General features: G+C 45.4%; 1 protein-coding gene across 1 annotated transcript; it reads right to left on the reverse strand.

Annotated features, from left to right (window-relative positions):
- Nucleotides 1-53,281: 53,281 nt before the first annotated feature.
- LOC119450756 (Down syndrome cell adhesion molecule) lies at nucleotides 53,282-236,969 on the reverse strand. Its single transcript, XM_037714263.2, has 26 exons — nucleotides 236,417-236,969; nucleotides 229,142-229,293; nucleotides 185,015-185,386; nucleotides 182,177-182,338; nucleotides 161,115-161,264; nucleotides 151,563-151,680; nucleotides 149,947-150,125; nucleotides 142,358-142,630; nucleotides 130,335-130,739; nucleotides 113,720-113,881; nucleotides 99,716-100,003; nucleotides 95,959-96,078; nucleotides 95,125-95,298; nucleotides 91,641-91,779; nucleotides 90,873-91,024; nucleotides 81,222-81,353; nucleotides 78,874-79,041; nucleotides 77,485-77,555; nucleotides 71,254-71,563; nucleotides 67,548-67,646; nucleotides 66,794-66,979; nucleotides 64,751-65,047; nucleotides 58,070-58,243; nucleotides 54,976-55,128; nucleotides 54,570-54,674; nucleotides 53,282-53,746 (listed from the first exon to the last, which is right to left on the reverse strand). The coding sequence occupies exons 1-25, from the start codon at nucleotides 236,491-236,493 to the stop codon at nucleotides 54,619-54,621; spliced, it is 4,569 nt and encodes a 1,522-aa protein (XP_037570191.1). The 5' UTR covers nucleotides 236,494-236,969; the 3' UTR covers nucleotides 53,282-53,746; nucleotides 54,570-54,618.
- Nucleotides 236,970-276,629: the final 39,660 nt, after the last annotated feature.

Below are 276,629 nucleotides of genomic sequence, written 5' to 3' on the forward strand. Positions count from 1 at the left end.
GCACCACTCGTAAAGTACACTCATAACGCTCCGAAGCTCTTGAATAAGTAATTTATTGCAAATTCGCAATAAACCACCAAGTTTAAAGTTTACCAGCACGTCAACCATTGCATGACCCTTACTTAAAAAAATCGAGTTACCTGTTTTAATTCAACTAGGACACTCAAAACTCTTTATAGCGGCTTTTTAATCACTGTAAATGAAGGCCCACTTATTACTCCTGGTGGCTAGAGCAATTTGCCACTTGTTCCGCCACCATGGGGTCCTTGGTAAAAATAGTGATAGCGTCTTGCACCTTTCCTTGCACGAGCAGTGGGACATGGTGCTGACCAACTCGGCACTGGAGGATCAGCGAAAGCTAAGCGCCAGAGCCGAAAGTGCTGCCACCGCCGCTGGGGCCCTGGACTGGAAGGCTCCACCCACCACGGAGATCGACGCTTCTCCGTGCCCCATCAAAATAAAGTTTTGTCTCTCTCTCTCTCTCTTGACAATTTCATACAATGGCCCGTATAGGCTTCTTTACCTTCACCCAGGCATCATCAGCTATAGCTGGCATTTGGTTCTGGTGTTCTCATTTTAATATTACATTTTGGATGCATGTTTCTGGAAGGACTTGTTAACCGTGACAGCCATAACCGAGCCGTTCATCATCATACCGAGGAACATAGCGATCGTTTAATAACTCACAATGAGATTACCAAGCATTACTATCAAGGACGCAGGCAATTCCCATCGCCACATTCAAAAACTAAACAGGGCTCAGGCAGTCTCACTGCGCTTATTGCAAACCGGCACAACCCCACGCCGTACCAAATTAACAAAATATATCCAGAAAGGGAGATTAGGATGGAATGCAATGATTGTAATGACATCATTGAAATCAAACATATGCAGGCGGGGTGCCCCGCAACTCTTCCCAACCTTCTGGCAGAATGGACACAATGGGAAAAAAGAATCTAAAAGCCCATTGCTTCAAGATACAACTATGGGCTGTCCAGAGCGCCCCTGATGTCGTTGAAGGGCTTGACCTGACACTGCCAACGCGGGAGCGGCCAGCCTCCGCTTAAGTCGAGCGTCTGGATCTATTTAAATGAAGTTTTCACACACGCACACCGGGTGAACGTGGTACAAAGCATAGAAATACCGCGAAAAGAGGGTTCAAGAATTAGGTGGAATGCTCCTAATGGAACCAGTAATGCTAAGATTTAATGCTACATGGTACTTTACAATGTGTATTCTATGTCAAGGCAGCAGGAAATCTCTTGCGCCACTCGTGAAGTACATTCATAACGTTCCAAAGCTCTTACATAAGTAGTTTATTGCAAAAACCGCAATAAACCCAACCACTTTCATAGTTTTCCCGCACATCAACCATTGCCTGGCTCTTTAATAAAAAACATCAACATACCTCATTTAATTCAGCTAGGACGCCGGGGGAACTTCGTATAACGCATCGAAATATCGCAAGAAGAGGGTTCAAGAAATATTTGGAATGCTCCCAATGGAAATCAGTAATGTTAAAATTTCAGGCCACATTGCATTCAATATGCCGACCCCCCGCATTGCTGTTACATCGAATGATTGTGTAATGCAGAGTTCTTTCCGCCCATTGATAAATCTAGGTATATAATACCAGTAGCGTGACATTTGCCTGTACTTTTTCCAGAACTATATAGCAGGAGCTGCATTAGATTCACATGCGTTTACCTTCGCATAAATATTTTAATTAGCGATCCGCATGTTTCTGCTGTTTGGTTTGGCAGCAAATCTAGAGACGTAGTGACAGCTGGATAAATTTGGCGCTGCTCGTAAAACACATTCCTGACGCTCCGGAGCACTTGCATACTGTTGCGTCTCGAATTGGCCGGGCGCATTCTTTGGTTGTTTCCATTGAGGCAGGCCCTTTCATCAGCGTCGCCCAGACGGTGACAGTGCCCCGACACCGACGTTTACGGGCAAACAAGCGCCCCAAATCGGCAGTGCGCACCGTTTGTGTGTTTCCCCCGATGCCACCCCCTTCATCAGCGGCCACATATCCGGCGACGCGGCGCGACACCGACTGGGACGCGATGACAAAGAAGTTAACGAAGCTACCAAAACGGCCACCTTTCCTGGAAGCGGGGACCAGCCCGATGGTCATTCTCCTGACCCTAGCAAGACGAACGTCACTGAGAGATAGAAACCAAGCAGACGACTTTCGTAGAAGGAGTGTGAATCCATTGTTTCCAGATTGCCTCGTCCTTGCTTCGAAGGTGCAACATTAGCGGCGGAGTTCTGTAAACAATACGACCCCTCTTATTGGCTGCACCAAGGTCATCAGATTCCTTACTCTGGTCAACTAGGGAGCACCAATGTTTTATAAGGAGACAGCTTAAGTGCAGTGGTGTGCCCTGACGTGTTCTGATATGTGCTCATACATGTAGTGAGCCGGGACTTTCAAAGTGCTCCCCCATGGAGTGGGCTTCCATATTTGGAGCCACTGTAAATACTGTAAAAGAAACCCTTTTTTCTCTCGCTTTTACTCCCGGACGTGCTCATCCCTTTGGCTGAAGGATCACCGGCATAAACGCTACCCGAGTCCCAACAAACTGGATGGCCGCGATGAGATCGACCTTTCAGCCAACGCCAGTCGCCGGCATCTGGTTCGCGATCAACTGGATGACTGTGTGGCAAGATGGAACCTGCAGCCAACGCCAGCCGCCAACAACTGGTTCGTGAACGGCTGGATGCACACTGCGCATCATGACTGCACGGTACAGGGTGAGTGCCTGGCTTTGCGCTTGAGTCATCGGATCTTTTAGCCTAGACTTGTTAAAAACCGATGGAGCGTGTACAACTGCCCATTTTGATACTGTGGCGGTTGCGCATCTCAGCAGAAAGCAGCGTTCAGCATAGATCTGAACCAGCTACTAAAACCAGACCTTGTACCTATGTGGGAGTAATCGGGAAGTGAAGAACTACCGTAATTCGTATCAATTACAGGCGACCCAGGGTTTACGTCTTCTTGGAATTGATTCGATGCGGTGGAGCAATACTTGGGGAATTGGTGCTACTTTTTTGTATAAGCGTTTGGTTTCTGCTATATTTTCCAGGCTTCAAACTCTCTTGGGAAAACAGAATTGAACCGCTGGTATTTTTTTTTTACTTGCATTGCAATTTGTGCGGCTTTTGCAACAAGTATCGTGGAATAGCTGAGCCAAAGCCTGAAATAGTGACCAATGGACCTCATGATTTTGACGAGAGCTAGCTTGATGCGGCTGTGTGAGGAGCTCGACGTAGAGATACAGGATGATAAATCAGAAGCCGAAATTAGAGCAAGTTTAGAAAGCAACAGGGATCAGGAATACTTTGAGTAATTCGGCAACTTAATTCTAAAAGAACAGGAACAGGAAGCAATTGAGCATGAATGGGAGTTGAAAAGACAGGACTGGATTAGGCAACAATAGGAAGAGATAGAGCTCTTAATCAAGAGATTGAAAGATTGGAAAAGGGTTTTGAAGTGACGCAGGGAAATGTCAGGCACCCGTAGAAGTAGCGCCCGGAAGGTGCGAAGGATTTGCACGCACTGTTCTACTTATGGCAGAAAGAGAGGTTGATCTTTGTGAGCCTAAATGTACGTTCACAGGTGATGCCAGATCCGTAGACTGTAGCGTAGCTGTAGAGGAGCCCTCTGATGGGGACCGTATTGAGCGCAACGAGATACTGTGCCAATGGAATACTAGAGCAGCTAGGCAAGCTGTGGACGATTTGACACAGTTTTCTGGGGAGTATCTCGCGAAGGTAGCGCTTGAAGAAGTCCGAAATGACACCGATTCATCAGACAAGAGCACAAGTGCAGAGTCTAATCGGTCAGGAAAGTGCGCTAAAGCACAATGTAGGCAGGGCACTGCAGTTGTGGACAGCTCCCAGGTATACGAGCTACGTTGCGCAAAGGAAAATAGCTGCACGGTCCCTACGTGTTTGAAGCTCTCCGCCAGTAGACGTAGCATTGAGAGGAATGACTTACCCGGAAATCATTCAGACTGTGCGATTGAGATTGGAAATAGTGACCAGTGAAATAAGTGCCGGTCAGCACGAGATGCCAGCGCAAGGCTCGAAAATGAGCACTACAAAACGTGCTAGGATGAAGTGGCGTCGCAAACTCAAGAATGCGGCAGACAGGGCAACGCGACCGAATAAAGGCACTAAACCCAGTAAGGAGCGCAGTCAAAGAGTTCGAACGGCGCGTTTGTTCCTTGGAATGTTTCCAGACAGGCCCGTCCAAACCGCCGGACGAGAAAGAAAAGAAAGGGCCGATTGGCGCGAAGGTGGCGCGAAGGGGGCAATTATGTTCCGCCTCGTTCGGTTCTTTTCGAGGTGTGTTAGACATGACAGTGGAGGGCAAGCCGGTAAGGTGACGCGAATTAGCCACACCCTTTACTGAAGTCGTAGGGCGATGCCAAAAAGACATGTTTCTTGTTTGTAAAGTGGCGGGGGTGGGTAGTGAGGAGAATGACCTGCTTGCGCTTTGTCTTCCCTCGTTGACAAGGCAGACTCTCAGACCGCGCCCGCCATGAGTACGGCTTAAAAATATGCCCGCAACTGTAGGCTATTCGGAGCAAAAAGCGGGGATACAGTGTTTGTGGAAACATCATGTTGTTTGTTTGTTTCTTTTTTTGTGTTTGGCTAAATGTTTTGAGATCTCCGAGACTAGAGATCATTTTTATGTGCATGTTTCGAGCTTTGTTTAAATTGTTTGTTTTAGAAGATCATCGGTATTCTGAAAGAGATGGTTCGCACGGGTTTAAATTTTTGAAACTTTTTTTCGACGTGTCGTTCTTTTTTAAAGCAGATATTCAGTCGTCATTTTTTTGTATGTGAGATACGCTTGCAGTATCAGGTCCAGGCTATTTGTTTGAACACTGTAATGGCACGCTTGATTATCAGTTCACTTCTTGGAAGTGTTGGCGCGATTTTTTTTTCTTCAAGAGTAAAGCGCGTTATTTGAGAGTAAAGCGCGTTATTTGAGAGAGCCATTGTGTAACTTTACCTTTTAAGTAATTGTTTGTAGTTCCTTTAAAGCGTGTCCTGCGCGGACATAGGGAAGCAAAGCGTTGGTAGCGTGTCTCACACGTGTATTTAGAAGACAGCAGCATCTTTAAGTTTCGTTTAGAGCGTGCGTGGAAGTGCCTATAAATAAGCGCGAATCTTGTGGTGCTAGCGCAGTAATTTACGCTACATTTTTTTGTTTTTTTTGTGCGCCCTTTGTGGACAAGACAAAGAAATTGCTAGTGCGTGAGTCGCACGTATTACATGTGACTTCTGTCCGCAAAGTTAAAGCGACTCTGACAGTAAATCCACGATGCAAATGTGGCTCTCAGTGGCACTAGTACGTGCCATACTAGCGGATGTAAGAATGTTCATGGCGTTTGTGCTGTGTATAATATTACATTTATAATTTATTTAGAGCATTTTCAAGTATTCTACCTTTGCTATCTGCAGCACAACGATCTGGTTTTGTTGAACTCAGAGGCACATGTCAGCTCGCTTTGGCGGCAAAAAATTTTGGGTCCAAATTATTGGGTTAAGCAAGGCCTGGTGGATTTAAATGGATTTCGGGCGCTTGCACACCATGTGGCGCTTTGTCACTGGGAATGACTCTTCCGGATCGGAGGTTGCGAGAAAGTTGTGAATCCTGATCTAATTTCAAAATTGTGGGCTTCAGCGCAGGCTTAGTGATTTGATGGCTGCTTTGGTGCTATTATTAGATAAGAGCAAGTGCGTTGATTTGTTGGCTAGACCCGATGGCTCTCGGTGCGAGCAAGGCGCTTTCCTGTGCCCTGTGGTCGTGTGGGTGCTTTCTCTATTCCCAGGGAGAAGGCTACAACGAGGTTAATGCTTGGACCTCATGCTTGAGTGTGTCATCGGCCATCGTGGCAAGAACAAACCGCGAGTTCACGACTAACCACCGACGCTTCGAGCAATCTGACAGCTGGTCACCCTCAGGTCGGATCTTCCGGCGGAGAAAAGTTTGTTGCGCCCCGAATCGGCTAGGCGCATTCTTTGGTTGTTTCCATCGAGGCAGACCCTTTCATCAGCGTCGTCCAGACGGCGACAGTGCCCGACACCGACGTTGATGGGCAAACAAGCGCGCCAAATCGGCAGTGCGCATCCTTTGTGTATTATCCCCCGATGCCACCCCCTTCATCAGCGGCCGCTTACCCGGCGACGCTGCGCGACACCGGCTGGGACATGATGAGAAAGAAGCTCACGAAGCGACCACAACCACCACCTTTCATGGAAGCGGGGACCAGCGCCAAGGTCACTCTCCCGACCCTGGCAAAACGAACGTCACTGAGAGATAGAAATCAAGGAGACGACTTTCGTAGAAGGAGTGCGAATCCCCTGTTTCTATATTGCCTCGTCCTTGCTTCGAAGGTGCAACATTAGAGGCGGAGTTCTGTAAGTAATACGACCCCTCTGATTGGCCGCACCAAGGTCATCAGATTTCCTAGTCGGGTCAACTAGGGAAGGCCAATGTTTTATAAGGAGACACCTTGAGTGCAGTAGTGTGTCCTGACGTGTTCTGATATGTGCTCAGAGAAGTAGTGAGCTGAGACTTTCAAAGTGCTCCCCCATGGAGTGGGCTTCAATATTTGGAGCCACTGTAAATACTGCAAAATAAACCCTTTTTTTTCTCTCGCTATTACTTCCGGACGTACTCATCCCTTTGGCTGAAGGATCACCGGCATAAACGCTACCCGAGTATCAACAATACACAATTTATTGTAAATGGGTACGCATTAGTCATAACCTACTCCTTATTTTCATGACATATAAACTAGTTGTCTTGCCAATTTTGCCGAGGACGCCGGAGAAACCAACTGCATAATGTGGTATGATATGAAATTAGGGAAAAATTTAGCATTTAGTAATTTTTGTAACGCTTCCTTTTGAGCTAACAACAAGAAAGTTTCACCACACATTGCGTTTGAGGTCACAACTAAATTCGCTGAATTTGAAATTGGTGCCTTCTGCACTTGTCATGGTATTTTGGGAAAATATAGAGAAGAGCGGAACTATGACACTCGGGAAGGGTTGAATAAGTAACATTTTAGAAAGGCTGCTATTAAGATAGAGAGATGAAAGGTCTACTATTTGTGGCGTACGACAAGCTACCTACCTCAACGAAATGAAAACACCACGCTTCTCATAGTTCACCAAGAAGACCGGGGACAGCAACTACATACCATGTATAAAGTATAAATATTGGAAGAAGGCGGGTATTCAGTAATTATTTTTAAAGCACATAATTACCCTAGACACTTCAATGTTTTTCAGTGCGCGTTGCACACAGAGCGGCTCCGATTTTAAGAAATTATAAAATTTATGCCTTTTATTGGGCGCCCAGTGCAGAAAGAAAACTTTCTGTGTGTTTCACATTAGGATTGTATACGGGCCGAAAACGTTCACCTAACAAATTCCATTTAACATCTAAATGGCATAGCATGTCTATTGCCTTTAGCAATTCCCACGTCATGTAGTTCTTTGTTAAAGTTGGTAAAAGTGGCATATACTGCTTTTTAGCTTTTCTAGTTGCATTAAAAGCTTACATAGCCGCAAAAAGGGCTAACATGGCTGTAATGTAACAGACGGCACTCCTCCGGCTCAATCATTCACTCATGAAGCAGGCAACTACGACCATCTAGCCTAACCAGTAATTCCGCACATCGATTGCTCCCCCCCCCCCCCCCCACTTGTCTCTTCAGCCTAGATCACCAGCTTCCTGTCGTCGGTCACACGACGTCAAATGGACCTAATGTTACTACGGCGACATGGTCATCTGTCACCGGGACGCCAACCGGACGTCGTAAATAACCTCACGGATTTTTTCAGTAGCTGACTCTTTCCAATGAGGCAATCGATAAACTCCTGGGTTCTCATGTTTCTCTGGTTATTATAGAGATCAGTCCCTAGAGTAGAAGTAGGGCACCCAACTTGTATAGGGGCAGTACTACCTTCAAATCCGGCTGGCACCAGAAATAAAGCGCTTTTCTAATGGGAAGAAATGTCCTCCAGCCTGGTGCTCGGATACTTGTGGGAGTTCGCGTCTCGAAAGGACACCCTATAGGCATTATGTGCGTGGTCTCTGGGCTCCCTTTGTCAAACCACAGAGGGTCTCGTTGAAAAGTATCTGTGGTGGTTGTGGGAGGGAGACTAGAGCGGCCGCCGGGTGCCTCTTGGTAAAATTGGTACGAGCGCGTTCTCAACCAGCTTCTCGGCCATTATGGGACCTCAAAGCTTGGAAAGGGGTTTTTGTCTCCAGCCCGAGGCCATCCCCACGTAATAAGTGCTTTCGGACGCCACATAGATAATGGCCCGCCATGAGAGTGGCCAAATCTTCTCAAAGTTTTTCTCGGTGTAGACCTGTGCTGATGCCGACGATGATAGCGGAAATTCGCCGGGAGTGTGCTGATAATTCTTTCGTAATGAAATGGTCACTTCAGAACATCAAATCAAGCAACCAAAAAAATAAACTATTCAAGGTCTATTTACGTGTAAATATACCTCCGCCTCGCCATCGAGTTCACGCTCATTAATCTTCATCAGTGCGTTACGAGTCCACTCTCTGCGATAAACAGGTCTCTCTGTATTTGCAATTACCGTCCCACGCCGACATGCAACAACGAACGCAGTTGTCGCCATCTATCATAAGCGGCGTTCCAGCAATAGCCGCTGTAACGACACAGTTGTGCCTCTCCTTATAGAGCATCGAGGAAAATAACATACTACCGGAGCACGCTGTAGACTTTTGTCACACTCTGGTGTTGCTTTTCAGGTGGAAAATCACTCAGAAGGTAAGATAAGATAATCTAAAAAAGTTCCGCAAGAAATTACCCTTTCTTCTGTGCTTGGGTTTGCCTCTGCAATCCTCGAAAAAGTTAAAATAGCTTTCAACGAGTTGTAGCCTTATCGCGCCGCGGCAGATATCTTACCTGCCTATTTCTTATAGCCCGTGGTTTTAGTACTTACGGCAAAAGAACGCGAATGTACTATGTTCAGTATTTTAATAAAGCAAACATGAAGGCAAACAAATAAAATCAGCAAAATAAAACACGTTCTTGGACTAGATTGCGCATGAATTCTTTTTAACGAAAGTTGTGGGGCAGTGAGGAGGACACAAAATACAAACGACACAAAACACGGACAGACACTTCCTGGTGTCGTTTCTGTCGTCCGTGTTTATACTGCTGAGCCATGGCTTTGGGACCGGGTTCATAAAGCTTTCTGTTCGTAAGTGCACTCTGCCTTTGGCCGGCTGCCTTCACTAATGACATGTCCAGCATGAAGCCTGGCTCGCGTTTTATCTTACACACTTCTGACGTATTACAGTTTGTTTGTACTGCGTGGTATAGCAGTGCAGTGTGGTGTAGCAGGTCCTAACGATGACACTGTTATAAAGCAGCAGGGAAGTAACGAGTATGTGCCATAAGGACTTACGTTATTGCCAGGGAGTACCATCGTGATACTTTTAAATTGTAGTTGTTTCACACATTTATATAATATACTTTGTGGCAATATGCTGCCCTTAGAGCCAGTGAAATCGCTAGGTAAGCCCATCAATAATTTCCTGTCACACTAAATTCTCGACGAATGATGCTAAGATTAGAATAAAACAATTATGCAAGTCTATAACGCAAGTTCACTTATTTCACGCCACTCCTGTGAACACTTTTCGGAATAGAGTTTACCACAATCAACTCTTTACTATCTCTTCTGGTGGTGGCCGTGATACATACTTATTGATCGTAGAAGGTTGGAAGTCATGTATGCAGGTAGTTATTTAAGCAATGCCTTGTTGCACATGCAGCCATTCATGAGAGAGCGTAGAACAGGTTCTAAGAAGTAGTCCTAAGGTTGAACATCAGCAATGTGCCGTGAAGGCAACAATGACGACCCTTGACAAGGGTCCTTTCAGAATAGAAAAGCTGGCTGGGCCATGGGTAGGGTGGTGGATAGCGTGGTCATAGTAGCCCTACCCGGGGTAACGCATAATTACAGACATCACATGTGAAATGTATGATAAGCTCATTTATTGAAAGTGACATTGTATCACTTTATTGACCCTTTGTATGTTCTTATGCATTATTGTTATGTTAGAGCATCCTGTGTGGGTATAGATTAATTAGTGTTTATTTGTAGATTGTGCTGCTTATATTTTTTATATTGACTGCATGTTCTTTATTGCTGGAACGTTTTTTTATACCGCCCATACTATTACATTTTGTTCAATGCACAATGTATTGTTTGTGGAGAAGGCAATGACGCAATAGTTGCCAACATTTCCACCTTCGTCAGTTTAAATCACTCACGTGGTTCAAAGGGGAACTTTGTGGAGTGGAATCTTGCATCATGCTTTGATATTACATGCTCTTAATTCTTTCCGAAATTTCGTCAATCTTATTAATGAACCACAATCACATACTGCATTAAACAATATCCTGCACCGTATGTTCAGGTTTAGGAATGACTTCGGAAGCGATTCATGCGCTGTAGTGTCATATCTGCTCTTTCAGTGCTGTAGTCTACCCCTGAGTAACAGTTTATAACTCGTAGAAAATAAGAGCGTACTTGAAACAAGCTCAAAATATGCTTGCCCTTCACTTAACAGACATGATTGTTTCTGGTATCACACTCCTTTTATTGAATGCAACCATTTATGTCATATTATGTTTCGGCATCCTATTGTCATGGCGCTATAAGCAGAATGACCAACGAAGACGACGATCATCAATGAGACGAAGAAGACAACGCGCCTATCCGATGGATGTGCCCATGCTAGCTTGTAAATAGTAAATGCATTTTTAATATTGACACGTATACATGTTTATCTTTCACCGGTGGCCGCTTTCCACCGGCTAACAAATGTTAAACGTTATCGCTCGGCGCAGGACGCGCCTGTATCGGAAGTTTCTAGAACGTTATCGATGCTTCTTTCCGTTGCCTGTTTTCACCGACGCTTATGTTATCTGATTGCATGACCGCCGCGAATTGTCTAGAACTTTCTGGAAGACACGCGGGCATCAGGGATTAATCTGGAACCTTCGATGACTCAGGTATAAAAGCCGACGCGCTTCGCCACTGATCAGATTTCGACGACCGCCGACTGTGTTCGCCGCTTTCGTTGTGCTTCGAGTGTAGCTTGCTTTTGTGGGCACAGGTTCGCCCAATAAAGAATCCGTTTCGTCATACACAGTTTTACGACTGTTTACTTCAGCGTCACTACTACGTGACAACTGGTGGAGGTGCTAGTCCGTTTATGCACCGAACGCCCCCGCAAAGCCGCGACCCAAGCTTGAAACCGGAGGACGAGACGAACGTCGCCAAGGACCAGCGAGCTAGCCGTAGGCAGCAAGGACTTGTGCCGGAGTTCGGACTTCTTCCCGAAAAGACCACTGCAATCAAGGCCAAGTCAACGACCAAAATGGCAGCACCAGCGTCCCCCATCCTGCTGCAGCAACCTCGGGAGCCACCGACTTTTCGTGGATCATCCGCTGAAGATCCTGAAACCTGGCTGGAGACATACGAGAGGATCGCGACGTTCAACAAATGGAGCGACGACGACAAGCTGCGCCATGTTTATTTTTCATTGGATGATGCTGCTCGGACCGTGGGACCTATTTCGTGAGAACTTCGTGAGGACTTTCACGAATGTCGTGCGAAAAGAACGGGCCGAAGTTTTATTAGAAACCAGAGTGCAATTGCCGAACGAGAACATCGCGATCTTCACGGAGGAGAAGACTCGCCTCTTCCGCCACGCCGACCCCGATATGTCTGAGGAAAAGAAAGTTCGGTTCTTGATGCGGGGCGTCAAAGAGCATCTATTCACTGGATTGATGCGCAACCCGCCCAAACTGTCGCTGAATTTCTTTCCGAGGCTACAACGATCGAGAAGAGGCTTGAAATGCGCGTCAGGCAATACAACCGCCGTGCCCTGACCAACTACGCCGACGCTCAAGCGCTAGGCGCCGACGACCTGCGCGAGACCATCAGAGCGGTCGTTCGCGAGGAGCTGCATAAGTTCTTTCCCAGGTCGCAGCCTCACGTGGCATCTATCGCCGACGTCATCAAAGATGAAGTTCAGCGCTCACTTGGAGTTCCCGATGTGCAGCCACAATCGCCGCAACCCCAGCCGGAAGCGCTGACCTACGCCGCCGTCACCCGTCGTCAAGGCCCCCCTCCGCGCTCGCGCCAGGGCCCCGTAACGCCGCAGTTCCGTCGTCCACCGCCGCCGCCGCCAGCACGCCCGCCCGTCGCCCAGCACAGTTACCAGAAGAAGACGGACATTTGGCGCGCCCCCGACCACCGCCCTCTCTGCTATCACTGCGGGGAAGCCGGCCATGTCTACCGCCGATGCCCATACCGCGAGATGGGCCTACGAGGGTTTCCCGTCAACGCGCCGCGTCCCGATCGAGGTGAACGACCGCGCGACATCGCCGACTACCTCGCCGGAGCCCAGTGGCAACCACGACGATCCTCACGCTCGCCGTCACCAGGCCGCTACATCTCGCCGCATCGCCGTCAGTACAACGGTCCCACCCGGGGCCGATCTCCCAGCCCATACCCGGGAAACTAAAAGCAGCAACCGATGGAGGTGCGGTTGTTGTACGACGCAATGCCGAAGATCCTCCGCCGCCGACGACGACGACGATTCGCGAATCATCACGACGAGATATCAGCACGCCGCCTAGCAACAGCCTTGACAACACATCGCCGCCGAACGAAGACCCTCCGACACGACGTAGCAGCAGCAGCAGAGCAAGCCGACGCAGCCGTGATCCGACTCCACGAATTAACCGCAACGCCAGACGCCGGTCTACCGATCTAGACGTGCTCATCGATGGTCATAACGTCACCGCTCTCGTCGACACTGGCGCCGACAATTCAGTTTTCAGTGGCGCGTTCGCCGCCAAGTTAAAGAAGGTGAAGACGGCCTGGCAGGGACCCGATATACGGACAGCGGGAGGTCACCTAATAACGCCGGCTTAAGTCTGCACAGCGCGAGTCACGGTAAACAACCGCACTTACCCGGCGAGCTTCGTAATCCTGCAGCACTGCTCCAGGGACGTCATCCTAGGCATGGACTTTCTACACCAACATGGTGCAGTCATCGACTAAAGGTCCAAGTCGATAACGCTTTCAACACACAAAGCGATACCGCCGGATACAAGCATCAGTTACCATGCCTTGAATGTGCTTGAAGAACAAGTCACCGTACCGCCTCGCTCAAGCGTAATGATTTCCGTCGGTACCGAAGTGTCTGCAGACATGGAGGGCGTCATCGAGGGCGATCATCACTTACTGCTCGACCGTGAAATTTGCGTCGCTAGAGGCATAGGTGAACTACGCGAAGGGAAAGCAAGAGTGATGCTCAGGAACTTCAGCCACGAATATAAGCACATTAACAAAGGCACCACGGTCGCCTACATCGACGAAAGTAGTACAAGCCAGCAGTGCTTTCGCCTTCACGGATTCTAGTGCACCTTCAACGACGACTGTAGTACCTAAACCAACTTTGGACGTCAATCAGAACCTTCCCAATCATAAGAAAGAACAGCTAAAATCTCTGCTCCTGCTTCTTGTCGTCGTCAAAAGTTCGACAAACCCCTGTCGCCAAGCACCGCATTATAACCGACGAATATGTCCGCCCACTCCGTCAGAGCCCGTACCGAGTCTCGGCGCGCGAACGCGAGGCCATAAGGCACCAAGTCGACGAAATGCTACGCGACGACATCATCCAGCCGTCCAAGAGTCTGTGGGCGTCCCCCGTGGTGTTAGTGAAGAAGAAGGATGGAACCCTACGTTTCTGCATCGATTATCGTCGCCTCAACAAGATCACGAAGAAGGACGTATACCCCCTCCCACGAATTGACGACGCCTTGGATCGACTCTACCACGCAAAGTATTTTTCGTCGATGGACCTCAAGACCGGCTACTGGCAAATCGAAGTCGACGAGAGGGACCGGGAGAAAACTGCCTTTATAACACCAGACGGACTGTTCGAGTTCAAGGTCATGCCGTTTGGTCTTTGCTCGGCACCTGCGACTTTCCAACGCGTCATGGATACAGTACTGGCAGGCTTGAAGTGGCAGACTTGCCTCGTCTATTTGGACGACGTCGTTGTGTTTGCCTCAAGCTTCGAAGAACACCTGCGGCGCCTTGAAACAGTTCTTCAAGCAATCAAAACCTCCGGACTCACGTTAAAGCCCGAAAAGTGCCGCTTCGCATATGAGGAGCTCTTGTTTTTGGGCCACGTCATCAACAAGTCTGGAGTGCGCCCCGACCCTCAGAAAACTGCGGCCATCTCCAACTTTCCTCCGCCCGCTGGCAAGAAGGCAGTGCGTAGATTTCTTGGACTGTGCGCCTATTACAGGCGCTTCGTCAAGAATTTTTCACGGATCGCTGAGCCACTGACGTATCTTACGAAGGCCGACGTCGAGTTCAAGTGGGAGACGCCGCAAGTCGAAGCATTCGAAGAACTGAAGCGACGCCTGCAATCGCCGCCAATACTTGCGCATTTCGACGAAAACGCCGATACCAAAGTCCACACCGACGCAAGCAGCGTAGGACTCGGTGCCGTGCTTGTGCAGAGGACTGACGGACTAGAAAGGTTTGTAAGTTACGCTAGCCGGTCTCTATCGAAGGCGGAAGCAAATTATTCCACAACAGAAAAGGAGTGCCTCGCCATCATCTGGGCTACATCAAAGTTTCGCCCCTACCTCTATGGCAGGCCCTTTAAAGTTGTGAGCGACCACTACGCCTTGTGTTGGCTAGCTAACTTGAAGGATCCTTCAGGCCGCCTCGCACGCTGGAGCCTGAGACTTCAAGCATTCGACATCACCGTCGTTTACAAGTCCGGGCGAAATCACTCTGACGCCGATTGTTTGTCTCGCGCCCCCGTCGAACCGCCGCCACAAGACGACCAGGATGACGACACTTTCTTGGGATCCATCAGTGCCGACGAATTCACCGAACAACAACGAGCCGACCCGGAACTAAGGAGCCTTGTAGACTACCTGGAAGGCAAGACCGTCATTGTGCCGAAGGTGTTCAGGCGAGGATTGTCATCGTTTTTCTTGCAAAATGACATCCTCCTAAAGAAGAACTTCTCGCCTCTCCGAGCCAACTACCTCCTCGTGGTACCCTCAGCATTGCGTCCAGAGGTTCTGCAAGCTCTCCATGACGGCCCAACGGATGGACATCTCGGTTTTTCACGCACTCTCGCGAGGATACAAGAAAAATACTACTGGCCTCGCCTCTCTGCCGACGTCGCCCATTACGTAAGGACATGCCGAGACTTTCAGCGACGCAAAACACCGCCGACAAGGGCAGCCGGACTTCTACAGCCAATCGAGCCACCTCGCCGACCGTTCCAGCAGATTGGGATGGACTTACTGGGGCCTTTTGCGACGTCGACGTCCGGGAATAAATGGATCGTCGTCGCTACGGACTACCTCACCCGCTACGCCGAAACAAAAGCCTTGCCCAAAGGCAGTGCCGCCGAGGTAGCCCGATTCTTCGTTGAGAACATCCTCCTGCGTCACGGTGCCCCAGAAGTCCTCATCACCGACAGAGGCACGGCCTTTACGGCAGAACTAACTCAAGCCATCCTGAGGTACAGCCAGAGAAGCCATCGCCGCACCACCGCCTACCACCCGCAGACGAATGGCCTCACCGAGCGCCTAAATAAGACCATCGCCGACATGCTGGCAATGTACGTCGACGTCGAACACAAGACGTGGGATGCCATCCTTCCGTACTTGACCTTCGCATACAACACGGCCGTGCAAGAAACGACGCACATGGCGCCGTTCAACCTGGTCTACGGAAGGAACCCGCCACGACGCTTGACGCCATGCTACCAGACGTCGCTGACGAAGAAAATCTCGACGTTGCCACTTACTTGCAGCGTGACGAAGAAGGTCGACAGCTCGCCCACCTGCGCATCAAGAACCAGCAGAGGACCGACAGCCGACACTACAATCTACGACGACGCTACGTCGAGTACCAGCCCGGCGACCGTGTTTGGGTCTGGACTCTTTTACGCCGACGAGGACTTAGCGAGAAACCTGTTGCGTCGCTATTTCGGACCATATAGATAATCCGACGTATTGGCGCACTGGACTATGAGGTCGTGCCAGACGGCATTTCGCAATCACAGCGGCGCTGGGCAGCTACCTGATAGTGAGATTAGATTCTGATCATCAAAACAGTGATGCGTTTATGAATACCACCGATCCCCTAACAGCAGGCTAGTCACCCCCAACCCAGCGTGTTCTCCGTCAACGCCTCCTCCGTTCCAACGGCGGCGGCTAGAAACATGGTACGCGCGAGCGGCGCAGCGCGGCGCCAGCGGTCGAGCGCTGTACTGGGGCTGAAATAGAAATACGCCGCCGGGCACGACCTGAAGTCATCCATGTGGTGCGTCTTAAACCTTTCTACGCCCGCTGACGACGTTAGGTACTTTGTTGCTTTGTTATTTTTTTTACGCATGGTTTTCTTTTCGCTTTCGTGTTTGTAGCATCGGGACGATGCTTTCTTTAAGGGGAGGGTATTGACACGTATACAAGTTTATCTTTCACCGGTGGCCGCTTTCCACCAGGCCAACAAATGTTAAACGTTATCGCTCGGCGCAGGACGCGCCTGTATCGGAAGTTTCTAGAACGTTATCGATGCTTCTTTCCGTTGCCTGTTTTCACCGACGCTTATGTTATCTGATTGTATGACCGACGCGAATTGTCTAGAACTTTCTGGAAGACACGCGGGCATCAGGGAATAATCTGGAACCTTCGATGACTCAGGTATAAAAGCCGACGCGCTTCGCCGCTGATCGGATTTCGACGACCGCCGACTGTGTTCGCCGCTTTCGTTGTGCTTCGAGTGTAGCTTGCTTTTGTGGGCACAGGTTCGCCCAATAAAGAATCCGTTTCGTCATACACAGTTTTACGACTGTTTACTTCAGCGTCACTACTACGTGACAATATGCTCTATCTATACCCTTATCATTTTTGGTGGACGTGCTACGCTTCGGCGCATGACGGAACTCAGCAGCCGACTTGTCACCTGCATTGGTTGTGACGCTCGTTTAGAAGATGGGCTATCGGCTGTTCATTAAGAAACGAAGTAAATATAGTCTAAGCAGCTAAAGTGGATGCGAACAACACACGTGTAATTGACAGCGTGTCCTTGCTCATGGAAAGCCTCCCGCATGATACTATGGGACGTCCTGTGTTATTAATGTTGCGACATGCATGGGCCTATGTTTGCTCTTATCGTGACTCCATCAATAAACCTTTTGCCACTCCTTTTTCCTTCTCTCATTTAGTGAATTTCCAATTTCGAGACGTGTAATTTGCGCAGGGATGCCTTACTTCGTGGACAGTAGCCTGCAAACGACAGTACGTGTACGTATTCCGGTGACATTTTCCCGATGAAATCAAGCATACAAAAGCTGATTCTGCTGTGAACATGGGCAATCATGCACAGATAGCTTGCTTTATTTCTATTGCCAAAGTACTAAAGCTGAAACAAATAAACGCTTCTTTAGTAATCTCGAAATAGCAGTGCTGTTGGTTTTCGTAGACTCCTAATGTCGTTCCGCTTAGGTAGTAGCTGTGTGGGGAATCTTTTGCAAATATTTTCCACTTACCTAAACGAAACAACGTTTCAAATATAATCGCAAAATGTACTAATACACATACTTAACGAAGTTTCCATGTCAAGAGAGTGGGAAATAGAAGAGAGGAAAGGCAGGGAGGTTAAACAAATGCGTGTCCGGTTTGTTACCCTGCACTGGGGGAAGGGGTATAGGGATGAAAAGTGAGAGAGAGCAGTTTCGCGCACATTTGAAGGTTAAGTTCGTACCTATAGTCTACACATGATCGACTGTCGACTGTACGTCAAGTAGACTGTCGCCTTCACCTACTGCAACAACGCTTTCATGGCTTTCTGTGCCATCGAGCATACGATCATGGTCCAAGGATCTTGATTTCCGAAAATGGTCTAGAGTCCAGCCGGTTCAATGCTATCTGGAGAGGTTCAAGTTCCACGTCGTACTGGGGACAGAGATTGTGTTCAATTGGTACTATAGTGCCACAAGAGTCGCACATGGGCGTATTCCCCATTCCAATGCGGAACGAATAGGCCTTTGTAAATGACAGCCCTAGCCAGTTGCGGCACAAAACTGTCGCCTCAGAGTGCGAAACTTTTGATGGCGCTTGTAGCTTGAGGGATGAATAGAGTCTATTAAGATTACACTTCGGGATGTTGGCAGAAGACCAATAATTTTGCGTCATAGCTTTAGCCACGATATGAAGCTTTCTTGCAGTGTCGGTCCTGAATAATGGTATTGGAACTGATCGGGCTTCCAGATGGGCAGACCAGGCGGCTTCGTCGGCGAGGTCATTACCAGCAATGCTGGTATGTCCAGGTAGCCGCTGAAATATAATTCCATGCCCTTTAGCAATATCTTGATGATTTTTCTCTCTTATCTCATATTCTAGCTTCTCGTGAGTTCTGTGATAAAGGGCAAAATGCAGACTCTGATGAGCTGCCTTAGAATCACAAAAAATGACCCATTACTGAGGTATCTCTTTCAGGAGGTATTTTGCAGCAGCGCGCAGGGCAGCAAGCTCTGTCAACGTTGATGTCATGCATGACAGTTTCAATTTGATAGTAGTTTTCGTAGCCGGAATGACAACGGCAGCTGAAGGGCTCGTAGGTGAGACCGAATCTTCGGTATAGGTGTAATTTCTGTCCCTGTATGTCTCATTCACTATTAGCAGCGTCATCTGTTTCAGAGAGATTTTTGGGTGACTGGCTTTCTTTTTTACACCCGGAATACTTAGACGCACCTGAGTCTGTTTGATACGCCACAAGGGAATGAAGGCCTTGCTGCTGGTGTGTATCCTGATGTAAGACAATCTGGATTGGCGGTGATAATTTCAGAAAACGTCGCACGAGGTCTCTGCGAGGGCAAGAACGCCAAGTGATGATCGGGGACGCGGGAAAGATGACGAATATGCGCCCTGAGACAATCCCAGCAATGTATGTTTGGGTGGGATAATATTTGACGCGGACGATTGTTGCAGGTGTTGACGCGCAGCGAGGAAGTCCTAAGTCCATGCGCAATGCTTGGCCCCTTAAGCTCTCGAATGAGCGAACAATTGACTTGCACGTATTGGACAACACTGGAAGTCTGTAGCGCAGATATCCTAGAAATAGAGCTCCGTACAACTGAGGCATGGAGCGTGCAGATGTGACCCATGTTTTCCCGCACATGAATCTCAGTACCTGGGCAAGCGACGACAGATATTTTCTTCAATTACTTGCAGTGAGTGCTCCAGGAAATATTTCGGTTGATTGTTGCACTCAAAGTTGATTGGTCTTTCCACAGGTGATAGTGTGTCTGTTAATGGAGACTGGGTAGGTTTATGTGTGAATGCAATCAATGCACATTTCTCGCTCGATACAGTCAAGCCTAGTGTTTGAAGGCATGCTGATTTCAAGGTTGCTGCCCGCTGCAATCGCGTGCGCACCAGAAGGCGAGTAACCACAGAAGTTCAAAGGCAAATGCCATGTGCGTATAACGAGAGGCAGAGTGTTTTAGGTAAAGCTTTAGCTAATCCAATGAGTGTCACATTGAACAAGCTGTCTGATGAACGCTCGCGTTAAAGTTACCTGTATGTAGACTACAGTTATGGATAAAATTACCTACTGCACTTGAATGCGCTTGCATATACTTATTGACATGTGTATATAAAAGGTAAAACATGATATTATACAGAGTGTTCCAGCTATCATGCACCAAGACTTAAAAATATGCAAATGCCACGTAGCTTGACAGAACCAAGGCAATGTCGTTTGCCGTCGCTTGTGGATACTCAGTTTAAATTTTGCATTCGGCCTAATTAGATAACTAGTCTTAATTAATTATTGAACTTCTCAAATATTATGATTAGATGAAAAGTGTCAATCAGAGAATGGTCGAGCAGCATGAAAAACTCCCGATACAGCTTTCTGTTGCTCAATACGTGCAACATAAGTTTTGCCGAGCGTGAATGAAGCTTGTGAATACACGCGAAATTGCTGCGTGACTGGCCGCTTGAGGCACACCGCGTGTATTCGCGGGCTTCTTTTACACTCGGAAAAACTCTTTATTGTAGCACGTATCGAGCAAAAGAAAGTCTTGTCGGAAGTTTCTCGCGTAGCTCTACAAATTTTTTATTGACACTTTTCCTCTAACTATAATATTTGATAAGTTGGTTAAATAATTAAGATTAAATATATAATTAGGCAGAATGCACTTATAGAGCTGTGCGCAAATTTCGGATTAGGGAGTACGGTAATCGTCAGTGAATTTTTTTCCCGACAACAAGGACGGCAAAAAACATTAACTGGGTTTTGTCCAGAAGGTGGCATTTGCATATTTTTAAATCTTCGTGCTTGATAGTAGGGACACCCTGTACTTAGAACTCCGTTTCATATATTTCATGATTTTATGTGAAACTGCTACGCTTTGGTTAAAGTAGAAAATATTTGAAAAAAATTGCCGTCTATAGCTGGAAGCAAAGTGGAACGAGATTCGGAATGTAATTTTGTAAAGCATTCTTTCCCAGGCGGTGCACACGTCACGTAACCATGGTACGAAGCGCTGATATATGTGTTTGTTGGTTCAGTATTTTAGCATAGAACAGAGCAGCTTATTAGGCCAGAGAAAAGGACTCATAATTCCGGGGTGCAGCTACAGAGCTAAGAAAGCCTAAACACAAGTTTGCACAAAATGAACGCGATAGGGGCCATATGTACCTGTCTTGACTGGCAAGATGAGGTCAGAGAAGTCAGAGAAGCTCTTTTGAAATCAGAGAAGCGCAGGGCAAATTTAGATTTGAAGAAGGGCTCAGAAACATGAATCAAAATAAATGGCCGGATGAAGTGCACATGTATCCGTACCTGAAAAGCACGGACACAGAATGGAGGAAGAGGTCAAGAAAGCTTTCAACCATATACAGGGTATCTGAAACTGTAAATAGACAAGCAGGCAAAGTACGATAAAGTGAGAGAAGCAGTGACAGTGAATTGGATGGAAGGAATGAAAACAAAAAAGTACATCAAGATTTACACTAATGGGACCAAAAAGAGAAAATCTGTACGATAACACAAAGGCAGTGCTTTGCTATGTGAGGATAGAGCTGGTTGCCTAAGGACTAAAACATACCGGTGAAAATATTCGCAACTAGATGATGGATGTGTATACTACAGCAAACATTTGGACACCCACTCAGTACAGCTTAATGGAATGGCAAGAGATTCACCCTGTGAGCCCCATAGGTAATTAAACCTTCCAGAAGCGCTTGGATTTAAAGTGGACGAAGGCATCAATGGATGGATGGAAACAACTTTATTAAAATCTGGCGATGTCTAACGACCCGGGCTCAGGTCTCCCATGAGGGGACTTCGAGGCCTTGCCTCCTCTCCGCCTCCCGGGCCCATTGCACTGCCCACTCTCGTGTCCTTGAGGTTGGAGCTGCGCAGAGCGGCGGCCCACTTCGACGCAAGAGCCTCCGGACCTACTACCATTTTCGCTGGTATAACAGGACACTCCCACAACATGTGTGAGAGTGCCGGTCTAGTTGCCTGACATAACTTGCAAAGAGCACTCGGATATTGCGCGGGGAAGATGTGCCGCAATCACACCGGACTGGGGAAGGTGTGTGTCTGCAGTTGTCGCCAGACGACTGCCTGGCGACGTTTCAGTTTGGGGTGAGGTGGGGGCAATATCCTCCTGCCTACCTGATAGTGCTTGGTGATATCATTATATCTGACTAAGCGTTCTCGCGTGTTTCGCACCAGGAGGTCCGAACTCGAAGAGGGTGTCTCAGACTGCGCGGCGGGTCAGTTCTCGCGCAGAGCTATGTACAACCTCATTCAAGTGAGGGGGACCCTCGTCGGTGGAGGTGGCGACGTGCGCTGGGAACCACATAATCGCGGTGTTACTAAAGTGCGGTCGACAAGCTTTACTTAGGATCTGAAGAGCTTCGGTGGAAATGCGCCCCCGCGCGTAGTTACGAACTGCGGATTGTGAGTCGCTAAGAACTACCTCGCAGAGGGGTTGGTAAGCGCAAGCGCGATCGCAACCTCTTCCGCTGTATCTGGGTATTCCATGCTGACACTACACGCGTGAGTAAGCCGGGAGTTAACGCCTACGACTACCGCCGTGAACCGGTGTTCTTGTGTGTACTCTGCCGCGTCTACGAAGCGCGTAGTCGTCTTCCAACCAAAGGAGCGCAGCAGTGCCTTGGCACGGGCCTGGCGTCGGCCCCCGTTATGTTCGGGGTGCATCTTTCGAGGGATAGGGGCGACGGTCAGCGTGTCGCTGATGTCGGGTGGAATGGCCTGTTTCTGACCGTGTTGGACATGGTAATTGAAGCCGAGTTTTGCAGGATGTACCGACCCGTGGCTGTCAGCGACATGCGTTCGAGCAGCGAGGCTCTTTGCGCATCCACGATTTGCTCACACGTGTTGTATACCCGCAGCTGTAGCAGTCGAGAAGTGCTCGTGAACTTTGGTAAGCCAAGGGCTATCTTGTAAGTCTTGCTTATAAGGGTGTTGAGTTTCTCCCTTTCGGTGACATTCCAGTTGTGGAAGGCAGCCACATAAGTAATGTGACTGATTGCGAAGGAGTGTATGAGGCGCATGACGCTGTCCTCCTTCACGCCCGTGTGCTTGTTTGTAATGCGTTTGATCAGGCGGGTAGCCGCTTTAACCTTGCCTTAAATCTTGCGGATAGGTTCTGCGTTTGACCCGTTGACTGCTATATGCATGCCGAGGATGCGTATCTTCGGGACTCGGGGAATACAGGAGCCGTGTTGCGTATACAGGAGTATTTCCTCACATTGGCGCGATTCGCTGGTAGGCTTGGGCCTGCGGCGTGGGCAGTAGAGGAGCAGCTTCGGTTTGAGTGGAGATAGTCGGAGACCCGTGTCTTGGAGGTAGGTTTCTACTGCAGAGGTGCCTTCTATCTGACCGTCACTGCCCTTGTCGACCCACAGGGTGATTTCGTCTGCATACAAGGAGTGATGGAGGCCGTCAATCTCGTCAACGTAATCCGGGAGACCCAGCATCACGAGGTTGAAAAGGAGCGGGGATATGACCGACCCTTAAGGAGTGCCGGCACTTCCTAGTGCATGTTCGTCGGATGTCATGCTGTCGATCGCGAGGGTGACTGTGCGGCGCGACAGGAAGTCTCTGATGTAGTTGTAGCTTCGATCGCCCATGTTCAGCTTGGTAATTCGGTTCAGGATTGCTGGATGTGCTAGATTGTCGAATGCCTCTTCCAGATTCAGGCCAAGGATGGCCCGGGAGCCGCTAGTTGGGTCGTTGATGATCTGGTGGGAGAGCTGGAGCATAACGTCTTGACTGGAGAGGTGTGACCAGAAGCCCACCATAGTGGGTGGGTAGGCTCCACTGTCCTCGAGGTGGCGGTTGATACGGGGGAGGAACGCATGCTCCATAACCTTGCCAACGCAGGATATGAGGGAAACGGGCCGCAAGTGATCCAGACTGGACGGCTTGCCTGGCATCGGTATCAGGACTGCCTTAGAGCGTTTCCACGCCTCTGGGATGCGAGCAGCTCACCAGCATTAGTTGACGTATGTCGTAAGAGCGGTGATCGAGACATCATCGAGGTTTCGCAGAGTCTTGTTCGTAACCTTGTCGGTAACAGGTGCTGATTTGCCATTAAGGTCGTGGAGAGCTGCGCGGATCTCTGACTCGTGAAATTCTTCATCGAGCGTCACGTTTGGCTCGCCAGTGTAATCTCCTTGTTGCACATCGGGTCGTTAAGGGAAGTACTTGTCTAGCAGGCGTGTCACGATCTGTTGATCAGTCGTGGAAGCCCGTTCCTTGTGTAAAAGGCGCTGCAGGTTGGCACGTTGAACAGACTTGCCCTGCTTTTCCACCAGTAGGTGATGGAGGAGACGCCACGTGCTGCCATTATGCCGCTGCCCTTCGACTGCGTTGCACATGTCGTACCACTGCTGGCGGCTTAAGGTCCGGCAATGGTATTCTAGCTGCTGGTGATTGATCGGTGCGATCTTCTTACGAAGCTTTCGGTTGTGCCATTGCTTCTTCCATCTTGTGTATAGTGATGTCTTGGCTTCGCAGAGGTGGGCTAGTCGACTGTCGATATTATCAACCTGGACTTCAGGTGCGACCATCTGCGTCGCCCTGTTCATGTCGCCATTAAGTGTCTCCATCCATGCCTCGATGTCATCGATGGTCTGCTCACCTCTCTGTTCAACTTGCTGCTTTCGGAACTTATCCCAGTCCATCCATTTGAATAGCTTAAGGGGAGGAGGTGTACCCGCCTAAGGAATTCGTGTTTCTATGACCACGTGGTCACTACCGAAATATTCAAAGGTGTTGCGCCACGTTGCTTGAGTCATGTTTCGGACCACCGTCAGGTCCGGCGTCGTGTCCCGTGCCGTTGACGTGCCCGTGCGAGTCGGTGCTGTGGGATAGGTAATAAGAGTTAGTTCTGCATCATGCAGGTCCTGCCACATACGCGGGTTTTTGGCTGTAGTGTAGCCATATCCCCAGGTCTCATTCAGGGCGTTAAAGTCACCCCCACAAGAAACGGGTGTGCGCCCGCCAAGGCAAGCGCCCCCCGAAACAGAGAGAGGAAACGACGTCGCGAGTGAGCCGGATTACTGTATGCGTTGAGGAGAAATACACTGTGTTTACGAGTACTATTAGGAAGAAACTCTACGAGCATGTGTAGCACATGTGTACCGCGTACGGTGTGTTCTTGTATTACCATCCCTTTCCGTATTAAAATTGCGAGTCCTCGATCAACGGTAATCGGCGAGGCGTGTATATGTTGTTGTTGTTGTTGCCTCAAAACATGGCTCGTACCCAGGAGGGGGATTGTCCACACTGGGACTATTGTAACCTGGAAGCTTTGGTATGGTGGCTACTGTTACATGTATCATTATGACGTCGGGCTTGGGTTGCGAGTGTCGGACGTATTGTTGCAGCAGTGGTTGTTTTTTAGTGAAGCCCCGACAGTTCCACTGCAACACCAGGAGCTGTTTAGTTGGGCTAATCATCGTGGTGCTGTAAGTGTGCATTCCCTGAGATAGGGCTAGTGTGACTGACTGTAGGTCCCATGGTGGGCATCATCCGGTCGGAGACGACGACGAAGTTGCTCTTTGGCTAGAACGCATCTATCTAGGCTAGCTATATTTCGTCCAATTTTCCACGATTTCCGGGGCGCTTTATGCGTCCAGCCTTGCGGCTATGGACGTGGAGCCTCCCGCAGCCCTGTGTGGCCAGAAGTCTAGCACGGCGAGCTCTTCATTGACAAGGGGCAACCTGTCCACCAGCAGTGAAGACTCCACTGAGGCTCCTGCTCTCGTGGCAATCCCGCCGGGCCAGAGGTCCACTTTGACAAGCTCCTCAAGGAAGCGAGGTACTTGGTCTAGTACCAGCGAAGACACTGAGATTTACTCAGTCACAGGCTACGACTCATCGGACGACAGCTTTGTATCAGTGAGGAGCCGAAAGGCAAAAAGGAGGCTCATCAAGACGTCATCACCCGCTAGTACATCAACCCTGCATGCAAAACCTGAGCGCTGGCCGCACACCATCCTTTTCATCCCTGTGGATAATTCTATCAGCCTTCGAGGATTAAACAGGCAAGCTCTCTCCGTTTTCCTTGAGGGAATGGCACCAAACGAAGTTAAGGATGTCCGAATAAACACGCGAAAGAATGCCTTGGCTGTCGACACGACCCGGGGAAATGCGCTGGATAAGCTCCAACAGATAACAGAATTGGGAAACATCAAAGTAAGACCGGTTATACCAATGGAAGAAACCTGCACTGCCGGCGTAATCTACGACATTGACCTGGCAATTACGTGCTCAGACCTAGGTGCCCATTCTGATTAAGCCGGCGTATGAAGGAGTAGTAATAACGCACGTATGCCGCCTCGGAAACAGCCGCTGCGTGAAGATAATTTTCAAGGGCGACTCTATCCCTTCGCATGTCAAGGTTGGTCACTTCCGACATGTTGTTCGGCCGTTTGTCCCTAAGCCGCTTCAATGCCACAAGTGCTTCAAGATTGGACATGTCAAGGGCGCCTGTGCAAAATCTGCAGTGTGCCCTCGGTGCGCGGAGTCGCACACTGCAGTCGTCTGCCGCGCAACCAATGTTAGATGTGACAACTAACGGTTCTCATGAAGCCAGATCTAAAGACTGCCTGCGGATCAAAAAAGAATTTGCTATCCTGAAACAGATGGTTAGGGACAGCTCATCTCACAGTGAAGCCTCTGAAAAGATCCGGCGTCGACGTAGATGTCATCGACGGAAACGTACAACGCAAGGTGCAGTTCATGCACAGATTGTGCCAACGAGATCAGCTTCGAGTACAAGCAGACCGGATATCACAAGGAGGCCTCCAACGGGAAATCCTTCCCATGTAGCAGACTGGCCTAGCGCTCCCGAGCACTCAGCCTTCCAAGGAGCCTACACGTTTGATGCCTCCATCGAAGCAACCTTCAGTTGATGTTCTGACAACAGTAGACCGCCAAATCATCCCGATGTTGCGGGCCATAATTGATGTCACCAGAGTAATGCTGACCAGCATGAAAACTCCATCCGCTCGAAGGGAACTACAAGTGCTGGACTCGCTGAGCCCAGTCCTAGCAACGCCTCGAGTGAACCATGGCTGACAACCACCAGTCATTTCGTAAGGAGGTCAAAGAAGCATCGATTATTCAGTGGAACGCCAGAGGTCTAAGATCTCGCATTGCTGATTTTCGCAAGTTTGTACATTCTAACCGATTTCCAATAATCGTTATCTGCGAACCAAATTTAACACACCCGATCAGACTATCCGGCTACGAGTCAATTACGTCCTCAAATATCAACAGAAACAGCAAGGTAGGTAGTCGCCTTTATTCGCCGTGAGCTTCATTACGTCATCCAGCCTGTGCAATCCTCATGACGAAAATCAGTATGTCTGCTTAACCGTAAAAAATAGAAAGCTCACCTTTACACTTGCAGGCGCGTACCTATCTCCATCAAGCCCGTTTGACACCAAAAGACTAGAAGACATAATCAAAGCGTCTCCCGGTCCTTGCATTATCACCGGGGACTATAACGCCCATCACACCATTTGGGGAAGCTCAAAAGTTGACGCAACCGGACGAAGACTCGCTTCGTTTTTCTACAATCATGACCTCTTGCTGCTGAATGACGCTAGTCCTACATTTCTACGGGGCACAGTGTGCAGCAGCTGCCTGGACTTGACCTTTGTATCACGCCGCTTTGCCACGCGCGTTAAGCAGTTTTTTTACATTAAGACACATGGCAGCGATCACATCCCCACCTACCTCAAGATTGACGGCATGTCTAACACTCACCCGCCAAGCACACTACGAAGAATGGATTGGACTTGGTTTAAAAACCACCTGGAGGACGCTTGTCAGAAATGTCTCTTATCTGGACTGCAGGAAGCTATTAAAGAAGCGGCGCAGGCCGCTATGTGCACGCTCATGTGCTCATCGAAGTACTCGCCAATTCGACCTGGAGTTGGAGCGACTTCGTGCTATTCGTCGTCGCGCCGAACGAAGATACCGTCGCACGAAGTCCATTCACGATCTAAGGACAGCCCGGCGCACTCAAAAGAAGATACAACGCCGCATAAACTGGAATTGGAGCGATGGACAAAGTATTGTGAGTCCCTTGACACCCGCAAGCCACTGTCTCAAATATGGAGAACAGTGAGAGGCCTACGTTCTGTTCCGGAACAACGCTTTCCATTGAAGGCACTAGCACTTTTACAACGCTGACAAGACCTCAACGTAGAGCAAGATTTCTGTTCCATGATTACAGGCCAGTCAGCGGGATCAAGTTTCCTTACCTTTGACTACGTTCCGGACACACGGGACTCACGCATGGATCTGCCGTTCACTACTCAAGAGCTCGACGCGGCACTTGCCTTATGTAATCGGTTGTCGTCACCTGACCAGATGGTATTTCTTACCGTACCTTATGCAACCTCGGTGAACTAGCGCGAAGTGCCTTGCTGAACATCTTCAATGAGTCCTGGGAGAATGGAAACGTTCCTCAAGAATGGAAGACCAGCCGCCTGGTACCACTCCTCAAACATGGCAAGTCTTCTCTAGAGATTACTTCCTACCGCCCAATCGCGCTGGCTAGTTGCATTGGGAAGGTGATGGAGCGAATGATCCTCACCAGACTTGAATGGTACCTGGAACGGTGTGAAGTTTATCCAGACGCAATGGCTGGCTTTCGACGTCGCCGATGTTCCATTGACAACGTCATCGATTTGGTTACTTACGTTCAACATAAAAAGACGTGTAAGCGATTATCTGTCGCCATGTTCCTCGACATCAAAGGAGCATATGACAATGTTCTTCAGTGAGGCTATATTAGAGGCTTTGGAAATGGTTGGTCTCGGCGGTAGGCTTTATCGTTGGACACGCAGTTATTTACATATGCGGTGTCTATTTGTGGATACTGAAGACGGCCCAACTTCTCAACACTATACACACCGTGGAGTACCACAGGATGGTGTGTTCAGCCCAACACTTTTCAATCTTGTGCTCATTGCCCTCGTAGAATGCCTACCAAATACGGTGAAGTTGTCATATATGTGGATGACATATGCGTCTGGGCATCTGGCGTGACGCGTCCTCAAGTACGTGCAAGGCCCCAAAAATCTGCGGCGTTGATAACGACGTACCTTAATGAACAAGGCCTCAAGATTTCCCCAGAAAAATGCGCATTGATCGCATTTAGCCGGCAACGAATGACACCATACACCATATCCATCGATGGACAAAATATCCCTTACGTCCGAACGCACAGGTTCTTAGGGGCAATCATTGATCGTGACCTTTGTTGGAGTCCCCAAGTCACCAACCTAAAGAAGCGCCTGACAGCCATCTCTCATCTCTTCAAGTTTCTTGGAGGAAAATCCTGGGGTACACGCGATGATGCAACTCTACAGGACGCTGTTTCTCGGGTATTGGAGGTAAAGCTTGGCAGTGCTGACCAATACCTGTAGAACTAACATTCGTAGAATCGAAAGTGCTCAGGCACAGGCACTTAGGGTCTGTCTAGGGTTGCCACGATGTACATCAACATCAGAAACCATTGCAATTGCGCATGACTACTCAGCCAAGATTCACATTATTATGGAAGTGCTCAGAGCACACGCCAGGTACCTTGCTCGCGCCCCTTCCCACTATCTAGCCTCACTGCCAGAAGACCGACCACGTGCCTCTTTTTGTCAGATGATACTGCCTTATCGTATTCACCTTCCATCAGGTTACAAAGCTGCAACGAGAGTTTTGTTTCCTCCTTGGTGCTTGGCTTAGCCACAAGTTCGACTGATAGTACCTGGAATTCGAACGAAAGCCGAACTTTCATCACTAGCTCTCAAGCAACTTTCGCTGATCACGCTTTACGAAAAATACAGTGATCATACCCATCTGATAGTTCAACCACCATGGACGGTTCTGCAGGATCAGTGTTTTTTCCTGCGAAAGTCTCCACCTTGAAATTCAAGACATCACACCAGACGACATCGACAGCCGCGGAGCTTGCTGCTCTTCGTAGCGCACTTCGCATAATTCGTGAGGAACCACCTAACAAATGGAGTGTTTTCAGTGACTCCAAGGCAAGCGCTACATTGCTTGCTTTCCGCCTTACACCGTGGAGCCTACGAACAACTAGTCCTCGAAATCCGAGAGCTCCTTCATTGCCTAGTCGAGCAAGGACACGACGTCACCGTTCAGTGGCTGCCTAGCCAACGTGGGGTAATGGGCAACGAATATGCCGATGAAGCTGCTCGATCTGCTCATGAAGACGGCGCACAGGAACCAATCCCGCTGTCAAGAACAGATGCAGCAGCGAAACTTCGAGTGCTTGCAAACGACGCCACACAATCGTTGTGGAACACACCTAGTTTGCAACACAAACGTCTGCATCGACTGGACCCCTGTCTTCGACTTCGACATCCACCTGGACTATCCCTACCCGAAACAACGGTACTATTGCCGATTGTGGCTTGGTGTCGCATTTACAAAGTCGTTTGCTTTCCGCATCGGATGGGAGGATAGTGCTGCGTGTGATCACTGGGGCGACGAGGAAACAATCGAGCACGTACTTTGTCACTGTCCCCATTACAGCGCACATAGGAAATCACTCGCGACCGCGCTGGCACGTCTTGACGACCGGCCGCTTTCGGAGCAGACAGTCCTGGAACGCCGGCCTATACAGTCGTCACACAACAAGTCAGTTAAGGCACTCTTGAAGTTTTTGCGATCGAGTGGACTGTCTGACAGACTATAGTTCTCACAGACGTTTCCAACCTCCTCCTTCTTTTTTATTCCTTGAATTTTTTTTCGTGACTGCTTTTTCTCTTCCCTATTCTTTCCGACTTTCATTTCACCTTCCCCTTCCCCCAGTGCAGGGTAGCAAACCATAATCTTTTCCGGTTAACCTCCCTGCCTTTCCCACCACGTTTCTCTCTCTCTATCATCCGGTCAGCATCATCCGAAAGCATCAACCGGTCAGCAGTCGAGATAAGCAAGAGACGTTAAAGTTTTGTTGCAAAAAAAAATGCACTGACGATTACGGTACGCCCTGATTCGAAATTTCCGCACAGCCTTTTACGTGTTTTCATTTCGCGGTATATTGGCGGGCGCGGACAAGCTGTCTCGTGCGGCACGTTGCAAACGGAGCGAAGTGTGGCGTGACAGCCTCGCTGATCTGGAGATCGCGAGAGCGAGCACGTGGGTGTCGCCTGGACGCGATTCACAACAGTCGCCGACGACAGACCTCCCAGACGACGCGCGCTACTCTGGCGCCATATCGAACCCGTCGTCGCCGCACTACACGTTTCTTCTCACGCTTTCGCCATATCCTCCTCCGCTTTCCGCCTGATGGTTCCACTGCACCCTCCTCGCGTATTTCATCCCCCCGGTGCTCTGCATTCGCTCTTTCATTTAAAAAACTCAATGCGGGGTTTTACGTGCCAATACCACGATCTGATTATGAAGTGCGCTATAGTGTGGGACTCCAGAATAATTTGGACCACCTGGGGTTCTTTAACGTCCACCTAAATCTAAGTACATGCGTATTTGTCGCATTTCGCCCCTATCTAAATGCGTCCGCCATGGCCGGGATTTGATCCCGCGACCTCGTGCTCAGCAGCCAAGCGCCATATCCACTAATCAACCACGGTGGGTTCTTTCATCTTTCGCTGCGCTCGTTCACTCGGTTACGAGTGACAGCACGGACGTTTACCGCGGGAGCGAGCGCCTAGGCGCTGCTCTCTAAAAGGCAGGGAAGACATTAATAGGGCGGGATCCGTTACCAGCTCAGGTAGCGGTACAAGGTAAATGGAGAAGTTTTGAGGAAGACAAAAATGATTAAAAAGATGTATACAAAAATTCTTGAATGAAATGCATCTATAGCATACCTGAAAGAAGCCCCTAATCGCATGCCTGAGTAACTCAACCTGCCTTGGTGACTATTTGTGACCACTCTGTTTCAAAGGGGATGCCGATACACCATCCCAATTATCATCAGCATCATGATTATTTACCACACAAATGATTACATATAAACAGTTACGTGCAGCATTTCAGAATACTTCACACATCGCTCAAATCACTTGTCATCTCATCGTGTACGTATTCGTCCCATCGTGTACGTAATCATTTGTGCAGTGTACAGTTGATGTGCACCACCCGTGCTCTGCAAGGTGTGCAGTTTATGCAAACATCTATTGCATTTCGCAGCGCAGTCTAACTATGTTTCCTAATGCCATAAACAACTTAATAAATTTTCAGCAAATGCAGCTTTAATAATTAGAGCTTCATAATATGTAGAATACAGAACTTCAGGGATTGCGTGAAAAAGCATGGCAAAGCAGCATCGCCAAGCTTTCAGCCCTTGCTACTTGGACAGGGATTGGCGTTATGTCATACAAATAACTGAAGTTTAAAATGAGCATATTACTATGAAAAAGATAAGAGAAAAAATACAATAAATAAAGGATACATGTAGTTCACATCATTCATTTCATGGTACACAAATTATAGAAACAAATTTAAACTGTTTACCGCCACATTAAGAAACACTGCACAAAACTAAGTATAAATTGATTCAGTGTAAAAGGGTTTATGTGCAAGTCGCGTTCGTATAAATCGCATTTTATTCTAGAGATGATGCGGCATGACTTACGTATATTCACCTTTTGTGGTTCTACTTGACTGCCATTCGCAATATTCAAAATAGTCTGGTATTACGGTTTAGGTTTATGTTACCCAGTGTGCACAAATGACAAATATTTTGTTTCGTTTACTTTCGTACCACGTAATAAAGCTTCAAGTTGTACTGCTGCTCCACAATGTCTAAAGCAATATTTTAATGATAATTACACAGCTGTGTGATCACGAGTGGTGTAGTAATGACTCATCAATTTATTTTGAAGTGCTCTAAGTTTTCATATGGTTGTGGAAGTGGCGCTATCCCTTACAAAAAAGCAACCCTCAATGTAAGTTTCATAAATCAGTAGTCTGATCTGCCTGCGTTCTTAATAGGAGACGATGACGATAAATTTCTGATGCACAAGCTAACGCCTCCGTAATTACATAATCACTGCGTGAATCTCTAAGACGCACATATTTCTGCAAGTTTCGCCTCTGTTCTTTGTCACAAGTGCCGTTTCTCAGCACAATTTCACGTGAAAACTTTGTCAGTAGAACATCAACATTCTTTAGCACAAAAAGGTTGACGCTTCAGAGGAGTCGACAGAGGAAGGAAATGGAAGTCTTGGAACTCCGTATAGCCTTCTTCTGCTATATAATAATACAACAATAAAATACCTGCTGAAACTCTTTCAAGAATGGTTGCTTCATATTACACTGGTAGAAAAAGTTAGCTTGTTTTATGAAAGCATTAACCCTTAGGATCGTGAATAAATCATTGATGCTTTAGTGTGTTTTTAGCCACAGCAGCTTATCCTTATCATTGCGTGTGAAAAAAAGACAGAGAGAAAAAAATGGCAGAAGGGAAAGGCAAGGAGGTTAAACAGGCTGAGCCCGGTAGGCTACCCTGCACTGGGAAGGGGGAAAAGAGATTGAAAGAGGAGAAGGAAGAGTGAAGTTTGAAAATTGCGTTGTATCTTGTATGTTTATATTTTTTTGCGACGCAGCATAAACTTATCAAGACCGAGCTTTTGGTCACAGCTATATTTCCTCAAAACGTTGTGAAATGGCAAAAGGGCTCGTAATGCCGATACAGTGAACCAACAAGAAGAAAAATATTGGCTGTCGAAAGAAAGCAGCGTATTATAGAGATAATCATTCATGTAATTTGCTGATTTTTGGAGAAAATAAAGTTGAGAAAAATATAAATGTCGGTCACCTACTCGCGTTTCTAATAGCTCTGTAACACCATATTGAAAGAAATCCCGGTAATTCTTCAGGAAGCGTTTTAGGATGCTTAAATGTTTGAAATCTCTTTGCGCTTGGCTCTACGTGGCGACAGTAGACAAGATTATCAAGGCTGATTTTTCTTGAGGAAAGTTCAACCATTCAGTTCACATTATCAGGTCTCACGTACGTCTGAAATTTTGGTGCAGGCTAACTCTTTTCGGTGTTCTTTTTTATGTACGGCGATGATCTTTAATGGCGTGGTGAAATTTCCCATTCAACCACGTAATCCAGCCACGTCAGTTACCTTTGCAAGAACCTTTACTCTGTATTGGAGTAGTATTACTATGCCGCACTGTACTTCCCCTTGCGGCTGAACTACAAATTTATAAATCATGACCTAATTCACATTCACATTACTCCGCCTTAGTATGGGACACAGCTACTAAACCAGCATAAATATTTCCGCATTGAGAAGTTAAGACCAATAGGAGCACAAGAGACGCGTTTGCAATATGTAATCAGATTCGAATTTAGCATTTATATATGTTAAGCTTTATTACATGCGAATAAATTTTCCTCTGCGTGTGTTACAAATTCTGTAACCAATGCAGATTCTCTCAAATGACGCAAAGTAAATGCCAATACAAGAAAACCTTAGACATGAGTAATTCCACACTTTCGCACTTGTTGCAACCAACAGTCGCTAACACACAAACTCCCCTTTACTCCTAATAAATACACAGATGTCGACCACTGCAATCGAAAGCAGTTACGGTCAAAATTCGTTAATTTGTGGTGTTTTCCATTCTTCTGTTTTGTATTTATAACACCATGATTGCATGCTCAATAGAGAATTTCAGACTGGCCAATCAGGTGTGTGTAGCGACAGGTGAATGCAATGCCCAGCCGAATCCCGTGTAGCAATGACGCTTTGCTCCGCGTAACCTTCGGGTGCAAACAGAATTTACCGTCTGGGTCGACCATATGTAGGCGTCTGTGGATGTTGTCAGCATGGGCTCTGTATGTCTATATGGTCCTGTATGAGTGCCTTGATCATTGATTTGGTGGCAGCTCGCGAATAGGCAATCCGTACTTCATCAGAGGCAGTGGATTCCGATCTTGCCTCACTGTCAGCGAGTTCATTGCCAATCACACCACAATGACTCACAACTCATTGAAAAGTGATCACGTGGCCACCTATCTCGGCACTGCGATGAAGCTCTGCGATTTCTAGCACTAGCAGGTAATATTGTCCTTCCTTTAAAAAGCGACCGCAATGGCATCACGACGACCGTATGAAAATGAATGCATGACGATTACTGTCTGACGACGACGCAATGGCCACGATGGCGTGACAAAGGAATGATCACAATGCGATGACGACGAGTGAATGATTACAATGGTGCAACAATGACTGTATCATGGAACCCGTGTGACGTTGATGGCGTGACGACAACGGCATGACGGGAGACAGATGACAAAGCTGGTGTGACGATCATGACACTACCACAACATCATGATGACGAGGGCCTGATAACGGAGGCACGATAGCGCATGACTAGCGATGACGGCAGGAAAAGGGCGGCATAATCATGATTGAATGACGACAGTATGATTGTAAATGAATGACGTAGAAAGATCGACGTAAATGGAATGACAAATGCGGTATGTCCATGACGACAATGGGATGACGTTACTGAAGTGATGACAATGATAAAACAACGGCGTGTTGGCGACTGTGTGACGACGATGGTGTGATATCGATGGCGTGACGAGAGTCGGATGACGAAGCTGGAATGACAGCGATACGACGACTGTGATGGCTTCACGATATTGAACATATGACTAGTGGCCCAAGCAGTTAGAGAACTTAGATCACTGGGTTGATGTAAAAGGCGTGACGACGACAGAAGGAGGAGAGTTAGATGGCGAAGCTGCGATGACGACGATTGTACGACTAAGGTGTCATCATGATGGCGGTGTGACAAGAAATGCCCAACGACTGTATGACGACGATGCCGTGAAGATAACTGTAGGACGAGAGTCGGATGACAGAGCTGGAGGGACGACGATGGAACGACCACAACGACATCATGACCACGAGCCCTAACCTAGTGCCCAAGCTCATTAGACAACTTTAGCTACAGGGTCGGGGTTGAAGGTGTAACGACGACGGCATGAAGAGAGTAATATCACAAAGCTAGAATGACGACGATAGAACGACCACGACATCATCACGACCAGGAGCACCTACCTAGTGCCACAAGCAAGTACACAACTTGGGTCACTGAGTAAACGTCAGAGGATATATAGGTAGATAGATAGGAACTTTATAAAAAGATAAATAGATAGATACAGACAGACAGACAGATGGGATGGTTATAGCGTTCTCTCTGATGAAGACATATGCCAGACTGGGGCATTCATTTTTTTACCTGCGTGTACATTTTCTGAAATTCGATCACATCGTTTTTGCTCGCTTTTAGTTATCGTTATCTTGTACTGTTGTCTTTGTGCACCCATTGCTTGACTGCTTTATGACTTGTAAGGTTTTTTAAGCCAGGTCAAGTTTCCTTGGTTGCTTGTAGACCAAATTTAACGTATATCATTTACACTGAAAAATGAAATTGATAATTCATTTATTTTATTTCATAATGCGCAGGACGGACAAGCGGTGCTGTCTTTTAGTAACAGAGCGCTGGGTACATTGAGCGTTGAGTCTACTGAGTGTGTCAGATTACTAAGAAATCTAAGAAGACTATGCTATTACGACGCATATGTGGGAGCCAGTTAACACAGGAATCAGGCAACTGGAGACTCCTGCTAGCAGTTATGAAGTACTTTGTTGACAAAACTTGAATGTATTGATAATGTCAACTGGTATACGTACGCTGACAAGCGAAACTTGAAGAAGCTCATTGTAAGCGTCCATGTGTTTGTTTAGGGAATACTGCTGCGCATTATAACGCGTGCATTGTATTGGAATAACCTCAGGAGCACAATATGTTTTTTTCCCTTCCCAGAGGCAATGTGGCACTCATTTCGACGTTCTGCTCTGGAATCTCCTGGAGCGTAGCTCTCTGACTAACTAATGATGTTGCTCGGCACTGCGGGATCGGGACTTGGAGCATGAGGTCGTTTCTCCCATGTGTGCTCCGTTGATAGCAAACTCTGCCTGTAGTATACAATATTGGTCTATTTGTATGTACGCGTTTTGTGATTACACTCAAGAAGCGCATTCTGCCTGAAATTTTTCTAAGTATACCAGGCTGTTATACTATAACACTTCGATAATAATAGTTTGGGGGCCGTCTCTGTGAAAGAAAATCACTTGAAACCGGTGGCATCATTGCTTTTCAGGACCGAGGACACGGTAGTTAGACTTTTCCATCGATAAAGCCCATACCCGCATATTAGTAGGCATCTGACAACATACATTAAGTGTTAACGGCTTTTCGACACCACGGATATTTTTGTTATTCAGTTAATAATTAACACAAGTAAGTATTCAAACATTCCGCACGATGACAAGTCAGCATCGAAATCAAGATGGCTCCGATTGGCTACTGATGTGGAAAAGTTGTTTAATACATTGAAACCGTATAGGGAGAATATTTTGTTGAGATATGACAATGTGCGATCCCAGGTGGAAAGAGGCGTGTTATGGCACTTGGTATATTATTTTATACTTTCTACTCGATACTGAGCAGGCTACAATCTATTCTAGCTGTTTTCTCTTTCTTTGTGTTTTCCCATACATACGAAGGGCCATGCACATAACAAAACAAGATGCTATACTAAAAATATCAATGAAATATGAAGAACACAAATACGCACTTCATCGAATTCAATAATGCCAACAAAATAACAAACGTGTGTGCCAAATATAATATCACCATTCCTTAGTTTATTAGAGTTGATGAAAACAGAAGACATATGGCCCCGGTTAGCTTCCGCACTAACGCAGAAAAGTTGGGATTACGGAAACCTCATCGTGGTACAGAGTACATAAGTTGCGAACTTGAGCTGTCACATAAAGCTAAACTGCCCGAAATATTAAACAAGCACATCCAATACAAATATTGGTAAAACTAGCAAGCGAAGGCAAACTAAACCTGTGCATTACCTCGCCCAATTATAGTAATATTTAGGCTTGAAGTACTGACCGTAGTGCTAACAATGACGTCGCCATTGAACGACTTCATTTCTGTTTCATTTGAGAAACTTTTACCTTTCCAGGCGATTGAGTTGGCACCAACGTTACAAGATAGGGGCAGTTGGATAATTCCGTGGGCTTGCCTCAGCAGACAGGTGGCCCCTGGATGCCTCCCAAAATGTGACGGCGCTGCGATCGAGATGCGCCCTGTTAACGTGCCTTTCGCTCCGCATGTCGTCTGCTTCATTGTCTGCTGCTGCCAGTATCCAACTCATGTTAACCGTCGCCGTCTTTTTTTTCACTACGCCTACAGTTCTCCTAAATGGAATAACGGTGCGCATTGCAAGAGGAATGTGTCACAGTCCGCGAGCACGGTAGGATGACACGTCTGAACACTTTTAGGCCAGGAGCAGCTCTCGACCTTCTGTCCGGGGCTAATGTTTACAAAGTGCTCACCGATCCCCGTGTTGCTTAGGTACGCTGTTTATACATACGTAAAGAATAAGTGCTCATAAACGTATGACCTTTTAGTCACTGCTCCCATGCCCACTTTTGTGCTTAATAAATAAATAAATTGTGCGCAGCGAGCATACAATTTCTCTTTTTTATTAAGAGTGGCAAGCAATACCAACTACACAACTTGTTGTGTTTTATTATGACAACACCAACATAAATGTTCCGCCAACTGCAGTTTTTACAATATCCCGGCCCGTACATTACAATATTTTTGTCGTGTTCGCATTAGCTGTAAATGTTCTGTTTGCGCAAACAAATCTTATAAAACTGTTAGAAGTGTATAATGAGCAAGCATTACTCAAGAAGAAACGAAAAAGAGGTGCGCATAATTGTACTCCAATGAAACGCGATGTTTTTGGCTGACATGTCATTTGGCCTGTGAAGTGCCGTTTGAGGGGAAAAAAATCGAAGCTGGCACAAGCCTGGCTCAGTACACCTTGACAAAAGAAAAAAGAAAAAGAAAAACGAACTTTCCCCTCTTAGTGAGTCGCGAGCAGCGATATTCACTCGCACTTGCTTATCGCTTGCGTACGATCACGGGAGCAGAACCGCACAACAAGGTCGTTTGTTCATACTCCGTGCAGTGTGAATGGGCTGATCGCGCTCGGCAACATCTAGCCACGTGTCTTTGTTTCAACATCTTTTTGCTAACCAGGTGTCTTTAATTGCAGCAAAATCTAGTCTGAAGGCGTACGCTAACCATGCCGCGTCGTCTCCTCCACGAATGGTCCCACGTCGATGCGAGCGCCACCCTTGGAGGCGCGACAGGGTGGGGCCACCTTTTCGAGGGAGTTTTCCAAGTGACCTCATCTAGCAAGGTTGGCTGACACTTCTTTTTCAGGAACAGGAATGTACAAAGAACGCATTCAATACTTCAAAAGGGTTTCGCCATTGTTCATGTGACGCTTAATAATATATGAGGCAGTCACCATACTTAGAATGCAAGAAAAGCTTATCAAAGCGTGAAGCGCGTGAAGATGGGTGGTAAGCAAAGCTCATCACCATCACAACAAATAGAGGGTATGCGTACCCGTTCACAGTGCTGAACACAAGTTGTTTTCCCTTCATTAAAGCTTACACGTACCGCAAACTCTAAATTCCCCCAAGATGTTTTCTAGCGGTAGCGTTATGTTCTTTCAACACTTCCAAGGCATTGTGTCGTGTTCGTCGGAGTGGATCACGCTGATGAGGGACAAGTAGTTGCCGAACAACATACGCTAGCGTTCGATGTCTAAAGTTTTCTCGGCGGCCTGGTTAGCAGCATGCGCCCGCCATTGCCGCTTGCGATTCTTCAAAACGAAATTGCTTAAAATTGACTTTGTCCGTCACGTTTGACAATGAATGGCTCATATCTCCTTAAACAACGGCTCATACACCCGTAAACGCGGCCTCCCCATTACGACGACAGAAGACAAGTGAAATTCTACGATGGAATGTTGTGCGGCAACGGAGCCAGTTTTTGGAAGAAGACGACGACAAACGCGGCAGTAATGGCATGAGCGCGTTCCCGCAACTGCGCCGAGGGGCGCCAACGTGCCAGCTGTGGAAGAAGACAACGACGCTGGAGCCATTGCTGATTATGATAGTTTTTGCGAACAGGCACGGACGTCAGGCTCTAGACATAAACCAGCTTCGCTTGTAAAAAGGATGTGTAAATTAGCAGCGTTTTCCTGTGCTTGAAAACAGCCTAAGTAGACAGACCAAACTGAAAAAAACTATAAAAATAAACTTTTTGAAAGCGTTAGTATTACTTCACCCCGCACTCAGAATGCGCGTACCGAATTTCACAAGTTTGGTACATGAGCAGACACGTACAGTGGAATCTCGATCATACTATCACGGCTAATACAAATTTCCGGATGATACGAATTTTTCTGTGGTCCTGGCCAAGCCCCATTACTTTGCAACGTGCTAGAGTATTGTTGTTACGAATCGATTTTCGACCCGCGTCGGTTGATACGAATAAACGTCGCCCCACCGACAGCCGAGAAAGAGAACAGCGCGCCGTCACGCGCTTTCTCCCTTTCTCTTTTGGTGCGGAGGCGCGGACGCGGCGACGGACAGCGCGGAGGCCGCGACTGGGCGCGAAGAATTTGGAGCGGTGGCGCTTTTCTTGCTGTCATGCTTTTCCTGCTTTTCGGCGGCCGCCCATCGGCTGGTGTGCTTCTGGCCGCGTTCTTTGTGTTTACGCCATTTTGCATAGTCGCAGCGAGCTGTCTACCGAGATACGATCTCGGCTGATTCGCGTGGCCGTATGCCGATACGCGGGAGCCTCTGTTGGCGCGTCTTCCGTCGATTGCGTTATCGGTATCGATGGCACAGGGCGATTATCGATTTCGCTGCCGGAGTCACACGGTGCAAGCTAGCGCGGCACGTAATCCACGGGGCGAGGTAGCGCGGCATGTTCAGTCGGGTGCTCCTCCGCTTCTCCCGCTAATTGCCGTATTTTTCTTGCTGTAGGAGGCTTGCGCTTCCGTATTCCGAAGGCGTGCTTCGTCCAAAATTTTTTCTCCAACGAGCAACGATCCATCACTAACCTGGGAGCTCTCAGAAATCCGAATTGTGCGTGTCAAGTGAAGATGCCGGCGTGGTTTAGGAAGCAGACAACTGCGGTTGCCATCTTGCCCCTGCCACAGCAGCAACCAATGGAGAGACGCCTTTCAGCACGACAGCCAATCGGAGGCCGCTTTCGTCGGAAGAGCGTGTGACTACCTATCGCAGACCCGCGCTTCTTTTCAGTTTGCGTGTTTGTTACAAGATGGCGACGACGGACGAATTGAGAAGCGGAACGGCGAAACTTTGCACTTTCGAACGATACCAAAATGGCGGCGCTCGGTGGCGGGAAATACGAGATATGTCTGCGTGACTTGCGATGATTTTGCGCGATTTAAATCTGTTTTCTCGCCCTGCGCACTGACGAATAAATCTTTTTCGGCCACTTTTAGTGCGTTTTCAGCCAAATCATTTTGATACAGTGTAGATTAGGTGTTGCAGATACCAAAACGCGTGGTTTTCAAAAATAATTTTTACTCACGATTTTCGCGATCTGATGCTCTCATCCCCCCATAATTTAGCTAGTTTTAATTGTGTTTTGATGATATGAATTTCGGCTAATACGAATATTTTTCGTGACCCTGTGAGATTCGTATCACTGAAATTCCACTGTATATGTATTCTGTATTCTAGTAAAAAAAATTCTCGACACAAAGTCATCTTAGAGTTCTGGTTTAGGGAAAGAAATTAGGTGAAATTTATGAGGCAAAGCAGTTTTCATGTGAGGTCCAGGATCCTATTCGGAGACCACAGGCTTTTTGACAAAAATAAGTATTCATATACGAATACTCAGTTACTTGACGTCAAGCGCTTCATTTAAGTAGGTTCAGCGTGTCCTGAAAAGCGCCTTGAAAAGCCTGCGAAATGTCCTCCGAATTAACTTTTAACTAAGACCTCTTCAGCAGGGTACCATAAAGAATGCCCACATTAACCCAGAACAAGATACTTTTGATGGTATGCCAGCAGCACGTTGTACAATTTACTTTATTGGTACTGGAGACAAAATGGCCCTCAGATAAAGCATGCATTCGACATAATGTAAAATGCCTTAGTTTTGTGTAGGCTAAGGGGACATGACGTGTATTTAAAAAGGAAACCTAAGATGCACTTGATTTCACACTCTCAAGTGTCTACGGCCGAATGTAGTCGATGTTCACTTTCTAAAAGAAAAGCTGCGCTACCCGTAAACTGAATGAGGCCTTTTTTCAGTAGGAAACTTACGCACGTTTGCATAAGCAGGAACCAATAAATTTACATAGATGTCAATTGGCCTCCAGTTAAAGATCGCTACAGCCTTAGCTTTCGTTGGACCCCTTACCAGCATATTCATCCAAGAATGTGGTTTATCATTACCTATTTTCTGTCAGTTACACTCAGTAGTGATTTTATGTTTTGAATCGTCGGTAACGTTCGAGGTGCACCACACTCAGTAGAAATCATACATTATCTCGTGGTTCACTCATTCCCTTTAAAACGTTCAAATATTTCTGGTACACTTGACGCGTATGCTAACTCCAGCTACCGTCAGTTGGTGACATTTCTGCAACCTTTGTTTCCGACATACTCAGTTGCTATCCGACGATGCTTCTCTAAATCATGAAGATTTAATCTATAAATAAATTACCAAATCCTTTACAATTTAGCGCAACTAGACACGCGTCCCTTTTCTCACACTTCTGCCAAGTGAATCAATTTTCAGCAAGCTGCGTCATTTGGTTCTTCAGAGAGGTGCAGATTCCCGCTTACGGATCCACGCTCATGGGTCTCACGCACGTGTTTCTGCTTAAGTATTTCATCCGTACTAAATCAATTAATCACTTCGCTGCGAATAGAACTGGAAGGCTTGCTCAGACTGCACACGTGTGCCTTATCTTTCCGTGCAAAAACCTCCGCTGCCAATTCGTTTTAAACGTAGTTTTACGAAACGGCCTCGCTTTCGATCAATATCGGCCCAGCAGATACACGATGGTAGTCAGAAAACGACGGATGAAAGAGCAATGATACAACCACTGAAAAAAAGAACAACTGGCGACGACAGTTTTCCAAGAAATAGGGGGGGGGGGGGGGGGGGTTGTTTTCCTAAACCTAAGAAAACAAACCTATTCGAATAAAATGACAACAGTAAAGTGTAGCTGCGCGAAACATTTGCACAGGGAGCGTCGCATAACACGAAACGGGGGTTCAGCGCAAGGAGCGTGTTTTCATTTCTCGTTACGCGGAATGGGCGTTACCTCGGCATGCTCTTCGCTTACAAGGCCAGCTCGAGCGAATAGCTCTTTGCGGCGCGCTTTAACGGTGCCGTGGAGATTCTCGAGCATGCCAGCCACTTTGGAAACCATATGTAGAGCGTTGCCACGTTCCCTCTGAAAAACCCCTCCTTCCTAGTTTGGCTGATAGTGCCTTTTTTAGTTTTCATCTTTACCGCACCCAGATTGCTTTCAAATTACTATGTTATCCAGCGAGCTGGTTCCTAGTTAAACTTTGATTTTACACATACTGTGATACCGAGATCTTAATGAAGGCAGCTGAGCATCCAATTTTCTAATTAGATCTACTTTATAATTGGAGACGCCACAAACGAAGTGAAGGGATGCATGCTTTTCGGAAGCTTAATATCTGATACGTCCTTGAAATTTCGAACACAATTTATTGTTCAGGGCCGTAGCCAAAGAAGATGTTAGCTCCATCGAGGACCTCCGTAAGAGCGATGAAATCACAGCTCCCCGCTATAGTGGATGGAACAAAACTGCACTGGAATAAATAGATAGTACAGAACATAGACCTAGCCGCTATGGCAAATAAATGGCCACTAAAGAAAAATTACCGGCACTTCCACCCTATCAACAACATTGGTGACGTTAATGCGGTTAGCAATCGTTCTTATAATGATGTGTGTGGTTGGTGACGGTATTGTTGATATGTGGTGATGATTACTATGATGACCTGCCATACCCGTGGCACATCTCAAATGACCGAAGTTGCCGTACACGTGGTTCATTGAAGACCAGCAAGTATCCACTGGGACGTAACCAGCGACCCGAATTCGCGCTGAAAAGATTCATTGAAGAGGTAGATGTACCTGTTCGCACATACCCAGAGGTGGTGGCGTGCAGCAGAGGTAGAACACCGCGCTTCTTATCCGAAGTTCCGGGTTCGAGTCCTCCTCCAGTCCACAACATTTTCAGGATTGGTGTGGTGCCTCGGCAAAAAAAACGTTGCCGAGAGCCGGTAGGGCTGTACTAGTCCAGGTCCAACCAAATTAGGAAGACCCACCAAGCTTCAACAAAGGCACTCCCTCACCAGAACAGCAATTGGCCTCTCGGGGGCAGTATTCGGCCACTACTCCCCTCATGACCCCTGGAATTAACCCATGGTCCTAAGCCCACAGTGACTGTGGAGCGCATGACCAAGGCGGCGGTCAGACCTGCTGCGCGGCAGACGATGCTTAGAATCTCTGCATCCAGACAGGCGGCCACTGGAAACAACCTGGCAACGTTCAACACTCGAGCGCTCTAGAGTGAGGCTAGCTTAGCAGGGCTGTTTGAGGAATTATCAGGCGTTGCCTGGGATATTATTGGCCTTAGTGAGGTTAGAATAACTTGTGAGGCTTATACAGTGCTGACTAACGGCCACGTCCTCTGCTACAGAGGTCTTTCAGATAAGGGAGAATACGGGGTAGGGTTTCTAATCCATAAGAACATAGCGGGCAGCATTCATGAATTCTACAGCCTCAATGTGAAGGTAGCGGTAGTCCTAATAAAGCTGAATAAGAGGTATAAATTATAGGTAGTAACCTCCAGTCACGATCATGAGAAATAGATCAGTTTTATGTAGATGTTGAAGCTGGTGAAGAAGCAATACGCAACTACGGCATCGATTCTAGGAACACTAGAGGTGAGATGTTAGTAGAATTCGCGCAATGGAATAGGCAACGAATAATGAGTACCTTCTTCAGGAAACGTAGCAACAGGAAGTGGACCTGGAAAAGGCCTAATAGAGAAACAATAAATGAAACAGACTTTATACTCTCTGCCGATCCCAGCGTAGTGCACGATGAAGAAGTGTTAGGTAGGGTAAATAGCAGTGACCATAGGTTAGCGAGGTCTAGGATTTCTCTCAATTTGAACAGACAAAGAGTAAAATTAATCAAGAAGAAACAAGGCAACCTAGACGCAGTAAGCGTAAAAGCATCAGGCTGGTGCACGCAAACAAATATGCAGCTTTAGAACAGAAAGATGAAGGTAACATAGATGTAATGAATGGAAACGTAACTAGGCTGATCTCAGAAGCCGCAAGTGAAGTGGGAGCCAAGCGATAATCTGCGCGTCAGCGGCCAGCCGATTCGGAATACAGTACCGATAGCAGTACTTAGCATTTCCATGCAAAACTTAGCCAAGCCTAGTAAAACCTGGAAGAAGCTAGGTCGATCACTAGATCCGATGTTTAGTCCAGCCTTGCACCACTAGAGCAAGCAGCCCACATTTCTTTAGGCAAGATAAAAAAATATTTTTAAAGTTCCCTGTGGTGACTGTCGACATCGAAGTTATCTTTAAAGATTAGCTATTTGTATTGGTTTATGAGGTGTTCTTTTCAGCTATTTTTTAAATAAAGATTTGTACTCACATGACGTCTTCTTGAACTTTCCGGATTCGAGTAAAATGCGTTGCTACAGAATGCATCAGTTGCAATATATTATTTCGCAGCGCTGGTAAGCTCATTAGTTCACGCGCTCAAAAAGCATGTTCTAATATTTAAGAGCACTGATCTGATATTTTGAATGTATAGCGGTTTTGACGCTCCTGCAATACTATTGCAAATCGCTCAATTTCCTAAAATGGGAAATAAAAAGTTCTGCTCTTTTTGCCTGTGGCTCAGCCGCCAGACCCAACGCACTCCTCTGCTCTGTCTATCTCCGTGTCGGATAAATACTTTAGGGTTACGGCTCTCCCTGTACTGATTATTTACACATGTGCGCATTATACGTGACTATTTATGGGCGCGATGACAGCGAAGCGAAGTCACTCGCATAAAAATACGGCGGAGGAATGCAGCTATAACAGAGCGCGAGAAAATATGACATCACAGGGATGTCTCGCCTGGCCTCACCGCTTGTCACTGACTTTGCCGAAGTGTCGCAGCAAAAGCAATTTCTCTGTCTTTATTTTTTTCTTTCTTCTCCGACAGGCCAGTGCGAAGCAGTGCTCCTCAGTCATGAGAAAATCCACAGGAGCCTAACGCAGCATGGACATAGAGCTTACGAGATGACAGACAGTGCGATCTGCCACGGCCTGGTGCAACGGATTGATTCCGAACGCTGCAAGGAGGACCTGAGTTTTACCCACACCACACCAAAAGCTCGCCTGATCGCTCATTGTGAGAAACGTAGATTTCATCCCTACTTTAATTAAAAGTTGGCTTATTCTGTACATAGAAGCTTAACATGTGTGGGGGTGCCTTTTATGTTTATTTAGAGGCGCGAAATGTGCATGGGAGCCTGAAATGAGCTTGACCACACATCCAGATAGTCCTGTACATCTGTTTTCTGAAACAATGATTCCATTAATATTCATTCAGTACTACTGCTACTTCATGAGAAGGGGATAAGCTGCATCAATGAGCCGCTACATACTTGAAAATACACCTCTACAGTGCAGCTAACGGCGACCGAGTGAAACTGCCTACTGCAGTTGACCTCGCCAGCCGGAATCGAGAAGAATTCGGCTGTATTTCAGTTACTCCCTATCCACAGAATAGAGCTGAACTTCTTTAGGGTTACTACCCCCGTTGGAAGTGGCAGAGTTGACTTACTCTACCTCTGATTGCAGTAAAGTACTCGAAAACGGCAATGGCATGTGTGACGAGCAGATACACTTATGGAGTGACGTTTCCGCTTTTAAGTGCGAAGCACTTAGGGGCTCAAGCTGTCGGCGTCTAATGTGATGTCATGTCGTCGTGGTCACGCGCAAAAGAAGATCTGCCGAAAACTCGCGCCTTGTTCACTTGGTATATGCCAAAGTTGGCATGGAAGGGTACGGATATATGTCTAACATGGATGATAGGTCATGACATCAATAACGTCACATGCTTGTCACTTACGTCACGATCAACAATAATAAAATCACGTGTGGCGCATACCCGCATTGGATATGCGGGTATGAACCAGGGATATGCGGCAATTAGCAGAAACTCGCGAAATTCGCTTCCGAACTCCAGTCTGGTACCAGCGTAGCGCAAGAGAGTATGCCACCCCCCAACAAGCACTCGATTCCTCCTCACTTGTGCAAGAATAGCACAGGCATAACATAAGGGAAACACCGGCGCATCACTGCTTCGCACTTCCCCAGGTTTCGCGTTAGTGGAGCTGCATTAGGGCTGAAATTTGAACGACACGAGCGCAGAACTTCAATCCAGCGCTTACTTTAGCTCCAATCCTGCTGAAATATTGGGCTTGTGTAGTTAAAACCAACGGCGAGTTAACATAGGAGAAACACGGGCGCATCACTGCTTCGCCCTTCCCCAGGTTTCAGGTTAGTGGAGCTGCATTAGTGCTGGATTTCAACAAGACAAGCGCAGAATTTGAGCCCTGGTCATACACGTCAACATCAAGGTCGATCTAAATGGTCGCGAAGCTTCGGGCGAAAAGCGGTTCCGAACGAATTGTCACCGACATCAGCAAGGGTGGTTATGGGAGCAGCGATTGAAGCGCGACTATGTTTGGAGGGAACAATAATCGGGAAAGAAAAAAGCGTTTGTTAATTAAAGCGAGACATAGTTAGATTCATTCGACGAAAATAAAATTCCTAATAAATTTTATCTACGCATGGTGAAAAAAGAACAACTCTATTTTACTTGATCATTATCAATAAATACCTTTTTCAGCGCCCACCGTAAGAGCGCCCACCGATAGCGGCGGGCGTTGACGCCGCTATCACTTGCAATGCAGTGCAGCTCTTGAAGTGGACAGAAAGGCGCGCTCGTAAAGTTCACGCCCCCCTCACATGTGGTGTTGCTTTGCTTGTCGACGTTTGTCCTCAATTTGGTGACGCGGGTAGCTTCATTGTTTCTTAACCTATTCAGTCAAAAGTAGTGAGTTGCGACCGCCAGATAGTTGTTAACTTTAGTTGTCTTCGTGAGACAGCGCTGGCCGACGGGCTTAGCACCGACGAAAGGACGAGCACTCTACGCCCAAAGCGTTCGTCGGCCTCCAAACAAAGTACCTATGTTCTGCGCAAGGGTGCAGTTTCGACACCCGTATGGCTGAACTTTTCCTGCATCGGTTTCCGTGCTGAAAGCTCGAAACGCCTATCAAGTCGAATGGCGGGGCATTCGAATATACAGCTTTAATGGCCAGCCTTCGAAAACAAATTTCGCGCCTTTGAGAACAAAATGACGTCACTTCTGCTTTTAACGGAAATGACGTCAAATTATTTTTCCTTCCGCCGGAAGTGTTCCCTCCTCACACAGATGACGCTAAGCCCCATGAACCGCAGATGAACCGCCATGTTTTGAACGTATGGGCTTCTATGGAAGTTTTGCTACCAGGTATATTTACCTTGTCAACATTACACAGCGCAAAGGGAACCTCAGGCCTATTTGAAGCAAAATATATGTACACACGCGTAAATGTACATTCGATCTCTTATTAACCCTGTTCAGCTAGCGTAATACAAGGTTAATTGGAAATCGTAGGGAGAAGCCTTCGTCCAGTGGACATAAATATAGGCTGATGATGATATGTACATAACCGTGATACGCAGCGTTCATTTATTTAAGAATACATATTGGACTGATTTTTGCGTTAGTAAAAGAAAAATCAACGCGTTAGAAATGGTGTCGAAGAGACTCTACGCGTTAAAAACAAGCCGACTGAAGCCTAGGCTGTGTAGCCGGCTTTAAGCCAACAGTAATAAAAGATCCCAAGAGATGGCGCGAGAGCAAGGCGAACGCGGGAAATTTGAATTGAATTCAGCAAAACCTTCCATTGCATCCATCATGGGAGGGAGGGCAAGAGCATGAGGGGTGGGAGGGGAGAGAAGAGAGGGTGTTACGTATTAGGGGCGGCATAAGAGTCTCTCCACGTCATTTGCACCGAAGCAAGCAGATATGCGGCCATTTCTTTTACGGCGCAACTACTGGCGAGTTGTAAAACGTGATACTAGGGGCCGCCCTACGGTTTAGAAATATTACAGCGAAGCTTTTAAGGGCTAAGTTCCAGGAGATAGCGTCCGTGTAGTACACCGAACGGCATGTACAACAATTCAGATGGGCCGATCTTGGTGATAGTGCAGAAAGGGTCCAAGTTCAATGGCACATACCCCTGTGGTCTCAGGGACCTGTGACGCGCCCTTGAACTACCCTTGTCACACGTTGGACCCAAAGTGACAAAAAAAATTGCGCTGGAGCGATGAATGCTGTAGGCCCAAACGCTAGTCTATCACGGTGCGTGTCGAAACGTCAGTGATAAAACGTAATATTCTGCCATCCAAAAGCTGTGTCTCATTCTCTCTTGACATAGCCATTTCCCTAGCGACGTCACCAGTTGCCCCCTTGGACTCGGAATGGCTGAGACCCTGTCGCTCGCTCCGAAGAGGAAGAGCGCGCCTTCGAGAAGCGCAGGCGCACTCAACAGCGCGAATGGATGCGAAAGCGACAAGAAGCCGAACGCGCAGCAGCCTAACGTACTGCGGCCGATGGTGCGAGGTGGTGTCCAACTAGTCGCCTAAACTCGCTCTTACTCGCACATACAGGACACAGCGTGCAGCGACGCAACGAAGTTGTGTATTGTGTATTTTCAATCATTTAACATAACCACCAAATTAAAAAAAGGTAAATATAATTAAACGAAAGCAACAGCTTCACTGGTCTTATATATTCAATACTACAAGGGCTCCTAATTTTTTTAATCGATGCTGAGCCGCGACTTTGTAGCGATGCCTTTTCGAAGTTATTTCGTTACGCGCTTTTCACGCTTCGTCAGGGGTCAGAGTTACTCTCCGCCAACCTAACAAATGGGATCAGCCGGCCGTGAACGGTGATAAGAGTGGCATTGAGTCCAGCCAAAGGAATCGCTAGAAAATCACGGTCCTGATTCTCTAATCATCACTCAGCAATAACATGATCAGGGACAATCTCTAAGGGTGTATTTAGGCGCAAGAAATGTTGACAGAATTGTTCTGACGCGTTTGAGCACGTCAATAAGCCCTCAATACTTTCCAGGCGCGAGTTCCCTAAAGCAACACAAAAAGAAAATTCACCAACGATTACGATAATTCCTAATGCGAAATTTGAGCGCAGATCTCATATTGCGCGATATATTGGCAGACGCGCCCAATCTGTTTCGCACGGCACGTTCCAAATGGAGCAAAGTTTGACGCCACTTCTTCGCTAATCTGAACATCGCGACAGCCAGCGTGTGGGTGACGCGTGACTGCGATTCGCAGCAGCCGCCGCTAACAGACATCCCTGACGAGGCGCGCAACTTTGGCCCCATCTTGTAGCCATCGTCACCGCAGTGCGCTATTCTTCTCACGCTTTCGCCACACCTTCTCCGCTTTCCGCCTCATCGCTGTATCCTCCTCTCCGCTTTCCTCCTCGTGTCTCTTCACTCTCGCCACTTTTTTCATTCTCCGCTGCGCTTCACGTTCGCTCTCATCTTTTGCTGTGCTCGTTCACTCGGTTACCAGGTAGGATGTTGACACTCGCCACAAGAACGGGCGCCTAAGAGCTGCGCTCTAAGAAATACCAGAATTCTCCGTCTGCTTCACACGTTTCATATCTGCACCGTAAGAACACTGCAAGTATGCGAAGTCGTCAGCTATCTGGTATATGTGCATTACATTTGTAATGACATGAATTAAGCGAGGAAGTAACACACATAGAATGTATGCTACAAACCCTTGCGATGCTTTTAGCGAATATGCTGTCCGTCTTAAAGAAGGTGTGTACAACGGGGGCATGCGCCTTTATAGCCTCGTCTAGTTTGTATCATTCCATCTATTTAAGGTACAGCGTTTTCGCCCGTTGTTGCTCATTTTTTTATTTTGAGAATGAGTACAGTCGTTTCAAGGGGCCAGCTACCACGAACGAAGGACAGCGTACGCAGATGTATGCTGCCTGAAGCCACACCAATTTAAGGCAGTGTAATGGCGAGGCGGCTGGGTATTGCCATGGGCTATATATAGGTTTTCATGGTTCGATTTAGAGAGCCTATCACCTGATGGATGTCCAGAAAACGGCCGAACTTCTCTGCCCAGCTCAAGCATATTAGTTGCTTAGTTGAAGAATATATACCTGAAGGACATTAGAAGCACGCAACATTATTTGCCTGTCATGGAGGGCGCAAGTAGTTGAGCAATGCCTTCTCGTTTGGATTGAAACATAAAGGCTCGGCAACGCCATGCAGGGACATGATAGTCTAGAACCGCTTCTCAATAAAAATTGGTTCCCCTGATGTAGCAATTGATTAAGATGTACGCGGTAGCATAGGTGCTCTGGGCCCACTTTTTGCCTTTCTCTGAAGAAAACAGAAGGTTGGCAGACTTCTCACTTGTCCGTAAAGTCACTCTTGTCGTGGGGTGCCGGTGTTCATGGAACGCCGGCAAGTTTTCGAAAAGCTCCATATTTTCACTTCCGTTGGCCGCGGTGCCAATATCACAGCTCTTTCAGGATCGAATTTCTCGACGTTTAATGCAACCGTGTAGCAATTGTCCCAAAAGCAAAAAGAAAAGCAAAATGAAAGGACCGCAGCCACACAGTGCCGTACACAGAACTGACAGAATTCACGCTTAAGATAGTTAGCGACCCTTGTGTGCGATTCGGAAGGATAGTGAAAACTGATAAGATAGCTGGCCACTCCTCTTCGCCCACGTGGCCGCTATGCGCCGGCCGCGCTAATAGCAGCTACCGACGGTGACTGGACGCTTGATGACATCTTAGCAAAGGTCATTGCGGTAGCAATTACATGGCCACTGTCCATGTAGGCGTCAGCTCTGCGTAAATCTGGGTATTTGTATGCGATATCATTATTCATATCGTAATGCGAGTTGCAGTATTACACTATTCAATCACTAAAGTTGCTCATACCAGTTATCTAATTCTTGACTAAATTATTCCTAAGAATTTTGAGAATGGCAGCCCAGATAATACTGTGATGAAACATAATGTTAACAGCGGATGCCCTGTGTACTAAATTTTATCATACTATTAAATAACAAAAGTTGAAAACAATATAAGCGCTCAAATCTGAAAGTGGTGAAATTTAACTGGAGTGGCTGATTGCGGGCAGCGTAGTAGCACCGGTGCGATGTAATTACAGGCCATACATGACGTGTTGACACTTTGATGGTGCCAGACTATTTGGCCCACCCGCTTATGTCGCCTCCACTTATAGTTAGAAAAACCGTCCAAGAAGCGCACCTCTAAATTTCACTCGCTATCGCTGTCAGCGTTTGCTCTTCGGGCGAGAGTGGGAATTTTTTCAGCTGACCTAAGATAGGGCAGTAGGGTGCTTGATATATTCTCTGCTGATTTTCTAGATTGCTTCAGAAGTAGGAGAGGGCGCCTACTGATCTTTTAAATATCTTTACTATAAATTTACCATTACTTTATAAACACCATTTCAACTCTTATGTATCTTCTTGAACTGTTAAAAAACAGAATCTACAGAAGCTGGCAGTAAGCAGCCAGTACACAGATTAGGCGCTTCCTTTTAATCCTTGTATATTGGTGATGTGCGTATGCCATCACCAATATACCAATATATCACCAATATGTGCTCATGTTAACACTTTAGCAAGCTGCTACCTAATGCATACCATCAGGGACGTGAATTTAAGACTCGAATTGTGTTCTCTTTAATACTGATGCAAAATGTTGGAAAAAATCCCCAGCCCTTCCCCTGTCGAGAAAATGAGAGTAAGCGAAGCTTGTCGAGTGTGTATCTGGCCTTCGTGGTGATTTTCTTTCTTTCTTTCTCTCTCTCTTTTTTTCTCTCTCTCGCTCTTTTTTCTCTCTCCTTCTATCAGTCCTTCTCTCTATCTGCCGTTCTCTCTTATTTTTTGTTTATCTCTCTCTCTTTCTCTCTCTATTTTTTGTCCTTTGTATGTGCCATTCAGCTTGGACCCTTTCTGCACTATCGCCAGGATCGGCCCACTTTTCAGCGTGACACCACCACCACTGCCGACACTTGTGAGCCTATAAAGCTTCGCTTACAAAAGTAGTTTTCTTCTTAGATACTGCCAAACATATCACGTGGTTTGACAATTTATAACAATTGACAATTTTTAATACTGACTAGTTTTAATAACTAGGTCCCCGCATGTAGGAAACTGATCTATCGAAAGCGCTTAAAACAGTACGCACTTAAGCATCAATCACAGTAATACGTTTGTCGCTGCTCCCGGATTATTCAGATTCAATAAGTTCGTCGATGAAGAGAAATATTCATCCTAAATTGAAAACTTCAAGATTGGGTTATTTTTCGGTTGTGGCTTCATCCGTCATCAACTGCATGTTGTGAAAATACTACTCATTCTTTATTGAACAATGATGCTCTTTTTAATGGCTTCAAACAGAGCATAGAGAAGGCACAACTGTCACTTTCCCGATAGTGGGGATATAAACGAGTGAATCAACATTTCTTCGCAAGAAAGCGAACAATGTGCGGTATTTCCTTCTTCCGGTACGTTCCTTGTCCATAGCACAGCCGGCACTGCGTAGAGTGATCGTTCATCACCATCACAGCAGCTCTAGCAATTTCCTTCCAGGTAAGTCTCCGACACCGCCCAACACGGAGAGAGGGCCAACGTGTGAAGTCTTAGTTTATGCTGCCAAAGTAGCACCAGAGCAGTTCACGTTCTGTTGACAGAAATTAAGAGTCTGGCAGTAGTTGCCCTTGATGCTTGGCACAATCCTCAGGCTGTAGCACGTAGTCGATGCACTGTCTAGGTGCGCTGGCGTTCGTGTCTCCATTTATGAGTGCAATAGCTGCGTGAGGAGGTTCTCCTGGGAGAATAAAAAGAAAATTACACGCCATGTCTTGAGATCATCACTGTATGCCCGAGTGCACTAAAAAGGGAATAAGTAAGTTCAATTGCACCTCAAGTTTCTATTGTGCTCAACAACTGCTTATGCATGTTCTGAATATTGGCGACGCTGGGATTGCTGCCAGCGAATTTCAAGATTACAATTTGAACTCTACTCCACTACATACTCCAACACTGAATATCTTATGAAAACATCACTTGAAACTCTCCTAACACATTTTGTAGAATCTAGCACAATAAATTTAAGCCGTTAAAGATTAAAAACAGGTACAATGATGCATCACGCAGGTAAGGCAGGTCCGAGACATAGAAATATATACAGGTAAGGTGCCGCGCAAATAGCAATCGAAAAACCTGGTATTGAAGTGTGCGAAGAAAGTATGAAAAATTCTATTATCAATTTATTTAATATACGCAGTTGCCGAATAAAACCATTCGTTTTACATTCGGATATAGAAGAAAACGAAGCCTGCTGAATTTTCAAATAAGAGCGTCATGAGCGCTATCAATCAACCACCGACAGTTTAATACAACTATTTTATTTCAATGCTACTATTTTTGTTCTTTGTTGGTAATCCGAACAACGCTCTGCGCACTTTATCACTGGGATCGGTCAGCCGTCAAAAATGAATGGCAAAACAGGAATAGAATCAGGTGCACTCTACTGGCTAATATCTAATGCAGCTAGCTGATTCAACAATTACGATAATTCTTCGATAATTCCCTGTATCAGCAATAAACACGTGTTCTAGGTATACTTCTGTGACAACACAGTGACTCACCCAGAGAGTTAGCCAACAAAGGTCAGCTTCAGTCCCCCGAGTTGACTTTTCACAGCGCCTCAGCCACAGCCAGTGCATCCCACTTTTCTTGATCTATCGATCTCCCTGCATTTATGGGAGCACGGTCACTGTGAGACACTACATTGAACTCTTTTTTTTCTCTTGGAGTTATTGTATAAATTGTTACTGTATATAAGGCGAATCGTAAGAAAGTATCGTATGAAGACTGGTAAATATTAAAATGTTTTCCCTCTTCAATTCTATATATTATGCATGGGACTCTCAAAATTACCTGTTATGCATTTTTTCAAGAAACGAAGTAAATAAGTAATGCTGTATTCGCTGTTTAGACTTTTTGTTAGCGTGACTTACACGCGTGAAAGGTTGTAAGTGAGCTGTAACTCACTGTGATTCTTTATGGATAATGGCAGTGTCTTGTTGGACATCGAAGCGTAGTACGCGGAGCCTGCTACACTGTTCTTGAGGGCCGGTTCCTTCTGGTTGAAGACGGACAGGATCACCGCGTCTTGGAAATACTGTTTGCCCGGGTCGGGACTCTCTGTACAAATAGACAAAACAAGTCAGATAACTTATCTATTCGTTTAAACTACACTGCTCACCACGCATTAGGTCTGAGGAAAGTCGGCCTGGAGTTTGCATCAATTGTGATTACACATCTATGGAACAAGCCATATATTGAAAGATGCGCAAATGATTGATTAGCATGCACTACTACAATTAGGTGATTAAGCAACATTGTCAATGTTTGCGAAAGAATAAGCAGAATTATATTCCCACCACTCAATACATTGAGTACATCGGCAGAATACGAAAGATGGCGTGTGTAAATATACTGACTCTTAGGTCACAAAAGACAGGGTAACCTTTTCGTGGTGATTTGATGCATTACATCTGTTTCATGCTTTTCGTAGATGTAAATTCTGAATCACCTGGTTTATTTAAATGTTATTCAAGACGAGTAGCATAAGTTTGGTTTCCGCACGCCCCGACGCATGCTTTGCTTTTCTGTGCCTTCCACGGTCGTTGAACTGCATACTAGGGTAATGCCCTAGCACAAAGTCGCGGCTTCGAAGTCGTGTCCACGACGGGCAGATTTCAATGGGGGTAAATTTAAAAAATGCTCGTGTACTTAGATTTAGCTGGATGGTAATGAGGCGCAGGTGGTCAAAATTAATCCATTGCGCTCCACTAAGGCATTCTTCATAACCCACTGTGCAGCTTTGGGACGTTAACGCTAATAATGATGATTATTTATTCCCGGAGTGTGATCCACTTGCGACAATAAAGAATAAAAAGAAACATTTGCACTGGCATACAGTTGAATATTGCAAGAATTGAATTGCAGGCGAGTTGGAACCGATCCATTTTTGCACAGGGTGCAAAGTAACAAACACAACATAACGAGGGCGGGACAAGCACATTTGAATAAAATACAGCGCTTCAATTTTTTCATTGCTCAGGTTAGCGTTCAGATGGTACATTTCTAAAGAACATATAATTTCATACGTAGTATTGAAGAGCCAGTTTAGCATGTGTATTTTGAAGGTATCCGTTTTGTGACAAAGAATATATATTTTAATATGGGAGCATGTATGTATCCTACTTAGTAAGGAATTCGACTTAAGTTGGCATTCGAAGACTAGTAAAGCTTGAAGTGCGACGGAAAAATAGAGGCGACCGGACGTACACCAATCAGCGCTTGTCCATATCGATCCTGTCGTCATTGCCCTTCCTTCCTGCTTCAACTTGACTACTTATATAAAAAAGGGGGCAGCAAATTTCAATTTGGGCTGTAATATGCTGTGTACCACAACATATAGGCCGGTACAGCCCAATTTTATTCTGGTATACGGAGCTCTTAAATGCGAAAAAATAGAGACAATGAAGAGGAGCTGGTGACAACATCGGCTCTGGCGTGCCCTGCACGCAAAAAAAAAAAACAAAAAAAACATGCAATGCAATGCGAGTCGCTGATGCACTCATACTTTTATTGGCATATCCAAAAAGTTTAGTTCTACGTTTTTGTTTTTTAGCTTCTCTCATTCGCAAACACAATATACTTGTGCGATTTCTTTTTAGTTCGTTAAGTTTATTACTTATGAAGTTAAACAAATAGCCGCAGAAGGTATCTCACCTCTTAGGTTGATAAAAAGAACTTCAGTGTAGAACACAACGCTACTTACTTTCACAATGGCGCTTCAAGTTGGTTATTTTTGCCGACAGGTACAGTACGAAGTGCTAAAAGAGCTCTTATTTGCATAAACACAGTGATGAAGGGGTAAAATCTTATCATAGGTTAGCATGTTGAGTCTACAACCGAGATTTTAATTTCAATGCACCGAGGTAGATGAAGCTAAAGTAGTGCTTGTAAAGAAGGTCAAAAGAAAATTGCGCTAATAACGCTTCCATGAAGTTTTGCATTTATGTGACTTTTATACAGGAGGACTATTTTAGCAACCGTTTCTGAGTTGCTTTGAAAAAAAAAGACGATTAAAAGTTATGTGCAATATATTGTACTGAGAACGAAAAGGTGTAAAACCACGCCCGACACGAAACAAAAATTCCAAACAACGGCAGGCTACTTTGGGGCCCGACATCCCTCGATGGAAAGAAAGCATGCACACGAGTACCTGCACTTTTAAGCACTAAAATTAAAATGTTGATTTTTAGCATATGTGCTGCCTTTTGACCTGCAGGGACGGGCCCTACTGTATGTTTTACTTTATTCTTTGAGATTTGTCATCTCGCTCTTCCTTTCCTCCTTCCTCCCCTTCTTCCTATCTGTCCTTCTATGTTTGTCTCATCCTTTCCGAAGAGTAGGCAGGCGTTGTGCCCCTTCTTGTGGCAGTTGCCAACCTTGCTTCTCACTTTCTCTTTTCTATGTATATGTTGTCAAATCAAATAATAATTTTTGCCTCATACACGCTCGCCTACAATGTGATAATTTATTTAGAGCAATACCTTCTTCCAGACGGATAATGACTCAAATCGCGAAATGCAGCGATTGCCTTTTGGTTAGTGCAAATTATCCTGTAGGTGCACGGACGCAATTGAGAACCTGTTGTGTATACCTGTCCTCGGTATGACGTCCAATGCCTCTTTCTCCGGACAACCTTAAACCGGCTGGAGACTATTGTCTGCGTCCAAGATACTTGGACCTTGGCCAGATTCGTCGATGGCTGGCGGAAAAAGCCGCTCGCGCATTAGTGCAGTTGTCGAAGTGCACGGGCCCATATGACCATTTTGTAGTCCTCCTGTGTGTCCTCCCACGTGAACGCAGTGTTCGCTCACTTCCCATTTTGCTCTTTCTATTCGCAGTTCCTAATACCCTCAACGTCAAGAAAGAGACCGAACACTCGTCAGGTTGACCTTCAAGCATTCTCCCTCATATCTATCTATCTATCTATCTATCTATCTATATATCTATATATATATATATATATATATATATATATATATATAACGTGCCATTTGCTCACCGTGTTCGCTGGCTCTGCTCCTGCGTGACCGATGCCTCTTGAAGTAGATGTGGATGAGAAGGACGGCAACGGGTATTAAAATCACACACACCGCTAGCGGAGCCACCATCGAAGCATTCAGGTGAAATGGCACCGTCGACTGGTCCTTGATTGCAGTTGGAGTCTGCGTTGACACTGTGCAGGGCACACAATTCGGAAGTTATTTAAAGGAACTGGCACGTGCCCCGATAGTTGACAAGTTAATCACAATGTTACTTATCTTTCAACTAAGGCATTTTTATTTGAGCACTCATGTTCTCATCCCAGCGGCTGTTAGAGAAAAAAAGTACTGCGCATAATTGGCATTTCCTTGAGAAGCTTTGGGCAAAGAGGATATCACTTGGTATTAATGCTGGCAAGGAAAGAAATGACTATAGATCAAAGTACCTGCCCAGTAAATGCGAGTCACTCATCGAATAGCAATTATGTCACCACTACTCTGCTGTGTCTCAAGCTGCCCATTTCAATGTGTGGCCGAATTCCCTATCAATAAACTGCAATCTATATGTTTGTGCCGGTTGATTGCTCAACGATTCCATTCCATTCAGCTTGGGTGCGCAGATTAGAATGAATATATCGGTTAATGGATGAGCTAAGAGTATAGAACTCATTTACAGACGTGATAAGTATAACAAGTTCATTACTTTCGTCCAGCTACGTTCACAAAAATTACTCGAGTTCAAAGAAATTCTCGATTATTCGACCATGAGCCACACGTGCAAATTTCAATTTACGCTGTGTACGAAACTGAATGAGCACAACGGTGCCGTCAAAATTACCCACTAATACACCATCTCAATCTCTGCCTTCATGGGTAAAGTTGCGTACGAAAGGAAGTATGAGTCCGTGTTTTGCTTGGTGTCAACGATACGAGTATATAGGTTCGGTATAAGCCTATTGTACGGAAACGTGATGGATTGATACGCCACAACTGCCATAGTTCATGTGGCACTAAGCTCCACGCAAGTGGCTTGGAGCTAACGATGCGCAATGGCCCAAAGACTGGCGCGTCTAGTTCTTCCGCAGGGGATCGATCCTCTGGCAGTGGCGAGCAGTGTTTTCTTTTAAGTGCCAAGCAGTTTAAGAGCCCGGGCGGTCGGCGTGTAACGTGATTTCATGTCGCCGTGGTCACGCGCAATAACAGGGCCAAGTGCATAATGGATCAAAACTGGTTCAAAATAAACTAAGGCGATTCAGAATTGCGTAAAAGATACGAATAATCAAGTATTAAGTGCAATAACTAGCAGGGACTCGTAAAAATCTTGAAAATCGTGTAATGTGACTCATGTCGTCGTGGTCACGCGCAAGAACAAGTTCTCGAAACAGGGTCCAAACAAGTGCAGAATTGATCAAAACCAGTTCAAAAATAAGCGAACATGATTCAGAATAATTTGAAAGAAGGGAATAACCATGCATTAAGCGCATTACTTTTCAGAAACTCGTGAAACTAGCTTCCCACACGCCAGTGTGGTACCTGCGCCGCGCCTAAGAGGGCGCCACCACCCCACAAGCGCTCGCATCGAGGGACAGCGCTGGCGCATCACTGCTTCGCACTACCCCAGGTTTCACGTTAGTGGAGCTGTATTAGCGCTGGACTTGAACTACACACGTTTTTCTTCGCTACTATTAGAGGATGTCGATGTGTAATTACGACGACATGACGGTAGCGGCATAAAAGGAAAGGCCAGACCTCATGCACACAGGAGACCAGGAGCACTGGCACATAAAATGTAATTTGGAAAAACTCCAGCACACACGGCTAACTCCCAGGTAAAAAGATGGCTCGTAGCATTTATGGATGTTTGGGAACCGGTATAAGATATTTTAATTTGTTACCAAAATTAATCTGGAAACTCTGGATTATGTGTTATCGAAATTAATGAAACGTGATGAAAAGCAAATATTTCTAGCGTAGTGTATTACTAAAGCCCCGTACGAGGGCCTTTCACATTAAAAAAAAATACGCCAGATTCAATGCATCTTGTCGACCTCAACATATAGCGAAGTTCTGTTTAAATGCACAAACAGTAACGAAACCTATCTTAGTTTCATTCTTACTGCAATGTCAGTGCAACGTAATTTTGAACGCCTTCGCCCACAACCGCGTCATTCACGTTAAAATCTGTCCAAACGCAGCCCCTTTTAATCAGCTCGGGTACGCGAGGGCACTTACGCGCGCACCCGTCCTACGCATTGCGACACACACGGAGACCATCTCAAAGATCTAGTTGGCATTGGCACCATAAAGTGTACGTGCAATTGTGGACTAATGATAAGCGCATAGGGCTGCTGCACTGCGGGTTCAATCCCAACGTAAGGCACGTAATTAAATTGTGTTTCTTAATAAAGCTATTCGGCTCGGACAGAAACCGCACCCAGCCGCAATCTGGGACAAGTCCGGGAACGTTCGCAAAGAAAGCGTCGCTTTAAAAGCAATAAACGAGAGTTATTCTATCGGCTCCCGCGTGTGAATACCGCAGTAATCGTAGGCACTGAGCAAGCCAGTATATCACGAGTGTTGCATCTTCGAGGTGCCTAAGCGGAAAATGTTTTGTAGAAAGAAGTATTACAGAAAACTACGTATGACTCTCTGACGCCTTGCAGTGTGTTTTTTCTCGGGTTTAGAGGGCTTAGGCATTAGTTTAACGGAAACGAAAGGCAATCCGATGATGTACCATCAGAATGCCGTTATGGGTGAACAGCGTGATAGTTTACTATGACTAAATTGGTTTTATATCTATCGTATACGCTATGGAAGCCATCCAGGGAGAGCTGCCAGTCTGGTAATTGCCTAACCTTTTATAAGAGAGAGAGAAAGAAAGGGAAGGAAAGACAAGGAGGTTAGCCAGTGTAAATACCGGCTTGCTACCCTGTACTGGGGAAAGGGGTAAAGGGAATGAAAGGTGATAGAAGAAACAAAAAAAACAAAAAAAACAAAAAAAACAATAATAATAAAAATAAGAAATAAAATAAAATAAATAAATAAAATAAAATAAAATTCGCGCAATAACGCGACCCTACGCGCTACAACGTTCAAAGCCGGTCGCACAATTCACAAGTCCTTAAGAACTTCAGCAGAGCCCTTAAGGACTTGAGTGCCGAAGCCCGTCTAGACCAGTGTCCTAAAACTTTTTCCTCTGTGAAGGGGCGATTGTCCAGTTTTTCAAGCGCAGTCGCGAGCGCTTTTCTTGCCACATTGTAGCGGGGACATTCACAGAGGAGGTGCTTGATTGTCTCCTCGCAGTCACAGTTGTTGCAAGCGGGGCTGTCGGCCATTCCAATGCGAAAGGAATAGGCGTTCGTGAATGCCACGCCGAGCCACAGGCGGCACAGAAGTGTTGCTTCCGCTCGTGGTAACCCTGGTGGAAGACGGAGTTGCAGATGTGGATCCAGTCTGTGGAGGCGTGCGTTGCTGAAGTCACTGGTGTTCCACAGAGTCTGCGTAAGCTCGCGTGCGAGGGAACGAAGTTTTGTGGCTGCGTCTGCTCTCGACAGTGGTATCGATACAATAGGGGCACCATCGTGGGCCGATCGGGCAGCGTCATCCGCACTGCGATTTCCCGAAATTCCGCAGTGACCCGGTATCCACTGGTAGATGATGTTGTGCCCCTTGTCGGTAGCGTGATGGTGAAGTAGTCGGATGTCTGCGACTAATTGTGCGTTAGGTCCGTGGTTGAAAGGGGACAGCAGGCACTGGAGAGCTGCCTTCGAGTCACAAAAGATGGACCATGACTGTGGTGATTTGGGACCAATAAATTCCAGAGCAGCACGGATAGCTGCGAGTTCTGCAGCCGTTGATGATGTAATGTGAGACGTCTTGAATTGGATGCTGAAACTCTATATACCACTTGAGCTGGTGACAGGTGCATCCGGCGGTTCGCGGATATAACGCATGTCCCAGCACATCGCCAACGAGATTCGTCGCGTGCGCGTAAGCCACCACCTTCGGAGGTCATGCCGAGACGCCGCGTTGATTGTCAAGGTTCGTAGATTTGGCCTGAATTGCGGATTTCGGCGGGTGGTAGTACGACGTTCTTTTTTTTATTCTTGTAGTTTGATTTTCTTCCGCTTCGGTTCAGAAATGCACGTTTGTGAAATATTTCCCCGACACGCTCACTCGCATTTTCGACGTAAATTTTTACAACGGAGGCAGACTGATATCTAAAATCATAAACTAGCTTATTACGCGGTCGAAAACATTGTTCCAGTTAGGTTTTTAAAGGCGCACACAAACAATATTTTGAACATCATTTGCACAGAATCTTTCTACAATTACAAGAAAAACACTCGTCCGAAATAGAGGCTTGATAGGACACAAATGACCCAAACATGAAAGATGGTGGAGTTCGCGCGTCTGCGAACTAGACGTCATGAATTTTGACGCCATCTGCCAAATTATTTTGTTAATAAAGATCCACTCCATTTCGGTCAAATGAAACTGCCACAGTGTGCTTGCGTTGTAGTGCACGTTAAAGAAACCCAGACGGTCAAAATTAATCCGGAGCCCTCCCCTGCGGCGTGCCTTATAATCAGAACTGGGTTTGGCACGTAAAACCCCAGAAAGACGAAGAAGAATTTAGCAAGTTTCAAGAGGTGTTACTGCATGAGCCCCTGTGGCCCAAATAGAAGAAAAAAAATACTTGAAATCCGTCACGTCACATAGAAGAATCGGCACTGAGACTTCGACAGCAAAGTGAAAAAAAAAATCAATTTCTACCATCATTTGCTTTTCTAATTAATGAACTATTGCCACATTATTGACAGTAATTTCGATGTAACAAAGTGTAATTCTTCCTAAACTGACACACTGCTTCTTTTTAGCGTTTCTTTAAGTCCTATCTGTCGGTGTAAAGAAATAGAGTGGCGTGGAAGTCACTCTCAAGCCACGAATCAGAGCCTACGTATATCCTAATGCATTTTCAAAGTACTATACATATGGGGCTGTAGAAAAAAGAACAAACAAAGGGTGTTGGGAAAAAGGCAAGGACAGCGCTAGGACCGGCGGTACGGAAAGTGACAGGCATAATGATACATAAATACATAGGATGGCTTACGGGGAACGCTATTAGCTAATATCCTACTTAAGATTTGGAAAAGCGGAATAGGGCATATTGATTTCTAGATTGTTGAGGACAATGAATATGGGTAGCGCCCACCGTCATTCGGGTGAAGACAAAGCTGGCGCGCTGGGCGTGTATATAAATGATGAAGAAGAAGATGATGAGATCAAGTGAACGAGGGCATTGCGACACATTCATTTGAGTAACAGTGTTTCCGTTGCTACGCTTTCGCCACCCAAGTCATCGAGTGCTCTTTTTTGAGCAATAAACGCCTGGAGCGCAGCTCCGCATTGCACGCCTCCGTTTGTACCCGTTTTTGGACGCCCCGCACGTCCATCCCTGCAACTCATTTTTTCCCGCCCCTCTCCTCTACCAGAAACTGCTGCTCCCAGCCTAGCATACGTATGGCCCCACGCGCATAGCCGAAACCGAAGGCAGTTGTGCTCAACCGCAGTGCCCTAGTGTCGAATGGCTATTTCCGCATGCAAACGTTGCTCGCGAAACTTTGAGTGCAAGCACTGCCGAAAAGAAAAATGCGCACGCTGGGCACATCAACAATTCCAGCGCTGGCCTAGTTGACGAGCAATGCACCTGATACGAATTACACAACTAATCTATTTCGACATTTCGGCCAAGGATTTCCGGCATTTAGTTGGCCCTAAAGTTGGACCGAAAAAGTATGCTTATCCTTCTTTATCGTTTCCGTATTTGTTCCCTTCACATGCGTGTACGCAGCCTTCATAAATTTAGCGCAAAAAGTCGCACAGTGACACAACGTCAGATGCTCTGCTGGCCACATAACGGAACGGGCTCGTAACAGCGGCGTTTATGCAATGACAAGGGCGTGGCGCTTCTTCCGAAAGCCGTTGAAACGTCCAACATGAAACTAAGCACAATCATTTCCCATTGGCGCGTGCGTTCTTCCGATCAATGTATTGGAAGATCACACTTACTGCACTTCAATCGTGATGGAAGTGTCGTACTTTGACGAAGGCGCTCAACGGGTTCTATTCAAGGTGCTCGTGTTATCCGTTATCCTTTGTGAGCGTCGTATTTTTTTTCCCGGTGATGGATTTCCAGCTCTATTAGCGGCCACACGAAGTACGAATGAGACTTCAAAGGAATTTTATTTCCCTAATGAAGGGCGTCAAAACGTCAACAAGCTTCCCGTATACAAATTAGCAGAGGTTACCATGACAAAGCCCTATGTAAAGTTTTTGCTACGCCTGGGAGTATAATGATTCCTCAGCGCTTTGCGGGCGCGGGAAAGTTAGCGTAAAGCCCATAGTAGCCTTTTGAGAAATTCTGAAGCAATTTTTCAGTTCAGCATAATTCAGCACACCAATTACATATTGATTAAATAATAAAAGAAGTAATTTTTTTTTCTTTCCAGTAACTCCCCATTTTTTATTTGTGCGCGTGTACTCTTCGTAACCAGAAGACGAACATCTCGTTCTAAGTTTTCTTAATATGGAATGGCGTTTAGGCATCGTGGGGTTATATGCGGCAGAAAATGTGAGCCCGCGAACAAACATAAATAAACCTTATCTAGGTGTAATTTTGGCAATCGTGCATCGCTTACCACTGGCGGGCAGCGTCGCCGTACGGAAGGGAAAATCGGCCTGCGTTGCACCCGCGTCACTGTGTGCCACCACGCGCACCTGGTACTGTCGGCCAGGCGCGAGGTCGGTGATGACGTAAACACGCGTGCCCGCACTCAGGGCGTCGGCGGCCAGAAGCCACGCCTTGTGGAACCTCGGCCGGTACTGGACGGCAAAACTTGTGATGGGGCAGCCGGTGGTCATCCAAGAAGCCAGGTGCAGCGCAGCACTGGTCGCGTTCGTGGTGACAAATTTGTCGCTTTGCGGAGATATTGGAGCTGAACCAGTATGAGAAAAATGCAAAAGGACCACGTGGAATTAGATCGCATGCGGTAGCATGCACGGTGGAGAAAAACATATGTAGTGGCTAACAGAAATTCACAGGCACACAAAGAATCACCGAATACGAGAAAATACAGGGTGAGTCAAGTGTCAGCGATAAAGAAAACAAAGCTGGCGCACATGCTGGTTCAAATGATTCGATCACTAAATGTTATTATATCTCTATATTCTGTACCTTTCTGTCGCTTTGTAAAGTTCTTTAATCACTCATTTTGTAACAGATTTCACATCAAACTATTATTGATAAGCCTCGACAGTGTGTTGACCTTTCCTTTCTTTAAGCATTTGAAACGTTGGGATGCGCCACTCGCCTCGATTTTTTGCTGCTCTTTGACGCTACCGGGAGTCGTGAGGCCTGCTAGCCCTGAGTGTTTACTACTTCTTCAAAACACACGCCAAAAGCTCAGGTGATGCACTCAAAAGCACTCGCGCAGCTGGCGGCTCTCCACTTTTCCGGCTTCTCCTACCCATCTCGCCTCCGGCTCGATCTCGGTAAACTCGTGCCATCTGGTGGTGGGTGCGGCAGTTAAATTAGATGACACTGCGAGGCCATGCGGCAAAGCGTGACAGCGAGACAGCACTCACATCCCACCTTGTTTACGGATAATTATACTCGTTTGTGATTACATCCTTAGTTGATTACTATTGTTACTTGTTATCGACATGGAGTGTTATCATTCGATGCCATTCTCATGTTCATACGATGTCTAGAAGTCATACCAATCGTTTTTGTTTCTGGAAGTGGTTACAAGATACTCCGATCCCAAGTATGCCACATCTGTCTGAAGCCAGCTAAGAAGATCTCGTCTTCAAAATCAGATATTGATAGCAGAAGTAAATACCGTTCGTGCAGCTCAAGTAAGATATATGGAATGCTGGAATAACATTCGTTAGTGCAGTAATCTACAGCAGATAACTTTGTACTCATACGCCACAGTAGGTATAACTTGTAAGTAATACTGCGTACATAACAAGTGACAAGATTAGGGGCAACTACAGGGCTATCTTTCTCTAACAATATAACGCACAGACAATAGAGCCGAAGAAAGCATTGACGAAATATTTCGTCGCCAGCTCTTATGGCCTGCACATTCTCTATTATTCTACTAGAATGTATGTCCCTTTTCCCTTAAGAGCTCAACGTTCTCGCAACCTTAATGCTACTTCAGAATTACTTCTCCATTTCAATAAGCAGTCTCTACTCCTGTGTGTTAATAGTCAGTTGGCATCATACAGTGGTATCACTTACAACAATCACAGCAGCCAACCAACAATTATCACTGCCAGGATGCGAAAGAAAAGAGAAAACAATAACCATAGAAGGCTGCAGTGAATAATTCAAATCAAGCAAACAGTTCTAGAGGCTCGATAGGTTAGATTAGAGTCCGGAGATAAGACAACGAAATAATGGCGCATACAAAAACAAGCAAACCACTTCCTAAGAAAACATGCAAGCTTTATGTGAGGTACAAACAACAAAAGCAATTAGGTGTAATTTGGGAGCTTCTTCAATTAAAGGTTGAACGTGCACGAAACGCAAAGGGAAGCTTTGGTTAAAAAAATACATATATCTACAACAAGGTGCAGCGAACGAAGGCAAAACAAGTTGCAATATGATGTCAAGCGAGGACGGCATGAAATATGCAAACGCTGCTTTAATCAACACAGCAATCTGTACAAACCTGCGCCGTTTGTGCGCACGATGACTTCCGCCCCAGGCTCTCCAGTGCCAATGCTGTTGGAGGCGGTCATGTAGAGACGATACGTTGTGCCGCACTTGAGGCCATCCAGAACGAACGACTGCTTGGACGAGTTCAGGGACAGCTTGTTCCACTCGCCGAGCTCGGTGCCATAGTGTAGCACGTACTCTGCCCGAAACAGCCAAAGACGTACACAAAACGCGTAGATATGTAAGACTAAGAATTACCCCTTCATTCGTACACACCAGTAGAATAAAAACTGCAGCTGAATGGTTAGTGTTGTAAGCAATGTCTAATATTTTTGGTCCTCCTAGTGAAATTCATTCAGGCAAAAATGTCTAGTCCGTTGACTTCGAGTAAACTGCTTAGCCTTTTAACACACGTCTTTCTTTGAACTGCAGTAGCAACACATATTGGCTATAGAAAAAATACGTTACAGAGTTAATTAGGCATTGTAAAAGAGACATACGAGGAAGATAAAAAGAAAATTGTTTCACGAAGATAATGCTGAAAAACACGCGTTGTAATTCCTGTGACACGGCTCTTCATAGTGTATGCACTTTCTTCATATAAATAAATCAAGTTTAAAACCTGTCTTACCGTTTACAGTTTAATTCGACCGTTTCCATTTCATTCGCGCTTTCCAATAAGACTACACAGCAAAAATGTTCACTGGTATGCATTTAATTTCGATTGGGCAGCAGATTGCGTTGCACTCCCTGTGACAATTACTTACCCGTCGCTGAATAATCGTCTTTCTTCTCCCTTTCCCACTGCACCAGCAGAGACGAGTTTGAGAGTGGAAGGGCCTTTATGCTGGGCGATGTAGGCGGGGCTACGGAACGAATCAGCAAAAAACAACAAGTCAGGTAGAGCGTACATGTTAATGCTTTTTTTTCACTTTCCCAAGATGAAACAAGCTCAGAGGGATGCGTTGGCTAATGCAATGCCAGATTAAACTTCTTAAACAGATGGGGTTTCAAAAAGTTTATGACATCTTAAATGATTTAGTGCAGTGCGTAATTAGCGCTGTTTCATTGACAGCTGGGGGAATACTTAAGCAGAAGTGACAGTTGGACGAATTGGTAAGTGCTTAGTCCTTCGACACGACGCCATATAAAGACCCGGGAACGGAATGACACTATGAACCCGTGTATTGCTGGGGACACCTGATTCTATCATTAAAGTGATGTCTAAGAGAACTTGCATCGTTCTTCCCTCTTGAGAAACGGTTGCTCACGAAACACGATAATTAGGGCCTGTCATTGCTCATCGCCGATTCCAACTTGACTTTTGCTGAGCTTGCGCGCACTGCGATTCGAAACTCGGAGAAGCTGCTTGCTTGACGCATCAAGTCGTCTGAGACAGCGGCCGCAAGAAAATCTATATCTGACAGCCTACGAGGTAGCTGTCGTTAGTAAACGACATAAATATTCGAAAGACAAAGAACGCTCGTCGTTAGGAAGCGTCGTAAAACTAAGTGCCATTCGCAAAGTTTTTGCCTCGCGCGAAAAACACTCTCAATTTTTTTTGTCTAATGGCAGGGATACTTAAGCCAGAAATAAAGTCCCCTGCACAACACATTTATGCAATAGCCCAAACTATTGCTGAACACCTGATTCCTTAATATCGGGCCTACCAAACCCCGCGACGCACTTCGTATGGAATTTGATAGCAAGGAACGGCAGAATTGAAGCAGAAGCGCATTTGTACATGTTGTTTATTACGTGGCCAGATCGAGCGAAAACAGGCCAGCGAAGGGCCGTAGATCAATCATAATCAAAAAGAAGCGCTGTTGTTTCTGATTTTGCGTGTGTTCCGCGTTCCTTTTAAAGGCCGACAGTCAAGTAAAACAATTTTGGGGAAAAGTCCAGAGTGGCGAAAAGTGCTGTACGACTGAGCACCACCGCGTTTTGATCGTGCCACAGCCAGCTTATGTCGAGCACAGCTCGAGTCATCACAGGTCGAGCTCACCTGCGGCAACCTCCAACCGAATAATTACAACGGTATAATTTCCTAGCGGCTCCCATTACCACACTATTTTAACGTGTTCATGTATAGCACAAGTTTGGTGAAATGAATACTTCTCATGACGCGACCTGCGGGTAACATAAAAGCAAAAATAAAAATAATGAGAACAGAACTGACAGTGGGAACGTATGAGTAAAGGTACTGTTCTGCTAAATCGATATCGTGTGTTCTGCCAAACGAGAAGATGTTGCATACGTCTCTGCTAAATCTGGACGGGTGGCCCCACGCAACCAGGGCGGCATTTTGACCCATTTTCAGCGGAAATAACCCGAGTAACGCCCCAGTCCCCTTTTTATCAGACGCTGTTGTTTTACTTCGCTGTCCAAACTCTCTACTCATACAAATTCACAGACACGACTTTAGAGCAAGGACTTTTGAAAACAGACAAGACGCGAGAAACGCTAGTAATATTCCCGTACAGCCGACGATAACGTTATGCGAATCTGTATTTTAGTACATTTCGAAATAACTGACTAAGTGTCTCTCCATGTGCTGTGAAGTCATTTCTTTGATTATTTCAGTTCAGTTTCATAGAACAACTTTGTTTGCTTGAATTGTATTCCGGCGTGTTACGTGCCAAAACCACGATTTGATTCTGAGGTACGTCGTATAGTGGGGGCCTCCGGAATAATTTTCACCACCAAAATCTTTACCGTGCCCCCAATGCTCGAGACGCGGGTGTTTTTGTATTTCGCCCTCATCGAAATGCAGCCACCGCTGTCGGGATTTGATCCCGCGACCTCGTGCTTAGCAACGCAACACCATAGCCGCCAAGCCACCACGGCGGGTGAAAGTTAAATCCAGAAGCATGTGTCATGCTCATAATTGTAATGCATTATGTATATATCATACATACTGCTGTACGTATACCATCACGTTCAGTAACAACTGCAACGCGGAAGCCGTGGTCGAAGCGCCCACTCGATAGAGCTGTTGGCGCTCTGGAGAAAAAAAAAAGAGAAGAGTTTAGTCCTTCCACCAATGACCAGACCACGATGCTTTACGTATCCCACCATGACGCGCTTCCTAATCATATCGTGGTTTTGGCACGTAAAACCAAAAAGATTTGTATAGCGAAGCATTATTTGTGAACTTCAGGCGCTTTGAGGTTGTCTGTCTATCAATCTAGTCAACTACACCGTGGTCCTGGCGGTCCCTACCAGATTGAGCCGCTGGGTATATAGGCTCGTTTTCGCGATGGCGTTGCATTCGCTGCGTCGTCGTCATTCGAGTTTTGTTCTCCGACTCTCGCCTCTCATTCTCGCGGTGGCTATTACCTATGGGGCCCCGGACTAAGGGCTCCGCCTTCGAAGCACAACTGGTCTCCTAGATATTGTAAGAAAGTTACACGGCCTCCACGGCCTTTCGCGCAACGGAAGAAGTCGCATTTGCTCTCTATATATGGTGATTGTAAAGGAGGAAAGAGTTGCTTAATTCTGCATCCCTTCAGGGAGCACGGCGCAGAACGCGCGTTTGCTCTCCTACCTGCGTTTCCTCCCCATGAAAGCGCACGTCCCTCGCGCCATTTGATTCGCACCTACAGCGTCCGGAATGCGGCGATGATTTCATCGCCATTGGCGTCATACGAAACCTCACGGCGACGGCGATGGCGATGCCGACGGCAGAAATCCGCTTTTGAGTGTCCATATAATTTTTATAGCAACAAAACAAGTTTCCCACCAGCGTTCATTTCCGATCGCCTGACTGCGACCAGCCGCCTTTTCGTTCCTCCCCACGATCGCACAGGACATTCACGGCCCTTCTCGTATTTACCAGGCCGTTTAATCAAGCATCGAGCCCTGATCTTTCGTGCTGCATGTGGAGGCTGAGTTCTACAACGCAGCGCCGAACTGCAGCATGGCAGCATCATAACAACGAAATGGATTGGCCAGCCAGGCTTTGCACGCGAACAAAGATGCTCTTACAGATGGCCGCATCTTCACACAAACCGCGTCAAATCAGACTTCACTTTCCTCAGGGGCGCACTTATGCAGCTCGAGGATGGCGTACGACTATGGTACTATTTTGTATAAAGGTAGATGAACATTTCCGCAGTGACCGAGCAGCTAAGCAAGCCCACGCTCTTTCTCCCCCTCAGCATGTCCGAGGTCCACAATGAATGCCTGTTCAAACTCTTCGAGAGAGTCAAAGTGTTGGTGGAGGCAAACCACCGCAAGGTTGACGCCATAGCGAGCTAACTGCAAAATGATTTGCATAACTTCAATTCCAAATTTTCGTAATTTCATGAAACCGCCTAATTCTCTGCCATCGTCAACCGCGATTACTTTTTTCTTGCCGCCCATTCTGTAGCTCTAATAGTCCACCGGGAATATGACCTACGCATTACCATTGTGCTGCTGTCTAATGTACCGCAAACATGGGGTCGAAAAGACCCATCACTACAATCTCACCTGATTCAAGAGTGGTGGCAATAACCTCGTCGGAAGCAGGTCCCGTGCCGGCTGCGTTGTAGGCCTGAACCACGACGCCGTACTTGGTGAGGCGGTGCAGGTTCGTCAGGTACGTTGTCTCCACATACTCTTGCTCTCTTTGATGGAGATCTCTCTCATCGGCCTGCTTGCGCCCGGAGGAAACTCCGGCATATGCGGCCACAGCGCGTGCCTCGACCTGCTTGAACTGGAAGCTGTCGTCACTGTGGGCAACGCGGTAACCGACGCGGTATCCCAAGATGGTGCCGTGCTGCTGCTCCCTCTTCGGCGCCTGCAGTAAAGTCAAGAGACAACGCATGCCGTTGGCGCGAATGTATTGAAATTATCAGTCAATGTGCCAGCAATATCTAAAGGTACGCGTAGGAGAGGAGCTGCAGGGGACGTTTTTGGCGCATTCGCTGCATTTTAACAGACGGATTTTATCATATACTTTGAACCATGATCGGTACACCCTCGTGCTTTAGAGTATTTATGGAGCCCACACACGAACTCGCATTTCCACTTCCTAATTGCGCAGCGACGGACAGCTTTTGCATTGCCGTAAAGGCTGTACTCCGCCCAAGCCAGCGCTGGACTTAAGCATTATCGACAGTTATTACAATAAATAACGCCGCCAAATGTGCTCTGCATTCGGTTCATTCCGAAATTTGTTTTCGTTCACCGGAAATGCATGTCCGAGCCTGGCCACTCCTGAGGCTTATATCGTTTCTTATCCCTCTTGGACAGGAACCCTCCTTTTCAGCCAGGCTTCGTCAGTCGTTCTATGACCAACGGCTATATGCGTAATACACAAAATCTCCATTACCCTCAATCTTGCTTCAAATATTCATCCACAAAAATCAAGTGGATGCAGCCAAGTTTCGACAATGCTGCACTACGCAAGTATTATTTTTTTTTCTGAAGTGATCTCGAATGAAACTTTATGTGGCGTAAATAAAAGCAACTAGACACGCGGGTAACCGAATCTAATCTCTGAGAATAAAGTTTCATCTAAATAATGTGAAGTCAGCGATTTTATCAAAATACAAAACGGAACATTTCAAACACCTGGTAGTGCAAAAATAGGAAGCCACTATAGTCATGGATGGATCCGTACAACTTTGCTACATATTTTGATGTTATGTGTTGATCAAGCATAGCTACGTGAATCTTGCACATCTATCGCGTCTTCCATGACTCATGCTGCGAACACAGAGGGCGAGATACAATACTGCAGGCAATATAAACAATAATTGTCCTCAATGTGTTTTTTATGCTCATTTTATAGGGGAAAGGGATAACCAAGAGCTTTTTGACACTATGGTGGATTGGGTATAAAGATGTTCACGACTTGTGAAAATGCGGGGAAAAGCAACAGCGATTCAGCGATTCATTCAGCTCTGAAATAATGTACTGCAACAGTCGCCTTCTCCCACACTGAAGACCACCATATCATGATGATGATTCTTGGCGCATCGCCAAGGGTGTGGGGGGCGGGGGGGGGGGGGGGCAAGAATCTTATTTCCACCGTCTTAATTACCGCCGTGTGCTTCTTCCCCGAATTATTTTGCTCACCCATTACGGCGAACTACACCGCAATACTGCATTTACGCGTATAACGTGTTTTCTAGTGGGCAGGGGCGCGGTCGTATAAAAGATAAATAATTTTCAGTAAGAATTTGAAAAAAAGATCTGTGTAGTTCAATATTTAAAACAGTTATATACTTGTTTGACATTACAAAAACAGTAGTGTGGAATAGATACAGAAGTTCCGACCCTTTCTATTTTCCTTGTGATGCATGCAACTTTCTTTTTTGTCTGTGTGTGTGACATAACAATGCACACTGTGCAACTTGAATTACACACATGCACAGACCACACAGTTGTCAGACTCCATCTGCCTAAGGCGGCTAACGTATTCAGTATCTTTCCTTGACACCACGCTAACATTTTTCTTCTTTATTTCCAGCTTGGTTGCAAGCCTAAATAGCTGTTTGTGACCACAAATCACGCTCATTTTATGTGTGCTAAAGCATCCAATATTGACACCATATCTTCGTCCCAGTTACTCGCCGCTCTAGTTAAGCGGCTATGGTGCTGCGCTGCTAAGCACAACAGCACGTGATCAAATCCCGCATCCGCGGCGGCCGCATTTCGATGGGGGCGAAATGCAAGAACACCCGTGTACCTGGCATGGGTGCACGTAATCCAGGTGATCAAACTTAACCCTGAGTCCGCCACTACGGCGTGCCTCGTAATCAATCGTGGTTTTGGCACGTAAAACTCCAGATTATAATATAGCTGGCGAAATTAGAAGCAACAACCGTTACAGCGCCCACGGTCGCCGTTGTCTATTTCTGAATTTCATAACTTACACAGACATCGTATGGCAAAATCGATGTTCTAGCACTTCACGGAGCAATTGTCGATAGCGACAACACTTTTACTCTTCTAGAGAGGCGCAAGTACACGTGGCGGAGTGAAAGCGCACTTTGGCTATTAACGTACAAATGTAAACAATGCGGTGACAACCAACGTAGACAGATGTTTACTGTTTAGGTGGTCCAAATGCATGAGCACAACCACATTCGGTGGGGCGCACTGGTAAAATAGTGGGCTCAGAAGTGTTAGGTTTTAATTAAATTCGAATCTCCGCCTTATAATGTTTTTTTACTCTTTTTACACTAATAAATTTACAGAGTCCCTCAAGAGCTCTCTGTCATCTTTTTAATATTGATGAAGAACCACAGGACGTCATACTACAGACGTCAGACAACAGGACGTCAGGCTACAGGACGTCCCACAATACGACAGACTTAAAATTCCTGCTGCGTTTTTCAACTGGGTCCTCACAAAATTTTTAAATCCTGCTAATGTATAAGTCAATATTTAGACCACCGGTCAAGAGACAGTTGCTGTGTTAAAGGTTCCCTTCCTTCTAGGCTCGATGGCTTGCTTTAAAGATTCTGCCTGGGGATTAATCAACCCTAATCAACTTCTGCTGCAACTGATGTCATGAGCGAAATAATGCAGTGGCACCTACGTGATTTCAGCGATTTGATTTTCTCTATAGATTTGCCGTGTGGCTGCGAAGCTCGCTGGGCAGCTGCAAACCTTGTGAGCTACAGTGTAAGCAATGTCGTCTACAGTGTAAGCTTCGTCGCTCTTGGCATTAGCGTTGGCAATGGCTTCGACGTTAGTTTTCACCAACAACCTTATTCCCGGTGCATCCTCTATTGTGGGTGTGTCATATTTTTGAGTTATCATCATCACTACGATGCACACCTCTTTGTGCCCCGACGCTGTTTTTATGAACACGACAAAGGAGAATTCTACGCAAACAGATCACCGTTGTAGCAAGAAGAATTCATATGCAATACACATGTTGTAATCCTCGTCCACTTCAGAACTGCTCGTTCTTGCGACCGAAGTACATGCACCGCCGCGGCAGCATTCAGAGTCTATATTGAGCGTAATGCATTGCCCTAATTTTCCAGCTTTCTAGTTGCGTGGTAGCTCAGTGGTTAGTGCGCTCGACTCTCAAATGCACATGACTTCACCGGAATGAGTTTAAATCCCAGTGGAGGCAGTTGTAGAGAACTTTTCTTTTTCTTCACGCTGCGGTAATGGCGATTCTGGGTATGACGAAGTGGCATGACACGACAAAAATCATCATCGCGTGTCAAGATGACCACAGATCTCGTCAGCGTAGCAGAATGGACGGGAAATGTAAGCCAATTTCGATCGCCTAACTGGCGTCACAGTAAAAAAAAATATAAAAAATAAACGATAGAAATGGAGAGAGAGAGAGCGTCAGGACCAGCTAATGCACGTGACCCCTTCGCTGTCCTTAAAACACGTCACGAACCAGTCAAATTGGTGCAGCACCTCGCCCGCTGTCCCAGCCGCTGCGACAGCACATCGATAATGCTGGTTGCCGTGACATTCCTATCAAAAGGACACAGCGTGACGCTTTAGGTCGAAAGCACGCGCGGTTGCACAGAACCGATAAGGTGCCTATTCAAGCGCAGCTATCGCGAATTGACTTGAGCCCGCGAATAATCATCGAGCTTGGTCGCATCGATCGGGATGCCGGATGAGGCGGAACATTGGATTCGTTAATTTGCGGACCACTGGAGCGCGCTGCTATCGCGCAGTGCAAGCTGGCAGGCGGCGGCGAAATTTAACGCTTGCGCCCGCTTTCGCTTCGGCTCAGAAAAGAAAGCGCAAAATGTAGGTTGGCGGAGAAAATTCTACATTACAGCTTATTTCGTGGTGGCTTAAAGATTGGGATTGGCCCAGTGGCTTAAAGAGTGCACAAATTTTGCGTCAGATGGATGCTTCGTGAGCCCGCAGATGCTCCAACTACACCATACCGAATTCTGCTGCCGTTTTCGACTGCGTTTCCCTTCCGCTCGCACAGATATTGTTATGCTAATTGGCGGCTATGGTTATCCGATTTACGCATTTTGTCGCTTGACCAACTCCCCTTCCTTATAATACAAACCTGCATATCTGGAACACTTCTCAGGCAGTTTAATCTATACTGTCTTTGAGTGCCTCAACTTGAGGCCTATCGGGTTCCGTTCCAGCAGCGGATCCACTTGGCTTAGTTTAATCTTGAGGTATTTTGTTATCTGTCTAGCTTCAACATTAAAAAGTAGTGCTGGAAGAATGCCAAAAATAATATTGCTGTGCCAGTTCATCATCTCTTTACTTGGTTCAATGAAATGCAAATAAAAAAGAAGAAAGAAACAATTCATGTGGGAGAGCATGAGAACGAAAATCGATTAATCGATTGAGCGTGCAGGTCGGTTCGGATCAGTGACAAAAATCAACAACGTGGTAAAACAAAAATGAAAAAACGGCAATAACGCAAACGCTTCAGTGCTCTCTAATGCTGATCTTTCTTCTCGTGTACACGGAATGCAAGTATCAACGAGAGGAAATGAAAAACGATGCCTTTGCTGAGAAGCATATACCGTAGAACACACATTTTTGTCGAATGGTCAGTAAAAGTATACGGTACTACTACCATAAATTAAGAAACTGCTCTTCTTTTTATGAGATATAGAATACAGATATTCTCGCACGCAGTCCTTTAATTACGGTTTTTCATCCGCCATAATATTATTTGTATTATTGTAGTGTTATCATGACGGACGACACAATATGATCGTACTTGCGAAGAACAAAATACAGGCATAATCTTTTCAGCAAATGCCGAAGTGTCTAAATAATTTTAGCGAGAGAATACTGATGCACCTTCAACCTGTAAAAAAAAATACTTTCTTGCCGATGAACAACTTAAATGCTTAAATAAAGCTATGTGCGTCGCCGTCCTTTTTTTCTGTCTCTCCTTTTGGTATGCTGCCAATTTCAGTCCTTGAACAATATTAGACTCGTATAGATTCAAGTGTTTCGGACTGCATGCAGATGTAAAGAGCTCAGATGCGTTAAATCTAAATCACGCAGCCGTAGATACCTGCAGCACCGTCTCGTGATAACCACCGGTGTTATCGACGTGAGTGCGCCCAAGGCCCATTGCCTCTGACTGCCTGCCACTGCACTTGCATGTACCCTCATCGATAACTCAGGTGGTTATCAAAAGATAGCACTGCAGGTATTGGCCGCGACCCACTCGCACGCTCCTGTTAAGGTATGTCAGCTATTTACATAGAACCGAGTCTCAAACATTATTGAGTTTTTGTGCGAGTAGCGGAAGTGTCACATCGTGGCACAACAATATTCATAGTACTGTACTGTCTACAGTACTAACAATGCAGCCTTGAAAAGTTACGAAACAAATTTGTAACAGAAATCTAAGTGATTACGAGGTAAGAAGAGTAGGCAAAACAGATCGCGAACAGTATCTACCCGGAAGTTGCAGGTTCAACTGTAGTAACATTTCATATAAATATTTTCCCCCAGTCCTTCAAGTACAGTGCGTAAGAGCATGTTGCGTCAGGTACTTATGCGCCACTGGCATTATGGGAATACCGCCTGCATTGAAGATACCAAAAGATTTGGAAGCAGGAAGCAAAAGAGGCGCCTTCTTCATTCTAATCGGCCTAAGAGCTAGACCATTCAAGGGATTGCTTTCGCAATGACCATTATAGACATATTTTTGCCCGCCTTCTAGTCTCAGGCATTGACTCTGACCGAGAAAGTGCGCAGTAATAAAAGCCACGACATCCTCGTTTTATCACTTACCTTCCATGAAACCTTGAGAGACTGTGAACCCGTTGTGTGCACGGTGAGTGATAACGGTGCACCAGATGGAGCTGCAATTGTACCACAAACAAAGTATAAGGACGCTTTCTGGCAAGACTTGCTTTGAAGAGCATCACCGTTAGACTACCAAGTGGACACATATCCCTATCGGCCCACTACTCGTCGCTAACCTCCGCATTCCGCCAAATATTGTGAAAAAATGTTTTGAAAGAGGACATTGCCTGCCAAAATTTGAATATGGAAATGCCAGTGCTCAGCAGCCATCGCGGAACTGCATGTCTCGGTATATATATATATATATATATATATATATATATATATATGTACGCTACTTGCAAGCAAACCTCTGAGAAGAGAGTGCAGCTAAAATAATTTGCACGCCATTTATGGTGCTTGCAGGCAGCAGTAAAATTCACGTAATTGTTAGATCGTGTCAACCATGATTACGTTTTTTATGATGGCCATTCATCAAGAAGTCTCAACTCAGTAGCAAACATAGGACTGGCGCCAGAGGCGATAAAATTCATCCAAGAAATCTCGCTTTCACATGCCACGTATACGTTGCGTGCATATTGCGCAAAGTGTTTTCGGCAAAAGACTAGATGGAACGGCCATGTGGTTCTTGCCATATTTTAGAAGGGCATTTGGAAACTGAAGTTTTTATCAGGAGTTTTTCATTGCAGACAAATAATAATGATATAAATTTAATTTACGCTATGTATGTCCCTGCCACCTTGAATAACGTGTTTCCAAAATATCGAGACATACCGACATTCACTTCTCTTTCCAAAAAATCAGAACAGTAATAGCATCACACATTCTACTTCACAATAATAGTATGGCACGTAATATAGCAGCTGTTGCAGATGTGCCAGGCTACAGTTGCTTTGCTAACACAACGTCGCTGAATCAGTTCTCACAAGGAAGGGCCAAAATCTCATTTTTTAAATTCAATTTGCTTGCACATTGATGAATTTAGGTGGTCATTTATGTATCTCTTAGCCTTCAGCAAGTATAATGATAATTCTGCGCGCTGTTGTATTGTGCGTCCAAGCCTAGGAAGAAATCACCACATGTATGTGACAGTACAACAGCTTCTTTAACATGCGCGCTTATGGGTGATTTTGTTTCAGTTCATGGTTACCGCCATTTGGCACTGTTAAAAAAACAATTTCTATGTTTCGTACGCTGTGATGTCTTATTACCATAGCCTTCAACTGTAGATTGAACCCAAAAGAAACATTTTCACACATGTACATATCAACCGTAGTACTGTGAATTTGGCTGTTACGGATGAAAAAGGCCGAGTTACCACCTCAAGAATCGCCACTGAAACTCTTCCGCAAAAAAATATGCCTTCGCACTTGCCTTCTTCGAGGGTGGTGGCCACCACCTGTTCGCTGTGTTCTCCTGGTCCAAGGGCATTTTCGGCGGAAACCCGAAGAGCATACTCGGTGACTGGTTGGAGCCCACGGACAGTGCTTTGCGTGTCGGAACCGAGGATGACTAAGACGGATACGGGTCCATTCCAGGGGTCTTGAATTGAGAATTGACCACAACAGGAAACATTATGTCAAAAAGCAAAGCTTCCCCGGCCCTGTTTACATCGATAGAGACAAAGGTATTTACTAAAATACCAAGAGTTCTGCCGAAGTGTATGAATAACCGCATAACTGCAACTCTGCGTATTCAAAGTATAGATTAGGGGCCAGAAAAGCCCTAAAAGAAGGAGGGTGGTTAATGAACGAAAAATATCGAGGATAACATAATTGGTGTGTACAGTGCTCAAAAACCAAAACGCGATCAGCAACTAACAGCAACAAACGCCTTTTACGCGTCATTACACAGAAGCGGCACCATTCGCTTTGTAGCCGTTTACTACGTATGGAGTGCTCGCAAGTGTACATTTTGGAGCACAAATTGGACCTCTGTTACAAATGCAACAGAACGCGAAAACAAAACATGGTAGTAAAGTAGTTTCAAAATTGTTGGCGCATTAATTTTTCAGCATTGTATGTACAGGTATGACAATGGTAATAGCTTCTCCAAAAAGACAATGTGCCAGGAAAAGTGCTTCTTTGGGCCTATATACATAAACCTTCCACTGTATCCCAAGCATCTCTTGCAAACCTGTCCCAAAGAATTCTCCTTGCAAGGAGAGCCACGGAAATAAACACATGAACCAGTGTTCCCAGCAATGGGTACCGCAAAATTCACGCTTGGTGCAGAAAAGGCTATTAGGTGCCATTTTCGATAGTTATCTTAAAAAGTTGTGCGTTCAGAAATGCATTGCCTTTTTTCCGTTCGGAAAGAACTTAGAATACCAGACTCTATGCTCCAGCTTATTTCTTTTTTAACTATCCATCACGGCGTCTGCTAGCAACGCAGACTAAGTTTCGGAATAAGGGCTTCATCAAATTAGCCATAACTGTTTGGCCAAATGATGTGTTTATGCTTTTCACTTTCGGTCACTGATTCTAATGCATGGCTAATCTATATCACGTTCCTTTAACAGCATTGCGCTATCAGTTGGTACTTCGAGGTACTGAGAGTGCTGAAAGCATTCGCAGTTTAAATCGCCTAGTACAAGCTCGTCTACTTGGTATTATGCACTGCGACGCGAAGTTCAAACAGGGCAGCGTATCTACAGATGTTGAATTTAAATATGAGGTATACTGTCTCATTTACACTTCATCCGTATCGCAAAATTTTGCAATGACTCTTTTATGGATCTTATTGAGCAAAATGAGCATTTCACGAGCAGCTTCTTTCACAAATCTTCACTAGTGACCTGGTAATGAACTTGAGGCTGCGTAGAAGGTGAACATCGCGTTTTAATCGTAAACGTTTAGCAGAGGTTTCGTACATTTTCACAGCGGCTATTATGGTGCAATCCTCGCTGGATTGTTTAATGTACAAATATGCACTTACCTCTCGTGCTGTTCGACAGGGTGTCGTAACGAACATGCACGTAGATTTGAAAATATGCAAATGCCACATAGCTGGACAGAACCAAGGTAACGTTGCTTGCCGTCGCTTGGAGATACTGAAAATATTTAGTCTTAACTAATAAATCAACTTCTCACATATTATAATTAGATGAAAGATGTCAATGAGAAAATTGTATAGCAACATGAAAAACTCCCGATACAACTTTCTGTTTCTGAATGCGTGCTACCTAAAAGTGTTTTTCAGAGCGTGAAAGAACCCCGCGAAGGAACCTAAAGTTGCCGCGCGACTGGCCGCTCGATGCACTTTGCGTGTAGTCGCGGGCTTCTTTCCTTCTCCGAAAAGCACCTTCGAATAAAATGTATTCAGCAACAGAATGTTGTATCGGGAGCTTTTCATAGTGCTCTGCAATTTTCTCATTTACAGTGTACAAGTGATTATAATATTTGAGAAGCTGATTAAGACTAATTATGTAATTATGCAGAATGCAAAAAATATTCTCAGTATCTCCAAGCGACGGCAACCAACATTACGTTGGTTCTGTCCAGATACGTTACATATGCATATTTTTAAATGTTTGTACATGATAGTTGGGATGCCGCGTATAATAGGAAAGTGACAGCTTTCTAACCTAAGTCAGGTTACTTGCAAGTTTTACTTTCTTATAAAAAATAGTGGCGTCTCAACTACGTATGCTTCCTTGCAAGAAAGTATGGGAGGCATAAAACTGCTTAAAAAAGATCGTGGTTTGGTAGTTTGTCCCCTACCTTTCAGGAGCTTGTAGTGAAGGAGGTATCGGGTGATGGGGCTGTTGCCATTATACGGAGTTTGCCACTGCACTGTTGCAGAGCGACTTGTGTAGTTGGTCACTTGCAGTCCCACTGGGGCATCTGGTGGCTCTAAAAAAAGCAGATAAAAAAAGGGAGCGTGATCGTCTACGTCAAGCGACAGTTTCCTGGCGTAACCTGATGAAGCCAAAGTTAAAGGGGAGCACGGCACAAAACCGAAATTCCGAGGGCTGAACACGCCAGATCACAGCGGCGGCATTTATACCGGCGTCGGCGGGAGTTGCGTCATGTGGCGTCACTCGGCGTTTAGGCATCGAGGAAGGCGCGGCGCCAGCTGATGCCAGTAGAAATGCTGAACGCAAGTCCTCTTCTTGGCGTGGCAGGTTACTCCAGTGCTTGTGCCAATCAATCTGCGCTCTTCCCAGTTACTGGAAATTTTACACTTCTTCTTAGCCTTTCTCCTTTGCGAAGCTGGAAATGCGGTCTGTCCACATTGCAGGAAGTAGGCTAAAAACGTTGTGGCTTTAATGCGGTTAGCCTGGGCTGAGCACACCGAGATTGTTCTGGTAAATAGATGTGTTAACTAACATCGCGAATGAGTAGGTGTAGGCAAGGAGCTGTTAGAAGAGTTTTGGCCATAATATACAGCCTTACCTACTCATCTTGTCACTTGCAATGTAGTTTAGAAGAACTTGTTGTTGGGCGAGTTGGTACATATTAGCGGACATTGTTTAACTGCGCGAAAAAGACGGCCCACAGAGACCACAGAGTCCTTGTCCCATGCTTTCTCTGTGGTCCGTGTTTTTCGCGCACTTAAACAATGTCCGCCACTTACAATGTGCTGGTACTTAAACAATTTATTAATGAACAGCTGCTCGACTAGAAGTATACAGAAAGAAAATTGGCTGTTATTTCATTTTATTACACAAGAGACGCACTCGTGACCTTCTCAGACGGTTGTTCTTGTTCAAATGACACACGCTGACCTGACCTACAATAAGCCGTATTCTTTACAGATTTCAACGCCGTATTCTCCCACGCCGCAATAAATTTAACCTCCTTAGATTCCCTGTCGATTACATTGCAGATTATCTTTAATCTTTTCGCCGAGCAAGCTTCACATTCCGGCAACAAATTGGGCACTTGTAGGCCTTGTAACTATTGATGAGCACCACTTCGATAGATTATACCTATTTGATGGCGTAGTGCGTTTCCTCAAGCGGTACCACCTGCTCCAATAGACAAAAGTAATGCCGTGCTATGCCTCTCTGAATACCGAGCGACAGGCTACATTTGAATCTCATTGTCATGCGTACGGCGACATCTGTGCATGCGAAACATCATATAGTGATGATTTCTTTTACTCTACACAACGATACCAAAATGATGCGCGTGGCAATTACGGTGGCAATGATATATGTGATAATGTTATAAAATGCTTTGCTTGCATTTTGATGTCTATGTAAAGCGAAGCTTTAGTGAAGTAGTAAATAAATGCTCTACTACTAATGACGTAAGCACAGTGTTTACGTTCTTGACACGCGAAGTATAATTTCATAGAATGCACATATTTATACACCATAATGAATAAAATTTTATTGTGATGCAATTTTTGTGTTTATACACTGCATCGCTCTCAAGCTATCGAAAATGCAAATTCAAATCTAGGTCTTTTTGTAGGGATCCGAGGTTTCAACACGAAAAAGGGTAACGTTTAAATGGTCGTGTACGTGCAGTCTTTGAAGACAAGAATACGTAAGTCAGTATATCTGTTCCAGAGAAATGGTGTACGGGTGCGCATAGCCATTATGTTTTTCTTGTTATTTTATAGAAATCATTCGGAACTTATGTGGAGTCCATGCATGTTTCATAAATTGAACAATAGGTACCCGACCGATGGCAATGTACACGTCCGCTTTCTTGTGGGAAGGTGAAGTTATAAGGTTAAAGCCGTGTATGGGGGGGGGGGGGGGGGAGCATGAAGCGGAATCTCCGGCGAGCGTCTGGCGTTCACATCCGATGGCAAGAAAACCCACGTGACCAAGTGGCGGCATGTTCCCGGCGCATGCCCTGCTGCAGCTTCCGCTGCGAATCCCGCGCTGCGACACCCACGTTCAAAACCGACTTGGCCCACTCCCAAAATTGACTTGGCCTATCCACACAATTGATTTTGCCCAATACGAACATTGAGTTGACCCACGTTCAAAACAACCTGGCCCACTCCGAAAATTGACTTGACCCCCTCATAAAATTTGGGTGGGCCACCCCTAAAATTGACTTTGCCCTATTCAAAAATTGAGTTGGCCCACGCTCAAAACCGACCTGGCTCATTCCCAAAACTGACTTGGCCCACCCCCAAAATCTGGGTCGGCCACTATCAGCAGTGACTTTGCCCAATACGGAAATTGAGCTGACCCATGTTAAAAATCGACCTGGCACACTCTCCAAACTGCTTGATACAGTGACAAAATTTGGGTGGCCCACTCCTAAAGTGGACTTTGCCCTATTCGAGCACATGACCACGTCAAAATTATCGGGCGGAAGAACCAGAATGATTTCGCATTCAATGCACGTAAGGAGACTTAAGTGCCTCTGTAACGTTTTTCAATATGCGAATCTGAAAACATTCATCATCTAATTCTCGATGAAAACGCCGTCATGTCATTGCCGCCTCACCATCGTCACCAAACAGTCATCGTAACGCCACCATCACAGTGCACCCGTTATGATCCCAATGTTATGGCGTCGTGGCCACGCGGTCGTCGTATACCCTCGTCTTTATTTCAGAACCATCATCCCATTGTCGCCATACTGTCGTCGTCATGCGACCGTCGGCAGCGCCAGGGTGTGCTTAGAAAGCCGGCCGACAATAGGTTATCCGAGAGCACAGTAGCAGTTAAAACGAGAAAGCTATAAATCATTCTTTGCACTAAGATGTCATATAGGAAGCCGGAGCCTTCAGCCGGCTTCCTATATTCGGCAATTCGGCAGCTCGATATCTGGATCAAAAACGCCTAGCCCTCACCGCAGCTAACGCTCAAACGTTCGCGTTCGTACTCGGTACCATGCTGTGAGTACATTCATTTCAATTTAAATGTATAGCAAACGCCCAGGAAATTGCAGGAAAGACACGAAAGTATCCCGATCATGTCATCTGTACATGTTTCGGGAAGCTTATCAAAATGAAGAGGTCTGCCCCCTTCCCTAGGATTGCGCAGCATGGAGAAGTGGTCACACAAAAGGTTGTCATGCCATCTTTACACGTCCTTTCAGACAATCAAAAGAACATCGTCAGGAGTTACTGGTCCACGTGACTCTAAAGAACGGTGAAGACGGGTAAGGTCAGATCATACATTTGAGGGATGTTCGAGGATGCATATCCACACAGAAGCTACGTGTATCATTAAAACACGCGGTGATATGTTTCAACGGTGCTCGTCGAGTATATCGTATTACTCGGTTTTAGTAGACAGCCTTACACTGGTCAAGGTGGCAGGTGATTCATGTTTGCTTCCGTGCGTACAAAAACAACATAAACAACAATGCTTTTCACACTTAGCCATACATTTTCGTTAATTTTCGTCTCATCCTGAGCTCGTAAGAAATCTTGCGCTATTTATTTAAACTGAGACACATATGATATCATCGAAGCTGACCGCATGTTGAATATACGGGGTGTCCCAGCTATCACGCAACCCGATTTAAAAAAAAAAAAAGAGGAACGGCGTTACGAGAAACCAACCTAGTGCGTATTGTTTCCAGTATAGTGCAGTAGCCGCCAGTAATTTTTTCGTTACTGAGAATAAATTGATTAATTGTAATTTATTATCTAGCTCGAGTAGTACTGTCCTAATTATCAAAGTGTCAATGAGAAAGTTGTGCAGCAACATGAAAAACTCCCGATACAGCTTTGTGTTGCTCAATACGTGCTACATAAATGTGTTTTTCTGAGTGTGAAAGAAGCCCGCGAATGCACGAAGAATTGCCGCACGACTGGCCGATCGAGGCAGTTTGCGTGTATTCGCGGGCTTCTTTCACACTCAGAAAAACACATTTATGTAGCACGTATTGAGCAACACAAAGCTGTATCGGGAGTTTTTCATGTTGCTCTACAACTTTCTCATTGACACTTTGATAATTAGGACAGTACTTCTCGAGTTAGATAATTAATTACAATTATTTATTTATTCTCAGTAACGAAAACAAATGCTCGCGGCTACTCCACTGTACTGGAAACAATACGCACTAGGTTTGCTTGGCATAACGGTGTTCCTATTTTTTTAAATCGTGCTGCGTGATAGCTGGGACACCCTGTAGAATAACTGCAGCATTAGATAACCACCCCTTGCTCATTTCGAAAGCGATAATTAATCTCTGCGTGAGCACCTTGTTCGATTTGTTTGTATATTTCTGCAGTTATGCATCTAGTCTCCGGGGTTGCGTGTTTTGTCTCTTTCAAATAAAAGATAAAATTTTGGAAGCGCACTCGGCTCATGCCCGTCATCCCTATTGCAAAGTAACAAAGTAAGAAAGCTGAAAGTAGTAACAAAGCTGAAAGGTGCGCAGGTTGGTTTACGTTCGTAGTGAAAAGAAACGCGACCTGAACACGGACGCGCATTCGATCGTGCTTAGTGTTTTCTTTTTTTTTTTTGTCAATACTTGTTCAAGTCATGCTACCTTTCAATACAAACCACGCAGTATATTTCCAATGAAGCGATGTCAGCCAACTCTGAACAACCGCTCATCATTATGTAGAAATACGTGAGCTAAATGAATATGTTGGGAACCTCGCACATAAATGCAAACGTGCTATACGACTTTGCGATACGGAAGTGGTGCATCATGTTGAAGGATCGCCCTTAGGAAATAGAAGGATCGCCCTTTATATCTATACGCGCACCTCACAGTCTGGGAACATGTTTTTTGATATTTTTTCCCACTTGACTGCATCCCCGAAAAGTAGGAGATGGTACACGAAAGAAACGACGTCTTTCTAACGATTCCACCTCCACCGCTTTGGGGTTCCAAAATCACAGCGGGCGTCGTACTATCCTTTTGCAGTTGTACCATTACGTTAGCGGGGTCGCTAGGACAAAAGAGGAACCCGAATAAATCTATATCCGGTGCCCGAAGACAGATGTGTGCGTGCGTGTGTACAGCTGTCTTTTGTGCAAGAGCGTCGCCGCAATCTCAGCAAATGTTGTGGCGGGAGTCTTTCATTTTCTCTAAGTGGATACCTGGAGGTAAAGAACGAGGAGGTCGGGCGACGGCATCGATCGGCCGTTTCTCCTGTCTACCAAGTTTGTATTAAAAGAGCTGCGCTCACGTTGTCGTATACGTATTTCTGTCAGTGTACGTTTCAGTCAATCCCTTTTCTACCGCCCGTATTTCCTAGCTGTCACCGTCTATTCCAAATGTTTCCCTGTTCTCGCGACCTTTAGGTCACCTCATTTGGTATTCACGTCTCCGTTCATTGTTTTCTGCGAGGAGTTGTAGATATGTTTGCCTATATTGCATGAGATTGATTTAACTGGCGCATTTGGAACGGCATTCGTACAGGGGAATAAAACGATTCGTATCAATCGTAGATTGCGTTACTTTCTAGAGCGATCTCTTCATTAGCCGACGTCCATGTAATATTTATCGCTGTTTTTAGAGCTTCAAGTTGTTGCGAATATTTGAGTTCAGGATTTCTTAATGAAGCCACTCTAACAAACGGAGCGTGCGTCAATATTTGTATTGGATGACGCAGGGCTGTTTCGACTTAAAATATTACGCTGCTATCGGCAGTGACAGGCAAAATGTGATACATATAGCTGGTTACAGTGTTTACTCAAAGGTTGTCTTTGAGTGTTTCAAAAAAGTGCCACATAGCAGATAACAACTGTAACGGCAAAGTCGCACTTTGCATAACTGCGGTTCGTAATTAAATCGATAGCCGCAGCCTCAGCCCCAAGTTGCGTACTGTGACCATTCCTGCGTCCGTGTCGCTACCAATACGATGATTGCTTTAGGGTCTTGCTACATATATATATATATATATATATATATATATATATATATATACAGGGTGTCCCAGCTATCACGCAGCACTATTTAACAAAAGAGGCACGGCGCTACGCGAAGCAAGCCTAGTGCTTATTGTTTCCAGTACAGTGGAGTAGCCGCCAGTAATTTTTTTGTTAATGAGCTTTAATTACCTAGTTGTAATTATTTATCTAAGTCAAGAAGCACTGTCCTAATTATCACAGTGTCAATGAGAAAATTGTAGAGCAACATGAAAAACTCCTAATACAGCTTTCTGTTGCTCAGTACGTGCTACATAAAAGTGTTTTTCCGAGGGTGAAAGAAGCCCGCGAATAAACGCAAAGTGCCTCGAGTGACCAGTCGCGCGGCAATTCTGCTTGTATTCGCGGGCTCCTTTCCCGCTCGAAAAAACATTTTTATGTACCACGTACTGAGCAACAGAAAGCTGTATCGGGAGTTTCTCATGCTGCTCTACAATTTTCTCATTAACACTTTGACAATTAGGGCAGTACTTCTCGAGTTAGATAATTAATTAGAATTAGCTAATAAAATCTCAGTAACGAAAAAATTACTGGCGGCTACTCCACTGCACTGGAAGAATACGCACTAGGTTTGGTTCGGGTAACGCCGTTCCTCTTTTTTTTAAATCGTGCTGCGTGATAGCTGGGACGCCCCTCTCTCTCTCTCTCTCTCTCTCTCTCTATATATATATATATATATATATATATATATATATATATATATTAGGATGTGTGTGTGTGTCACCAGGCGGAGATACAATGAAACTGTTAGGTTCACGAACGTCTAATAAAGTTCAAAAGTATTCACGCGACAGCGTTAAGAGCCCCGTATCGCTGAAAATCCGGCGTCGGTATCAGCATAGGTGTCGGCGTCCGTGGCGGAGAAAGTCATCCCGAACCACCCCACCGCGCAGGCCCTCCGCATGGTGCGAAGTGTTAGTGAACAAAGCTTGAATTTCTCACAGTGAAATTCGTCAGAAAAATGGTAAAGTACGACTTAACCACAACCTACAGACAGGGTGGCGTCAGATTGTATGTTCTAGTACGAGAAAACATAATTCTGTTACGAGGAAACTCAAACACAAACCCCATTTCCAGCATTACTACCATACCAACAGCGGCGCGCTCGGGTATGTTACTTGCGAAAATCATATCCAGATGGCGCTCGCATCCTCGGCAGGTCAAATTGGGACTTAGCCTGCCTAATGCGTTTTGGACGTGCGCGCGTCGGGGCAATAGCAAACAATCATTAAAATAATAAAAAAGGTCCTAGGGCCTTCACATTTTAATATCAGACGACTTATACTGCCCCTGAAAAATCGTCTTCCCATCAATACATTTCTACTGAAAAGTGAAGCGAACTTTAGGGGATCAGTGTAAGCTTGATCTTTGTAAGCTGGCTTTCCCTTGTTCGGTATTGCAGTGAAGCCTACTCATAAATAAAAATGCGATCAGAACGGGGCCCGATAACGCTATCGCGTTCCACTATTAAAGGTGAAGCTTAAGCGTCCTCCAATTTTGATGACTCTATAGAGTACTGCTTACTTTAAGATGCACAGAATAATATGAAAAAATCGATAATTTTTTAGGCAGTGAGTGGATCTTGCAAAGTTACGTTCGAACTCTTTTTGCAAACGTGTGCTTCGAAATATCCCGCGGAAGTTATGTCTCCCACTAATACGGCTTCATTAGCGACTGGCGCCAGTATCTGCGCGTCAAAAGCTTCCTCCCCGTTTCTATGCGCCAGACAGGAAATCTCTTGTTTCGGAGAGCGGAGTAATATGCAAATAAATGGCCAAGTTGATTTTCTACGCCATGGCGTTCCTGCCTTTGGCATAACACCTTCGGGGCCTTTAAAGGCGTGACTGTTTATGAAAGGGGTCAAGTCCACAACGATATTATTCGACGGTCTTCTTCTGCGTGATACAATTGTATTTTTAGCGATCACCGTTCTGGGAACGACATATAGCCTAATTGTACCACTTGACCGACTGACGCAGCACAAATAACATTGCTATAGTATAGCACTCTTCAATTCTATGAGCCTAGAAAATAGTGGCCCATATTTTTGCTGGAATTATGTTTATTGCGATAGCAATTATATGGGCGCTGCAGGCGAATTTCTGCAGTGGCCGTGAGGTTCCGTATTAAGTCCAAGGGTGATAAAATCGCCGCCGCGCCCCGTATGCTGTAGGTGCGAGTGAAAGCGCGCGAGGGTGAGCCAGCGACAGCGGCTGAATCTCGCGCACACAAGCGAGCGAAGCGACAAGGAAGCGCGCCGTCTTCCTGTCGCGCGCAACGCTCCGAAGAGAGGGAGGGACGTTTTTATCCTAGCGGACCGGGCGGTCGCGCGCAGCCGCGCATACTCACTTCATCGTTTTGACAGCGATTTTCCGCGGTGCTCGAGAGAGATGCCTTCATGTTTGCTTGTGCGCGCGTTAGACCATGTTTGTTCATTTAGTTAGTATGCCTATGTTTACAAGGTTTATGCGGCCGATAATACTACTATTCTTGCTTCGTATAGCTGTCCACAAATTTGCTGTCCCAATCGATGCTTCGCCTCCCGAGAGAAACTGCGCCGTTTTTCTTTTTGCTTCAAAATTGTTCTGCCTTCATCATTAGCTCACGTGGCACCGCCTAGTTGCAGTTACCGAGATCTACCTCTGCATTTGACACTGAACAAAGCAAAATAGAATTGGTGCAACACAATAAAAAAGAAAAAAACTGTTTACTTCAGCGATCCTACGGCATCTGGACTCAATCCCGGCAATAGAAGCAAGTCTCCACAATAGACACCCGCATATATATATCCACACATCTGTTAAGCGCTCAAACCTTAGAACAAATTACCACTGGGGCATCCATATGCAGTGTTTACCGAACGTCTGTAAACAGCATGAAACTACAAAGCGATGCTCTTTCTTTGCAGTGACGGGCAAGTTCATGCCCAAACCCTTAAAAACAGTCAATGCACCCGAAATATCTCGCATCAAACGACGTGCGATTACACCCGCAAGCCCTGTGTACCTGTCTAAATTTGCCAAATCTGTCTACCTCGCCTGCTCAAGTGCAAGCCATTACCCTCCCCCTCCCCCCTGACAAATATTCGTGAATACACCACCGAGCTAGGTTCACACACAACGCAACAGACATAAGCCATCCGGGTAGGTGCATAGGTGATGCATAGCTGCCATGCTGTCACAACCATTGCATACGGTAACTAAACCATCATAGAGGGTTCATCATGTGGTCTACGAATATTTACAACCAAATGCATAAGGGTACGCAAAACTGTCATAAGGGGCCGAAGTTGGCCTTACGAGTGCATTCACGCATGACTTCAGAAATTTCGCTTCCTTAAGGCATGCCTCTGCGAAGTGGACGCTTGCGAATTGTCTCTCTCGCCAAGCATTACCAAGGTAGTAATGTGGTTCTTGTTTTGCTCCCGTACCTTACTATTTAAAGCAAAAGATGGTAATAAATGACTAATAGAGGCATGATACGTTGGTAAAAAGCATGGTATAGTCCACTTAGGCCTAACAAAAATTGGGCAGTTCTTAACTGTAGCAATATATGTACTGACCTTGAACGATCACTTGGATATGGCTTGTATCTTCCCCGTGGTCGTTTTTGGCTTTGCAGGAATACACTCCCGACTCGTCGCGTGTTGGTTCTTGCATGTCCAACACAGAATAAGTCTTTCCGCCGGATCCTTCTCCAGTTTTTATGTGGTACCTTGAAGCAAACAACCACTTGAAAGCTGCACGCCTACTACGGTGCTACTTAAACTCTAGTCGAGTCGAACATTTTTTAGAAGATCGCAATAGGTAAACAATAAAAAAATTGGCGTTCGAATCCAGATAGCATAAGTGGCGATAGCGCGATCACTGTCGTGACTATCTATGCACGACAAGCAAGCATTGAACTAGCAATCGGCGTGCTCATGGCTGCGTCAAACTGTTTTTGGCATAAAAAAAGAAAACGAAAAAAAAAGAAATGAAAAGTATGGCTCCATCGCTTGGAACAGCAGTTACGAAGCCGTAACGTCATCGGCCCCGATATCAGAACATCGGCCACTGCGGCATCTTCTGTAGGGATTTCTGCGTCCTGGCGGTGTACGCTGATCAGGTAAATAATGTTGCCGGTGCTGTTGCCCTTGAAAAGAGCCGTGCTGACATAATTTGAAGCGCCAGTCCCATATTTAGATATTTATTACAGTGTTATAGAACACTCTGGAAAGACAAATAAAAAAAAAACAATTTCTGCGTGTACCGTTTGTGTCGTGCGAAGATACAGCAGCGAGAAAATCAAAGCCTAACAAACGTAGAAAAAGAATTTTGACAGTGCATACCTTTCCGTGTCGATAGGCTTCTGATTTTTTTCCCAAATGTAGACAGTCGGGGGATCACCGACAGCTTGACAGTGGACTTGCAGGTTTTCACCTTTCTTCACCAGGAGTCTGCGGTGCTTTTCTTTGAACTTGGGTGGAACTGGCCGGAACAGTAATTTGCGAGACAATTACTTAACCTGAAAACTTTATGACTCGCTACACTACTCACGATACACCATAAGCGAAAATTTTATTGTCTTTTTATAGTTCTAGGCAAAACGACATTCTTCTTCCCGTCTAGTGGAAATAAGTGTAGCAGTTTTTTTGTAGTATTGATCGTGTTAAACATTCTCAGTGATGGCACATAGGTATTACTGCGCAGAACTCGTGCTTCAGCTTATGTGCAGGCTGTAGACAAGGTTGGGATTAACAATTTAAAAACTTATTTAGCAGGTATTCCAAGTAGGAATTACTTCACTACGATAGCTCTGTTGTTCAACAAACTGTATGAAGAGAACGACTACGTGAAAGTTAGCCACTAGGTAAGTGAATTTATTCTTGAAGATTCACGCACATCGTGTTCTCTTAGCACACACATTTGGGCGTAGGCTTATTTTAAGTCACATGAAAATAACGCGAGGCGCGGTTTCGAGTCGTTTACGTAGAATCAGCTTGCAAACTAACAGTGAAACACGCATTTGCTTAAAAATGCTCCTTCCGGATTAAAAACTACGATAGCGCATACGTCATCATGGCCCTTTGGATGAAAGGGAAGACGAAACTGCATCATTTTTCCGAAATAGCACGCAACAAGTACCTCGCAATGCCTGCAGATGCATCAATACAACTGCCAGATTTTGCTGTTCAATTAACTTTGTCGACCAACAGCAGCTACCGCGCAGCGATATAATGGAATATATCCCCTCACGAAAAATTTCAGAGCCAATAGTAATCGGTGTAGAGTGGCATAGTGTCGACTGAATAATATGAAGTTAAAATTGTATAGTAATATATATATATATATATATATATATATATATATATATATATATATATAGCCGTTAAGATACTTTTATTGCGATAGCAATGATATGGACACTTCAAGCGGATTATTGCCGTCACCGTCATCGTCGCCGTGATGTTCCGTATAAAGTCTAAGGGTGATATAATCGTCGACGAGCGTTGTCTGTGCGAGTGAATGTCCGTGAAAGCGCGCGGGGGACGTGCGCTTTCACGGAGAACGAAGCTACGGCACGCGAAAGGCCGTGGGGGTATGGGAGGGAGGGAGGGGTGGGGACGCTGTGCTGCGGCACCAAATTCGTATCTTGCCACCGGGCGCAAGGGGAACTGGCGACTCAATCTCCCAGCCAAAGGAGAAAAGCGGGAACGCAGCGCGGGAGGGATTGGGGGGCGGCTTCTACTCTGCTACGGTGGCTGGAATTGCGTACTTGTACTTTGAGCCGGTGCTGGCTGTCGCGCGCACCTATCTTGAAAGCGATCTCCACACGGCTGTGAACTTTGCATGCGCTGTGCTTTCGCAGCTCAATTTTCCTTGAAGCGATAGACCGCATGAACCAGCGCTCGCTGCGGCGGCCGCGCTTGCTCACGCGAGCGTTTTGACAGAGGTTGCCTTTCGGGCGAATCTGCGAATTTTTTTCTCATATTTCATTGTTAGGCCAATAGCACAAAGAAAGCATGAACGAACTATTGTCCACAGCAGGTTAGGAAGGGGTTTCTGAGTAGTACTTCAAACTTAACCGTTGCCGCAATTTGCAATCATTGTTCTGCATTCAACATGTGGTGGTCGCTTTGTGGTAACTTTTACGCCAGTCTTAGCTTCACTGCTTTGATTACTTTGCAGCGCTTGCTTATTCTACAAAGATACATTTGCGTGTCAACGCGCTCGCGGTCTACATGCATGCCAACTACTGCTTGTAAGTGCGTCCTATGCGCTGTAGCACCTCTCATTGCAGAATGTCGTGAGCCGGACACTGAACTCCAACAGGGGCAGCGGCATAGAATATGAGCCTTCATGCCCCCCCCCCCCCCAAAAAAAAAAAAACGGCTGTGAGGAATGAAAGTTCACGCTCAACAGTAAACAATAATTCAGGGTTTTACGCATTTGTGTATTACTTTTTCTCATTCCTTCCAAGCAGCGTCAAGGCATGATAATTCTCGGCAACGTACATTTGACAAACACCGACGTAGTGACGCAAAACTGGGACAAGAAACATTAGTGACTTTATAGGCCTCAAAATGGCAAGAAACGCTGATGCGACGTTGTTCGCCGCTTGTTTACTCGCGAAACCAGCAAAGTGAGCTGTGAGCTTAAGATACATACTGAGTCGGTTCATAAATGGAGCAAGGAGCAACGGTGTTGTGTTTTGCAGCCAAATTTCCTAGCTTAAACATTCGAAGTTGGAACTGTATTAACCTAAAGAAATTGTAATGTTTTTGCACATGATTTAATTCTGAATAAAGCATTCGAGGAATTAAAATTCCAAAGTGTCAATAGATTTCACAAGGAGCCACATTTTATTTTTTGCAAAGAGAGCAAGCTCCAGGAGCTTCCAATATTTTTTAATAGCGCCACACCTTCTAAAAATCGTGAAAACATTTTGAAAGTAACCTGAACCTGCACGCAACAATTACCATCTGCCAAGCTGCGGCTCAGCACTCTTGCCCTCACTAGTATAGTTCTATAATGAGCACTCACTGGCGTCCTAGACTCGAACGCCACTACATTTCTTCTTCTCGCTCCGCCATTGATAAACAGATTCCCAGTTGATCAAGTATAATGTTTGAGTACACTGTTCCTGCCACCTGGGGCTTTTCAAAGAAAAGATTTTAGCACATCGGTGAAGAAAAGTAGGCCGGTCTCCATAAAGAGATTGGGGGTAGTGATTTCCTGCGTGGTTTACAGTGTTTGTCCCATATTTAACTTCCCGTGCCTTATCCCCGATTGCAGCCTGGATCAGTGATTAAAGCACGGCACATGTGTTGAAACAGCCAAGTTTCCTCGTTCACTCACAAAGTCTTGAGCATGCCATTGCATTGCTTTAAATTTTTTTGTCACAATGTTTTCCTGTTCTTGGCTTCCAAGTAAGGGGTGATACCTGATACTACTATGTTATTTATGCAGAGTGTCTACTGCATCTTGGTTCACTCACCGGGAACCACGTCATATCCGAAGCCGCAGTAAATAGAACATCACATCGAAAGTCGAGACTATGTATAAAGAAAGCTCTGCATGTGCGGAAACATTGAAGCTTTCTGACCTTTCTGAACCAGCACTTTGACTTAGATTTAGCCCTTTTCGTTTAGTTATATACCTTTCTTTCTTGCCAAAAATGACAAGAACATTGGCATTTTAGCGCTAGATCGCGTGGTGACCATGCCAAGGAGCACCAACTTCTCCACAAAGAAGTGCAATCTGGTCCCACAGTTGTGTGCAGATTCATCAAAACAACTGCGCGATCAAAGAAACAGAGGCCGTTATGCGTACCTTTCACTTTGAGGTGGGCAAGTCTGCTGATGCCTGCTCCGATGCCGTTGTCTGCCTCACACAAATAGAAGCCTCCATCCGCTTCTTCAACTTCCCGTATAAGCAAGCTGCCGTTATTGAACTGGTGGTTCCGAAAGTTGTAGTGGATATACGAGAAGTTTCGCGGGTAGCTTCCTGCCAAAAAAAGCAAACGTTTCCATAATACCGCGGTCAAATACGTCAGTCAGGCAAAACAATTTCTTTGGTGGCGGTAAACACAGTATAAGACTTACGAATTTGGCGTTAGCAGTGGGTACGTTATTCATCAGAACGCGCTGAACTTCTCTTAGCTTTGCTGAGAATGCATAAGCTCTGCTTGTGTAATAAACAATGACGCAATATTTTTTTAGGATGTCGTGTGGTGTCAGGCATAATGCGCAAGGAACGTGCTTCAATTGATTCAAATACAGGAGGTGTGGTTTTTATCTCTTCGGAAATTAGACTTATATTTATTCAAGCAGATTGTAGACCAAGCCCCGGTTCGAGTTCTCGGAAAGCAACGCATTGATGCAAGGAGTGTGTATGATTACACAAATATTCGCCAATATTTTATTGTTGTACAATTAGTTTATGTGGTTTTTGTGAATCTTAAAATAATAAACGTATATTCGCGGAGGACCTTCTAACAAACAAGGGCAGAGTCATGCGCTGAGACGATAAAAAACAAAATTTTATTTATAGGAATTGACTTGTCAAGGCCAGTTATATCTGCAATAGCTTGTTAATTGTTTAACACCGCAGTAATGTGCACATAGAACCAGTACGAGGGCGGCAGACACACAAGTTTGAGCTTACTTTCACCTTTCTTCCACGTCACGACGGGTGGCGGATGACCGTCCGCTGAACAATGCAGGATGACTGTCGACGTTAAAACGGCCGACGCGTTTTGTGGCTCTATTTTCCAGCGAGGACTCACTGGAGAAGAACAGAAATTGAGTAAAGAGAGCAGTTAAACATTAGCGATACATTACTTGGTACACATATTCAACATTACATATGATTCATATATTTATTTTTGTTGTGCATTTATTTTTGCCCGACAATATTGCACCGTACTTCAGAAACGTCTGTTTCGAAGCTTATCTCAGAATCTTTCATCGTTGTATCGGAAGCATTTTGCGTAGGCCTAGCTGTATTCAGTTTCACGTAGATGAAGAAAAACGGGCCTTTAAGATACGCACTTTGATTAGGCGTGTGGAATTAAGCGTAATTGGTAAAGAGGCTGCCGTTCACATTGCTTATTTATAATATTAGTATATAGATTCAACGTCCCATTTAATGTCGAAAATATGTATTTAAGCTGAACACACTCATCTATTACTTATTAGAACTACCGTCTACGATTTTCATTAAGAATACCCTAACCCAATGCTTCGCATGACAGCGTAAATGGCAATATACCAGCAACGTAAGTTTTTATACTAAGGCAATTTCACAGGTCTACGATTATGAGCCATTTGCGATAGCTAGTATAATGTGGCTCTAACATAAAACTAAGCCCGCCGCATATTTGGAAAGCAATATGAACCTCGAAACATATCTAGCTGAAGAGCTTACGCAGTGCAGCAGTTACAGCCCCAGGAACATGTGTCATACTGCACGTGTGCGATGCCCTCAATAGCGCCTTTGCACCGCTCATCCCAGTCCGCGGTTTCGAGACAACCCGATTTCACTCTATCGGCGAGTGCAAGACTGACTCGTGCTTCTCGCTATAAATATTTCCTTTCACTACCCACTTTTTTTGCTTTCATTGCTCACTACAGACCCCGCACCCAAAGTAAACCTGACCAGTTGGCAAGAATTAAAGCAACTGTGTACCTATACCGGTCCTCTCCTCGATGCTTAAAGTGCAGGCGTAAAACAGGGAGACCATCCTTTGTGTTGCCACTGAGACAGAACATTTTTTACGCCATGCAGCTGGCAATAGAAAGCGGAAAATCACAGTGTCGCACGCCGCTCGCCCTCTAGTTAAAACTTTGCCGGGGGCTCAACACACGAATTATACAGAAAAGCGAACAGGCCTTCCCAACGTACAGCTCATTAGAGCATTGTGAAGGTTTAAACTTATATATATATATACCGCGTACTACATTTAACGTTCGTCATACAGTCACGTCATGCTTGTAGCTTTCCTGTAGAATTGTGCGTACAGCCCCTGGTTTGCAATTCATTATTCGACAACAGAATGAAGAGAGCGTCGTGCCTTTATCAGGCTGGAACATTCCAGCCTGGCTCGAGTGCATCGATTGCTATATTAACAGCCGCGCGCTAATGTATCCTCACTCTGTTTAGCACCTACTCTCCATCAACAACTTTATTAAGAGCTCCACACCAACGCAACGCCATAAATTGCAGCGTTTGACCTGTCCCTAATATCTCAGGACAAGCTGTTCACCGATGGCACCATAATCTTTGGTGGAAGCATGGCAAACATTTTCTTGCGCGTCTGCATTTTCTTCCGCCGTTATTGCTTGCTGCCTGACCAGACCTCGATTCTCGGTTGGATCTCTTTAACCAAACAGCACAACACACCGCAGCAGCTGACTGGCCAGATATTGATGATATTTTTACTTGGAATTTGCCGATCTCCTGACGCAGCAGTCCTGTGGTATACAGTTTTTTATTGCGGAGTAATTAGACGTGGCTGCTAAACGGGATTTTAGATGTTCTTTTATTTATTAACGCGAATAAAGCTACCATGAAAATGTGATAATACTAACATGTCTCGCTACGCCAGCACTTCTTGATATAAAAATTGGAGCGTGAGTAAGCTGGCGTTCGACAGCAAGGAAACAAAATCGCCGGAGTTAGCAATTTAATTAGTGTGCACTTTGTGCGAAAGCAAACAAATAAAAACTTCGAATACATAAAAGAATTGAGCAACTCTTCGTGGGAATTCAGCGATGTTTATTTGTGCTCAGGCGCACTAATTTTATATACCTCAGCCTTTCTGCGCATGAGTTTTCGTAAGTGCTTCACAATTCCCTGTGCCGAATACTCACTGCGTACAGAGGTAACTTTATGCGCTTCGTCATATCTGAAGGACCATATTTCTAAACTGCATGCTTTATACAACACATGCCGATGTAAGCTGGCCACCCTCTTCTGTTTGGAATGCGTTACCAAAGTAACCAACACCTCAGGACCCCTCGATACCGACCACGACATGCTGCCACTGGCAATCTTTTGCGAAGGTGCCTCGCAAAACTTCTCCGTGAAAAGACGAACTTATAACCCTGCGTTTATCAATTATCTTTATCATCATCAGCCAATTTATATTCGCTGCAAGACGAAGGCCTCTCCCAGCGATCAGCAATTGCCCCTGCTTTGCGTCAGTCGGCTCCATCTGCCTGAGAACTTGGGAATTTCACCACACCACCGAATTATGCGACTACGCTTTCCTTTCCTTCTCTTGTCATCTATCCTGTAACTTTCATAGACCTCCAGGTCACTACTCTGTGCATTGCATGGGCATCACGACGCCATAGACAACTCAACATCTTGTAAATTTGAATTCGCAGGCGCAGTGGAGTGCTAAAACCGGCTATCAATTACCAGTTATAAATTCTCATTTATGCTTTTTCATTTACTAAATAGGAAAACTATGTCTTCTCCTTTTATCAACGATCAGCCTCTTAGATTATCTGGTCAGGTTACGTTTCTTGGAGTCATTGTTCACGCTCATCTTAGGTTTCATAAAAACATTTCATCAGTCTGTCTTAGAATATCATTTCCGCATACGAGCCCTCCTCAAAACCAGATTCTACTTCAGCCTCCATAAACTCTGAACTTTGTATCACCCCTTTACACACCGCCGTATCTACTACTGCATCACATCACGGGGTCACACATAATCCGTCCACCTATCTACATACATACAGTATACACTATCCAGACGTACCCCCTTCATCTATTTCCCCTTCCGTAGCCTTTATTTTGATTTAGTAGGCAACCAGGCAAATTTACAACCATGTTCTTACTTTAGACATTTTCACACAACATGGGCTCTGTAATCCTAATTCTACTCGCTTAGCTACCCGTCGCGACTTGCTATTGTCTTGTTTGCATACTGATTATGGCAGATACACGTTTTTCTCTATCACGGTATCATTCTAGAATAGGTACACATGCATATGAAACGCAAAACAATTTTTTCACCATAAATATACCCATCTAACTATGAATGTTATTGAAGTATTTTGTTTTCATCAAGTTATATTTGTATTTTTTGTTCTGTATAGACTGCTTTGTTTGCTTTCCTTTTTTACTTTCTACTATTACTCATTTTAATTGCCCAAGAGGTCCCACCAACGGTGAGTAAACCTTAAGACCTCCTTCTGTATATCGAAAACTATGTACTATTTCTACTATGTCTAATAAATCTGAATTTCCGTTTGAATTCCTCTTTACGTTAACTAGAATATCGCCTCACTTTTCGCTTTCTCATTCACACGGCTGTCTTTGTTACTTTGAACGTTACATTGTAACAAATAAGAAATACACAGGCTCATAACCAACGCCAGTTGGTTGTATTGCTTGATGTGATTCTCACCATGCACGACGAGCTCCACGCTGCGGTTGACAGAAGAGGCATCGTTGGAGACGAAACAGGTGTACTCGCCGTGGTCCGCAAATCGAACCCGGCCGATCTTGATGATGGACGAGTCGTCAGTGGTCTCGATGACTCGCTCGCCATGAGAGCCGATCCTGAGGCCATTCTTCAACCAGCGGAAGCGCAGCGGAGGGTCGCCTTTGGACACGGAGCACATGAGACGAGACCGGCTGCCCTCCTCCACTTTGACTACGTCGGGAAAGAAGTGCTCATCGATCGTTGGAGCCACTGCAAACAAAGTCAGAGGGACAAAACGCTGACTCAACACATTAAAAATTGATGCTTGATATCTGTGGTGTTACGCGCAAAAGCGATGACATGATTATTAAGCATGCCGTAGTAGTGGACTCCGTGTTCATTTTGACCGCCTCGGTTTCTTTAACGTAAACTCAATGCACGGCACAGGCACGTTTTTGCATTTAGCCTCCAGCGAAATGTGGCCGCCACTGCCGCGAAACGAACCCGCAACCTCGCGCATTGCATTCACGATTATTAATTACTCACTCTCAGGATTACCATTTGAACAACGTGGGGCTATAGTGTTTGGACACCACCCAGAAGATAGTATTATTGTGCCGAAAGCGAGGATGAGCATCGTGTAGCCAAACGCAGACTTATCAGCAAATGCTCTTACACGGGCTAAGTTTTGAAAGTACCGTCTAAGTTAAACCGTATGATGATGATGATTTTTAGGCGTGTCCCCGTTTCAAACGTGGCGGTGACAAATTGACCGATTTTCAATAGTCCATAGTCCAAATCGACAAATAGTTATTTCGTTCGTGTCAATTTTGAAAATCTCCATGGTCTTTTACGCGCAAGCTTAAATATCTCGCCGGTGACGTCGTCGATGGGATGTTTGAAGCCGCGAGGGAAGCGAACGGCGAAGGATGAAGGCGCCTAGAGGTGGAGAGGAGAATCGTGCGCGGGGTATGATACGAAGGAGCGCGCTGAGCAAGCGGCAAAGCAATCCTACCTAGAGGAAAGTCTAGGTGGCATTGAGCGAAGCGGGAAACGAGACACAATTCAGCGACGATTACGATTCTCCCTAATGTTAAACTTGAGCGCAGCTCTATACATGCTTTGATTTCGCGATATATTGGCTGGTGTGGACAATCTCTCTCGTGCGGCACGTTCCAAATGGAGCGAAGTGTGGCGCGACTGTCTCGCAAATCCGATATCGCGAGAAGCAGCGTGTGGGTGACACGTGGGTGCGATTCACAGAAGCCGCTGCAGACAGACCTCTAGCTCATGCAGCGGTATGGGGAACAGACGACGCGCGCAACTCTGGCGCTATCTCGTGGCGATCGTCGCCGCAGAGTCCGTCTTGCGCGGCATTACGCTTTTTTTCTCACGCTTTCACCATACCCTCCTCCTCCGCTTTCGTCCTCGCGCTCTCTTCGCTATTGCTGTCTTTGAGGTTCTGCTGCGCCCCGCGCTTGCTCTTATCCTTCGCTGTGCTGGCTCGCTCAGTTACGAGGTACCGCGCGGACACCGACGCTCGTCGCATGATTGGGCGCTTAGGAGCTGCGCTCTAGAAAAGCCAGGCGTCACGGAGGACAGTAGGTGGAGGCACTTTAGGTTGACCTCCTCTGGCAATTGCTACGGCTACTGTGTGTGGAAAGAACGTACAGGGTTCGTCTCGAGATGACATCGACCCCGCGCGCCGTATGCTGTATGTGGCAGTGCAAACGTGTGACGGTGAGCCGACAATGGCGGCTGAATGTGGCGTGCGCAAGGGTGGAAAGCGGGGAGGAAGCGCACCGTCTTCAAAACCGGCCCGGAGGGGGGGGGGGGGGGGCGCTCACTCCTAGCAGCTACTGCGTATGACGCGGAGGCGCGAGCCCATCTTGCAAGCGGCCTGCAATGCGGATAATCTAGGCGTCTATTGGTGCACCGAGGGCCAATAGCTTCGATTGTGCTATAGCAGCCCGTAATCTTGCGCGTCCCCCGCTTTCACGAAGTGGAACGTCACTGCAACGTTTTTGTTTACATTTATTGTATCCAATTTATGGTATCTCTTTCTCTCACTTTCTTTTTGACGCCTCGTGGTTGTTTATTTACACTTTTAGTTACTCTGTACTTGGATGCCAACTTTCGTGACCTCTTCCTCGGTTGTGTCCGTGCTTTTGTGGTACCGATACTTGTGTACTTTAGCCGCGAATTTATTGTCGAGCATGTTCCTGAGTCTTCAAAAAAAGAAACAGTGGCAACAACCCACGCTGTGAAGGTAGTTGGACAGCGAAGCTGTAGACTGACACGCACAACGATAACCCATTGTGACGTCATTGAATTAACACACGTGACTCTACAAAGAGAGAAACCAGATACAAGTGAAATGTAATTACCCACACCCTTTATTACTTCACAACGACATTATATTCACGCTGTTCTTCTGGCGTCTCTACTTCCCGTGGTCAACCCATGGAAGCCTTGAATAAACTGAATGAGTTGCTAGACCGTGGTGACGTCACTACGTGATTTCTATGCTGTTGGGTACTTTTCCACTCGGAGTAGCTTACGCAGCCGTAATCTTTACTGGGAAACACACACGGGATAAGGAACGTGCTTCGCATTATTTGCAGACGTCTTTAGCATACATTATACGGTTTGCGCTTCACACGAGGGTTTTGAATGACGTCAACCCCTGTGGAAGCAGCTGCAAACCTAATCTTTACCGGAACGTGTCGGAGGGTGTTCCCATTGTTCACACGCGCCTTATCATCCACCATATGGTTTTAATGCTTGTTTTGTGATTTCTCTTTTGAAAACGAGTGCTGAGCTGTATGCTGTTAAACCATCATTTCTTTGCAATAGCAATTATATGGGCACTCCAAGGGGATTTCTGCCGTCGCCGTAGTCGTGAGGTTGCGTATGAAGTCCAATGGCGATGAAATCGTCGCCGCGCGCCGTATGCTGTATGTGCGAGTGAAAGCGCGAAAATAACGCGCGCTTTCAAGGAGAGCCAACGCACGGAGGAGAGCAAACGCGACTTCTTCCGTCGCGCGAAAGGTCGTGGGGGAATGGGAGGGAGGGGAGGCGACGTTTAGATGTGGCACCAAATGCATATTCATATCAAAACGTTGCGAGGCGAGAAGGTGGTAAAGACTTCCGACGCATCTCGACGAGTGTCCCGTTCTGATCTCGTCGAACACTTCCCAGTCGCCGCCAGAGGCACCGGGAACAGTCTCTAACGCCGCGCGCGTTCGGTGCGAACGCGGGCAAAACGCCGACGGCGTCGACAACAGTTCTGCGCGTTTCTGGTGTTGCTAAATGTCCAAGTTTATACAGCTGATAAAACTACTATCCTTACTCCGCATAGTTCTCTACTAATTTGCCATCGCAATTGATGCTTCGCCTTTTGGGTGAAACTGCGACATTTTTTAACTCCTAAGCAATTTGGCCATTATGAACGGCTTGCTTACTGTTTTAGTTTTTATTAGTAATTACAGTTAGCACGAATGAAGTCGTAGGGTCGGTTTGAGTGCTGAATTAAATTTCATGCGTAAGTTTCAAATGACCCATTAAGCGAAATGCAGCTCCACTAATGCGAAATCTGGGGAGGTGCGAAGCATGCAGTGATGCACCGCTAATGAGCTAATACTGCCCTAAGCAATGGCTCATAACCCCGTAAACGCGGCCTCCCCATTACGACGACAGAAGTGAAGTGAAATTCTGCGCTGGAATGATGAGAGGCAACGCAGCCAGCTGTGGAAGACGACGACGAGCGCGAGCATGAGCTGCTTCTTTGCACATAAGCCGCCCGATTCTTGGCCTATCCCCCTTAGTGGGTGCGAGCCATAACGGAGGTGCATCATCATCATCATCAACATAAGCCGCTTGAATATAGCCTGCTTGCGAAGGTGGACTTGCATGGTGTAACAATCGCTGTAACTAACACAGCTTCGCTGTTCGACCACCTTCACAGAGTGGAAGGGGCGGTGATGTTTACTATATCATTGTTGTTGTCGTTGTTGTCACTTTTACTTCCGAACACTCGTGTGCAATTTCCCACGAGGGTGTTTACTACATAATAAAGAGTCAAACCTCTGTAGCACTTCAGTCTGAATGCATGTAAAATCCGGTTGCCACATTACAATTGCCAGCTGTACTTCCAACGCACTACTTTAGCAGCCCTGGTGATCTGCGAGGGAACGGGATAAAATGTGTGGCGCTAATAAAATTGTTATAGAAGTAGATTCTGCTGAACGCTGACGAAATGATGCTTTGATGTGAGAGAGCGTCGTTAACTGCCAGAACAGGAGATGTATAGAAACATATCGCTGACGCATCGTTGTACTCCCATGGGTGTACAACAATGTTTTCTGTGGACATTCACCTAATTCTCTTGGAAATAGGACGTCGACGATAGCCTCTTATATGGATTATAAATTACTGCATAACGGCGAAACGATGCTTTTAATATGCCAGCCTATCACTACAATGAAGTCGAGTGCAACACAGCCGTTTGCACTGATAAACAGCTGTGTCTTGCCATTACGCTGCCAGCCTCTCTTCTAAGGAACTAATGGAAATTATGGGACATATACAATAACACCCCAACAATAATTCACCAATGCACAGGCGTTGTCCATGCTCTCCCTGATCAACGTTTTAGTTTGTTGAACAATGTGTTCTATTCTAATTGAAAAACAAAAACAAATGCAAGAATATTTTCACCTACGTTCTTGGTGCTTGGGCTCATTGGTAAAGCTGCGGACCCAATTGTGGTAGACTGGGAGGCTGTGATTCCCATCACTAGTAAATATATATTTATGTGTCCTTTGTGCCTGATAGATAAATTTTTACTACGCTAAAATGTATTGAACTTTTACGCCGTGATTCTGCCCCGTATATTTATTTTGACAGCGCAGCCTTCCGTCTCGCCCAGTGATTGGCTTGTGGAAAAACTAGTTGCAGTTCTGAAATAAGGTAGCCCTCACTCACCGAATGCCAACTCGCCTCTTTCACTAAGGAGACACACCAGTAAAATTACGGAGTATCCAATACTATTGTGTTTTGCAGAGTTCTCAGCAAGCACTTCACAGCAAGGCTTCTGGAAACATTTTTTCTTGCAACACACAGCTCTTGAGGTTTACTTGGAATGTTATTGTGAACGCTGATCTTATATGTGATATGGAGAAAGCCCCTGCCTCAATGTCCCATGGTTTACTGCTAGAAAAGTAGCCGAACGGAACGAATTAAGACCCCCACATATTCTGCTGGATCAAAATTTTAGGCAGAACACAAATTTCTTGTCTCACAAAAATACAGACTTTTCTTGTGGTGCACCGAAATGGTCATTTCTGGTACCACTTGTTTTCTTACTTCTATTATGGTCTTCCTACGTACATCACTTACTCGTCAATAATACTGTCTGCGTATGGATGCGTGCTTTGCCGTAAAGTAACAAATTTCGCTGAGCTCTGGTATGACTAATGCAGAAAGTTGGGCAACATCGAAATAGGAAATTAAATAATATTTTCTGCGCTTCTAAGAAAATAATGCTATGGAACAGGACAGCTGATAACCCGGACTTCAACTGATTTTACTTCAAGTTATTACAGAGAACGCGTAGATCGAAAGGTGTAGAAACCGAGTGCATGTCATGCCCATCCCCTCTAAACTCTATGCTTATTATGCGGCCGGTGTCAGAGGTAATTATGTTTCTGACAGCTTCATTGACGCTGAGCTCACATAGGTGTCCTATTTCTTGATGTCAAATGCCACATTTATTTATACAAATTTTTACATGTTTTTACTTCTCCAGAAAATTTGTCCCAAAGACTTGCAATGGTACCCTTTACAATGCATTTTGGAACCTCTTCACCCCACTAATGCCTGCTGCCTGCAGCCTAAGCCTGTCTTTGATGCAGCTCGATGTCAGGCTGAAGTACAGCAGATTGTACAAAGGGGTACGTCATCTCCTTCAGTCCAGCAGGTAACAAAGCGAGTAAAATCATTTTTAGGCTGTATAAGGTGAATATAAATTATTTAACTATAGAAATTTCATCATTGGCCTATTTCCTGTGCACTGCTAGACAAAGACCTCTCCAGGCGATTTACAATTAAATGCGTCTTGCCGTTGCCGATTCCATCGTAAATTTTCTAATTTCACCTCATGCGAAAATTATCTGGTGGTCTCGACTGCATTTTCTTCTGTTACTGTAATAGATAAACGATTATCTGTTCTAAGCATCGCTCGGCCTACACAGATACTCTGCCTACCCTTAATCTCAAATACGCCAGCTACACCCGTTCCCTGTATAATCAACACCAGTCTTCCTGCCAATCTTCCTGCCACCAATCTTCCTGCCAGTGGAAGCTACACCATTTCACATTGCATCTGCCGTTGCATGGTTTACAAACATACGCCACGTTTTTCTTCCTCCAAACGAGAACCCAACCAGGATCTGGGGTTTTGTACGAATTTTTAAAGTTTACAGATCACTCACAAATGGGAAACCAGCTTCAATCTTCTTTTCAGCTTTATCGTTCGGCCTCGAAGAAGGTTATCAGAATAATTCTCATTTTTATTTATAAAAAATAAAAACAAAGCTTTAACTATTTCCTGATGTGCGTTGCTTGGGACCATAGTGATGGCTGTTAAGAAATGCTGCTTTAGGAACGAACTCAGATGATACCAATGGCTCACAAAATAGGCACTGAAATGCTCGGGGTTGCGAATAATGTCCTACGGTGTAACAAAGCATTGAGGGACTTAGGAACCACTCATGTCTAAATAGTTTTTTTTTTTATTTTAGTAGTAGCGTAGCCAATAAAAAGTTCAAAATTGCATAGAATCTGCTTCGCAAGTATACATCGAGCCTCTTTGCAGTCGCTTTGCGCTTGAACAAAAGAAAAAAACAGTTCGCTCATGTCTGCCATACGCAATTATAGCAAAGGTTCGCCTTCTATCCCGGTAAATGAATCTGCCACTATCGGGCAGGAGGAGGATGCTTGAAGGGGGTGATAGGCGGCACGGACGCAGTGACGCGAACTAGCTGCGCAAATACACGGGTGTACGCTAAGGGTGGAGCACCGTGGGAGCAGCGGGCGGGGCCGCTGAACAAACAAGAAGGGACAAGCGAATGACACACACACACAGACACACGCGTGCACGGACACGATAATATTGTGGCAGCACGATACGGTTAGTACAGCGTCTCGAAGGTGGCACTGCCATCTCAGCAGACGTAATTCAGAGTACTGCGGGACATAGAGAAAGCGTAACGAGTGGATATCGTGACGAGCGTACACAAATACGGGTGCAAGCGAGCAAGACTGCACATACAAACGAGGAAACTACTGATTGGCCTGTGCCTGATAATGGTAACAAATACAATGTAAACGGAAATAACTGTCATGTAGGAGTACAATGCTTGTCCTCTTGCGACCCCCCGCTTGGGAGTTAATTATACTGCGTTTGATCGGAGTAAAATTTTTTCTCCGTGCGGCGGAATTTTGGCGTGGTACCTTGGGAGTTTTCTTTTTGCTGCCTTTTTTATTTTTTACTTCGCGCTGAATGCAGTTCCTTTTAGGTTATTCGGGAGTATAAAAAATGGTATCGCGTTAGTTTGCGTGAAGGTTTTTATATGTAGAGGCTATGAGTCAAATTTCGAAATATACACACAAGACCGCGTCTAAATCAACGAAACAAGTGAATCAAAGCACATACACCATGACATACATAAACATTTGAGAGACGCCCAACACAGAACATTGAAAGACTTCCAACTTACACGTGACGCACAACAAGAGCTGCCAGTATATATAGCCACGATATTGAGTGCCTCAAAAATTCCTAGCGAGCAGCTGTGTTGTTTTCAGAATTACAACTCACATGCTCGCCCATATGAGATCGGCCTCCCTGAAACTACCAGAAGACCTAAATCAACACAAAAGTGGTAGTTCAGAACAGGGAGAAAACAAAGTTAATGACATACATTTTCAAAATTAGAATGCTATTCTGTGAGTGCTGAAGCGACTTCGCACAATGCCGGCGTTCGCAGCCAGGAAGTAATGCGTTAGTTACAGTAACCAAGAAGAATCTAAGCGCGCATGCTTCATGGCAAAATGAACTTTGTGGGAAATAGATGGCAGCGCAGCAAAAACTTATTACGTGTGATCGTGACCCGTAGCAGCCCACGTAACGTCGAAACATGCGTAGTCATACATTTTGTTTTTTACTGTTCTACATGCTCAGCGTTCAAGCAGTGTCTCTGGGTTATGAAATGGAGCCATATCACTAATCTGTCGAACGAATCCTCACACTCGGGTCCAGCGAGTAAGCTCCCAAATTAGTGCCTGACATGGAGCATAACGCTAATACAATATCCGAAGCAACGACGTAATCTAAACAGAACTGCGCTATAAAACTTAGATTCACATCGCTCAGTAAGAAGTTTATTTACAGCATCGAATTCAGCATCGCCAGTCAGCCTCTAGAGTCTGTAAAGGAGTACGCTTATCTAGGTCAATTACTCACAGGGGACCGTGATCATGAGAAGGATATTTACAGAAGAATAAAACTGGGTCGGATTCCATACGGCAGACATTGTCAAATCCTGACTGGGAGCTTACCACTGTCTTTAAAAAGAAAAGTGTACAATCATTGCATTCGACCGGTGCTAACACACGGGGCAGAAGTTTGGAGGTTAACAAAGGAGCTCGAGAGCAAGTTAAGGAACGCACAAAGAGCGATGGAACGAAAAATGTTAGGCCTAATGTTAAGAGACAGGAACAGAGCAGTGTTGATCAGAGAGCAAACGGGAATAGCAGATATTATAACTGACATTAAGAGAAAGAAATGGAGCTGGGCAGGCCATATGATGCGTTGGATGGATAACCGGTGGACCTTTAGAATTACAGAATAGACACCAATAGAAGGGAAGCGCAGTCCAGGACGCCAGAAAACTAGGTGCGGTGATGAAGTTAGGAAATTTGCAGGCGCAAGGTGGAATCAGCTAGCGCATGACAGGGGTAATAGGAGATCGCAGGGAGAGGCCTTCGTCCTGCAGTGGACATAAGTATAAGCTGACGATGACGACGAATCTACACCTAGAAACGCATGCAGCGAGCGATACGTGCTTGGCATTGTTCAAACGCGCTTTGTGATGTATCATGTGGTTTTGAAACTTGTTTTGTGTTTTTCTTTATTGAAACAAATACTGGGGTGTTGACATGATGGCCAGCTGATACTCATCAGATCATCGTCGTCACGCCGTAGTCATTATACAAGCTTCCATCGTCATCAGACGCCATCATCGTCATGCAGTCGACGTCACGCCATTGCCGTTTTACGCTCGACATCATCCCATTTTCTATATGCGGTTGTCATGCAATCTTCGTCATTACGGCAGAACTCATCCTACGGTGGCGGTAAACGTTAATGCGATTTGTGTTCGATCAACGTAGCGAGACACAATATTTCTGGAGTCCGTTTATTTAACATCTGCAGTGGTAATTCTGAAACTTCCTTTGCTTTGGCATTATACGCCATACTCCGGTATCGACGCACATTGCTATGGTAGTCGCTTGCCAAGGTAACCATCAAGATGGTGGCATGACGACTGCATGACGCCGACACAGTTTCGCTGCGTATTTCGCATATTTTGCTTTCGCGTTCACCACTCCAACGTTCTTGCTCAAATTTCGCAGAGTTATTGATTTTTGGAGTCTACTTCGTTTAATGTGTATCGTGCTTGATAAAGACAAGCGCCTCGTGCTAACATGCTTCCCACTCAGAGTTATGGCGCATGCCCGCTAACGTTGCAAACAGCAAACACGCCCCCGGGAAATCTGTGTTGAACGTGCTCCCTCTCCACCTAAAACGTATAAATAGTGGTGCAAATAAAGCAACCTTGTTCTTTGTTGACTAGCATTTTGGCTCGATTGTATTCTTTGCACGAACGCAACGAAACAAGTGTAAACTCAGCACAGTAACTTGCCGGGTATTTAAGGAAAAAATGAAAGTTGCCTTCGTTTTTGGAAATCCAAGCTGCTGTCGCGATAGCCAAAGCATAAACTTGTGTCGCCGCCTGAAGGCATCTGCAGAATGTAGCCGTTCAGATAGGGGTGCCGTGTGTTGCCCGCCCTCTCAGAGAACAGGTGGCAGCCATGCTTGACAGGCTGCTTTCTGCAGCTGCAGGCAGACAAGCAACAATAGTTTATCCTTGCCCCATTGCGGCAGAAGCTTGCATCTCCATAAACGAAGGCAACGCTGTATTTTTTTCTTAAAAACCAGGCAATTCACAGTCCCCATTGGTACACTGAATAACGTAGACTTGAAAGTGCGATTTTCCTGCGATATTGGAGGAAGAACAGTGCAGCGGTAAGTTAAAACATCCTTTTCGTGCATTTTAAGCGAAATATGCACGTCCTTGTATAAGGCTACCAACGCCCCCAAGATTAAACGCTTGCGTTATCGAAAGCATGAAATACTCTCGGCAAGCCACCTCATCATATGACACACCTTGAATTATCATGATTAAATGAGAGGATATGTGCACTGAATATTTATGTGCCTGGACTTTGCGTGTTCATGTGAACAATATACGTAGTTCATGGAAACCACTTTGTCTAACGTTTTCTGATGCTATTGAGAGAGCATGTGGGCTGCGACAAATTGTCAGCTGCCTCGTAAGTCATCATCATCATCAGCCTATATTTATGTCCACTGAAGGACGAAGGCCTCTCCCTGCGATCTCCAATTACCCCAGTCTTGCGCTAGCGTATTCCAACTTGCGCCTGTGAATTTCCTAACTTCATCATCCCACCTGGTTTTCTGCCAGCCTCGACTGCGCTTCCCTTCTCTTGGTATCCATCCTGTAACCCTAATGGTCCACCGGTTATCCATCCTACACATTACATGGCCTGCCCAGCTCCATTTCTTGCGCTTAATGTCAACTAGAATATCGGCTATCCCCGTTTGTTCTCTGATCCACACCGCTCTCTTCCTGTCTCTTAACGATTTTTCGTTCCATCGCTCTTTGTGCGGTCCTTAACTAGTTCTCGAGCCTCTTTGTTAACCTCTAAGTTTCTGCCCCATATGTTAACACCGGTACAATGCAATGATTGTACACTTTTCTTTTCAACGACAGTGGTAAGCTCCCAGTCAGGATTTGGCAATGCCTGCCGTATGCACTCCAACCCACTTTTATTCTTCTGTAAATTTCTTTCTCATGATCAGGGTCCCCTGTGAGTAACTGACCTAGATAAACGTACTCCTTTACAAACTCTAGAGGCTGACTGGCGATCGTGAATTCTTGTTCCCTTGCCAGGCTATTAAACGTTATCTTTGTCTTCTGCACATTCGTCTTCAACCCAATTCTTACATTCTCGATTAAGGTCCTCAATCATTTGTTGCAATTCGTCTGCATTGTTGCTGAATAGGACAATGTAATCTGCAAACCGCCGGTTGCCGAGATGTTCGCCGTCGATCCTCACTCCTAAGCCTTCCCAGTCTAAGAGCTTGAATACTTCTAAGCATGCAGTGAATAGCATTGGAGAGATTGTGTCTCCTTGCCTGACCCCTTTCTTGATAGGTAATTTTCTACTTTTCTTGTGGAGAACTAAGGTAGCTGTGGAATCCTTGTAGATGTTTGCTAAGATATTCACGTGTGCCTCCTGTACTCCTTGATTACGCAATGCCTCTATGACTGCTGGTATCTCTACTGAATCAAATACTTTTTCATAATCTATGAAAACCATATACAGAGGTTGATTGTACTCCACAGATTTCTCAATTACCTGATTGATGACATGGATATGATCCATCGTAAGATATCCCTTCCTGAAGCCAGCCTGTTGGTTGGCTGAAGTCAAGTGTTGCCCTGATTCTATTGGAAATTATCTTGGTGAATATTTTATATAATACTGAAAGCAAGCTAATGGGTCTGTAATGCTTGAATTCTTTAACATCTCCCTTCTTATGGATAAGTAAAATGTTGGCGTTCTTACAGCTCTCTGGTACACTTGAAGTTGTGAGGCATTGTGTATAAAGGGCCGCAAGCTTTTCAAGCATATTTCCTCCATCTTTGATTAAATTTACTGTTATTCTATCTTCTCCAGACGCTTTTCTCCTGATCATGTCTTTCAAGGCCCTTCTAACTTCATCGCTAGTTATAGAAGGAGCTTCTGTATCCGGTTAATCACTATTTCGAATGTTAGTAGCTTGGCAGTTTTGGGAACTGTACCGGTCAGTATAGAATTCTTCCGCCGCTTTTACTATGCCATCTAAATTGCTGATGATATTACCATGCGTATCTTTCAGTGCATACACCTTGCCTTGTCCTATGCCAAGCTTTCTTCTTACTGATTTCATGCTGCGTCCATATTTTACGGCTTCCTCAATCTTTCCCATGTTATAATTTCGAATATCCCTTACTTTCCTCTTGTTGATCAGTTTCGACAGTTCAGCGAATCCTATCTGATCTCTTGAGTTGGACATTTTCATGTCTTGACGTTTCTTTATTAGATCGTTTGTTTCTTGGGAGAGCTTCCCTACTGGTTGCCTTGGTGCCTTACCTCCCACTTCAATTGCTGCTTCTGAGATCAGCCCAGTTAGGGTTTCATTCATTATACCTCTATGTTATCTTCATCTTCCTGTTCTAAAGCTGCATATTTGTTTGCGAGCACCAGCCTGAATTTTGTATGCTTTTACCCTTACTGCGTCTAGGTTGGCCTGTTTCCTCTTGACTAATTTCACTCTTTCTCTTTTCAAATAGAGAGAAATCCTAGACCTCACTAACCTATGGTCACTGCACTTAACCTTACCTAACACTTCTACATTCTGCACAATGCTGGGATCGGCAGAGAGTATGAAATCTACCTCATTCCTTGTTTCTCCATTAGGGCTTTTCCAGGTCCACTTCCTGTTGCTGCGCTTCATGAAGGATGTATTCATTATGCGGAGCCTATTCCTTTCCGCGAATTCTACTAACATCTCTCCTCTTACATTCGTAGAATCGATGCCGTAGTTTCTAATTGCTTGCTCACCAACCTGCTTTTTCCCCACTTTAGCATTGAAGTCGCCCATGACTACAGTATACCGAGTTTGCACCTTTCTCATTGCTAATTCAACATCTTCATAAAACTGTTCTATTTCTTCATCATCGTGACTAGAGGTTGGGGCGTAGGCTTGTACTATTTTCATTCTGTACCTTCTATTGAGCTTTATTACGGCAACTGCTACTCTCTCACTAATGTTGTAGAATTCATCAATGTTACCCGCTATGTTGTTATGAACTAGAAATCCTACCCCGGATTCTCTCTTATCTGGAAGACCTCTATAGCAGAGGACGTGGCCGTTAGTCAGCACTGTGTAAGCCTCACCAGTCCTTCTAACCTCACTAATGCCAATAATATTCCAGGCAATGCTTGATTATTCCTCAAATAGTCCTGCTAAGCTAGCCTCGCTCGAGAGGGTGCACGTGTTGAACGTTGCCAGGCTCAGTTTCCATTGGTAGCCTGTCCGGACCCAGAGATTCTTAGCACCCTCTGTCACGTCGCAGGTCTGGCTGCCGCCTTGTTCAAGTGCTCCGCAGCCACTGGGCACTGAGGGCCATGGGTTAATTGTCGGAGTCATGAGGGAGGTAGTGACCGAATACTGCACCAGGGAGGCGAATTCCTGTTCTGGTGAGGGAGTGACTTTGATAAAGCTTAGTGGGCCTGCCTAGTTTGGTTGCACCTGAACTAGTATAACCCCACTAGCTCTCGGCAATATTGTTTTTTGCCCGGTGTCAGGAACCACTCCATGCCTGAAAATGTGGTGGACTGGAGCAGGATTCGAACTCACGACCTTCAGATTTGAGGTCAGGTGTTCTACCTCTGCTCCACGCCTCCACTGGCGCAAGTAGTCTCTAGTATTTCTACTTTGGTTAGAATTGCTCCGATGGTGTTTGATTCGCTCTAATAGAAACCGGGTTATTAGGTGCCAGCACTCACCGACTACGGAAACGTAGGTCGAGCCGCTGGCGACGAGCTGTGATTGTCCCGTGATGGCACACGTGTATTCGCCTTCATCGCCAAACTTCTGCGCCTGTTGAACCAGAAGGCGCCCTCTATTGTCCACGGACTGGCGATAGTTCACAGGAAGCACCATGCCCGCTGAAAACAAGGCAGAAAAGAATGCAAAGAAGAAATTGAGGGCTGAAGGTGATAAAGTATACTTTTCCATAATCACGAATTTACGCACATGGTTTAGCCATGCTAATTTCGACTTTTACTTGTATTTTTTATTTAAGATTACCTCTCCCATCCGTAGAGGCATTCGTAAGAAGGGGATACACAGGAAATGTCAATGTACTATTGAAAAAAAAAGGCAAAAGAAGAGAATACTGGTATTATGTAGTGGCAATTTATTACATAAATAACAATGAAAGCCAAGCATACATAGCTGATTACGTACATTTAGAGCATACATAAGTGATTACGTAAAACTGCTGCAGCAAACGAACCCAAGAGCAGTTTATTCGTATTAGTTCAGTATGTTGAGATGTGCCGGAACAGTTTCTTGCCGAAACATAGTGCCGAAAGAGAGAGAGAGAGAAAAACATTTATTGAGCTCAAATGACGGCGTCTTCTCAGACGATGGACAGGGTGGTTCCCTGGTTTCGGGACCCATATACGGCCAGCCGCTCCTGGCCCCTACCTGCCAGCGCGAGCTGGATCGACAGGGTGGGGCTGGACCGTAAGGTCTCCCATCGCTCATGGGGTGGGGCAGTGGGGGACGGGGGGGGGGGGATGGGGGGTATAGGGGATTTGAGTGACGTGCATTCCATCAGGATGTGTGCGAGGGTGCCTGTGTTGTTTTTGCAAAATGGACAAATGTCCTCTTCGGTTTCTGGGTATAATGTATTCATCAGTGCAGGGTGGGTAAGTCAACCTGCCTGAATGCGCCTGATGATTGTTTGTTGTTCCCTGCTCAGGGTGCGGTGCGGCTCGGGGAAGGTGCGCCGATCCTCCCTATACTCGGAGGTAATCTCTCTGTACGTACATATATGCCGAAACAGGCTGCGTTGCTGAGAGTAACACGCACGCGTAAATGTATGCGCTGAAAACAACTTGGAGGAAACTTAAGCTTCGGTTTTAAGTGTTGAACGCGATAGTCTTGCTAGAGATGATCCCAACTTGAGCCTGCAAATTACTTCATGGCATCACCCCACCTAACTTTCTGCCACCCTCGATTGTGCTTCCATTTTGTTGTCATCCATTCTGCAACTGTAATAGTCCACCGGTTATCTGACCTACGCATTATATGGCCTGCGTAGCTGAATTTATTTTTACAGCGCAGCTCTCTATAGCTAGGATCCCGGCATTTCTTCGAGGCGTAACGTCAATAGAAAACAATGAAGGGCCGATGGCGGCTGTAGTGCACGGCCGAGGCTAGAATCCGTGACTCATCACAAGCAAAATGGGGTTTGTGTGTGAGTTTGCGCGTAAAAGAATTACGTTTTATAGTATATTCTAATGACAATCCGACGATATCATGTCTCTAGGTTGTGTGTAAGTTCTACGTCAGGAATTTTCAGACGCATTTCACTTTGAGAAATTCGAGTAGTTCAGTAAAGCTTGTGCGCCACGCAGAGGGCCTGCGTGGTTGTGGTTCGGAATTATTTTTTAGACGGACAACGCTGCCGAAGACGGCGCCCACACAGGCGCTACCACTATCGCATTAACATACAGTTACGGGTAGAAGCTTTATGCAGAGGATACATTTACAAGGCAAGGCGCACAACACTGCAGCAATAGTAGAGCTAGCGCATGCTGAACACTTTGCCATAGACCACATAGCCAGACCACGGTGTCGTCATTTTCCAAGTACTGACCACTGGGTCGTCATCCATGACATTACCTGCCGGCAGCAGAAGCAGTCCCAGTGGCTTTAGAGCTCGGGTCGAAAGTGGTACGAATTAAGGCGGGTTACTTGGACTGTGTCACTCGTAATTGTGGGAGACGGTGACTTACGATTTAGTGGAGCGATCTTGTATGGCACGTCAATGACTTTACTTATGAAGTAGTAGGTGCCAACATAACACGAGAGAAGTTTTTCGCATAGTTCAACGCGACGTAATGGTAACCACAGCAAGACGAGCGAGCCAGTAGGAAAGTAAACACCCCGGTGTCAGTGATCATAAGGACAATTTTGATCAACCTGTGAAGCCGATAAGCGATCCATGTCAGCCCGAGTAAGAGCATCAAGAGTATATGGAGTGGATCAGTATGCGTGAGGATGGGATACGGTGTCCATGAGCAATGGTACGTCGTAGCCAAACAATTGATAAAAAGGTGAGTAGCCAACATTGTCGTGACGGGAAGATTTTTAGACGAAGGTCACATGGGAAGGTTGATGTCCCAGTCCCGGTGGTCCTCCGACACGTGCATATATCAAGCATATCTGTCAGAGTACGATTGAGCAGTTCAGTCAAGCAGTTTGTTCATGAACGGTAAGCTGTGGCTAACTTGTGAATGGTCGAGCAGGAACGAACAGTGTTTTAGTCTGCTTTAGACAGGAACCAGCCACTACAATCCATCTATTGCCAGTGTTTGAAACAGGAAAAGGCCTGAGGAGATCGAGTCCCACCTGCAAAATTGCTCATCAGGGATCTTAAGTGGCTGAAGGCTGCCAGAAGGCAGTGGTATAGCTGTCTTGCGTCTCTGATAGAGGTCACAAGCCACAACGTGCAGTACTTCCACGAAGTTCTCGACAATACGGCGGAAGTACAAGGATAGGCCAAGAAAACTGCGGACGTCATGGGCCAACCGCGGAGTAGGAAACTGACTAACCACGCGGACTTGATCAGGGTCTGGCTGCACGCCTGCAGCATCAACAAGGTGGTCGAGTACAGCGATTTGACGTTGGCCAAAGCGGCATTTTGACTAGTTAAGCTGAATGCGAGCACGGCGAAACTCGTCAAGCCCGGTGGACAGGTTAGTGAGATGGTTTTCGAAAGTTGTTCAAAAAACAATAACATCGTCCAGGTAAAAATAACATTTGTACCAATGGAAGCCTCGAAGGAGAGAGTCCATCATGCGTTCAAAAGTAGTATGAGTGCTACATAGGCCAAACGGCACCACTTTAAACTGATAGAGGCCATCTGCAGTTCCGAAGGCGTTCTTCTCTCGTTCCTGGAAGTCCACAGCGATTTGCCAGTATCCTGAACGAACTTCAATTAAAGAGAAATCGTTGGCACCGTGCCAGCAGTCGGCTCCAAATTACCAAGTGGAATACACAACCTGCTTGGTAGTCTGGTTGAGATGGCGGTAGTCTACACAGAATATCCAGTCACATTACTTATCTTTACCAAGAACGGCGGGCGAGGACAAAGGACTGCACGAGCACTCTATTATAGCTTTACCAAGCATTTTATCCACTTCCTGTTGTATGAAACAACACGCTCTTGAGCTGACGCACGGTAAGGACATCGGTAAATGGGACACTCATCGCCGGTATGAATGCGATAGCTAGGTAATGACGGAAGTCTGGCCCAGAGGACGGTCGTCAAATTCAAAGATATCCTGGTAGGAAATGAGGATGCGGCGAAGGGCAGTGGCCTGTGCCGGAGCGAGTTTACTGAATATTATGCGCGTAAAGTGGTGGCTGGACAAACATGACGGCGATAACGCCGGTGGAAAATCCAGTGGAGGATTTTGGGATCAAGTGCTGGAACCGTTTGGCCGGCCAACAGGCTAAGGTGCGCGAGTGTTATCATCATCATCATCATCATCATCATCATCAGCCTATATTTTATGTCCACTGCAGGATGAAGGCCTCTCCCTGCGATCTCCAATTACCCCTGTCTTGCGCTAGCGTATTCCAACTTGCGCCTGCAAATTTCCGCGCGAGTGTTATACCGTGTGGTAAAACTTGCATCAAGAAGAGAAAACTGACGATGAGAACAAAAATTCGGCTATCTGTAACTGCCATCACCGTTTTGGGGAGCGCGACGTTGCGTGTCATGGTGATCTCATGAATAGGGAAGGCAACATAGTCGCTCACAGGAAGAAGTGAGAAGGATGAGAAATGGACGAATATTGCGGCTTGCGGAGGGAGTGGAATAAACTCGACAGAGCGTGGCCGGTCTGGAACGGCAGCGATATTGTCGGAGCACGAAGGGGATTCTGGCCGGAGGAGTCCCACGGAGTAGTAGTAAGGGCCGTGTGTTTGGGCAGAAATTCAGTAGCAAGAATGAGGTCATGGGAGCACTGTTCCAGGACAGCAAAAAGGACACATGTGTGGTAACCAGAAATGGTGATGCGTGCAGTGCACATTCCAAACACGGCAAGTGTACTTCCGTGGGCTACTCGGACTTGTTTAACCTCCCTCATGCATCGAGAACCGGAGTCGCGCAGTGTGCCCCAAATAGAAGGTGGCATTCTCAAGCATTATCTGCGGGTCCCACTTGTTATCGTTGCTGACTCGCTCATACATAGCCAGCCAGCCAGCGACGTCCACCTCGCGTGTGCCGTTTAATGTACCGGTATCATGAAGGTGAAAAAAGAATGATTCGTGACGATCTTGTTCGCACTAGGACGCTTGGTCGGTCATCGTACTAGTAGCAACATTCCCACCGCTGCGAAGATCCAGCTCCCGGTGTTCTAGCGAGTTGACGCCGCACTGCCCATAAAGCGGTTTCGGGGAGAAAATATATACAGGGGAGATATTTACAAGGCAAGGCGAACAACGTTGCAGAAATGGTGGGGCTAGCGCGTGTACGCGTATACCAGATAGCCACACCGTCCTCGTCGTCACCGTCCAAGCGATGACCACAGGGTCGCTGCCCATGTTATATATATATATATATATATATATATATATAGTGTGCGTGTGCCCATTTCATTTAAAACAGTTCACCTGCTGCATACACTCCACTCCTTCGCATCAGTAAAGAAGATCACTGATGTTAATTTTTTTGGCGAAGTCGCCAGCACGTGTCCTAGACAATCGCCAGCTTTAGCGAAAAGTCCCTAAGTGATGATGATGACAATTTTTGCAGGATTTATTTATTGTTCGACTGGGTAAAGCACGTGAAAAAGGTATTTTTTAACAATATTTTAAATCCCTTTCTGCGGTGGCGAGTGAACTGAATAGTCGGAATACGAAAATAATTTCTAGTGTTCGCGAAGCAGAGGAACGCGTAGTGTGCGTAAATTTTCCGCACGCCACGCTTTGTCCGCTTTATGAAGGAACCCTAAATTCACCAAGGGGTCCTTGGTTAATTTGCTTTCAGCAATAACCTACCGTATACACAGGTGCTATCTAACGTCTGATGTAATATATTAAAACAGTGTTAGGGAACAATAAAACCTAAAATCTTTTTATTGGACACATTTCACGCCAGCCGCTGAAGTATCGTACACGACAAATAGCGCAACAGTTCTACCTCACCACGCTTCCTCGTCTGCAGACTCCCCATTGCTTTTCACATATGCACCGCTTCCAGGAATGAACGCTGAGGGGTACGCTTGCAAGGTTATAACTTTTCTTGTCACTGTGTCAAGGCAGGTCATAAGAGTAGCAGCACTTTCCAAGGCGGCGAAGTCCGGTACGAACGCTTAAGACCGCGTTTGTACTGGCAGTGCTGAGAGAATTCCTGTGCTTTGTTTTAACCACGCTTAGTTGATTAAAAACTCTTTCCACCTCTGCGTTTGAGTGTGGTAAGGAGAGCCCATCAGTTGCGAGCTGCGCGAGCTCGTGAAACGTGCTGCATATATTGAAAATCTAAAAGGCACAGCGCCTTAGCAACCACGGGGTTGAACGAGTTTGGAACGAACGAACGCCGCCGGCGACGCTCGACGCCCAAAGGCACGCCGCGCACCTAAGGCCTTGTGCACTAACCTAACCTAACCTAACCCTAACCTATCATTGGCAACACGCGAAGGCAATAATCCTCACGGCGTGACATCAAAGCGTCACCAGCGGCATTTCATCCAATCGCGTTCAGCCGTGGTTGCTAAGGCGTTGTGCCTTCTAGATTTTCAATATACGCAAACGGGTTCGAACAAGCTGCATCACGGTACGCAAGAACCTCAGACCAAAACACAATGGTGTCGGTGGTGCTGGCCCCGCTCACAAGGGTTAGATTATTCCACTGGGTGTCCACGAGACCTATCTTGTTTGGTTGTACACCAATAAGTTCCGCCAACACCGTGATTGGTTCCTTGAGCACTCGCAGGCACGCTCCCACAGACAGCCGTGCCATGGCCTGCAATGTGTTGAAGTTCGATGACAGGCGTTGCCGGAGCTCACTTGATAGCTTAACTGTGAACGCAATGCAGCAGTGGCGCACCAAGTCTACTCCAGGACGAGCTGGCAGCGTGTTCGCGAGTTACTCGAACTCGTATCCCAAGTATGGCTTGTCGTCCAGATGTCCAGCGATGGGCTGGCACAGCCGATCGATCTTCGCCGTTGGAATGAGCACTTTGCTACAAACCGTCTTTATCAGGAGCGTGAGATCGTCAAGATGCTTCGCTGGATATACGTCGTTCCTCTCGTAGGCCTTGTTGGTACGCTGAACTTCTCTTAGAATTGGCCGAAGGTAGAGGAGGAAAAGCTTATTCAGCGAATCAGAGTACATCTGATACAGGAGTTCTGCGGTATAACATCCTTGCATGGATCTGGCCTGTTGAAAATGTTTGAGCAACAAATCCCATTGATCCAGGTCACTGACGACCGCCGGCTCCAAAGATATCCACCTGGTATCGCACACACTTGGAATCGCTAGTAGTTCTTCCCCATCGCAGAGGTTCTTATAGACCTGTCTATAGGCGGCCTTGCACTTAGATGAATGACAAGACCACATGTGCGTTTCGCGCACCAAGAAGTCCAGGTTCCTGGGAAGGGTTCCCTGAACAGCGTGGGAAAGTGTCAGTCGCAACGAATGACAAATACATCTTATCATTATCAAGTTCTGGAGTTTCCACTCACGCTTCATTGTCTCGAAAACACCGTTATTGACGCCTGTATTCACCGAGGCGTTGCCAACTCCAATGCCGAGGCGACGCTTTGAGTCAAGTCCCATGCGCGTGAGGAGGTTTGAAATGCGAAGTATTTCTTGACGAACATTTGCTACTTTTACAGCATCTATCTATCTATCTATCTATTATCTATCTATCTATCTATCTATCTATCTATCTATCTAGCCGCCTACGACTTTGTGCTTCATGGTCGTTTTGTTAACACTTGATAGGTACCAAAATTGGCACAGTATGACAGGAGCATATGATGAACATAAGTTATAGGTCATCACATAAATGTCATGACGTGCGTGTCATGTAGGTTATGACAATGACCCAGCGAAAAAGATTAACACTCAAAAACCACTGAAATGAACTCGCACGTGGGTACTAAGTGAAGTAAACACTCAATGATGCTGGCAGAAGTCATAGTCACGACCATGACTGAGCAAAAATGACAATGACTGAGCGAAAAAAGATTAACACTCAAAAACTAACGGAATGGGTTAGGATGGGGTACTAGGTGAAGGAAAAGGCTAAGGTTGTTGGTCGAAGTTATAGTCATGACCATGACTGAGCAAAACTGACAATGACTCAGCGACAAACGATTAACACTCAAAAACCACAGAAACGGGTTCGGACATCGGTACTAGTTGAAGGAAACACTAAAGGATGGTGGTAGAAGTCATAGTCATCAGCACGACTCAGAAATAACGTTAATGACTCGGCGAAAAAACGTTAACTTAAATTTAAAAAAACACTGAAATGGGTTCGGACGTGGGTACTAAGTGAAGGAAACACTAAAGGATGGTGGTAGAAGTCATAGTCATGAGCATGACTAAGACTTTCACCTTAAGGTCTCTTAGGTGTAGCTAAAGGGATTCCTGAGGACTCATGTCATGAACGTCATGTCATGCGTGTCATATAGGTCATGAAAGAGGCGCGATGCTTGGTGCTCTTATGGTTGTTTCATCAACGTGGTAGGCTCCCCGCACACAGCTTCGCATAACATCGATTCCCACAGGGCGTTGGATCTACCGGCTTTTTTTCAACGCCTTGAAGATTGCCACAGCGATGCCATCGTCCAATTCGATGAACGCAAGAAACGTTGTCACAATGCTCTTCTGAGGAGCACTGAAGTATCGCAGCACTACACCCAGCAGCTTGGTAGTCGAAAAATCTGTGGCCTCGTCGATTATTAGCCTGAATTTCGAGTATCCGATGTGAGCCGCCAAGACCTCTACGAAGTGCGGAGATAACAGATTGACTATGATCTTGTGCACTTTCGCCGGTGCATGCACATGTCTGCTGCGCTTTTGCTGTCCATGAACTGCTTTTTGCAAAGTTATGTCAGGTGGTCAGCGGTGACGAACGCTGTGTGCGCACATATGAACAAGCAGAGACCGGCTTCACTTTTGCCGCAGGAAGACTTGGTTGCGGCTTAAAACTGGAGTTTGTTCTGTTGAGAACTGTAGTATGGTTTGGGTGACTTCTTGTGCTTGGTGGTGGTGGCATGCTTCTTTAATCGGCAAGCTTCGCATAAAATTCACTCCTACAGTAGCCACAGGTTGCTCTTGTTTTTTCGTTTTCCACAGGACGTAACTAGCCTTTTAACTCCGGTAGAGATTCCTAACATTTTATTTAATGCTGATCATGCTTGGGAGCCATAATAAAGCTAGAACCTGCGATTTCGCATACTTCAACGCTTTAAATTGCCCCCAAAAGTTGCTAGGACTCCAAAGAGATAGAATTGTCACTAGGACGACTAAAAAGACGCTAAATTTAGCGACTTTCTCGCTAAGTTGACACCACTAAAAAAATTGCCTCGGTTTATATATTCTTGCCAAATTCAACAGAAAGACCTGACTGTCTCATGATGCATTTCCTGAGTATTGCATGCCAGAGTTCATTCGCCTTCTCCTGCTTTTAAATCATGTACAGTATTATCGCTGCAGTGTAATTATTTCTTTGGTGGCAGATAACCGTCGCCGCATAGCTCACTCGTTCAATCACCGCATATGCTTCTAACGAAGTTCTGCGCTCGTATCCGACTAGTGTAAGAGTTGCCTTTTCGTAAAATTTTATGTACTCTTATTCAAAAATTTGTCGCAAATACCGCACTCATGCTAATTTGCTGCAACATACCTATTCGAGAAGAACAGGCCATTTCCGATTAGCTTAAGCTGGCTGCACAATCTATGTACACATCTGTTTATCTATCTGAACTGAAACAGACTTATTGACGATATATGGTAGACAGAGGAACTCTGAAACATAAGGCTAATCACTCGACCAAACTAAAACAACTTACAAGACGATGAAGGAAAGTGACATGACAAATAGCAAAATGTGAACCTCTAGTCAATCTCAGTCGTGGAATCGAAGCGGAACTAGAAGATTTCATTGTATTATTACAGTGAAGCTGTATAGCTCTCGTTGGGCGGAAAATTTCGTGGCGTAAACACAAAACGTCAGGTTAACATTTCAAGGCAAACGGCAGATCTTTGCTTCCCAGCAGGCATACAGCATATATATAAATATATATATATATATATATATATATATATATCTGTAGCAGTAGCTGGATGTTGCAATGGGCCAAACGTTTTTAGAAACATGAGAAGCACAACCTATATATATATATAGATATAAATGACGTCACCACGCATTCATATATATAAAAGGCAGGCCCGTCTAGCAACTGCTTCAGTTCATTCTAAGACTGCCATGACCACGGAAATTAAACACACCAGAAGAACCACATGCATACAATGCTCCACCGTGTGTGGCGTTTGACACAGCTTCGCTGGAGATTCACGTTCGCAGGGCGGGTTGGCGGCGAATTTTTTGTGTTTTCCGGAGGCAGATTGTATCTTTTTCCCCTTTGTGTCAATTCGTTTTTTTTCCCAACAATTCAGGTAAATACCACTGTTAATGTCCTCTATGCGTTGCCTATATGTTCATTGTCTGTTGTTGTGATATGGTTGACAAAAGATTCGAGCCGCTCTCATGACCTCATGCTTCTCACTTTTTTCTTCTTTCTAATTTCGCTGTGATGTGCCGTATAAAGTTTAAGGGCGATAATAAGTCGAAGGACGATAAGTCAAAAGCCGATAAAACTAATTTCCTTACGTCGTATAGGTAGGTAGGTACAACTTTATTTGACAAATAGTGGCTGTCTACCACTTTCCTATCACAATCAATGCTTCGCCTTTCGGGCGAATCTGCGGCTCTTTTTATGGGCATAATTCTAGGCCGCCAAAAGCCTGATATATTTCGAACAGCTGATTTGTATAGAGAGCACCGTAGGAAGCTAATAGACAACGAAGCTTGAATAATAGACAATGAAGATTGAGGACAGTAACTGGCACCGAGTGGCCATTTATGGACTCAACTGATTGCAGTGCCAAGAGCCTTCATTAAAGACGATCTGTATTTGCGCTGTCTTGCACTTCTTCTCATCGCTCAATCCCAAAATGGTTGATGTGGAAGTATTCTCCCCTTATCCTTCGGTAATCTGAGCTGTCATATTACGACGAATGCACGCAGGGAAGCAGTCGTTCTGGTAACCGGGGTACTGGCCCGCGGCTGCTGTTGTGAAAGGGTGGCAAACACAAACGCTGTCTCAAAAAGCGGGCAAGTTTGCACTCGGTAGTTCAAAGCTTAGGCACAGCGAAAGTGTCAATCCTCAAGTCTTACTGGCTGCTACTGCTAGGTATTAGCTTGGTTGGTGCTAGTTCTTAACTTGGTTTAATTTAACTACGCATGTAGGGAATGTATTCTCGAGCGATCATTTTCGGAAGTACCTTCTCTTTCGCGACATTTCGCGTGCCTAGCGCTGGACGCGTAGGCGCCTACGAGCGACAGCGTTCCTGGCATGACACAAACGGAAGCAGGCAGGTAGGAGTCGTGTCTGTGTCGGGCGAAGCTAGCGCGCACCTGCGTCGGCGGTTACTTGGCAACGCGAGGTGACGTCATCGCTACTGCTTCGGCGCATGCACGGCTAGGCAACGCTGGCGGTGTCGGCAGCAGCTCTGCGTGTTGCCTCGTTGGTGCTGCTACAATTTATTTGTCTATCTCGCTCTCAATTTCTCTTTCCCTTACCCGAGCATTGTGCGAGCCGCGCGCATGCTCTCCTTCCCTATGTCAAGGCAACATGTGAACGCACGGAGAGGAGGCGAGGCATACGCTACTCCGCGAGGTGGTTGCTAGGCAACGCAGTAATGTCATAGCTCGGCGAGGTTTTGCGACAGCAGGCGCCACTTTTTATGGTTAGCTAGAACAGCTTCGCTGTTAAAAAGAGCTACTTCCCTTTTTTCGTTAAATAACTGCAGCAGAAAGCCATACAACCTCTAAATAAATTCGGCACCCTGTTTGCTTTAGTCAACGTTTCTTGCTTTGAAACGGGTAACCTTTATTTATAGATGTTACAAGCTTAACGCTGTGCTTTTCCCTGGGACGTGAAATGAAGACAAAAGGGCGTCTGATGTCGCTGCTCAGTTTAAGTGCGTTTCCTTGTGCGACCACACACGAAAGAACCTGGGTGAAAGCAGAAAGAATTAAGTTTACGATATTAATAAGAAATTTACAGGACTTAGTGGAAAAGAGAAAGACAGCGAAGAGAATAGAACTAAGCCAAAACAGAAGGAACGCCGAGCAGCGTTCTTTTTTTTCTTTTTAGTTTCTTTATTTTTGTCTGTTTTTTTCTTTTCCACCCAGCACAGGAAATTTCTTAATGATGAAACCTTTCAACATTCCGAACTTTCTGTAATAATTGAAAGGCATTAAACAAACCTATTTTTGCCCTTTGATTTAATAATTTCTTGTTAGAAGCTTAGAAGCTGAACTCTATAATATGATTTCCTGCAGCGAGCCTCTAGTTGATCGGGAGTTTTCGCTGGCGTCGTCCTCACGGAAAAAAAGAAACGATTACAAAAAAAAAAGACTTTCAGCGATTGAAGCGGAAAGTGCATACATTCTTTGGTATCACGAATACAACATACAGCACAGCATTCGTGTCAATAAAGAACAAGCACAAAACAAGCATGCAAACCACATAATTGACGATAAGCCGCTCCCGTTTCCAATGGGAAGGACGTAGCGATTCCCGCATGCGTTTCCCGGTAAAGATTACTGTTGCTCAAGCTGCCGCGGCGACGTGGGGAGTGATGTCACTAGCCTTTCATACATGAAAAACCAGCGCAACTGATTTCCTTGTTGTAGCACCGCTATGGCTCCGCAACGCATATTTAGGACTACCGAGGAGCAGCATGAATACGAGGAGCTGCAAAGGGAAATGAAACGACAATACCACCAGCGGCGGCATGCTGCCGACATTGATGAACTTCGTTACCAAGAGGCTCAGTGCAAGCGACAAGCCCGGCAGGATGAGGGTGTCCGAACCAGAAAAGACGAGTGCAAGCATTGCACACCCTCCTCAGCAGTTGTAGTAGTGATTTTCAACAGCTTCGCTGGACATTCGCTTTCGCAGGGTCGGGCTGGCGAGTCATTGTTTTTACTAGTTTTCAGCCTATTTGGTAACTATATATGGCTGTTGTCTACTTCTGCGAGCTCTGAGCGTGAAGCAAGTTAGAAAATCGACTTGTGCCAGGCAAGGAGTCTCATTGAGAAATCTTAGGAAATGTTCTCCTGTCGCTTAGTGTTTGTGCGCTGTACAGTTTCTTTAATAATTGATTACGCAGGTGTTTTTCTCAAGAACTTGAAATGGTTCAGTGTAATTGGTGTTGGCTGGTGCTCTTCAGCCGCATTACAGTGATCTGCGAGGGTGGCTTAGACGAGCAGCATTTGTGTAATGTTTTGATGCATGCGAATTTTTCAGAGTATACTCTGTTGTACTCCGTTTTGTTACAGCATCCTGTACCACATACAACCGGCAAGCAGCAATACAGAGTTTTGCAATAGGGGCCCCATACGCTTTCAAAGAAATAGCGTCATAGCCATTGCGCATGCGTCTTGCATGACAGGCGTTTGGGGTTTGAATCGGACACTCGATTTCTCAGTTATAACGCGCCGCCCCAACTTGCCCCCAAGGCTGTGCGTCAATAAACATGGCGGCAGTCATCGAAGCGACAGCTCCCGCCTTAAGCCTACTTCGACTCGATTCCTGGTAACTCGTAAAGTTCGTAAACAACGAGCGGTCATTTAGGTGATCCGATTTGTCTCATCTCATGTAAAAGACAAAGAATGTTTGATAAAACACCGCTACTTTGTAGTTCGGTTGTCCATTTGAGACATGCTAGGACTAACACGGAAATGAATGCGCTAAGTGAAAATAGACGGCCAAATTCTGAGGCATAGTCAAGCGTCTCGCCAAACGCGGCCGAAGCGTGCCTTAGTCAAAGCTCCACGACCATTCTAGAAGTGGCAGCGGAAAAGACGACAGCCACTTTTATGAATGCAATGTTCCCAGGACGTTGACATCGCTTTGCTGCATTTAGACTGGTTTCAAAGCGAGATATATATATATATATATATATATATATATATTATATTATTTATTTATTTAAGGCTCTTTAAAGCTTCAGACACTTCGCGCGTGAGTGCGCGAATCGCAGCGCTGATCCTCACATTATGATAACCGCACACTTCTGGTGCTTTTTTTACATTTTACAGATAAAAATTGCTCATATAGCAGTGACGTTTTTCTCATTCGAATTTACGGTGCATACGTGACCCAGCTTCTAATTCAGTTCACTCTAGTTGCATAGTTCAGCGATGATCTATAAATGCTATCGCAGTCTTTCACAGCTTGCTTTACAGGTGTTGCATTTCTAAATTGTCCTATTTGTGCCTAAATTCGGAGTTAATGGGAACTATTTCAGAAAACAATTTATGTACAAATACAACACCGGATAGAGGCCGTTTGATGAGTTTCACTTTAAAAAGATAGTTTTCAATACACTGGGTTATTATTTACGAGGCTTTCTCGGCTACGGTAAAGTCATGTTGATATGGAATCTACGCATATTTCACTTCTCGTCCTACTGATAATAATAATATTAGCACGAGAAGTGAAATGCCACAGTATTACCTCTTCACAGAAGTACAGAAGATCCCTTCGAACGAAGGTAACTTGCCAGATTTAAGCTAGCTTTCGTATTGTGTTATTAGTATGTCCTTGTGATTACGTCAGCAAAATGACTGGAACTGACAAAAGAGCATTTTCACGCGAAGTTATAAGCCCTCCACTGTACACTTTCAGTTGGTGCATAAAAGTGGTCATGTAACCCAACAAACGTTTCCAGATAAAGCAACGCTAAGCGAATAGTGAGCGAATTCAGTGTAAGGTCTACATCCGTGCGTCAATCTCAGCGCATGAAGAAGCATTCCATTGTATATATTTTCGAAAAGCCAGCCTTAATAGATTGCACTAATTGTGCATGTCCATCAATTTACGTCAAATGCGACTATATGCACTCGAACACGCCACTACCTGGGCCAGCCGCTGAGTTATGACAATTTTGGAAGCTGATGCCTTTGGAACGACGGCGCAATGGTTACCGACATTAGGTAAGGCAAATAACGCCAGAGGGGACAATATCCCCGACCTTTAGTGAGGTTTCGTGAATCGGCAAGCCTTCATGTGGGTAAGGCACACGTTAGCCCTTAATGAGTCGACGGTGCAGCGCCAACATCGTGTCTTCAACTTCGGCCACCATTCTGCACTCAGCCTCTTTTCCAACACATGAACAAAAACACAATCTTCTCTCTTACTCCTTGCATTACTTTTTATATGGTTTAGGTATTTATTTTATAAACGAACTTGTTAATTAGAGAAAGAACAAAATATTCAGAATCATTTGAACTCTTTTTAATATAGGCAAAGTATTGCTTCTGCACCATTGAAGCCAGTGACGGCTAAAGGGGTTCGCGTTTACGATGAATTGTGCGACTAGCATGAGATTCTTGACATGAGGAAGCGTAGTGTGCCACTAAATACTCGTGATATGCCGCGTAATTAGATGCAGCAGTACGTAAGGAAGCAATAGCGGCAACACATAGTGTGTGGAACGTAACCGTCCTCTCGCTATTGTTTCTTATAAAGAAAAAAAATTATTATTAGGCTGCTACCTATTACGTTCTTAAAAGAACATTAACAAGAGGGGTGAATCACGTTCAATTTCTTAGAGTAAGCAAACATAAGTTTTACCATTAGCCACGTCGTGGTTAGCCGGAAAGTAATCAAAAACGAAAAAGCCTCTTCAAGTTACCGTACAATACCTGCTCATCATTTCCTAAATTTTAGAAAATGAATATTGAGCACAATTTGATATTTGATAGATGAGAGAGAAAACATTGCATCTGAAATCAATAAAGGGTGGCACAGACAATTTAGTTAACTTTTGTGTTGACTAATGATCGAAAAAGGGCAAAATACTTTGAAATCAGTGCCGTCATATTTGGTCCGCCTGTGCACCCACATTTGGCCAGGGAAGTGACAGAGAGAACCTTTCACCTGCATTTTACACAGTAATAACAAACATTTTCCAGCAAAATTAATGCAAATTAGCTAAGGAGAAAAAAACGTGTTCTGCCACGGGCAGTTCTTTACTGTTGTTCATTTTTGTCCCTTTAAAGTGATGTTATTACATGGTTTGCAATTGCAGACTGGGGTATACATTGATTGATAATTCGTAATATATGAACGATAGGTTTTAAACATGGAACGTGTCAGACAAATTTTAACGTAAAAATTGTTTAACAATACCATTTGTCACCTAATAACTGCCAACGTGCTGTAAAGCGTATTTACCGCTCTCAAAATTGCCAGCCTTCAGAGAGGGTAAATACGTTTTATAACACATAAGCGTTTCGCTAATAAATAGAACCGTTTTGTATATCTTTTTTTCCAAATTATGCCTTCATGTTTTGCCTATGGCACATTGTCATGGTGTTTCTGCAGCTCGTCGCTTCTCACTTTGGTATCCCGTATCATTACATCATCTGACGTAGCGTATTATATATGGCGACGTGAACCATCATACAAATACGCGGACGCAGGAAGTGCATGCGCCATTCAAATCACATTTTGCTTGTATATTTATACACGTGATGTCGTTTTTATATAACATTCAGGTGCCTAAAACTATATTCCTGCTAAGAAAGCTAATCTTCCGTGATATTGGCAGCGTTATACGCAAGCTTTGACCACTGTTATAAAGATGTTCCGCGTTGCTGGGGGGCATTAGTCAATCGTCACAACACAGTACTTGCTCCAAAAGAACATGCTACACTGCCAGTGACACGCTATTTGTTGGAACCGTGCTTTTTCAATCCTTGGCGATAATGCACTTAGCAGCGAAACAAAAACAGACACAGTAGATGAAGTACAAGAGCCACGGTCTGTTTCGTGTTACTGTTCAACCAGCCAAGGAACATGCACACCTTCCTACTGTGATGAAATAAGCCACATTTTAAGAATTGCATTTATTAATACTCTTTCTTTTACTTCCCCGTTTGGAAATGTGCATAAATTTGCCCCGTATAGCACTTTACCTTGCGGCGGAAACAGTCCCATTGCTCGGTATGTTCTGTTACTTTCGGAAACACGAGCATCAGTCAAGTTCACATGCACGCTACTCACCTTTCCGCCAGATGAGGGACTCTATGGGATAGCCGCCGTAAGGACAACGTAGGGTCAGCAGGGTGCCGGAAACCACGGTGACGTTACGCAGGGGTCGCACGAAAGGCGCTCCTTCAACGTCCACTCTCGCCGAGTGAGCGTCGGTGGCAATGTCGTTGCGCGCCACACAGCTGTACTCCCCGCTGTCCTCCAGTCTCGCATCTGAGATGTTGAGCACGGATTCCACGTCAGATGCGGCCCGCTCGGCGTTGATCTTGAGTCTTTGCGACGGGTACAGAAAGTCGCCGTCGATGGCCCAGCTGATCTCGGGAGTTGGACTGCCACGTGCACGGCACCGGAGCGACACCGCGTCCCCTCGCTTTACGGTCACCGATGCGAATGTCTCTTCTAAGGCTGGTGACATGTCTGCGCTGGCGGAAGGAGAAAGAACCCATGTGTGAAATTGAACTTTTCCCAGCGGCATACGCATGTTTGGCAACCACAATACCACGAAAGGGGACGCATTGGAAACGTTCATTGATGTGTGTTTTTTTTTTCTTTTTTGATTCCTCTTGTCAATGCTAGCGCCTACGGTGGCGAACAAAGTAAAACGGCAGCAGTAGTAATGAAGATTACAGCGGGAAGGAAAACACATGGCAAAAACTTGTAATTTCTAAAGAGAAAGTAACGCTCCCAAGATGGCAAAACTTACTGCTATTCAAGCCCATCTCCCCATCAACTTTATGCCTTAAGACTTGCAACAAAATTTCACTTTATCTTAAGTCGTTATATGAGAACTATATTTATGTTCTTGAAGGAATCGTGGCAAAGCTTCAGGGCTGGTAATAGTCTAATTTTCTTATGAGCAGTCTCTAGGTAGCACCTAAGCAGACGACGCGTACAAATCGCGGTTGGCTGGTATGACTAGCCCCGGTAGTCAAGAATGTTCAACACTTCCTCTAGACTCAAGATAGTGTTTTATTTATATAGCGTCACCCCTCCAATATAAACGATTTATGCGCTTTATTGACACTATAGGGCAATGCTTCAGAAGCGTAGGGTCTTCATAGGCCGAGGGCTGGCTATGTGCTTAACTTGGTAGACACGAGGAAGAACTTGGAGTCGAGGGTGGTTTACAAATACGGGGGTAAGTCCCAGCACGCCGACTCCGACATGTTCGACAAGGCCGCAGGAACCCGTGGGAAATGGCTAATCTAGGAAGCTGAACCGAAAATCTGCCCCTGTTATGTCATGGGTCACTTCCGACGACTGGTCATGGAGCCGTTCTTTTTTTCTGTTTCAGTATAGAAAAGTCTACTGTTACGAGCCCTTCGCGGTGCATGCACACGTGTTAAAAACATAAAATTTAGAAAGGAGTTTGTTCTCTATCTACACTATCTCAAACCCGGCTTTTTACGTGGCCCGAAATTTTGTTCCAGTTGGCCTTTAGCATCATGTTTCGGGAATTGGCAATGATCTCCACGAAACGCAGAAGTCGAGAATTTGTGACAGGGTTCTACACCAGCAATCTATTCGGTATTTTTATTTTTATTTTGGCGCTTCTCGTTGCCTCTGATTCCATTACTTGTCGTACGTGGCATTGTTGGCATTGTCGTACTTATAAGTTACCGGATACTTGGTGCGGATAGCGAACAAGTGACGGTGCCACAATTTCTAATAGCTAGCTTGTATGACCCAATCATTGTCGACAGGGGAACAGCGTTGTGTTGTCGAGCAAACAAAACTACAATCATTGTGTTTTTTAGTCTGAAGCAACCAGACGTGTCGGACAGGTTTCTTCATTCCATGCGAGCCTGGGTGTGAGTCAGTACCAACTAGTGTAGCCGTGAAGTAATAGTCGATGCGAATTATTCATGCTTAAGAAGCAAGGAGTCGGCAATACAATGCTCTCTACAAACGCAATTTCCATCTGTGTTCATTTGCTTAACGCATTACGCGGGCATTTTTACTTAAAAACTCAACTTCGAAATCACTAATTAAGGTTATTTAAGGTAAAAAACTTGCGCGAAGCCCCAAAAAAGCAATTTCTGCTGCTTCACAATGTGCCTAATAAAGTAACTGCTAACTTTAGCTTCCGAAGTCATGGTATAGCTATAAATATTGTTAACTAATTGCGCAAGCCGGGAAAGGACGGAACATAATGTGGAACACGAACAAAGTTCATTTTAAGCAAGAATATAGCAAATAGCAAGCGCATCAAAAGCAGGATTATCGAGAGACTTTCTAAGACCCACAATTTCCAAACTTAGTAATCGCTGGTTGTTCTGGCAATGAACTGAACTGCGCAGTTCTGAAGACGTTGACATCTGTCATGATATAGAAACGCCCACCCCTGACAGCCAGTGAGGAAAACGCGGCATTAATGTTAGTGCTTATACAAAAGGACAGAATTGCCTCATTAATTAGGAGTCAAAGCTTCTAATAAGATAGCGTTGTTCAGCATTCAGCGTACAAACAAATTGTCTCGAAGCGTTTTGCTAAGCGAGGCAGTCGAAAGGGCAGCAGTCGAAGGCTCGTCTTAGTGCGTGTGTAGAAAATGTAAAAAGAAGCCAGGTAATCTATTCGTCCGCTGTACAAATCAGTCACTCTATGCACTTATCTCATCCTACTAGACCGCTTATTATACTCTTGTGCATTGAACGCTAGGTCGAGTTTTGTTTAATGACGGGCGAACAAGACGTAAACCTAAGGAAAATTGCACACGTGTGCGATGTTGGCATAGTGGGTTCAACATGGGTAAACATGACGGTAAAAAGGGCCGAAAACGAAAAACAGAAAAAACAGCACAGCACTTTCTGGCCGCGTTCCTTATGCCAGTATTTGTTTTCTGTTTATTTTATTGTCTTGCTTGCCGTGTTTATCGAAACAGGAATATTTTAACATCTTAAACAGATACGCAGGAAGAAAAACGACGAGCAGAATTTCGCTTCACCATCTAGATTGAGGGGTAGCCAACCAAATATCCTTTGGTTAACTTAGTAATATTTGCTCTCTCTCTCTCTCTCTCTCTCTCTATATATATATATATATATATATATATACAGGTTGAACTTTCGCAGTGACGTTTAAACACAGATGTGCACGATTGCACATTGCCAGTTTCACCACAATGCGCAGTTTCCACACCGGGTGAAGAAAAATAGGAGGATCACGCTGCACATTTGCGACACTACCTACCACCACTTCTCGCCAAATCCGTATGCTGCGAATATACGACGGCGCATGTCGGTGTGCCTGGGCACGGCCGGTTTTTCACGCAGATGCGTGAGCGCTGGGGTTTGGGTTGTTTTGGAGCATCAGCTCGGACTTGTGATGAAACAATGAACGGTCGTTCAGGAATCTAAAGAAGTATCGCTAAGCTAATAAACAACTGGTTTCAGCAATGCAGGGTTGATAAATGATATAGTCGTAGCATCCTTTGCTTGTCCATGAGCGATGCGCCTGTACAAATATTTACCCTACCACACATACACCAACTTTGTGTATAGAGAAAGCAGCTTCATTTTTGCTTGCGCAATTACGTCACGCCTCCAAATCTTAAAGAAATATTTGTAATAAATATTTGTTACAAGCGCTCAGTCTAATGGAATAGGTAGGCGAATAATATTGAACATCTGAAATATGTTATCTTTCAAGTCTTCACCACAGTGGGCTTTTATTGTTCAATTGTTTTTTATGAAAGCGTGATATGCTTCTCCGACGCATTCTGAGCAACTTCACAGATGCTTCTTAGTCGCATTTTGCGCAGTTTCAGAGGTCGAAAGCCATCCAAGCAATGCAATCATGAACGGAGGGAGAATCCAAATGTCACCGAAATTCGGATCACTGCATGTATTCAGCAAGCGGAGAGGTAAAATCAATGGTTATTGGAGCCCATGGGTATCGAAACCAGGCACCTGCGTAGAAGTGCGGCTGAGGGCAACACCGGTGCACTTCGGAGCTCTTGTTTGCATTTTATTTCTGCCAGAAATATAGCTATCAATTGGGTGTGAGAATCTTTTCACAACACAAATTGTAACAATATGTCCGCTTACTCGCAACAAAAAAGGGGCAGAGAGAAAGAAAGAAGGAAAGAAAGGAAGGAGGTAATCAACTTCAATGAAAACAAATGCAATTCGAAATCTGGACGCTTAGCAATTTTCACGAAGGCCTTCGATGATGTTCAGAGAATGTCGTCATTTGTGAATACTACAGCGGACATAGCTGGCACAATGGAGAGCCGACACAGTTGGAGCGGGCAGTGTCGACGTTATTCTTTACCTGCGAAGATGGAGAATAAGAATAATCGTGTTGCAGGGGGCAACTAAAGTAGGCTTACAAGCACCGTGGTGAACGATCACTACACCTTGTTGGTCAACATGTAGCTGCAGCAGCACGCTGAAAAAAAAAAACGAACTGTAGTCGAATTATCAAAGTTTTCTACCACATCACATAACAATGAAAACTCAGTCATCAGATATGCAAACTCGTGTTCATGTATGATGTGCTAAGAAACTGCGGTAATGCAACGCCAACCAGCCCAGTGATGAGCATTCCTGTCCTTCATATGTTATATCGTTTGGTCTTGTGCGTGCATCAAAACTTTCTCATCCCAATGTGAGTCAGGAAACTGCAGATGGTTGTCCAGTTCTACAAAATCTAGGTAAGTTCAGAGCTTAGTACTATTCAATGAAACGAGAAACGGCAGCATAAATCATTTCTGACTGGCCATGAAAAAGCAAAAGGAGCAAAAGCATAACCAGGTGGTAGCCCTCTTTTGACAAAGGACTTCATTGTGGCAAGTTTGGAATGTTTCTGGAGGTCCCTTTTACTGTGATGACCCGAACACACTATTTCTTCTAGTTCCTTGCCCATAGAAAATTGTTCGAAACTACGTTCTCTGCCAGCCATTGCTTCTTCAGATCATTGTGCAAGTCCATATCTGGGTGCTTCTGCCGAACATTTCTTTCTCTGATCTGTGCATGTCTCCCAACTGCCTAATCCTGCGTGAATCATCCAAGCACCGTAATAATCGGTGCATGGTAGATTTGTCTCTAGGAGTCATCGGTTGATGGCCAGCAGCATGGATGAAAACCATTCGAGATGTTTCACGTCAAACATATCGTTCTCTTTTCTGTTTTTCAACGAACGAGGAGCACAGGAAGCAGGCATTTCTTCTGCACAGTATATTTATTTCATAAACCGCTCGGTTGCCACTCTATATTTATAATTATTTATGTTGATCAGCTTGTGCGTATCATTCCTATTTTGTATTTTAAACCCTTCTATTTGTCTTGATACAGCTGTTTATATGTACCCGTACACCCAATTTCAGTTTTGTATCCTGCATCTATTCTTTTAACCGCCTTACTGATTTTCCAGGAGACCCACTTCGTGCCATTAGTGGTCATCGTTGTCTCACCCCCCCCCCCCCCTTATTCCCTCTCCTCATCCTACAAGTCTGGTATTTACTGCACTTTCTCTATGACTATTTCTGTGCTTCAAGTACACTACTCGTATTACTATTATTGCTGATTCTCTACGCCTTGTCAAGAGGAGAGTGCCCACTGTCCACAAGCCACGAAGCGTGTACTAGAACACTGCAAGGGCTCGGGCTTAGCCGAAAGCCCGGGCCGCGGGCCGGGTAGGGCAGTTTTTTTACGGGCCCGGGCCGGGCTCAGGGTTTTTGATGCGGGCCCGGGCCCGGGCCGGGCTAGAATTTCCTGGTGGTGTGCATGTAACGGGTAGCGAGTTACCCTCGCGCGACTCGACTCTGAAAAACATGTCTTGTTCGGTCTCGGGCTGGGTTCGGGCCGGTTTCAAACCGGGCTCGGGCCGGTCTCGGGCCTAAGGTAAAGGGGTGGCGGGCCGGGCGCGGCGGGTAACGTAGATAAATTCCGGGCCCGGGCCGGGCCCGGGTCTCGCCATAAAACTTTTGGTCGGGCTCAGGTGGGCAGCCCAACGTAAAAACGGGCCCGGGCCGGGCCCGGGCTGAAAAAATCGGCCCGTGCAGTGCCCTAGCGCGTGCACGTGGCTAAACGATATAAAATCTCGAGAAATGAGAGTAAAGAGTTGTACGCGTATGAGTTGTTATGCCAATTACCGGTGAAGAGCTATCTTTAGACAGGAAATACGCCGGTCTTATTCTGTTGAATGAGAAAAAATATTTGTACTTAGCCGAGAACAATCGAGTAAATTTATATTGAAGCTAGATCTGCTGGCGAGGTGAAAAAAAGCACATTACCTAATAATGTGCAATTTACACACAGTTCCCTGCATGAGGAGGCCTTCTTGCTTTATTAACGTTGAAATAAAGAGTGCGCCAACGTTACGCATTCTTTGACAATTACTTCACTGAAAGCAACAACTTTTTTATGTAGCCTAATAGCAAGCTATTAGTTAAGTAAGAAGTTGACCTTTTCCTATGCGCATAAACAGACATAAACAATTCGAAGAAATTTTTTAAAATAAATATTTGTTACATGTGCTTAGTCTAATGGAATGCGTTTTCATTTTGCTGCAGCGCAGCTTTTTTTCTTCTTTTTTTGTTCAGTAGACGGACAGTGTATGCCTCACAACATGCAACTGGGCTTTGCACACGTAAAAAAAAGAACTTGCAAAAGTCATCGCTTTAACTTTAGTTTTCCAGCAAAGAATATTGGTGCAGCTATAGTCCCAAGATGGCTGTAATGGGACAGGTATTATCCAAATCTGATGTGACCACCGAAATCAGGTGGCAACTTCCGGGAGACAGCTTCTTTTTTATGTTCACTCGGCCATGACATAGCCATAGTGACCAGCATTGCACAACGACTCTGATTTAACGTGATCATCCGTATATCATACGCTATGTGCTTGAGCGAGCACAAGTTTGTGTTTGATGTGCTCGTATAACTCTGTGGTATAGCGATCAATCCAATTGACATAGAATACACACCATACGAGAAGACTGTTCAACTGCAGCTTATACCTTTCTTTGTGGAAAGAACAATATTGCAGCTACGTTTATTAGAATTACTCCAATAAGAACATCAATCAAATTACCATTAGCAGCTATCCCACTGGAAACTAAGGGCAAATTCTTTTTAGTGCACAGATAATTACCTGATCACGGTAGTAAGCACTTGTTCTTCGTACTCTCCCATTTGATTGTGTTTATGGTTCGCTACATTTGTCACACGTCGCTTTCTCTTCTCGTCGTCCTTTCATAACATTTTCCCGCGTAACGAGATTTCCAGGAAAGCGGGAATATTCTTCCATTACTTTTTAATTATACAGATAAGTTCAAAACAAAACAAAAATATTGTTTCTATCATGCCTGTCCATTATAGAAGTAATTTTAGCCGTTATCATGCGCGTTCATTTACATATAAATATGTAATTTTAAGTATTTCCATTGAAACTGCTGATTAATCTGTGAGTTGGTAGACGGTACCAGAAGTACGGGGAAGTGCTTGAGAGACTTCAATTTTTACAGGCGAGATCATTATTGAAACAGAGAAGGAGCTGGTTTTGTCTTATTAGTGAAGGCATGGGAATATTTTGGTATTCACTCCGTCAAGAGGTGGAAATAATAAAACTGGCCATTTGACCTGCGCTAAATTTTGTATTGCTAAGTGTTCAATGGAGACCTCTTAAAGATTCCTGTGCAGTTTCTTGTAACCGCAACACGTAACTTAGTGAACTTGCCGCTTAACCAATATCGCTTCTTCATCCTCCTGTAGACTTGAACTTCTCAGTCACACGTTGACCAAGTTCTAGGCATTCGCTAACAAGCCAAACCGAAGAGACGAGGATTTAGACTCTGGATACACATTTCACCACGAAAAGCGAATGTGTGAACCAACAAATATGGCTTCAGCGTATTTACAGTATTCTATCTGAGATAGAATACTGCAAATCACTTATTTAGTGATTGCATAAATAAACGCACTTAGAATGACCATATATAGTTATAGATTACAAAGTGATCGTTATTCCTTTTAACTTCAGGTTAGCGTTTCATCAGAAATATAAGAATCTGTTTCTTGAACAAATGAGAAAACTAAACTTAATATTATCAAGCACCGAACATTAATTTTAAGTGTATCTGGTTTCAGCTACTATATGATATATTCAGAGCGTATAAGTTCATACTGAGAGAGAAAACGGTGAATAACTGAATACGTTTTCTAGCAAAGGCACTTTCCATGCAAAAAAAGACTAGCTTTCGTGAAACGAAAAAAAACACAAAAAATTCAGAGATTTTTATTAAGGAAACATCTTATGGCGCGGCCAAGCTTTAATGAATATTCGTGCTTGCTAGAGAAAGAGATTACATGTAAAAAGGCACGTCCTTATCAGCAGTTTGCAGCTCGAGGCATCCTTTGTGACATTGAGTTTGAGAATAATTTATTCAAGAGCCGCGATAACTTCTCGCTGAACAATATATCTGCACTAAACTGATTCTGTTCTCTAATGAGTCAGGACTGCATCAATCAGCGATGATGAATATTCATATACACTGAGCACCACCTTTGCATCTGTTTCTGGCAAAAACTGTTATGAGAAAACTTTGATTAGGCCTTAAACACGAAGTAAGAAGCGAGCTCAAAATATCATTCTCACCAAATTATATCGATAAATTGAATATCCAAAATTGCTTTGGCCAACAATTGCACAAAAAAAGATGCTAACAAACACGCTAAGCTACAATAGAAATGCATTGGCATACTAGTGAGTATCCCACCTCCCCCGGCGTCATGTCTCTCTGCCGCCAGAATTATGGGGGAAACAAGAAAAAATTTTGACGCGTACGAATCACGATCAAGTAACTCTTCAAAGTGCCACTTATTTTAGTTTTCTTATATACGCGTATCAAAACAATGTAGTATGATATATCTAATGAAATGAAAAAAAATCGTCAGCTTTGCCACATGTTCTTCGGTGAATGTAGCCATAAGGAGTCGACTGGGTTACCCGCCGTGGTTGCTCAGTAGCTATGGTGTTGGGCTGCTGAGCACGAGGTCGCGGGATCGAATCCCGGCCACTGCGGCCGCATTTCGATGGGGGCGAAATGCGAAAACACCCGTGTACCTATAGATTTAGGTGCACGTTAAAGAAACCCCAGGTGGTCCAAATTTCCGGAGTCCCCCACTACGGCGTGCCTCATAATCAGAACTGGTTTTGGCACGTAAAATACCCATAATTTAATTTTTTTAAGGAGTCGACTGGGAAACCACACCAGAACGTTTTGTTCAATGGCCTTCAAGCTCGATCTCGTTTTCTTCCTACTAACTTTTGTGCTTTCTTTACTATCGTGAAGACATTTCGTTATATTGCTCTCTTTTTCGTACTTTTAAAACATCGCCTAGGGAAACCTTCATTTAGTCGTTTCATTAGAGAACTCTCTCTATATAAATATATTGCCGCGAGTGTCAAAGGCGCAAGGCTCCGTCCGTAAAACCGGCAGGCCTCCTCCAGCCAATAGAGCCACCAAAAGCCCCATTCCAACAAGTCGGTATGGACCTGCTTGGACCCTTCCCAACATCATCTTTAGGCAAAAAGTGGATAGTTGTGGCCACGAACTATCTGACTCGTTACGCAGAAACTGATTCCCTGTACAGTGCAACGGCTGTCAAAGTTGCAAAATTCTTTGTTAACAATATCGTGCTCAGGCATGGCGCTCCCACAGTTGTTATTACCGATCGTGGAACAGCCTTTACTGTGGACCTAATGAAATGCTTGTTGCAAATGACACATACTGATCACAGGAGAACTACGGCGTACCACCCTCAGACAAACGGTTTAACTGAACGTCTCAACAGAACACTGGCTGACATGCTTTCGATGTATGTCGATGTGGAACATAGGCTGTGGGACGAAATTTTGCCGTACATCACCTTCGCATATAATACGGCCGCTGAAGAAACAACACGAGTTGCCCCATTTGAACTTGTTTTCGGCCAAGCAGTAACCACAACTCTGGATGCTATGTTGCCGTTAGACGAAGAAAAGAATAACTCATCTGACCTAGATGATTTCTTGCAAAGAGCCGAGGAGGCACGACAGATGGCAAGGTACCGAATACGCCGCCAACAACGCATAGACTCCTGCCGGTACAACCAGCGACGTAGTGATGCACATTATCAGCCCGGTGATAAGGTGTGGGTATGGACCCCAGTGCGACGCCGTGGACTGTCGGAAAAGCTTCTCTGCCGTTACTTCGGCCCTTACGAAATACTTCGTCGTATAAGCGACGTCAGTTACGAAGTGAAATCCGCTGGACACGAGAGCTCAAGACGGCGCAACCCCACGGAAGTTGTACATATCGTCCGCATGAAACCCTACTACGAGAGATGATGAAAAAAAAAGAGAGCTCACAGGAACCACTACTTTCTCTCACGCATCGGGCCGATGCGTTAAGGAGGGGGATAATGCCGCGACAACTTGGCCACATTCAAGTTGCGCGCCCTTCGTATTGGACACTGTGCACGCCATACCGTGGTGTTGTTCAGCAACAACAGACAGCGTTCTTCGTGGCACGAGCACCCGGTTGGACCGGGCTCGCATGCGCCACGCGCACGAGGCAGGACTCGAGAACAAAGAAGAAGACGGTGGAACGCCAGTTTCAGAACGCGACTGTCGGGCATTCTTCTCGACCGCAGTGACTTTTAGTGGTGGGCACAGGTTCGCCCTTATTAAATATTGTTGTTTTCTTAACCTGTGTTCCTCAACATCGTTACAATATATATATGCCTAAATTAGTTAATGTGCCTGCACCAATATAAGAAACCCTGATTGTGTGCCCGAGTGAGTTCTTGGTATTCTGCCAGTTATGTTTATAGAAGTTTCTTTCCCTTATCTTGAGTTCTAGACTACACATAGTTACTGGCTGCGCCATGTCACCCGCCGTCAATTATACTGCATGAAATAGAGTTCTCCAAAATAATTCTAACCTCATACTTAACACGCTCAACCGCGCGGCTGTTCACCCACCAGCCATGAAGTCAGAACAAATACCGTTCACTCTTTTCCGTAAGTGACTGCTGTAATCGCTCTTTGGTGATATCCTTATCATTGTAGAAAATGTAATGTATTCTTCGGTGATATTTTAATTATTTCTGCATGACGACATTTTATAGTACTACTAAAAGCCACGAACATTTTTAAGGTCGGCAACGGCATACTCCTAAACATGTCCAAATACTCCGCGCACACCTTGTGTTTTAAGCACGAGTTTAGATCTACATCCCGTGCACACACTGTATATTTAATATGCCCAGTTTAGTTTAGCATTCGCATAGCTCTTTGTTACAAAAAAGTGCTTCCTAGGAGGCAAATCAACACCTTCACCGAAGACCATACTATGCATAGTAACACTGTGTTTTGCCCACTCATTTGTTGTTCTTCCGAAACGCCCAAGCTGAACACCGCATATTTAATGAATTTACCATACCCGCAACTGCACTTTGAGAGCACTGGAAGAAATCAAGTTTACATCAAAAGTATTTTTTAAATACTTAAAGACTCTTGAATATATAGGACCTCCCACGCGATGAGTAAGCAACAATAGTTGGGCAATTAGCGCATGTGTCTCTGGAGCGAGCGACTCAACATTGGAATTTTTCTTTGTCAGGCTGATATAGTGGAGTTCCCTTGTCGAAACGTTAGCTCCTGTGACATTGACTGTTCGACCATGTATTACATGCAGTCACCATCTTGCTATGGAGTTCTGTCTTAGCTATGAGTATTTCAGTTTTGCCACGAGCAATAACCAGGGTTGACTGGGCGATTGGCAAAAGGCTGTCTTCAAAGAATTAATGTCGTCTACTCGGTGCTAAACAAAAAATTTAACTTCGGTAGCCAATTTCGCCATTCCATGCTATCCTGTTTTGATAGCCAAACAGTTCGGCATATCTCCATTCCATGTGGTCAAGCAGCATGGTCAAGCATGTTGTCCTGATTAGCGTAGGGCTTCGGTCAATAAATAGAATATTCGCAAGAGACAAAATATTTAATTAAATGGTTGCATTAGCAAGATGTGAGCCAATCGCGGCACTCACCGTCTAGCTTTAGCCTCGCTGCAGCCTGGCAAGAGTCGTGGTCGTTAGCAGCGAAGCATTGGTACATGCCGGCGTCTTCTCGGCGCACAGTCCGGATGCGTAAGAGCCTGTGCTCCGCAAGCAGCTCGACGCGACCGTCAGGCAGCAGCGGTGCGCCGTCCTTTCGCCACGTGACCCGGTTGATGGGCTGCCCGTCCACGGTGCAGTTAAACTCAGCTGGCAAGCCGATGGCCACTGTCTGCAGTTCAGGCTCCAGCCGTGCGCTCAGGGGAACTGCGAATACAGAGAGAGAGCAAGAAGAGAGAGACGCGTTGGTTGAGACATATTCGCCAGATTTACATGACGGCTGGACAGTAGTAGATAGCCTTTAGTCTGTTATTAGTTAAAATTTACGTCTTCCTTCAGTGTTCAGCGATACCCCCGCCACCAGCTACCCACTTTAAAATACTGAATGTCTGGAAAACTATCCAACGCTACTAGACCCCTCTGGCATGGGGAACCAACTAGACTAGAAAGTCTGAATGTTGCGTTGTAATGTCCCAAAGCGTCGTCGTTCGGAAAAATTGGCAGCGATAATCAGGCGTTCAGTGGAAAGAACTCCCTCTAAAGTAATCGCAGATTGAACTGTTAGCAAGTATAGGCTTATAGTTGGACTTCATCGACGAAACTTCCGTGATTGCAAACATATAAAATCAGCTCAGCGGAAGCCGGCCGTGAAATGCGGAAAATTATCATTTAACTCCAAGTAAACGAAGCTACAAAGAAAACCCCTACGGGTTTCTAGGAAAGAAACCTTGCCTCACCGGTGAGGAAAAAATTAGTGGTGTGGTATTACGCAGCGAGGCCCGAGCTTGCCAAAGTTCGAGATCTTCGCGAGCTCTGGCGACGCCCTCAGATGAATGAGCGCACGGTATCAAAACATAAAATTTAGGCCTCGGCATGCCTCCGGCTTCATTGGCTTTTCTATATTAACCCCTGGGTTATGGTCACGTGGGTGGGTCCTCATGGGAGGCCAAAAAAAGGGTAACGGGTCAAGCTGTCGGTGTCATGTTTCTTTGTTTATTTCGTCACGCATGACACTATCTGACTTAGTATGTCATTAAAGATGTTATCTTTTAAGGTATTTAAATAAAGGGAAAGGGCTGGGAGAATGCGCCACGTTTGCACTGTTCGCATTCGGTGGTGGACAAGTGGATAATGTCTGAAAGAGGAGACATGCACGTGACGCGCCCCATAAAGGCGTTGCAAGCGGCTTCCGCCAAGTGCGTAGATAGATATCAGGACCGTCTCGGAATTGTGATGTTTTAATATTGCGATGTTAGTATTAAGCTGCGATTAGGCGTAACGTTACCCAGTCTTCTGTGTTTGAAACGAAGAAACGGCGTGCGCTAGGTGCACTCGTGTTGGCATATGTGGCTCTATTTCTACATTTTATTGTCTGCTTCTTTCGCACGTTCCGGGCTATCTTTGTTCATTGACTTCCGTCGAGCATACTAAGGCCAGCGAGAAACTCGAGGCATCCCAGAGAGACCCTTTCTTGGCTGTGGCACTCTACCATCTCAACCAACTAAACAAGAGACTAGGTCGCTAGTAAATTATAGTCCAGGTGGACTCCACTTTTGTTGAACATATGCATAGCATTGTGGTTACTTTCCAATTTATCTGTAGGGTGCTAAACAGGCATTGCATATTACATTTACCGCAGGCAAACCCATCTTTAGTGAAAGTCATTTAGAGCAGCCACTTGCTTAATGCAAAATTATTTTCGTAACCCAAGCAATCGCTAGAGACCTATCGAAGACCATCCACGTGATGCCACATTGAGTGAATTCGTGCATAATCTAACCAAACCACAGCGCAGTGACTTCATGAATACCGGGAGTGTAAATCCATGCGTGCAGCAAAAGCATCTGAAGTCTTCTAAGAAAAACATTGATAAAAGGAATGTGGCAAAACCCATCTCACGATGACTGCCTACGATAATGCGTTAGCATTGAATCAATATTGCGACACAATGTATTTCCACCGTCGAAACAAGTTATGACGCGTGCACTGCAGCGGAGCCCCTTTTTTTCGCACTTCCTTAAGAACACTTGGCGCCATCTAGCACTCCCACCGCAAAGCCTCCATGTGGCCTACGAAATACATGGTGCGCCGGTTCGTGCAAACGCAGCGAACGGCGCCTTGCGGCAACCCTGTTCCTTTCTCACGCTTATATCTGGACACGCTGCGGCATCTAGAGACAGTGCCGAGAAGCGTCGCGCGCCCGTGCCTGGGAACACTGAGAATTGTTACTTCCCTTGCCGACACTGAGTGACCCAAGTTGGCGAGAGGTTCATTGAAGAGCTGAACACACCGAGAGCATTCATGGCGCAGCTGACTAAAGCGTTGACATGAAAGACGTTCATTAAAGAGCGGCACATATACAGTGCATTGGTGGTGCAGCCTGCATGTTAATGCATCGGGTTTCTGTCCTTGAAGAACCTTTGTTCATCATCAGCCTATATTTATGTCCACTGCAGGATGAATGACTCTCCTTGTGATCTCCAATTACCCCTGTCTTGCGCTTGCTGATTCCAACTTGCGCCTGCAAATTTCCTAACTTCATCACCCGGCCTAGTTTTCTGCCGTCCTCGACGGCGCTTCCCTTCTCTTGGTATCCATTCTGTAACTCTAATGCTCCACCGGTTATCCATCCTACGCATTACATGGCCTGCCTAGCTCCATTTTTTCCGCCTAATGTCAACTAGAATATCGGCTATCCCCGTTTGCTCTCTGATCCCCACCACTCTCTTCCTGTCCAGAAACGTTAGGCCTAACATGTTTCGTTCCATCGCTCTTTGTGCGGTCCTTAAGTTGTCTTCGAGCTTCTTTGTTAACCTCGAAGTTTCTGCACCATATGTTAGCACCGGTAGAATGCAATTATTGCACCCTTTTCGTTTCAACGACCGCGGTTAGCTCCCAGTTAGGTTTTGGCAATGCCTGCCGCATGCCCTCCAACCCAACTTTATTCTTCCGTAAATTTCTTTGTCATGATCAGGGTCCCTTGTGAGTAATTGACCTTGATAAACGTACTTCTTTACAGACTCTAGAGGCTGACTGGCGATCCTGAATTCTTGTTCCTTTGCCAGGCAATTTAACGTTATGTTTGTCTTCTGCATATTAATCTTCAAACCCACTCTTACATTTTCTTGGTTAAGGTCCTCAATCATTTGCTGTAATTTATCCCCATTGTTTCGGAATACGACAATGTCATCTGCAAACCGAAGGTTGCTGAGATATTCGCCGTTGATCCTCACTCCTAAGCCTTCCCAGTCTAAGAGCTTGAATAGTTCTTCTAAGCATGCAGTGAATAGCATTGGAGAGATTGTGTCTCCTTGCCAGACCCCTTTCTTGATAGGTGTCTTTCTACTTTTCTTGTGGAGAACTAAGGTTACTTATTTGCCAAGATATTTACGTATGCCTCCTGTACTCCTTGATACGCAATGCCTCTATGACTGCTGGTATCTCTACTGAATCAAATACTTTTTTATAATCTATGAAAGCCACATAGAGAGTTAGATTGTACTCCGCAGATTTCTCTATTACCTGATTGACGACATAGATATGATCCATCGTAGAATCTCCCTTCCTGAATCAGCCTGTTCTCTTGGTTGGCTGAAATCATGTGTTGCGCTGATTCTATTGGAAATTATTTTGGTGAATATTTCATACAGTACTGAAAGCAAGCTAATGGGTCTATAATTCTTCAATTCTTTAACGTCTGCCTTCTTGTGGATGAGTATAATGTTGGCGTTCTTCTAGCTTTCTGGTACACTTGAAGTCATGAGGCATTGCGTATGATATGGCCGCAAGCATTTCAAGCATGATATCTCCTCCATCTTTGATTAAATCGACTGTTATTCCATTTCTGGTCATGTCTTTCAAGGCCCTTCAAACTTAATCGCTTGTTATAGAAGGAGGCTCTGCATCCTTTTCATCACTACTTCGAATGAAAGTAGCTTGGCTGCGCTGGGTACAGTATTGTTCAGCACAGAATTCTTCCGCTGCTTTTACTATGCCATCGAGATCGCTGATGGCATTACCCCGCTTATCTTTCAGTGCATACATTGTGCCTTGTCCTATGACAAGTTTCCTTCTCACTGATTTCATGCTGCGTCCATATTTTACTGCTTCCTCAATTTTTTCCACATTACAATTTCGGATATCCCTTACTTTCTTCTTGTTGATCAGTTTCTACAGTTCAGCGAATTCTTTGTAATCTCTCGAGTTTGACACTTTCATGTTTTGCCATTTCTTTATTAGGTCCTTTGTTACTTGGGAGAGCTTACTTACTGGCTGCCTTGGTGCCTCACCTCCCACTTCACTAGCTGTTTCTGAGATCAGCCTAGTTACAGTTTCATTCATTACCTCTATGTTGTCTTCATCTTCCTGTTCTAAAGCTTCATATTTGTTTGCGAGCATCAGCCTGAATTGGTCTGCTTTTACCCTTACTGCATCTAGGTTGGCCTGTTACTTCTTGACTAATTTAATTCTCTCTCTTCAAAATGAGAGAAATCCCAGACCTCACTAACCTGTGGTCACTGAACTTTAACCTACCTAACACTTCTACAACCTGCACTATACTGGGATCGGCAGAAGTTATGAAATCTATTTCATTCCTTGTTTCTCTATTAGGGCTTTTTCAGGTCCCCTTACTGTCGCTACGCTTTCTGAAGAAGGTACTCATTATTCGGAGCCTATTCCTTTCCGCGAATTCTACCAACATCTCTCATCTAGTGTTCCTAGAATCGATGCCGTAGTTGTCAATTGCTTGCTCACCGGCCTGCTTTTTCCCCACTTTTGTCTTGAAGTCGCCCATAACTACAGTATACTGAGTTTGCACCTATCTCATTGCTAATTCAACATATTCATAATGGTGTTTTATTTCTTGACCATCGTGACTGGAGGTTGAGGCATAGGGTCGTACTACCTTTATGCTATACCTCCTTTTCAGCTTTATTACGACGACTGCTACCCTCTCATTATTGCTCTAGAATTCATCAATGTTGTCCTGCTATGTGCGAATGAACTAAAAATCCTACTCCGAATTCTCTCCTATCTGAAAGACCTCTGTAGCAGAGGACGTGGCCGTTAGTCAGTACTGTACAAGCCTCACCAGTTCTAACGTCAATAAGGCCAATAATATCCCAGGCAATACCTAATAATGTTTCAAATAGCCCTGCTAAGCTAGCCTCACTTGAGAGGGTGCGCGTATTGAGCGTTGCCAGGTTCAGTTTCCAGTGGCTGCCTTTCCGGACCCAGAGATTCTTAGCACCCTCTGCCGCCTCGCAGGTCTGACCGCCGCCTTGGTCAGGTGGTCCATAGCCGCTGGGGAGTGAGGGCCATGGGTTAATTGTAGGAGTCATAGGTCATGAGGGACGTATTGGCCGAATACTGCACCAGGGAGGCCAATTCCTGTTCTGGTGTGGGAGTGACTTTGTTGAAGCTTTGTGGGCCTTCCTAATTTGGTTGCACCTGGTCTAGTATAGCCCCACCAGCTCTCGGTGATATTTTTTCTGCTGGTGTCAGGCGCGACTTCCTGCGTTAAAATGTAGTGGACTGGAGCAGGATTCGAACTTACGACCTTTAGATTAGAAGCCGGGTGATCTACCTCTACTCCGCGCCACCACCCTTGTTACGTGGGTTCGATTCCGCTTAGCATCGGAGACACTTCAGGGTTCTTTTTCGTGATTCTAGGACGGCACATTCCCAGTGGCACATATAGATTTACCCAAGTTGACGTCAAGCACGTTATTTGAAGAGCGGCACACCCCTACTGGCAAATACTCAGTGACCCAGGGTGCCATCAAAGAGGTTCTTTGAATACCAGCACCTACCAAGAGACACATACCCAGTATTTCAAGATGGCGTCAAAGTTCTTCGAGCAGCTGTACCTACAAAGTCCCTCGTCTACAGAGACCCGTGTCAGCGGGAAAGAGGGTCGTTGAATAGCGGTACATTTGTACACATTGCCACACACTCAGTAACCCAAATTGGTCAGACGGTCAGTTTCAAACCCTGTTACTTCAGCACAGCAGCGCGATGCGCTACGTATTCGACCACTGAATACCCAGTAACCCATGTAAGTGGGGGAACGGCTTGATACAAACATGTATAGATACATAGATAGATACCCCACGGAAAGTGCCTGAAGTCCCCTAAGAATGCCAACACATAAAAATGGTCGCATTAAATCGGAAGCAAACGACAGAGGTATCGATTTTGTACTGCGTAATAAAAGCTTCATGTCTGTCCTTTGCATTTTGGTATAAAATCATTATTTTGTCACTCAGGTCTGTGTAAAAGAAGCAGTTTCAGTGCAAGGCTTATCGAATTTGTGCCAATTAAGGGTTGTTGATTTTTATATTTTTCTTTCTACAACAAAATTTAGCGCGGAGTTTCTGCCGCTGATCCTGTAGCTGTCTATTGAAGCTGTTTCACATAGAGGATTATAACCAGCAGATCATACCCCGTTAAATCCGTGAAAGTTATATGACGTAATATTAGCGCGAAAGAATATTTGATTAGTAGGAACATCCTAAAACACTGCCTTTGGGGATGTTTAAAGCTTTAATATAGCTTACTGCGCGTGCCTGATTTTTGGGCACTGCGCGTGTTCGTAGAAATGGTACGCCATTTGCCTCACGCTCTGGAGGGCAACGCCGGCTTATCCTAAGTAAACCATTTTTTAAGCATGCAATGGAACAAACATTGCCAGAAGAGTTAAGCTGACAAAAAAGAAAGAAAGTGATGGCATCGTGCCGCTGCTTATTCGACGAGGCTATATTATCAACATTGTAGAGAGTACTGACAAATTGGTTAGCATTAAGATCGCAATAATTTGATAGGGCGTTAACCGTTGGCTAACACTACCCATAACACATTTGTCGATGACGATCACACGACGCCTAATATATCCAGCACTATGGATGGAATAAGAGTACGCTATTTATGACTACATAGCGTCCGTTCACGCTTGCATACAAGTTATTTTGTTCTATAAAGCCCTGGAAGAAAGCAATATCTTTCGACGTTGCAGCCTAATTACTTGCGTCGTTAAATGCCCCGAAAATAACCAGTGGAGTATGAGGGACGCCGCCGATGTGGTCACCAGATTTATTGGGATCACCTTGTCTATTCATCTGTTAACCAAAGCTAGACACGGGGATGCCTTCGCATTCCGCCTCCGGAGAAATGCGGCCATCCTCAACAGGGAATCGAACCTGTGACTTCGCTCTCAGCAGCAGAACGCCGCAGCCGTGAAACGAACGCGGTACTTATACGATATTATTTTACCCTTGCGCTATTTGTGGTTGGACTATCAAAGTCGCCGGCGCAACCACGCACGGACTATTTCTGTGCATCTTTAGATGGTTTCAAAACCAAAACTGCAATCATGACCTCTACTGAAGGCGAGCAAATAATTGTCAACGCCTCTATTCGTTCCTTCCGTCTCATGTTGATGCTTCATATTTTATGCCACTCCAAGCTCAAACAAACGGCGGTATCGCCATTATGATCTCGGGATGGCAAGCACCCGTACCCACCTGCAACCGACAGCACGGTTTGAATCGTCTGCTCCCCTGCGGTGTTCCTGGCGACGCAGGTGTATCGGCCAGTGTCCAGCACGTTGACGCCGAGGATGCTGAGAACCCCGTTGGTAAACTGCAGCCGGTCAGACTCGGCGACGGCGAAACGCCTGCCACTACGGTCTTCGTGGTACCACCTGCATCCATAAAGTTGATCTATTTGCATATATTCAAAATATGTAGAGATGAGAGTATATAATTACTATATAAGTATACAAACTCTATCAAGCTAAACTAGCACTAATGTTAATAAAAAATGCAATGGTAGCTACACAAATTCTTGTAGCATAGGTGGTTTATAGGCCTTGGTGGACACAATTCTCGCGAACAATTAGTCATCAAGCGCATGATAAAAAAAACGTAACTTTTTAAACCCTAACTATGACATATATTTACATTTGAAACATCGAGACAACCGTATTTGATGTCAACTTCGCTGTCCTTAATTTTCGTGGAGTGCTTCTGTTCAGAGATATTTATCAATAGGTTCGGCACTCCGTCAGCTAAGTTCGCATTCAGGGGGCGTCGATCTCCACAAAACGTCAAATCGCGAGGAAAGTTCAGCGTGAGGGAAATGGGAAAAAAAAGTCAGTCGTTGCTTCTCTTAACCAGCCGATAGCAAGAGCACAACTATTATCAGCTTAGACCACGTTACAAAATATATGTCGCATGCAATAACCTACGTCACACTGGGGGCTTGACATTGCGTAGAGGTCCATGTTCTTGAATGCAAAATTAGCTGCACGAGTTTCAAACTTGATGAATATCTCAGAACAGTTGCCCTCCAGGAGAGTTAATCAAAGCGAAGTTGCCTTCAAATACAATAAGCCTATAGTTCTAAATAAAGAAACATAAACCACAATCGCCACAGTAAAATATATTATTTAAGGAGATCTTTTTTTATGTGTTTGTGACTCTAATTTGCATAGAAGATTGTGCAAGCCTAAGCGCATAAACCACCCGGGCACAACACCATCGCGTAGGTAGCATGGCGTTTTTATTAAAATTACTGCTAGCTTAAATTTGAAGCAACTGTATATTTATTAGTACATTCGACTAGTAGCTTTTGATCGCTTTAGAACATTTTAGAGGGCTGGCTTCCATTCAGCTGGTCAAAACAGAGCACTCGGGACAGATTTCCCTCGAGCATTCAGACCGCCACGCTCCAGCTCAGAGCACACAGAGGCACGGTTAGCTGCGAGCTTGGTGTGCCACCGAGGTCATACAGAATATCCCAATCACGTGGCTGTTCTGATTGCTCTGGGTGCAGCTGAACGATCGGCTGGGGCAGGCTTTTCTGGCACCAATCTCAAGAGCGATCCGCATCGCTGCAAACCGAATTGGAGCGTTATAGGAACTAGTCGAGTGTATCATAACATTCGTCTGCACTCCTTTAATTCGGACTCTTTCCACCAAATTAGGTAAGGGCAATATACCTTCAGGGGAACATGCTTCGATTAAGAGGTGCGATTGAGTTGAAATGTGTGAAAATATGAAGGAATATGCTTGGCATTCTCCCAACACTGAATCTTAGCACATGATCGCGTTTTGTGGTAACATTTTCAAGAGCTTACATGTAGCGAGGAAGTGGATATCCGTGGGACACGCAAGGCAAGTCGACGTGAGCTCCCACTGTCGTTAACACATCGGAAAGGCTGAGCGTCACTTTCACTTGGGTGACAGCATGGGCATCTGCAGAAAGACCGCCACATTAAACGTCTGAGGATGAAGGTGTACACCTGGTTATGTTGATTGACATCACATGCGTACGTAACAATATAAGAAACGGACTCCTTAGGAACCTTGAGACCTTTTCGCAAATAGGCAGCAACACCTATTGCGACCTGCGTTCCTTGTAATAAAGACCTAACAAAAGAAAGATTTTGTATTTACTACTGCTTTGAATTTATAGTAATTTTTCCAGATTGTATTTATTCGTCCTTATTGTTTGACATAAGACTCAAGGTTTTACTTTCCTGCATTGTAAAAAAAAGAGTTTGTTTTCATATGTGACCTTCATGATGTCAACATTCCACTCCACAGAGAGTTATGAACATTAACCTCTGTGGATGTACTTTGTCATACCGCAGACGACGGAAGCGATGAGATATCTTCATAGCCACCAGGTTAAGCTCTACTTAAGGAGCGAGGCTCGACAAAGGCAATTAGACATTTTTGTTTCTTGTCAAGCCACTCAAGTAACAGTGCGCAGTGTTATATTTAACGATAACAATCTAGAAAGTACATCTTTCTGTGAAATGTGACCGTTGATTCAAAGCCGCTTCAGTGCTTCAATGCTGTTAGCGTGCACGTCAACAGTCTTCCTGAGATGAGTTCTGCCCTCATTTGGTAAACTTCATGGAGGTATCCACAGAGATACAACCATGTGCTGAGAATGCATAAAAAGTAGCGGCAACGGCGCTCCTCTACATATTATAGAACACATCTTATAGAACAAATAAAAAACGAACGCACGACAACTATTACGGTGGTCAGGCTGATATTTTCGAGGGCTCATTGTTGTATTTGCAAGTAGAGGCCTACGCGCAACATAGCACAGCTACCACAACCGAGCACCGAGCCATGCCTATTTGTGACGCGCACACCCGTACAAGAGCGTGTAGTAAGGAGAGGACGCACCAAGCCAGTAGCGGTGCGCGAGTCGGCTTGTGGGAGAACGCACGCATGCGCGCGAAGAAGAGCCGAGCCAATAGCGGCCAGCGAGCGGGCGCATAGGTGGTGGGGGCGCATCGGCGGTGAACTCTGTGACCTTGGACGCGACCTCGCTTTTGACCTTCGCTCCGACTAAGCAAAGAAAACTTCGCGTTAAAAAAGTGGACGACAATATTACTCTTTACAAAAGCCTAAAAGTAAGCTTAGCAATTGCTTGCGCACAAAGCGTGCTGAAGAGCACACACGTTCTGCGATATGGGATAGACGAAGAGAAGCCAGCGAGCACGCGTATAGAAAGAGACGTTCAGGGAGAAGATCAAAGCACGAGCCCGCGCGCAATCATATATTGAGGACAAAGTCTTCGTAGGCGTGCGCATCGACATACGTGCCGAATATTAAGGTGTCACATATGAAAGATTCCAGCACGAGCCTAAAGCTCTGCAATGCGGACTGAACTTGAAATTACGTGTTGTGAGCCTACTTGCAAGGGAGTACGTGGAGAATCCGGCCACCAAATTCTAATCACTCCGAAGTGTATAGAGCATTGTGCAGTGGCGACGAAAGAGTTGAGACGTCGCGCGACTTTTGGCACCATCATTATTTTTACTGTGAGTGAACTGATTATCGTTTCCAAATATTTCTTTTTATATTGCTGATTAATAAGCACTTCTGAATTATTCGCTGTAGAACACAACTTAATGAGTAAGTCGAGACACCTTCTTCGTGAATCTTCTCCCTGCGACCAAACTATAAAAGAATACTGCAGAGCTTACACGCGATCCATCTGCGCAAACTAGCGCACACACTGTAGGCAGGAACTACAGAGGAAATGTTTGTGAGCTTGTATAAGGCGGTGTAAAGTTTGTATAAAATTTCTACAGAGCTCATTATGCTTCGAAGTAAGTCCTCCAATCAGCCTCGTTCGAGCATCCAGAAGACGGTTTTGCTATATATCGCGTCAAAAACAGCAGACTTCACAGGCTCAGTCAATTGGACGATTGCGTGAGATACCGACTGCACTATAATAGTATATGTGCCGCAAGCCACCTTTCACATTGGAAGTCTGCGTAGCGTCGACTACCAGTGGTCACATACTTAGCAGCCTGAGTGCGCTCTCTAGGCAGCGCATTACGCGCGGCGTGAAAGGCAGGCGCGCATCGTGGATTTAGACGTTTTAGGCTTATTTGTTGGTGTTTGTTGCTTACATAAGGTACGTTCAAGCCCAATAATGGGAGATATTCATCACGCGCAAGCGCTTCCTCAGCCCCCTCGAGCTTGGGCGATGGATGTGAGGGAAGCCTCGCTAGCTTGGTCTAGCCTAACCACATGGAGCTGTTTTTGAAAGCATCTACAGAAATAGAAACCGCCAGCACATTGCACTTCATTGCCAGTTATTTTAGGTATTGGGAAGGCCTGAGTGTGCTGACACATTTTTGTAGGATATCCTAGTGCTAACATCACGTATACCAGATTCGTACTCAGTTTTGTGTTGTTCATTAAATTCTCTTCTGTTTCGTACACTTAAATATCAGTCGCGTATCCTTCTGACGTCTTTCTTTATTTCTATATGTTACTGTGCTTATGCTTTAGCTCACGGTTTTTGTACAGACCCTCACGAGACATTTAAGGTAAATAAAAGGTAATATTTTAGCATTCATTTACCCACCTTTTGGGAAACCGTTTAGAGTTGCACTACTGCTCTGGCACGCGGGAGCCCCGTAAGTAACTGCGGGCTGTGCTTCTTTCTTAATTAAGGCTAAAATAACGGCTTAAAAGTATAATTACGGACTCTCTTTCGTTCATTGTGTGCACCGTTACGACAATTTCTGACTCCATTTATAGCGACATATGAGAAGCATGTTTGGTATGCTGTTTTAAATATACGGTATAAATGTTAGTTTCACGCGTTCCGCTTAAGAATCACTCTTTGTAACTGTTTTTATTTTGTACCGTATAAAAGTACAAACGAACCACTCTTGAAGGGGTGCCACTGCCGGATGAAATGTCGGATCAGTATAGACCAAGCATAATTGTTTGCTCATTCCATGTTCGCTAGCTGGAGCTTGGACAAAAAGGGCTATAAAAATGAGCGTCTAGAAGACGCGCGTTTTCGTCAGCAATAGGGTCGCGGAGCTTCTTAATAATGAACCACGCACAACTTCAGAATCCCAGCACTGCCGCTAGTGTTGCTCATAGAACGAACCGTGCTGCGCAAGAAATAGAACTCGGGGCCCGCTTGCAAGTAGCCTGCACGCTATAAGCACAACTACCGTTCGTTCGAGCAAACGCCCTTGAGGCGAGTCCTGTCGCAGATTGCTTTGGAATGGAGTGCTGCTTCCTCAGCAGCTTTTTGTCAGCTTGTCTTTTATATTTTTTTCGTGACTATTCAACGATACTGGAACAAAAGGAAAGAACGAGAGTTTGCTCTCTTCTCGGTCGTATATTTGTACGTTGCTACGTGAGACCGACACCGGAGTCAGTGAATGTCTCACTCCGAGCCCCAATAGGGCCTGTTCAAAAGCACTTGCTCGGAATAAGTTATTTGGATGGCGATGCTGAAGGGTATTGTGGCGTAATGAACTCCTCGCACGTCCATCGTCGACGCGAAACCCTGCGAACGCTGCAACTGCGGTCATTCACATGTAGCCACATTCGCAGCATTTTCTTGCCAAAGGCGTTCACCCTGAGATCGCACGCGTGGCGTGCTGATTGAATTTAGCTGACTGGCTTGCGAAATGGCTGGATCCTTCCTCTAACTAACTCAGAACAAAGCCACGACGGAGACATTGCGTCGCTCTGAATGCGAGAAGCAATGGCGTGGTAGCCTTTAACGGTACATTTCGATAGAGCCGTAAATGTACTGTTGATTGTTTTTTGTTCCTTGAATGGAATCTGAATAGTTTTATTAAATGAAGAATTTTAAATGAATCATGATGAGAATACACGGGAGTTCTAAACTATCTGAAAGAACACGGGGATATGAAAACAAAACGAGAAACTTCACAGAAACAGCGGCAAACGGCACTCCGGATGGTTTCTAGTGGCACGCCTATTTGTTTACAATTAGTTCCCAAATTGTCTGCACAACGTTCTGCGCGAGCTCGGTCGATTTGTTTGTGCAGTAATTTGTGTTATGCAGGTGTCACACTTTAGTGTCAGCATTCTAAAGAAAAAATGTACCTCAAGGTGTCGTCTGAGATTGCAACTTGCACGCGCCTTGCAGAGCGCTAACAGTTCAATGGAAATTAAGTGCCACCGCCAACACAACCTCGCCTTCCCTCGTTGGGAGCTATGCGTCTGCATATACTGGGTGGTTTTCGCCGCGCGTTCTTTACCCGTTTCTCCGTGCCATGCGCCTCCACTGCAAGACCCCCTTGGGTACGCGTGGTGCTTCCTCGCCGAACCAACCTGGGGGAATAGCGCAGACGCTGCAGTTGTCCTTGGCGGTATTGAGTTGGACGGTGCCGGAAACATCCTGCTAGGAGGAGCTATAGCGTGGCCCCATCTCGGAGGCTGCTATCTCGGTTAGGCGAGTATGTAGCTTCGTCCCAGAAGTCGTGAACCGACAGAGAGTTTCACGAACATATGTTAACCCGATAGCGCCGGAGCAAGACTCGTAGCTTCGGGTATATAGCGCTAAATTATTTTGAAAGCGAGTGTAGGTCTAACTTCCTCCCGGGGCTAAAATTTCTGGCTCAGAGGCAAATGGAAACGATTATTTTCGAACTTTCGTGCGAAGATAATTCGAGAGCAGCGAAGGCCACGTCGACCTTTCTTTTTTTTAACATTTGTGTTTACCGATTTTCAAACCCTGAAACAAGAACCCCGAAGACAGATAGTGTGACGCAAACAACTAAAACTGCTCCTTCCAAGTTCTTTTTTATAAGAACATGTATTGACATATTGACGTATCTGGTGTAGATTTAACTATGTAATAATTTTTATGGTAACTAAGGGCTAATTCAGGCGGGTGTAAAATGCATATGTTTGTTGTGTACCACATAGAGACTTCTTTGTACTCCAACAACAATTATCATCTCGAAACTGGGGTTTTCGTGCTCAGTCATCCATCCATGCATTCCACAGCCTTCAGTATGTTGTGCCTGCCAATTTACCAGCTGAGAAATGAGGAGCAGCAGTCATGGGAACTACTGCTGCGACAAAATTTACCTAAGTTGCCTACGACGCCCCTACAGCGGACAAACTGAAAGCATGGACATAAAAGAATGTGGCAGCGAAGTGCGAAATATGATCGTTTCCCAAATGCTTGTTTTTTAACAACGAAATAAACTGCTACCAACACAGATAACCACCGTCTACTCTAACTAATGACAACCTTTCACACTCGCTTGCCCCCCCCCCCCCCCCACCAATGATCTAGTGCATACCATGTTTGTTGTTACCCTGCGCAATATAAATAATCGACTCGCGTTAATTCAACTTTTGCGGGACCGCAAGACTGTCGAATAATCAGAGATGTCAAATTCACAAACCTTAGCGAACGGGAGCAATAGTAATCTTTTTGATGCCTTGGAGTAGACTGTAATGTGCTTTCCTTTCTTGTTCTTCAAGCGCGACCCAACCAGCATCAGGCGAAGAACGCCGACGTGTTTAAAAGCTGTTTCAACGTGACACTACAAGAAATAAGGGGGGACGAATGGCTTCATGGGCGGAAGGAGCATCGGCCACTAAAAGCTAAAAATACATTTTACTAAAGAATGTTCACGCCTTGGGAAGCAGTAGTACCGTCTGCTGAATTTCGAAGTTCCTTACTTAGGTCACACACAGGACAATTTCAAGGAATTTAAGATTGTTGAAGTACAATGTATGCACAATTCCAGGCCATTGAGACACTATACGTTGGAAAGAAATATGAAAACGTTACCTTGGGAAATCACTGGCTAGGTGGGTAAAAAATTGCCCTACATATCACACACGCAACCGAGAAGCATGCCACATGACCTAGGGTAACTAATTGTTAAGGCATACATAACCGCCCTTGCTAAATTAGTTGGCCAGAGATTGCGCAGATGCATATTAGACCTCGTTGAATTTGCTACGAAGCCTTTATGAATAATTTTCCATTGCTTGCCATTTGTTGAACTACAGCCACTGTTTCTCTTTTTCTCTAGTTTTTGGTCCAGTGACTTTTCTGCAATATTTTTGTTATGTTAGTTTCCGTTGTGCATCTATTTACCGCTTCGTTGCATTCCTTTATAGTTTTGTGTAGTTTTCTAGCATTTCCTGCATATTGATTTCCTTCTGAACATGTATGGAGTATATAACACTGTATACCACGCTCTTGTGCAGTGACCCAGTCAAGCCATTTCAGACTTTTTGTCCGCGCTCCAAACGTCTGACGGATGTTTATTAAAGTTAAATTGAATTGAATTGTTTATTCAAGATTTTAATAACCACTGCGCACATCAGGGGGCACGCGGGGGGTGGGGGGAGGGGTAAAATACCGGAACCGGCATATTTTCGAGTTCAAATTAAACGAGTTTTCATTCCATATCACATATGGCTACACTGGCCACTACGAACTCCCGCTCCAGCAGCAACATGTCATTTATTTATTTCTTTATTTGTATTATCTGCAGGGTCATTAGGGCTTTCTTTCCAGGAGCATAAGAAAGTGAACAGAATAAAAGTTAACAACAGAACGAATATTAGCAAAAAAATACGTGTCAATGTGATAGTTTATATATAGGTTATACATCTGTTACACATAATATATTCCTCACGAAACATCCAAATTGTGTCTCAGAGGTATAAAGAATGAGTCCCTGGAGTAGCCTGTAACACATGTTAATTCTATGAAGAAAAATGACGCTTTAAAAACGTCAGCGCGACATCTTATTTCGCGAGTTTCCAAATATGATCAATTTTCTTTGAAGTAAAGTGCGGATGAGATGGTCAGAGTTATGCGCAGAATGCCGGTTTTCTTGGAGTAAATTCGATATGGTACTTCAACCTTCTTATCCCGCCGGCCCTTGGTCAATGGATGCGACTGCAGCAGGTCTTTTAGGGATGCGATACCAATGTCAGGATCGTAGTTGTTCAAAATGAAGTGGGCGGTGCGATTCTACACACACAAACGTTTCGCAGAAGTTGATAAACTGGGAATCCGACACATCGCAAGCGTATTCCATGATTGGCACTACATTCCTATAGTATCAAATTTCCAATTTTTTTTTTTACTCTTGGTGATGCCTTGTAAATTATTTTTCGCAGGAAATCAATTGTTCAAAGGGCTTTAGAAGCAACGTTCTCTAACTGTTTTGATCAGGTGACATCTGATGGAAAATTTCCGGCAAGGTACTCGTACTGATCACTTCTATAAGTGGCACATTCCCAAAGAAATCTCTTTTTAGGATTGGTGTACGCTCGCGAATAAGGGGCATTTGTTTACGTTTTGCAGTGTCACATGCTCAATTTTTTCGCAATATTGCTGTATACAGTTCAAGACACTTATAAAATACAACGCGACGCTCATGTTATCAGTCAGCAACATGCAACCATACTTAGCAGGTCAACCTTTCAACGAGAAAGAGGAGGGGCACAAGAATGGACCCATGTGGAACACTGGAAGTGACGAGCATGTCGTCGGATTGGGAACCATTCACCAATACACGTTGTCTGCATGCGATCCTAAAGATAACGTTTAATTCTCTCAAGTATCTCGTCATCTAAACGAAGAAAAGGTCATTTGTACAGTAGTAATGCAAGCGGTACCATGTCAAAGGTCTTCCAAAAGTCTAGGAACACACAACCCACTTGTTCATTTTTGTCAAAACTAGAGGTTAGGCTATGATTGAATTTTAGGAGCTGCGTTGTGCATTATATACCCGTGCTGACAGTTTGTGAAGTACATATTACGCTATACATGCTTGATGAGCGCAGTATGGGTGACGTGTTCTGTAACGTTACTGAAAGCGCTTGTTATGGATATAGGTCTATAGCTAAAATAAAAATTTCTTGCGCCACTTTTAGGAGTATATAGGTATCATTGTTTAGTGTCCAGTTTGCGTTAATAACCACAGTTCATTGATTCATCAAATAACGCTACAGAAAAAGGCGCAATAGAGTCACGGCAGGCATGTTAATTCTGCCGCCAGAAAAATTAACTTTTACGTCATTGAGGAACGTCAGAACGCCTTTCAAACAATAGACAGTTGCTACAAATTCCCTATTGCACAACTCCGCTTGCTATCACGCCATTTCAGCACTTGATAATATGTGTGCCATCTTGCACCCTACACAATATCTGACAGCGCTGGCGTCAGTGTATGTAATTTGTTGTCCACAGGTGTGCACGAGGTCTACCTTGTGAATAGACGTATCTGAGACATTTTTGGTGCCACTCAGATTCTGAATGTGGTGGTGTCAGTGGATCTACATCAGAGGCTACAGCAGGCGATATCGCAGAAGTTGATCAATGAAATATTGGTGTGTCCATTGCGACACGTCGCTGCTCTCGCAATGAGCGAGTTCAGAGTAGGATCAATTTCGGCACTCTGCTAAAATTCTAAAACTACTAGATGTTTTCCTTCTTAATACTGTAGGCTTAATACTATTTATTATAGCTTATGGTCCTTTAGAGCCGTGGTACAGCAGTTTTGTTGACTGGAGTTCAAGTTATCAAATAAGATGAACGTTAGTGTGCGACTTCTATTTGTGTTGCCAGACATTTTCTTCTTATCTGATATTTGCTCAACTTTCTTCTTACTCGCACTCGGCTATATAATCAGTGATTCCGTTATACAGGGATTTCAAATTACAATAGTCAGAGTGAGCCATGATTTGCTGCAATAGGTCATCCGTAAGTACATTCCAATGAGTAAATACTTAAATCCTCTCTACGCCGTAGCCTGAAATGGTCTTTAAAAAATTGTATTCTGGCATAATTTTTTTTAGATTTTCACATTTATTGCTCAGAACCAATTCTGGGCTACCTAACTGCCTTTCTATGCATCCTTTATCTTCTGTTCTTTCTCTTATTTATTTATTTATTTATTTACATATGTACACATCGGTCAAACGGCTTTACAGTGGACATTATGGGATTTACAGTTCTTACACAACTCATGAATTACGTGTTCTTTATTAAGTTTGTGTGAATCGGTACAGTGGACATTATGGGATTTACAGTTCTTACACAACTCATGAATTACGTGTTCTTTATTAAGTTTGTGTGAATCGGTCCTATAAGAAAGACACGAAAAGCGCCCAGTTATCTGCCACACCATCATCAACCGCCGTATTAAGCTATTTTTTTATGACTGCCTCGCCCAACCATATTTCTTACTCACCAAATTAGACCAGGCGAGGAAGTAATTTGAGTAGAGAAAGGATTGCTCACGTAAACATAGCGCGTAGACTACAATGTATGAGCTGTAATTGAAATTCGCTGTTACGTTATCAGCATAGGAAATAGAAATGGCGAAACATACCAGATACAAATATTTTTCCTGCCACAGTGCTGGAAGCCAAATGTCCTGTGAGGCGATGTCGCGTTCGGCAACGGTAACTGCGATCGGAGTCTGCTGCCGTTGTGTTGTGCACCAGCAATTCACCACTGTCCAGAAGGGAGTAGCGGTCCTCTGCGGCGAAAATAATGAGAAAGGTGAAAAGGTCACAGAACAACAAAGAAACTTTCAACCAAGTGTCGACTGTAAAGACAAGGTCGACGTAGATGGGGGTTCGAATGATTCGATTATAAAATGGTGATCGTATCTCTGTATTCTGTCATGTTCAACATTCACTCATTTCGTATTTTATTCGTATCGAATTTCACGCGCAAATGAGTCGGCCTTGTCTTGTTTAGCGTGTCCACTTGGCTGACACTCTCTCTTTCTTTTTCCCATGTATGTTATTCTGGGGCCCTTGAAAATAAAACTAATCCATTTTACTTTATTAAAATCAGACGTCAAATTCACGTAAATGCCGCCGCAAACGCAAGGCACTGACCCGCACAATCGTTTGAACAGCACAACAAATGCTCTATTCGTTTATAGGAAGTCACTTTTGCTTGGTCTGAAAGCGAACAGCATTGCCTAGCTTAACAAGTTCTTCTCGTGTAAATGATGACAACAGATAAGCAGAACGCTTAAGTATGGGGCGTTTCAGCGGGGAGGAGCCAATGCAATGAAATTAGATATCCGGGTAAGCAGAGTGGTGCCGCGGTCTGATTAGTGCGTTTCGCCTTGCGTAGCTTGCGGTAGCTGGTCAAAAATCGCAACGGCGTGCAACAAATTGTTCAAAATGCCGCTAAAACAGATCCTCAAGGAAGAACACGGTTGTCATATACAAACCAAAAGGAGCTCGACCGGGTTATACCCTCATGCATTTTTTTTATTACGCAATCAAATTCATTGTCCCCGGCAGTTCCGAGTAGCTAGTGCCTGAGCAATCGGTGGGTAGCCATCCTTCATTCCTTTCGGAAATGGGCAGTTTTCGGCTATTATAAAGAGTACACTTTTGCTCGACATAATATTACATGTTTATTGCGCACAGCTCTTTGACGTCGTGAGCTTTAGCAGTTTTGTGACGTCGCGAGGCAGACAGGCGAAGTGGGTGTGGTCCGCAAAATTCTTACCAATAGCGGAGAGCTAATAGCAACAAACAAGTAGGATCGGATAGAAGTTTGTCTTTGTTTCAGCCTAAACATGCATAATCAGGGTGTAAATGTGGTACCAGATCTGGAGGTTTGTCGGGTTTTGTCTCGTCGCGTGACGCGGATGAAGTGCGCGTAGCCTGAAACTTTTTGGATAATCGTTGAGCGCTAGTCGCAGAGATGGAATAGAAACAGGATGCAATAGCTTGAAGGTAAATTTTAACATATACACATATTATACTCATGCATATGAATTTATCCATCAATTTGTATCTCCACGTCTACTATGAGACTGGCGTGGGCGTTGGCTCTCCGCTGTTTAGCATAAAACCTTTTGCACAGAAAAGCATAATACATTTTCAAGAACCGCACATGACATGATAAAAGAAGAAAATACAAGTTTTATTTCTTACCATGCCGCATAGCATCAAGGCTAACAAGTTGTGCCTCTTTGCATGATACTTCTTAGAAGCAATAAATTATGTTCTGGAAAGATATGTCCAGAAGCCACAACAGTACCATATCCGGCAATGAAGCCCGGGGCCCGCCCTCGGAACGGTGGCGTGCGTGCCCACACCAGGAGCCGATTGTTTGGCTCTCGGACGTAATTGAGCGCTGATCGATAAAGGTTGTACGCAGTCTCGGGTGGCTGCGAAACGGTGCTTTTACGTGCCGGAACGCAGCTGCTTTTGTTTTTGTGCCGACTTTCTGCTTCCGTCAGCAACGCTGCTTAATGGAGATATAAACCGCAACGGAGACTGTTCGGGCCAATCGCGCTGGAACCCCTGCCGGTCGTATCTCCGGGAAAACAAGCGCAGGTCCTTACACTGCCGAGCCTGGTCAGCTGAGTGAGCTACAGCTTTCATTGAAGGAAATATGCTACCAGGGAGATGGGTGTATCAGGTTCAAAGTAGACGGCATGGTTGTTTCCATAGTGGTGAAAGAATCTTGTGGGGGTGGATTCAGGCACATTCCTTCTTACATAGGGAGAGTAAGCATGTTTAACGGTTTGTTTAAGATTGAAACATTCATCACTGTTGTGTGCAAATAAGTTTGAATCTTAAGAATTTAAGGCATAGTGACAGCTGCTGTATTGCCGACAGCTCCTCGCATGCACGCGCACCTAAGTTTGTGCTTATAGGATGAGATGCCTTTTCAGTTAAAAAGCAGCTTCCGTATGGCACTATCAACAAGATCGTTCATCGAATACGTAGTTCGACATAAACACCCCGCGTATTATCTCTAATACCAAGAGTAACAGAACTGTACAAAGGAAAAGCGACGTCCTAGAATTGTCATTAACGGAATCACAATCTGTAAAAAAGGAAATATAAGCCGGAAGGATCTGTCCTTATACGCCTAAATAGGTCAATAATAGGGATAGTATAGGCGAGAGCTAGCAGGCCTTCACAACCACAACTCAGTCAAGAAGAAATAAAAGATACTGATCTACAATCGAACACACATTCAACCTTTCCTTCATGTTTCTTCTGCTCCAACTACATTAGTCACTTCCACATTTTTCATTGCTGCCACGTGAAGGCAAATTTTTTGTGCAGGTACTTCCACTTAGTTTTCCCTTTTTTTAAATGCGAATACAAGAGCGCTCACAAAACTCTCAAGACCTTTCACTACATGAATAATGAAGAGGGCATTGCGCTAAGAACTTGCATGGTGTTTCGATTCGTTAAAAAATGCGCTCCCTGACGAGAATTCATTAAACATTTTTGTTCATTAGATTCTCCGCTAATTCAGTTAAGCAATGCTACAAGTTTTTTTTGCATTTTTCATCTGTAGCTAGTTTATCATGGTAGTAAAACAAAATAAGATGAAGGAATGGGTCAGTATGAGATGTTTATAGAAGCAAAAAGAATATTTAGGAAATAAACCCATGTTGTTAATGGGCTAACAGCGCAAGATGGAAGTTGCGAAAAAACTGTGAAAGTCAGGGCAAGTGGCTTGTTTTCATTCACCGTCCTTCAACCTTAAACTTGTGCACTTCTGTGTTGTCTCTCGACTTCCAGGCCAGTCTCTTTGGATGACGTGAAAAGCCGCCAGTTTCATGGTCTACATTCCAAGAAAAAAAAAAGAGTCCCCGCAACAACTTCTCTCATTGCGTAACGTGCACTAAGGCATACATCAGCTGAAATATGGCAGAACATTGCACGTGTTCATTGACCGCTCCGTAATGTCGTCTACTCTAACTGCGGCCGTCAATATATCGGCCGACTGTATCATACAAATTTATAGTTTTGGACTGGAGACAATATGAACTGCTTATGAAATTGTAGCGACACCAGGGGTATTCTGCCCATAGAATTCTGCATTTATCAAGAATCGCTTAGCACGGGCCATATTTAGACATCAGTACATGGAAAGACCACTAATGACGTGTGTCAAAGCGTCATTTTTATGCAGTAGATGCCCGTTAAGACAAACTCAGAAAAATAGAAATTTCGGATATAAGGAGCGACGTGTGAACGTTTGGTTGGTTTTCATAGGCTCATTGCAAGCAACAATATATCAACTAAAACGAACTATAAGATTCGTTAAGCCGTACATCCGCACCTGCCGCTAACGCCAACTACTCGGCTGAGCTAAAGGCCCTTGTCGACAGAATTAGAGCAGGCAAATTTCAGAGCCTACTCGAGAATAACATGGCGTTTCTGTGGACATAATTTCATCACCATCGACGATGACGTAGAGACCAACAGGGATCGCACCACAGAAACAACAATTCAGGAGGCCCTTCAGTTGCATCTCCCATTTGATATTTGCGGTGAGAACACTGGCTAAGGGCCGCAAAACCAGCGATGTTCACGCAAGGTGTAGATAATAACGAGTACTTTGGCGGTGATTTTTTTCTCGATAACATGAAGACGCTGTTTTAGCTTGTTGTAGTTGTGGACATTGGTAGCCATGAGAATGCGAGAAGCCATTTTATTTAGCTTCAGTGGATCTGTGCATATCACGGACTTCGTGAGAACAGCCTTGTAGATGAATTGGGATATTGTAATGTAACTTCATAATTTGTCTTTAAGCTTGTGTTCGTTCTCACCGGATTGTGAGCCCCATTATTTCCAAGGCAAACATAAACGCATAAGCAGAACAGTGCCTAGAACGGCTATTCGCTCATAGCCGCCTTCAAGGGTAAGATTCTGTTGAATAACATTTCAGACTACACGCATACCTTATTTGCTGAAACTTTCGAGAGATTATGGGTACGGCTTTTATTCCCGCCACAATTGGTTTAATTGGCTAAGTATTTGAACTCACACAATCCACAATTATGCAAGCTGCTTTTGGTCACGGAATCCTGCACCATTATAGTGTTGTAGCTACAACGATACATATTGCCATACAAGCATAAAATTTGTGTGCATGGTTTAGTGAAGCGACGTTCCTGTGAGAGAACTTGGACCTTAAATAGATTTCCGCATGAGTTTCTTTGTACAAAGGCTTATATTCATAGTAGCATTAGTATTCGAGCTAAAGATGACATGAGAAAAAAATTAACTTTGTCTCTCGTTAGCTTGAAACTGCTGTACTCGTTAGCTTGAAACTGCTGTTGTTTTTGTCTATGGCTTCCACTTAAGTTTTTGTAGAAGGCATGTGGGAAAAAATCCACTTTATTTCAAAACCAACTGCTGCCGTTACTTCTGATACTTCTGAGTATGATCTTAAGCCCCTAGATACATTGTATTTCTGTCTGTTGTTCAGGATTTGGTTTGCGTTCACCTATCTGTTGCAGACTATTATGGTGCCTGCTAATATCAATAAAATTTCGAAGATAGATAGCGCTTACCCTGCTTGTCATTGATGCACTTAGTAACAATTTATACTGAGACAATTTCATTGTAGAAATACGGTTCCTAGGCTTGTTGCTTTCGTTTGCCTCTTTTTGTGAGAGTATTTGTAGTTTTTCTTTTTAAGCATACTGATTGTTTAATGTGGTAATCTAACCTTAAAACTTTATTCATGATAACATTTTCAGAAAGAGAGAGAGAGAGAGAGTAAAGGAAGCACACGAACGTTAACCAGATGATATCTCTGGTTGGCTTCCAAGTACAGGACAAAGGGCAAAGGGGCATCAGAGTTCAGAAAAAAAAAGCAAAAGGTGAAAGGTTGGTACAAATGAAAGCATCAGACTGCGTGGGCGCTGTCGCCCAATGAATGCGCCACATAGTCACTGCGGGTGTCAGTTTAAGATACAAGGACATAAACTCTCACGTAGTGCATAGTGTCTCGCAGTAACAATTAATTGCTAAATCTTGTCTCTGTAAAAAAAAAAACGCAGCAGCGTTCTTGTAGCCCGTACCGTGGATATGATGTAGGCCAAGGCTCAAGAATTTTTGTTTCTCTTTGCGGCCACTCTTCCAGCTACCGCTACAAGACATTCGGCTGATGTTGAAGCGATCAACCAAGTGCCTCATCCTTCACAAAAATCAATCTCCACACAGCGTCTCCCGTATGAATTCTTGCACAAAAACGAATGAATGAACCAGTTCAGCTCGTCCTACTGCTAGAGTAGCTAGAAGCTCGAAACACGGTTTGATGCGTCTGTCCATTGCTTCCTTTGCGCCATCATAGCCCAGTCGTTGTCTTCAGACCACCTCCAAATCCTGAGCTTCACTCCCTCCATAATAATTAGCAGTGTATTACCAGCGTAGCTGTTTAAGCTCGAGGTTCGGCTGCAAATTGTTCGCAGGAACTCCGCCGTTGCCTAGCAACCACTTGGCACAGCTCCGCCTAGCTCCCGCTGCGCCTAGTTCTGACATCACTATGCGTCGCCTAGCCAAACACCTGGCATGTCTGTGCCCAACCTCGCCACGCTGCACCGCCGCTTCCTGTACATCGCCAAGCTTCCACAGCCGTGTAGGCGGAGAAAAAAAGAAGCCTTGACGTCACCACGCGCCGCTTCGTTCGCGGCCTTCGCATAAAGCTCCGTGACGCCGCGACGGCGGCACATTGCCTAGTGTCTCTGCGCCGAGCACATCGTTGGCGCCGCCTAAACATACGGGTCGGCCGAAAAAGTACGTAACCCCCGAACGAATTCAACGACTGCGATTAAACCCGGACTACCATGCTCGTAAATCTTCGTCAACGCGACAGCGAAGCGCGGAAGATCCCGAGTGCCTCGCTCTTTGTAGAGAACGCTCTTGTCTCAGTGATCGCAAGCGCCGAGAAAGTGATCCTGGCTACCGTGTCATGCTTAACTTCCAGCGTCGAGCCTACATGTTGTGACGCAGGTTCTTTTCCTTAATGATTCAGATGATTCCCAAATTGAGGACAAAGCCGTTTATTGCAGAACACACAAACTTTTAATGAAACTAAAACGAAAAGGAACCCATAAAATAAACAATTAAAAAATCATCACGGCAAAAAGAGCTAACTCATGGTAATAATAGCACGCGAGTCTGGGCTGAGGTCGTGTGAGGGGGCGCGTGCTAGTTCGCAGAGGATGGGAGGCTGCGAAATAACGAAAGACGTGGCATTCGTCTCGCCAAGAGTCGGTGTATTGGACCATTGGGCAGGCTACCTGAGCACGGCAGCTCTGGCTTGGAGAGAGAAAGCAGGCGGCTTGGTGGCACGGGCAGACGGCGGCGGCGTTCTGGCCAGGCAGCTGGGCGTAGAACTCGTGCCCGTAACCCGGCTGACTGCTCACGTACTGCCCCCGGGCGCAAGTCCACCGTCCTCGGGCAGCAGTTCGCGATCGGGTACAGTGGTGACGCCCAGGAACGGGTTGGCAGGAGGCCTCGGTCGTGTGAAGTCCTGGTGGCTCGGGTCTGGAACCCGGCGGCCCGTCATCAAATCCCGGTCCGGTGGCCGACCTTCTCCTGGCACCACTTTCTGGAACTTTCCCTACCTTCTGCCAGCACGCCTCGCTTTTCTGCCGCTCTGCCCGATTCGTCGTTTGCTCATTGGCCGCTCGAAGCTTCGTGGTCTCTTGCGATTGGATGCCGTTTTCTTTTTTTTTTCCTCTTGCGCCGCGTGTTCACGTGCCGGATGGTCTTCGACGTTATCGTTTTCCATCCAGCACGGAATTCGCCTCCGCGCGCGCACTACTTGTGGTCTGCTTCTTGTCGTCTCCATTCAGCGCACCGTGTCGCGCACAACACACACCACACATGTCCATGTGTGGCGCGAATGGCCGATTTCAGCAAAAGTTCTTGAACGTCGGTTTGGTCACGGCTTCCGCCTCTGCGATCGGCTGTGGTTTGACGTCAACCTGTCTACTCGGAACTCGATACGGGACTTTGAGAAGCGCAATATCGCCGTGGAAGCGTTGCGCGAAGCGTTTACCGCCCAAAACGACCCCGGAGAGATGAAGGTTTGCAAAAATCTTGACATACCATAGCATTACATAGGAAAACTTAGTTAAAATCTTTGCATAACAGCGATACATAGCAAAAACTTAGCAGAACTTTGTAAACCTTGGTTGACCCCCAGGTACGCTGTTTCTTCAGCCTTGCACCACTAGTGCAAGCTGCCCTATTTTTTATATCCACTGCAGAACCAAAGCATCTCCCAGCGTTCTCCCATTACCCCTCTTTTGTGCCAGCCGAGGACGATGAGGATGGGGACAGGTAAAGTCGGGTCTATCCCTGCAGAGCCACGCCGTCATGCTCTGTCCAAATGCCTACCTTTATCATGCGTGGATAAGCACATGCATTGGAATAAACATTTCATGGGGTAACACACAGAGGCGGAACGCTGTCACTCGACAAAGTTCACCCCGTATCCTATGAGACTATCAACTAAATTGCCCGTTGGTGATGTTTAGCATCAGTTGCTGCGCTGAAGATACAAACTTATTAAATGAGTGATTTGCCAGCTGACAACATATGTTGCTAGTAAATTTGTAATTTCATCACACCGCCTAGTTCTCGGTCGTCCACGACTGTGTTTCTCTACCTTGGGCGCCCATTAACCGTTGTCATATGCCAGTGAAGAACAGAGCTTTTCCTGCTATCTTTACTGGGGACCGAACTGAGGCTTCTGCGGCAATGTTCACTTCGGAGCCAGATGCAGTACAAGCTGCACTGTTGGGCCACCTTGCAGCTTGGCAATTTGTTCCCGATATTGCGTGCTAGCAAATATCAACACTGCGGTTTTTTTTTTCATGTATTTCTGGGGTCACAACAGACCGTACTCATGCCTAGGAAGGCAAGGTGTCAGCATTGGGAAGAAGTTATTAAATCAAAGCTTTCTATGTCACACTGATTCGTGCTCGCCGAAAACGAACTGCAGGAAAGCCAACTTACACATTGAAACTATTTGCGCATCAGCGCACACAATACAACAACGGCGCACAACATACGCATAGCAGAACACTACAGTTTACATTAGCAGTTGTACCGATAAGAACAATGGATACTTCAACACCACGCTACCCAGACGAACTGTGCATATCTCCATTACATTCATCACGCAATGCACGCACGGCATAAGAGGCCTCCGTAGGCGAACGCAAGCGCGAGCGCGATCGTGCCCGTAAGGCCGATTCTGTGTATCGGCAACGGCAGAGCCTCGGACCGTCTACCACAGCGATCACAAGGCAATATTGTGCAAGTGAAGAGTCGTCAGTGAAAACGTGAATGTGTGCATGTAATCAACGGCAACATGGTCTAAAATAAAAGCTATGCAACCGAACAAAACGTGTCTTCATTCAACTTCAACTTTCTAAAAATACAATCCTAAACTAGCAATCAAATCACATATGCATCGCATCAGGTTGCGCAGCATTTATTGGGTTAGTTGCGTATTCGTTAGCATTGGACTTTGGCTTTCATTCAGTTTGCATGGGAGAAAGCTTCGCATTCAACCATCATTGACGGCTGCGAATCAATTATATAGAATGGGTTCTCAAATCTCTGTCAATGTTAAGATCATATTATATTGATTATTTCCGTGAGCCTCTGACGAGACGTTATTAGTCTACGGACGGGAAGCCCGAAACACCGAGTGCTGCGATTAGCACAATACCATTTTATGCATGCGATGTGATCTCCGATTATGTGGCAGGTCATATTGAAGCTATAGTGTTCATTTTACTAGCTGCGTGACTATACTCGGGACGGCCATCATGTCCAAACACGCGTTATGATGCGCTCCATTCAAAATCGACCGATGTCGGATAAGCGTGACCTCTGTTCCCCCTTCAGTAGGTAGATCTCGAGTTAGGCTTTTCTCACTACTTCAAAGCTCTAAAGAGCCGCAACGTGCGCTCCGTGTCGTGATTATCTGCATACTGTTTTGTTTCTGGTTAATAAGGCAATTCAAAGCGTAGATAGACAAACAGGCGTAAGAAAAGTAATGTGAGATAAAGACACGGTAAAAAGGATGCAAAGAATGAAAGAAGAACGAAAAAAACGGCCATACAGATAAAAAAACGCGAAAAAGCAAAAAAGACGAAACAGCAAGTAAAATCGGTATAATGGCTAAGGAAAGTTCAGCAGTGCGCTTGTTGGTTAGACGTAATAAATACGGTTGCGCAAAGCGGCTTAGGCGAGCAAACATAACAGGTTCCGTGTTTCGTCTTCAAGCATGAGCCCTGTCGCTTCGTCCGTTTGCGCAACAGTTTAAATTACAGTCATTATCATCACCATCATCACCCTACATATTTATGTCTACTGCAAGACGAAGGCTTCTCCCTGCGATCTCCAATTACCCCTACCTTGCGCTAGCTGATTCCAACTTGCGCCTGCAAATTTACTAACTTGATCAGCCCACCTAGTTTACTGCCCTCCTCGACAGCGCTTACCTTCTCTTGGTATCCATTGTGTAACTATAATGGTACACTGGTTATGCATCCTACGCATTACATGGCCTGCCCAGCTCCATTTTTTCCTCTTAATGTGAACTAGAATATCGGCGATCCCCGTTTGCTCTCTGATCCACCCCACACTCGTCGTGTCTCTTAACGTTAGGCCCAACGTTTCTCGTTTCATCGCTCTTTGTGCGTTCCTTAACTTGTTCGCGGGCTTCTTTGTTAACCTCCAAGTTTCTGCCTCATATGTTAGCGCCGGTAGAATGCAATGATTGTACACTTTTCGTTACAACGACAGAGGTAAGCTCCCAGTCAAGATTTGGTAATGCCTGCCGTATGCACTCCAACCCAATCTTCTTTTTTTGTAAACCTCTATCTCATGATCTGTGAGTAACTTACCTGGATAAACGTACTCCTTTACGGACTCTAGAGGCTGGTTGGCGATCCTGAATTCTTGTTTTCTTGCCAGGCTATTAAACATTACCTTTGTCTTCTGCATAATAATTTGTAACCCCCACTCTTACACTTTCTCGATTAAGGTCGTCAATGATTAACTGTCATTCGCCCCCATTGCTGGTGAATAGGCCAATGTTACCTGCAAACCGAAGGTTGCTGAGATATTCGCCGTAGATCCTCACTCCTAAGCCTTCCCAGTCTAAGAGCTTGAATAGTTCTTCTAAGCATGCAGGTAATAGCATTGGAGAGATTGTGTCTCCTTGCCTTACCCCTTTCTTGATAGGTAACTTTCTACTTTTCCTGTGGAGAACCAAGGTTGCTGTGCAATCCTTGTAGATATTTGCCAATATATTCACGTAAGCATCATGTACTCCTTGATTACGCAATCCCTCTGTGACTGCTGGCATCTCCACTGAATCAAATGCATTTTCAGAATCTATGGAAGCCATATATAAAGGCTGATTGTACTGCGCAGATTTCTCGATTACCTGATTGGTGACATGGATATGATCCCTTCCTCAAGCCAGCCTGTTCTCTTGGTTGGCTGAAGTCAAGTGTTGCCCTGATTCTATTGGAAATTATCTTGGTGAATATTTTATACAAAACTGAAAGCAAGGTAATGGGCCTATAATTCTTCAATTCTTTAACATCCCCCTTCTTACAGATTAGCATAATGTTGGCGTGCTTCCAGCTCTCTTGTACACTTGAAGTCGTGAGGCATTGCGTACAAAGGGCCGCAAGTTTTTTCAAGCATGATATCTCCTTAATCCTTTATTTATTAGACTCTAATTCCATCTTCTCCAGCAGCTTTTCCCCTGGTTCTGTCTTGCATGTACAATAACATGTATAAACATGTATTGCATGTACAAATATGTTATTGTACATGTACATGTACAATAGCACTATAATAATGCAAATGGGAGTGCCTGTCTATTTGAGGCTTGGGCTGGTTAGCTGAGTACAAAACCACACCTGATTAAATATGCGCCACAGGATGAGGCATGTGTGTGCTTAGAAAAACCTAGAAACGGCACGACACATCGTAATGGAATGGCAAGATATTCACCGAGCGAGACGCGTAAGCAGCACTAACTTTTCAGAAGAGTTGGGATTCACATATGGAATGATTAACTGGTCAGCAGGCGAGATGAGTCAGAGACCATTAGATTAGAGTATTGGTGAAAGAAAGGCATGGGAAGTCTATGTAATGGTAGAATATGGTGACACGGTGTTTCGAATACACCCGCCGTGGTGCCGTAGTGGCGAAGGCGTTGCTCTACTAAGCCATGCCGTGCACCCAGTGCCCGGAACACCGGCATTTTTTTCCATTTCACACCTAACGAAATGCGGTTGCCTCTGCCGGGATTCAATTGCGGCGCGGAATTGAATCCCGGCAGAGGCAACCGCCTTTTGTTAGGTGTGAAATGGAAAAAACTCCGGTGTTCCGGGCACTGGGTGCACGGTAAAGAACCCCAGGTGACCAAAATTATTCCGGAGTCCCTCACTATAGTGTCCTTCAAAATCAAATTGTGGTTTTGCACCCTAGACTAATACTTTTAGGATTAAAATACGAAAGATTGCGGCCAAATAGCCTAAGGGTTAGATAGCGATAGATGCAGTAAAACCTGGTTAAATAATGCAGGTTAGGTGAACATTTTTCCGCGCCCCATTTCAAAGAATATACAAACATCATCATCATCATCTTTATCACACTCATGAAACATTTACTAGAGGCAGCACGAAACGACATTCGACTCGGACCCACTTTGACCCTCTGCCACCCAGCGGCAGAAATTGTGGCTTTCCTATTGAGAAACGTCTGCCTCGAGTAGTTTCGACGGAAAAACACCTGCGCCTCTGATCTCGATTGCTAAATTGGTTTGCAGTTCTCGTTTTGATCCACGCTTAGACCCACTTAAATCCTCAAAACCTCTCCCGTGTGCTTTCCAGTTGAGCTACAAAGCGTACACAGCGAATACGAAACGACGACGAGATGTGGCAGGTGCAGCAGACGAATTCAATGGAAGATGTAATTTCGGTAGCATACTCTCAGTGGGCGTTGATCAAAGAGAGGCTTAGCAGCATCGAGCCTATACAAAACTTTAACAGACGTTGCAACCACATTGAAACGGCCTGGTGTGCGTGAAGATCAAGCTACAAACTAAAACAAGTATGGTTCGACACATGACTAGTAAAAAAAAAAAAGTGCAGGATTGGATACATTTCAAAGTGTATTTTATACACTTCAGCATCGATGGAATGGCAAGCGTACCGGTGGCAACATTTTTTTAAAGCTTGTGTTCACAGATAGTTATAGAACTGTTAGTGTGTCCTCCGTGTTTCTAGCTATGATTGCGACATTGCGGTTGCTCTAATGAATACTAAGTGTATGTAGTAGGCAATGTTTTGCTGCACGAGAAAACATAAAAAACGGGGTCACAGAATTTATTTGACAATGCTAGGTAATATCAGCAAAAAAGTGATCTTGAGTGCCATGTAGGAGAGGTGTATTTATTTATTTATTTATTTATTTATTTATTTATTTATTTATTTATTTATTTATTTATTTATTTATTTATTTACTTATGACGCTTGAAAAGCTCATCGAAGGGGTCTTACGTAAGGTGACAGCATAACATGAATTAACAGCGAATGGTCAAGCAATTTTGAAATCTTCCAGTACCGCCCGAAAGGCGAAGCATCGATGGCGATATCAAATTATTTGGCAGCTATACGAAGTAAGGATAGTAGTTTTATCGGCTGTAAACACTTGCAAGCGTTCGCTTACTAACAAAATTAAGAAGCACGTTGTCACGCGCACACAGGAAAACACGAACACATCTTACTGGATGACCTCGGACACTCACTGTCAAAACGCTGGCGTGATGAAGCCCGGCGGCAGCAGCGAGCGAATTGACCGTGCTGCTTCAACGCGGACTAAGCGGCGATAACACAGCGGACACGTAGCCACGAACCCTCGGCGCACCTGGACGCTGTACTCATCGCAGATCGCTTTCAAGATAGGGCCCGCATGGCCGCGCTCAGAAGCGCCATAAGAAGCCGCCGTCGGAGTAGAACGCACCCCCGCCTCTCCCTCCCGGTGCCTTGCGCGCGATGGAAGATGGTGCTCTTCCTTCCTGCTGGCCTTGTTTGCTCGCGCGAGATCAAGCCAACAACCACGGCTCACCTTCGAACGCTTTCACTCGCACACAGAGCATACGGCACGCGGGCGCTATGTTATCACAATTGGATTTATACGGAACACCACGGCGATGACGACGACAACGGTGAAAATGCACCTGCAGTGTCCACATAATTTCTATCGTATTAATACCATAAAATTGTCGCAGTTTCACTCGAAAGGCGAAGCATCAATTGCGATAGCAAATTAGTAGACAGCTATACGGAGTAAGGATAGTAGTTTTATCAGCTGTATGAACTTCGACATGCAGCAGCACCAGCAACGCGCATTACTGTTGTCGACGCCGTCGACGTTTTGCCCGCGTTCGAACAGAACTCGCGCGGCGGTGGTGACTGCTGCCGGTGCCTCTGGGGGCGGCTCGGAGGTTTTCGACGAGATCAGAACGGGCACTCGTTGAGCAGCGTCGGAAGTCTTTTTCACCTTCTCGCTTCGCAACGTTTTTATATAAATAGGCATTTGGTGCCGCAGCTAAACGTCGCCTCCCCTCCATCCCTCCCGTCCCCCCACGGCCATTGGCGCGACGGAAGAAGTCGCGTTTTCTCTCTGTATATGGTGATTGTAAATGAGGAAAGAGACACTTAATTCTGCAGCCCTTCATGGGGCACGGCGCTGAACGCGCGTTTGTTCTCCGCCGTGCGTTCGTTCCCCGTGAAAGCTCGCGTCCCTCGCGCCCTTTCACGGTAGGGTGCGCGTTTGCAGACGGCGCCACAGGTGTTGCTCCCTGGTAGTAAGGGAATAGTGGGGCGGTGGGTATATTGGCCTCTCGGCGCGAGCACTCGCGATGAGCTCAGCGAAGGTACACGCACGCTCCCTCGAGAAACCCCCCATGAGGTCCGCCTGTGCCCGCTTTCTCGACCCTCGGGCTGAAGAATCGGCGGCCTCATTGCCGGGGCTTCCCGAGTGCGCGGGCACCCAGATGAGCTCAGCGCTGCGGGAGAAGGGGGGGTTCTGGGTCAGTATGTGGAAGGTGGCAGGGTGAACTCTGCCCCTAGCATAATTTAGCAGTGCAGTTTTAGAGTCACTCAGGATGTAGGTAGCACTGGAGCTGCCGAGCGCTAGCGCTATAGCGATCTCTCCCGCTTCCTCTGGGTCCGTTCCCTGGGGTAGTTCCTTTATTAATGGAGGTGTGTTCAGTGTGTAGGCAACCGCTGTGGCTCCATTCTGATCGCATGCAGCATCTACCCATATTGCGTTCTGTTCATCGCCGTACCGTTTATGAAGGACTGCTGCTCTGGCTTGCCGCCGCTCGCGGTTTTGGTCGGGGTGCATGTTACGAGGGAGCGGTCGAATGCGTAGCGTTTGACGAATTTCCGTAGGAAGGGCTTTTAGGGAGTCATTATTAGCAGGGATGCGAATTTCGAGTTTTAAAAGCCCCCCGGTAGAGGTACTGGCTAGTCGGAGATATTGTGCCTGTAGGTGTGCTTCGGTTAGTTCTTGTATGGTGTTATGCATGCCTAACTCCGCCAGTCGTTCGTTACTTGTGCTTTTGGGCAGGCGGAGCGCAGCCTTGGTAGCTTCTCTGATTATAGAATTTAGTTTGGGTTTCGGTTATATTGAGGTTGAGGTAGGGGGTAGAGTACAGTACTCTACTCATGGTATACGCTTGTACTACTCGCACAGTATCTTCTTCCCGCAGGCCGTGAGCTTTATTTGTTACTCTGCGTATTAGCTGCGTGGTAGCTGCTAGCGTGCTCTTTACGCGTTTGATGGTTTCGGTATTTCTCTCATCTTGTTGCAGGTAGAGGCCAAGGATTCGAATGGTGTGGACCTGTGGGACCACCCTATCCTGTAGGTAGATTCTAGTAGGAGTATGATACGTTCTACCCTTTGGCAGGATCAACAAAAGTTCAGATTTTTCCGGTGAGCAGGTGAGGCCTACCTTGGTGACCTCTTCCTGTATTACCATTGCGGCTGTTTGCAGTGTTTCTTCGATTTGCGCGTCCGATACACATGTAGTCCACAGGGTGATATCATCCGCGTAGAGGGTATGGTCAAGATGGGGAATTTGCTGTAGCTTCAGAGCGAGCGGAATAAGTACTGCGTTAAAAAGGAATGGGGACAGCACTGAGCCTTGCGGTGTGCCTACGTTCGCTAGTGTGTAGCGGCGTGTTCGAAGGTTGTCTACGCACATGCTGGCCGTTTGGTTTTGCAGCAAAGCCTTTATGTAGTTGTATGTTCGTTGGCCAACTCCTAGGTCTATCATGGCCTTTAGGATGGCCTCGTGCGTGACGTTGTCCAAAGCCTTCTTGAGGTCAATCGCCAGTACCACTTTAGTGTGCGCAGGTATGAGGGGGTCCAGAATAGCTGTTGTGAGTTGCAGCATGGCATCTTGCGTGGATAAGCCCGATCGGAAACCAATCATTGAGTGTGGGTATTGACCAGTGTCTTCCATGTGACCGCGCAATCTTGCTAGGATGACTTGCTCGAAGAGTTTGCCTAGGCTGGAGGTAAGGGAGATGGGGCGCATATTTTCTGGGGTAACTGGTTTGTTAGGTTTCGGTATTAGTATGACCCTTCCATGTGTCCACTCCTCTGGCAGTGTGCCGCTCTGCCAATGCTTGTTGAAGATACAGGTAAGTTCTTGCAGGGAATTGTCTAGGTTTCTAAGAGCGGCGTTTGTTATGCGATCTTCGCCTGGCGTGGTGTTTCTGAGTCTATGAAGTGCTGCTCGGACTTCTTGTATAGTTATGTCCCTGTCTAGTTCATTATTTGGTGGGCCGGCGAAATCTGGCAGTGGAGTGGAAGTGCCCGGCGAGGTGTGTAGGCTCTTAAGTTTCCGTAGTAGCGCCTGCGTGTCGTATTTATGGTTGTGTGTTAGTCGAGCGACACGATTTCTAGTGTGTTCTTTACTTTTCATGGGATCAATCAGATGTTTTAAAAGATGCCACGCTCGAGCGGTACTGAGATTGCCTCTGAGACCCTCACATATCTGCTGCCAATTCTGTCTACAAAGTTGTTGGCTGTAATCCTGAATTTGCTGTGCCAGCTCAGATATCCTGCTTTGGAGCTTCTTGTTGCGTTTTTGCTTAGCATATCTTTTCATGAGACTTTCATGCGCTTCTATCATATGCGCCAATTTTGAGTCCATAACTGGGACTTGCTGTTCTGGGCTATATTCCTTGGTGCACGCCGCTTGGTCCTCGAGGACTTGTGCTGTCCAGGTTAGCGCATCCACCGGCCCTGTTTGTTGGTTTGTTTCCCGCCGTTTTCTAAATTTATCCCAGATGATTAATTTATGCTCTATTCTTTTTCGAGACGCTTGGGGACCTGAGACCTGAACTTCGATAATATAATGGTCACTGCCTAAAGTATGTGTTGTTCTATTCCATTGAAGGTTGTGGATGCGTCTGCCCATCGTGAGATCCGGACTTGTGTCCATCATTCCTGTTCTACCTTGTCTGGTGGGGCAGTCGAAATCATTGTACACCGTGATCTGGCACTGTTGAGCTTGTGTCATGAGAACATCCCCTCTGCCAGAAGTTCTCTGGTATCCCCAATCGATGTGCGCGCAATTAAAGTCTCCGGCCACTATTATTGGTGCTTTATTTGCCGCTGCGGTAATTTGCGCTACTAGGTGAGCGCAGCGCGTTGCTGCCATACTGGGCGGATTATATATATTGGCGATGAGTAAGGAATCCTGCTGAATGTCGAGTGGGATAACTTCAAGGACTACGTTTTGTACTGTGTGGGAGAATGAAAGTTGCGTATGCCTTATGAACCGCTTGATAAAGGTGGACACAACCGGAGTAGTATCGTTTGGTCAGTGATAAGCAGTATATCCTGGGAGAGATATGCTTGTTTTAGGGTCCTGTAGCAGAATTACGTCTGGTGGGTGTTCCTCATTTAGTATGAGTTGAATTAGCGCTTCTCGCTTACGGCGTATGCTGCGACAGTTCCAGTGCCAGAGTTTTAAAAGGGGAGGAGTCTTAGAATTAGATGAATCACCTGCCATTTTGCTTCGCAGAAATTTGGGAAGTGGAGGGGGGATGAGTGGTATGGGGTAGGGGCACCGCCTGCATTTGGTTGGTTGCCTCCACCACCATTAGGCCCATCTGTGTACTGAGCTGGGTACAGAAGGTATCTAGCCATATTCCGGCCGATCTCTACTTTTTCCCATCAATAAACTACTTCTTCTTGTTCTCTAAAATTTTGAAGCGTTCGTCAATGAGGCTGTCGATCCGAACTTCGAGAGTTGGGAATCGAGCCTCGAGTGTTTGCAGGCGCTTGTCTAGGAATTGCTGAAATTCATCGCGCATCTGCAGTTGGATGTGTGCTAGTTTCGCTGTTAATTTCGCCTCAAGTTTGGCTTCAAACTGAGCCTCCATCTCAGCTGTTTTGTCTGATTGCTTCAGCTCTGTTGTTTTGGCTGATGGCGGAGGAACGTCTTTTCTTTTCTTTTTTTTGTAGGTGGGGTGGAGGTTGAGGTTTCTGCGGGAGATGAACTCTGGGTGTCTAGGGGTAAAGGGTGACCAGTGGGTGGGTGTGAGGGTTGGGTGATGGTTTGGGTGACGGGTGATGGGTGGGGTTGGGTGATGGCCTGTCGCAAGCTTCTTACCTCCTCTCGAAGACGGATCATCTCCTCGTCCCGGGGGTCTGGTTTGCGGACGATTCGTTCTGCCCTTGTGAGCTCCTCGGGGGCCTTCGGGGGGGCTGATGGATTCCATCTTGGAAAATTTTCTGGGTGTAGCTGGCGTTTTCCGGTTGTTTCCCTGTTTACCGGTGGCTTCGTTGTTTGTTGTCGCTTCGCTGCTTTACACCATCCTGTTCCTGTAAGGTGCTCTCCGCTGCACAGAATGCATCGGGGCACGCACTGACGTGTTCTGTCTTCGCCATGATCTTCGCCGCAACTTGGACATCTCGGTATTTTCGGTTCTGGACACACATCATATCTGTGTCCTGGGGCGCGACAGTTCGTGCAGGCTTCTGGCCGCGACCTATATGGCGTGCACAGGTGTACTCCCCCATAGTAGATGATTCTACGGGGATTGGGTCCGTGGGCAAAGGTTATAAGGATGGATTTAGAGTTGCCCATGCGTCTTGCTAGTAGAATGCCTGTTTCCGGATTTCTCGCTTGTAGATCTTGCAGAAGCTCTTCTTCCGTTTCATCCCAAAAAGCATTCGATATCACGCCTCTTACTGTGTCCGCTGCAGGGACTATGTACGCTGCCACCCCATACGCTTTTGCGTTTAGGGTAATGCTTCTGATTTTAACCAGGTTAAGGGCTGCTTCCTGGTTAGTGGTGGCTACTGTGCACGTGTTGTTCATTGGGTGCACGCGTAGTTGCACTTCTTCTCCCATCGGTATCTTCTCCGTTTCGCAGAGGCAGCGGAGCAGCAGCTGCGGTTGTATGTTGGGTAAGAATTGGCCTCCCTGTGAGCGGAAAACTACCTTAATCGCATGTTGTGGCAGTGGAGCCATTTGGCGACTTTTGCGCTTCACTTGCTGCGTTGCACGCAAGTGCGCCCGGTTCGGGCGGTACGTCGGACGCCACGTCAACGCGGGTAGCGTTTCGGTGCGTTTCTAGGATGCCTTCTGTTTTCCGCGTACCCCGTTTGTTTCTTCCATTCGGGCTTTTGACTGGGACTTGCCTTGATAGGTTCCGATGATCTTAGTCCAGTCTGCTGGGTCGTAGTCCTCTTCTCAGAGGGTAGTTCCTTCGACTTGTACTTCCATCATCGTGGGCTGCCGGTGATTCGCCGAGCTAGGACTCGCGCCTGGCATGGCGCGGCCTGTACGGCGTGTCGGTCTTCTCTGTCCAATAAGTCACGTTTGCTGGACGATATGGTCGCCAAACTTGGTGAGTGGCCTCCACTCACCTTCGGGTAGCTACACGGCAAGTGTCTTGAAACGAGATGACAATTTACCAGAAGGGCAGCATCGGTCTCACGGAGCCGATGTTGCATGCGTCCGCACTCGCCTGTTACCTGGACGCCCCGCTTTGGAGTGTCCATATAACTGATCGCAATAAAAGGATATGTGAAGTAGTATTACACAAATCAATAAAAATACTACCCTACAACCGTTAAGGAATTTGAAAATAAACTTGAAAAGAAAATACTTGCCGTCACCTAAGTCGTTGTGGTGTAGCGGTATGAAGCTCAACGTTGCGGGTTTGATCCCGGCCGTGGCGCACGCATTTCGAGGGGGCAAAATGCAAACACACTCATGTTCCTACATTTATAAATGTAGGAGCATGAGGCGAATATGAGGTTATAAATGTAGGATCAAAAGATGCACGTTACATAACCTCAGGTGGTTGAAATTAAGCCAAGGTTCGCAACTACGGCAAGCGTCAAATTAACGTCGTTATTTTAGGACCTAACGTCGCATATTTATTTTAACATGAACACAAATTGAAACTACATGCGTCACATGCCGTATACATGATAGGAAACAAGCTTCAGCGATCAGGATGAACAAGGCTGATCAACGAGGCTGTCTTCAATAAAATGTCGCAGTTTCGCCCGAAAGTCGAGGCATCGATTGCGATAGCAAATTAGTAGACTGCTATACGAAGTAAGGATAGTATATTTATCGGTCGTAAACACTTGTAAACATTCGCTTACTAACTAAATTAACAGGCATGGTGTCAGCGCGCAGAGGCTAACATGAACACATCTCATTCGAAGGCATAGGACATTCGCTGTGAAATCGCTGGCATGAGTAAGCGCGGTTGCAGCAGCGAGCGAAATGACTTTCGTGCTGTCTATCGCTTCAACACAAACTACTTATAAATTCATGCGTGGCACAGCACGCACAAATTCATGGGACGTCGGCGCACCTAGGTTCTCCCCCAGCGCAGATTGCTTTCAAGATAGAGACCACGCGACCACGCAATACGCAGCTGCTGCTCGAGTGCAACAATACCGCCGCCTCCCTCCCTTACCCCCGGTGCCTTGCGCGCGACGGAAGACGGCACACTTCCTCCCCGTTTTCCTCCTTTGCGCGGTGAGATTGAGCCGCGATCGTCGGCTCCCCTCGCACGCTTTCACTCACACATACAGCCTGCGGAGCGGGGCGACGGTGTTATCGCCCTTGGGCTTCATACGGAACATCATGGCGACGCTGACGGCAACGGCAACAATGCGCTGGGAGCGTCCATATAATTTCTATCGCAATAAAATATAATCTGCTTATACACATTTACAAAAACGATGGCGATATATACTGGATGTAATGATATCCGGAAAATTATTTCTAAATGAAATGACACGAGGTAAAAGAGATATGTTGAAGGCATGCGTATTTTCACGAGATACGTTAAAATCTTGAGTGATTTCGAATTCTGCGTGACATACGCTATGGTCGTTGGAGATGAAAGCGGAGAAAGGAGGGAAGTGCACCGGGCAAGTGAAATGCGGATGGTGTCATGCACGGGAAAACTGTTGATAACTGGAGCGGGCTTAAATGCATGATCTCAAGAGACACGCGTTACATTTACGCGAACATGAACTGCGAAAGAAAATGTACCTTTGTTTCCCGAGGCGTTGATGGTAAAGCCGTCATCCCGGATCCAGGCGTCAACCACCGTATGCTGGCGAATGTAGGAGGGCACGTAACACTTGAGCACGGCTGTATTTCCCCGGATCACGAAGGCATCCTGCACGCGTGGCTCGTAGTGGTAGTCCACAACTGGAAATAAAAGCAGAAAAAAGGACACAAATTGCAAACTTTTTAAAAAGTTAGTAAGGTAAAGGCACCTATGTGGCTGCTAGTCACACATACTGAAGTGACACGAAGGAACCGTTATCAAACGGGCCATTGATATACTTAGGGATGATAAAGTAACCTGAAAGGCATGGACGAAAAGAGTACATCGACACACAAGGCATGTCTTACGTCTTCCTTTTGCCGTTGTCTTTCCTCCTTCTTTAGAAATCGTAAATGTCAAATTAACTAGCACACGCTTCCGTCCTTGTCAACACTGATCTCGTTGACTCTTAGTTACTTCAAATTTTATCTAAAAGAAGACAAAGGCGACAGTCTCATTCACAAACAGCTCCCGGGAATAGTTGCATGGTCCTTATTTAAGACTTGCCTGTTCAATCTCACGACGTTCTCCCACTTGAGCTCAACTTGCACAAAACACCACTTCAAAGGGAGAAAAGCTCGCCTATTTTCCTACTGTCAAGAGCACATCAGGTGGTTGCTTTGTGCAGTCGGCCTCGACATATGAGCCATAGGAAGCCAGGAAAGCGTCGAGCTAAGATTCATAGTACTGACAAGAAAAAAGAAGGATATGCCTATTTGGTCCCATAACCGTAATGCAAGACAGAGTAACGTAATAAACGAGAACGGTATTAACGTGCCACCCGTTCATGTGGTCTAAAATTGCGTGCAGCTCGACTGTACATCCAAGTGTGGGAAAAAACGGTGTTTTTCTTACACATCTCTTCGAAAGACTACTAAAGCTTTATACTTCCGCTTGTAAGTCGTAACATCTTGTCTTTGTCAGATGAGGTGCTACATGTAATCTTCCAGTTGCCACAAAATTACAATCTGTCACATATGTTTGAAGGAACACGACTCGCGAAATGTATGCACGAGCTGACATGACAAAAGAAATTATGAGACGTACGTGCTTTAGTGAGGGCAAGAGAGTATACCCAGCCCATTTTCTCAGTGTACGCTATTACAACAGCCTCTGGTAATGAGCGACAATTTAATATTTTCTTGCCTTTGAACATATGTCTTGTTATTCGCTTCAAGTATACGCTGAAGTGCGAACTGTGGTATTTTAATTTAAAATCGATATAAACTTGTTATCATTGCGAATGGATGTATATATTTTCAGTTAACCGCGTTGAGAGTTATTGAAGGCATGGAATAATGCTCCATGCCTGCCCACCTGTGAAATTACACATTCGTGACATTAGCGCAGACACGACAAGGATGGGGAAAAAAGGAGAAGGGGGGAGAGGGTACCGAACGTTGTTTTTAAAAAGCTTGCCTTGATCACATACATTTTGCGGGAGCATATGCTCTTTACTAACATTATTTACCTTTAGACGCAAAACACAAGTCGCAAGCAGCAAACTTTGTAAAGCAGACTCACAAGAAAAGCATTGTTTTTGGATAATACTGTGACTTTTTCAGCGACATTGCGGTTGCCAGTTTCGCTTGCTTTAGGAACATGCCTGGATCAACTTGTTGGAAGAAAGTACCCTTGTGGCATAAGGCATTGCGCGGTGCCACAGGTTCCATGACAATTTTTAATTATGCTTTTTTTTCAATCTTGTACCATCTCATCTTGAAACTACTTATTACAAGTGAAGCTTGTTTGTGTCTAACCTGAACGTTCGTGTCCGTTCACTATCATTATCAGCAATGGCTCGACCGTCGTAATAGGGAGGCCGTGTTTACGGGGGTATGATCCATTTTTAAGGGGGTATGAGCCATTCATTGTCTTACGTGACGGACAGATCTAATTTTGAATTTCTTTCTGAAGAATCTCAAGCGGCAATGTCGAGCGGATGCTGCTAACCACGCCGCCGAGCAAACTCTAGACATCGAACGCAAGCTTTTGTGGTTCGACAGCAACTTTCCCTGCGCCAGTGTGATCCACTCCGACGAACAGCGATGCAATGCCTAGGAAGTGTTGAATGAAAACTACGCTACTAGTGGAGAGCTTGGTTAATTTAGAGTTTGCGGTACGCGTAATTAATCTTTAATCAAGGAGAAATTGACTGCTACAGCACTGTCCACGGGTAAGTATACACTCCATTTGTTGTAATCGATCGTCCCGGAGTAGATGGGCCGACGATTTTTTTATTTTGCAGAACGTGACGCATTATTCGTGCAATCGTAGAACAATGTGTAATTCCTAAACTCGGTGAAATGTATAGGAGAGTTGGCAAGTATGATAATTTAGCTTTTGGTATTATACTTACCCAATATTTTAGAATATAGCACGTTAATGTTGCAATATAGCACAATAATCGACCTAAAATCTTTCCGGAAATCAAACCACAATGAATGTTTTCCCTAAAAAACTATTAGGTATTATCGTAAACCAGAAGCACCCGGCAGAGTACACCACAGCCTGCCAAGATGAAAAGGCAACCAAGTACGCCGGTCTCAACGAAGACGACCACATTCAAATACCTTTGTTAAGGTCTGCACAAGTCACCTTGCGTGATGCGTTGCACGAAGATGTCGCACCGGCGTATAATTAAAACCCCATCCAACGAATGCAAGTACAGCGCTAAATTTTGCTATCACTGTCACAGCACACAAATTAACACACAAATTGCACACACCACAAATGGTACGCATACGCAGAAGCGTCTGAATAATCCGCCCACTCACCAGCGCTCACGTGGACGTCCGTGCTGGCCACGGTGCCGATTTCGTTGGAGGCGATGCAGTGGTAAGAGGCTGCGTGTACGTCCTGTCTGTAAGCTTCCGCGGCAAAAGGAGGGAACACGAGGGCGCCGTCCTCGGCGATGAGGCGGACGCCGGGAACGAGGACGACGGGAACGGCGTCAGCGGTGGCCCACACGACCTGCGGTGGTGGCTCTCCGTGGGCTTCGCAACGGATCTCTCCACCGCTGGCGTTTGAAAACTCTAGCCGATGCGGTGGTTCTAGAGTGAACCGAGGACCGCGAAGGGACGGTGTGGAGCCCGTGTCTCCCATGGACGGCGGCTTCGCGTAAGCGCAAGGCGATGTGGCCAGGAAGGCTGCAAAATACACAAGGAGGGTGGCACTGTTTACACCAGCAGAGAAACACAAAATCAGCTGTCATCTATTACAACTGGTTGTTACTATTTATTGCTTGAATACTGTCAACGCACTTCTGGGTGTGATACAGGGAGGCCAGAATAAAAGTGAGAAAAAAGCATTGCTATAGAAGCTCTGATCTATAGATGACAGAAAATACATTGAAAAAAAAATCAGCACATGTCCAGAGCGTGTTCAAAGGCAGAGACATCATCTGAAGCAATAACGGACCTATGCAAGTGGTTCCATAATTAAATTGCATATCGACAAAATGAGAATCCAAATACGTCATTATAGGTACGTACGGCAGGAAAAACATTATCATGATTTATTCACGCATTCCGTCGCCTTTCGGCATGTAGATATTCGTCTTAGTCACTTCTAATTTTGCCTTTAGATATATGAAACAAGAATTTTATTCCATATTATTGTCTGCGTACTTTAAATACGTATAAACTGCAAAATGACAAACATTTGTGTTACGGAATCTCTCCGACAATGCCTGGAACACATGAAAAGCATAGATAATCTCTGAATTCTTTCGAACGTCCACCGGAAAAACTGTTGGTTAAGACTCCACACTACCGAGCCGTATTCTAATACTGGTCTGACGAATGTTTTGCATGTACAGGCTTCATATCCGGAGTGGCACGCTCTAATTTCTTCCTGAGGAACGACAATTTCTCATGAGCAATCTTAAGTACGTTATGTACATACGGAAGGCTTGAAGCAAAAAAAAAAAAAAACATTGGATATTTTAACTCTCACAAAAATGTAGAGGTCACATCGCTGCCAGGTTGTGACCTTTTAGATGAATGTATTGCAGTTGTCGTGGACGTCCAATGAGAACCACTATTACGGAAGTTATTGAGATGCACGTCCAGATATTGCAGTGCAGTTAGAGCCCACATGCCTAGCCAAAATCGTCTACCTTTATGCAGACTTGCACTAGCTGCTACAGTTTTATAGAAACGCAAATTGTGTGCATTGCCGTATCATTACTTGCCTTATTGACAAAAAAGAAGGCAATGTCACCGGCGTAATGTAGAATTTGATATTCCTCACCTGTGTGCTTGTTATCTTTAATGATTGAGTAGCGAATCACGCTTCTTCATGCGTGTTCCATGTTTATGTTTTCAAACCTGTTACATGTATGTAGCTTAAAGTAAAAGTTAGAGTGGTCAATCCTGATGGTCGAATGACGTTGGTGTATTATAACTGCAAGGTTACGGTTCACAATCAATTATGTAGCCCACTCTATAGAACAAAGTGGTATACTATTGCATAGTACACCACCTAATTGACGATGTCGTATAGCATATACCTCTGTCATGTCAGCGCCAGCTACCTATTTGGTATGGTCGTCGCCTGCTGATGATTATGATGTCCTCCTTACTATGGCTCATACCCACAGTGGGGGATTGTCCAGGAAGCGGGCGGTACACTTCAATCAAATAAGAAGAAATGAATAAGTACAAAGGCCGTATAAGAGTTAATTTCGTAGCACGAGCGGGCGAGACCACATGCGTGCGCGCGAGTTTCCTTTAAGCCTAAGGCGGATCAATGAAATGGACAAATTTACTGAATTTCACTTCCCAAATAGCGTCGGTTCACATACATTCCAAAACATGGGTTGCCTTTGCACAATTTCTTGGTTTTGTTTCGTTTCCGAGTTGGAAAAAAGACAAATTTCTGGCCGAATTCATTCCAAGGTGACTGTCTACGTTAATTCGATTATCATTGACGCATGATATTGCCACGCACCGTATTGCCGCCATTGAAACGCGTTTCGTACGATGCGCGTATGCAGCCAGGTTCCACGCTCGCCCTTCCCACTGAACACGTTGCGTCCTCTAGTGGCAACCACCAAAAGTTCACGTGTCGCACCTGTGGAAATATATACGTATATGAGACACGATCCTCTCAATTTCTAGCATATCTTGAGGCAATATTGTCTGAAAAACATAGACATATTGCCACCCACTGATAGAAAATTCTAAATAATTTTTGTCATTGACGAGTGGCACCTACCAAACGGTACATATCCAGTGACCCGAGTTGTGCCGATGGCTGGCGGCTTTGAGCCCTGATCTCTTAGCATAGCAGCGCAATGCTTGGCCCATTAGACGAAAGCCTATACCCAGCTACCCAAGTTGGCTGGAAAATTGGCAGATAAAAAGATGGACAAATACATAGTGTCCTAAAAGTGTGTGATCTTTACAAAGAACGCTAATGATGATAGAACGCACATACAACTTTGTCATATTTCCCCAGTGGGCCTATAGACAGCGTGTTTGAGCGATAGCGCCAATCTTTCTGCAATGCATTATGCCCCCTCGCATGCTTCAACAAGCGCATTCCCCGCACGTGTTTAACTTTGCGCCGTTGCCGACCACCTGTGCTCACCGCACTAAGGCGTCAATGTAGTCCTAATGGCCCACTGCGTTCGCAGGTCGTGCTCTGAATCGCAGAAGAGATGTGATCCTGCGAGAGTAAACTGCTCTAACGATGTAGCCCAGACGCAGGGACACTAATGTGTACAAAGTATGTAGTGCTTGTAGCACGTTTTTTTAGGACTATTTCTCCGAGTGCGAATGTCTGCGCAAAATTTCAGACCATATCGTTTTGGTACTTAAGGCCCCTCGGCGGAGCAAAATCCGTCGGGTTGTCTCCGGCGGCTCCGTGGTTTACTTGTTTTGTAAGCGAAGCTTTATAGGCTCCCAAGTCTCCGCGGTGGTGGTGGTGGTGTCACGCTGAAAAGTGTGCCGATCCTCGCGATAATGCAGAAAGGGTCCAAGCCCAATGGCACATACCAGGGACAAGAAAAAAAGAAAGGAAGAGAAAGAAAGGAAGGAAGGAAGGAAGACCGAAAGAAACAGAGAAAAAAAGAAAGAAATCACGTGCGGCGCACACCCGCATTGCATATGCTACAAGCGTGATCACGTGATACGCGGAACACGTGACACGCGCTGGGCCAGTCAGGCTCGTTTGGTGCGTCGAGAGGCCCTAGGGACATGGAAGGAAAGCGGGTTGGCGCGCGCTCCTCCGGGCTTCCCTCGCCTCAGATAAGTTTCGCCGAACCGATGGGAAGGCCACGCGTGGTGCGCTCAGCAAAAGAGCAAGCAGCGTTTGATGAACGCCGGCATGAACTCGCTCGGGAAAGGGCTCGTCTTCGACGGGCTGACTCTAGCACGAGGGCTTCCCTAGCCGAAGCTCACCGTCAGCGAAGAGCCGGCGATGCCGAGGTGAGGGCTTCTGAAGCTGAAGCTCTGCGTCAGCGACGAGCAGAGAATCCCGAGGCGAGGGCTTCTGAACGTTACCCTGACGAAGATCAGATGCACACACGACAAGCTTCGCTTACCCCCATTTTCTCAGCAGGGGAAGGGCTGGTGGTTTTTTCTTTGCACTATTCTACAGAGCCGATCCTTCACACGTGTGTTCCCTTTACTTCTTTCGTCTCTTCTGATCCAGATGTCGTACGAACATTTCATAAACGTCGCGAGGTATGCACCGTTGGCTGGTGCTCTCAACCAGCGTTCTCCAGTAAGCTAGGTTGTCGCCGAGACATTAAATTAAGAATAAATTGGGAAGAACTCATTTACAATTACTAAAATATGCAAGTCGCCGAAACGCGCATGTTTGAGGCGCGTACTGCAACGAAGCTGCTCTCTCCCGCTTCCTGCTGAACAAACGGCGCCATCTAGCGGTGCCGCCGCGATGTGTGCTCATACCCAGGGGCACATACCCAGTGACCTAAGTTGCCGTCAAAGAATTTCGTTGAAGAGCAGCACACACCCAGTGGAATGTACCCATGGCATCGGCGCACGCGGCACACCGTTATACTGCGTTAACTTCGGGATATCTGGCTAGGTTAGATAGCCGCGGAAAGGAGCTGGTCACCCAATGCCGAGACTGCCATTCGCATTAACACAACACCAGCAGGATTTCGGCTGAAGAGGCAGTAGTTTTATGTTCTACAAAGGCTGGCCTTATCCACGGATATTGCCGTAAGAAGGCGCCGTGAGAGTAAGCATAAGCAAGCAAAAAACGAGGTTTCGATTTGACTGCACTTTCTCAAAAGCTCTGCAGACTGTAGTGCACGGAAGCACACGAGTTACGTCGAGCAAATGCAGCGCGGCACCTGAGTGCCTTGTAAATAGAGGAGGAAAGTTCATCATCAAAAAGTATATTTTTTTACGTTATCACAATTGTCACTATTGTGTTAGCACTACGTCGGTCTGAACGGAATGGTGGCGGTGGAGGCTGTTTATCAGTCAGGAAACGCGTTACAAAAGAAAAACATACACTCGAAAGCAATTTAACGCATTAGGTAGTCTTTACTAACGTGCCCTGAGAACCAATGAGGCATCGAATTTGTACCTCAATTTCTTGAGCCAGTTGGAATACTGTTGTAACCGAAGCGGGCTATATTCACGTCCGCACACCAAGAAACAACTAGCGCTGTCTCATGTCATTTGCCACCGAGAGCTTGCACGTCGTCTGCACTTGCGAAATAGAGAGCGCGAGATAACTGCGAACTCTTGACGAAGTCAGATCGAACAGCTCGGTGCAGGCGACTGGAGCGGCACTTTTAAATCGAGAACCAAAGTGCAGCACTCTCTCAACTAGTGCATACAGTGCAGCCTAAAATTAAGCTTCTCTAGCATCGTTCATGGTTCACATATTCGAAAATATGGGACACAATTTTACTCATACAAATGACTGTCGATCCCGTGAAGCTTGTCAACAAGTAGACAGTGCCGCTTTGCTTGGAACCATCAATAGGGCACGGCAGTAGCGTTTAACTCCAACAAGGTTTGAGACTGGGCTCACTGGTGTTTCATTAGTACGAATTACAGCGCAAGCCGGCACAAAGACAGGAAAAGATGAAACCAAATGCTGCCTTGTCTTGAAGCGCTTGCCTTCATCTAACCTGTATGTACTCCGGTGTGCGCTGTAACTGGTAACGGCACACTATTATCAGTAAAATATGCAACATTCCATCGCTGGAATTAAGTGTCGGCCCCGTTATTAACACCGTTATCGCTTTTCCGTGTCATTCCCAAATAACACGAATTGGCGCTCATATCAAGCGATAAGGTGTGACCACTGGCTTGCTTGGCGTGCAATAAATTATGCTGAAATATCAGATCGCATGCGATAAGCAGTCACTTGATAATTTGCATACGTGAAACTCTGCGCTCGAGTTCGTGCAATTAATGTCGACGACTCGTATATCGGGGAACATCGGAACGTTACAGCACGCGTTCTCCTTCCATTTTAATTATATTGGGTATCAAATTACGCCGATGACGCCAATATTCTGTATTGCGCTTGACTCGCAGAAAATGTTTGGGTTTGGCATTTAGGTGAAGAACGAAACGTCGGGGTTTGTATGACCTTTATATGTTCTTTTCTGTTTTCCTCATTTTTACAAATAGGTGCTTTTTTATCACTTTCACTCTCGAAAAAGAGAGATAAAGATTAATAATTTAAGGAGGACTAGAGAAGCGTAGCGGCGCTGCCAGGCCAGAAAGCGATCAATGACAGGCGGTTCGGCAGCGAGCTTTCCTAAGCGCCGAGCGGTGGTGGCAGCGCTGTCACGTTCAGCCTTCGCCGACGGCTAGGTGCTGTATGGGCTTCACAGGAGCGAGCCAGAAACCACGACGACTGCGCGCGTGCGCGCTGCGGTTGGTTTTCACTACAGGGCGGCGGTGACGACCGCTCCCGCCGGTTTCATTTCCCGAGGCACCGCGCCAGTCTCCATCACGTAGGTGTGTGACACGGTACCGCTCGTTTGCGTAACGACGAGACACGGTGAAAGGTGTGAGCGGAAAGCGGTACGCTCCTCGTAAAATTCTTAATTAACATAAAGATTAGGCTCGACAAGACAGACGCGCTGTTCAAACACTTCCTTCTGGACAGCATTGGGTGCGGTGCGTCCGATTAGAGCTTCACCAGTTTGTCGTTTAACTCTAGCTAGAGATTCGTATAACGTAGCCAACGAAAGACTTTCAAAATATATGTGCAATACTGTACAAAGTGGTTTAGTGAGCACAGCTGAGACAAGATTTTCTGAGATGGTAATGCCATTTATCGTAGTACTGTGTGTGAACTACTTCATTTAGTGCAATAACAATCCATCACCGCAAGAAGTTACTCATTTTTATAGAGAATGTAAATCACGTTCTGTTAATCATTGGCCTCAAACACGTCTCACGACTCTTGTTTTCACCTAATTCTTCTCGATAAGCACAAAGCAACCTTCACAATTATGCTAGCCGTGATGTGCTGAGCCCGTGATGTGCTGATGTGTTGAGCCCGTGACTTGTTGAGTTGCCTGCTTCCATTGTGTGATACGTGACGTTCGCGGTTTACTAGACGGTCAGCATCCGCCGTCATGTCCGCGAGTAGGGCTCACTAAACTCTAACGACGATGTTATGAGTAGCAAATGTGCAAAAAGAGCGTTACAAACGGCAAATAGGCAAAGACACAAGTACAACAATCAAAGCGCTATATTTCTAACTGCGTTTATTAAGAGGTTAGCAAAATATATACAACAAAAAAAGATGCTATGAAGATACAACCGATAATGTGGTCATCAGAGTCGTTAGTGTGCGTCTTCAAAGCACTATAGTTCAGCCAACTCGCCCAAGGTCACATGCCTTTATGAATACATCTGTACTTCTGAAATACGCATAATAGTGGACGTTTAGACGCAGGGTTTGGGCTCAAGCTGAATCGAGAGAGCACCGCACGCTTCGTGCGAAAGACGTGGTTTCTGCCGCCATCCAAGGAAGGCTCCATTTTATAAAGACGTGGTTTCTGCCACCATCCACGGAAGGCTCCATTTTTATTCCGTTTTCATGTATTGTTAAGAACGTAATATTTATCTCAAAATTTTAAGCCTAATGTATAAATAATCGAATAGTGCAATATAAACAAAAAATATTTCGTGTTTTAGCTTTGTTTCATTGTTTGTCGCTTAGACTGCGGTTGTTACTCTTCATATCGTGCTTTGGCTTTGAAGTGTTCTTGCTAACATTTGCAAACAAAAATGACACGTTGAAGTCAGGCTGTGTTTGGCTAACCAAGCTAAAGGTGTTACATTTAGATAGTAACACGATAAAAAGAACCAGGAGATGTAAATATTCAAATCGTTCGAGCTAAACTCTGTACGGAGGAGCTATACTTGGCCTCAATCATTGCTGATGTGTCGTCATTGGCACCATTATGTTTGCCCTGCCACGAAACCCCCAACGTTTCAGCATCCCGTATTCTTCGGTGGTGTTGTAAGGCAAAATAGGTAACCAGTACGTGGTCTTTACAGAAGTGCTTTCGGACTCATGTTCTTTTGCTTATCGCGGTGTGCACCACCGTAAACTACTTTTTCAACACCACAAAATAAACGAGCATACTCTCCTACCACCGGATGATATCGTGTTAACGATGACTAATAGTAGTTTTCTGCCACGAAGTGCCGGAAGCGCATGATTATCTGCTATAACTTATCAGCCTCGGCATCAGAGTGGCTTTTGACATTTCAAACATTTCTTTGAAATACTGTTGTCTTGATCCAGGGCGGAAAAAGTAAAAAAATATGACAAATGACACTTTTCGAGGGGCGATGGCGCAAGCATAAAGTGTATCGGGAGTCGACAACATCATTTCTGCTTTATTCGTGGTCACAGCCAATGTCATGGCCAAGCAGGACTAGAACAATCAAGCAGTAGGTAATCGCTATCATTTGAAGGTGAGCTCTGCACTTTATCAAAGAGTTTCTGTCGCCGTCTTTCAAACGACTAACAGTTCTGAATATATCTGATAACCTTACACATTATAACAAGGCAAAGTGAACTAAAATGAGCTCTAATATTCAACCTCATCTTCGCACTATATACCAGAGCGTTGGTATATTGTGATCAATCTTGCACCGAAGAAGTTGTGTTAACGCAGATGCGGTTTGTGCATTCCCAGAGTAGTAACGAACCTGTCTCGACTTCGCGGCCACTGACTATGTAACCTCTTGTTCGAGAAATGCTGCTCGCTGTGCCTTCCGTCTCGCCACCACGCATTTAAGTGCATCACTTTTGTGAGTTAGAGTACATTGTACCTTAAACTGTATTTAAAAAATGTACCGACAGTCGTCAAATGCGAGTTGGAAATCTATAAGGCCGGGAGAGCAACAATTTTAAGGCACTGCCCTTGTGATTATTTTCCAGATACAAAGAAAGCAAGAAAGTATACTCGAACTTAATGTGCATGTGAATATTCCCTTTCGTGAAGAAAGCTTTTTCTATCGCTATTCAGAAGGAGGGCGGACAAACGAAGTCTCAAGTCCATGGTAATTTACTTAAGCGTTGCTTGTAAGATGGACTTCTTTCCGGAGTTTAATACTACCCACGAAACAATTTATAATCGACTCATCAAAACAACGTGAATCATTGGCCAACTTTCTTTTTAGTAGTGCCCGCCATTGCTTTAACGACTGCTCCACAAAGCAGTAAACAAGCGTCCAGTATTACCGGTCCACAAATCGCCCCCTTAGCTGTATGAAGCGAACCTCGAAGCATTTTTCATCACAAATGTTTCGAAGAGGAAAACAACACAAGCCCATATTTTACCGTCATTTTTCTCAGAGTAAGGGTTTCCCTGTCAAGCCCTGTCATGGCGTTTGACTCGGATATAAATGGCTCGATAGCGAAAACAACAGTTATCTCCCGCCTTCCCAATGGAATTCCCGCCACTTATTCACTCAGCCTGCCGATTTCAATTTTTTTCTGTGTTCCTACTCTTGTTGTCATTTCTGTTATTTAGGTGCTAAAACTGTCGCCGCCGTCATTTTTTCTACTGGACCACTTTTGTATGAGATTCACTTGTAGACGTGGCATGAAAGGTACTCTAATGCGAATGTTTACGCATGGAAACGTATGAGTTTAAAAATACGGAAGTTTTTCCTCGAAAAGTGGATTTCGCGGCTTTGCAAGCTTCCTATCAGCTCATGCGAAAAATGTAAACGCGAAGAACTGTTGCCATCATTTACATAAATTCCAAACTGTCAAGCTCCACCTGACAATCTACGGGAGTTTTGTGCACGCATGCTTTGTTCCGTAGGCGTGAACGTCTCGTGTTCTTTCTTTCCACGACTTCAAGCTCCACTTTAAGCATACAGACAGATATACCTATAACGCAATACTTTGTCCAGCTACAGTAAACACCGCGCTTCAGCGCACCTGGCTCTCACCGCTGCATGTCGTTGCATCGCTTAGCTCGGCACGACACTGACATTCCCGCTCAGAAGGACCCGGCTTTTCGTTCAGTTGATCTCCTCTTGAGTTAAGACATAAGTGCGGGCTGACGCTGTGAGTGCAGCGCACCCTTGTTGTGGAAGGCTTGGCTCTGTTGTAACATAGACACTAGAGTATGTTTTTGTTCTCCTTGGGCTCAAGCTTTGATAGTTATTTTCCGATAGAACTGTTTATTCAAAGTGTCGACAGGAAGACTTTCACTTTGTACGCCTGAAAAATTGACGCCGGAAGTGGCGTCTACAGGCGATATCACACTTTGAGAGAGAGAGAGAGAGTAAACTTTACAAAAGCGCATGCGAGGGCAGGTAGCTCCTCCGCTCTGCAGTGGGTGGTCCCCTCAGTCCAACGGCCTTAGCTGCCCTTCTCGCTCGGTTGACCAGGTTGAGCTGGTCTGTTGAGTCAGAGCTGGATAGCGCTGCCTCCCATTGCCGTGTGGTGGGGTGTGTTATGGATGTGAGCTGTGGTGTGTTTGCACAGGCCCCTACCATGTTTCAAAGAGTTGAGCATTGACTGCAGTGTAGGCATTTATAAGAATACAGCACAGGGTGTAGGGCGTGGTAAAGGCTCAAATGTGGATATGCGTTAGTTTGCAGTTTTCGCCATATTACGGCTTGGCCTCGCGTCAGAGCATAGTGAGGCGGCGGTAGAGTTCTTCGTGAAAGGTGATAGTGTTGTAGGATGTGCATGTACGTTAATTGTATGGGCTCGGGATGGAAATGCTCAGCGAGGCCCTCTCGCGGCTCCCGGTGTGCATGCGCTCGGGCGTAGCTAGGCCTGTGCCTGCTGATTGCCGCGTAAGGACTCGTGCCATGTAGTCCACACGATTTGTATGTATGGTGGCAACTGGTTCGCTCCATTCAGAATGCGATGTGCGGCCCTGAAAATTTTGGCCCTTGAAAAAATTTTTGCAATGCGTCTGAGAGTCCGTCAGAACTAAGACGCATTCCCAGTGCGGTCTCGTCATGATGGCTAACGCTATCGCTAGTTTCTTCTTCTTCTTCCTGGGGTTTTACGTGCCAAAACCAGTTCTGAATATGAGGCATGCCATAGTGGAGGGCTCCGGATTAATTTTGACCACCTGGGGATCTTTAACGTGCACTACAACGCAAGCACACGGGCGTTTTTGCGCTAATTCCTCTGCTTCCGCAGTGGCTGCACGTTTCGCAGCCACTGGTATCTTGGGCGAAAGAAGCTTGCTTCCGCGTGCTACAATGTGGTCGGGTTTCGGCGGAAAATCCCCAAAGTGGGCCTTTAGAGCTACGAGTGCCAAATACTCACCGGAAAAATAATCGTAGTACCATGCGGAGCTGCAGCCGTTCCCCGTTTCCCGGCAGTGAAACGAAAACAGCCTCTTATCCAGCACATGACTAGTTGCTGACTGCTCTAGCTGTCGTGAATGCTGCGACAAGCGCAACTGTAATTAGCTGGAACATTTGAATATGCCTGCTAAAGCTATTGAATCCATGGCGCCTTCAGTAGATGGCCGGGTAAATAGACTTGGTATACTCCCCTCCTCAGTAATCAAGAGGGGAGGAGAATGTTCTATAATAATGAAGTTTCCACAACATGAATTGCACCATAGCATATGCTGAATGACCATGTGGTATCCAATGGCATGCACACAAATACGCGTTCATTGGCCTTTTATTTATTTATTTATTTATTTATTAAACTCCCTTTAAATGTGGCCGTAATAAAGCAGGAACATCACGTTTAGAAGCAAAAGGCCATGGTTGCTGGCTTTTTTCCCTCTCACCTTACTGTTTTCCTATTTCAAGCGTTTTTTAATCAATAGTTGTCAATATTGGCACAGGCAAAAATTCTGCTTTGGTAAACATTTTTGAGAAACTCTATACAGGAATTAAGACATCACCACGTGACAATTATTTATCGATCAAAGAAAAAAGGAAACACAAAAAAAGCAAACAATACGCACAACCAATGAAATATTCGCCTGAGGCACCAAGCGAAACCACAGGCGTGGAAAAGCGCTGCGGCAGCGGCGCAACGCAACGCACCGCGATGTTGTTTTAGATAGTGGGAGCCTTCGAGCGGAAATCATGCGTCACGCTTGAAACAACTCCGGACCGGGAACAGCCCCATTTTTGTTCTTAGTCTTTACCGTCTTGGTGCGCTATATGTTCTGTTGTGCAGCAGAGATTATCTCCGCTATCGGTGTTTTATTTTTTTTTATGCTACTGAGGACGAAAGCCACGCAGCACCAGAGAATGTTTTTAATTGGGACACGCTAACAGAGGGTTCTCCTAGATTGCTCAACTGGTTGCGCACACAAATAATTTCAAGTAAACAAGTTCTTTGTACAGGCTCGCAGATGTGTTCCGTGTGCACTGTCGCCAAGAACCCACACTTTTTTGCGACTCCAAACTATCAAAACATTTCCGTGATACCTGCAGCATGAATGTGCTTATAGTGACAGCTCATCAATGCAATTTCACAAATGCCCAACTGAGACGTCTACTCACGTCTCCGGCTAGTCACATATTCTTGTATTCATTGCGTTCTTTGAAGTGTTGCGTTCTTCGAACAGGGAATCGCCGCGGTCACGATTGGTTATCTCCAACCAGCCATGGCGCCGCTGGTACCTGAGAGTGCTTGTTAGATGCATCCCCTCCGATCGAGTGCCCTAGCATGTTCATAACCTCGCGGTAGACGCTCGTGAGCAGTCGTCTCGATCACAGGCCCAAGATGCGACGTCACATCCTACATCAGTGCGTACTTTGAGTACCATCAGTACGTTGAGGTACTCCAAGATACTGCAAGTTACTGTATATATTTATCCGCAAATAAAGGGTGTTTTTGCCATACAGATGTTCTTATAAAAAGGCTATGAGCGTAGAGAAAGTAGCGCTCTTGCAAATATTATATTCTGGCCGCCTAACAAACTGTGATGCTATTAACATGAGTATTACGTTATCAGCGGCGTCACAGGGCGTCCAGAGCCAGCAAAGGTATTATTATAAAAAAGACAGAGGCAAGTTTACAAATCTAATAAAAATAAACAGCATTACAAGTGAGAAACAACACATCTAACTACGAGAAACATCAAGACTGACAAATCACTTTGATAAACGCAAAGGCTGCATAATCAATAAAAAATTTCACCCGCGCAGGAGACATGCCAATTCCCTCTGTCACAAAGGAATCGGTGGAACGTTAACACGAATTTCGCTCCAAGACGCAAACGGTTTTGAGAATTCCCATCGCTATTTTTTACAGTTCCGGTATTTTAGTTGTGTTGTGTTTGCCATCTTCATCAATTGATGCATGTTGTAAGCATTGGCAAGACATTATCCCGTCCTGAAGTAGGACGCATGCTCGTGAAGCTGTGTATTTACGCTGCGTCTAGACGGCCCAATGTAATAGCTCTGCGCCTAGGTTTGTACGAGTATAGGAGCTCCGTGGGCCTTCACTGCCATGTGTGTCTGCGTACGAGACGATCACTTATCGGTGTAAGTCTTAAGTAAAGAAGGATAATCACGGAATAATTTGTTTATCCCGATATGGGGGCGTAAAGTTTGTTAGCCATGAATCAACTAACTCTTTAAAAAATGTGACATATGAAAATGTCGTATTTAGATGGGCGTTGATCTCCGTAGTCGTTTATTTTGGAGTAATCTTAAGCCTAATTGTCGTTTCGAAAATGAAACTCTGCTTCATAGTTCGGCAAGATTCACACAACTCGAGCGCTGGTGTTGTCCGTCATCCGTTTCGCGCAGTTCGTGTACGAAGATGTTAACCTGTAATCTCACCTAGCTTGCTGCTTTGATAACGTAGGTCGCCCTTCCCTGTTATTCCGCGTGTGCGGGTGTAATTTTTGTTGCATAGGAAATAGAGGGGCACTTAAGGCGAACGTTCACCGTCATACTTCCTGTTTGCATCGGCGCCAAAGTAAGATTTCGTATAAAGCCCATGCATGAGAAACACCCGTCCCACGTGCCAATTGCTGAACGTGAAGGAATACGTGCGAGGGTGTGCCGAGAATAATGATGGCTTGATGCATTGTACCCTCCAGCGCGCCCTTAGCTGCAGGTAACGCGATCGAGCGCGTGCTAGGGAGGCAGATGAGCGCGCGTCTTCTCCTATATCCGAGCCGTGACTGAGCGCGGCTTTCCACGGGGCAGAGTGCATACGCGGCCAACTAGCAGTATCTTCAAAGTAATCTGTGGAGGCTGCAAAGCCTGAGTGAGCCTAGATGGCTGGTGGCTTCATATGTGATGTCTTCCCGCACGCCTAGTGTTGGAGCTCACGTAATTTCATGTAAGGATACGCTTTCACGTGGGAGGTTTCCCGAAGCGTTCGCTCCTCGAAGTCGGCGCTTTTCTTCACACCATCATTGTGACAACGATTGTTCACGGCGATCGAGTAAGATCAGCTCATGTTGGCCTGAGCGCGCGTGACACCGTGCTCGTTATTTAATTATAAGCGAATGTTTACTACCACTTATATGGCTGATAAAATTACGCACTTTATTTCACGTAGTTGTCGAATACGTTATCATCGCTATCCATGCTTCAGCTTTCGGGTGAAACTGCTGCTTTTTGTCTGAACATGTGAGTAAATCTCCAGAGAGATTTCATTCCATTGTTGAAGAAATGATCACGCTACGCAAGAAACTAGGTGAAGGAAGAATATCTGGAACCACATTCTTTTTATTCTCTCTTGCCTTTGTGATTTCATCCATAAGATCATTGCGGTAAGATAAGGACTCTGCTGCGTATTCGAGACAAAGAATGTCACTGCGGATAACTTGATTCGCTGTCCTAGAGTGAAAAATTTTACTCCGGACGTTCCACCCCAAGTATTAGGCGTATTTTTTTTTTTGTTCTATTGACATCCAAAGCCCCACATTTCGGCATTACATGAATGGGGGGGGGGGGGGGGGGCAACAAAAAAAGTAACTCTTACGGAAGAAACAATTCAGTGTGCAAAGTCATAGATTGCGCGTGCACAACCAGAAGCGCAATAAGAAATATGCAATCACTAATATTCTATGAAGCTCCTGTATGGACCGTATTGCAAAGATTCGAAGCTGACACCACCATGACCTGAGGGCAATGGAAGCAAAAAATGTCATAGGCAGCAATGCTTGTCGCAAAAATGCATTTCCTTCATTTTCAATTTTCTTTCAGTAATAGGCCACCCGAATCGATCATAGTAAAAGCGTGACACGCTGCGCCAGTGCCGACAAATAATGTAAACGTGTCGAACTGTCTTCAGACACTCGCGCGTTCTCCTAAAATTGCATTGAGCTCATTTTTGTACACATTCCTCCCCAATTTTCTGCTTTCCTTCTCTTCTACAGGTCTCGCTCTGTTCCAATCCAGTTGATTGTTATCCACGTAGTGTTTACGAATGGCACTTCGCCCGTTCCCCGTTTTTTTCTGCCTACTTAAAATCTGTCTGCCTCGTCTCTTACCCGCCTTGCTGTCGACCTTCGCCTAGGGGGCGCTGCTCGAGAAGCGTTTGCGCATCACTTCAAGGAATTGTTCGTTGCAGCGAGTGACGAAATGCTTTTGATGGGATCCGACAAACTGCCACCTCGACACCATTCTTACTCGGCGGGCCAGGACAGCCACGTAAACAGCAAAATCTGCATGCGCCTGCGGCACTCTCTAACACAGGAACACAAAACAAGCGTAAGCAGTAAAGCCAGTACTGTGTGTAAGCTATAGTTAAAAAGAACAAGAGAAAAGATAAGGGCAGAGGGGGGAAGTTTTCTAAATTACACATGTTTAAATTGTTTTAGCTTCCTTTGTAATTTTTTGCCTCCGCCGCATGCGATGCGACCAATCTCTATATGTAAACCTTTGCGTTTAAACGAGGCTATCTCACGGAATCGGCATTTCAGAACCTGTGTTTATCTAGCCCCGCTAAATTGGAAGACTGTGCCAACCATTTCTAATTCTGGGTATGCACACTCGTTCATTTCCCTGGCACGTTTACCTTTATTTACACTTATGCGTGTTTCACACATGAGTCATTTCCTTTTGAAGATTTTGCTTTATACTAACAGGGCCGAGAAGTCAGTACAGATTAAAACAAGTATTAGTGTTGATGTTGCCCTCCTTGACAGGGAAGTGGCTCTGTTGGATGACTAGATGCTTAGATGGTGGGTTTTCTGTTACTTTAATGCTGAATTGTTATTTTAGATAGTTGCAATGATGCTTCGCGTTGTTGTTGAGCATGCATGAGTAAAACACCTGCTGGAATGTTCGAATGCGTAGTAATTCTGCGCGAGATCACTCTTGGCCACAGAGCTAACGGCGTGAGCTGCACGTCTGTTGCACGCATTTCACTTCAATGAGCGAAGTCCAGTGTACTGAAGGGGGTTACAACAAGGCGTTTGTCATAGGTGTCCAGGTAAACCCAGGTAATACTTTGCCAGAAATCCCCACGCTAAATTGTACTTTCGGCCATATCGTGAATCACTTCACGGAGACCGAGTGAGCAAAGCAGGGACAGGTGACGTGTCATTCCATGATTGGAATCCGAAAGCTCTAATGACAATTTGTTGCGTTGTGCCAGTAATGCTTAGATGCACTTGTGATAAATTCGGCTAGCTGTTACAACGCAGGGAAAAACAATGAACATACACTTTCTTGAGTTGCTAAAACTTTGCTTGCGTCTTTAAGCGTAATACAATCGGCTGTTATACTGATGCAAGGCTAAACCCACGTTCCCTTCATCCTCGCATGTGGACATGCCGCTGTGCGTATCTAAATTTGAGATGCGAGCGAACGTAGGTGCTTTCACGGCACTAACAGAGCTGCAGACAACTTTGAATATTTTGACAGAAGAGCTTGTCTACAACTCAGCGATCTACGTAGGCTACCTCTACTGAAACACCAAGGACAGTTACCGGGACACTCAGGGTTGCACTGTTTAAATCTGGTACCTATGTGTATGTTCAGGAGTCCACTTTAAATGTACCTGACCTTGAGTGACAAAACAAATCTTTAACCGCTGGAGATGGTCAATTATTAAATGCAACGAAAACAAAACTTGTTATACAGATCACTCGTAATAATTTAATGCGGTCTCAAAATGACTAGTTTCTTTGATTTTCTTGAAAATATAGTTTATATCCTCAATATAACTTTATCAATCACCCTTGAAAAATTGTGCCTCTTGCTCCCAGGCGCTTTCGCCTCCTTAAGCACTCGTTCTGTTATTCCTATCTAATGCGAATCCCGGCCATGGCGGCCGTATTTCGATGAGCGCGAAATGCGAAAACACCCCTCTACTTAGATTTAGGTGCACGTTAACGAACCCCAGCTGGTCCAAATTTCAGGAGTTCCCCACTTTGGCGTGCCTCATAATCAGATAGTGGTTTCGGCACGTAAAACCCCATTATTTAAATTTTTTGTCTAATGCATATAGCATACCTGTGCGTTTACTCCTCTCAAGAGACAATGCTGAATCCCTAGTCAGCCTTCTAATACCTTAGCTCTTTAAAAAAATAATTTCCACTAGCACACTTCCAGACTTGTCTTACATGTACTTTCTTGGAAGCGTGTATGTTTCTACTGCAACACAGACTTCATGACACGCAGCTTGCGCAACTGGTATTTCCCAAGGTGGCTAACCGCGCCCCTCCCTGCTGTCCTCGTCCACGATAGTCTCTTAACAACATGAGAAATAAGGAGGTACAATGGTCGAGCTCCTTTCTACTGCCCTGCCAACTTGCTGCCTACTCGCTTATTTATTCTCAGAAGCAGGGAAACAGGGGCTGGTGAGACCACAATTTCACGGGGGTCAGCAATCTCCGTGAGAATGATAGTCACCGCAGCAATGGCCAATCGTAGAGGGAAACTACATAGAAGAAATTTTCTAGAAAAAAGTTGTCGCAGTTTCACCTGAAAGGCGAAGCATCAATTGCGATAGGAAATTTGTAGAGAGCTATACGGAGTAATGATAGTAGCTTTATCAGCTGTATAAACTTGGACATGCAGCAGCACCGGCAACACGCAGAACTGTTGTCGACGCCATCGGCGTTTTGCCCGCGTTCGCACAAAATGCGTGCGGCGTTGGTGACTGTTGCCGGAGCCTCTGATATAAATAGGCACTTGGTGCCGCAGCTAAACATCCCTCCCTTCCCTCCCCCTCCCCCCCCCCCCCCACGGCCTTTCGTGCGTCAGAAGAAGGCGCGTTTGCTCTAAATATATGGTGATTGTAAAGGAGGAAAGAAACGCCTACTTCTGCAGCCCTTAAGGGAGCACGGCACAGAACGCGCGTTTGTTCTCCGCCGTGCGTTCATTCCCCGTGAAAGCGCGCGTCCCTCGCTCCCTTTCACTCGCACATACAGCGTTCGGCGGCGCGCGGCGATGATTTCATCTCCATTGACGTCATACGGAACCTCACGGCGACGGCGACGGCAACGGCGACGGCGACGCCGACGGCAGAAATCTGCTTTGGAGTGTCCATATAATTGCTATCGCAATAAAACACAAAAAAAAACAAGAACACGCGAATTGGACGCACATTTTTGTGACTATCTGAAACGGAGGCTTAGGGACACGGTTGGTGAAATGCCTAAAATCAAACGGTGATGGTTACAATTGTATTTCATTTCACCTCATGTAGTGTTTATGTTTGTGTACGAGACCGTTCTAAACCTATGCCGAAACACAAACACCAAATTACGTGGATACAACTACGTCTGGACTACGACGAAGGAAATGCTTGCGAACGAGGCTTATCTAAATATATTTAGGGATTCCATCCCCCTGTCACAGCAGCACATATTCATTTTGGAGGATAAATGGTCACGAAAAGACACATAGCCAGTGTCCCTGGGCCAGTGTCTTATTATCCAGTCGCACATATCAAATTACCCAGGCGAGGATCTAAGGCAGCTCCTAACCTCTCCCCCCGCCCCCTCTCTAGATCCACTAGCGCAATTCGCCAAGAATGAGCAATTTTAAAAATCTAAGGAGCCCTTGAATATGACGCGCAATTACATTAGGACTTCTGTGTTCTTTGATGATGCCTATTAGCCTGAAATTAATATTCAGGTTTTATACGCAATTTACTGTCTGAATGCGCAAAAAAGGTGCACTTTGTGGCACTAGTTTGTCGGTAAACATGCAGTGCGTTATAAACTGGTTATTTTGGGATGCTCGCTTGCGTGGTTATCAGACGAGAAACCGAAGACCATCAAACGACAGACGACAAGCACCGGATGGTAGCAAACACAACTTCCCTTGAAAATATTCCGGTCTTATTCAAGTGTGCGTGAGAGAGATTGGTTTACAGATAAGTGGACAGACTGAACGCCATATTAAAATTGGCAAGAGCACGGCCAACGTTTGATTAGGAGTCAGCAGTAGGAGAAAGAGAGCAAAAAGCGGGAAAAATATTAGAGGGAGGGACATTGTAAACAAACAAAAAAAAAAAAACTAGTGCATTTACCAGCATACTTCCTCGCATATGATGCTCAACAAACACTGGCCGCAGCCGTTAAAAGCGCGGACTCCGACAAATCCCGCTGCGCCTGCGCCGTGTCCGTGGCGCGCCCTGCTCCAAGTTAACCTGTGCACCGGCACGCTGCAAGCCCCGACCGATCAATTAGGTTGTCCCGGCTAGCGATGGTCTTATCTCACACTCGGGCGGCTGCACACGGCCCGACAAGGCATTCTACGCTGTCGGTGGTAAGGCTAGCTCGTGTAAGGTCGTATCCACTAAACATGACAAACGGTAGCCAAGCAGGACCCAGCGAAATCTCGATACGAAGCGAGAGAGATGTTCTCCTCCGCTGTCTTCACATCTGCGCTGCGTCAGATATTTTTTATACCTTGCTGATTTCACGCGCGCAACATCATACGCTTTAAGTATTCTGCGATGGATGAATCAACTTATGGAATCACATCGTGGCACAGTCTGACGACAGCTTTCAAAGAACCTCAACGGTACTTGGTCCTTTATCTCGCACCAGCCGTGTTCTCCCATACTCTCCTCCGCTCCGACCGTGGCTTTATACGCCGTGTCTATGCCAGCGTTTCTTGTTTGTGTCATGACATATAGTATACGTCACGGGTATAATTTTTATATCTTTCATATTATTTTCTTCTAGCTCTAATGGCAACATTATCTGCATATTCTACATAGCAACTGATTGCACATTCGGAATGTAATCACGCCAACTCGATTTTCTCTTTACGCTTTAGCAGGATACCCAAGTTTTCAGCAGCCGTAGTGTTCGACAACGTCTGCCCTCTCTCACATCACCGCAGTGACCAAATAATTGTAAGAAAAAAATATGATGAGATTGCCTGAACAAAGAAATGTGCCCCTATCAAAACATTGACGCGCGTATGTGGGGTGTCTCTCCCTGTATATGTATAGCTCAATTATTCTTTTACAGATTTCACAAGTTCGACACGCTGAAGTGCGATATCGACATTACCGCAGGAATAGACGAATCTCTCGCGCTAATTAGGCTTTTTCCTTCGATTCAATTAGTGTTCGTAGGAGTATCAAATATATATATATATATATATATATATATATATATATATATCGCCCTTTTCCCGCATATTTACCATGGCAACATAGAACTTCACGGTAGCAGAAGCATTGCGACAACTCATAATGTGAATTTCGGCGTCGGTCTCTTGATATCTCAGTGGTTGTCTCCTGATAGAAATATTTTGTTTTCCAGGAAGCAGGAGATTCAGTTTATAGAACCCACTGTGAAATTTTTAGCTCGATATGCGCCTGAAGAAGAAGAATACAGTCATTTGTGCCGATGTTTTGTCCTCACAATGGTCGTCATAGCCTTCATGCACACACATGCTCAAGCGTTGGGCGTAGGACTGGGTATACAGGCTCCCTAGGCCCTCCATTCCACACTATGAGCCGTGTACCCCGTGAACACTGTTCTATACATTTATCAAAAAAGAAAGTAGTCATATAGGTGGCAGAGAAACGTTGTAGAGGACATCTGGATTACCAATATGGGGCCACCTATCCAAACGTCGGACAGCTTGTCTGAGACACTTCTGTTCATACTAGTTTTATACCACCATAAGATATCAACTCGCAGGCCTCATCTTGACATAACAAAGAAACAATGAAAAACCTTAATTGGCGAAAAAAATAATAAGTACAACATTTTTATTCCTGACATTATATTTTCTTTTTGCATTGCTGTCACATGTAACCTATGGCATTGTTTAATATGAACATATAGCGTAGGCGAAAGTTTATTTCTGTTCCCAGTTAAATTAGGCGCGATCAAGAAACCGGCAGTCACCGGCCAATGAGCCAAGGCTACTTCAACGATGCGGCCGGGAACATATCTGCCTACTACGGGCCTTCCTTTTATACGAACCTCTTTTCGAAACCAGGTGCTGATTACAAGACCGCATGTCATGGACGCTATAATTGTACCAACAGACGTGATGAGATTTGCGGATAAATGGAATCGCCTTCATTGCCTAGTATTACATGCTTGATTGCATAGGCTTATCGCGTCATCTTGTAGCGATGGAATATATGTCGCTCCCGAGCACCCTCCCTGCCCTTTGTTTCGTGGAACGAGCCCAATTACCTTGATGAACTTTATGCAGCTTTCCTATTAGGCTGCAGCTTTTATCTGTTTTTTGTGGCGATTGCCTATTGGGGTCCTGCCCTAAAAACTCGAAGTCTTTGTTATGCAATCTTTATTAAAATGATGCCTCATTTGCCTTGCACACGGCTGCATGCATAAACAAAGGCGAAGATGAAGGCAAACTGCACAACGCTTCAACGAGGACGTGCTCGTCCTTTGCATAAAACAGTAACAAGCGAGGAGACAAGCGTGCTCGACTTCTTAACGAGGCCGTGGTTACATAATGTGAAGAAGGCATGCTTTCTCATCATTTGCCTCATTTTAATCCCTTCTTTTCTAATTTTGCTGAAGGCCTTCTGAAAAGTGACGCATGTTGCTCATTGTACATCTTGTATCCTATTTCGCCTTTTAAAATCCTTTATATTCGTTTTTTCTTTACCGGTGAGACGAAAATTCGTTGTCGTTTAAGCTTGTGCTGCTGTCAGGCTGAATGCTATTTTACTTTTAATGAATGTCGCAGTAACACTGCAAGAGAGAGAGCAGGACACATCTTAAAGTCGTAGAGCTGCACACTTGGTTCATGTGCTCCAGCTGAAGTGCACTTCGCTCGCTGATATGAATAAAAGGAGCCACTATTTCAAAGCTCCCGCCTTCGTTGACTGAATTAAAGTCTAACTGCACCCAGCCACCGTGTTTTCAACGAGAACAACTCTTTCTTTTTGCTCGAGTGCCGCAGTGAGCGCTTAATGAGACGAAAGGGTGAACAATGGCCGTGCAAACGTATTCCTGCCCCACCAAAGCAAATAGCATTGCGACACACCCACAAGATGGAACTCGTCGTATAGAAACTTGGAATGGCAGTGGCGAAAGTGTGGATGACTTAGAAACCTCCGAGACAAGCATTGAGACAGGGCAGCGCCTCAAAACGACCGAGGCACTCTTGCGACTTTAAGATTTCTTTCTTTGTTTTTTTTTCGGCGTCCTGAAACGCTATAAATCACGAGAGCTCCGACGTCTCAGCACTTTTGCGCGCAACTGCACTCTCGAGAGCCGTTTTCCTCTCGCTTCCGACGTTCGCCATGCGCTTCACACTTGCTCGTGAAAGGCCTCTGAAATAGCAAAGTTTAAGGGCTGCAGATGAAAGCGAACGGAACAGATTCACATATCCGAGTCGCGGTGTCGGGCAAGTGGAGCCCCAACGCTGTCTCTGCAATGTCGTGTACCAAATGGGGGCCGCAACATTTCTTCCCTGGACCATGACTCTTCGACTAGGGCAGAAGCAAACAAAAGAGTTGGCGAACCTTGAGGCCCTTACTGCTGAAAGCTGCAAGAGCTGGTCACTGGAACTGTGAATCATAATAGCACCTATTAAAATATGGGACACGGAAAAGACGTAGGCAGGAAGGGCCTTGGTTGTAAATGGATTTTGTTGGCTTAGAAAAATCCCTAACCAGCGCTTTCGCAGCGCGATCCTCCATTTGAGCGCAGTATATACGCTAAGCAATGTCCGAGATCTTAACTGGCAACAAAAGTTGGATTTCAGAGCACGCGAGCAGGCTTAATAATTTTGCTTTTGTTCTGCTTTTATATAAACTTGTTCTGTTTGGACTGTGCACGTATTCGGAGTGGTTGTACATCCAGCTTTATTTCTCTATTGTAGGCAGGTTCTTAAGGCGTCCTACTCACCACAACAATGCTGCAGAACAGCTTAGCTTTGTTGAAAACAGAACGATGGCAGAAACTTCTTGTGGCTTATTTTACTAGCTGCCTATAATTTTTAGATGCAATTTACCTCGATAATTTTATGTGCAGGAGAGGGGGTATCACACACAAATCGTTTGCAGAAACCTCTATGATGAATACATAAACAGCTAATCTAAAACGGCAGACAGGCATCCGTGACAGTTCCAGTGCTTGTAGGAAATAGAAACTCTTTAGGTGAGAAAAAAACAGAATAGTGAGATAAATGGACACAGGCCTCTTTTTTTTTGCTTATTGCTCTCAGTATCCCGTATCTGCATACTTTCTATTTTTCAGAACAATGCATGTACCAACTTTCCCGAGCAAACACCATCTCGCGAGAATCAAAGCCTACAGACGGTGGCCGCCGACTCACACACACCAGCGCCGTCCTCCAGAGTTTTCGCTTTCACCAACCATCTGCTTGCGATGGATACGTGTCTACCCTCCGCATTGGCTCAGTTAGATAAGGCTTTGCGCTGCTGAGCACGAGGTCACGGGATCGAATCCCAGCCTCGGCGGCCGCAATTCGTTGGCGGCGAATTGCAAAGATATGCCCGTATGCTTGCGTTGTAGTGCATGTTATAGAACTCCAGATGGTCAAAATTAATCCGGAGACCTCCATTACGGCGTGCCTAATAATCAGAACTGGTTTTGGCACGTAAGACCACGGAGAAAAGAAGAAGAATACTTGTGTTTTTAATATGTAGATCAGCTATTAACTGAAAAGCGGGTTTCTTCCTGCGTTGGCTTTTGCCATTACGGAAGCTGGGCCTAATTAGCTACTTGCCGCGACAACAGTAGCGCTCTGAAGGCGACTGAGCAGAATCAGTGCGCCGTCGTCAAAGAGAGAAGAGGAGTCAGAGAAACGCGCCTGCGTTGAGGGCCGCAGATAGAGCTTTAGCAAAAGCAGATACGCCACTCTTCTCAATTCAAGACTGCCGATGCTCAAGAGCCCGCATATTATAGAACGTTCCTCCAGTCAAACGCCACTTCGCCTAGAGGAATTGGACGGCAGCGGCGCCCCTCGACAGAAGTGGTTACTGCGCTTTGGTGACGTACCATGCCAATCCTTGAGAAGTGTAGTGACGTCTTCCGCCAATAGATGGCGTTGTGCTCAACTAGGTGGAGCACAGCGCCATCACAGCGGTGGACTGCGGTGCACAGCGGTGGACTGGTACAAGGTAAATTTTTGAAAAAAAAAGAAAAATAATAATGAGAGATATACGAAAATGCTAGATAACGAACATGTATAGTATACCTGATTACCTGATTATACCTGATCACCAGTTATCTTTTTGTACCACTGATGAAAATAAATTCAACCTAAATATCAAGGAGGCTAGGTGACTATTTGTCACCGCCCCGTTTCAAATGGGATGCCAATAAATCATCAATGGAGAAAGGCGTTCGAGTTTCGAGACGTCTGCGAATACACGGGTAGATAGATACCTTGACGACGCCACACGCGTTCAGGGCTGTAGTGTTCATCATAGACTTAAGCAGGTTCAGGAAATGCTAAAGGCAGCAAACGAGAGCTAGCGAGTGCGCTTGGGAAACGGCTGGCACATGACCAGGCTGTTGTGGAAGTGTTAGAGGGAGAACATCAAGGCGTCAGTGTTATAAGTCCAGGTGGAGACAAGTCAAATATACGCTACGCGGCAGGACTCGAAATGAAAACCGCAGATGGGTATCTTTGAAGGCACATGCTGCTGCCGAACATCCATTGCGCAACTGTTTTAAAATTAAAGTTATTTTACTAACATATTGCACTATTCGAGTCAAGAAAATGAACTGCGTCATTAAGGCTGGTGTGTATATCGTATAATGATAGAGAGCATGGTCCACAGAGACACTCCTTTGCTTCCCGTCTCTGCCGGAAGACCGGCCTTTGTCAACGAACTTTTGGTAAAGAGCGGCCGTCCGGCCAAAATATCGAGTAAACAAACGACTCAATTAATTTTGCTCTCTCTATTTCTTTAGATAAGTTGTGCAACCACCAAAGACCCGTTGAACTCATAACTAATTTACGCTTATTTTTCAATATACACGGTGAACACTACTACACATATCTATATTCCCAAGAAAGTGCGTGGAGAAACGGTGCCGCGGTAGCTCATTTGCTAAGAGCATCGCACGCGTAATACGAAGACGTATCGTATCCCACCTGCAGCCAGTTGATTTTTCGTCCACTTTCATTTTATTTATTTATAATTGGTACCTACTTGACCTGAGCGGCTCTCTCGGGCCACAGTTTCTCAGGACCAAATAAAGTTCTTGTCACCGTCACTATTCAAATAAATGAAAAAAAAATGTAATTTTGTCATGTGCTTTCATTGGTGTCATTGTTGACTCGTTCAAATATATATCTACAGGTTGTCCCTACTATTATGCACCAAGATTTAAATATATGCAAATGCCACGTAGCCGGTCACAACCAAGGTAATGTTGTTGGCCGTCGCTTGGAGATACTCGGATTATTTTTTGCATTACGCCTAATTACATACTTCGGCCTAATTATTTAATAAACTTCACTACTATTGTAATTAAATGAAAAGTGTCTATAAAAAATTGTTGAGAAACATGAAAAGCTCCCCATACAATTTTCTATTACTGAATACGTGCTACATAAAAGTGTTCTTCGAGCGTGACTGGCCGAATAGACGAAAAATTACCGCGTGACTGGCCACTCGAGGCACTTATGAGATGTGAGGGTTTGGTATGGCACAAAGGTATTGACAGTAAGGCGCAAACTTATCGATCGTTACCTTTGTAACGCTAGGACCTAGCTGTCCGAGTGTCCGCCAGTGTTTGATGCCGTCAGACATTCTAAGCAATGTTTTGAGCTGAGCCGTCGCTTCCATTAGCGTGGACAGGAATTAATTCTGCCCCTTACCCCCTTTTCCTGGTTATGCGCTTCTTTTTGGCTCTGCTGAACCGCCCAAAAGCAACGCCAATCCCGCCGTTAGACTCCCAACCTCTACCAGGCACAGTCTTGCGGTTGTCCGTTCCGCAGGTCATTACAGAACATTATTCAGGCTGCTTGACACGTAAGGTAAATTAGGCCGCATCCTCTAGCGAGCCTCTCCCGTCGACTGCATTACTGATCCGCCTACGCAGCCTTCTGACATGCAACGTCCTAAACGCGACGTCGCCCACCTTCGATGCGTAAAGCCTTGCTTTGATCTAGCTGCTCCAATATTTGGCTAATCGGCCTAAATGGTATCTTTTTCGACGGGTGCCGCTGTAGTGAAGACGGCCTGTAAAAAAAAATAGCATGCATTGACAATGTTTAGCATGTATCATATTCTTGGCGCGCGCGCATACAGGCAAAGTGCCTCGAGCGGCCAGTCGCGCGGCAATGTTGCGTGTATTCGCGGGCTTCTTTCACGCTCGTAAAGGCACTTTTATGTAGCACGTATTGAGGAACTGAAAGCTGTATCGGGAGTTTTTAACGCGATAGCGTCAAGGGCCCCGTGTCACTGAAAATCCGGCGTTGGCTTCGGCGTAACCGTCGGCGTCCGAGGCATCTGTGGCTGAGAAGTTCATCTCGAACCCCCGGACCACACATGCCCTCCGCGTGGCGCAAGGGTTTATTGAACAAAATTGCATTTCTCAAAGTCAAATCCGTCAGAAAAATCATAAAGTTCGACCTAACTACAACCTACAGACATTATGGCATCGGATTGTAATTTGAATATACTAGAAAAAAGCCTGATAAGCAGCCAGGGATCTATGAATGCTATCGCATTCCACTCTTAAAGGCGAAGCTTAAGCGTCCTCCACTGATGATGGTGTTGGATCAATCGCGCACTGCTCGAGTTTTCATGTTGCTGCACAATTTTCATATAGACATTTTGGATCTAATTGTGATAATTGACAAGTTAATTAAACAATTAATACTAATTATGCAATAAGGCGGAATGCAAAAAATAATTGTGTCTGGATCCGAGCACACGCCGGCGAGCACAGAGCACAGGCAACTACACTTCACCTGTTACAGACCAATACATACCCCTCCTTCGCACGATATCACATCATATACCCCGACATCTACAGAAGCCACACGTGCAAGATACGTAAAACTCAACCAGCAATACTCCCCCACATGCTATGGGAATCCAAACATCAATGCACAGACCTTAATCCCGTGACCCTCTCGTCGAGATGGCACGCCGCCATGCGCAGCTCCCATCTCGACGACAAACTCTGGCCTACCCAGCAGGCCTACGAAGCGGCGAAGAGGCAAGACCTCGACGTCCCATCGTGGGAGGCCTGGGCCCAGTCGACTAAACTGCTGGTCCTAAATAAAGTTCACTCTCTCTCTCCAAACGACGCCAAACGACATTACCTTTGTTCTGTCCAGTTACGTGGCATTCACATATTTTTAATGTTTGGCCCAAGGTAAGTGAAACACCCGGTATATTTATACTGTAACTGTGGTTACCCAGCTAACTAGACTACTGTTGGAAATAAAATAAACTTCCGACTTCAAACTCCTGCGCTGTCTGACCGCCTAACCAAAAGCGTTTGAATAAAACTTTCGGAATTAAAAATCGGAGTGGGCCCTTTCGCTTCTGTCCATTGCAGTTATCACTACAATGTAACCCGAATTAAACTATTTTTAAAACTATTATTTAACTATGGGGGCTATTTTCCATTGACATTGCAAATTATGTTTTTATTGTGTTATGAGATAAATGCTTCAATGCACTGCCATTTTACCTAATGCCTCCTGTGAGGACAGTGCGTGATCTTAAAATAATGCAACAACTGAAATGTTTATGTGAGAACGTAAACAGGTAATTTGCAGCCCAGCTGGGAATCACACATTTGATTGTGTGACCAACTTATAATCGCGTAGTATCACACGTTTGGTCTTATATTCTTCCCGTTCCTGGCATCATCTCATCTCGAAAATAAAACAATTCACAGGTATGGAGCAATAATAATTACGTGCAGTACCCTTCAAAGTATGTCCCCATGGCAGCAACAAATAAAGCGGCACAGGAAGTGAGTTTTGATCTGTTCTTTCCTGTTAAAATAAAACGTTGGTATTTTGATTCCTGCAGTGTTTGAATGCACTGAAAGGTTTACACACCTTGTCGTCAAACCTTACTTTTTTATTGCGTTATTTAAAACTGTTAAAGACATGTTCTTTGATCTTCACCTGCTACCATTTGTTTAACTTCTTGGTTCTCCTTTTTACTATTTCACACAGTCGTTTTTGCGTCCTTTATTCCGTTACTTATATTGTTAGATACTTGCTCTTTCACGTTTACCCGCTAACCTTGTATAAATTCATTGTACTCCTTTCTTTTTGCAAATTCCCTGTATCCTCCCGTCACTCAATACTCCTTGGAGAGCCTGTGAGGTAATTCAATGAATGAATGAATGAATGAATGAATGAATGAATGAATGAATGAATGAATAAATAAATAAATAAATAAATAAATAAATAATAAATAAATAAATAAATAAATAAATAAATAAATGCCGAAATCGAACAATGTTTTTCCCCTCATAATCCTGACAAAAACAAGAAGTTCACTAAACTAACGGCCGGGTTATTTGGCGTAACAATAGATCGACGAGTGACGCAACATACGAAGAAACGAAAGATGATAATCATCCTGAGTAGCTTGTAGTCTGTATCCTTGTTTCAGCTACAACTGGAGAGCTGATACCACAGTGCTACAACATTGTCCAGAGACGGAACTTCTGACATGCGAAGCAAGATTTCCACGTTCGAAAAGGGCTGTGATTCCCCCCAAGCCAGGGAGTAAAACAATTATCACCACGGAACTGAGCGCTTCCTAGGCGCAGGTAGAAATGCAAAATAACAGTGAGTGCTAAAACTGCTGACTGCAGCATTCGCACTCTCCATAGAAATGTGCTGAGTTAAAATACTTTGTTTTTTCTAATGTTCGCTTTCTTGTCGTGTGTGTGCGTTATCTCTGTCGAGTCGCAACCCCGAGTCCGCCGTGGACACAAAAGCACTCATTCTCCACCGGCACAGACGTGAACGCCTGAAATCGATTTTCAATCCGATTTTTTTTGTTTTTAGCGAGGAGGGAGGGGGGCGCTTCGCATTAAACGTGCGGGGAAGCGGTGAATCGTAAAAGGAGAAAGGATCTGAGCCGTCGTTCGCCTTGCCTGCAGTTCTTTTGGCAGTTGTAGCGCCGTTCCGCGTGACTCAATTAGGGCTGCACGTTGGTTTAAAGAACACTGCAGCACCCAACGTCTTATCGGCCACAACGAAGGAAGCGCTATTGGTTAAAATTGAATTTAATCGAGTCTCTCCTCCTACAGCGAAACGGGAAACCTAAGGTGCGGTGCATATTATTATTATTATTTTAACGAAGATGCCAATTTTTTTCTTTGTCTCATCAAAAGCCATGAGTTCACTAGAAACATTTGAGAGGTGTTCCTGCACTAAGGATTATTTTGTTTTCGAGGAAGCAAATTTCTTGTTCTCGGTTGAGCCTTAGTTGTCTAAAGAATACCCGTTAGTTTGATGTTATCATTTTCACATCCAACTCAGCATTCTGAATGCAACTGACAGTGTAATGTTAGGCATCCTTTGCGCTCTTATAATGCAATTCCAGTTTCATAATGCCTATTACCAGCCAGTGCATCACGTGTACAGCAGACAATCCACAAACGGTCCGCACAGGATTGACGTTTTTGAAGAAAGGAACACGAGGAACCGTGGTTTATTTTATGTCACCTGCTGTGCGTTTCTCCGTATGAAAAATTTCACGTTATAAAACGTTTAGCCTCACAGATCCGAAAGCTTTTAAATGCGAAGCATTTCATTGCCTAGTCAGAGCCAAGGGTAAACGCGAGGCCGTCCACATTTGTCGCTGATGTGGGCGCACCCGTACGGGTGTGCGCGCCAGAAATAGACGTGGGTCTGTTGCGCTAGCTGCGCTAAGTTGCGCGCAGACCTGTACTCGCAGCCACAACAGTGAGGTTTCGAAATTATCTACCGGAAGAGTGCAAAGGGTCTACGGAGACCACAGAGGTATGCGACGCGCACCGAGGTGGTGAGGCAGGTTGCTAAGCAACGGCTCCATAAAATACTCGTGGCCTTGGTAGGCGTATACCGCGAGCATTGTCGTTCCCACACTTGGATGTCGTCAGTGTGCATAGAGTCCTATCACACCTGCACGGGCTTCAAAGCTTCAGAGCAGAACGTTATGTACTTGTTACAGTGCGCCGGTCACTAATTTGTGCTCCGTGCTGTACTCTATGACGCTTCACGTAGGTCAATGGGACATTCCTATTCAAAATAAACGCAAACAATATTCGTTCTATGAATTATATTATCATGATAGCCTATCACCCTTTTACGAGCGGTATTCAGAGAAGCAGAATCAATCAGCGGTGCGGAGTAAAGCACTCGGAAAAGTGCGCACAGCATGCATTCCGCGCCTCTTCGGACGAGAGCAAAATATCCCTTAAGGATGAAAAGTATAGGTATACGATAGCCGCTGCGTGTATCAATGAGATGAGATTACGAAATTTCAGCGGGCTGATTGTGGGGATCAGAAGCACCTATGACGTTCTCGTTGACTTCTCGTTGACTTCAACAAATAAACGTCACATAAGTACGAACTCAAGAAACATTCATTGGGTAGATTGCCTAATATGTAATAAATATATGCTCGGAGTCAGAGCGCTCTGAAGACTGGGACAGAAAAAATATATATCGATTTGAATCTTTTTAGTCAATTTGCAGAATATCGCGCAGTGCAAATTGGAAATAATTCATACCTAATCATTAAAATCACCAAAACAAAATATAAATGAATACAATACATACGAACCCACTAGAATGGTGTAGAATGTAGGAAATGAATTTGAGAATTATTTATAAACAAATTAACATTTCGAGCTAGAACGCTTGCACCGGATATAGTTGAATCTCTCCCAAGCTAATAAGTGGTATCAAATATTGGTCTCCAGAATCTGAAATATATAATTAGGCGCTTCTCTAACAATGGGCAGGCATGTCGTGGTGAATGCGCCGGACAAGAAGACATCCCCGAGGTTTGAATTTCGACCGAAGGCGACGTGCATTTTCGAGGCATGATCCCATTTGGCAGGAAACTGTGACAGATTCGCCGATCTGTGATCAATGATTCTACAAAGTCACACTTGTCTGCTTGATGTTTAGTTTTATATTAAGCGAAGCGTGGTGGGTTAGGGGTCTGACCTTGCGTGAACATAACTTCGTGAATCTGAGCCCCTCATATATGCCAAGCGAAGGAGAAGCTATCTTCCGGGGATGCTAACAGAAATTCAGTTTATATGCTTAAATATCGAAAGAAATAGATCGGGATAGACTCATGATTGATGGATTTCTTTAGGGCGCTCGGTCGTACTATCAGACTGCAAAGGTAATCGTGATTACATGGAATGTAGATGTAGTAGCAAGGTATCTCGTAGAGTTCCTTGAAATGAAGTCTCTCAAAAAAGAAAACAAGTGTGCTCAAAGGCTGTCCTAAATGTAAACTCTGCTTGAATATCTGATAAAAAGGGTGTTGTACACTTTCTCCAAGTTGACTTTTGCTGTGATTTGTTTATAAGGGTAAATTTAGGAGAATAATATGCTTCTGCATTATACATATTTACATCATACAATTATAGAGACCGACTTGCCGTCTCCGAAAAACGGCTTGTGACACTCATTTGAACGAACGCCAGCTTGTAAAAATGTACCCCTATTCCTTGTAATGTGCAACACGTAACTTGTCTGGTGAAATGCTTAGGAAGCGGTTGATTACTACTCTGCATAACAAAATACTAGTGCATATACCCCATACTAACAACGGAAATGCCAACCACCTTACTGAGAACCACTGTAACGGAGTCGATTTATACAGCAGGTTAAATTTCATCTTTCCGATTCTCAAGTAAGGGGACATATATGTATCATTCAATTTATTCAGTAAAAGAGTACTACTATTATAAGGCGTGTTCGTACTGCTTTTTTTCTTGTTTGGAGGCATGCACCTATTGTATAATATTAGAAATATCGGTGACATCTGTAGTTTCACGAAAGATGTAAAATATGGGACGTCAATTTAAACCAAGTGCCCCTCACAGATGGCACCATTTAGTTTATTTGGCATTATGTATTGCCTTGAGTTCAAAAGAAATATGCAATGGCGACTTACAGATACGTCAGGAAGGAAATCCTAACGGTAAATCTGTATGATAACACAAAGGGCAATGTATTGCTATTGGAGGTCAAGGCTGGCTGCTTGGGTCTCCAATAACAACGAATTATATTATAGGAGAGAGTGTATACATATAGACAAAAAGCAAATTGTGTTCGGTATATCTTTTTGGGATGTTCGGAGGTGCGATGATGAGTTATAAGCAAAGAGCTAGCAGGCATTGTTATCAGTGAAATAACGCTGAATGTAAGAAATCGTGAATTCGGAATGTATCGGAATAGCTGTAAGCTCTAAGCTGTTAACGAGACACTCACTAACACCATGCAACCTTAAGCTACGCATTAGAGAACTTGATTGCCCGACACATATTGCTCACTTATCCATATCCGCATCCGCACTACACTAGTTAAATGAGCATTTCCAATAAAACGACAAGGCAAGCATGCCAGAGCTACGGTTTAATAGAACCAAGGTAGCTAGCCTTCTTAAAAGCAAAAATAAAAAAGAACGTTATCAGATTTTCGTTTAAAGAGAACTTGTCTATCGCAGGTTTTCTTGTGTATGCTCGACTTCCCCACTTGTTGCCGGCAGTGTCTGTTCTTCTATTAGTAAGATTTCAAGAAGTGGCTCAAGTTGAATTGGTGTACTGCGGAAATAGCTGTAGAAATTATTAACCTTTCTAACTCTTACGCGGATTTCACTAGTTTTGATGCTCGTCTTTATGTGCTGCGGCTATTGTGTGCACTCTTTATGGTGCATATTGTCTTCAGATGACTCCAATCCTATGGACAGCGACGTGGCTATTTAGAGAAGACACAGCATCGAATTAGGAACGGCCGAAAATGACAGTTTTTGAGGTGTCAGAAAAGTAGGATATTTGAAAGGACAGCTCCACTAGTGAACAAGTGTTGTCACTGTTACGAATAAATGAAGAGCACTGGAATTTGTGAAAATACTTTCTGAAAGTACTTCCCAAATATCACTCCGAGTTTGGATTTTTATGAACAGAACTAGGTTGCGTGGTCCAAATTGAGCATTCAGCAAATGTTGAACGATCATTTGTATGCACCTACTATAAGTTTTGTCATAAAAAATGGCGAGACTTCCATTTGTGAAACTGGAAAAATCTGAAAAATGTTTGGTGAATTGGGTGAACCAACACATGTGAAATCACAAGGTGGTGTTGTTACTACATACCAAAGTACTAATAGTCACTGAGCAGGAAGTGAACGCCAACCGCTACCTCCTGATTTATTTCCACGCAGGCAAACGACAAGTCGTTTGCCCTTCGCAAGTTAACACGAACAGACGTGAGCCCCGATATTTGAAATAAATCTTGAACACCGGTGCTGTTGAATGCGTCCAACTGAATTCCTACAGTACCAACGAACAAGTTGTTATGCACATATGCAGTACATATGTATTTTACTTATACAGAGTATTTTATGTGTTGAATCCACGGTAGGCCAGTGGTTGTGGCGTTCCACTGCTGAGCTCGAGGTCTAAAGTCAAATATGCGTCACCTATCGGAGACCCGTATCCAAATTATCTTGCTAACCCACTTGACTCTCTTCAAAGTCTTGCTAATAGCATGCATGCATTCATCGTAAGCAATATATATTTTTATAAATGCGAAAAATGTGCCGCAAGTGCATCATCCCTAAAAGCATACTGCAATTTAATGTCGCCTGTGCACGGCCGTACTAAAAGCCCGCTTAGTCGTTTTCTTAAGTTCACTCAACCATGTGCCATTTTTCGCACTGCCTGCCTGAATAACGCAATGAACTCGTCATCAAACTTTGTTTTAAGACCATGCTCACATACAGCCATCTTCTCTGTTAATTTTTTTCTCGGGCAGCAATAAATTGCAACAGCCTTCCACACTTTGTGGTTGTAGGCAATTGGCACCTTACGGCCAATGTTGGTATTTTTCAGTATTGCCAACATTTTTGTCTTAAAGCATCGTGTAAAATGAGCACTTAAGTTTTTATTCTTACACTTTATTCTTGAAATTGTTCCTACCTTTTTTTTCTCATGTACTAAGGCTATTATGTTAAAGCGTTTATTATGTAACATTTCCGATAAAGAGGGAATTAAGGAAATAAACTAACCAGACCATCAGCCCAGCTACCTGGCGTAACTAGAGGGCAGGGCTATCGCAAAGTCCTAACTTACAAAATTGAATTTCACTGGCACGCTTTTAGAAGTAATGACCATTTTTGATTCATAATATGTAAGCTACTATAAAAATTGTTACCATCATTTACGACTATCTTGCTTTTACTAAAGCATTTAGTCTCTATGAGGTCTTCAAGAATACACTCAATAGTTTTTAGGATACCGTTGCGGCATTATTAATGCAGCCATAGCACGGCGGAGATTTATATTAAAAGTCGTAGCCAAAATAGTGATTTTAAAAGCGATATCGCACGTCCTGGCAGTGGGCAAGTAATTTCGGTGAGTTAGTAGCTGAATTGTTCATGTTGTATAGCCTAGCCTTGGCTTGCGTTTAAATGAACAGTGAGACCAGTAGTCATGGAGAAGTTGCGCAATCAAGAAGGGCCATATATATAGCTACCAGGATCCTTCCCAGTAATAGCACAAATTCCAATGTCCAAGAGCGTCAGGGAAGGTTACATATTGTTGCCCTTTAAATTTTCAAGTATTATAAAATGCAGAAGCGGGATTACTTGCGAATACGGATTGATATTAGTAAACTCACAATCATGAGCTTCTCAGATGACCTCGTCCTGTCCAGAGTAAGTTCTAGGAACACCAGACGCCGACGTCCAAAAGAGACAAATATTATCAGACAGATAAATTTTTAACACCCTGGGAAGATCAAGGCTTCTTGGTTCCTGGCCAATCTATAGACTCTTTAAAAAACTGCTCTTATTACTCTCGGCAGACGCAGTGGACATCAGTGGACATCAGAAAAACAAAATCTGGTGGCGGTAAAAAGGAGATGTTATAGCACACCACTCCGAGAAAATTAATGGCAGCGCACCCAGACTTGAAAAATGTACAGTCCTTCTGTTGTTCACGCATTAAAATGAACGCTATAAAACCTTAGAAATGCTAAAATAAGGTCAAGTTATGAGCTTCAGTGACCGACAGAGAGCGAGAGTGGTGGGCGTAACGCTAACAGACATAAAGACTAGTATAGACGAGTGCATGTGCGGGTACACGATATTTTATTTTTCATGAAAGCGAACAAGTTGCGCAAAGTGGGCTCTTTGCGCAAAGCGGATAAATGTCGGTTGATTTGTCGAAGAGAACGGACATGTACTAGAAGAGGAACTTGGGCGAGTTAGTGGGAATTCATGTTTAGGCAAATAACAGCGAAAGATAGACAAGGGCACAGGCGTGGTCTTCTTTTCCTCTGTCCTTGCCTACCTTGCGCTGTTATTTTCTCTAAACAACAATGGACATGAAGTGAGCGAGGACGCAGCCGTGGGCCGGAAGCATTAGATGTAGAGGTAATACTAGAACACTCACACATTTTGTTTGGTTCACTTAGGACAATGGCTATTGCTTATATCTGTTTTATCTACCTTGTTATAACCTGCGGGCTTCAAATAGGTTCGTCACGGCGGCGGTGATGCCGGGCTGATTCTTGGAAGGATAAAATGTTTCTTTAAAGGAGCACTAGTAGTCCGAGGAAGTTAGGTCACGAGAGGCTGCGCTGTTTTGCTGACAGCATTGCAGAAACTAATCCGGCTATCCGGAAAATTCTTTTGTTTTTCACCAATCGACTCCGCTGGAGAAATAGACATTTGGAACATGTTTCAGTATTTGCGCTAAAAAAAAAAAAAACTTGATGCATGATTTGTTCACTAGCAAGGTTCAACAACTGTAAAGCTCAACACCATTTCTGCATAGGTTCATATATTGGGCCGTTCTTTAGACGGTGAAGCAAGGTAGGCAAGCATTGGTATTATCTGCAGTTAACACATACTGCTGCTTCCTCTGTAGAAGCCTTGTCAGCGTTGTAACGGTGTATTTGGTGGGAACCGGGATCTTTCATTTTGGAGATGATTTCTGTCAGTCAGGAAATGACGGATCACTTTTGCAGGTAGACTGAAAGATTCCCCTAAAGCATTTTACTTCTTGCTAAAAAGAACACATTATTCGCAAATTACACACGAATGTTTGCTGGGCGCTAAAAGCATTGCCCGCTTCGAAGGGCGTGCAGCGAAGTTGGAAGTACAGCCGGAATTGCAAGAATAAAAAGGAACAGGACAAAATAGTGTGTTCAACAACCGAAGAAGCTGGAGAAGAATAGCATTACAATATAGAGAATTGGGCCAACGATTTCAGAGCAGGATGCAATGGACAAGCACTTTTTTTTACAAAGAACGAGTGCATCAAAAGCGTTCGGCATATGGGTTTCTTCGTTGCCCTGGGCAAATATCACGCTTAGGCACAAATGTAAAGTGCGACCTTTTTTCCGTGCTCATCTCCTTCTCCCAATGTGGTCCGAGTGTCGTTCTTGTTCTCCGTCCTTACTCTGACTTGTGTTAGCTGAATAGACCGACACCGCTGAGAAACGCACCTCAACGAGTAGAGCTTTGGTGCGCCTTAAGGTGAGTTTGTATAAAAAGAAATACGAAGCACAATCTTGCTCCGAAAGCTATTCGCACACCCTCAAAGAAAGCAACACCGCTCCTCATGTCTAGCTGAATAATGCTTCCAGAAGCCAGATTGACATTTCGGCGGTTAATACAGTTCTACGGTAAAGTGAACGTAGGGCAAAACAACATGGACAGACAAATATAATGGAAGCGCTTGTGGTGTCCATTTTACTTCGTTGCCATCGTTGTTTCGCGCTTCCTTCATTTCATCATATTTCCGGAAGAAATTGAGCGACAATTAAGCCGTTCACAAGCTGTATTCATAAAAGATAAATAAATAATGCGGTTTCACGTACTAAGTCTACAATCTGATTATGAGTCGCGTCATCTTGAGATGGCTCTGGTTTATTTTGACCACCAGGTTTTGTTTACCGTGCACGATACACCGAGGTTATTGAATTCCGTTTCAGTCTCAATGCGGCAGCCGCAGCCTGGATTAACAGCTGGGCCTCCTGTTGCGCAGCGCAGCGCCACACCCCTTGAACCAGCACAGTTCACCAGTGGAATTCTGCACTAGCGTTGTACTAGCATATATAGTGCGTTAAAGTGGTATCACTAGTGCTCAGAGAGATTTCCAAATGAATAACATCTCAAGTTATTATAAGCGCCGTGGCCACGTGACGTGTGCAATCAGGCACGCACTAGGGCCGCCCTTAGTAAGCCAGAACCGTGGAGCTGCCGCGGATTCAAGGAGGCGAGCTCGTCTCGAACCTCGGAGGCCTGGGTTCGATTCTGACCCAGACCGAAATGTACAACATTTTCTTATCAATGCCACTAATTTACTTTGTTTGTAGGAACCTCCCTGATAAATTTGACGACAATCCGAGCATTTGCTGACGTGATACTTCACTTTGCGGCGTCGGCCATTCTTCGTCGCGGTGCAGTTTCGCCAAGGTCACCGCCAAGCGCACGCCAAGAGCACAGCCGACATAGACACCTAAGGCTTTTTCACCCTAAAATTTACATGTAAGCCTAACGAATAAGTACACCCTCCAAGCAGCGACTGGTCATCGCGGAACAAAAATTTTATTTAAACTCCGGCATAACTACCGCATCAGGCAGAGTGCCACACAGTGCCATTTCTCTGTCCCCTTTATGGGAGCTACTCTTTCGTCATTGATTGGTACAACACCGGCCAGATTTAAAGGCTATTGCAAGATATTTATTGAGATGATAAGTGCAGCCAGTCACAATTTATATTAAAATGACCTCTTGGTGACGCTTGTGCCCCAGCATGACGCTATTAATTGTATAATTGCTACCGATAGTTTCACTAGGTAGCTAACATGTGAGTCATCCTAATGTAATTTAATCTTACGTTATTATACAATTAAGTGACTGAAGCCACTGGGGACGCTTGCAAGTTGTTCTTCCGCGTTACAAAGCAATCGACCGAGCTGCGCGCTGTCCATTATACCACATTACGGTAAAGCTGATTTGACGCTCACTCCTGCGAAGTCAAGCATCGCATCACTGAACTGAGGGAAAGCTGGGTGTTGTTGCTCTCCTGCAAGTTCATTTTATATTGAATACTCTGTTCCGTTATCCCGTTTACGAAATAAAAATAAAAAGGCAAAACTACCGTTGCAGTAAACGTTTATTAGCAGAGCTGCTAAAAGTAAAAACGCGAATAAATGAAGAACGCTCATATGGAGAGCATACGGCGTTGCTAGAAGCAACACGATGTGCAATGCAGCGCACCCGGTGACATTAATCGTACGCGCAGTTAGTAGCGCAGCGAGGCCGGGTGCCTTAATGGAATCAAGCGCCGCACCACTTTTTCAGCGCAAATCGTTTGGAGCGGCGAGGTTTCTCTCGCGTTCTCCTAATGTTAGCCGCGTAATCTTTGAGTCAGAAGTTAAGGCAGAAATGGTAAAAGAAACTCAGTAGTGTCTCCTCTCCAGGCCGTTAAGCATGGCGAATGTCTCTCCCTTTCGCAATTATAAGTTTACTGCTACCCGGAATACAGGCACTTACGTTCTGAGTGTTCGCTCTTTTCTATACTTTTATTACGGTTCACCAGAGAGACCTAGCTGAGTTGAAACATGCACTTGGAATCCTCCTTCGAAGTGTCGCGCATGCAAGAAGTGTTTACGAAAGCATTTTCTACACAACGGCAATAACGTCCGCAACATTGCAATCGTCATGCGCATTCTGATTTGGCGCAATCTTGACGCTCCGAAAGGATACGCCTTACGCATATTATTGCCATTGTACGGGCGCAGGGTCTTTTATTCGACACACGATAAAAGAGAAGCGTCGCCCTGCGGCTCCGACAAGAACGATTGTTTTGCAACCCAGCGTATATTACATTGAGTTATATGTCTTCCTGTTATGTTTTAGAAGACAATCAGTCGTATACTAAAACCAGCTTTAGTTCTTTTTTCAGTTACTATCGTCGTCAGAACACATATTACAACGTTAGGGCTGATTGTGCCTTATAATATCCGTGGAACAGACACTTGAAAAATGAAAGTTTCCTAAGTTGCCAGCTCGGCAAGATTACACCGACATGCGACTGACTGCTGCTGTACAACATACTTGTTTGCTGACTGCCTTTCTTGCACTGATTAGCTGCGCGAAATACTGCGTACGTTACTTCACAGTTTGTATTGTATTGATGCACGAAGTTTGAAGATAAAATATACGCCGTCTGACAATATAGGTCATAAACAGTCCTCCTCATGACGAACGCAAAACAGGCTGAGGCAACGTTTTGTCAAGCTCGAGCTAAACTCGCACTGTCTTTTTGTGTGTGTGTGTGTGTGGGAATAGCCTATCCCACTAGCGCTACAATGAATTCGATAACTAAGTCCCCTATTAGGACACTGTCAAGTCAAGTGAATTTTTTCAACATTTCTTTTGTACAAGAACAGAAAAATACTCGGACAATTACAAAAAGCTGATAAGATGCAGCTTGTTCTGTAGACTACGCATCTTCTGAATTTTCCTGCATGAATTAGCTCCCCATATAGGAGTTGAGCGGAAGAACATTAAGCGGAAGAAATGGAGCTGGGCAGGCCATGTAATGCGTAGGATGGATAACCGGTGGACCATTAGGGTTACAGAATGGATACCAAGAGAAGGGAAGCGCAGTCGTGGTCGGCAGAAAACCAGATGGGATGATGAAGTTAGGAAATTTGCAGGCGCAAGTTGGAATACACTAGCGCAAGACAGGGGTAATTGGAGATCGCAGGGAGAGGCCTTCGTCCTGCAGTGGATATAAAATATAGGCTGACGATGATGATGATGATAGGAGTAGAGCAATTAATGTGTGGTGCAAAGAGAGCGTTAAAAGGCAATAATTGAATCTTGTCTGTCAGAACATGACGAAGTCCAGAAAGCACACCACACAGTCGTGATAAACTGGTACACACACGCTGTGTGTGTAGCAGTCCCTGTGACCTATCCCAACGCCGCAATCCACCGAAACAATACTCCGTACAAGTACCACTCGCACACCATTTAATCAAATAGATTGTACACTCCACTAAAATTAGGCCTAGTCTCGCTAGAAAAAATAAATAAAGCACCTGTTGTTACATTTTCGTCCCTTCCAGTGCCGGCTTCACAAAACACCGAGTGCGCCTTGTCACTTCTCGCGGAATGGTTTTTAATGTGAAGCTTTCTTCGGCAGCCATTCCAAGGTTTCGCCTCTGTCGGTCGGCCGCTGGTCGAGTCCTTGCCGAGTAGAATCGCAGTCATTTAAAAAAGTAACATAAAGCAGTTCCAGCGGCGGGATTCGAACCACGGCCCCCATGCGGCAGACGAACGCTCTAACCAATAGATCACAACCGCACGTAGCCGTCTCTTGTGCCAAAGCCAACTAGCTCTTTGAGATTATCGTCGCTTGTTGATGATTATGACTGCCATGCTATGGCACATATACCCACAATGGGAAATCATAGAAGAAGCGTGTCGGAATGTTGATTTGATGATGATGCCTTACAAACATTGTCACATCCCCCCAACGGGGCCTTGGCCACGAAGCGGGATGCACATATCAGCCAAGGAGGTTAAAAATCGATATCGTGCCAACGGCAAAAATCTGTTTGAAAGGATTGCCGTGTGTTGATGATTATTATGATTTCCACACTATGGCGCATACTCACAATGCCGAACTGCCCATACCGAACTGCATACTCACAAAGCGGCTGGTACAATTTAAATAAATAAAAAATAATGGAGAAATGCAAGTCATTCGTCACATTGCATAGCGCGAGTATACGAAACCACTTGCGCGTGCCAGTTTCCTTTACGCCAACGACGGCCGGTAAAAATTAGCACATTTAAAGCATTTCCCAGTAGGTGCTTCACGAAAGCTTCGCTTCGCATAGATTGCAACATGTGCATTGGATCTGCAAAACTTTCCTTATTCTGCGACGTTCACCTTAAACTCTCAAATATACACAAAAAGAACATAATCAGTATACATAGGTTCGCCACAGGCCGAAGCTTGATCCCAGCGAACCACAGTTGCCACAAATATGGGGGCTAGCCAAACAAACACAAGTTTCCTCATTTGAACAATCCAATTCAACCATGCAATCCAAGCTGAATTTCACTGGAGTTCTCTTGCATTGCTCCCATTCCTTTCTGGACAATATAACTGTAGCCAATGACGGAACTTGTATTGTAAAGCAGAAAGGCGGCTTTATTTCATTGCTGATTTCCCCCCTACTTATTATGCATATACACGAATGTTTTATTTCTCGACGTTAAAGCACTTAAGTATCGCCAATTGAGACTAATACATGTCTTGACGATATAAAAAATATGAATTTTGTATTGGTAATGGCAGAAATCATGTTACACTAGGTTAAATACGCCTGTGCTACCATATTTGCACGGATTCAAGCTTTGAATATCGAGTTTCATTTACTTTTATTTCATATAATTTACTCCACTTTAGGCACCCCCAGACACTTAGAAGGGCTGACGAACATTGTTCTAGCCTCAGTTTTTCGGTCGCGGTTCGCGTTGATTGACGAATGGAGAAATAAATCAATCAACAATGCCAGCGTTAGGGGTACACCGACCGAAGTTATTCAGCCAAGAAATGTCTAAAAACAAAAATAAAAATGCATGTCCTGCACTCAAATTTTGCGCGGTCTTCTGTCCCTATTTCTCCCACCCACCGACGTGACCCCTCGATGCTAATGGTAAGAGCCCGGAACGCCTACGCAGCGGAAGTTCGGACTCCATGGTTGCCTACATATTCTATGTCCACGGCTTCCGGTTACTCCGATGTGCTGATGATGCTGGTCGAGCAACCTGGGACTGCGCAACGTCAGTTTTCTTCAGTTCTGTTTCAGTTCAGCGCAGCACCGCGAACAGCAATAAGGGTGTGGCAACAACGATGCACCCAGGTACCCGTGTACTTAGATTTAGGTGCACGTTAAAGAACTCCAGGCGGTCCAAATTATCCCGGAGTCCCCCAATACGGCGTGCCTCATAATCAGATCGTGGTTTTGGCACATAAAACCCCATAATTGTAATGCACTGCGAGGTGATAAACCTGCACCACGAGAACAACATGCAAAACCAGGCACTGAGGAGACAAAGCTGTTCGCGAGCACAGAAAAGCGAGAGAAGTTTTGTGCGCAGAGGCCAGAAGTGTGCCACCATACCAGAGGCGAAAGAACATCCAGCACCCTTACATAGTTTTGTGGTTATGATTTTTCTTTACGGCCGTATCTGTTTGCGCAATATAGAGATTACAGCAAACAGAAATGAAATAAATTCCTAATTTGTTACGTTTTTGCTGGAATGCGATGGGTATCTGAAATTCAGTTTCCATCCAATCACGGAGCTGCGAGTTGTGACGTCGATGATGGCTCTGGTGAGCGCCAGCGATCGTTGATGCGGTCGGCAGCGATGTAGTGATTTTGCTCCGTGAATAAAATATAAAATATTTCGATGTCGCTACATTGGTCTACACTAGAAGCATCTCCAAACGTCAGTGCACGGAACCTGCAACAGAACCTACAACGTCGCCATTTTCGTGCCGTTAAGGCATGAAAAAAAATAATAAAAATAGATAGAGAAAATGGTGACGTGGTGTTATGCCACAATATAGGTTGGCAAAATCGCCGGGCGATGCCCGAATAACTGCGCTCACAAGGAACGAGGCCGAGCAGGAGTGTTAGAAGGCTTTTCTTTGCCATTTGTTTTAGCTTCGAGGAAGGTTCGACGGGACGGTGGATGAAGTTTTTTTTTTTTTTTTTCATTTTGTCCGTGTTCCGGCGAGTGTTGTCTCGGGAATATCTTCGCTCTCGGAGGAGCAGGGTTTTGGCAGTAAAAGTTAATCAACAGGCACGTATTCGCAAAACTCTTACGTCAGACAGCTTTCTTATTGGCCGATGTCAGGGCGCCCGGCCCTCGTTATATAGCGGTTGGAGTGATAACGACAGCATCGCCGCAGCGTTGCCAAACTTCAAATAAAACTTGTGCAGGAAACTTTTTGTGGATACGGGCCCTGCATTTATTTTCTTTTTCGTATTTTTTTCGCTAGCGCCCAGAACGTCACCAGCGCAGGGACAATACAGCGCGCAATCACTACAAGGCTTACGACGGAAAGTGAAACTTTATCCTTATCTAAATTGAGGATCGTTCGCCGCGGGGTATTCAATCCGCTTATCTCCTTGAATTTTTGTGCATCGAAACGTGGTCGCGAAAAAGAAATCTCATTATTGCCTACAGGAGAACATGTAAAAAGGATGAATTGTTTTACAAGTTACAGGGACTGTCCCTCATATCATAAAAGGAAAATAAATGACACAACACATTCTCCTGTCGCAAACGAGGAGTGATGATGAAATGGATGAGAAGCAGATATTAACTCTAGAGCAGTTAGTGTTTTAAGAACCACGTTATGTTGATGGTACATTATAGTTCTTTTTATATTCAAGACAAGATACGCACAAATAAGTATTCAGGCTAAAATATTTCACAATATGAATATTGGTGTCTGTTTGCTTATTACGTGTTTTTTAACAGCTCTCGAGACAGCCTTCTACATTTGTCGTCGAATCAGTGCAGCGGAAGCAATATTCGGTAGTGGATATATATATATATATATATATATATATATATATATATATATATATTGCCACACCTTGCAACAGGTGCCACATAATTAGAAAGACGACGATATACGTGTGTGCGTGCGTTTATGTATATATATTTAATGAAGAGCCGTATATGTATAGGGTTTGCTTGGCTTATGTTACCGGGATTCTTTACTGCGAAAATGCAACACAATTCACTTACCAAGTATAACGGTGACGATCTTCCAACACCGAGCGTGTCCAGGCTTGTCCGGGGCCTTGTGGTGCGGCGAGAATGTTGGCGTGTGCAGAACTTCTTTCAGGCGGCAGCGCCCTCTCGTCTGCGTCCCTTCCATCACCACCGATTTCGGTCGCCTGTGCAATCCACTCTGTTGCAGCTGCTCACCGACACTGCGTCACATCTTATCGCACGGCACGAAGCAGGTACGTTCACGCGGATGCTACCTGAAATTCGGGCGCCAAGGCTCTACGAGCGACGAGCAGTCCGCGTGCTTTGAATAGGCCACTTCTCCTCGATCAAAAAATCACATGTCATACTTCACGTGAACCCGCCTTCTTTAAAGCGGGCCAACAGTTAGCTTGCGTCCCTACTTGCTGTGTGAATCAAAATTTACAAACTATTCGGCGCGTAAGCACATCTTGCAATACACTTTCGCAATAGAGTATATGCTGTGGCCAGAACTAAGGAGTATACTACGAAGAGACAACGTACTTATGACCTCTCCTGAAGGCTTCTGTTCATATTTTACGGCGGGAACGAAGCTACGGCAGAAACAACAGCTAGAAATGTACAATGCTGGGACATACCCGAACTAGCGAAACGACTTCTAATACATAACCGTGTGTCCGGTTCCCCAAAGCGCAGGGTCCGGTATATCGCGGAGGCCGATCATCTCGCTTGCGCAGTCCAGCGTCGGTCGATATAGAGAGAAAACGGCAGGACTGGCCCGCATTGCGTTCGCTATCATCCACTGAAATCCCGCTTCTGATGACGCATGTATACCTTTTTTTTATTATTTTTGAGGTGGAGCAAACATGAGAAGAAAGGCCGCAATTTGTTCGCTGCTTCCATCTGCTACGAGCGCACTGCTGCGGAAGAAAACTGGCTCGAGCGGTCTATCGACAGAACGGCACTGCGAATGCCTCGCCGAGGAAAAAAATGTTTCCTTCCCCGATGGATACGGCCCGCACGTCAAAGTGAATGGCATCGGCATTCCACCCCCGCCCCTGAAACTGCTTCTCCTGTTATTTGTTATTTTTTTCTTTCCTGCGTGTGTATTCCTCTCGGTGACCCTTTTCAAAGCGTTGTAGAAACCTAAAAATCTTCGCGTTGCCCAGAACTATTGTGAAATGTGGGCCTTGTGCCCATTTGAACTATGCCAGCGGTCCGAGAGAGCGCTTAGAAACTGCAAACAACCGCGCCAGATCACGGCTTCAGAATAATCTTTTTTTTTCTGGTTCTGTTTGGCTTCTCATCACGTCCGGTATTTTGTTGTACATTTACTCGGACGTCGATGTTGCAAAGGAGTTGGGGAAATAGTATGTAGCTCCCCGTTTTCTCAATATTAAACTGCCATGTGAGCTTTCGTTATGCCTTCCAGCAAGGACCTACAACGTGTGGAACACTGTGCGCAAAAACATGCATAGCCAGAAAATGAGAAGAGGTTGGGTAATGCTGTTCATATGCTCACCCTCGAACTTGGTAGATATTGGCCAACAGGGCCTAAAATATCGATGTAACAGCTGGTACTTTCCTCGGTAGAACACCACTGTATCTACATTTATTATATGTTCCTTTGCGCAATGCAATACCAAGAACGTACTGGAAAGCAATCACGTCTTTGAAGACCACTATACTAGGTCTCGGTAGTTTATCTTTATTTATTTCTTCCAAAGATACAACTCCTAGTCCGACAACGATCGCCGTACTTTCGGTTGCGACCGCCAATCATTTTATTTGCGGCCTTGGGAGTAATTTTTCTTATAAACTAATATACATTTCTCTTTGTGTGCTTTAACCGCTAGAAGGGGGCCAATACACGTCTCTCTTAAGCTGTTATCGTTTCGTAGCGAGCTTCTCGCCGAAAATATAAATCCATTGGTGTAATGAAAGAACGTGAATAAACTTGTGGAGGCTAGCCGTATTACCCAGGACTCGGAAATATACCGCCCATTTAGCGCTAGCAGCACTTGAATTGAGGTCGCATGGAAGAAGACGTTCACTGAAGCTTAAAAACAGTCTTGTGCCTGCACATTCTTTTGATTTCTCAATTTCCTTTATTACTTAAAATTAAACAGACAGCCATCACGGTTGCGTTTTTACTGGCAACTTGATCCTCTAACTTCTTTCGACCTTCCTGAAAACGATAGCGTCTTGGCAGCCTCAGGCACTCGCATGGCATGGCGCCTTGGAAACCAGGGTGCGCCGACCTCTCAAGTGCTTCAGCGAGCGGCTGTCCCATTTTTGCTCGTATGAAAACTGACAGCGTTTATGCGTTTTGTCCCTGCATTTGAATTCACTGCGTTGGCGCTGTCTGCGCTATACGACTATAGACGATCTGCACTACACAACTATAGTGTCAACGCGGGGCGGACTGATGAATTGCTCCTCTCCTTCAATTTTTCCTTTTTGCTCAAACCCGGTATTGCAGACAGCTAAACAGACAAATGACGCAAGAAACTGCAATTAAATGGAAAGCCTAAATACAGATGTTCGCAGTCAAAATGAGACACCTGCTACGGCACACGTGTTCGCATGTGGTAGCTGTAAAGGCTAGCAGTATTTCAGAAGAATGAGCAGGCTTCATCGTCGGGGACGGACAAGCCTTGAGAACACAGAAAGAGGGCGTCAGCTCGTCTTCAGGTTTAAACCAGGTCCAAGTGGCAGCCCTTTCAAATAAATAAGTTAAGTCATTCATGTTCTATCTCGGTGTGCAAGCTGCATGGTACGCAAGCTCTTCAGTACCTTTTCCTCGTTCGTTTCCATGCGACGCCCTGTGTAGCAGACGATACTACCACAATACTTGAACCGACATTTAAACAATACCTTAATAGTAGCCGGAGGTCAAGGAGGCTTCGTAGTAAAACATTAAACTTCATAGCCCCTATACCTGTGCAGCACAGCCTTGTCGCCGTCCAAGCTAACATCTTCGCGCGCAGACTTATTAGATGTTGTGTGACGGCGCAATCGAACGTATACTGCGGCGGCACTGGAACTGTTATCCTGGGGCGCTATAACGTAAAATGATTCCAAACTGTTTTGATTCAAATTTCTGCAATCAGGCTCCACGATTGGTCAAAACATTTTCGGGCCACTCCCAACTTCGCTTGTCTGTCACGCGACGTCACGAACACCGCAATAGCTCCCCATCTGATATAACGTGTACACACTGATTATGCATGATTAAACCGCACAAAAGAAAAATAATCATTCCTGATTCGACGCCTTTTCACCATTAGCCCTCTGCTATTGGTCCAATGTTTTCTGGCTACGCCCACTTAGCCTGTCTGTCACGCGACCTCACAACACCGCGAAAACTCAGCACGTCAGAGTGACGTGTACGCGAAAAAAATGCATTAATATGCCGAACAAAACTGAGAATTTTTCTGAATAGCCACAGACTGCCCCGTTCCGAAAGGAATAGAAGATGGCTGCCCGCCGATCGCTCAGGCCCTCGATACTCGCACCTGCCGGTGAGCATGTATTTATTTGCGCATGATAAACCTTTTTTGCGTGGCAGTAAAACGTTATCGAGCGCTTTCGGCATGCATACGACATCGCTCTGCCAACTCTTCCTTGCTGAGGGTCCGTTTTAACAGCATTCTTATCCTTCCGTTCCACGCCGCCGCGATTTTCGACCAGCCACCGCAAGCGAAGTAAGGCGAAGCGGACCCATCGGAGAAGCCGGCACTACCCTCTTCAAGCGGTTATCTATTTTCACTGTGCTGGCTTGGCCCCATCTAAATCCTCTCCACTAGAGCGTGCTCCTCGCCTCTTGTCAGCCAATTAGATAAGAAAAACCGCTGACTGTAGACAATGTTATTGGTTTTGAAAGTGAACAAAGGCGACCTCCTATAAACGATGAGGGTGTTTGATTGGGTTGTTCAGACAACGCTGCGGGTCACCGCCCAATGCTTGCGTCGGTGGTTACGTAAATTTGACGTCAGGATTTTGGAATCAAAACAGTTTGGCATCATTTTACGTTATAGCGCCCCTGTAAACAGCCGGTTGCATGCACAAATAATTATTATATTTCCAGAGCTATCTGCCTATTTTCTATGCGAAAGGCAGAGTGGTGCGCTATCTGTTATGACATCATTGAATCAGAAGACACGTTGCGCTATTCTAGCAAAAACATAGCAAGTTTATGAATGTGACCAGTCTATCTAAGAAATCCTGGAGCTGCAAACATTCAAAAGGCCCTTTGGCTCTAGGGGAACTATTTTGTGAATTAGAATTTTAAAAAATCGTAATCTAAATTGTTATATGTGTACTTCATGCCAGAAACAGCCCCTAACGTCTTAGGCGATAGCAACGGCGACAAATGTTTTGTGATAGGAATGCAGCGATGAGCGAAATAACAATGTGATAGGATACATTGTCACTTGGTTCGTACTACCGGAACTCATGGAGGCACGCATAACAACAATTCAAGTGTTATGAAGTGCTTGCGCTGCATTTGCCCCGCAATAAACCCGCCGCTCCCATAAGTTGTTATCCAAATGTATAAACATGAATGTAAGAACGTAGCGTACTTTTGTCAGTGACTAAAACAGTTTTATTTATTGACTAAATTGTATAGTTGGAATTAAAAAGTTCGAATATGCCTTCAAGAACCGTAGGATTTCGTACTCACAAAGCGAGGCATAAGATGTTTATTTTCAAAGCAAACCTCTCAGGGTTTTCGCGACCATGGTTGCTGCGGCGCGTGGCTATTCTCTTGTCAAATAGGCCAACCAATCACAGCGAAGGAGGCGCGCGACGTCACTGCCGCTGGGTTCCTTGCAACACCACCAGATGGCACTCGCCTCCGCGTATTCGCGACAGCAGTGGCGGCGGCCGTGCGGGGCAAAGAAACAAAAAAAGAACCAGAAACACGCCAGGATGGCCCGCGAACTATTCCATGTGTCTTTCCTTTAGAAGACATTCATGAGCCTCTTTACAATGACTGAATAAAGACTTCCATGTCACTTTGTGCGGTCATTCAATAAACACAAACTCGTGTTTCGACACTTTATGAACTGATACAAAGCTTTGTTGTATGTATATTCCACCTCGTTGGATCTGCTTCATTTTTTTATTCAGAACCTCTGTCGGCGGGTGTGCCAGGGCGTGCAATGCAAAACGTAGAGGAATAGTGAGAAACCGCGACAGCTGCTTTCTAGGTATTTTTGCAGTGGTTGCTATTGGACCACAAACACGATTTATGTAAAGGCAAGGTTTCTTTTAGAGCGCTCTTAGAAATGCTAATAGTTCCTGAGTGCGGTACTAAAGTGTACACATATATTCCTCCTAGGAAGTAGATTCTAGATGCCTTTACTGATAATCTATGCGTGATAAGGTTGAACAGGAGGCTAATACCATTCATAAATGATACGGAACTTCAGCAGAAGATCTTGTTTTTGTGTGAGTGCCACACGCTTCCCCCTATACCAGAGTGGATAATGTCAGCAAAAATCGCAAGAAACCATGCCTTTCGCAGCTTCCTATACTCTTACCTAAACATGTAGGAGCCCTTAGGTGATTTCCAACGATTGCCCGGCGACAATATATACTGTGAAACTACAGGTGTCCTTAGAATGAAAGAAAGCTGACAAGAGCTTCTAGGAACAAAAGGAGGCATTCGGAAGTGATGCAACAACTAGGAAATGGCCAGCTCCACTTGAGCCAAAACAGGAAGCTAAACTTTTGAGTTTTCTGGAGGAAATGTTAGACAGCATCCTTGCGAAATATCTTGGGTAATGATAGATGAACAGCAAAAAATGTAACCGCCGTAGAGAGAAAAGCGGACTGTTCCAATAGTTCCGGGTAACAAATTACCAAGGCGGGCCCTTTTTCCTACAAATTCCACCAACCGATCCGGGTCACTCTTTGCAACGCCCAATACTGGTCCACTAATTAGAAGAGCGCTGATCCGTTTTCCTCGCCGGCTTTCTTTCTCTGAGTGCCGCTAAACCTCTCGTGCGAAAGAGCAATCTTCGCTGAGAATAAATGGACTCGTGAGCGAAACGCCTAGTTTACGGCTAACTGGTGGCGTGCTGCGGTTTCTGGTGTAATTTCCTCTGAGCGATCGTCTGCGTCATCAACTCAGTCTTCCGCGACCCTGCAATAAATCGACTCAATTGAGTTCTTGGAATCTGTAGTGCATCTCACCTATTAAACACCCCTTCATTGCTGCTAACCTTCACACCAACAGTTAGAATTTAAGCGGCCTTTTTTGTTCTTTCCGGCTCCCTTATGTTTCCCGCCTTTCCTGTTTCCGTTTCAGGAAAAGCCTGCTTAGCAGTGGGCTTTTCTGGGCAATCAAAATTTCTGCAATTGGGATTTTTCGCCTGCAGCAGCGAAATGAGAAACTGACCCTGGAGATACCTTGGAACGCGTTTTGATGAAATACGCTAAATCTAAAAGCCTTCCATCACTGTGACTTCTTTCCAAGGGCGCAGCAAATATTTCTTCCCAATATGGCACAAAGACCTCACTGCAAACAGCGCCGATGCGCTGGCCTTTTGGAAACATCACCTTTTCTTTATTTGCAAACAAATTGTATCCTATAGAATCGTGTGCTGAACCATGTGAGCATTTATTACACATCAGGAGAGCTTCTCATAACATAGTAAGCCAAAGAAAGTGTTTGTTTAAGAAGCTTCGTTCCAGGTCCTATTTTAGCGTTTCAATATTTTTTTAACTGCCAACTCAAGAAAAAAATGCACAGCATTGCTAAGACCTTATGCTTGCTGCCGTTGCGTTTTTTGTTGTAGCCAATTCCCGTCGGCAATATAGTTGCTTCACTTGAGCATTTTGGTAATTAAATTCTGAACAGAAGCCATCAGGCACATGACGGCCATAACTTGCTAAAAGTGTTACCAGTAAAATATAGGACAACAGTCAACTAGTTGCATACGCGCCAACAGTGAAGATTGCACAACGATCACAGCAATTATGTGGGTGTTCTAAAAGAAAGGTTATTTGTGGCACATTTGGAGTTTGAAAATATACTTGTCGAGGAGACACTACTTATGGAATGTACATGAATCTTCTTTTTTCCTTATGAGTCCTGAATACTGCTACCTCTAATATATCATGCAGAAAAAAAGTAGCCAAACGTTTCAGTTTTGTGCATACGCAGATTTGCCTGTATCCTTAAGTTGATCATTGTTACCTTAATGAAGAGAGAAGAAAGTGCTAGAATTTCTTAAAAAGTGCTAGAATGTGTCAATTGTATCCAATTGTACGGTGAACGTGAATACACAACCATACCTTGGGCGACCTGCGGTGAAGAGAAAGCGCTGTGTCTTGGGTACTTGTTCTTTAGATGTGTATCCGTAAGACATCATCCTCTGGTGCACAAGGAACCACACGAGCGGACACAAACACAACAAATAAGCTTGTGTTTCACAATTGCGCACCACAGATTTGGCGTTCTAATCCGTAGTTTCCAAAACTGTCGTTTGCAGAGCTGGAATTCCAAGAACTGGTTTGTCTTAAACGCACGGGAAAGGAAAGCACAGTCCACGACAAATCCACAAACGCTTCAGCTATATCTTAGTGCAGAATAGTCGAAATAGTTTCAGCGCTCATCCAAGGTTCCGGATGGTAAAGCACGTGGTTCTGCAGAAAAAAAATAATACCAGCAGCAAGAATGCACAAAAAATTCAGCGTTGTTTTTCACGCGACGAATTATTCCGCAATGGTCACATAACAAACAGCCGCTGTTCCATTCACTGCACACCGAGCAGCAGCGACGCTCTTTCGCTCCATTAAGGAGCCGGCGAACATTAGCTTCCCAAAGCTCATGCGCTGAAGTAGCACGCTCAAAGCAGCCTCCGCGCGCCGCGTGACCAGAGCGCTCAATGAGAAGCGGAGAGACAGACCCGAGCCCGCAACCCGGCCTTCTGCCCCGTTTCGGCGGTGGGTGCGCTGGAGTCAAGGCAATCCACCGCCAGGGGACAACAGGGGCAGTTGCGTCGGCGGCTGACACAGCGTGCCCTCTCTCGATCTTATAACGAAATTGAGGCGAAGGAGAACTAGGGGGCGCGCTCAAATGGAGGCGGCCTTTCTTCTCCCCGACTTCATTGTTTTCTCGCAGTCCACACTGTCAAGGAAAAAGCACATTAAGCTTCCTGGCTCGTATCGTTTTGTTTCACTTAATGTGCAGCGCTTCTGCCCGCCTATTTCGGGCTCCATGTTCAAAGTGCGGCGCTAATTTGTGTAGTCTCAGTTGACCAATCTAGCTGAGGACCTCGACCCCCAACGTCGCCTGAGAAAGTTTCCTAAATTGCCTGACTTTCGTGGTGTTTCCTTCAGCTGGGCCGGCATCTTCTTGCTTTCGCGTAATACCCACAAACAGGGGTAACTAACGGGCAGCTTCGTTAAACCTCACATCCACCCTTGGTTCACTCTGCGGCCTCTCGAGTCGTTGTTGAAATAGTAGGTCGGCAAACTCACCCATCATGCGACTCACTCAGACCGGCCAATTATTATGAGTCCGAGTTAGCTCACTTGAGTAGAATTCTGGTGAGACTGTCCAAATGAGCCCGAAGCAAAAAGTATATCTTATGAGGTATTGTAAATGAGTTCCGTTTATTTTGCCGATTTATGGCGCGCATGTACGTTCAATAATTTATCATTTACAAGTGTAAGCTGACAAAATATATATTAAGTTGGGTACGTCTACTGCTGCAAAACATGGTACTTAGATAAAGTTTTAGCTTCTAAGTTACAGGTCATTGCGTGTGTTGCTTGCACATCTCTCTATGTCGTATGTCATAGTCATAGGTCGGCGTACTCCACAGCAGTACACCGATTCATACGCTCAATTCCTTGTGGTTAGTGCCGGTGTAACTGACGATGTGAGTGTATGGGCGCAGTAACAGCACTGAGCCGGTGAATGAGGTGTGAATGAGCGAAGTGTAGTTGGGGGCAGACGATTTTGAACGGGAGTGACTGTCGCTGAGGGGATTCGAGTATGCGTGCAAGTGCGAGTTCACATATGAACGTCTGTGAATGCTAGTGTCCGTAAGTAAAACAGCTATGCCAGCTCACGTGTTCTTGCACTAGCGTAGAGAAATAAATCGGGCTAATTTTGTTTCGTGTTCAATTGGAAATTTATTTTTAGAGTTGACAAAAATACACTGCGTTTTAGACGTGGAAATTATATATACGAGTATATTTGAGTGGTTTGTCTCGGCTGACAACAATATCCAGAGTGAGGTGATAAAAATAATGAAGCCGAACCCTGGACAATAAATAATTAAATATGTGCATTGAAAGAGGAAAATGAGTACAAAGTTTGCTAGTTAATTAATATGCGAAATATCAATGTCTCTTTGTCAGTGTGGCAATCCACCTCGGCACTCTTTTTGTGTTTATGCATCGGATACAACTTGTCAAATCACGAAATATATTTATTTACATTACACTGGGATCATCGCGGATACGCGTACCATTTTCCTTCTCGTTAATTGCATCCATCCCACTGCATAAATTCTGCCCATGACCCCTTAAGCACTTCTTTCAAAGAACTACATAATCACTTCAGTCACTACCGTAGTGCGCACAAAATAAAATTTATTTTTCTAGCTCACAAATTTTAATGCAGCGTCATGTGATAATTCCTTGAAAAGCAATCTGATGCAATCGGGCGGAAGATAACGACAAGCCTCAATATTTAGCGACACAATCCCTAAGCTATTCATTTGTGTTCAACTAGTAGTAGAGTGGCATTGATATTGCTCGGGTTGATGCGCACCTTATGAGAAAAATAAACTTCTTGCAGCTGGTGATTCCGCAACTGTTTGATACTTCCTTAGTCTAGTTAGACCATCAATTAACGCCAGCACTGCTGTTTTACTATTGTTTTCCACCACCTTGAAATATTTGCATTCCTAACGTGACTACTGAGAATCCTGCAAGAGATTTGAAATTCCAAGCTTCTCCGTTCATCCATTACTGAAGATTGTATCATAGGTTGCGCAAAAGTTGTTCTTTTCGTGCAAATATTTTTTCTTATCCGATTGAAAGCGTGCCGTTTGACCTGTACACCCGAGAACACGTGCAATCGCCCGATGCCATTCCGCATGCGCCGCTCAGACCAGTGTATGCGCCATCGTGTAGTGTGCACACAGCTGATCAGCAGCAACTGTCATGTGTGTGCGCACAACACTCATGCCATAAATAGAAGCCAGAAAGCTGTCCTGGCTAGGGCAGAATCGATTAAGTGGAACGCAACGGTGAGTCCAGTTGGCTTGGTCGTCTGTAGAGCCAAAGGTACTGCGAGGCTGTAGAGGCATTCTAATTCTCCATGTGCTGTCACTAGCCGTATAGCACGACAATCTCCACGCCGATGGTGATGTTGCAAGCGCACCTAGAGCGCCTGTATGGTTGCTATCGCAATAAAATGAAAGCTTTATTTGGCGCTCGATTGTCCTCATAGTTCCTATATCAATGAACACGCTCATTCGAACCTGTTTTTCCTACATAATAGAAAATGATGATTGAGTAGAGTGGAAGGAATGTCAGCGAATGCGCAATAAAGGAGGTTGTGCATCAACCTCCTTGACTGCACACGCTCCTCATATATCGCCCCAAAAATACCGACCTGAAAAAGATTAATATTTTCGCTTCGTTTTATTTTGTCTTTGTGATCTCTGTTTCAAGCGTGCTTATTGAACATTTACACTAGACATTACCAAACTGAGTTTCAGGGGTCGGCCTTGTTCCATTTTGTATGATCGCAGTGGAAAGTTTTGTTGGAAAAGAGTGTCACCTGTCTGTACCTAACGTAGTTTGAATATAATTCTACACAGTTCATAACCTGCGACGGTAATGACACTACATTGCTAGTGTCTGTTTAGCGCTGTTTCATTTCTCTCATTAACAGTACTCAGCGCCATTAAAGAAAAATATCATACCGTAAATTTTTCATGCTGTTGGGCTCTTTTCCAATTAAGATTTTGTCTCTATGTGTTTGGGCTACTGAAGCTCTTGAATCCATGGTGAAACAAACGCGTTTGCGCACACTAAGAAAACATCTTATTCGTCTAACTTAGGTATAATTATAAAGAAGGACTTCCTTATGTCGTCGAGTGAACTAAATTTCGCAGTTGAAGCTAACAATATAGAATAGAAACAACACAATATATGGTAGTGAAAAATACTGTTGACCGTCGACAGCATTCGTTTAATATACTGTTTATTTCAGCAGCTTTTGCATGCAAAATGCCAACCCGTTTTTTTTTTGTCTGCGAAAGAATAATTATTGCGAAGTGTTTTTTTTTGTCTACCGTGTGGATGTTGCATTGAATGCCTCGTGTGCAAGTGTCCTCTTCACGTAAATACAATTCTTATTGATTGAGCCTTAAGAATATTGCATAAATGTCATAATGCCTACGAGAGGTAGCCTTAAATTATACGCCGATGAGTTTTATGATGTATTAATATAGATGAGGATACCTTCCGCAGAAGAATTAATTGGATACATCGCTTATAATATTGTTCGATTAGTGAACACCGATTGTATTATTTGCCGTTATCCCAAACTGTGTGCGTGTTATTTAAAAATCTCTTCGCAATAACTACTCAGCGTAGCAAATGAATTCTTCCTGTTCGGAGCACGTTTAATGTTGCAGAAGCTACTCCCATGTCACCTCCCCTATGTTCGCCAACTTGTACAACATTCCTGCAATTCTTTCCAAGCATTCATCCTCTACGACTCCAGCGACTGCAATATACGATGGCAAAAAAATAACAAAGACTACCTTACAGCCAACATTTTCTTGACCGGCATCAAATGTATCGAGTAGCCAGGTTTGTGGTATAGCCAACAATCACGGTCGCTTTGCTGAAGATAAAATTGTGAACTATAGGCTGGATCGCAGCGTTCCTATTACCTAGTTTTGAATGGGAAATAGCTCCACGGACGCCAGGAATATCAGAGTCCGTGCAATGTACACAACCAACCACACACCACAAATTGTGAAAGTTGCACGATTCCTTTGTCATCATCGAGCCTGGTGACGGCGCGTTGCTGCAACGCTATTGATTAGATCACCAGAGGTGATGCTGAGAAAGTTTTCATTTTCCTCGAGCTGGGGGTGTAAGGCGAGGAATTGCCGCGACTATGACGGCAGCATACTTAAGACGCGTATTTGACGATAGCTTAAGCGAAAGTACCGACATAACAAAAAATAATAAGCCTTAGAGCTAGCAACTGCCTAGAGCTAGCAACAAAAGTATCAGCACACACCACTAATATGTGGGAATTGCTTATGAGCGAAACTTTTATTTTTGCATCTTACTGTAATATCTTCACATCTTCTTCATCACTTTTAGGTAAAACATATAGCCCCTCGATCAATACACGCCCCGGATTCATTTTGTGGTCATTATATGTTCCTCAACAAATCGCTGCTCTTTTTTCGCGCTTCTAACTTCGCTGTATTAAACCTTCTAAATTTCTTCGTGCCTACTTGTTTGCTTGTCGGATTGTCCAAGAATGATTCCATGCACCGTGCAACACACACTCCCATTGGACCATTGGACCAAGATCCAGGATCACCAAACTTTGACGAGGTAAAGAAAGCTTTCCTTTGAAACAGCACCAGGTAAAATGGGTATGTACGTTTTATTCCTTGATGTTTGGCACACATACGCACATGCACCTTTGCAGAGAAGCGTTCAGGACTAGGTTCCAAGAAGCCTAATTTTCAAGCGCCCTTTATAAACATATGATCCTGAGTGAAACGGTGAACTTGGCACTTTGACCGAGAGCTACAAATGTGCCCAGCCGTCCAAAAATAACTGCGGAAAAAAAGATCACCCAGAAATCACTTTTCTTGAATTTGTTTGCTTATGAAAAATTATTAACTTGTGTTGACCCGGAAATGCTTTCCCAGAACGATATCCACGTAAAAACGCAAGTATAGTGCCGTCAACGTTCCCTCCATAGAGTCAAATAGTTCAGTTTATACATTATCCTTCCAGAACGACTGGGCGCCCCCAAAATCTCGCTGACTGGAAAAGCGAGACACACAAAAAAGTTCGGTGCGATTTCCTCGCTCCGCAAACATTTATAGTGGGAAGCAGGCATGTCCATCTGAAAAATGCATGGATGCATGTGTGACAGGGGAGAGTTTTCTGCCCGTCATACTGCTGTATAGTTTAGCACTTCTAATCTATGTGTGTTTAAAAACTTGGGCGCGCATCTGTGCGTTTGCATTTCTGTGGGCGCGTGCACGTGTGCGAGCAAAGTGGTCGTATTGACATCAAACAGCGGTTATTGCAGACTCTCTAGACAACGAAATAAAAACAGAAAATGAACTTATTGTGCGAATGAAACTTGAACGTCTGTGATTCGGCAGGGATTTCGGTCCCGATATTTTAGGCTGCTACAGCCTCGATAAACTCACTAACTTGGTTGGCTTTGAGAGGTACGTTTGAAGTACTGAATAGAATGTTAAAGGTTCGAGCACTCGCTTTTAGTGAACCAAGCGAAAAACTGTGCCCTAAAGATGCGCAAGAGAATTCAACTTACGCTATGCAGATTTATTCAAGCTAAGTGTTCCTCCGGGGCTCTTTTAAAGCGCAAATGCAAAGTTTCTAGCTTCAGCCCATTTATCACATTAACAACGGGCCACATGCGCGTCGGCAACTTCATGGGTAAGTAGAAGAAAAGACAAGCTACGCACAGCAACAGACTGCAAGTTTCATTAGGTAATTTTTCGGTCACTCACTGCGCATTACACTTCGCAAACGACGATGCTGGAGCACCGAGCGCTAATGTTCGGAGTATTTATGCACGTCTGGTTCAGAACGCCTCTTAAACGAAACGAAAGCTGACTTAGTTAATAAAGTGCCGTATTCTTGAAGTCAAGCAACCGAAGTTAAGTAATGATAACGTTTCTTAAGCCTCATTTCCCCTTCTTAAACTTTGCGAAAACGTCTTGCACGTTACGAAACTTCTCCGGTTCCAGGCGGAATAGACACAGCCTAACGCGGGTTCCTTAAGCAAAGCAGCCCCACGCTTTAGCGCGTTGAGCCGAGAATGCCCGAGCTCAGCGAGGTGATAATTTTCAGCGTCAGCACTCACTGGCGCGCCACCGCTGGAATCTGGAAGGCCAATAAAAAGGAGGTGGACTTCACGCGGGACTTGGCGTGCACTGGACTAAAAGGCGCCGCGTGTCCGGAGAGAAGCTCGACCGCGGATCACTGCTGCAGTACAGGGCTCATTCATGACCTGGTTAGGCAGTGGCAACGCGGCGTGTCGCTACATTTCTGGAATCCTAAATACAGTAAGGTAAATAGTCATGGTGACATGGGTTCTACCTCAATTTTTTTAGAACAAGGAAAAGGGTTCTGTCTTTACATCAAATAGGCCGTCTTGAATGAACTTTGAGAATACTGTTGCCGAGGCAGAATGCATGAACAGTCCTTGATTGCCAAGTTTATGAGCATTATGAAAAGCATTGCGCGCTGCTTATAAAGTACAATAGAGTAAGGTGTAACAAAAATTCGTTCTGACTCGAAGCTGTCCTTTGATTGATGGTTTTAGATCAGTGTCAAAGAAAAAATAACTCTCCTGCGAATATTACAAAGTGGAAGCAGTTACGGGCTCACTGCTTGAAATACGAAGTGCTGATCGAGTTGATACGCCCTACTCACGAAGAATAGCTCGATGAACAAGGTATGACGCCATTATTATATTCCACTGATTCCTTTTATGTTTGCCTGTTCCATCGCTGGAATTCCAATATCGTTTCTGACAAACCTAAGAGAGTAAAGAAACTTGAATAACATGGAATATTTGCCTAGGACAAATGACAAGTATAGTTCGATTACTAGAGATTGTATGATAAAGAATAGATGCAAATGATAATTGAGGGGGTAGTTTAACGCCTGCAGTTTTCTGTTGAGCCAACACAGGTTAGTTGTGCACAGGACGGACGGCGCCGCGAGGATTGAATCTTACGACCAATTGATCGGCAGGCAAGGATTGCAACTTTTAGCCGATCTGCTAATGCCACAGGAGTGGAGAATACTGATCCCACCGAGCGCGATCTCGCCATCAGCGGCCACGATTGGCTAACGCCGGCTGAGCATTGTGTAGATTTTTTGTATTAGCACGTAACCTTCCCAGTTACGCATGCACTCCTAAATTAGACTTTATTCATGTAGCTGTAATGTCTATGAGTGAGCGCATCTGCTTTATCTTTCTTAGTTTTCGTCTTATTCTAGCGTTCCCCGTCTGCTGTTTGTTTAATGGTACTATCGTTATATTGCCGCAGAGATCTCTCCACGCGAAGTATCCTTCTAGGCGTCTCATCGCACCGCCGTTAGAAGAGCGCCAGCAACACCTCGCGCATGGCGTGGCAGCGCGTGTCTCTCGTGCACGCGAACGCGGCTGCGTGTGGGCTCAATCTGCGGACGTGGTTGACTGTGGAACGCGTCCCTGTTAACTGCGCTTGCCAATTGTGTGTGTGTGTGTTTTAGTCATAAGTTTCCGGGCACAAGTTCGCCCACAATAAACCACTTTGTTTAGTGTGCTTCACTGAAGAGTGCTACATTTCTGGTGGAGGTGCGGGGGATGATTGGAATTCCCCACTGCGCAAGAGAGTGGAGCCCTGACCCTCGGCGATTGGAAACCGAAGAGCTGACTCCAGTACACCAGCGCACAAGCCGCCGCCTCCGAGGAGACCCGCCTGAGTTCGGACCGCTTCCTGTTGCTGCCACATTGCAGGCAACAATTACCAGCAACGGCACAGCCATGACCAGCTCGGTGGCATCGTCGCAGCTCGTCGTGTACCCACCACGTGAGCCTAAGTCTTTCCATGGCGATGCGTTCGAAGATGTGGAAGATTGGTCAGAACATTTCGAGTGAGTCGCAGATTTCAATGAATGGGACGAGGCACGGAAGCTTCGCAACGTGTACTTCGCGTTATGACAGTCAGCGAGGACATGGTACATGAACCATGAAGCAGCGTTGTCTTCGTGGCAAGAATTTCGGCGACAGTTGCTTGCCACGTATGCCAGCACCGATCGGCGAGAGAAGGCAGAGAACGCCCTACAAGCCAGAAACCAGCGCACTAACGAAAGTGTCGGCATGTACATCGAGGACATGTCCCGCCTCTTCAATGGTGCGAACCCAAACATGACCGAAGATAAGAAACTGCGCCATCTGATGCGTGGCGTTAGGCAAGAGCTGTTTGCAGGACTCGTTCGCAACCCACCATGCAGTGTTGCTGAGTTTCGCACCGAGGCGACGACTATAGAAAAGGCGCTGCAGCAGCGTGCCCATCACTACAATCGTGATGTCAGCAGTGCACCAGCCGACCTCCTGTCAGCAAGCCCAGGCAGCAACACCGAAGCGCTAATAGAACTGGTGCGTTCTATCGTAAAGGAAGAGCTTCGAAAGCTGCAGGTATCGCAAACCACGCCGACAGTTTCAACTCTCGCCGCCGTCATTCGCGATGAAGTTCGGCATGCCACTCTGCAGCCAGGATTTGAGGCACCGCCTGTGCATCTCGAACAAGCGCCACCGGTACGTCACGTGCCGACGTACGCTGATGTGTTATGCCAGCCATCCGTGCATAATGCTCCATTCACCGCTCCCAGCAGCCGCCAGCCGACTCCGCGCAGTGAACCCCTTCTGGCAGAGCTGAGGCCACGAAAAAGCGACGTGTGGCGTGCACCCGACCGGACGCAACTCTGTTTCCACTGCGGAGAAGCTGGGCACCTTTACAGAATGTGCCCATATCGCAGGGCAGGTCTTCGCGGCTTTACGATGAATGCACCTTGCCCCTGTAATGGTGAAAGACCCGTGGAAATTCAGGACTACTTGTCCAGACAACAGGACTCGGCGGCTCGATACCAACACCAGCCGCGATCACCAGCGTCTGCACGCTTCCGGTCACCTAGCCCACGGCCGTCCTCGAGTTCACCAGGACGTCGTTCACTGAGCCCACGACAGGAAAACTAAAGCGAGCGACCTGTGGAGGCGAGGCCGCTGACGTTGGAAAAAGCCAAGATCCTCCGTCGAGTTTGCCGAGCAGCAGCGACGAACAGAAACGGGTTAATAAGATGAGTAAACAGAAAATTTCTTCAGACTTGCGCATTACCATAGACGGTCGTGAACTGAATGCCTTAGTGGACACAGGTGCTGATTATTCCGTCATAAGATATGCACTCGCAAAGGAACTGAAAAAAGTTTTGATGCCGTGGAGTGGACCCCAGATACGTACAGCTGGTGGCCACCTCAGTACACCCCTGTGTAGATGCACAGCGAGAATTGTAATTCGAGGTTTTGCTTACGTCACTGACTTTGTTGTCTTACCGGAATGTTCGAAGGATGGAATACTCGGGATGAACTTTCTTCTAGCAAACGGTGCCATAATCAACCTGCAGAATTCCTGCGTGTCCTTTTCTACGAAGCAGGCTATAGATATGCAAAAGTCAGAGGAGCCAGAGCACATTGCCTTGCGGATTACTGACGATGACGTAACCGTGCCACCACGATGCAGCATGCTGGTTCGCGTAAGAAGTGAAGCATTCGACGACTTGGAAGGTATAGCGGATGCCAACATCGAGCTACTGTTGAAGAAATCTATTTGTATAGCCCGGGGAATTGTTCAGCTACGCGATGGGTGTGCTGATGTATTGCCGAAGAATTTCGGAAGTGAATTTCAGCATGTCGCAAAGAACACAGCCATCGCCTTTCTACACAGCGTTACTGCAGTCACAGATGTATGTAGTTTAGCGTCTATGCCGCCTGCTGCACAAACTACGCATGACGCCGTAACGTCAGTTGCAATCAGCCCAAGTCTGTCGCCAACCCAGAAAGAATTGATGGAAGAGCTCATCAATGACTTCGCAGAATCTTTCTCCACTTCGTCAAAGTAGGCAAACACCGCATAATAACAGAGGAAGCAACCAGACCAGTGTACCAACACCCGTACCGAGTATCCCCAGTTGAACGAGAGATCATAAAAAGTCAGGTGCAAGAGATGCTTGAGGACGATGTCATTCAGCCATCAAACAGCCCGTGGGCGTCACCCGTAGTTCTTGTGAGAAAAAAGGACAATACACTGAGGTTCTGTGTTGATTACCGGAAATTGAACAGCGTGACCAAGCGTGATGTGTACCCCCTGCCACGCATTAATGACACCTTGGATCGGCTACGACATGCGAATTTTTTCCCTTCATTAGACCTCAAGAGTGGTTATTGGCAAATTTAGGTGGACGAAAGAGACCACGAAAACACTGCTTTCGTTACCCCAGACGGCCTGTACGAGTTCAAAGCACTTCCATTTGGCCTCTGTTGTGCGCCGGCGACATTCCAGCGCATAATGGACAGTGTCCTCTCGGGTCTCAAATGGCAATCGTGCTTAGTTTACCTAGACGACGTGGTGGTATTTTCTGCAACGTTCGACCAGCATATGCAAAGGCTGCGTTTAGTGCTGCAAGCTATCCGCTCCGCAGGCCTGACCATTAAACCTGAAAAATGTCAGTTTGGATTCCAAGAACTTGGTTTTCTGGGTCACGTAATCAGCGCACAAGGTGTTGGCCCGGATCCCGACAAGACTTTTGCCGTTGCGCGATTTCCGAAGCCGACAGACATGAAGGCAATCCGGCGATTTTTGGGACTATGCGCTTATTACAGGCGATTTGTAGAAAACTTCTCCAAAATTGCCGAACCTCTAACAAGACTTACTAAAGAAGACGCACCCTTCATGTGGCATGCAGAGCAAGAGGTTGCCTTCAATGAATTAAAGGAACGATTACAAGCCCCACCGATCCTCGCCCACTTCGACGAGACGGCGGACACAGAAGTCCATACCGACGCAAGCAATCTTGGTCTCGGCGCCGTTCTAGTTCAATGGCAAAACGGGGAAAAGAAAGTCATAGCGTATGCTAGCCGCACCCTCTCGAAAGCTGAAACAAACTACTCTGCGACGGAAAAGGAATGTTTGGCGGTCATATGGGTTATCAGCAAGTTCCGACCATACCTCTACGGCAGGCCGTTCCGTGCAGTCAGCGATCACTATTCCCTTTGCTGGCTGGCAAGCCTACAGGACCCATCCGGACGACTTGCGAGATGGAGTCTCAGGCTCCAAGAATACGACATTACGGTTGTATACAGGTCCGGGAGAAAACATCATGATGCTGACTGCTTGTCCCGCTCACCAGTGGAGTCTACTCCTTCTGACGAAGAAGATTTCCCGTTCCTTACTGTGATAACAGCTTCGGAAATCGCTGAGCATCAACGGGCCGACACAGAACTCCTGCCACTCATCAAGCACCTCGAAGGACACGATGTTCAAGTTACGCGTATGTTTATGCGAGGTTTATCGTCGTTTTTCCTCAGAGATAATGCGCTCTATAAGACGAACTTTGAACACAATCAGGAAAAATTCTTACTCGTCGTGCCATCAGCCATGCGACCGGAAATTTTGGAAGCTTGCCATGACGAACCATCGTCGGGTCACTTAGGTGTCAGCTCGAAGTTCGCCAGAATTCGACTCAGATACTTCTGGCCTAAGTTATTAGCGTCGGTGCAGCATTACGTGAAGACATGTCGGGAATGTCAAAGGCGCAAAACACCACCCGTCAAACCGGCCGGCCTTCTCCAACCCATAGACCCACCGAAGACTCCATTTGAGCAAGTTGGAATGGATCTGCTTGGACCGTTCCCAACGTCATCTACAGGGAAGAGATGGATCGTAGTAGCGACAGACTATTTAACACGATATGCTGAAACTGGCTGCCTTGAGCGAGGAACGGCAGGTGAAGTTGCGAAGTTCTTCGTTTATAACATAGTCCTGCGACATGGTGCACCAACGGCCTGACGGAACGTCTAAACCGAACCCTGGCCGACATGCTGTCCATGTATGTCGATCTCCAGCATAAGACACGGGACGCAATTTTGCCCTACGCTACTTTCGCCTATAATACGGCTGTTCAAGAGACAACTCAGGTCACTCCATTTCAACTGGTCTATGGCCGCATAGTCACAACCACACTGGATGCTATGTTACCAGTAGATGCTGACGACAACAACCCATACGATGTGGACGACTTCTTACAACGAGCTGAAGAAGCCCGTCAGTTGGCACGGTTCCGTATACGTCAGCAGCAACGTAGGGACGCCAGCTACTACAACCTGCGCCGCAGAGAAGTTCAGTACCAGCCAGGCGATAAAGTGTGGGTATGAACACCAGTGCGTCGTCGCGGCCTATCCGAAAAACTCCTTCGCCGATACTTTGGTCCTTACGAAGTTATTCGCCGAGTAGGTGACCTGAATTACGAAGTCATTCCTCATGGACAAGCGCTATCAAAGCGCCACAACCTTTCAGAGGTCGTACACGTAGTCCGCATGAAGCCGTACTTCGACAGACAATGAAAACACTTCTGTATATGAAATTTCCTTCACGCGCATCGGGAGGATGCGAAGTATCCTTCCAGGCGTCTCATCGCACCGCCGTTATAAGAGCGCCAGCAACATCTCGCGCATGGCGTGACAGCGCGTGTCTCTCGTGCACGCGAACGCGGCTGCGCGTGGGCTCAATCTGCGGACGTGGTTGACTGTGGAACGCGTTCCTGTTAACTGTGCTTGCCAATTGTGTGTGTGTGTTTTAGTCTTAAGTTTCCGGGCACAAGTTCGCCCACAATAAACCAGTTTGTTTAGTGTGCTTCCCTGAAGAGTGCTAAAATATTGTTTCTTCGAAAATTGTGTGGGACCTATTAATGGGGTTTCGAAATAAAAACTCACGCAGAAACTCCTCTGAGTGTTGTCTAAGTGTACGTAAGATTTGTGCCAATCGCTCATCTTCACGAAGCCCTGTCTCATTATCAATGTTTGTCTAAGTGTGCGTAAGAATTGTACCGGTAGCTCATCTCCATGAGGCCCCGTCTCATTATCAATGTTATGAAGCTTGATCCAAACAGTATGAACCCTTATCAACCCTTATCGGTTGTTATCAACTTTATCGAACCATATCCAACCCTTATCAACCCTATCTGAGCCTTATAAACTGTTATCGGTCGGTATCAACTTATCCCTATTCATTCGATCATTACCAACCCATATCTATTCTTATCAATATCATCGAATATGAACCAACGCTTATCAACTGTTATCGGTCCTTATCCACATTATTGGGCTTCATCCGACCCTTATCAACCCTTATCGGGACATAAACCTTATCAGAATTGCTCCGACCATTAAAGTCCGTATCGCTATTTACCACCTTATCCGTATACCCGTCGAACCTTTATCAACAGTGATGTGACCCATATGACCACTGATCACTTCTCATCAGCTTTATCAACTCATTGACTGCTTATCTGCCTGGGTTTCGCGACGTGAAGCGCATGAGCCCTCCGATAGCCGTGGCATTTCCTTCATTAAAGAAACGCTCCACCGGAAGGCGCATCCCGCTTCCACCGAAACGCATCGGGGATGTGGCGTGCTGTGGTATAATGATTCACAAAATCCGAATTTTCCAAATGTCTACAATTCTCCGAGTCTGCTGTACATGTGGTCCTAGATATGACCTTTATTTGGATTGTAGCGCTGGCACAACACCATTCAGGTGCTTCAAATACTCGTGTATTCACGGTATTCAAGCGTTGGTGTTTAGCTTAGTTCGTGAGACACTCGGCTTGTGAGCATGAGGTCGTAGGTTTGGAACTCACCACCGCCACTCTTTTTCCTTTCGAACTTATACGTGAATTTCTTTATAGCTATTTGCCTGACGAGACAGATGGACGGACGGGTTTCCTCGTTGGGCAGGCATAGAAATGCTTACGCATTCTAATAACTGCATCTCTTTAATAAACCGGACTCCTTTGAAACCGTCTTGTGATTCACGATATTATACGGTTAAATGGGTGACTGTCAGTATTACAGCGTTGTGCAGGTATTTGCGGTGAGATCGATCGGTAGGTGGCAACGCCGTCGCCCCCGGTAATGTGGATAGGCGGTCGGCAACACCCATTTAAATGTGCACCACGGCGCTTCGATGCAGGCGATTTCAACGGCTTGTATGCTAATAAAACAGGCTGACTGCGGTGAACATATTATATTGCTACGGTAGCATATTATATTGCTCTCCAGTCCACATTTTTGAACGAAACGCGCAAAACGTTGCTGTTTTACGTGATAGACACGCCAGCTCTGATTGAACGGCGACTGAATGAACCCTCAATGTGTTCACTTGTTCTTGTAATGTATCTTGTTTCCACACTATTCACAGTTCCAAGTAATCAACTATCCTACCCCTCTCCGTCTCAAAGCTATCTACCAAGCATTTAATGCTTGTACCCCGCTTTCGAGCTGGTATACTCACGTTTATCCTCCGTAAGCCAAGCTGGCAAAACGTTAAGTGGAATTTTTGTTCAAAAACATCTTCCCCGCTTAAAATGCTTGACTCAGCAAATGCTTCGTCGGCCGTAATTCATTAAAAAAATTTCATAACGGTTTTCTCATACTGAAACTTTGTAAATACCGGAAGCGTCTTCGTGCTATAAGTTATGGGTGTTATTTGTGTGTGTGTCTGTGAATGCCAATGTAACCGGAGTAATGAACGTGCAGCGCTGGTCACTTCTTGTGTTTCCGGAAGATATCTCTCTCTTTTCTCCACGCATTGCTGGTGACTAAGCGAGAACTTAAACGACAAAATAAGGGGGGGGGGGGGGGGGCGATAGAAACAACGAGGCGTCTGACTGTGCAGGCTGGTGGCATCCACAGTTTCTGAAATTTGTGTGCTCGGTCTGTCTAGCTAGCGAAATGAGTTGATTGTATTTGTCAGGTATTCGGCATTCGTTCAAACTTTCCGGCTAAGCGCCAAATTTCTGACGTAGCCAGACGGGTACTTTGGCGTCAGCCCAAACTCATAAGTTTTCTAAATGTCAAGGCTACGGGTAGTTCAGAGAATACGAGAGAGAAGAGTATGTCATTCCACGACCTCTACGAACACAATCGTAACAATAAACGTTTGTTATTCGTATCAACAAACTCCGTATCAACCGTAACCATAAACACCGCTAAATATCCTCTGAACCTGTCCGCTTTTAGGGAGAGCACTGCACCTTCTAAGTTAAGCAGGAAATTGTTTAATCCGAGCACATGCTGTTTGTTTCCCGCAGGAGTCATGCGTGCCTGAAACAAATACTATGAAACAGGAGAAAAAAAATAAAAAGAGTGTGGCCTAATGACGAGTGCATCAGGCTGCCACGTAGGGGGCCGAGGTTCAAACCCAAGCGCATGAGGCGATTAATTTTTTTTAAGATTGAGGAAGAATCTGCTCGGCGAGAACCAGACCAGCAATCTAGCCACCAACCGACTAACCCAGGCCTAACTACTGGATAGTAGACTGATAAAGCTTCGCTATAAAAAACTATGTAAAACGAACTTGGTTGTTATCCCAGAATGCATTTAGCATCCTGTGCGATGTAGTGTTTTGCGGCCTTATGTTGTAGTATGTTGCATTATGGTTCGCGCTTGAGGCTCAATTTTGCATGCTTAAATTAGAACTGACTTCGCTTGTCAGCGTTCTCATTGAGCCGTATGTTGCAATGAATATGTAGCCGCCAAAAATCTGCCACGCATATTCTAGCTACTCTAATATTACATCCTGAAAGCTTAGAGCTAGTTTTCATGCCCATTATATGCGTCGGTCAGGTTAACCGTTAGGGACAGTGAAGATGTTCTGTAACCGAAAAGCGATATTACGTCACGCGCCACATTAGCCTGCCTAAATATTTCTTGCAAAAAAATCAACCAAAGCATTATTAAGAAATGCGTTCTCCGATTTCGTTTAATAACTTCAGAAGGAAACTTCCTGGCTTTCTTTTGAACGCAAGCACGCTCCATCTTTTCTATTCGGAATTGGCAGTCGAAACGATATACCTTAAAGTATCAATCTAAACGCAATTGGCATTCTACTACATTAAGATTTGTTCCAAGAAAAAGATCGCTTCAAATACAGGAATGCTTGGTTTCATATCATATACCCGCCTGTACTTCAACAACCATTCGTTTAAAATGATTATTGAGGTACAGCGAGCGTACAATACGACATCTACCGGAAAGACGCATCGAGCTAGATTGTCTTAACCACTGCCGTGCCTAACGTGCGTGTTACACGAGATAGGCACTTAGCTATCACAACCAATTCATGTAGCCTCATGAAAGGAACAGGTTACTTGTACCGCGCTGAATAAGCAATGTGGGTTGGGTGGCCTAAAATGAAAAGCAAACCTCGATCTGCGCCATCGACGTCGTACTTGCTCTGCTGAAGGCTGAGTTGTGAGCATCGATGTACAATCTTTTCTTAACAAAATATTGGCATCTTGGTATTGTGATGCTTTTACTCACTGCTTTCCCACGTGCTTAACATCATACATTATTGCCACATAAAAACAAAACCCTTGTGCTTGACTGTTAACTGCGTGCATAATGGGAAAACGTTCACCAGCCTTAGATATTGAGGATCATTTCCTGGTTTCAGCAATGTAGCACTTTATCGACCTGCCATGGTCGATTAGCGGCTATGGCGTTGCGCTCGTGAGCTCGAGGTCGGGGATTCACTTTTGGTCCGATGCGGCCGTACTTACATTGGGGCAAAATGCAAGAACGCTCGGGTACTTAGATTTAGGTGCACGTTAAACAACTCCAGTTGGTGAAAATTTTTTCGGAGCCCGTTACTATGGCGTGCCTCATAATAACGACGTGGTGTCAGCCCGTAAAACTCAGGAATTAAATTATTAACAATTTCTCGACTAATCATTGAACTTATGAAGGTCAGGGTTACACGCTATAATACATAAAAATTATTCAAAATTGGCATCGAAGTAAGTTGCTTGTGCCGATCGCAAGACAGTCAGAACAGCAAATGAAGCAGCCTGTTCTGTTCTTACTATATTGTGATTTCGTGTATACGTAAATTTGACAGAGCTTTCTATAATTTGCAGTGTTCTGCTGTGTGTTATGCATGAATGTAAACGGTATCAGAAACACGGCATGGCCGCTATCGCTGAAAATGTTACCACTTCCGAAACGATAGTTGAAAGCTGCCTTTTGTGTAGGAGTATTACTAGGTGCAGATGGTTTCTTCCACGACAGAACGAATATGCATGTCCGATTGTGTTCTTAAAGAAACTATAAAATAAAAAAAAAATCGTCAAAACAAAGGTTTACAAAAAAGTTCATTTTTAGAAAATAAAATGAAAAAAAAAACTTCGGTAGCAATACAAAAAATTCCATTTAAGTCCAGCAAAACAACGGTGCAATGTTATTTGTACTGTTTAGCTCTATTTACACATATGCTCCAATGACTCATTCCGGTTTGTTAACATTTATTGTTTCCAAAAAAAAGCAACGGTTTCCACACATAATGGGGGCTTACCTGGGTTTTGTATTGGAGTGAGAAAAGGGAAAAAAAGGGAACGTGTTTTCTGCATTGTTTCCTGGGACGCAATGAAACAGAGAACAAACTCGACACTGGTTTTTGTGCTCGATCACTTGCAGTTATTAATTAAAAAGGTTTGTTCACTGGCAGCTGGCTAGCGGTAGTTCTTCCAACGGACACCACATTTCCGCTTGACTGATTGTGGGCACAGACCCACACACGCCTACACTGCATTCCAGGCACATTCGGCACTGACTCCAACTCTACTGACTTCTGCTGACGATGCTCTTCGATGGCTTCAATAGGCACATGAAGAGGGACACATTCTTGAGGTCGCCACTAAGTTTAGAGACCATCTCATGCGCCAAATGAATGAAGGCGGCGCCTCCAGACCTCAGGCTATGAAGGGAGCTTGGTGCTTAACGAGTTCACCAACAAAATTGCAGGCATTTTTTTCCATGCCTGGTAGCGGAAAATAGCCACCTCGCTGACGTGTTGTTGGCGCGGCATAACTCATACATTTGGTACTTATTTTTAAAATGGTCGCTGCACCATCACGGGCGAAGGTGACGTGACAGCAAATGGGTGCTTTTTCAGCTAACATTTATTACACTCTACCTAGGGCGTAGCATGCCTGTGCGGCGTCGTGATGGATCTCGGTGATTTTGACCAGTAGGGGCGCTATAACGTAAAATTATTCCAAACTGTTTTGATTCCAAGCTCCTGACGTCAGATTTACGTAACCACGGACGCAAGCATCGGGCAGTGACCCCCAGCCTAATCTGAACAATCTAATCAAACAATCTCCTTGTTTATAGGAGGTCACCATTGCTCGCTTTCAAAACCAATAATATTGTCTACACTGAGCGGTTTTTCTTATCTAATTGGCTGAAAACCGGCGAGGAGCAAGCTCTGATGGGGAGGGCTTCGATGGGGCCTTGCCAGCACAGTGACAATAGATAACCACATGAAGAGAGTGGTGCCGGCTTCTCCAATCTGGTCCGCTTCGCCTTATTTAAGTTGTGGTGGCTGGTCGAAAATCGCGGCGGCGTGCAATGGAAGGATAAGAATGCCCATAAAACGGATCCTCAGCAAGGAAGAGTTGGCAGAGTGATGTCGTATGCATGCCGAAAGGGCTCGATAACATTTTACTGCCACGAAAAAATGTTTATCATGCTCACCGGCAGGTGCGAGTAACGAGGGCCTGAGCGATCGGCGGGCAGCCATATTTTATTATTTTCGGAAAGGGGCAGTCTGTAGCTATTCAGAAAATTTTTCACCATTGTTCGGCATAATAATGCATTTTTTTCGCGTAGACGTCACTTTGACGTGGTGAGTTTTCGCGGTTTTGTGAGGTCGCGTAACAGACAGGCGGAGTGGACGTAGCCAGAAAACATTGGACCAATAGCAGAGGGCTAATGGTGAAAACGCGTCGAATCAGGAATGATTATTTTTCTTTTGTGCGGTTTAATCATGCATAATAAATGTGTACACGTTCTATCAGATGGGGAGTTATCGCGGTTTTCAAGACGTCGCGTGAAAGGCGAAGTTGGGAGTGGCCCAAAAATGTTTAGATCAATCGTGGAGGCTGATTGCAGATATTTTAATCAAAACAGCTTGAATCATTTTACGTTATAGCGCCGCAGGGCTCTATTTTGCTTTCCTTGTCGGGGCGACAAAGGTGAACTTGGAGATTTCTTTCTTGTGCCATCGGTACAATTGTGTTTCATTTCAGAAAAGGACAGTCCAGTATCCTGTACAATCAAAATGCAGAACAATTCATTTGGTCACCCATTTGCCGAGATTTTTCACAAAACGTGTGGTAGACGACGACTTCTTGATTAGGTCACCGCTCTCAGGAACAGCAAATGTGACCTTGTCCTCTACAACCATTCTCATTGTAGCTAAAGTCTGGCTTTAACTCCATGGGCAGCGCTCGCATTCACTCAACATGAAATCAGTGGTTGGGCACCCCCAAAGGCGCAGTGGTTTCATGCCTTCCAACGAGCTTTCCATCCCGCTTACGTTCTCTAGCACGGAGATGCAAATGTTGGCATTAGCGCAGTAAACGCCAACCACCCTCGTGCTTTGGTGCTGGAAGCACCCATTGTGGACGCAAGCTGTAACACTGACAGGGCGCTGGCAATTATGGGGTGAGCTGTCTTTAACAGCTGGAATATCTGGCGGATAAAACGTGTAATCCACCGCTTTGAAACCTACCCTCTTTGGCCGTCCGCGATGACTGAAACAACGTCCATCTTGGTGGGGCCCTGCCGAGCGCACCCAAGATCTTCCTTGGAGAAGTAGCGGAGCGCAGTTTGTACATCCGACGGGCTTAACCTTGACCTTATGTATGCGTCAAAATCGGACAATAGGGCATGCTCCTCGCGCCAACTTTGAGCCTCTCTGAGCACCTACGCTGTGACAACTGGGAATGCCTCTCGAACGCGTTTGCTTGCAAATTCTAGTGACATGATGGTTAAAAGACGGAGGCACTCTCGGTGGGATCTCTACGCCTCGTTCGCTTGCTTCAAGCTATGTAACCAGCCAGCGCATACCCCACATTCTGTCACAGACGGCGGAGGTGCACTGATGCTTCTGTATAAAACGATAATGGTTGAGCGTATCTTCGTCAGCACGACGTGTTCAATGCCAGCCCGCTTTCCGCAAGATCGTCTGCTGCGTTTGTGAATGGAAGATGATAACTTCACTGGTAAAATATCAAAAAAAGGTGAGTGTACCCTTTCAAGTCATCAATCCCTCCTTGAAGAAATGCTTCGTTGGCTTCATCGAGCGTTTCAGTACATGAAGGGAGGATTTTTTTTTTCAGTCGCGTAAAGCCATGTGGCTGACCTCGCCTTTGTCGCTAATATCCTCAGCCTCTGGCAGTAGCTTCCACAGGGAGGCAACATCGAAAGCGTTCACACAATCAAACAATTCAATGAAGATTACGATATCCCTGATGCGAAATTTGAGCGCAGCTTTCTGCGCGTTTTCATTCGCGATATATTGGCTGGCGCGGGAAACCTGTTTCATACCGCACGCTGTAAACGGAGCGAAGTGTGGCGCGACTGCCTCGCTAATAAGAAAATCGCGAAAGGCAGCGCGTGGATGACGCGTGGGCGCGATTCACTGCAGCCGTTGCAAACAGACCACCTCTCATGCAGTGCTTTGTTTCCATATATGGTATCGGTGGCCACACTCGCCGCAGGCGTTATCGTTGGCGTCATCAGTGAACAGACGACCAGCGCTACTCTGGTGCAATCTGGTAGCCATTGTCGCCGCAAAACCCGTCTTGCGTGGCACTACGCTTTTCTTCTCACGCTTTCACCATACCCCCCTCCTCCGCTTTCCTGTTCACGCTCTCTTCGCTATCGCCGCCTTTCATCCACCGCTGCCCTCCGCGTTCGCTCTTTCATCATTCGCTGGACCCGTTCGCTCGGTTACGCCGAAGGACGCCGACGTCGGCGCTCGCCGGAGGAACGGTAGCCTGTGAGCTGCGTTCTAAAATTTTATCTTAGCAATTTCCTTCTTTTTGAACGTCCAAGAATCGAACAGAACCCTCGGACCGAGCTATGCGCCATATGCATCTCGTGAAGCGCACGGTCTTCGTTAACGCGGGAGGCACGAGGAGGAGGCGACGGAGACGGGAGGGGGAGGGGGGGGAGGGTGCATTCTACTTACGCGGTTGCTGCTCACGGAGCTATCTTGAAAGCGATCTGTCACGCGGCCGAAGTGTGCGCTCGAGGGAGCCTCATCTTCAAAGCAATCTGCGATGGGCCAAAGTGCATTCGCCGAGTGCCGTTAGGTTCGTATGCGCTGCGCTTGTGACGTTTAGTTCGCGTTGACGCGAGAGCCAGCGCGAAGGTCCATTTGCTCGCTGCAGCTGGTGCGATTTCTCGCTCCAGCGTTTTGACGAGCTCCCGCGGTCATCGAGCGAGATGTGGTCATGTGTACCTGTGCGCACGTGACACCGTGCTTGTTTATTTAGTTTGTAAGCGAATATTTACAACTTTATACGACCGATAAAACTACTATCATTACTTCGTATAGCTGTCTACTAAGTTGTTATCGCAATCGATGCTTCGCCTTTCGGCCGAAACTGAGACTTTTTTCATTGGGTGCTGCTGCAATAAACTAAGGTTTTGTTTTCACTTTTAGTATTTATTGTCACGATTGATAACAAGAGAATATGGCATTTTTTGTAATGCAACTCTGCGGCGCTGCCTAAAGTGGATGTTTCTTTATGTTTGATGTTCAGTACTTCGTCTTGCTTGGGTGCGCATCCGACGCCTTAATCGGTGAATTTTAATGTTCTCACTATTGTTTTCACAACAGTGTCATTGCTGTCGCCGTCGTCTCCACAGTAACTGGTAATCATATCTCCAGACACAATACGCAATTTTATTACACAAGACGTTTTAGAAATGCGTCTCCTAAACATAGGAAAGAAGATACGCTGAATACAAATCCTCGGAAGGGGAAACATTAGGACAAGCAGCGCGTATGTGACAGAAGCTGTTGCTCATTAGAGAAAAGCAAGAAAATATAAATATGCCCGCTTGAGTAGGTTCCCTGGTACACAAAAGTTTGTGACTGTTTCAGCCTAGGCTTCTTCTCTCTAGTTCTTTACAAATTCATAATGCTGGATTTGTTGAGAGGATTCGATATTTTTATGCTTGTACAGTCCAACGCTTTTATAACGAAGTGCTTCGGGCATCCAAAATCATTGGTTATACAGGTCTATTTGTTTTAAAGGTCGCGCTTCGCACAGCTCACAATAGAACCGGGAGAGAATTATTCCTTCGCTATACAGGTCATGTCGTTGTACAGGCACTAGACTGCGTTCCCTCTCGGGCAATACAAGTATTAAACTGCCTTTTTCATATATTTAAGTATGCTGATTAAAATTTTCACTATGTTCTTGGACCCCCTCCAAATAAACTTTATCACAGGTACCAATCATGAGTGCAAGCATAGCGTGTCCCAACAAAACAGTTGACTAGACAATATCAACACGCTGCCAGTGAAGGAAAATAGCTTCATTGCGGATACCACGAGTGCTCCGAAGGTAATATTCGTTGAAGTATTGAGTGTGTTGTATTGCTAGTTGGGCCTGTATATTCAAATCCTCGGGAGTTGCGACCACCCATCATCTCTCAAAGAAGCAACGCTTCGCATCGATTCTGGTGTCCCGCTCAAAGCTGAAACCCCATCAGTTACTCCGCGCTGTCAGCGCGGTAATTAGCTAATTAGCGGAGGAATGTAAATAACAGCACACAAAGCCCTTCCTCTCGCAGTCACAAGTGGCACCCCATGTATTTCGGAAATCCCGCAGCTTCTTTTTTTTTCTTTTTGCAGTGATATATGTTATATTCTTGGTTTACTGCTGCTTTGCATTGCTTACTACTGGCTGGGAACGAGGCTTAATATGGAAGCGTTCAACTTCCTTCCACGTTTGTTGTTTTGGTACCAGCGTCTCATGCGAGATATCTTTTTTGGTTGAAAGTGCAAACATCTATGTTGAGCTCGTTCGATCTTCTTGAGAATTTCCTTTGCGATGAGAATGAACAAAGGTTCCTGCCTTTGTCCATGATGAAAACATGTCAGCAACCGAAGGGTAGCGCTACAATTTCTTTTTCGCGGGATTTATGATGTTTCCGGAATTCACAAGGTAATTATTAAAACTCAAAATTTCAGGGAATCAGTCTGGTTCTTTGAAAGGAAGCTGTCCTTATAGGGTGGAAAATACACAGAAGTGTGTGTTCCTAATAGCCCCTAAAATTTCTACAGCGAAGTTCCAGTTATACCTCTCCCACTGCTCCAAAATGTTTTAATGAATTTTCATGGTGGTGCCCTATTACAGCAAAGACAGAACAACAGTTTTCGGTGGCGGATATATATCAGTTTATGTATAAAATGCCTTAGCACTGGTGTCAAAACGGATGATGGATGACCGATTGTCATACCTCTTGCCAACGCCGATGATTCTTTCACAAGTGTCGCGATACTTGACGGCCGCACGTCCCACCAATCGCTGTGCCTCTTTGTCTCGTGACGTAGAGATCGCGCTAGCGCTGTTATCAGCAGTTGCCATTTGGACTCGCTATGGGACAGACGCTCGTTTAACCACACCTTCTATGATCCTGACGAAGCCCCGCAGTGTTCCGCGGCTATGAACGCTGTGGCTCATACGCTAGTCTATGACGACTTGGCGCAGCAAATGCACTACCTGGCCATCGCACTGCGCGAAAACACGACGCCAATGTCCTTTATCTTTGACGAACATGCCGAAGACGCTCAATACGGTCAATAATGATTATATGTAATTTCACTATAGCAGAGCTTCCATAGTCACAGCTTCGCTGGCTTCCATCTTCACAGTAGTGGAAGGACTCAAAAGTTTTTACTATGCAATCAAACAGGAACGATGCCAGTGCAGAAAAGCACATCACGAGCAGTGCTCTACACACGCCAAAGACACTTTCTTCAGATTTGGAGCTATCCTTGAGATGTGTGGGCCAGCGCCGCTTTTTCTCAACGTCCTGAACGGGTATTCGACTGTGTCACCACAGAGATATTAAAAGGTCACTGACAAGAAAGGTGGATACGATGAGGAATAGGGGTGAATTCCATGGTGGGAAGTGAGCAGCGCAAGCAGGCCCCTAGTGTTAACGCACCAAAGGGGCGCAATGACTAACTGTAGGCTCTGCGAAACGTAGCCGCGTGTTCTCATCGAAACAATAGGTTGCGAGTAGTACACCTTTTGTAGGATAAGTATTCCTAAATGGTCGGGCATGGTGCACGACAAATTTACTCTCGACGAAAATGTGGAAACATAGAATGTGTGCCTAAGCAATGTTTACCTTACCATTTTGAGTGTAAGTAATAAATGAGTATTGAGTAGACTATATTGTTACGGAGCGATCCATACATGGATCAACGCGATGCTTGGCAGAGCGACGAAACGACGATTGAGACGCTAGCACTTGGACCGGATCGGACATCTCTTGCACTAGCCTCCTCTGTATATATTTTGTAAATATATTCTTCGCCTACATCTCGCTTCCGTCACACTTCCGGCTTGCGCCTGGGTCAGATCGGGAGCAATCATCTTGTTAATGTCGTCGGGAGACGAAGGCGCGAAGTTAGCGGAGCAAGAAGGCGGCGAAACATCGGCGTCCAAAGCGGTAATCTTGCAGGGGTCAAGTGCGGAATAGGTGGCCAGCGACATGCCTTGCGGTATATCCTGAGTCAACAGGCTGACGTTGAGAAGCGGCACGACCACCGTATTGTCAGCAACGGAAACAATGATGTGAGCCAGGGTGACATCGCGGGCTAACAGCACGGCGGTAATCAGAGACAAGACGTAGTCGCCATCGGGAATGTCGCGTGATGACGTCAAAGTAACGTATGTAGCAGCTTGAGGCGGCAAACGAACGTGGTGGCGAGAGCATAAGCGTGGCGTTATGTCAGCTGGACTGTCGGGAGAATGGGGCAGCTCAAGCTGAAGAGCACCGGTCGCACAATCAATGAGGGCAGAATGATTGGACAAAAAATCTAAGCAGATGATAAGGTCATGGGGGCACTTCTCGATGACGGCAAATTCGACGAAAGTGGGATGACCAGCAATGCAGACGCGGGCGGTGCACATCCCAAGAACGTCAGGAGTCCCTCCATCACCGACGCGGAGGATGCGGGAGGCGGCAGGCGTGAGCATTTTATGAAGGCGTCGACGAAAATCTGCACTCATTACAGAGATGTGCGCTCCAGTATCGATGAGTGCAGAAATATTTCCGCCATCAACATCAACGTCTAACAAGCTTCGTCTTGTCGGCAGCGTCAGAAGAGGATTTGTGGTGGCAGTCGTCAATGCAGCGTCACCTCCGGGCGCTGCATTGTTTAGTTTTCCTGATAGGCACTAGCAGGGTTGAAAGGGGACGACGGGCGGCGAGTCTGTGGTGCGCGAGACGACGGGCGACGGCCTGGAGGCGAGCGTGACCGGTGACCACGCGGCGACGGGGAGCGGCTTCTTATCCTGGGGGAAACATCGGCGTTGGGGAAATAGGACTGGGTTGAAGGCGGAAAGCGGGTGCTCTCGGGACGGCGGTAAGTGGTAGACAGTGTTCGAGGCGCCGAGGACCAGCGGGTGGCGCAATAACAGGCGACATGGCCGATACGGTGACAAGCAAAACATATCGGTCGATCGTCAGGGGTTCGCCACGCAGCAGGGTCGCGATATCGAGTAGCGAATCTCTGCTCTTGATAGGAAGAGGGCGGACAACACGAAGTTTGTGTTGGGCTGGCAACGGTGCACACAGAGTGAATGCCCATGTTGGCGATCTCCTGCCGGATTGGCTTGAACGAATGAAGCCGTAATCGATCTCGAGTCATCGGCGTGAACAGCAGCAGGGGTCATGGCCTGAAGTTTGAGGAGTACAATACGTGTCAGCTGATCTGTGGAACTGATGGTTCTGCAGCCGTGCGGTCTTCGCAAAAGGACGTTGCCGCCGTGTTGGGAAGCCAGGGCAAATGAGTGGCCAATGCGGCGGCTTTTAGCCTGCTCAAAGCGCCGGTACTCCTTTATAATAGCGTCGACTATAAAACAATTTCTACACATTAAAAGGTTGAAGGCGTCGTCGGCGATCCTTTTCAAGATATGCCCAACCTGGTTGTCCTCCGGCATCTCGGCGTCGGCCTTTCGGCATAGCGCTAATACGTCTTCTATGTACGCGACGTTAGATTCAGTAGCCGTCTGCGCACGTGACGTGAGCGTCTTTGTCGCGGCTATCTTCCGGCCAATGGGCTTTCCAAACAATTCTCGGAGTTTTTCTTTGCAGGTGTCCCAGCTCCCAATCTCAGCTTCGTGATTATCTGACCATACCTTCGCAATGCCTGTCAGGCAGAAGATTATATTTGCCAACATCATGGTAGGGTCCCATCGGTTGTTCTTACTCACGCATTCGTACTCCGCCAGCCAGTCTTCAAAGTCCGCGTCACCGGAAAGGGACAATGAGCCAGGATCCCGGGGTTGCACAAGCACGACAGTTGAAGTAGTCGGCACTGATGTAGACGCTGTGTCTTTCGCCATTGCAGACAGATGTCTGAAACGACGGCCGCTGTAAAGTTCCGTTGCGAGGCGAGACGTACCCCGCACCTCCACCCAAGTGTGATGGAAGCGAGATGGAGGCGAAGGATATATTTACAAAATATATACAGAGGAGGCTAGGGCAAGAGATGTGCGATCCGGCCCAAGTGCTAGCATCTTCATCGTCGTCTTTGTCGCTCTGCCAAGCATCGCGTTGATTCATGTATGGACCGCTCCGTAACAATATTGTGGGGATGAATTTTGAAAACGTTCCTTTGGGAAAAACTGACGCAACTCACAGCGATGCGCACCCTTGTACACTCCACTGTCGAAGGCCCTTACATGCATGTGCCTGGCTGGAATGCCGCGAGACTATAGAAGAAGGGCGAGCAAAATGCAAGGAAGAGCAGGGAAATTGACATAGTAGTAATATTATTGAGGGCGTACCTGTAGTGGAACACTAAACATGTTTACTTCTACCATGCCACTGCCTAACCGAGTGGTAAGTCACTCAACAATCAGCTCAGCCCCCGCACTTAGTCCACGAATCGTGAGTGTCAGAAGAAAAGAATACCAGGTTATAAAGGAATTCCTGGCACAAAGTTCTTCGTTTGTCCTGACTTGGCTAGCGCGAAGAGTACATTGGCGAAATTTGGGTAACGGTGCTTCTAAATGCAACCTTGTAAAGAAAATCGCCGACATAGGTCCAATGCGTCATGCATTGTCTGAAATATATACAGGTGTATGACAAAAATGCCATGAAATTGTGATGTTCAGACTAGTTATCACAGCGCAAAATAACCATTTAAGCATTGAATGCATAAAGACAATCGTGAGGATGCATACAAGCGTAGTAAAATTTTAGACCAACACGGCTGCCATAGAAGCAGGCTTTTCCTGCATTTTCTTTCCAACCTGTCATGTTTTTAACCTCACGATTTGCAAAATAATCGTTTGCGATTATAATTATGAACACTTTTTCAAAAGGTACGTTCAACAAAAAAGGTATATTAAGCTAGCAGAAATTAAGTCAATTTATCAGATTAAAATGTAATTCTGAGACTTTTTTGCAGGAAGATATTAAGTATGCTTGACGTTTAGAAAACTCGACAGACCATTGCACAACCAGTGCCCTCGAAGAATCGCACGTTAGTGAAATACGGACATCTTTATCTGCTAGAAAGGTGTTATTTATGTAGAATCAAATTAGTGTAATGATGAGAGAAATATAAATTTTCGTTCAACTGCAACTTATCCTACGCGGATATTTTACGTTAGAGCCAGGGGATGGCACGTCGGGAAGCGGCGCAGCTAAAATTTACTTACTCGGCGTGATGTTTCCTGACTGAGTCCCGAAAGAGACCATCTCTTTCTCCTCGTAGTCTGTGGTTGTAGTGTTCGTATTGTCTACCTTGTTCGTTGAGTTGGTTGGCCTACACACATTTATAATTGCACATTGATAAGAAAAATGTCGTTGATAAGAGACTGTGGAGCTACGCGAAAGCAAACTAGGGAACGAGCAAATGCTTGAAAATGCATCTATTCCAGTCGAAGCTTTGCAAAAGTCAGAGACGCGTTCCGTAGGTTATGTCTCCGCAGCGGTGTTGGCAGCATCGTCATCGTTTGCGCATGGGGCCAGCAGTTGTCCCTTTCTGAGCGCAAATAGCAATTTATGCTTTGGGCAGAGTTTCTCACCGGAACTTCCACTTTGGGTAAAATAGGCCGCAGTGCACGTGTTCCGAGTTCCAGGCTGAATGCCTCGTAGTGTCTCGACTACCTCCTGTGTCAGTAAGCCACCTTACATGCCCACAATATATGCAAGTCAAGCAACCATTGTTCACATATTTTGCCTGAACCGGTATCAAAACGGCTGAATAAAAAAGCTCCAAGATATGAAAAAAATAATAATGTGGAGACAAAAGCCGCAACACTCCACAACCGACGAAAACGGTCATGCTTTATTATGCGTCTGCGCTGCCAATTTCATCTCGAAGAAACTGTGCCTCGCGGCGACACTGCGGGAACAATATGCAAAACCTAAGCCTCCCCCACCATGGACAGGACGCTGAAGATGGACCTGAAACCGTTGATGCCCACTTGCTTTTGGGTTCACTCAATAAAGCATTCGTGTGCTCACTGCTAACAATTATTCTTACGGAGTGGTAATTTTTTAAAGTCAGATTTCTGCAAACAGTAAGAAGTTCGGAAAACAACTTCTAGCCAGCCACGTGCCGCGTAAAAAAGCACGTTTCTATAACCGCGCTTCTCTACTGTTCTCTATCTCACAATGTTATCGCCCTTGCACTTTCCACGGAACCTCATGGCGACGGCGACGACGACCACGGTCACAGCAGGAATGCGCCTGGAATGTCCACATAATTGCTATCAAAGTAAAAGCACCCGTGCGCCGTGCATTGGGTGGATGTTAATGAACCCCACGTGGTCGAAATTATTCCAGAGTCCTCCAGTGCGGCGTGTCTCATAATAATATTCCGGTGTGAGCACGTATAACATCAAATTTTATTACGTATGCTGCTAGTTGCTTTGTCGTTTGTCTGTAAGGCAATATTGCTACTTCGATTTAAGATTTGTAGTCTGAATTGCATGCAGCAGCGCCACTAATGTCATCAGCCCGCTGACAAAATCACCCACTTGCTGAGGAAGCCAGTCCGTGAGACGTAGCTTGGGGCACATGACAGGTCTGCGGTGCATCCGTCTGCACCGTAGAATATCTCTATCCATCAAATCAGCTGTACAGGGCTAATACCACGCTACCTTCCTACGGTTGTTGACACCTGAGCATCATGGAAACTGCACCAGCCCTGACATATGTTAGAGAACCCCTGAAAGGTTTTTCTAACATTATCTGCTTTATGCTCTACTTTTCCTCCGGTGTTCTTCATTCAGCCGAATAGACACGCGTATGTCCTCAGTGCCAACACAATAAAGTTTAAGTGCATCATTGCCGAATCCATGCTGGTCTCGAGCCTTCACCTTCATCTTCATGTGCGGGTAGGGGCCGTGCAGGGATCTCAACCTCGTCTTCCTGAATTGATACTTACGGTCCAGTGGGCCTCCTTTCCTACAACCTCGAGAGTTTCTTCTCATGCTTAAGCATTCTTCATTTCCCCGCTGCACACTCTCCACGGTATAGTATGCCTTATACCATCGTATGCCGTTAATGACATCTTCTATTCTTGATCTAAAATGTGGAATTATTGTACATTTCAACGATATCTTATGTTTTAAACTCATATAGAAGTTCTTTCATCTAAAGGGTAAATGAACGACATCTCGAGTGATCTAATCTGATCGCAGTGACAAAATGACATTTTACGTGAGTTGCATGCCGACAGTTTTGCTTCTTGTGGCCGCCAACAAATCACATTTTATTATTGCCTCAGCAATTATATGGAGACTCCAGGTGCATTTCCACAGGGCGGCCCCGGGGGTCGCGCGCTATATCTTCAAAGCCATATTTGTTGGGGACAGAGTCCGCCCTGCGCTGTGCTTACGGGGCTTAGTTCGCGTTCATGCGAGTGGCAGCACGAAGGACCATTCGCTCTCTGCTGATTCTGTGCTGCTTCACCCCAGCGCTTTGACAGCGAGTTTCCGCGGTGATCGAGTGAGATGTGTTCATGTTTGCTTGTGCGCGCGTGACACCATGGTTGATAATTTACTTAGGATGACTATATTTACAAGTTGATACGGGCGATAAATCTACTGTCTTTACTTCGTATAACTGCCCACTAATTTTCTATCTCAATCGATGCTTCGCCTTTAGGGCTAAACTGCGATATTTTCAGAAACGCCAAAACGGCACTGAGAGGAATGTCATGTTGCCGCTCGCTTCGGCGAAGCCTAGAGCTTTAACTTGACAGCTGAAAGTTCTCTGCGTGCGGCTATTCATCAGTCACACGAAAAAAAAAAAGAAAAACTGTAAGCCATTTCACTGGGGTGGAGATGGAAGACCAGCGGAGCTCGATCAACTATGGTGGGAATTATGTATTTCCAATTAGGACTATTAAGATGTGATGGTTTAATTGGTTATTTCAACTTTTAAAGAATGAAAAATATATGTGATCTGGTGGTTTTCATTTATTTAGTGACTACAGGGACAATGGCTTTATGGTCGCAACGGTACACCGCCGTAGGGTATACGGCAAAGGTTGGCACGTTCTTCATAAATACGGCATGAACGCCGCGCGCGTCCCAGACAAAAAATCCGACAGGCTGTCGGCTTGTCGGCTATATGTTATTTTGGCCTGTCGGCCTGTAAGCCTGTGGGCTTGTCAGCCTGTCGGCGTCCGCCTGTCGGTGTCGGCCTGTCGGTGTCGGCCTGTCGGTTTCAGCCTGTCGGTTTGTAATCCTGTCGGAACATTCTATTCCGACAGGCCGCAATTGCGGCAGTATTCTCTGGCAATAACTTTCAGCGATAGTTTCACTTTCGCGAGAGTTCATGGCTCGGCCCACGAAAGCTCTTGCATTTTCCCGACGCTTGTGCGCAGGCATGCAGTGCCGATTCTCGCAAAAGTGAAACTACCTCCGAATGTGATTTTCCGAGAATACGATCCCTAGTGGCGTCATCAAGCATGCTTGATTATGCTGTCAGACAGTTCCTAAATAGAAAATACACCTTTGATTGATGGTTTCAAAGTTTTATTGCACAGTAATTCACACGCAGCCATCATTACATACAAACAAAAATACTGTATTTACTGTACATAGGTACTATTTCTCGAAATAAATGAAGCTACTCAATCTATGTTACCAACAAATTTCTACCTATATTCATGAAAAAAGCTAGCAAAAGTACCGAGGCAATGGCATTCCTCTGCCATGCCTGGGTTCAAGCTGCACATGGGCGCCTGCTTTACTAGTACATTATTTGTAACCTGTAGTAAATATACACAACAAAGTAGAAAGCAAAACTAGTATTAAGAAATCTAATAAAGTATGTTTGGGGACCATCATTGGAGACAAGCAAAGTCTCAACATGGGTTAAGAATGTGCGAGGGGGCCTGCCAGCTGAGATTCAGACTGGTTTTAAATGATGCTGCATATACAGCACACTCGACAGCGTTAAAGACATCGTCATTTGGGGTGCCGAGGACGCCTGTGCAGCATCCATCAAGGATGACTTCTCTGGCAGGTACGAAGAGGATCCAGCTTGCAGCATTGACTCGCCTCCCTTTTCAAAGGCTAAAAAGGCCAAGATGACCAAAGTGAGCGCCATCATCAGGGCAGCATACGAGGCTTCTCCGGAGCTACCAAAACACACGAGCATCAAGAAGTGGACGCTCTTGGTATTTACGTCACATATGAAGAATATACCACGGTGGTGGTCGTGGCACACCGACAGCATATGAATTCAACAGAACTAGGAAGGGTCCTGCTGTAAAAGGTGGGATGCCCCTGAGTGGGCAATACAGCAGGGAAGAAACAGTTTTGCTGCTTAACATACCGAAGAGGGAAAATTTGTTTCAGCAATCCCAAAGAACATGAGCACGGAACACAACCAACGCAGAAGAAAAGCACGATCAAAGACCTTACAAAACAAACATGGAAGAAATCCAGACATATACTACACAAACGTGCATAGAGTGGCAACAAATTCACAATAGTCCACAGTGATAACTGGCTCCATTCGGACCCCTTTGGCTTGCACGGAGGAGGCAGCAGCCATAGCACTGGCCTTTCAAGATGCAGAGGCAGAAGAACAATCTCCATTGGTCCTGACGTACTCCCAGGCAGTGGTCCATTCATATATAACGGGCACCATTCCACACAAAATCCACAGCATGCTAGGCACCACCCTAGAATGGCACCACGCAATAATGTAGTGCCCGGCACACTGGGCACAAGGGAAATGAGAAGGCCGACCAAACTGCTCGAGGATCCCTACGAGGAACCCCTGATCCACTTTCAAAAGATGAAGCGCCAACAGTGACAGCACATTAGGAAGGAACAAAGACAGGACAGGCGCTACTTGCAACTGTTTATTGTGGTCAAAGGTGGTTGAATATATAGCCATGGGGAGAGGGGGGACGAAAAAGGCGGAACACTGATTGTATGAATGCGCACGCGTGAGAACACTGAAGATATGCATGAAGGAAATGGCGAATCTAAAACTTATCTAAAAACACACTTTCATTTGTGTATATATTCAGAGACGGGGAGCTGACACATGTTTCCCCTCTCTTCCTAATCTGGTTGGCCTCCAACAATTCACGTGCCACAGAGTCTTTACTTTTAAACAAGATTGTAGTATCTTGAAGCCTTGCTTCACATGCTTGTTTATTTTCATTGCCGCAGGCCTTGCAATGAAGAGGCAGGTTTGAGCCATAACCATATTTCAATGAAAGCTTATGCTCCCGCAGGCGATCATTAATACATCGGCCAGTTTGGCCGACGTACTCTTTCCCACACTTCAGTGGTATACAGTATACAACTCCTTCCTCACACTTCACAAAAGGATTCGTATGTTTAATGGAACACCCTGCTTTCTTAGAGTTATCAGAACCAATCAGGCGGCACTAAGTAGCAAGTTTTCGGGGTGCGGAAAAAACCACAGGAATTTTGTATTTCACGGCGACGTGTTTAAGATTGTGCGCCACTTTGTGAGAATACGGAATCACCACTGGTTTGGCTTTCTTTTCGAATGTTTGACCTTCTTCAGTGCTTATTTTTCTTTCTTTTTTCACCTTTTTCAATAACGCCTCCGAAACTGCGCTTAAAACCGAACAAGGGAAGCCAGCCTTCCTCAATTTCAAAATCTGTTCGTCAAAGCTTCCTTGTGCCTTATGACAGCACGAATTTTTAAGGGCGGATTCGAGGCATATAGTGGCAATCGCACGTTTAACAGTCTTGGAGTGTGTAGACTCATACGGTAACAATTCCTTGTGGGCACGGGGTCGATACATCCAGCAGGAACCTTCGTCAGTAAGGGTTATGTCAAGATATAAAAACTGCAAGCTGTTATCCTTGGCTAGTTCAAAAGTAAAATCTAAGCCTTTGCCGTGCTGTTTAGATTTTACTTTTGAACTAGCCAAGGATAACAGCTTGCAGTTTTTAGATCTTGACATAACCCTTACTGACGAAGGTTCCTGCTGGAATTGGTGCCGTATTGGAATTGGTGCCGTATGAGGAATTGGTGCCGTATGAGTCTACACACTCCAAGACTGTTAAACGTGCGATTGCCACTATGTGCCTCGAATCCGCCCTTAAAAAATCGTGCTGTCATAAGGCACAAGGAAGCTTTGATGAACAGATTTTGAAATTGAGGAAGGCTGGCTTCCCTTGTTCGGTTTTAAGCGCAGTTTCGGAGGCGTTATTGAAAAAGGTGAAAAAAGAAAGAAAAATGAGCACTGAAGAAGGTCAAACATTCGAAAAGAAAGCCAAACCAGTGGTGATTCCGTATTCTCACAAAGTGGCACACAATCTTAAACACGTCGCCGTGAAATACAAAATTCCTGTGGTTTTTTCCGCACCCCGAAAACTTGCTACTTAGTGCCGCCTGATTGGTTCTGATAACTCTAAGAAAGCAGGGTGTTCCATTAAACATACGAATCCTTTTGTGAAGTGTGAGGAAGGAGTTGTATACTGTATACCACTGAAGTGTGGGAAAGAGTACGTCGGCCAAACTGGCCGATGTATTAATGATCGCCTGCGGGAGCATAAGCTTTCATTGAAATATGGTTATGGCTCAAACCTGCCTCTTCATTGCAAGGCCTGCGGCAATGAAAATAAACAAGCATGTGAAGCAAGGCTTCAAGATACTACAATCTTGTTTAAAAGTAAAGACTCTGTGGCACGTGAATTGTTGGAGGCCAACCAGATTAGGAAGAGAGGGGAAACATGTGTCAGCTCCCCGTCTCTGAATATATACACAAATGAAAGTGTGTTTTTAGATAAGTTTTAGATTCGCCATTTCCTTCATGCACATCTTCAGTGTTCTCACGCGTGCGCATTCATACAATCAGTGTTCCGCCTTTTTCGTCGCCCCCTCTCCCCATGGCTATATATTCAACCACCTTTGACCACAATAAACAGTTGCAAGTAGCGCCTGTCCTGTCTTTGTTCCTTCCTAATGTGCTGTCACTGTTGGCGCTTCATCTTTTGAAAGCTATGCACCAACTAGCCCCACAACGTGTTTTACTGGAATACCCCTGATCCACCAGCACGACATCCTCGGAGACCAAAGAGACAAAAATACAGCCACCTACACCCAGACCGTACAGGGAAACAGGCCAGGTACTGGCTCTTCTTACAAACACACATCATCATCAACCTATACTTATGTCCACTGCAGGACGAAGGCCTCTCCCTGCGATCTCCATTACCCCTGTCCTGCGCTAGCAGATTCCAACTTGCGCCTGCAAATTTCCTAACTTCATCCCCCCACCTAGTTTTCTGCCATCCTCGACTGCGCTTCCCTTTCTTGGTATCCATTTTGTAACCAATGATCCACCGGTTATCCATCCTACGCATTACATGGCCTGCCCAGTTCCATTTCCCCTCTTAATGTTAACAAGAATATCGGCTATCGCCATTTGCTCTCTGATCCACACTCTTCCCGTCTCTTTAAGATAGACCTAATCTTTTTCGTTCCTTCGCTATTTGTGTGGTCCTCCACGCATATCCATACATCCAAATACTTCACAAGATGCATACACCCTGCCACTTCCCTTGGTGGGCCAAGTCTCGTCCTGTAATGTGGATATGTAAGCAACGACTTCCAAACTCTAAATTCACCCCTTAACGGCGCAAATTCCAAGCAACAGGCAGCGGGACGTTTGGCTTGCTAGCGAAAATCTAGAGAGCCAGAGAGCTCTTCTCGATCAAGCCCAGCAAGCTGCAGAGACCAATGGAGCTCTAAACTGAGGCACCCGCCCACCACCCAAGACCCTTAAGAGAAATAATTTAAGTTTACACTACTACTGCTAAAGATATTGGCTGACTTAATTCAAACTAAAATTTTCTAAATTTCTCAACTAATTCAATATATAGTGGTCGACCTATACTCATGTTGGACCTATTTTTTAGTAAATACGGTAAGCACTAACTCCACAAAGAAAGGTAGAAGTGCTAAGCTGGTAAGGTAAATATACAAAGTCTGTCCCAGAAGTTTGAGCAGTTCATGTCACTACATTCTCTGCCGCGTTTTTGCTGGCTCAGTGCACAAACTTTTGGGACAAGCCCCGTAGCAATCAGTACCAGTAGCACTACCTTCTTGGCGCGTCAGCGAGTTTCTGCACCAATTGCCTGCGCACTTCTTTCAATCTTTTTTTTTTCTCGTCTTCCGGCATGACACGGTTGCCCATGAAGATCCGGAGGAGGCCTGCGCAAGAAAAGCAATCACGAGTACAAAATTAATGAAAGCATCTAAACAATAATTTCCAGCATGCACAGTGCAAGTTCCCAACAATATGCCCACGGTTCAATGAAATATTTTTGCAAAGCTGCATTTTCAATAACCAAACTGCAGATTACTTTTTTCATGTTAACTCACATGCCTCAAATTCTTTCTACAGTTTTAACATGAAATATTTCAGTAGCAGATGATCGCCACACAGTGCTTTAGCACTAGCTTCGCTTTTACTTTGGCTATTTGCATGTGCCATCTATACATGAGTAGATCAGTTCATTAGAACAGTATGTTCATATACTTTTCAAGGATGACAACTTTTGTGGTGTCACGGCTGGTCTGGCCTCAGTCCTTCCCTTGGATCGCGACTTGTTGGACAAAGTCCCGGTCACGCTTCTGTTCTTAAGCTCATCTGGCATCCAATACGTTGTGGACGCCATACGGCAGAACATAGTCAGACGTAGACCGCAACAATGTCCCCCAAGCAGCCTTTTCTATTCATTGCCCGGATCCAGCATACACCTGCAATATATAATAACACATACATAGCTTGTAGCTAACAGGTTTTATACTGGACGATATACACTATGCATTTTCTCAACTCTACTGTTTTCTGGCATTCTGGCCATTTATTAGTTGTAGTGGTCTCACCTGCATGAGCAGAACGAAATTATACAGTAAAATTTTAAAAAATCTTTTAGACAATCCCACATAAAAATCTCCCAAGCATAAATAGCAATCGCTGAATTTGTTAAATTGACAATGATCTGCAAGAATATTCACTGCTATCTATAGCTCGATGAACTCACTAACATCTACCGTGACATTGGGTAGCCGAATTTCAAATACATGTGTTGTCTGTAGGACCACTCTTTATTTTCAGGTTGATCTGTGCGGTCACTAGATGCAATATAGAAATGTGCACAAGCATTGCGTTCCAAGGACTGCATGATTACATAATTATGCCATCAACATTAATGTACACATACAGAAAAAAAAAAACCCTCACACACATGACATGGCTGCATAAACGTACACTCGCCAACTGAAAAACACACGTAGCACGCCTGCCTGGCAGTCCTTGCAAGAAATTTTATAGACGATGCCGGGATATTTTTCTTTTTCGAGGCAGTCTTTGACTAGGACGAGTTGTTTTAGCTTGCTTGAAGGGATGTGGCAGATTTGTCCATCATAATCTTTGAAAATTCTTGACATTGACTCGCTCATGCCTCATGCATAGGGAGAGCCGCCCGTTTCCTTGTTCTCATCGGCCTGATGACACGCTTTTCTTCAGTCTTTATAAACTGGCCATGGTAGCCATTACTGACCAAATCCTGAGCCACTCTCTTCAACTCAGCTCTGCGTGCATCAGTAGTCGAGCACAATCGGAATGCACGGGTGAACAGTGTAGAGGCAACAGATCGTTTGTGTCTAACGGGATGGGCCGAATCAAAGTGCAGATATTTCCCTGTGTGCGTAGGCTTCCGATAAACGCTTGTTGAAAGGCCGGATGCAGTACGCATGACTTCAACGTCAAGGAAAGCCAGGCGACCATTAACTTCTTCTTCAACGGTGAATTCTATTGTGCTTTGGAAAGAGTTCAAGTGCTGCAGAAAAGGTACGACGTCTTTGCGGCAGATAATGGAAAAACAATCGTCGACATACCGCAGGAACAATTTTGGAGCGGGCTGGAATGTCGTGAGGGCTTTCCAAAGCACAATAGAATTCACCGTTGAAAAAGAAGTTAATGGTCGCCTGGCTTTACTTGACGTTGAAGTCATGCGTACTGCATCCAGCCTTTCAACAAGCATTTATCAGAAGCCTACGCACACAGGGAAATATCTGCACTTTTATTCGGCCCATCCCGTTGGACACAAACGATCTGTTGCCTCTACACTGTTCACCCGTGCATTCCGATCGTGCTCGACTACTGACGCACGCAGAGCTGAGTTGAAGAGAGTAACGCAGGATTTGGTCAGCAATGGCTACCCTAGCCATTTTATAAAGACTGAAGAAAAGCGTGCCGCTGAACCCCCATCAGGCCGATGAGAACAAGGAAACGGGCGGCTCTCCCCTATGCACGAAGCGTGAACGAGTCAATGTCAAGAATTTTCAAAGATTATGATGTACAAATCTGCCATGTCCCTTCAAGCAAGCTAAAACAACAACTCGTCCGAGTCAAAGACTGCCTCGAAAAAGAAAAATATCCCGGCATCATCTACAAAATTCCATGCCAGGACTACCAGGCGTGCTACGTAGGCGAGACGGGAAACTTTAAAAGAAGGCTACAGCAGCACCGCAATGATGTAGCCAAAGGACACACGGTTTCCAGCGCCCTAGCAGAGCATCATGAGAAGACTGGTCACAGTATTAACTGGCATTCGGCTTTCATCATCAAAAGAGAGAAGAAATCCCGATAGCTTCTTGAATCATTTTGCATACTACAATCTACGACTAACACAATAAACCGGACACGGGGCCCCCTGCCTGAGTTGTACGCAAGGGCCTTACGTCTTCCAACGCATATATAATAAAGATCACCATGCATTCGTTCATTGTGAACAAGGCACCCGTAGTGGGTGCCAAAACGTCAATCTGTTGTTTTTGTGTTCTTCAGTTGGCGAGTGTACGTTTATTCAGCCATGTTCTTTCCTCGCCAGACAAGTTTTCGTCAAACCCTAGATTTCATCACACAATGACATTACCATAATAAAGGATTAGTCCCACCAATTATGTTTTCTCCTCGCGCTGTTTTGGAGACCTTCGTCACTACGAGCGCAGTGCACCATCTAACTTATAGTAGAAGTACAATTTCATTTTATATAGTTATTTCTTCTGTGTGGCAAGCAATTTTTTTATGGGCTTGGAAGACGCAGCGAAAAATGGCCATCTCCGCAAGCACCGAGATCGCTTTATGACGGCTTAGTTAGAGGAGCATCAAGCTAGTCTCGCACAGAACTGTTTCTTCATGCCCACTATCCCACTGCTGTCATTTCTGCACACTCTTAATTTTACTACCACCAGCAAATGCAGATGATCTGCAAACACTTCTCGTACATTTGTATGCATTGAGAGCAAGCATAGTTGTGCTTTCATGGGACACTGTTCTACACAGGAAATTGTGGCAATAGTGTTAAGCAACAATAAACAAACTAAAACATTTATGTGAGACAAAAATACCAGAGCAAGCATATTACCAGGGTCAGATTTTCTACTTGGCCACTCCAGCCAATCAAAAGTGGCTTGCAGTAGAGTGCTGTAAACTGACCCCTTTTTCATTTATTTTGGTATGTCTGTGGTGTAGCAAGCCAATGACAACAGCACCAAAGGGGCGTCATGTGCTCGGCCACTTGCGGAAAGCAACATGCGATCGTGATGCTGCATGGCACAGCTGATTGACATAAGCTGCCTGCATACATAATTTATAAGAAGCCACTGCCGGCTTAAGAAGCCTTTCCCAGAAATGCTGCCACACAGGCAAATGCGAACAGGCGAATGACGAGTGCCACGTTTGACTAGTGGATTAGGATCACATGGCAACGTCAACCCAAGAACTGTCTCCTTGTCCTTGATATGTACTCGTGGGCACCTTCTGACAGCATGAAGGCTGTG

This window comes from Dermacentor silvarum, chromosome 4, assembly GCF_013339745.2.
Source record: "Dermacentor silvarum isolate Dsil-2018 chromosome 4, BIME_Dsil_1.4, whole genome shotgun sequence".
Lineage (NCBI taxonomy): Eukaryota > Metazoa > Arthropoda > Arachnida > Ixodida > Ixodidae > Dermacentor > Dermacentor silvarum.

What these genes read in the sequence shown, in the direction of transcription:
- LOC119450756 (XM_037714263.2), bottom strand. Translation starts at nt 236,493, where the DNA reads ATGATGTCTTACGGATACACATCTAAAGAACAAGTACCCAAGACACAG. An exon ending in CAACGCCTCGGGAAACAAAG is followed by an intron (nt 161,265 to 182,176) that starts GTACATTTTCTT and finishes TTTTCGCCGCAG; the next exon opens with AGGACCGCTACTCCCTTCTG. An exon ending in GACGTGGAAGAAAGGTGAAA is followed by an intron (nt 95,299 to 95,958) that starts GTAAGCTCAAAC and finishes TTTTTTTGGCAG; the next exon opens with GAAGCTACCCGCGAAACTTC.